General features: G+C 40.1%; 1 protein-coding gene and 1 long non-coding RNA gene across 4 annotated transcripts; one reads left to right on the top strand and one right to left on the bottom strand.

Annotated features, from left to right (window-relative positions):
- Positions 1–60530: 60530 nt before the first annotated feature.
- LOC144264611 (uncharacterized) lies at positions 60531–65833 on the top strand. The gene is made up of 3 exons (XR_013346080.1): positions 60531–60674; positions 61331–61391; positions 65604–65833. It is a non-coding gene; the product is annotated as an uncharacterized LOC144264611 (long non-coding RNA).
- An 11393-nt stretch (positions 65834–77226) lies between these two features.
- AUH (AU RNA binding methylglutaconyl-CoA hydratase) lies at positions 77227–259090 on the bottom strand. 3 transcript variants are annotated; one of them, XM_077817421.1, is made up of 11 exons: positions 258864–259090; positions 247363–247430; positions 247178–247265; positions 228480–228530; positions 209963–210049; positions 178563–178655; positions 177504–177560; positions 90955–91142; positions 82859–82909; positions 79664–79711; positions 77227–77896 (listed from the first exon to the last, which is right to left on the bottom strand). In XM_077817421.1, the coding sequence occupies exons 1-11, from the start codon at positions 259069–259071 to the stop codon at positions 77819–77821; spliced, it is 1017 nt and encodes a 338-aa protein (XP_077673547.1). In that variant the 5' UTR covers positions 259072–259090; the 3' UTR covers positions 77227–77818. The 3 variants fall into 3 exon arrangements, with proteins under 3 accessions (XP_077673547.1, XP_077673549.1, XP_077673550.1); XM_077817423.1 differs by lacking the exon at positions 228480–228530; XM_077817424.1 differs by lacking the exons at positions 228480–228530; positions 247363–247430 and having other exon boundaries at positions 258864–258898.
- Between the last annotated feature and the right edge of the window lie 29268 nt (positions 259091–288358).

The raw sequence follows: 288358 nt of genomic DNA, 5'->3' as shown, positions 1-288358 counted from the left end.
TATTTGGGATTAGCTAAAAGCTTTGAGGTAGCTTTTTTGCACCAATTTAAACTACTTGAGTTGGAAGAGGAGAATATAATTTGCTATAACCAACAGGGATTGACTTAGCTCTGTCCTGTCCTGCAGTGCATGCCTGCATATATCACACATCAGTTGTCATAACAGCATGAATTCTTCTTGCCTCAAAGTGGACTGTTAATGTGGGTTTTCCACCTGATGTTCATCAATACAACATGCCCAATCATCTTTGCAGCTTGTTTAAGTGATTCTCTGCTGAATCTATAACAGTGGAAGATTTGTTGAAAGTTCAGAGCCCTGTCTCCTCCAGAGCTGTCCAGTTATATCATTGTTTATAAATTCTTATTCTTATTTATTATTAACAGGATTTAATCCTGATTACTCAGACTTCCTTATTCAATAATAATATGATTGTTTCATCTGATAATAAAAAATTTCTTACCTGATCATTTCCTTCTGGGTGTGTCTCCTTCATAGAATCAGGAAGCATCTGAAATCTGTTTCTTAGCAACCTTCTTCAGTAGGCCATACCTCTTTCTTCAGCTCCCTGGTGAGTGCTTCCAAAGCTGTACTCATGAGTTCTTCAGACACAGCTGTTCATTATCATCCATCTTTTTGGACAGAAACAATGGGAACATGTCAGATTTTCACAGCCTTAGATATATATTCTTAAATATATTAACAATTGTGACATCATTAAAATGATAAATCATAGAAGATGGCACAAAATTTGTTGAGGAATTTATGGATTGTGTCTGAAAGTCAAATGCATCCTAAGTACAGAATACTGGATGATATTGACAACGACTTATGGGCTGCAGTTTTGCTACAGATTAATGATGGTGATGGGCAAACCTCAGAAGTTTTTGAAGGTTTACTTTGGTAAAAGGTTCTCAAAGTGTACTTACTTCTCTGAACCTACAGGGACCCTTCTCACCGGGATGTACAAAGTTAACACACTGCCCTATCGAATCACTCATGCATGTTGATGCAATTGTTTTCAGTAATTCTGATCTGTTGATCAGCTCCATGCATCAATTAAAAAATGTGTTGTATATTTGCAAATAATGTATGTGTTTTACATATTGCATGAATTATATCAAGAAACTGGCCCCTTTCAAATGCTATAGTTCACACACAAAGAAGACATATGACACTGTATCACAAATATGAAACATACCTGTCCTTTCCACACAGTTCTGGAACACTACAATAGTTCATGCCTCGCACCATGAACACCTCTCTGGTCTCCAGCTCTCACTTAAATTTAAAAATGAGTTGCACCGTGTTTTAAAAGTAAGCATTTTACAAAACACTAAATATTAGTAAAGCTGACTCATTTAGTGAATTTATAGCAGGGCAGGAAACCAGTCTGAACTGAACAAAGGACTTTCCACAGGAAATTTATGCTAGTAAAGGTCCATTCACTCATTACCTCCTGTAAAAAGGCTTTAAGATAGACAATAGGCTGCTCATTAAACAGACCAAGTGTGCATTTCATTGTTTGTATAGTCATTGAAATGCACTGCACTCACTCTGTTCCCTGGCACTTCTCCCCATTAAGCGGGTGTGCTATTTACCAGCTGATCAGTTCATCTAGATATAACTATATTCCACTAGAAATGTCAAAATTCTGCATACATCTTTCAACACACTTTGTTAACTAACACGTTTACACCCCCTCTGAGTAGTTGCACCACCCAGCATGCTCAAAAGTAGTTTTTTAGGCCCTCATCCCAGTCTAACTCCAAGTTTTCATAGATTCCAAGGCCAAAAGGGACCACTGGGATCCTCTAGTCTGATCTCCTGTGTTACACAGGCCATAGAACCTCCCACAAAAAACTTGTCAGACATATCTTTTGGTTTTGCTGTTCCAGAGGAAGAAGGAGGACTTAAAGGGACACCTGGAATTCCTCTGCCACAGGAGAATCCCCCAAGTAAAGCTTGTTCTCTGCCCCCACTCCTCAGCAACTCTGTGTAGTGTGGATGTTGGGGCAGGCAGAGACATGGGTTTGTGTGGCTGGAATGTACTATACTTTGGCAGTCCTGAATGGCTGGAATGGCTCCTAAGCGGCTATTACAAATCAGAGTAACATAAAGCAGCCCAGTGCTAGAGGCTGCCCCCAAGGTTGGGGACAGAAAAGTCCCAGTGGAGTTTTAGAGCACCTGTGGATTCAGTTCTTAGCGTCATCTGATTTTCAGCGAGTGGTAAAGATTAGAGATATATTGATGTAAAATCTTCCTACTTCTAATAGCACTTCTGTACTTTGCCTTAATAGAAAACACACATATCTGTGGGAAGCATTTAACTTGTGTGTGGCTTGGGGAGAAGCAAACATGAAAAACCTGTCCTTTCTAATCAGGTTGTACAGCTGAAAACAATCATTATACTGGTTTCAGAGGGGTAGCCCTGTTAGTCTGTACCATCTTTTCATGTTCTGTATATTTCTACCTGCTTACTGTATTTTTCACTCCATGCATCTGATAAAGTGGGTTATAGCCCACTAAAGCTTTTGCCCAAATAAATTTGTGAGTCTGTAAGGTGCGACAAGGACTCTCTTGTTGTTTTAATCATTATATTGTGTTTGCTTCTGTATACTAGTCCTACTCCCACTAAACATCCAGTCCTACTTCCACTAAAGTCCCTGATGAAACTCTCGCTGAGTTGAATAGAAGCAGAAGCAAGTCCCAAGTGAATAGGTGAAGTGCGTCCAAAAATGTCATTTATTTGATCTGGTATGCCTCGTGATACACATCTGCTGTGCTCTTGATCTAGTAAAAGATACTTCCTTACCAACCTGTCCTGGGATAATATCAGGTTACATCATCCCATCACATGACATGATGTAACACAGTAATACATGACACACTATAAACAGATGCTGTGTCAATCAGGTAAAGGAAACACCATCTTGTTTGGAAAACAGATGGCTGGCCATGTATACTTGCACCTACAGAGAGGACAGCAGATAGTTCACAACTGGAAGATCTCCAGAGAGCGATACTGACTTGTAATGGGACGTTAATTACAAGTCTGTCACTCTCACAGCATTTACTTTCTCTGTGATGCCCCTTTCAAAATGACAGATCTTTGCGATCAAGTATTAATTTCCTCCACTTACAGTGTTTCTGACCCCAAGCCGTGAGAGGAGGGTTTTGAGGAGCTATTTCGCTCTCAAATACAGCAAAAGAACACTTGGTGGCACTCATTCAACATCGTTTTTGCCTCTCCCCCCACCATTGAGGCTGCTGTGGGAATCTGAGAATTAGTTTTTATTTGATGATTCCAGATAGTTGAGACATGTAAATCATTCTCCTTAAATTAAATTAATGCCAGTATTTTGTCACTGTGGACCAAATCCTGAAGTCTCTACTCAGCTTTCAATCAACTCTTATTCAAGTCAGCTTAAACAGAAGGAATTTTGCCCCTGTATTGAGTAAAAGATGAGTAAGGACTTCAGGATTTGGCCATATAATAATGATATAGTAAAGTAATATTTGGCTAGTGCTTGCAAATTGTGTAGAACAACATTAAACATTTCCATGCAAAAAATGCTTTGAAATCTCTTTTAATATTGCACCTGGTATTTCACGCCCCCCCTTCCATCACTCCATTTAATTGTTTTGTTGCCCTCCGTCAGTTCCACACTTCTCTTTGCCTAGACTCCATCCTGTCTCGACCACAGTTGCAACATGAACCCTGATGCTGAAGGAGCAATTAAGATTGACTTCCAAAATTTCACACCACCAATGGCCATATTTCCTAAATAATAGTTGTATCCCAACCAACATCATGCATCTCAGAGTGCTTCTCCCTACCCAGGAATACCATACCCTGATAAAAACACAGGATAGCAAGTAAACGCCAAGGCACTACTCACACTGGAACAATTGAAAAGGAGGAAGAGAATTGTGCCTCATCAATATACTGAGGATATCCCAAGCTATGCCTGTGGGTGACTCCCCTTTGTGGGCTTGTATGCATATTGAACTATTTGGAAAACAAATGGGATTCAGCATCCTATAGGGATTTGATGAGCATTTGCCCATAACTACTCCAAAAACCCTCTTATTCCAGGAATGAGTACAGCCACTCATGAACTAAGACCCCCACCAAGGACCATAGCTTCATCATGTCAGAGACTGTTCAAAGATCTCACAATCAGCAAGGAAATTCTTTACTGACCTTTACAAGCAGGACACCATCACATTAGCAAGGCATGATATGATGCCATGAGATAGTCTAAAATCTGATTGAAGAGGGTGGGGTTTAAAGCTCAAGTCCAGATGTCCCTGGAACTCTTCATTTATTATATTCTCAATATAACACATAGCGCACAAAACAAGGAAGTTTGAAACAGATCAGTAGTTACTAGTAGGTGTTCATATTGAGAAAGGGTTTCAGGTAATTGAGCGAAGCTAAGCATAGAAGGCATCCTGCCTTCAGAAAACTGATCCACATGTGATCTGAAGTCACTTCACTTCATGTAACTTGGTCACTGTGTGGCTCACCACTGGCTCTGCATCTATTAAGCATTTATTCCTTTCTCAACAGTTATTGCCCTTGTTCACCTTAAAAATCATCACGAGCTGCCCACTGGAGCTTGTAGGTTCTTTGAACCAAGTGCACATTTAGCTTGCCGTGTATTTGACTAGCTATGCCTGCATGCACTCTGCATCTATGTTTAGATGTAAACCCATAGACTTAAGGAAATGTTCCACTGCAGATGTTCACTATACTGTTTTAAAATAGCCAATTTCTTTTCAAACCAAACGATACAGTGGTTCTCCAAGAGACAGTGTCCTATGCCCAAACCAAGTTTCAAACGTCAGAGGTTTTTGCAGATACCACAAAGAAAATTTTAGCCAAAACTGTGAATGTCTTGGAAAGTTAAAAGTGTGTGACAGCAGACTTTCCAATAATGGAGATTGTTTTAAGAGCTTAAATATAGCGAGTGCTGTAAAGCACCTGCTACATAGCAATAAAAAGAAAAGAGACAAATATAATGTATTGAAAGGCACAATGTATATTTTACTACAACTATGGAGACAAATATTATGAAAATGTGCTTCCCATATCAACAGAATACACAGTTACACCTGTATTGTACACAGTTCACTTGCAATAATCAAATAACCTTTCACAAAAAAGGACTAAACCATGAGTCATGAAGGGCAGTGCCTCAATGAACAGCTTTGATGAGCTTTCCCCTCACAAGAAGGTGGGGCCATTTTGTACATGAGCTCCCATTGTCATCAGCGGTTTGTACAAAGAATTTAAATTACATCATGCTTTATTGTGGATGTTATGAATTTTGCTAAAGATTAATGACTGAGGGATGATGGCCAGATGCAAACCAATACCACAGTAGCTAAAAGATTTTCTTAATATTAAGGAGGCAGGTAACTGCAATGAGCTCCCCGATAGATGGCACTGCTGGGATAAGTTATTTTGTGACCCACTGTGCAAATCAGCTCCAAGAACAGACTGTTAGGACATACCTTGTATATAGTTATAGACTTCACCATCAGAATGCTGGCATTTTCCAGACTCTCAGCCAAACAATTGCTTAGTGAGATATACACAGCTTATGTCTCCACAATTTCCAAAGGGTTAAAAAGGGCTTAATAACTTGGAGCGTGGGATGCGTTTGTGCTATATTTGGGGAAAGTGCTGAAAAGTAGGTCAGGTGCCACAAGAGTAGCCAGACAGGCTACTGGAAGGGGGAAATCAGCTGTTCTAGGCATTGTAAGTTTAGGCCTGGGCAGTTGCTCTGTAATTAGGAACCCTAAGCCTTCAAACAGAGTAGACCCTCTTACTGTAACTTAATGAGTCTTTTTCATAATTTGCTCTTTGTCATCAGTAGACGCTGACATAGCAGTGACAATTTGGTAGATCTACCTCTCTATACACATCTGGACTTTTACGGAGACCCACTCAAGGAATTGGAAAAAGAGGCACTTAAAATGACAAGTGAAGCACAGTTTAAAGCCCTCCATGCACTACAACTTTTAACTGGTTTTATAACCAGCTCATGACGTGGTTGGCTCTACACACTGTTTATGTCAACAAACAACTCAGTTAATAGCAGGTTAGTAACTGTGGCTGCCAGCCACGTGCATAGGTTGGCACATGGGTATCTTCCTTTAACTAGTCAAGCACAAGGCAAGGCCAGCTCAAGCACATTTAATTGGCACTAGTTTAATTGGAGCCCCCCTCCGAAGCAGCATTCAGTATCCCCAATGCAGGAAAGATGGGGGAAAGCCAGAAAGCAAGAAGAGACCTTTTCCATCTGAGACACCAACAAGTTTCACAGACTGTCTAAATCAGATCTAAAGTTTGGGATCCCTTACTTCTGCCTGTATAACTAATTTGGCCAGTCCTCCTTCCTCTGATCTCTCTGTGCAGTAGAACATCCCCGTATGTTTTTCCCCACCTGCTGTTTGCTGTGTTTATTTTCCACACTATCTCATCTGCTGAAACCCTGTGGGATTGCCGTCCAGATGACCCCCAGACACACTTACATAAACATGATTAGGCAGTGTGGCAAGTGCAGATATGTAAACATGACTGACAAATGGGTGTGTTCTGCAAAAAGCTTCTGTTTGGACACAACTTAATCATGTTGCAGTGGAGTCAGATGAGAGTGTCATTAACTGGTTACAAAACCACGGCTATACTGGCAGGGCATGAATTGAGTTTTTAAGTGTTATTTGTATAAAGTTCAAAAGCTCGATAAATTGTTTTGGACGAGAGCCCCAGGTTTCCTTGAATAACCAGAGAGAGAGCAAACCCTGGGGGACACATTTTGGAACATTGGTACCTCTATTGTGCCTTAAGAACCCGTGTCTGCACCCACCAGGGTTGACATTAGAGTGGCCACTCATCCATCCCAGAATACTGGACATTCCAGTTCTTCTGGGAACAGTGTGCATTCCCCCCATCTGCGTGACCCCACCCCTGCCAGTCTTGTATGCACAATGTGTGCAAGATCACAGCACAGGAGGAAGCCACTATGAAGAGTACCCTGTCCTGCTCTCTTCAGCATGATGATGCGAGGTCAAATCCTGGGAGATGCCATTTTGAAGAGTGCACCACCCCACCCCTAACAGCATGACCTCACATGCATGGTCATGCCAGCTGAGCCAAAGCAGCGCACTCTTCAAAATGGCATCCTCCAGCTGATACTGTACAGAATCATATCTGGTTTTGTCTCAGTACCAGATGGGGGACAAATCTTAAAAAAGCAGGACTTGTCCCATTTAAAACCAGGCGAATGGCCTGCCTAGATGATGCACAACTCACTAACAGAATTACCAAATGGAATTTCAGAGTAACAGCCGTGTTAGTCTGTCTTTGCAAAAAGAAAAGGAGTACTTGTGGCACCTTAGAGACTAACCAATTTATTTGAGCATGAGCTTTCGTGAGCTACAGCTCACTTCATCGGATGCATACCGTGGAAACTGCAGTAGACATTATATACACACAGAGACCATGAAACAATACCCCCTCCCACCCCACTCTCCTGCTGGTAATAGCTTATCTAAAGTGATCATCAAGTTGTGCCATTTCCAGCACAAATCCAGGTTTTCTTACCCTCTGCCCCCAGCAGGACAGTGGGGTGGGAGGGGGTATTGTTTCATGGTCTCTGTGTGTATATAATGTCTACTGCAGTTTCCACGGTATGCATCCGATGAAGTGAGCTGTAGCTCACGAAAGCTCATGCTCAAATAAATTGGTTAGTCTCTAAGGTGCCACAAGTACTCCTTTTCTTTTTGCAAATGGAATTTAGTACACAGGGCAAGCCAAATCACATCATAACATAACAGTCTATTTTTGTTCTAGTCTATTTAGCTTCTTATATTATGATCCATACTTCAGTATCTGAGCACCTTCCAGGAGTACATTAGGCAACATGATAACATTTACAATGTGACAACTTGATCACGTATAATGTGCAATCAGAATAAAGTCCAGACCAGTAACTATATATATATATATAGTTGATGCTTTAATAGGGACAGTTTCACAAAGCTGCAAACAATTATGAGTCATATCAGCTGGGAGGAAGAATTTAATCAAACAATGTGAATAATAAATGGGAATCATTTAAGAACACCTTACTGGAGGCTGAAAAAGCTACCATCCCACAATTGAGGAAGATGATCATATTGGTTAAAAAAACTGACCTGGTTTAGAGGGGAACTAAAGACAGCTAAAATAAACAAATAAAATAATATAAAACCAATAAAACATATAAAGGGAAAGTGGATAGAAATCAAAAGTTAGGAATTGTAGAAAATTGATAAGGGAAGCAAAGAGGCACAAGGAGAATTCTATGGCCTGCCGAATTAAGGACAATAAGAAGGAGTTTTAAAAATATATTAGGATAAAAAGAATCCTGACAGTGGTATTGGTCCATTACTAAATAGAAATGGTAGAATTATCAATAATAATGCAGAAAAGGCAGAAGTGCTTAATAAATATTTCTGTTTTGGGGGAAAAACAGATGATACTGTCTCACCATATGGTAATGATTCCAGACTTTCCATTCCATTAGTATCTCTGGAGAATGTTAAGCAGAAGCTACTAAAGTTAAATCAGCAAGATTTAAAGCTCAAGGATTTAAAGCTCAAGTTTAGAGCTCAAGCTACTAAAGTTAAATCAGCAAGTCTAAATAATTTGCACCAAGAGTTTTAAAGGAGCTGTCTGAGGAGCTTATTAACATTGATTTCCAATAGGGCTTGGAACACTGGGGGTGTTCAATAAGAATGGAACAAAGCTAATGTTATGCTATTTTTTAAAAAGGATAAATGTGATGACCTGGGTCATTATAGGCCTGTCACGCCTGATATCAATCCTAGGCAAGATAGTGGACTGGCTGATATATGATTGGATTAATAAAGAAGTAAAGAAGGGTAATGTAAGTAATGCAAATCAATATGGGTTTATGGAAAATAGAATTCTGTCCAAGTAATGATATATTTTTGATAAGATTACAAATTTAGTTGACAAAGGTGTTGATGTAATAGACTTAGACATCTGTAAGCCATTCAACTTGATACTGCATGACATTTTAATTAAAAAACTAGAACAAAATACACATTAAATATACTAGAAACTGGTTAACTGATAGGACTCAAAACGTAATGGTAAATGGGGAATCACAATTGAGTAGCTGTGTTGCCGTGCAGTCCCACAGGTATCAGTTCTTGGCCCAAAGCCATTTAATATTTTTATCAATTACCTGGAAGAAAACATAAAATTGTCACTGACAAATTTTTCGGATGACACAAAAATTGGGGGAATTGATAAATAATGAAAAGGACAGGTCACTGGTTCAGAGCAAGCTGGACCACAAGATAAACTGAGCACAAGCAAACAATACGTGTTTTAACATGGCTAAATGTAAATCTATACAGCTAGGCACAAAGCATGTAGGCCATACTTACAGGATGGGGGACTCTATCCTGATAAGCAGTGACTCTGAAAAAGATTTGGGGGTCCTGGTGGATAATCAGCTGAGCATTAGCTCCCTCACTGATTCTGTGGCGAAAAGAGGTATTATGATCCTGGGATGCATGAACAGTGGAAGCTCCAGTTATTTTACTTCTGTATTTGGCACTGCTGCAATCACTGCTGGAATACTATGTTCAGTTCTGGTGCCCACAACTAAAGAAAGATGTTGATAAATTGGAGGGGGTTCAGAGAAGAGCCACAAGAATGATTAAAGGCTTAGAAAAAATGATAAACTCCAAGAGCTCAATCTATTTATTATAACAAAGAGAAGGTTAAGGAGTTGTTTGATTACAGTCTATAAGTATCTCCCTGTGGAACAAGTATTTAATAATGGGCTCTTCAATCTAGCAGAGAAAGGTGTAACATGATCTAATGGCTGGAAGCTCAAGCTAGACAAATTCCGACTGGAAATAAGTCATAAATTTTTGAGAGAGAGTAACTAAACACTGGAACAATTTACCAAGGGTTGTGGTGGATTCTCCATCACTGACAATTTTTAAATCAAATTTGGATGTTTTTCTAAAAGACCTGTTCATGGAATTAGTTCCATGGCCTGTATTACAGAGGTGGTCTGGATAGATAATCATAGTGGTCCCTTTTAGCCTTGGAATCTATGAATCTACACAACATCTGTCACATGTTCTCTCACCTTCTCCCCAGGGGGAAAAGCATGTAATGGAATGTCTTGTTTTGGAACTTTTAAAAAAATTATACACACGCACATGTTGATATATGTTTATGTTAGAGAAGTCAAGATCAAAGAAATGAGCCTTGCACTTAGAACAGAAGGTGGTCCTTTAGTTCCTGGGAGAGTTCATTCCATAGTCTCAGACTAGCCCTCAATAAAGTCCTGCCTCCTGCACAGATGAGCGTTACCTTTATTGTAGAGAGTTCTATTGGGACAGAGGAGCAAAGTTGTCAACCTCAGCTTCCATCCCAGAGCTTTCATCAATCTTTAGATACCCTGGGAGGGACTGTCATGTTAAGCCATGTCGATCCTCCCTCTTCATGAAGGGATAAGCTGTCTTTCTACCTACTTAGAAAACTTACAGGAGCCAACATATTGTGGGTGCAGGGAGGGAAAAGATACAGCTTTCTGTATGTTAAATCCCTTCATACTCCTTTGTCTAATTCCATTCAGGCACACCTGTACTTGATATATTGCTTTTTAATCCACTGTCAGCCATTAGCAAGAGGGTAGAAATGTATTTTGACATGTACTTAAAAAGGCCTCTCTCTCTCTCTCTTTTCCCTTCCTCTTCTGTTTCAAAATTTTAGAAGCATTTTTGACATTAAATTTTCCAAATTTGTAAGGTTCAAAGAGGTGGCTTTTATAAAAAAATGAAATCAATTACCTATCTCTGTTGAAAATGATTCTCAATTTAAGCATTTTTCACTTTAGCCTGATTAAATACCAACGAATGAACACGTTGTACGCATAACAAAAGGGTCACACATTCACCAGCAACTGAGAAAATCACCTAGCAATGGAAAAATGTAAGCGTATGGAAGAGGATTGTCCCCAAACAATGGGAGGATTATCAGAAAATAAACTTCAAAAGCTAGCAAAGGGAAAATGCATTCTATCCATGGTGCAATATCTGGATGTATTACAGCACCATCTGTTTAGCTGTCTCTATGAATGCTGCAGCAGGGTAACTATTCCTGTCTATTCCATCTCTATTAAGGGAAGTACCCGTCTCCTTTTCCATCATCTCCAGATCATATTTGTGAAATGTGGGAGAAGGGAAAGGATAGAGTCCCCCCCCACCCCCATCTCTTTTGGCTTGCTGAACTTCACTTGAGAAGTCAACAAGGGAGACAGAGGGTGAGCCCCTCCTCCCTGTCCACACCTTTAAAAATGTCTTCTCTAGCCAATTGACAATCAAGCAGAGTCTGGATTCATTAGTATTCCAGACACACTGCAAAGATTTGCTTTTCCTGATTATTTGAGGAGGAGATGGGCTGAAGGCATTTTATTGAGATGTATACTATAGAGGGAATTTTATTTATAGGTTGATATTTATTAGACCCAGATGAGTTGTTCATTGTGTGACATTATCAAATGCAAGTGATGTAAAATCACCCCGCATGTAACGTGGATGTGCATTGTGTGAGGTTTTAGCAACCAAATTACTACCTGTGTTAGTGAGACAAGGTGTGTGAAGTAATATCTTTTACTGGACCAACTTCTGTAAGTGAGAGGGACAAGCTTTTGCGCCTCACATCGCTCTTCTTCAGGTCCGAGAAAGGTACTCCAAGCTTCACAGCTAAATGCAAGATGGAACAGATTGTTTAGCATAAGTAGCTAGAATCTGTGCTAAGGGAACATTCAAGGTAGAGTGTGTCAATATCGTTACAGCACTAATGGGGACACTCAACTTTGCTCCATTATCTGCAGTTTGGTGGCCACTGGTTCTAGGTGGCATCACCTGGAAAGATTCCATGTGGAAGAAAATACATGATAAACCCAATTTCCATCATACCTCAACACACTGTTTAACAGGATTGAATTAATGGTAATCAAATAGCAACAATGTTATTTTAATTTGTAATGGAACCTGGAAGTCAGTCAGTAGCACACATTTGCTTATTCAAAAGTGAAACATTTCTCTTTGCTCTAGTGAATGTAAATAAGATGCTTCACTCTCTAACAGCTAGTTCAGGAAGTGTCACTGATGGGGAGGCTAAGATAAAGAACTGGTGCACACTGACAATCATAAAATAGGGAGAATCCACCGTGAAGGATAACAACATTAGCACACACCGTCTGATTACACAAATGTTGGTATAGGAGCTGCTTCAGGGAGGTGAGTGAGGACTCTTTCTGAAGTCAGTTAGGAGAATAAGTACCCAAGGCCAACTACTTGCTGTCAAAATAGCAAAAACAGAGAAAAAAGTATTTTAGCACATCAGCCATTTTAAACCCACTGAAAAAAACAGAGTTTCTTACAGCTGTAAGTATGCATAGCTCAATTAGCTAGTCATATCACTGGCCATCACCACACACTGTGTGGTGTAAAGCTTACTGCAGTGTTTCCTCCCATGATTTGTTGGCTGACACAATGTTCATGATCAACTGATCTAAGTTCCAGCGCAAATGTTTTCGGTATTGCTGTTGCATCAGTGTCAGAGGGCAAAATATTTTGAGTTTTTCTACTCTGCTTTAATATCTTTCTGGAAGGCACCAACATGAAATGTTCCATACACATCCAGCGTGGAAAGAAACGGCTTCTTCTAAAACAAAGACACATCTGTCACTGTTATACAGTATATGCATTTCCACAGTCTGCAGAGTGGAAAAAGCTCTTTCGGAAAGTAGTTTAAGTTGAGGGAGGCAATAAAAGAACAGCATGAAGCACTCTATAAAATGTCAACAATAATTAACAGAGCATTTTAAAGTCTGCCAGTGCTTCCCAACAGAAGGCACTATCAGGTGCTGGTTCGGAACCTTCTGACTTTACATTCTCAAGCCCCTGACTTCTAGTGCCGTATGCATATGCCTTTAACACACAGGCTATAAATAATTCCCTTACATTATGGACATTAAGAAACATTTTCCCTCAGTGTGATTTCCTATCAATAGAAAAATGGAGGGGGGAGAGAAAGGAAGCATAGGAGGTGAAGTGAAACATGGATGCAGGAAGACTGGGCTTTGCTACAGACTTGCTGGGTTACAACGGGAAAATCCCATATGTCTTGATTTTCGGGAGCGGTGAGCATCCACTGAGCCCATTGGCTTCAGCAGAGTGGTTGGTGCTTAGCATCCCTGAAAAAACACCACATTAAGCTCTGTGCCTCAGCTTCCCCATGGGTGAAATGGCAATAGTTTGCCTCCTTATCTCACCGGGGTATTCCGAAGCTTTATGCATGCCTGAAAAGCTATTTGAAACCCTATTATGGAAGATGCTGTAGGAGTGCCCAGGGGATGAGCTGATGACATTTTCCCTTCCTCTTGTGTTCACAAAACCCGCAAGTGAATTCAGCCCATTACTGCTATGGATCTTCACTCTAAGGATCTCAGACAGCTATATAAGCATTAATGAATTAAGTCTACCAATATTCCTGAGAAGCAGGAAAATATTGTACTCCCCTTTTCACAGGTGGCAAAACTGTAGCCTGGTCTACAGCAGAGAAATCTCCACTGATTGAAAAGCACCTTGTAACAAAGTACTTCAAATGGTTCTCAGGAGGCAACAACTGGTGCAACTTATCATTGAAATCTGTGGGGTTAAGCCTGGAGTCTCAGTTAGCTGAGTGTCAATGACTTGCATGCAAATGCAGATGCAGTGCACTGGCAATCACTGTACTGTCAACACTGATAGCTCCTTCTGCCAGTGAATCTCCTTCATTCACTAGCTAAGAGATCCCTCTCTGCTGCCCACATCCCCAACAACATTCCCCCTCAGCCCACAAATCCCCCTAGCTATAGTTCCTCCTACTAGCTATGCCCCCACCTACATTATCCCACCTTAGAAATTCCTTCTTCTTCAGCTTTGCAGGCCCTTGGCTAATGATCCTGATGAAATATAGATCAAGGAGGACCACCGCTCCATCTGAATTGGTGTAAGGTTGGCCCTATGGCAGATGCAAGGGCAAACCTTACACCAACTGGGGTTTTTGGAGCATATGCCATTAACTGTTTTACTTAATCTATGCAAAATAGCTGCTAGAAGCACAAATGGCTGAGTGCTCTTGTGTAGACAAGGCTGGAGGCACAGAGCAGTTAAATGACTAGCCCAATGACTAAATAACAGCGGAGAGTAAAACCACTCTGTGCAAGATATATGTCATCATGGAAATTACTCTTGAGTCACAGGCTCCGCATTATCACATCACAGCACAATCAAATGAAAAGGAGATGATGAGCACTGAGGGAAAAAGAATGGTTAGTTGTGTCATTTACTTCTATGGTCTGCTAGACAAAGTCACAAAGGGCAAACATTTTTTTCAGGCAGATGCCCTTTACCCGGACATCAAACTCTTCTCATGGGTGTCTGTCACAGACATCTTCCTATCAAAGGCTTGGCATTTGTTAGATGTTTGTCTGGATTTTCCATTACAAAGTTCAAGATGATCGTACTGGGCCACACCAGAATTGCAGCAGAAGCAAGCCAAAGTAGCCAAAATCCAAAATGGTTTAGTGAAACTAATCCAATAGGGTAATGTGATCCCTGACTAACACAAAGGGAGAGTAGAGTTTCTGCAGCCTCAGCAGACATCACGAAGGGAGGAACCACAGATCACTTTCAGGCAGCCTAGCTCTGATACCACTGAACTGTAGGAAAACCAGTGCTAGGAAGTGGGTGCATTCCCTAATGGATTTTACTGTTTGTAAAAGCTATGTGTCCCACGAACAAGGTGTGTAGGAGAATACCTTTTCATCTTTACTATTTATTCACTGTGTCCTGTGTATCTATTTTGACATGTATACAAAATGTTCAAATGTGTTTAAATATAAACATATTTTATAAGGAGCCAAAGGAGCAGGGACAATAATGAAAAACACCTGGAAGTTAATAAACTTAACATCCTGTTACATGCTACCTCCACCCCTAGAGCAATGTCCATAATGCAGTCACATATTTTTTCCCTCTGTGCACCACATTTGTCAAGGTTCCTTCCCCACTCTGAACTCTAGGGTACAGATGTGGGGACCTGCATGAAAAACCCCCTAAGCTTATTTTTACCAGCTTAGGTTAAAACTTTCCCAAGGTACAAACTATTTTTCCTTTTGCCCCTGGACTTTATTGCTGCCACCACCAAGCATCTAATAAATATATAACAGGGAAAGAGCCCGCTTGGAAACGTCTTTCCCCCCCAAATCCTCCCAAGACCTACATCCCCTTTCCTGGGGAAGGCTTGATAAAAATCCTTACCAATTTGCATAGGTGAACACAGACCCAAACCCTTGGATCTTAAGAACAATGAAAAAGCAATCAGATCCTTAAAAGAAGAATTTTAATTGAAGAAAAAGTAAAAGAATCACCTCTGTAAAATCAGGATGGTAAATACCTTACAGGTTAATCAGATTCAAAACACAGAGAATCCCTCTAGGCAAAACCTTAAGTTACAAAAAGACACAAAAACAGGAATATACATTCCATTCAGCACAACTTATTTTATCAACTATTTAAACAAAACAGAATCTAATGCATATCTAACTAGATTGCTTATTAGCGCTTTACAGAAGTTCTGACCTGTACTCCTGCTCTGGTCCCGGCAAAAGCGACACACAGACAGAGAGAACTTTTGTTTCTCCCCTGCTGCAGCTTTGAAAGTATCTTATCTCCTCATAGGTCATTTTGGTCAAGTGCCAGCGAGGTTATCCTAGCTTCTTAACCCTTTACAGGTAAAAGGGTTTTTCCTCTGGCCAGGAGGGATTTAAAGGTGTTTACCCTTCCCTTTATATTTATGACAACATTTGAGACCCAACACCCAAAGTACTCTGGCTGGTCTCCTCATTGCCTGAAACATTTTCCTTTCTTCGGCCACAAGCAAGTGGCCGTGGACTAGGAAAGTGCTTCCAGCATCTACCAAGGCCACAGTCCATGGTAAGGAGAGAGATACATCCACTGAGAGTTAACCTCCACAGAAAGTTAGGCTATCTGATTCTCTTTCTCATAGGGAGAGGGAAGCCAAAGGTTATGTTATAGGAGTAGGTCAGCTTTCCAGAGCTCTCCAGTGCTAACATTTGGGAGCATCCAAGTCACCTAGGCAGATACCACCACCCCTTCTATTTGAGCTGGCACAGAACATCCCTTAGGAGCTCAGTAAGCCCAAATATTTCCCTTTAGTCACATTCCGTCAGGAGACAGGAAGATTTAACATATCCCTATCCTCAACAATGGAAACAGATGATAGGTGAAGCTGGTAGAGCCTTCCTGGATTCTGAATGGGCATCCTTGTCCTTTCTGGTTCCTCCTTCGTGTCCCAAAGTGTCTTCATTCTTCGTTGTGATGGCTCTTTCATCTGTCCAAATAGAGTCTCATCATGGTGGTTTCTCATGTGACTGAGCCTCCAGATTCTCATCCAGTAATTTCATGGCCTTTACCAGTTTATTCTGATGGTGCTGGCACACCCAAGTCTGCACTGTCCCAGGCAGACTTTTCAAGTATCCTTCCAGCATCAGTATGTCCATTAGTTCCTCTACTATTTCAATCTTGAGTTTGAGTCTATAAATTGCCCAGTCGATCAGCACCAACAAAGAAGTGTAGTACATGCCCAAAGACATTTCAAAAACCCCCACCAGTACTTCTTCTAACACCATGAATCAGTCCAAACTAACAGTATCCTCACTCAGGCCCCAGTTCAGGGCTGCCAAATGGGTAACTCAGCTATACCACTTCTCACTGAGCTGCAGTAGCTGCCTGCATGAAAACGATCAAGTAAAGCTATGGTTCATTTTCCAGTTCCAGTGTGGATAGGAAACAGCTACATACAAACTAGAAAAGGAGTACTTGTGGCACCTTAGAGACTAACCAATTTATTTGAGCATGAGCTTTCGTGAGCTACAGCTCATGCTCAAATAAATTGGTTAGTCTCTAAGGTGCCACAAGTACTCCTTTTCTTTTTGCGAATACAGACTAACACGGCTGTTACTCTGAAACCTGTCATTATACAAACTAGAGTTTGCTGGCAAATTTCTGAGTCTCTAAAAACTGTTGCTCCTCCTTTTTCATATATTGCAATAAGCCTGGTCAGCAACAGCCTGGGTTTGATGCTGCTGTTGTCTCTGCTGTCCCATTCTAATTTCAGGACCAATTCAGTTTTACCCACTTTGAGCAGAAAGTGTTCAGTTCCACCTCAACATCATCTGTAAGCAGGTGCAGTTCTACCTGCTCTTAACACAGTATGCACACTGGCTAGCTTTCACATTTACCCCTTCCATCTGTCTTTGTCCCTAATTTTAAACCACACCAACCCTCCTTCCCCTCCCGCCCCCACCCCCCCCCCTTAAAAATTTCTCGTGAATCTGACTGTCTATTTCCTTTCAGGGCCCTTCTACCCATGCCCCTGCTTCTCTCTGTCTCTGCCTCAAGAGAACTCACACACTTTTACATTCTCGGGTTCGAGCTAATAGGACCAATTTAATCTGACATCAGGTTGAATCAGAAAAGAGCTCTGTATTTCTATGCAGCGTCCTAAAATCTGATTCCCTACAGGTTGTTACACTAATATTTAATTATGGCTCTGTACAGATGTTTTCCACTGTGAGGAAGTCACTGTTACACAGGTTTTACAATTTACCATTGAACATTTAGTACAATGTATATCCCAAACCACTCTCTGCTCCAAAACAGTGATGAATATTAAACGCTTGGCTTCTATCCTCCATTGTAATGATTCTGACCTGCATGTTACAGAAATAAAGAAACTCAGCACAAACTCTCCTTACTTTACCTGGGGAAAGCAAAAGAAAGAAAAAAATCTTTTTCCAAGAGATTCCAAAAGGAAAGATCAAGATAGCTGGAAAGAATGTGTGGCATGCTGGGAAAATTAGTTTATCCCATCATAAGATCATTAAACTCTGCCTGGATTTTTTCTGAGAGTTTTTTGTTTGTCAGTTTTGTTTTTTATCTTTTCCACATAATCTGCTTGTTAGTTGGCATATTTTCAGAAAGAACTTTCACATTTAAAAGTGCTATAGTTGTGACTGAAATAAGAGCTTGTTATGCTCAGAAAACCCCTTGGCAAAGTGCCTTTTCAATGATAGAAAATCCAGCTCATTACAGAAGTAACAGTAATGGGAAACTAGCGTAAAGGAGAAAAAGAAAAAAATAGATAAGCATTTCATTCTGGATGTTTTTTCCCTGTGGGACAATATGGCCTCTTGGACCTGTGATGTCACCCCGATCTTTAAGTAATCTAGGGCTCGTCTACACTAAAGGGCTACAACCGCTGTAGTGTGATTGGTGAAGATGTTCTAAGCCGATGGGAGAGAACTTGCCCATCGATTTAATTACTCCACCTCCACGAGAAGCGGTAGCTATGTCACATCACTTTGTCTACACTGGAATTTAGGTTGGTGTAATTTACATCATTCAAAGGTGTGTGAATTATTCACCCCGAATGATGTAACTTTTACCAAAGTAAGTGGTAGTGTAGCCAAACCCCTAATCTCCAAACAAACGAGCGTAAAAAGATTTGAAGAAAATATGTTAATAATTAATGGTAGAGATTGGAAGAAACCCAACAATGAAAGCAATTCTTGTTTTCTAACCTGGAGAACAAGTTTTCTATAAACACACACAAGGAAAGAGATTACCACATAATGTAGCAAAGCAATGAAGTGAAACAGGACACACATCCTATACTTGAAAAGGTTTCAGCATTTCAGCTATTCTCAGCCAAGATGCAAGCTGTCTAACAGAGATATATTTGGGATGTAATGTCACAGTAAGTCTGTGGAGATTCATAGATTCCAAGGCCAGAAGGGACTATTGTGATCATCTAGTCTGACCTCCAGTATAACAGGCCAGAGAACTTCCCCAAAATAATTCCTAGATCCCTGCCATTTGATTGTTATAATCTGACAGCATGTGCTTCCAAAATAGGCCTGTTTGTTTCCATAGCTATTCCTGAATGGAAACATCTATCTCATTTGTATTATCTTTCTAGTGTCTTATAAGTCAGCAGTTGCATAATGTTACCATATCAAACCTAATCTTTTTTTTTTTTAACTGGATACTTGAATTGCATTGGTACTTTTTAAAGTATGTTGTTTTTGCACTTTCACTTCTAGTTCTCTGACTGAGCCTTTAGTTTAGATATGAGGGTGACGGGTGGAAGTGTGGTTTGGGTTTACATTCAGGTCCAATTTTTTTCTGAACCCTAAAACTTAAAGGCTGGGTGGTTTGGATAAATGGTTCCCATTTTTGGTCCACATCTATATAAAATATGAGGCAGGGGTTTATTTTAAGAAGCTAAAACCAGGATGGTTTGGATATAGGTCTCCAAACAGAAAGTTTGAATCGGAGGCTTCAAATACACAGTTTCAGTTTTTCCTCATTCTATTTCTGGGTAGTTTTTATCCTACCTTTTCTGTGATTTTCTATTCTCAGCCATTGTTTACTTCCCTGTGTTTTCAATGGAGCTTAAAATTAAATTAGATTAGTTTTACTTCTGCGTTTGCAAACAAAGGTCCGAAGACCCATATCCAGGTGTAGTTCAACTCCCAGGCTGAGTCAATGAAGTTAGTCTACATCTGTGTATATGTACTACTTTACACCTGTGTACCTGCTATCAGAATCAGGACCCCTGGCTTCATTTCTCTTTGGAGAGACACAAACAGTACTATGTGGAATAAATTCTGAACTCAGACTGGTGTGTAGCTATTTGATTTTAATGGATTTATTCTGGATTTATGACAGTGTAACTAGAAACAGAATTTGGCCCACGGTGTCTCTCTCTCTCTCTCTCTCTGCAAAGTCTTCATGGTCAAAATACGGAATTTCATCAAGAGGCAAGTTGGAAATCTGCAAGCTAGCAGCAATACTTCTTAAAATTACTGCAAACTTTGTTTCCATTGTGTATGTTGATACTGGCAAAATGCTTGTTTTGGTTTTCGGCAGTAATTTGTGCAAGACAGTGCAGCCACTCTGAGCAGATATACATTTGAGAAGGTCATTTTTATTCAAGTGACTCTGGACTGGAAACCTAAACAAATGAATTAAATATGTCAGTGGGCCCATTCTTCCATCCATGCCAAATTATGAATTGTATAGCACTTGCCATTTCAATTAGAGGAAAGAGTCAAACCATGAGTATCTCAGTTGGAGGAAAGAGGATATTGCATTTTCTTCTTAATGGGGAAGACATGGAATGCTGCTGCCTTATAATGGCCAAACACATCCTTGAACTTCAAGATATTCAAAGGCAAGATAGAAAATGGACACAACAAAAGCAGCTCTGAATATTAGATTCACTTTTGCACTTCATACCCAGGCAAAATGCCTATTAATTACACTGGGAGTTTTGCATGAGTAGGGCATGCAGGATCAGGCCCATTATATTGTGGAAGATAGAAATTCATAACTACTTAGAGTGTGCCTTATTACTTTTCATAAAGTAGAGTATGACTACATGCTGCACTCGAAAGTGATATTACAGGGTAAGAAAGTGTGTTTTTAATTTGGCAGGTTTGTAATGTAAAAAGTTACAAAACAAGTCACTTTTGTGAAGTACTTGTCTTTTACACTCATTAGATTGCAATCCAGTGATGACTGAACATGATATTTAAACAGTGGTGATTTGCCAATGAGTTACATGATCAACAAGAACTGTTAATGTTTTTTTATTCTAAACCTTCTCAAAATGTCAAGTGTTCTTGTCAGCTGCGTGGAAGTGGCATAAAAGTAACTTTTGAAGATGCTGTTGATGAGTTACACTGGGGAACACACTATATAGACACTAAAATCATATTCACAATATGTTCTAATCTCTTACTGATGCAAAAGGATTTATGCACTTAATTCACATTCCCATTGATGGCAGTGCAGTATAGCCTGAGTTTTTACTTACATAAAGACACTGAACACTCTTAGTTAACACTAAATCCTACCTACTTCTTGTATCTATTCAGGCCCTAAGAAAATAAAAAAATAGGACACACCAAGGACATCTCTCTCTACGACCCTGGTCCTGGTGATTCTGACACAGTCCTCATAATAGCACCATTTTTAAAATCTTCTCTGCGCAATTCCAGGGAGCTCCTTCCTATAGAAGATCACCATATTGTCCCTTATGGGTTAATTCAGAGGAGGGATGATACAGTGGTTACGGCATTGGTATAGGACTCAGGAGATGTGGATTCAATTCTCCGCCCACCACAGAATTTCTGTGTGACCTTAGGTAAGTCACTTAGTGACTCTGTTCCCCATCTGTAAGATGAGGATAATAGTGCTTCTCTACCTCCCAGGGTGTTGTAAAGATACCCACATTAAAAAGTCAGAGGTTTTAGAAGTATCTAAGACATAGACTTACCTAAGACAGAGCAAGAGCCACCACCCAAGCAAACCCTGTTGTTTAATCCCTACAGGTCCTGGACCACCAGCAGTAGATACAGGGGGTAGGCAAAGTGTTGTTGGCCCAGAAGGATCCCTCCTGAAGCCCTATGATCCTGTATACCCAGTCACAGGAGTTTGTCTTTGTCCAGCTTGTCCTCATCTATCCCTCCACAAATGTGAGTCAACGCCACACCATTCCATTTTGTTGCAAGCACGTTCTTTCCATTTCCAGCCACAATGTTTTGTCATGGGATTGGCCCAGCATGTTTTCAGGCTACTCAGTGATCGTTTGTGGTCTCTGGGATCCAGTGACTGATGTGGGTTGTCCACCTATTGTCTTGCCTGTGGACTACATGACCTGCCCATCTCTGCTTTGCGTCGTACATCGCCTGCACTACATCGGTCGCCTCTGATCTTCTGATTCGCCTTCTGATCTTCTCATTTGGTATTTGATCACAGGAGTTTAGGCACATAAATCTCCCATGCCTACTATAAACATGTAAACAGAACCCTAGAGACTCCATTTTTCACTCAGTCTTTCCTCAAGCTGCTATTTAAATCGATGGGTGCTTGTTAATGGGAGTAAAAACGGAACAAGAACTCAGAGCTAGATCATACCTCTATATAAAAATAGGGGCAGGAAACACCACAAGGTTCTCCACAGAGTTTCTTCTCCATTCTTCCTTTGATACAGTGGGGTTTCTCCCTCACATCCTGTGGAAGAAAGTAGTGGTCCACCCCACAAATGCTATTGTCAAGGTTCCTCCCCCACTCTGAACTCTAGGGTACAGATGTGGGGACCTGCATGAAAAACCTCCTAAGCTTATCTTTACCAGCTTAGGTCAAAACTTCCCCAAGGTACAAAATATTCCACCCATTGTCCTTGGACTGGCCGCTACCACCACCAAACTAATACTGGTTACTGGGGAAGAGCTGTTTGGATGCGTCTTTCCCCCCAAAATACTTCCCAAAACCCTGCACCCCACTTCCTGGACAAGGTTTGGTAAAAAGCCTCACCAATTTGCCTAGGTGACTACAGACCCAGACCCTTGGATCTTAAGAACAATGAACAATCCTCCCAACACTTGCACCCCCCCTTTCCTGGGAAATGTTGGATAAAAAGCCTCACCAATTTGCATAGGTGACCACAGACCCAAACCCTTGGATCTGAGAACAATGAAAAAGCATTCAGTTTTTTACAAGAAGACTTTTAATAAAAAATAGAAGTAAATAGAAATAAAGAAATCCCCCCTGTAAAATCAGGATGGTAGATATCTTACAGGGTAATTAGATTCAAAAACATAGAGAACCCCTCTAGGCAAAACCTTAAGTTACAAAAAAGATACACAGACAGAAATAGTTATTCTATTCAGCACAATTCTTTTCTCAGCCATTTAAAGAAATCATAATCTAACACATACCTAGCTAGATTACTTACTAAAAGTTCTAAGACTCCATTCCTGGTCTATCCCCTGCAGAAACCAGCATATAGACAGACTATAGACAGACACACAGACCCTTTGTTTCTCTCACTCCTCCCAGCTTTTGTCTCCTCATTGGTCATTTTGGTCAGGTGCCAGCGAGGTTACCTTTAGCTTCTTAACCCTTTACAGGTGAGAGGAGCTTTCCCCTGTCCAGGAGGGATTTCAAAGGGGTTTACCCTTCCCTTTATATTTATGACAGCTATAGACCTCAGGCATCCACAAGGAAACACAGTGCTATCCTTGTGAAAGTCCTGTGGTTCCTTGGCAGAACTGTGCTCCATGCTGGACTCACATTTCCAGGAATTCCTGGGTCATAGGTGCCCCTGAAAGTCCCATGTGCAGAGGTGCTCAAAGGAAAGTCAGTACACCTGCTGGCTATATTTACTTTCCTTCCTGATTTCCGCTGGGTGTGGGGCAGAAGGTTGAGGGAAGACAGGGAAAATGTACATGCTCCTCCTTGGTCTGCACATTGCATCTTGAGTCCTTCTGCTCCTCCACTCCATCCACACGGGCCCCTGGACCCACTAGGAACCAAGAGAAAAGGAAAAGCTGCCACAAAGGCAGCTGTCCCCATTTCTGTGCAGAGCAAGAGAGGTCCATGTGAAGATCCAAAAAGCATGAACAGGCCCTGTGAAAGTTATTCAGGATATAGCCTCTAATGAAACAATGAAATACCTATTTTTTCTTAGAAAGAAACAAAGTTTTTCGCTGAATGACACTTCAGTAGACACTGAAATATAGACTTCATAATTCAAAATAAACTCAAATCAAAACCCCAGATTCAAACACTCCTAAATTCTGGGGAGGGATGTGAAAAACCATATCTGGAGCCAGTCCTGAAATCTGCAAATGCATCTTCCCTATCATGGTACTAGGCTGAATCAGGACCTTGGCTTAAAAACACACAGGAGCTTTGGTGTATTAACAATCCAGATCTGGAACTGAACTTTGCTGCTTAGATGTATCTCTAATCAAAATAGATTAGGTCCGATTCTGTAGCATGCCTCCAGAAGGACCTTCACCTCTGAGCTGCTCTAAGGGTTCCAACGGTTCCACTGTATTTCTTACAGCAGCTTCCACCCCTGAACTACATTGCCATGTGTCCTATCCCAGGGCTTGTGAGGGGGGTAGTGGCAGGGCAATTTACAGTGACCTTGGTGGGGGAATTTTCCCCTCTCACCACCTGTAGCTCTTTTATGGCAGCAGAGAGGGGCTGGAGTGGGAAACAGAATCTGCCACAGTACATGTGCAGAAATATGTACTGCAAATGCAAATGCTCTAGATACAAAAGTTCTACGGCATAAGGAGGAAAGATAACGCTGGGTGACCACACTGAATTTTCAGGTTTCAGAGTAACAGCCATGTTAGTCTGTATTCGCAAAAAGAAAAGGAGTACTTGTGGCACCTTAGAGACTAACCAATTTATTTGAGCATACGCTTTCGTGAGCTACAGCTCACACTGAATTTTAATTTCTAAATCCTATTGATTTCATTTTTTCCAAGCATCATCATCATTTTTATTTTATTTTATTTATTTATTTGCTGGTGTAACACCATTAACTTCAGTGGATATATTTCTGATTTATACAAGTGCAAACAGAGCAGGAAAAAAATCCTGTCTTTGCAGCATGGGTTGTCCTGTGTCAGCCTCCCTGTGGCCAGGGGCATCAAGACATTTGGTTGAGCCCATATGCTGTGGTGGTGGTGTGCATTGGGCTGCTGAAAGCTACAGTCAGAAGACAAGAACCTGCTTCTGAAGTCTTACAAGATAACACCCGCACTGATGTCGTGGTCCAAGCATTAGAGCTACAGCCTTAGTCCAGAAGGGCAAGATAAGGATTCCACCAGACCCTATTAAAATATCTTTCTTAACTAACGAGCAAGGTTTTTTCCTCAGAGTTTCCCAAAGATTCCTGTATTAAATACTGGATCTTTTGAGACACATGGCAATATGGTTGCGTGCCAGAGATCCGAATTTGACAGTTTTGTCACACATCACCAGATCCCTCCCTTATAAAGAAACGTGTTTGAGCCCAAAATGTCTGCCTGCCTCTGGGCACTACCAGCAGAACTACTGCTTGAGGCTGCCCTTTCGCAAACAAAGATCTGGTTGTGGGAGCGGTTTGTGTATCTACACTTTAGACATATACGGGGCCAAATTCATCCTTCAGTTATACCACCAGCCATCCAGAGTAACTCCACAGACACACAGATTTGGCCACAATTTGGCCCAGAGCATATGTGCCAGAGTGTTCACAGAGATGAGCTTTATACATAACTGCACTTCAAGGATATTCTGCAAACAAGCATAAAAATCTAGCTGCAGTGTGAGATTTTATGTCTATTTTTAGTATATGTAATTTTGTGTCTACATCTTTTCATGTGACCTGTAGCAAATATTACTGCAGGTATTGTTTCCATTAAGTAAGTCTTTCAGAATTTGATTACTTTCAAGTAGCTAACAACTCCTTTGAAATCAGTTAGCAACACTGGTAGCTTCTCCAGAGCAAGGAATCCATGGCCAAACTACTTATCGTTATTTAATCTAAACATAAAGACAGTTACACAAATATAGCAAATATTTTCATAAACATTGGAAGAACCAGTAAGCCACCGATATTTGCTGTGCTTCAAGGTCATTATGTATATTTGATGACTTCTGCTTTTGTAAACATGATGTGCATTACTGGGTTTAAAACCAAATGTGCCATCAGTTAGTTATGATACTTTATAGAATTACAGATTCATTTACAGATATAGATATATACAGCACATGGATTGACAGACATACAAGGATATGCAGCATCTAGGTGAACCCACCTCCAAGAGTACACAGTGTCTGGATTAAATATAAGTGAAACAGTTAGAGCTGCCACATCAAGGTTAATGAGATGCTTTTAGGTTCCCAGTCCATCATCACTTCTTCTGGCTTCTCGTGTAAATGGGGCAACTGAGCCAGTTAGTGAGGTTGCGTAGCAGCATACTGTACAGCAGACCATGGCCACCATGCACATTTTCCCGTCCTGTCAGCCACACCTAACTAATGCTATCCAGACAATAATAATTTTGGGCAGTTTGGCTCTTCAACTAACTAACTAGAGGGATTGAAATATTCCCCTACAGCATTAAAACAAAGCAGCACCACTCTACCGTCATAATAGGGTTCACAATAAACTTCATGAACGACCAAGCCACTTACCCCGCAAAAAGAAAACCCAACCACAGGACATGTTAGCTGACTTGAGCAGAGTTATTTCCTTTGACTGAGGACAGGTCAGAAGCAAGAAGCTTCTACCAGTGATGAAGAATACTTACTTATCATTCATACCTTTATCTTCAGATACTTTAATTAATCCTCACACGCACTGTGGCAGAGAGAATAACTAACTTGGCCAAAGCTACAGACGACGTTAATGTCAAAACTGGGATTAAAATTCAGGAATGTCTAGCTCCCAATCCCGTGCTGAGACTACACCTCTCTCTTTATAATGATAACTGACTGTCACATGCCAATCACGTTTGTTTTCTGGTGCTTTTAAAGGACTCAGTCCTGCTCCCACTAAAGTCAATGCCCAAAATCTGTTGACTCCAGCCTCAGGGACAGGGACGGTGCACAGTCTCTATGTACAGTGTCTAGCATAATAGGCTCCCAGTCTCAACTGGGGCTTCTATACTCTACAGTAATGCAAGCAAAATAATAATGTGGCAGCCAGCATAAAACTGATGTCTGGAAGAGGCCATCTTGCAACCTACAATTATCTGGGTTGTTAATACTTAAAGCTCAAGCATCTGCCAGTTAATAATGTGGTCAATTCAATCATAAAGTAAACTAAAATAAATATTACAGTTTAATAGTATTTTGAATGTAAATGCAAACTTTAAAAAATAAGACTCTTGAAGATAATTATCAATTTCAACTGTTGCCTCACTGACTAGTTCCTGGAGATTTTGTCATGTAGGGCCCAGTTTTCAAAAGAGAGCACAAGTGCAAATGCAGAAATCCACAACTGTACATAATGGGCAGTTGTGCATTACAATTTGGGATGTGCATGTTTAACATACACATATGTGCTATTACCCAATTTCTGTGTGAAAAATCTGGGATTGTTAATGGCCTAGTTTGCAAAAGGGCTGATCACATGCAGCTCTCATTTACTTCATCTGGAGTATGAAAAACAAGCCCTAAGTGACTTGCCCAAGCCCATATAGTGAGTCACTGTCAGTGCCAGGAAGGAAACCCAGAAATTCTCCCAGTCCCTGAGTCCAAACACTAAACACTCTCATCTGTACAATAGGTTGACTCCTCCCTTATTCCTACCTTTATGTATTTTACTCATAAAGTTAAAAAAAATAGGGCATACAAACAACTCCATCACCTTTAATGAATAGCAAATAATGCCAACTAGGGCAAGTAAATATGTGTGAAGCACCACTCGTACACCCAGTAACTTGCATGTGTGTCACAGATGGTTTTATTGAAGAGCCAAAAGAGAGAGAGAGAGAGAAAAGAAAAAACAAGTTACAAGCCACATGAAAAGAGGCAAAAAGAATTTTGTGGTATAAGAAATTAAAAGAAAAATACAAAGCCATTCCCTCTCCTTGAGAACATATAGACTAATCTCTACATAAGTAGAAATAACAGCTCTTTCAAATGGCAATGATTTGCTTGGAAAACATTCATTAAAAACGTCCTGCAATTATTGACTCTATCATTATTTCTTGGCAACATCTGAGTCTTGATGCATCTTGTGTTTTCCATGAAAAGCAAAGCATTGTTTCGGGGTGGAGGAGGAGCCAAGGACACTATATTTGAAATATGCGCTTGGTGACATGAAACTGATTGCCCAAAGGAATCAGGATAATATATATTTGTGTTATTGTACACGTGAGTAGCTTGAATCATGTACTGCTCTCTCTCTTTGTTTGGATTATGCAGCTCGCCTGGGCAGCCATCCAAAAGATTCACATTAAATTCTAGCTATATTCAGCACAAAAGTCATCTAGCATCAGAGGATCAAAGTTACATCAACCAACAAGCACTAAGGAATTGATAAGCCGCTAAAATTAGGTCATCTCCTAGCAGCTGCTTTTGATGGATGAAGTGGAATTTAGCCTCAGGTTTTCTATTTAAAGATCTGTTACAGCATCTTTTCCTGCAGCTACAATGAGAACACAACAAAGTATAAAGCTTCTGATTAAATGTTTAATCATTTCTATTTACTCTTCTGATTGTTTCTGCCATGCCACAGATTTACAGCAGTCTGTATTTGGAGTTTTAAAATGCTAGACATTTTAAACCCACACTGCAATATTTAGAAAGCTTTATATTCCTATCAGGAAAGGCTAACAGGAGATATTTTTCTTCTATTTGGAGTAAATTTTGCAAACATGTTTACTTATTTTAAAGGAGTATATTGGCAAATAATGGGCTTAAAATGAACCTATCTTCAATTGTCTTAATATTGTGTTCCATTACAAAAAATCTATCACTTCATCATTAGGAAATTTTTAAAATACTAATTTACAAGGACCTACAGGAATCTTTTTGTGTGGTTTTATGCTCTTTTTGTGATCCCTTCAGAAGTTAGCTAATAAAATCTTATTGCGAAAACTGGTTACCTTATCAGTGAGGGTGATTTTCAGACAAAATGGATTCATGCTGACTTCTGCCCCATTACAAAAAAGAAGAAAATCTGAATTGCTAATAGGGACTGATTATAGGATCTAGTGCTAGCCATTCTCTAGAGCAGTGATTCTCAAACTTTTGTACTGGTGACCCGTTTCACACAACAAGCCTCTGAATGTGACCCCACCCCCCTTATAAAGTAAAACCACTTTTTTTATATTTAACACTATTAGAAAAGCAGGAGGTGAAACAGGGTCTGGGCTGGAGGCTGACAGCTTACAACCCCCCATGTAATAACCTCGCAACCCCCTGAGGGGTCACGACCCCCAGTTTGAGAACCCCTGCTCTAGAGCACTGGTTCAAAGAGGAGCCTAAACAGTTAGTGGCTGAAAATTGTTAACATGACAACATAGTGTCCTACGTGAGTTAGTGGTTTCAATCTAGTACCAAGACCTCACTATAACCTTAGCCTGCAATTGGCTCCATCATTAGTGTCTTAGCAGAGAGATCAGGGATGAAATGACCATGAAAACTGAAAAAGTCACTTATCAGTAAGAAAAGAAAGCTATGATTACTTGACCTACTAAGACAGGAGGATCTGCTTCATTTCAACTTCCTTTTCTACATGAGAGTAATTGGACTGTCATGCTCATGTCTTCTCTGAAGAGCAGTCTGTCTCATTTCTCTCATTTAAGTGTGCTGAGGGTTTGGCAGGGAACGTTCTGCTCTTCTAAGAGAGAACAAATGCCATTGCAAGACCATTGACAATATTTCATTAGATTGTATGCTTCTCTACTTGTCAGTTTAAAAATCTAAACCAGATCATCACCATTTCCTGGTTATGATTGTGAGTTTATATGACCCCATTCATTAGGCAATTTGTATTACAGAATACCATCCGATTATAAAAATCAAGTAATGAAGGAACAAAGGTGTCTGCAAGACTGTTTGGTTTATGGCAGTGTGTTTTGTGGAATCAACATTATTTGCTGGTCTTTGAGAAAATAGCTACAGTACTTTAAACTAAAAAAAAAACAAAAAAACAGGTGAAAAGAACATTAAGGTTACAAAAGTCAAGCACCCAAGAGTTGGGAAATGCCAGAACTAAGGTTGCCTGTGCAACTTGAATCCACCCCCTTGCGCATACGCATTCTGACACAGGTTTTAAGGCTACATGATCACACACTTTTTTTTGGTAGGATCTCCTGCCTCATTCAGTGAGAGGGAAGCTATTAAATATTTATTTTTACCCTCATCATTCAGTGTGTCCCCCCAGGCTTTATTTACTGTACACCATTCAAAGCCTGTACTGAATGCAGAATTGTTATTATTATTATTATTATTTGACTTTTCTATGGTTCTTTCATCATAGTATCTTGTTCTTTACAAACATTAATGAATTTATTTTCACAACACGCAGGCAAGGTATCTCATTTTCAATGCACGGGGATCTGAGGCACAGAGCAATTAAGGCCAGAGTTGTCAAAAATGTAAACTAATTTTGAGTGCTTAATTTGAGATGCTTGTGTTCTGATTTTACAGAGAGTTTAGTGTCTTATAGAACTTTATATATGCAGAGCCGAGCTCCCATTGAACTCACTCGCCATGGTGAGGGTTCAGCACTTCTGCAAATCAGACAGACCCCAGGGTTTCAAGTTGAATACCCATAGAATGAGGAACGTTACACTGGTCAACCATCCATATAAAAACTTTGGTTGATATAACTTGCCCAGCATCACACGGAAACTTTGTGGCAGTGTCAGGGATAGAATCCAATTCAGCTGCCTTAACCATGAGACCATCCCTTCTCTTCTTGCAATCCCCTGCCTCATTCACAACACACCTTCCAATTTCTGCAACAAATGAGACGGGTCCTACAGACAACAGTCTCCTTCACTACACAATCCTGATTCATACCCAGAGCAGGTCCCTCTTGCGCACTGAAAGAGGCAGGGGTCCTGTGGGAAAGCTAATATGTGATCATGTAATTAAAGACTATCATAATACATACACACAGGGGAATCTAATTAAGGGCACAAGCAATGTCAATTCTGGCATTTCCTAACTTTTAAGTACTTGCCTTTGCAACCTTAATGTTCTTAGAACATATTTATTTTTATGAAAATTCCTATGCTTAAAAATATATATGTAAAAAAATTCTATCATATTGAACCATATTGACACCCTGCATGGGTCATCATCAGGGTTGGGACCTTTAAATCCATAGCACAGTCCTCTACCACTCAAGCTAACAGAGTAACTGGCAGTAGAAGGCTATTACCTTGTGTGTGGATCTGCCACCATAGGGGGATGGAGAGACAGACTTTGCTAGGCAGAAAAGGACTGTCAAGACATGGGAATAAGGGGTTCAATATCAGGTTTTGTAGGTGAACCTGCTCAGTGATAACTGACCAGTGTATCTTTGTCTTCCCCAGCCTCTCCTTCTACTCTAATCCATAGCCTCTCCCAATCTCCTGTCCCCTTTGTTTCCATCTCGTCTTCTACCCCCTCTCCTCTTGCCCCTGTCCCCTAAATGACCCCCTCAAGGAGTGAACTCACAGCCCTGGCTTTAGCAGGCAAATGCTCAAACCACTGAGCTATGCCTCCCCCCCCCCCCCCAAGACCCATAATATAGAGAAAATGGCTGAATACGAAGGGGAAAAATCTTACTGTCAGGAAGTTATTAGATTTTGGACCAGACTTCCAAGTGAAATGGTAAAAGCCCCCTTGCTTGACAACCTTGAAACTAGACTGGACAAAACACTGATCCTGCAAGGGCTCCCAGGGGCTGGCCTAGAAAGATGTATCCTAACAGAACTTTTCCAACTCAGATTTCTGGATTCAAACCGGTCTTGTATAGCACAGTTGGCAACATTACAATGATCAGTTATGCCTGGCCATACTGGTCAAAGAACAGAACATGCACAGGTACCACTGTGGTGCCTTTCACACCTCTTTGCAATGGTAATAGCAGAATATGTGAAGTATCTCACACCCCCGTCCCTTGCCATAGATAGGAGTTATTCAATCATTTATCAAATGTACACAAATTCCTTTTCATATGCAAATATACCATTTGCCTCAGAGCTCTAGCCAAACAGTTGTGCAGTGCTTTGTCATGAAGATAATATCTTTAATCACAGAGTCCCTTGTTTCCATTCTCTTGAACAGGTGTTGCATAATGTCAAAGCTATTGTAACATCATATTTATTTGTTAACGGAGTGTAATGAATATGTTGTAAGGACATGAATGTGTCAGTCTCATGGTTAGGGTTAGTGGTTTCATGTGATGTGGTATGTGTAGGATAATGGCATAGACTCAGAGATGCAGGAGTACATTACAGCAAATTTAACTGATGTGGCCTGTTTTAGCTCTTCTCATTTTTGGAAAGAAGAGAATACATGAAAGACTTCATTGAAAATGAATACGTTGTTCAATGTGGTTAACTCTACACTTTGGCTCCACTCCCATCTCCTTTATAGGTGGAGTCTGTGTGTGATACTTTTCAAAATAGCATCATCTAAGTACAACAGATTTATGTCATATCAGAACAGATATATGGGTCCACCTTATCTGGTATCTTGTTTCACACAATGGTCTATCATCAGATGTAGCAGAGAAAGTTGACTATCTCTCATCCTCAGAATCTAATTTTTAAAATGTGGGTATTTATGGGGAAAGTTAAAAAAGCCTAGCATCTGTAATTACACTAGCAAAGGCAAGCATTGCAAGATCAATCTGTTCTTATGCTTCATGGCATAAGCTGCTCCCAGGCCAGGGACAGTCACCTTCCTCTGAAAGATCTGATGATAGACCATTGTGTGAAACAGGATACCTTACTAGCTGGACCATGTACTTTTTCTGATATGTCATGTATGCACCTACAGCTGAAAGCACTATAACCAGCGCTGTTTTCACGGTCCACTTCACCCCTTTCACACACTCAACAATGCCAGCCTAAAGGTCTCTTTCATTTCCTTCTCTCTCCCTGCTATATTCATGTCTTCTCCTATGAAGTCACCCCCTAACCTGGTGTATGAAATGACCTCCAAAAACCCAGAGCAGCAGACCCTACCCTCTCTCATCATTTAAATTCCATCTAAAGACCTACTTCTTCCACAAGACTCATAGATAACAGAACTATGATAAATATTCATTATTATCCATTATTTTATTTATTCTTCCAAATAATTCCAACAGGTTAGAGAGGCATGGGGAAAAGTCATGCAGGTTTGGTTTATATCGTACTTGGCTCATCTACTATAGGTGCTGTATAACTAGAGTTTATAACAATATTGATATTATAGTAGTGCATAAAGGCTCCAACCCAGATCAAGACCTCATTGTGCACTGTGGAAACACACTCTGAGCTAGTCCCTGCCCATAGCTATTAGTCAAAAACATCAAAGGGGAGGTCATTTGCCCAGCATCCCACAGCAGCTCATTGATGACAGAGCCAGGAGTAGAACTCAGGTCTCCTAGCTTCTAGTCCAGTGCCCTCTCCTCTAGACCATGCTACCTCCCCAGCTGTCTCTCTCCATCTCTCTACCAAACTATTTATCAGCCTTGATAATTGGCCATCATCTAGTTCTCCAGCACAATAAATGCAATGATAAACTAAACATTTTTGTTGTTTGTTTAACTATTGATAATTAGTACCCACAGAATGTGTGAATGAATGTTCTTAGGATCTAATGCAATTTAATTGCATAAGTCATTACCTTTTTCTCTGATAATGCCTCAGGTTTATTACCTGTAAAGAGTAACCTCAGGATAGATATTTAAAGCATGTCAGTTACATAAGTCACATGAAAAAATCTCATTACAAAGTGTGCAACTAACAGCAGAATCAGGCTAAAGCTGAAGAACAAATGAAATGCAACCCTTGCTTCAAAGGTAGGGATGCCATGGGTTGCTTAGTGAATACATGGCCTTGAGCAGACTTGGATCTTGGCTATAGCACATGGAGGCTAATTAAAGCCCATTTTCTACCAGAGGTATATCGACAAGCAGGACAAAGGCGGGTCTCAAACCTCTCCCTTCCTAAAGAAAGTGAAAAACACTACACAGAGTCCGCCAAACTGATAGTCCTGTTGAACTCATACACAACCCAAGTTTTTCCATTACATACAATTTTGAGACGTGAAGTATCTGTGGTCAATAATCATTTTCTATCAGATTGTCCAGCTCACCCAAACTATTAAATGGTCGTATTAGCAGCTCCAAGAGAAGTCACTGATAATTGGTGGGCAAAAATGCTTTGACAACAGCTCATAGCAGGGGAGCAATACCGATTGTATGTGTAAACACAAAACAAAAATATAGACAGATTGATAGAAAGGGGGCAAATTCTATTCCCAATTATATGTGTGTAGATTACTCCAGTTGAATTATCCTGGATCTACACCAGTGTAACTGAGACCAAAATTTGCCCAGTAAGTATAGTGTATTTTATCTTATTATAAATAGTCAATAACATGCTTACTGATATCCAATGACTATTAAATTAAAATAGTATAGCAGCTAGAAGGCTAGGAGGCTTTGCTGATAGTAGGTTTTCCAGAAACATTTTCCCCTACAGAAATAGACTGAACAACATGTTCTAATAGTAAAATCAATATCCTCCCTCTATTAATTTAGAAACAATATTTTTCATTCATGGGATTAACCTATTAGGATTGCACTGCATCATTTAAGTGATGATGGGAGCAACATCCCATTTTATGAGGCAATAACAAAGCCAACCTGTCTTTTATCCTTAATTGGAAAGAAAAACTGGAAATATTACTGGAGAGAAAAAGACCGGGCCCTTCTTTTTCAGCTCTTTCACTAGAAGCCTTTTAATATTTGTTTTCAAATAAAATGATTAAGATTAAAGTCAGTCTAAGTAAATCTGCAGTGGAACAAGAAGCCGTATAGCAGGAGAAGGCACAGAAAGCTCAGCCAATGTAACTCTGGCTTTATGAAAATTCAAATATGTCTGAAGGTTTGGGAATCTACATGTACAGAATGCAACTATGGAAGGTCTCTGGCCTTTTAAAGTGAGGAGACATTAAAATTATTAGAATGCTGAAATGATGTGACCCGCACACACAGATAACAAATTACTTTAAGGAGTCTTAACATCAAGGAAGAATCTTACTGGCAACAAGTGACTGGATTGGTTGAGAGAGTCTAACTGCAGTGTAATTCAGGGCAGAGACACTCTAGCCATTGTGTATAACCCTTAAAATAAGCAGAAATAGAGCCAGGATTCCAAAATTATTTTTTAAAGGAGTTCCATAACAACAGTCTCCACCAAGCCAGCTATTAACTGCTCCATAACACTCACTGATAACTCTTAAGGTTTTGCTACCATGATCTCATCCTCAATTTTCATTATAGAATAGACTAAGAGTCAGTTTATAATGCTGAAAAAACTGAGGCCCTAAGTTCAAACAGCATAAAGATATTAGCTGTTGTGTTTCCTTCCATCATGTCCCCAAAGCTGTGTTTACTTGCTAAGAAATCTTGGAGCTTTCTCTTTTCTTCTATGGAGAAGTCTTGGGTACCTACAGGTTAAAATCAGACTGAATGTAATAACTAGCACGATGAGAATCTCCACATTTGTAAGGCACTATTACTCCTGAAATGCTCAGCAATGACACTTAGAGCAGTGTAATATGCTGTGTTCACATGCAAGACAGACTTGGCAAGAGATAGGATTCAAGAAACAGGACCCCAAAGCCGAGTTGTTTGTTTGAAACATCTGTTGTTACCTGAGGCTGGCTTAACTAACATGTCATTCATGAAAAAGTGTTAAAATGACTCTAAAGAAGTTTCTTTAATGATATTTACCCATCAGGTTTTATTTATCCATCCTCAGTCAAACACTCCCCAAACTTGTAGCTGACAAGCTATTATTTCACTCAAATTATGCAGTGTTTCCGCAAGAGCTTTCAGATTATAAATGGATTTTGTCCAAACAGGATACTGCCATGTGTCCCCAAATTATCAACTGACCTGTATTAATCCAGAATTTGTGAAAAGTTATTTGGCAAAGCAGCAACAGAGCTATGGGAGCAGAAGCTACACATATTACTGCACCCCAAGCAGAAGTGACAGCACTAAATTTGCATTACGGAGGTATTTCAAAAGGCTATACCTACTGGGTGTAAGTAAAGAACCCAGAGGAAGTGTTAATTGAAAGTCAGAGAGGTAACAAGCTATGAAAATAAGATTAGAAGAGTTCCAAAGAAAAAGACAGGCTCAACACATGACAGAGAAATTATTCATAAGACCAACCACTGTACTTGGAAAAATTCCATAAGCAACTGATTATACCTTTATATATTTATGCTAAATTCAGAACTGTGAAAGACAATTATTGAAGATGCTAAATCCACATACTGTAGAAGCCACATGGGGACAGATTGACCCTGCCTGAAATTCAGGATAAAGTCCAGAGAGGTTCTACTATTTCCTTTTACTTGCCCACTATGCTCCATTTTGACGAGTGGTAGTAAGGTCAGTGCAAGCAGAAAGACTTACTGCAACTTGAGACACCCTAAGTAGCAGTTGTTTGAGTGCCATTATGCAAGGAAGGCTTATCTAACTTATAGGTTTTCAGTTTTATTTTTATTTAGTGCCTCTAGTGGTCATGTGATAAAAGAATCTAAAAACCAGCAAACAGATGAAGAACTTTACATCATCTTCAAACATGCTTAGTCTAGTGAGGACCGTTGTGCCTGCCAGAGTGACCACGGTTGATGGCATCACGCCAGATATTGTGTAGTGAAGTTCCCAGATCTGGCTCGCTCCTGCGAATTCATGAATCTCTGGGGCAGCCCTGCAAGTGACACCAGATAGGGTCACAGGGTATGACCTTTGCACATGGATGTAGAGCTTGAGAGCACAGTATGCTGGGGTAATTTTGTCCATCCTGGTGACATGGCTGAAGAACATGCAATGCTGCTTTTGAAAATAATGAGTGATTGAAGGAGGCCAGATCTTTGTAAGATTGCCCTTGTACAGAGATACTATGACACCATCTTTCCATTTTGCTGGTACTTTTCCTGATGCACACACTTTTAATAGATGATGCAGGCTGATGTTCACTGGTTCCAAGGCACCTTTGAGCTACTAAGGTGGAATACCATCAGATTTCATAGAATAGGGTTGGAAGGGACCTTAGGGGATCATCTAGTCCAACCCCCTGCTCAAAGCAGGACCAATCCCCAATTTTTGGCCCAGGTCCCTAAATGGCCCCCTCAAGGAGATGCAGCAGCATGTCCATTCTATAGCTTTTGAATGGTTTTGGTACTTACTCGAGTGATGGAGGACATTACAGAAGCAGCAAATACATGATGATAATAAATTTCTATATAATAAATTGTTCTATTTGTTGTAAGTTTTTTTGATAGTGCCCATCACAGGTGTATCTAAGTAGTGACTGCTGACATTTATATCCCCTGCTCATTCAGAGAAGAACTAATTTGATATATTATTAGTGTGTCTCACTGGAGGATTTGTTGTGACTGGAATTCACAATACTAAATACGGCACCATCCATTTGCATAGTGCTATCGCATTAAATACGTCCAGTGCTGCCATGGGGTTGAGAATATTCTTTGCTCTTTTTCTCCCCTCCCCGTATTACCAACACTAGGATTCTGGTGGCCCATTCTTGCCCTCCCCATTAGTTTTGCTGGAGCAGTAAGATTAACAACAGTTCTGCAGCACTAGGGGTGGAATCCTAGCCCCATTGAAATCAATATAAAAACTCCCATTGACTTCCCAGCAGCCAGGATTTCACTCCACTGCTATTATGTAGTGCAGCAGCCTTTTGTACATCTAGGTGGACTGTTCAAGCCCTATTTCAAATATATTTTAGTTGTAAACCTACCCCAGAAACTGTGGAAGGCCCTGACACCCAAGAGGCTGTGTGGCGGTTTGACCTGCTGCCACCAAATGCAAAAGTGTCAGGCTCCAAGAACTGCCTCCTTACCTTTGTCCTTGATTTGCCTTTAGGAGAGGGACAAGGCAAGAAGTAGTGAGGGCAACATACGAGAGCAGTGGCCAGCAGAGGTGGGGAAAAGCTGCCAAATCCCAGTCTCATTGTAGGTATCTCCTCTTCTTTCTGGGAAGAGGTGAAAACAGCTAGTGGTTTCCTGCAAACTCTTTGTTTGTCTGCCCCCAAACTCCTGTGGTGGCCCTCTGGAGTGGCACTTATGGCAGGCAGACACTCACCCAGGGGATGATCAGGCAATGTTCTCTTTTGGCTGCCACCAGGAAAAATGGGCAAAAGGCACTAAAGAGTGATCAAGGGTCTGAGAATGGGGAGTGGTATTGGAAAAGATCAGCGGGTCAGGGCCACCAAGGACTTGTGCCTTGAGAGGGTGGTGTGGGTTACAGTGAACATGTTGGGTGGGTAGCACAAAGGGAAGGGCATGGGAACAGTGCATTTCAAAGGTGTCTGTGGGTGCCCTACTTAAGTATGGCCTTGGGGTACAATCTGAATATCATTACACCCAACTGGTCTTGAGTTAGTTAGTGGTTTTAAGCAAATCAATTAAACTGTCTGTGTCTCAGTTCCTCCACTTATAAAATGGGGATAATATTTACTTATCTGCCTCACAGAAGTGTTATGAGGTTTCCTTAATTAAATATCTTCACAGTTCTTTGAAGATGTAAGGCACTATAAAAGTCTCATTTGACTATGCACAGTCACATAAGGTGTGCTTTCACTTTTCCCTTCTTCTCTCATTTTATACGCACAATGGTCAGGAAATTCAGTTATGCTCCCCAAAGCATGTGTCATTTAGCCACAAAACACACATATAATAGGAAATGCTACATGTGAGCAAGGAGGACTGAATTATAGTTGATGTGGGAATCATAATCTTGTATATTTGTCTTGTGGGTTTATACAACTTCTCAAGCATAATATTGTAGGGAGTTCTCAGCAGTTAAGAACCATGCAGTCTTGTAGCTAGCAATCTCATAATTTTGATATATCCTCCCCTGGTTAAGAAGTCAATTGAGTCATGCTGATTTACACCAGCCAAGATTCTGGCCCAGTTAGCACAGCTGCTTAATTTGAAGACTGATTCTTATAAGCTGTATTTTCATTTTACTTGTACACACACAGTTATGTTAAGGTGATACTCCTAAATTGAAGGCTCTGTAGTACAGTCCTCATGAATTTACCATGTATTTAGCAACAGCAAATACACTAGATGGAAATGGAGTTGCTCATTCTATTTGTTGTTGTTATCAAAGTACTTAACCTTGTATAAAAGCCCAGCTTTACTTAGCATGGAATAGTTGCCTTCCAGTATTGAAGCCTATGTATTTCTGTGGACCTGTATCCAGCCATTTTAAGTCAACAAACATGTCTTTTCCCTGACCCTTTTGAGCTTTTGTTCAAAAGTCTGAAGGCTGCTTACTGACAAGTGATTTGTTTCCATTAGAACATGCCTCATTCCAGCCATCCGTGACCATTTTGTACTTAGGGCTTTATAAGCAGCACGTCTCAACATTCCTAAAATCCCAGAGAGGATCTGAAAATAGAATAAGAAATGAGCATTTAAATTAAAAGCAACAGCCCTTGCATGAAGCTGCCAGGTTTTTATGGTAGATAGTGTCTTTCTGCCCCCCTTCTTCACAGGATCGTAAGCCGTATTTTCCATAATATTTTGCAATGCCATGGAGGTTTGCATTCACTCATCTATTTATAGGAGTCTGTTTTAAAGTGAAACAGGTGTCAAGTTGAATGAGGTTGTTGCCTGCATACATGTCCTTTCTGGAGAGGGTTGGGGGGAGTTTTACTACTTTCTGCACTTGGGGGATTTACAGTTCTATTGCTAATCTCTCGGTGAAGTAGAAAGCAGGGGAAGGGGAACCTAGTTTTCTACTAAGGAGATGAAACGGTCTCACTCCTCACACCATAGGGCCTTTGCTTTTATTTCTTAATTTGTTTAAAGTGAATTTAGTAATTGAGAAAGATGCCAGATGGCCCATCCTGAGGAATTAAATCCTCTATACAGCCACAGAACAGATTTACCACAGATAGTGGGAATACATGTTCCCACCCAATCCTTGTGCCACTCAACCTTGTCCTAAGAGGATCATCTCTAAGACACAAATGTTAGTCCAATCACCATGCATCTTCAATCCATGGCCTCTCTTATGTTACATTACTCATGTCAAGCCAAGACTACAACTCTGCATTTTTTTATAGACATCTAAGATGTTGAGCTGATTCCCCCACTATTCCCCCTCTTATTGCTCTATTACCCTATTGTAATTTTCCATCTAATGCTCTGTTGAGGTTACTTTTAAATACTTACCTGTGGGCTTTTGTCACCTATCCCCTTTGAATCCATTTTTAAAGCCCTCCTCGCCAGGTTGGGAAGTCTGTGTCCAAAGAAGAAGTGGACCTCATCTCTTTCCAGCAGTACTTTTTCCCAGAGCAGCATCCCATTGACACCATTGGTGCAGCCATGCATTCATCGCCAGGATGTGTGTGTTCCTGCATGGGCTCTGATGCTCAACTGGGAGGTTGGACAAGAAAACCACCTGCACCCGAATCCCTCATCCTTACTCCCACAGTGCTAGAGTCACTGCTGGTCTGCTCAGGGTCAAATCTGGCAGTATTATTAGAACCCACGTGGATGAACAACATGAGGTAGTGGTCAGAGGGACACATGAGCCTTAGCAACCCATCTTTCTCTAACAACTTGGATGCAGACTTTAGACAGGCAGCACATCCTGGGACATCAGATCAGATCAGCAGAAGAATGTCTCCATCTACCTCAGGAGGGAGTCCCCAAGCACCACCACCCTACCTGTCCTCCTCTTGGGTGTGATAGCCATGAACCTCCCAGCCTCGGGGGAAGGTGGTTCCTCTTCTTCAGCTACTGGGGGTCTCCTGTTGCCAGTACAGCATAATGTTTTTTGGCCTCAATAGATGGGTGGAAGATGGAGTACTGTCTACTGCCTAAGGTAGCCAGAACCCAGTTTCCTCCCCCAGTTCCCTCCCTGGTCAAAACCAGGATCTGCGTTGAAGCATCCAGGGTCAGGATGACTGTTTGACCAGGGCTCCTAAAGGTGCAGACAAAGGAAGAGCTAGCAGCATCAACAACTATCCCAAGCTTCAAACTGGATAGGGACTCAATCCTCAGTTGTAGCTAAAGGAATCATTTCCCAGGACAGCAACAGACGGTCTGTGCCACCACTCCTATGCAATATTTCCATCCGCTCATATCCAAGCAAACTCCTCTAGCTTGGATTAAATGAATTGGAACAGAAACAAATATAGCCCCTGGTGGCTGTAACGTTACTGCTGCCCATTTTTAGGGCTTCATCCTTGACACCCTCTCAACCTGACAATTAAAAACCAAGCCCCAAAAGGATCAATTTCTTTGTCACTAATTGCACCTACTGGTCCCTATCTAGGGCTTTCCCCCCATCATCTACTCCCCTATCTCCTACTCACAGTGGTGCCTCTTATACTGGCTCATCCCATCTTACACTTCTATTCAGATTACAGAGATTCTGCCTGTTAACCTCTGCCAAATTTCCTCACCACCTTAAGCTTGAGCGTGACGTATGTCTACGCTGTTCTTTCCATTCATGTATTTTCAGTGTCTGAAGAACAATGTGTCTCAAGGGTGGCAGAACTAGACTGAGAGTTCCTTGACACTGGGGCAGTAGTCTGAACAGTGCTGAGCACACTGTCGGTGCTCAATAAATAACAAAATAATAAGTACAATAAAAGCAAGTAACGTGCTGCTAAGGCTGCACGCTCACCTTTCAAAGACGTGTCACCCTTAGGGAGTTCATTTACATTAACATAAATATTCCATTAGTAGAACCATTTATAACATACTTCTCTCTCAAGAGGCATTTTGCAACGTGATTCTTCAACCACTTATGATTGACTAATGTATATCACATTTGAATAATATAATAAGACAACTGAGTTAAGTGATTGACTGCCTGGTGAAAAACAGTGCTAATTTTCATTAAAAGCAAGCAGCAGTCTCTTAATTTTCTAGAAAATTTACTGCAGTATTTGGCTTACAAATAAAAATATTTCAAGAAAAAAATTCAAATGCTATATTTGTTTTTTAATGAAAATCTTTGGAATTACCACTTCTGTACCGTTTCCAAGCTATTTCCATGATCCAGAGCCAAGAATAGCCAAGTTCTACATGTTTGATCATTACCATTAACATTACCTAGCAGCAGTTGTGAATGGGACAGTTTTTACACCTGAGGTTAAATCCACCTCTAAAAAAAATTAGAAAAATATATTGGGAAAAACGTCCTTCCTCATGAAATCCTGCACCGATCTCTAAGGGTTGGAAGAGACTTGTTAAGAGAGAGTGAGTAGAATATTAGACTTGTTAAGAGAGAGTGAGTAGAATAGTAGAGCTGAGACAAAGTATCTGTTCTGTCTGGGCTACTTGCTGGTGTAATACTTCAGAAACCATTAGTAATAAGGATAGTAACAAGCTGTGGCTATCTGGTTAGATCAAAAATATACCATGACTAATAAGAAACTCTGCCCACCAGTACCCAAAATAGAATATCTTCCTCCAAATAGAATGTCATCATAAAAAAATCCTACCAAAATGAACAAGGTGGTAGGGGAACAACACTAAGTAAAGAATATATTACAATTTAAGTTTAACAAGCCTGCTAGGCCAAGCCTCCTACAGAGAAGCTTCGAACACACTCAGCTAGTGTAAAGTGGCAAAGCTCCACTGACTTCCATAGAGCTATGTCAATTCATTACATCTGAGGACCCGGCCCTTGAGATGCACCACTACTCTGATGTTTTACATTACAGCTCACTGAACTAGTGACACCAGATTTCCACTCCAGGCAGATGGAAATCTGACATAAGGGTCATTTAAAGTGTAATTATTCCCACTGTATCACAGTTGCAGAACGTTTATTTGTTCTCTGCTGATTTACTGTGAAAATTCAAAAGCTTGACTTCTGCTAAAAATTTAGTGAGGTTCCAGCAGTTATATGGAGATGAAATTTTATATATATATATATATATATATGGAGCCTTGAATTAATGTTCCTATATCCTATAGGAACATTAATTCAAGGTTCCACAAAGAAGTTTTTGCTCTTTTCTTAAGGCTTGCTACCTGTAAATATATCTTCATTTCTTTTCTCATCAGCGTAAGTCTTTGCTTTTGCATAAATTAATTTTTAAAATCCCTAAAATGAAAAATCTTGGAAGAGACATTTTCATTTTAAATCAAATTTAACAATTACTCCTCTACTGTAATAGCTTTAAAGCCACAAAGTGTTTTTACTGAATAAATCACATAATTTCTTATGCTCACAGCAGATGATGTTTCCACAGAATTTCTCCATTGTATTCAGAAAGGTAAACCTCAGAAAAATTACCTGTTTTTAATTAGTTTCTTGGACAGTCATGTAATCTCACTAGAGAACCTTCTTTTAATACAATTAGGCGTTCCGATACTAATGGAGAGCCTTTTTCTTTTTTTTTACAACACACTTATAGCTGGCTTTATTTAATTTTTTTTTTTTTTGAAGAGGGGCCTATTCACTTCTCATATCCCTATTTGTGATCACAATTACTGCAACTGGGTGAACAACCTGAGTGTTCATTCATGCTAATGGCCATTTGACATTTGTTCTGTCCAATCTGTGCATGTGCATATAAATGCAAAATTGCATGTAAAAGGGGACATCCACTTAAAAAAAAGGAAAAAAAAAAGATTTGGCTCTTAAAAGTTACACACAAGGCAAAGAACAAGTTAGGAGTATATATGTATGAGATTTTTCTATGTATAGAGCCTTATAAGTTAAGTGATCTCTACTATCTCCGAGAGTCACGCCAATTACAATCTATTGAGAGTAGGAGTTTTCTTGGCAACAGCTGCTGCAGGAAATTATTTTAGTTTATGTGACCAAGGGTCCAATATTTTCAACTGTGTGTGTATAAATTCCCTTTGTTGGCTGAACTACCGGAGCTGGTCTTTCAGGCACTGCTTCAGCAAAGTACCTATGCATACACCTAACTTTAAGCATGCAAGTATGTCACATCCTTAAAGCTAGGCAAATGCTTAAGCTTCTTATTGAATCAGGGCCTTAGTAAAGATAGGTTTACCTACCTTACAATGACTGGAGATCTTTGAAATGCTTTTGTCCATTAGATCCCACTGTAGGTATGTGCACAAGGCCAGAATGGTTTAGCCAGCAATGTCCTTTGGGCTGAGCATGTACCATATGCTCCCTCACACCCCTTTCAGTGATAGTAATAAAGGTAGAGTAGCCCCAGCTGCCACTCAGTTCCTTCACTAATATAGAATATCTAAGTAAGGACTCTGTGTCAGTGGGACAGGTGAGCAGGTCGTGGGATCAATGTGGAGAAAGTCATCTCCAGGAACTCCAGTTACTCTAAGTTAAGTAACCTCTCTTTCATCTTTGCACATTTTTCCACATGGCTCCCACTGTAGGTGAATGACTAGCAATTACCTTTCCAGGAGCAGGGAGACAGGAGTCCTATTGAAATAACAATTTTAGGACACCCCCACCAAGTTGGGCATCTGATCCAAAAGCTGGCACACTGGAATAGAGACTGGTAAACATATGGACAGAACTCCAAGTAGCTGCCCTACAAAGCTCAGAAAGAGGGTCTCCCCTGAAACAAGCTACAGCTGTTAACTGAGCCCTAACTCGAGGGTGTGTGTGTGTGTGTGTGTGTGTGTGTGTGTGTGTGTGTGTGTGGAGTATGTAATTTTTATTAAGTATAGAAAATGTTAACGCAATCTGTTTCCTGCTTAGAGAGGTTTTGAGAGGAAACAGCCTGCCCTTTAGACTTATCACTAAAGCCTACAAAAAGTTCGGATGATTTATGAAATGGCTTTGTTGTAGACAGGTAAAAGAAAATAAAGCCTGTGGTGTTTAGCCCCAGGAGGGTCAGGAACCACTACGGTAAGTGGATTTTCACATAAATAAATTTATACAAAATCATATTTTGGTAAACATTTTTCATGTGGCCTGAACATAATTCTGTCTTCATGACATACAGCCTATGGAGGGCCAACCACCAAAGGCTGAATATCGCTCACCCCGTGAACAGAGTTGATAGTTACCAAAAATGTGGTAGTAACAGAGAAGTGATATAATGAACATGATGACATGAGTACAAAGGAAAGGACCATCAAAGACCACATTCAAGTTCCAGGAAGGAAATGGCTCCTTAACTAGTGGTTCCTTAACCATGAATTGGGCCCTTTAAAAATTCAGAGCTGGGAGAAGTGTGTGAGGGAGAGGAATGGCCCTCAGCAGGTGGGTCATATGCAGATATAGCAGCCAGATGAATTCTAACAATGCTGATAAAGAGTCCTGAATGTATCAAAGACAGCAAGAAGTCCAAGATAGTCGCAATCTAAGAGTCCAAGGGCTGAATGTGTCTCTGAATGGAACACAATGAAAGAAACTTCCATTTAGCTTTATATGTCCTCTAGCAGAGGCCTTTCTGCTCTGAATCAATCTCTTATACAGCCAGTGAATAGTTTCTGTCCACAAAACGTAGCCAGCTACCCTCCATGCTGTCAGATGTAGACACGCCAGGTCCAGACTTAGCACCAGGCTTTAGTTCTGTGAAATGACACCTGGGAGGTTCAGAAGTAGAAAAGGTGGTCTGATTAACAGATGCATTTGGATGGAGTACCAGAACTAATGTGCCCAAGCAGGAACTATCATTACCTAGGCTTTGTCCTGACTTACCTTTCTGAGGCCTCTGGGAATTAGCAGAATGGGAAGAAAGGCATAAAGCCTTCTTTTCCGAACAAAATCTATCTGCCAGAGATCCTGGACTTACTCCTCCTTTATAGCCGAACGCTATAATGTTCACATTGGTAGCAAACAGGTCCATTGAGGAAACCTCCCAATTTAGGAAGGCTTGATCTAGAACCAAGTCTCATAAATGATGGAGCTTTTTCTGCTTAGTTCATCTGCCAAATGGTTTGGGGTATGCAGAAGCTGGAGGGCTATCAGGCTGATCTGATGCAGGTGTACCACCTCATGACATAAAAGGGAGATGATCTCACTCACCCTTATTTACTAGATGAGGAATAATTATTACTCATAATTTGCGTCAGACTGCATTTGGATTGAAATTGGAATTCAATTAAAAGTACAAAAAACAGCATTTTAAAACGTTTCTATTAGTTAAATAAAATACTTTAAAGGTGCAGCATGTGACAGAGAGGGCAATTTCCTCCAGTATGCTGGACAAATCTTATTGAATTAAGTTAAAGCTTATTGAATTAAGCTTAAGTATTTTAGGAACTCATTGAATTAAAACACAATGTTTATGTGTTATTGTGGTATTGTATGTAACTTGTCTAGGATTCATAACTAATGTAAATGTTGGGAAGTGTTATGAACTTCAGTGGACTGTTTAAAACAATAGTTTAAACCAATGGGTTAAGAACAAGAATGAATTGTTAGTTGAGTAGGTTTCCTGGGACATATTTAGGAGGAGGGGGATGCAAATCCTCTAGATCCATCCTTGTGAAGCTGTGCCTTGAGCAGGAACCCATTGTCTGGCTGACTACCTATTCAGGGTCTCTTCAAATATCCAAACTGGATAGAAGAGTGACTCTCAGTTCAGAAGGGTGCCTGTTCTGAGCTAACAGATGGTATGGACTTGTGATCATGGAAAAACTTCAGGGTGGGAACTGAAGGACCTTCTACTAGCTAGAGCCCCTTGTTGGAATCAGGGGGTGATTCTCTGGTAAGCTTATTGGCATGTGTGTCCATGGTAGCCAACAGGGGAACAGGAGGAAGGGGATGATTGCTATTGATTTCAGTGGGAACAGGATTAAGCCCTATTGCAAAAGAAGAGGATTTGGATCTGGTTTAGAAAAATAACTGGCAATAGGGAGGGGTGAAGAGAAAAACTGCCATGGGAAGCTTCACGTGAAGGCAGGAATAACCACAGGAAGTGGCTCATGGGACAGTATGAAACACAGGAAAGATGAAGGGACGTGGATTGACAGGCATGGGGGCAGAGTGTCAATATGCACAGAAGGTAAAGGATCTGGTCCAAACCACCCCTTGCATGCTATAAACATTTCTAAGAGCAACACTGGGCTCCCTGTGGCAGACAGTTCCAGAAACATCCTGGAGCACTAAGAGTTAATATGCAAGACACTGTTTAAGCTTGACGTGTCAAGAGAAAAGCAGCTGAAACATATAAAAAACAAAACAAAACAGAAATTCCAGCTCTTAAACCATACAGACACTTAATGCCTGCAACCTGGTTTAAAACAACAAACTCCAAACAGCTGAACGTTCAGGGGACATTTGATCACATACAGTTATGAAACTGTGTCAGAAAATATGAAGCTTTCCAGAGAACTTAGCTTGCAAACTTGCCTGGGGGAAGATGCTCACCAGTTAAGTCTGCTAACTACACAAAGTACTTATGCTAAGCAGTGTTTGTAGTAATGGGCTGAGCCACTTTACAATCCTGCAGGTGCTGCTGAACATGGGCAAGCTGGGCAGCCTGTGGGGAGGTCAGGTGCCTTTTCCTGAACATGCCTGGAGAGAGCTGCACTAACTTTTTACAAGGTTCCAATGCAGCTATGTAATACCGATGAGTAATAAACAAAAGCCTTTACTGCAACTACAGTGAGCTCTTATCTGAAGATAATTAAATCCAGCATCCTGCTAAACGGAATTCGAACAAGGAAGAACTTTTAGTGCAAAAACATTCTTCATGAACATTCATTCCATTTACAAATGGCTGCTCAGTTTAACCATATTTGTGCTTCTTTTTATTTGCTAGTCATGTTCTCAGAAATATGCAGGAAATGAGCTGTTCTTGTACAAGTACCCTTATTCATATGCAAACAAGGCTGTTTGTGCACGAATAAGCATGTTCACTTTTATTATTCCTGCAAAAAACATTTTAGCCATCCTGTCAAGAAGCAGAAATACCATGTGACTTAGGTGACCTATTACATTACAAAATTAGGTCATGTCTACACTACATCTTCTTCCCTAACAATTCTCAGTATCGTTATCAACATAGCAACAACAGTGGGATCTCTCGTGTAAACAGGGGGACACCAGCTGCCAGTGTTTTAACCACCATATCTAAATTATCTGTGAACAGGGTTAGACAACACAGCAGTAACGATTGGTGCTACAAGTTAGTAGGACGGGTGGTAGCACCTTTAGACAACTTTTCCTAAAGTTTCCCAGCATAGTCACAGTCATAGTGATTCCATAAAGTGAACAGTTAGCAAACGGCCCATAGGCTGAAAATTAATTGTCCATACTGTCACAGATACCAGGCTAACTGCACGGCTTACCTCTCCTGATCTCTTCGAGTACACCCTTGCTTTGGTCTCAGGCCTCTGGCCATCAACTTTCTCAGGATGAAATCATGCCATTCTCGTACTCTCCAACTCGTTGCTAAGTTGCAGTCCCCTGTTTATCAACCATGCTTTACCTCAGCAGGCCTGGCTTAGGCTCAGACTCTGCAGTTCTGGTCCCTTCTCTGAGAGCAATGACAATGGTACCCAGTGACCAGACAGACTCCTTCAAGCAGAGTATTATTTATTAGAACAAAAGCTATCCGAGAAAACTATCTTAAAAACAAATAAACCAGCCTATACTCATGCCTGCTTTTCCCCAAGGATTACCATTCCCTGGAGCTGGGATGGACCAGTTCCTTCAAACTCCCTCTGCAGAGCCTTTCCCTGTGTCAGTTTGTCTCCCTGGATAGCTTCTGACAATTGACCCTCCTTCTTTTCCTGAGAAGGGTGTTTTAACTATTTAGTGTTGTTTTGATCTCCAGGCTCCCAGCTTCCACAAAACAATGCTTGCAATTTGTTGGAGACAGGATCCTTAAAGCTAACAGTTTGTCCGATTGTCTTTCAATTCTGTGCCTGAGTGTTCTTATCAGGAAAGCGATTGTGTTGCTTTCATGCATAGACCTCATTCAGTTACAGTATTATAGGCATATAATAAATATTCCACTACTCCCAATGTAAGTTAGATCAATACAGTCATAAAGGAAATTTTAACAACCCACTCTAATTATACAGTGCCTTTACTTCCCTGACCAGGTCACACAGCGTTCATAAAATTATTATATCTCAGTCTTCTTGGATTGTATAGCAGTTCCACAACCATGACACACGCTATTCGGAGATTACTAATGAATATCTGTGAAAATATTAAGATGATTTGTGCACTGCAAGAATTATCGATTGCATAATTTATTCACAATGAATAATTCAATCAGGAGATGCAAATACTATAATCACGTAGCATAGGTCCAGCACAACTGCATGTCAAGCAATTATGGCATACATACATAAAAAGTGTAAACTTTTTCCTGATCTTTAGCTTGTAATCGCAATAATAAGTTTAGGAGTACAATGTTTTCAAAGGACTAACCTCTTCTCCCCTAGCTAGTCATTAGTCCCATTAGTATCATTTTTTCAATGGTTGCTTATTTAATTTCCTTAAAAATTAGTTTGACAAGGTCTTTATTTTTAAGTCACTTTTAACTGACCTCTTTAGTCATTTTTACTCATGGTGAGCATGGCTTAGCATCCTTGATCATGTTACCTCATAGATCCTCCTTAATTTATAGGACTTGATTCTCAGAAATGCAGAGCTGCCGGTCCCATTGAAGTCAACAGGAACTGAGTGCACTCTGTACTTTTGAAGTTAGGGTTCATTCTCATTTAGGTAGAGATGATTACATTTCATATTAGTGTGCTAATGTACAATTCAGAAACCTCTCTCCACTATTGTGGTAGTTTCAGTTGACTGCAATGATTTTGCTGCCTGACTTGAATTCCTGATGCGGAGTCCCTCATCTTAGTAGAGGGTTCTTGACTCTGGAATTCACTCTCTCTTGCACTGTGCAAGAACCTGAGTTTCATAACCTATGGGCCTGGTGCTAGACACACACTTTCACCTTGCCCTTTGATTTGAGGTGGTAACTGGGTAAACATTAGTCCACAAAGGAGTGGAAAAAGTAGTATGGCATGTGATCTGCTTAAATTGCAACAGTTCTTTTACAAATTTTATATGCACCCAGATAGTGACTGATATTGCACGCATCAAACAAAACTTTAAACTATATTTTTTCCTTTTTTTTAAACATTACATGAATCTACTTTTGCTGATGGGTAGCTCTAAAGATTGATCTCTATTTAGGAACAGAACACCTATAGCACAGTCAGCAGCAGTGTGACTTTCTCCACAGTATCTCCCCAATGGACACAAGCCTGACAGCCTCTCAGCGTCAGCGCTGGTAAGTCCCCAGCAGTGATGGTGTGATTAAAATAAAAATCACTCAAATCCAAATAGTTTTGAAGCTCAAAAAAGTCCCACCCACCCCTTAATGGTAAAATCCTGAACTAATACCCCAGGCACCATAATCTAAAAACCGGAGCATGCCTAAAAAATCTCTTAAATTTCATTTATTGCTGGGGTTCCCCATGTATTCTGTACATTCAAACAACGCTACTGGGCAGCCCCAAAGCCTGTGTAAAATCAAAGCAGTGGGGTGGAACCCTTTACCCCTGCTGCTGCTGGCCGTGTGTTGGAGTTCCCCACTGCCGTGAATGCTAGGAGTGCAGGGTAGGGCTACTACTCCTTCCTCTTACAGATTTGACTCCAGTGTGAGTTTGGTCTGTGTAAGGCCTGCAGGACTGAAGCCCCAGTGAAAATGAGCAAAATTAAACTCTGGTGTAAGCCTGGGGAGTTGTACCTGGACCTAATACGTGGGATGATCTGTTTAGCAGCCACCTTTTAAAAAATATTATTATACAGACAAAATATGTTTATCTTTCCATGTTCAATCAAAGATGGGGGTTATGTAAAGTGATATAACACACACACACCAAAGAGGTGGATGACTCACTGCCCTTATGCAAATTAAGTTGTATAAGCCTGTTTTTCACAGCAGTTTAAAAAAACCCCATAAACAATGCGTTGAAGTTCTCAGTTATGAAAGTTAAAAATGTTTAATAAAAGCAGAACTCACTCAGCTTTTTCAGGGTCCTTCACACCCACGTCTGGTGCAGTGTTTACTAACTGCTTAAAATAGAAAGTTGGAACTTAATACACCCTTACATTTATCATAGTATTTGAGAATCTATCCAAACACCAAGCATCACGGAATTGGAATTCACTTCAAACAGAATAGCCCTGTAAATAGTCAGATCATCAGTTTTACATTTGCAGAGAATGTAATTGTATCCACTGAGATTCCACACCTACTTCAGCTAACAGAGGCAGGGTGGAAAGAGAGAGAGAGAGCAAGAGAAAGAAAATTTCACTTTATAGAATATTCCATCCAAACTATTAAGTTCAGGCCAGTTTTAAGATGACAGTTATCATGGGGGTTGTTTCTTTGTAACAAAGATAAAGTGTTTTTCTGTACTTTTTATTTATTATTATTAAACACATTTCTAAGGGACTGATCCCCATAGTATCTGGTTGGCCAAACTTAAGGAGATTAATTCAGCAGTTAATGAATGTGTAACACAAATTGGGCTTCCCAGTAGGTTGTCAGTAGTGTGATCTACAGTAATTAAACAGAGATTCAAGAAAGATGATTACAAATAAGGTAAATGATTTTTTTAATTGCAGTGATTACTACTGAATTTACAAAATCAATAGGATGGCATCAGACCAAAAAATTACAAGAGTCAATCAACCTGTTATCATAGGATCCAATTCTAACTCCCTTACGTCCATGAATAGTCCCATTGATTTGAAATCAGGCCCTACAGGTGCAGGTTCTTTGAATGAAATGTGAAATCAATGGAACTGCTCATAGAGTACGTTTCTGCTCAGCATGACCAAGGGACATAGATCTGTGCTCATCACAAGCATCACTATTCCGGTGACATTGAGCAAACAGCCAAAGCATAGGAACCAGAACAATATGTAAAGTTCCTCTGATCATGCTTATCACAGAGCTGTTCTTGTGGTAAGTAAAGTGGCATTGGAAACAAGGGGGAGTAAGAGAGTATGGCAAGCAAGAACACCAAGGAAAAGGGTAGAGGAGGGGGGCAACAGGAGCCTTGAGAGCCTGGGGAAAGGAACAGGGAACTTGAGGGGAGAAGAAAACATGGTTTAAAGACTCAGCTCTATGGATTATATAAAATAAAACAGGCACATTTTGAATTACTAGCTACAATTCTGTCTCAGGGTTCTCGTGCTTATGTATGCCTTGTTGAGGTTTGTTTCTGGTTTTTGACATCAGAAGAACCCACTGATGAAATTCTAGCCCCATACTTCAAAGGCTGCCTGTTTTGTTTTATATAATACACAGACATGAATTCTGGTTCCGTGCCCACTGCCTGTTATTTATTCAACATGACAGCCACACAGAAAGAAGTACAGAATATATTTAGAGGGAATAAAAGCCTAGACACCAATGCCACAAGCCACAGCTCTATGGGTGCGGGAGATATTTTTAGCAAAGCAGTGTTCAATGTTGTGGTAAATCAACATTCTTGATTTGAATAAAAGCATTGGTTTGTGAGCAGCAGAGTTCAAGTCACAGACTGTAAAAACCAAGATCTTGCTCTCTGTCAGTACAGGAGAGTTGGATCAAAATTCGTTTCCAGAGATTTCATTGCTAACCAGACTTCAGGTTTCAGCTCATCTCAGTTTAACACCTTTGAAGAATAGGTTTAGAGTACACTAATAACCTGACAGCATGACTACATTTCCAGCTGCAGACACTGAGAGCTGGTTTGCTATAATTCAGGGACCACTTCTGATCTCACCACCGCTGATTCTACACCGCAGTAACTCCATCGGCTGCAATATTTTATTCCTGATTACTACCAGAGCAACAGAGAGGAATCAGGCCCTCAGATGCTGAAAAAATTCTAAGCACAGGTCTCTGTTTGCCCCTTAACCTTACGTCAGGCTCATTTAATCCTAGATTGGGAGAAAAAAATCCTTCAGAATTCAAGAACACCCTAGGTTTGACCTCAATGAGCAATGAAATGCCTAATAGTATGTATAGTCACAGAAGATCTTTACCCTCACTTTTAAGTATACATCAGTGCAGGACATGACTGAACAGGAAAAAGTACACTAGATAGCAAGAACAACAAGAAAATGTCTCTGAAGAGCTAATGCCAATCAAAAAAACAAAGCAGCTTGGTGAAAAGTGTTCCAATAAGAGAAATAACACTAAAAATTTAGCCAATTAATTTTAGTCACCCAAAAATTTTCAGGAAATTTATAAAGTCCAATTGTATAATCAGATATAAAATCAACTTGGCTGACAAAAAAACCAGCATGGCTGAGGAGGACACAAAGGGCCTGGAAGAAACCACAAAATGGAATAAGTCTAAGGTCTAGCGTTAACTTAATCCTTTCACTAGTTGTGCAAAGTAAGTCCAATATCTACACCTACTTTGCAAAAAGCAGTGAAAGGACCAGGTTGTATGTAAAATATTTCTTAGGCCCAGATCCTGTGAAGGCTTTCACATGCTTAACTTTACAGAAGAGTAGTACCAATGAAGCCATGTAAGGTTGGGCACACATACAAGTCTTTGAAAGTAGTGACCTTAGATTATAAACTCTTTGGGACAGGGAATGTGTCTTTCCTGAATGTGTGAATGCTCAATATAGTATGTGTGATACCAGAGTATGAATAATAATACTATTTCAACATATTAAACTTTTCATTGGAATACTGTCATTTGGAGGAACATCTGATAAAATATCTTCATGCATTCCATTCTTTCTGAGGTAAACTGGAAATGCTAAGTCAGAAATGTTTGACATTTCATTTTTGTGATGATTTCATTTTACTAAAATTAATTTTGCTAAGAAGAGATATAAAAAAAGTCCTTGTGACTGTAGTTTTAAGGCCTGAAAAAGCAAGAGGAGTTTCAGGTGCTCAGCATGTCTCAGGATAATGTTCTCCATGATGATATTCCTGATAAGCATATTTGCTGCTTATACTTATCTTTAGAAAGAACAGAATCTAGGCTCTCTGTTACCCCAGACTTGAGGTACTATTTCAAGTATATAAGTACTTGTATATATTTATTTCAAGCTTATAAGTACATTCAAGTACTATTTCAAGGATATAAGAATTAAAATAGAATTCAATTACTTAATGAACACAAAGTTGCATTAGATGATTTATCTCTGAACTCTTCACTGATTCTTAAAATCTGTTATGCTGTAAATGTCTTACTGTTTGGTGACTAGAGTATATAGGGCAAAACTGACAGGTTTCAGAGTAACAGCCGTGTTAGTCTGTATTCGCAAAAAGAAAAGGAGTACTTGTGGCACCTTAGAGACTAACCAATTTATTTGAGCATGAGCTTTTGTGAGCCACAGCTCACGAAAGCTCATGCTCAAATAAATTGGTTAGTCTCTAAGGTGCCACAAGTACTCCTTTTCTTATAGGGCAAAACTGTTACTCTACTCACACTCTGTGCGTGAGAGAGACAGAAGTTGACCAGAAAAAGGAAGGAGGGAGTGAGCATGGGCTTTTCTGTTAACTCTGTTGACAGTACAACTAAGGACATGAATGTGTGTTCTGCAGACATGGTGGTCCAAATACCAAACTACACAGAACCCTGCTAGGATGATATCATGATACTTTTTTAAATAGATGTTTTCTGTGTGCTCTTGCTCAGAAAATGAACATGTAGGTCTTACAAGACACCAGGTATTCACCGTCTGAAGTTGGATGTCCCTGATATGGTGACTTTTCTACAAAAGCAATGTATTATGGCTGGGGAAACGAATTAGCTGAGTTTTTGGTTGTTATTTTTTTTCCAGTCTCAGGAGTGATGGCTGTATGGTGACACATGCAAAATGAGTTTGTGATGTTAATGCAGTCATAGTGGGCAAGTGACCACATCATTAAAAACCATCATTATAGACATCCATTTTCAGCAGAATAGCCAAAAGATGAGGATCATGGAGACTGAACCAGCCTTTCAACCCTAGAGGTCTTTCCTGCGTAAATGTTGCTTGGCAGCATCCATTTGAACTATACGTGAATAGAAATAGTATGCAAGCAGCATGGTCCTGTACCAGTCTTTCCAAACAGGGCTTTGTAAACTAGAGCTCCTTTTGCTGGCTCAGTTTAAAGAGCACATGCTATACTTTTAATTGATATTATGCCATTCCAGACATTAAGATCATGTTGAGTCCATGTAACTGATAATGAATTTATTCCACATCTAAAACCAGAGCCTTCAACTAAAGAAGGGAACATTAACAACAAACCTCAGGTCACCTGAGTCAGGTGTGCATCGTGCATGATGCTGCTTTTGAGGACACTGCTAATGTCAACAATTCAAGCAGCCCTCTGTGAACATTTTAAAAATATTAATAAAGGAAAAGTTAGGGCCTGATCCAAAATCTATGGAAGTCTTTCTAGAGATTTCAGTGAGATTTGGATCAGGCACTCAAGGAGAAAGGGATGCCTCTCCCCCAGAATGGATGGATAATCCTAATGGTAATATTACTGGTAATGGGGAATACAAGGCTTATAAATAAGTTGACTGGAACACTGATTGAGAACTGAGAAGAGAGCTGCAGTTTAATGGAACGCTTCGCTGACCCAGTGTTTGCTTTGTTGAATCCTGAGAATGGACATTTGTTAATTTTAGCATGTGCCTTTAGCAAGTACGCATAGGGGTTTACATTTTTGCTGAGCCAGCCTAGATCGGTAATAAAAACGTAGTCACGTACAGCAGTGAACTGGCATTTGAGCAACTCAACCCATTTCGTAATCTTTGGACACAACTGAAGCTGTGAGTTCATTTGAATTCAAATATAAAATGATTTGGTGAGCGAGACAACACTACTCTGCAATTTTCTACTTTACATACTTATTAGATAGATATATTTGAACTGCTACTGTATATTGCTGGTGCTGATAAAAATTGTCACACGTGCATACAACACCTCATTTATCCTCATTTCTGAGGGTAACTGCAAACTCTCATCATCCACATAGTTGGAAGCATAAGCAACAGAATATCTCACTACTGACATATGCAAGACTTGCAGCCCTACAAGTAGGTCCAATGGATATTTAAGAGAACGCTGATGTGAAAAAGGTAATAAAGGGGGAAGAATGGATAATCATGGCTGTCAAGTCACACACGCTGTGTGGGTAAGACCTGCCCATCAGCGGCTTCATCTACAGATCCCATTAGCCATCTACAATCTAAGCCCAGATGGTTGTTGGCTGGAGTTGGAGATGAGTTTCTTATCAAGGTTTAGGCATACTTCTATCACCATCTAAGGGAGTCCTGACCACAGAACTCTGCCTTCCTCTTAGCCTAAAGCCCTAAGATAACATTAGGGAAGAGAAGAGGGAGAGATGGGATAACATATCTCCAAATATACATTGCAACAAGCCCATTTAATGTCCTGTAGAAATATGGCACCAGGGTAGAAATGGACTATTTCATACCTCTGGCCAATTGGAGTAGAACTACTACTACGCTTTTCAGAAGATCTCAAAGAGATTTAAAACCATTAAACCTTTCACATCACCCTTCTGAAAAGAGTATTATCTCCATTTACATATGGGGAAAATGAGGCACAGAGCAATTAAGTGACTTACTCAAATTTACACAGCAGCTCAGTGGCAAATTCAGAAGTAGAGCCCAAGAGTCCTTACTGCCAGGCCTACTCTCCAAACCACTAGGCCACATTCTTTCCCCACAGGACACGTGTCTGTCTGGCTGACCCCTCCATTATTCCTGTTAATAAAAAGACACTCTTCTAGCAGGAAAGGTGGAATTTTAAGGGCCCCAGACTGTATAAAGCAGGTCAGAGACAGGCAATGAGATGGGGAAATTAGCTCTTTCCATCTGCACAACCCAAGACTGGCTTTTGCCCTGCAGAACCTTAATTGCTGGTGATGATGTACAAGAGGAAAAATAAACTCTGTAATCTGGGTTTACGTTCATAGAGCTGCTTGTTAGAAACGAAATATCTTTTTGCTTGGAGTTTGAGCATAGTTGCTCTGGAATCACTAAGACAAGAAATAAGGAGCCCCACAAAGCCATTTATGACGTTATTTTTCAAGGTCAGAACCACATTTTAACTCAAAACAGCTATTAGAGGCTACACTGCTGTAATGGGATGAGTGCTCCCAACATCCTCCTGAGGGAGAGTGCTCTGCACCTCACAGGATCAGGCCTAGAATTTCCAGCCTCATGTGCACTGAAAAGTTGAGAAATATGCCCTTTCTCCAGGAGTCAATTAGGGCTAAATGTTTTGCATGTACCAAAACTGAGCACATTTCTGGCCTATGTTACCTCTGGCAGACACTTACAATCTCCTCCTGGGATAGGCTACTCAGCCCAGTTCTCTCCCCCACCCCACCCCCGCCAAGATGGCCAGGTTATCCTCTCAAGTAAGGTGGCCCATCTCACCCCAATAAGCACACAGCAACCAGCTGTGATGATATGTTTATTTAGCCTTTGACACACTCTTCTGTTAAAGCCCATCTGACCATGGGGGCCTAGATGTTTTTACACACACTCACTCACTCACACTCTTCTCTGTGTTTATAATAATTAGCAGTTTTCCCTTAAGGGTAAAATGTTCTGTAGAACAACTGCTCCTTATTATGAAATAATGTAAACGCTGTTGGTGTGGTAACCTTTTGTAACAGTGTTGCATTGTGCAATTAAGGCTGTGTGGTTCACATAGATTACAATGCACCTGGAGACACCAGTAATGTCCTGAAGGCTTGGAACAGTAAATAATATATTTACTTATAAAAAACGATCCAACCCCTAGCACCTGCCTACGTCCTTTTACAAGGAGTAATTAATTAGGAAAATGGAGCTCCATGGAGTTTCCCTAACTATAATTATCCACCTGGCTCCACAAACATACTTTTCCCTTTTATTTCCCATTGTTCCCTTCCCCCTATTACGTTGTAAATATTAAAAAATAAAATTAGGACAAAAGACAGTTGTTCCTCTTCCCCACTTTTCCTTTAAGGAAGTGGGGCTGGATTCTCCAACCCTCACATGTGCTAAGAAGTACTTGCTTACACAAGCAATCCAGACTGTACACATGAATAAGTGCTACTCAGGACAAGGGTCACAGAACTGGGCTCTGTTCTTTCAGGCTCCTTTGCTTTGCTTTAGCATCTCTTCCTCAGCCCTGCAGCTGAAAATGTAGAAACTTGCCAAATGCTTATGTTAGCAAAATGAGTCCTATTGCCAGGCACATTATATTTTATTTATTTAACAAGGGGGTATTTTTAAGGCAGTCATTGGGATAAACCTGGGCAGCAGCATGAATGAAATAATTCTACAGTATAGAACATTTTTTCGCCTCTTCGTTTAATTCCAACAAAGAGCAGAACTGTTCATGGCTAATTTTACAATCTCTGCATAACCAAAGCTTCCATTAAGCACACTGCAGACCACATGGCTGTGCCTGCACGAACACAGTTGGCTCTAGGCTGCAGCCTATCCCATCCCATCAAATATCGGCACTATGGCTGCCTGAGGATCCCATCTCCAGACAGAATAACGGCTTCAATCCCACAGTCACCACATCTCCATCTGGGAGAAGTATAGCCAGTTGTTCAGCTACCTCAGTGTGCCTCCAGGTTTCTTAGTGTCAGAAGGCAAAAAGGGATCATTAGATCATCTAGTCTAACCTCCTGTAGTCTCACAGGCCAGAGGATTTCACCCAGATACTCCTATATTAAGCCCAAAGATTTTAGTAGACCGAAGCATTTCAGTCCTCAGGAGATTTAATTGGGTGCCACAGGCAGAGAGGAGGAGACTGCAGTGCCACCAATGTCCATGACCCCTGCAATGGCAGGAAATTCATTAGGTGAGATATGCCTAGAAGATCCAAGAAGGTGAATCACACCCCATGCTACAGAAGGCAAAAAAAATCCAGAGGTGCTTGCCAATCTGACCTGGGCAAAAATTCCTTCCTGACCCCAAATCTGATTATCAGTTTGACCTTGAGCAAGTGAACAAGACGCTCCAGTCAGGCATCTAGAAAAAGGATTCTCTGAACCATCTGAGAGCCAGGGCCGGCTCCAGGCACCAGCGAACCAAGCAGGTGCTTGGGGCGGCAAACATAAAGGGGCGGCAAGACGTCAGGCGCTGGGGCAGCAATCCGCCCTCGGCAGCAGTGGGAATTTGGCAGCCGCTCCGCCAGAGCACGTTTCGCACTTGGCGACAGGGATGTGACTCTTCTTCGGTCGCTGGCAGCAATTCAGCGGCCGCACTATCACTCCGCCTCCATGTTCGGCGGCAAGGTTTTGGGGTTTTTTTGGTTTTTTTTTTTGCTGCTTGGGGCTGCAAAAACGCTGGAGCCGGCCCTGCTGACAGCACTAGTCCATCCCACCCAATGACGCATCTCCAGTGGTGGCCAATCTCTGATGCTTCAGAGCAGGGTGAAACCCCCCTCCCTCCCTCAGAATATATCTCATGAAATGTACATGGGTGGGGATTCCTCCCTGACCACCCCAAGTGATTGACTGAAACCATGAAGCATGAGATTTGATTATAGTCATTATCTTAATGCAAAGCTGCAAGTGTTACAAGAATGCTGTGGGTTATGTTGCCAATCCTGTTCTCCCCACAGCCTATGAAGGAAGGAATGAACTGGAGACTCAGATTCACAGATTCCAAGGCCAGAGAGGACCATTATGACCCCCCAGCCTGTCCCCGCCTTTCCCCTCACACACACTCACAGACCACAGGATTTCTCCCAGAAGCCAGATTAAAGCATATTGTTCAAAAAGATATACACTCTTGTCTTAAAGACTCCAAGCGATGGTCTACCACTTCCCCTGTTTCAATGCTTAACCGCTCTCACAGCTAAGAAACTACATTGTATTTCAAGATTGGATTTATCTAACATTAACTTCAACTGTCTTGGCTAGGGAGTTCCATTACCAGGTCCTTCTTATCTCAGGGTTTGGGGCTAGTGACATCACTGCAGTATCAAAGTGCTCCTACCAGAAAAACCTGCAGCTAGTGGGAGAGTAGTTTGGAGGCTCTCCAGACAACCGTGCATTACTGCAGGGTTCCAGGGCAATCAGTGCTCGGAGAGTAAAAGTGGTGCAGGTTGGAGCAGGAGCAGGTTTTACAAAGGAGATAAGTCAGGGATAGATGAAACCTGTGGTAGGAAAGAATGAGGCATATGTGGAGTTGGCAGGCTAACAAAAGTTTTTTGTTTGTTTGTTTTTTGATAGAAAACTCTACTAACACCTCACCCTGGAAATACAAAACTGGAATCTTTGTAAATCAAATTATTTTAATACTGTACTTCTTTTCTTTGCTACTTTTTGTGAAAATGAAGATTGTTCTATGCCATCTTGTCACTTCCTTAATCACATGGAACCACCTAACCCGCCTATGCTTTCTCCTTCCACTCTCTAAAGAGCAATGGAAAAGATCAGAACTGCCTGAATCACCTTCAGAAAGATGTTAAGGAATACTATTTTCTTCATTCTCAGACTGAATACTCTAAAAATAATCTATGTTTCTTTGGCTTAAAAAAAGCAACAGTTTTTATCCTCAATTATCTAACTGGTACACTGGTAACAGTGTGATGTGTCCCAGTTTTCCCTCCTCCTGCCTCACTGCTACTGCTGTGAAAGCTGTTGGTTACTCCCATATATATCATTGTCCCTTCCTCAAGCTAATGTCTGGCCTGCATCCTTCCCTTATTATTATTTATTTGTATTACAAATGCAATAGGCACCCTATTGCGCTTGGAGCTGTACAAACATTACGAAACAATCCTGCCTCTGAAGATTTCATAGTCTGCTGCTGCTGCCATCGTCTGTCTTCTGTCCGTATTCATTTCCTCTTCTGATCCCAGCTTTGCTTCGTGCTTCACATCAGAACCCATCCACTATCACTTTGACTGCCCCTCCTTGATTACTTCCATGGCCCTTACTACTGGATCATCTTCCCCCAGGACCCAGGAACACCAGGTGAGGGAAAGGAGAGCTGACAGAGTCAGCAGGGGGAGTCAAAGCTTACTAGGATTGTTATGTGGCTGTAGCCCCTGGCAGAGCCATCAATGAGTTGTGCTAGGCACACAGCTTCCAAAGTTTAGTTATGCAGCTGGATTAGGTTTGCAGTAGCTAGTGCAAATGTGCAAGCCTACAGCCATATACCCAACGCTTGTGTGGCTTACTGAGGGCTCAGAATTACTAACAAAATTCTCTCTCTCTCTCTCTCACTCTCACACACACTTGAAAAACAAAGGATGCTGAATAGAAATCAGATTCTTTAAAGGAATTATGTTTTGGAGCATAACATGTTGAACTCTTTTCTTTAAAATAGCTTATAAATGTTGAGACAAAATAAATTCCTGATCCTGACAACTGCTGAGCTCCCTAGACTCCAGTACAGATGCTCTGCACTTACAAGATCTGGCCTTGAGGAATTGAGGTCTGTTGATATAATACTGCCTGATTATATAACTTTCAGTATATTTATATTTTTTACTACAATAGCAACACCCTACCCCAAGGTGACCCAAGAACCTGTTATATGTTCAGCACCCTGCACCTACTGTTCAGGGCTATCTTCACCAATGGTGCCATATAGATAACAATACTTATTCATTTCTTTTACTTGAAAGGCTTACGTTTGATTCCTCTCTGCACAGGAACTGCCCAGAGTGACAATCATCAAGAACTGAGGTAATAGTGCTACACAGTTGACCTATAGGTACTTCTGAAAAATATTATATTTTCTTATTGTTATGTAAGCTGACTAAAAGCACAGTCAACCTCCCCCACTTCTCTGTCATCCAGTAGCTACTTCATCAAACCACAGATCTACTCCAACAAATGATTTTAAAAGAGAAGTAAAAGCCCTAGTTGAATAAAACCTATTATGAAGGCTTTTCCCACACATATAATTCACACTCCCATTTTAGTTTTCATAGTTACACAAAACTGGGTGTGTCTGAATATCTGTTCAGCGGAGCTGAAGCTGTTGATTTCAGGCTCATTCAGAGTTTAAAGTGTAATTCATGCAGTTGCTCCACAACATTAATGGAAGAGAAGGTCTCATCAATCTGATAAAGTGTCTTTACAACAACAGATGGTAATTTGTTGACACTTAAAGCTTTAAATGGACTCTCTTACAAAAGCACTTAAAAAGCTTTCTTTTTTTAAAAAAAAAAAATCACAAGTGTACATATACTTTAACCCAAAGAAATTGCTGACAGATTTGTTTTCAGCCCAGCAGAGTAAAGAGCTGACAACATATTTTTGCAGGGTCTGGTAACTTGGGTCTATTTTTAGGCTTTTTTCTTTAAAAAACATACACCAAAATAGCAGTGGGTTTAAAAATCACCATCTGCTTCTAGCAGTGAAATAATTCTCAGAGGAATGGATAGGAGGCATAAAAAATAAACTGATATTCCCCACAGTAAGTCACAATTTTGTATTTCTAAATGGTGTTTATCTAATTACACAATAAAGGAGAGTCTTAGTTCTATTAGCATTTAAGAAGTCTATTGAGCTATTAATTCTTCACCATTATATAAGCTGTTTACAATTCTGTTGCAAATCTCTGACTGGCAAAAGCCACTGTTATTATTTTATAAGTTCAAATAGCCTTTAGGGCACACAGCTGAGTCCATCTATTCTCCCTGGCTTTAACAGAGGTGGTGAGCGGTGGTGATTTTTTTTTTATTGTCTATGTTCTTCCAATATTCTTTTGGTTCTGGGGTTTGGGTGAAACTGATAGAGTTGTAATTTGTAATAATTGTATCTTTAAATAATTTCCAGGGCATAGAACCATAGTTAGGCACTCTTTTCTGTATAAATTAAAATGAAATGTCAATAATAAGATATAAATTTTCTTCTACTGTACTTCATGAAAGATCAATCTATTTTTTCAGGTATTAACATTAATGATTTTAAACTTTGGAAAACTCAGAAAACTACAATGAACTGTTTTAAACATTATACTGCATGGTTTAAAAACTAACCACCTTTTTTAACCTAATGAACATCAGGAAGAAGCATTTCTGTTTATCTAGCTTGTAGCATCATTTAGGTTAAACTTCACACTCCAGTGCAAAGAGATGGCACAAGCATAGGCCCAGAGGTCCATATAATTTAGTATCCTATCTGATGGTGGCAAGTACCAGATTCTTCAGAGGAATATACATGAAAACAATTATGGAATAAACTGCCTATAGGGAAAGTTTCTTAATCTTTGTCAATCTGTGATTGACTAACATCCCGAGGCATAAGATTATATCTCTCCTAAAAAATAAACTTAAATGTTACAGTCAACACGGCTTTTGTAAAAGGAAACCATGCTTCTCCAATTTATTAGAATTCTTTGAGGAGGTGGCGGGGGGCCAACAAACAAGTGGACAAGGGTGATCCAGTGGATATAGTGTACTTGGACTTTCAGAAAGCTTTTGACAAGCTCCCTTATCAAAGACTCTTAAGCAAAGTAGGCAGTCATGGGATAAGAAAGAAGGCCTTCTTATGGATTAGGAATTGGTTAAAAGATATCAAGGACCTATACGGGGACCAATGCCGGTCCACACATTTATAAATGATCAGGAAAAGGGGGTAAACAACGAGGTAGCAAAGTTTGCTGTTCTGGGTCCAGTTCTTTTCAATATCTTCATCAATGATTTAGATAATGGCATTGAGAGTACACTTATAAAGTTTGTGACCAATGCCAAGTTGAGAGGAGTTGCAAGTGCTTTGAGGGATAGGATTGAAATTCAAAATGATCTGGACAAATTGGAGAAATGATCTGAAGTAAATAGGATGAAATTCAATAAAGACAAATTCAAAGTACTCCAGTTAGGAAGGAACAATTAGTTGCAGACATACAGAATGGGAAATGACTGCCTAGGAAGGAGTACTGCAGAAGGGATCTGGGGGTCAGAGTGAATCATAAGCTAAATGAGAGTCAACAGTGTAACACTGTTGTAAAAAAGCAAACATCATTCTGGGATGTATTAGCAGGAGTGTTGTAAGCAAGACAGGAGAAGTAATTCTTCTGCTCTACTCCACACTGATTAGGTCTGAACTGGAGTACTGTGTCCAGTTCTGGGTGCCACATTTCAGGAAAGATGTGGACACACTGGAGAAAGTCCAGAAAAGACCAACAAAAATGATCTAGAATATATGATCTAGGTCTAGAAAATATGACCTATAAGAGAAGATTGAAAAACTTGGGTTTGTTTAGTTTGGAGAAGAGAAGACAGAGGGGACATGACAACAGTTTTCAAGTACATGAAAAGTTGTTACAAGAAGGAGGGAGGAAAATTGCTCTTGTTAACCTCTGAGAATAGAACAAGAAGCAATGGGCTTAAATTGCAACAAGGGCGGTTTAGGTTGGACATTAGGAAAAACTTCATAACTATCAGGTTGGTTAAGCACTGGAATAAATTGCCTAGGGAGGTTGTGGAATCTCCATCATAGGAGATTAAGAGCAGGCTAGACAAACACCCATCAGGGATGCTCTAGATAATACTTGTCCTGCCATGAGTGCAGGGGACTGGACTAGATGACCTCTTGAGGTCCCTTCCAGTCCTATGATTCTATGAAAATTACTCAAGTTAAAGAGTTATAAAGGGATCTTACAAAACTTGGTGAGCGGGTGACAAAATGGCAGATGAGAAACAATATTAGTATGTGCAAAGTAATGCAGTTGGAAAACATAATCCCAACTATACATACAAAATGATCGGGTCTAAATTATTTGTTGCCACTGAAGAAAGAGATCTTGGAGTCATTGTGGACAGGTCTCTAAAAACATCTGCTCAATGTGCAGCAGTCAAAAAAGCTAACAGAATGTTAAGAGCCATTGGGAAAGGGATAGACAGTAAAACAGAAAATGTCATACTTTTACTATATAAAAGTATATATATATAACTTTAAATACTATATATGTAACTTTTACCATGGTGTGCCCACACCTTGAATATTGTGTGCAATTCTGGTGACCACATCTCAAAAAAGAGACAGAACTGGAAAAAATACAGAGAAGGGCAAAAAAATGACTAGAGGGATGGAACACCTTTCATATGAGGAGAGATTAAAAAGAATGGGACTGTTCAACTTAGAAAAGAGACGACTAAGGAGGGATATGATAGAGGTCTGTAAAATCATGAATGGTGTGGAGAAAATGAATAAGGGAGTGTTATTCACCCCTTTCGATAACACAAGAATCAGGGGTCACCCAATGAAATTAAAAAGCAGCCGGTTCAAAACAAACATAAGGAAGTACTTCTGCACGCAACACACAGTCAAGCTATTGAACTCATTGTCAGGTTATATTGTGAAGAGTAACTGGGTTCAAAAAATAATTAGATACATTAGCCACAATGATCAGGGACGCAACCTCATGCTCTGGATGTGTCTAAACCTCTGACTTCCAGAAGCTGAGACTGGATGACAGGGGATGGATCACTCAATAAATTGCTGCGTTCTGTTCATTCCCTCTGAAGTCTCTGGCACTGGCCACTGTGGAAAGACAGGATACGGAGCTAATAGAACCTTGTTCTGACCCAGCATGGCCATTCTTGTGTTCTTATGTTAGCTTAAATGGTACATAGGACCTTCTGTGGGATCTCTGCAGAGGGGTCAACTTCACTCTAAGTTCACTAAGAGTTTCAGAAAAAAGAATCCGTCCTTTACAGCCAAGATTCCCAGTGACCTCACTGGGGATTGCATATGCATTAAGAATGCAAGACCAGAATAATATTAGAGATGCTAAGTGTGATCCAGCTCCCATTATGTGAATGGAAAAAAACTCCTACTGGCTTGAATGGGAATTAGATTGAACTCTTAGTTTTAAATATTCACAGGTTATATGATATTAATTACTAAGGATAATTTGACTTTTTATGTATGTATTTATTTATTTAGCATATTCACCATTAATGAATGGAGTGAAAATCAAGTCACATCAGAGATTAAAGATAATGTCTATAAAATGGAAGAAAAAAAACACCCTGAAAACCAACCACGAATGAAAACACACCCAAGTACTCTGCTCTAGTCATACAGATCAGTGGTTCTCAAATTTTTTTTTCGCTGACCACTTGAAAATTGCTGAGGGTCTCGGCGGACCACTTAAAGATCTTTCCAAATGTTGTTTGTACCATTAGCTAACTATTGTAAAGCGCTTTGGATAAAAGCGCTAAATAAAAAAAACCTTAATAATAATAATAAAGTTTTTTTTCCTACAAATAAAAGCAGCTAACTCATATTTTAATATCTGTAGTCTTACCTTTCTAATGCGATGGATGTGCCCTCTCTCCCCTGCCACAGTAGCCCCCAAGCTGGGGCTGGGATGGAGGGGGTCTGTCCCTCTCTCCCCCACCGCAGCAGCCCCGGAGCTGGGGCTGGGAAGGAGGGGGGGTCTCTCCCTCGCCACAGAGTTGAGGCTGGGAAGGAGGCCCATCTCTCCCCGGCAGCCGCAGCCCTGGAACTGAGGAAAGTCGCCTTTCTCTGGCCGCTGCAGCCCTGCACATTCCAAATTCCCCCCACCCCCTCTTCTCACCCCACTGCCTGCTCCCACCTACCCCCTATTCCCCCCAAGGCCAGCACCTCACCTTACATGTGCATCTTCTCCAGGTCCAGGCAACTAATTAGTGGAGCCACACCTGCATGGTTCCACTAATTAGGTGGGTGGCCCTTCATTATCTCGTTTGCAGCCACCCAGGCACGCACCTTAGAGGGAAATATCCGTGGACCACCTGAATGGAGCTCCCACAGACCACAGTTTGAGAACCTCTGATATAGATTATTCCAGGTAATAAATCCCCTACCCCCAAATTATGTAAAACATCATTACTAATTGCAGTGCTTCTCTTTGAAACAATATATCATGCAGTAATAGTACTCTCCCCTCCTCTTACTCTATATTATAAGCTTTTGTTATTTAAATGTGATGCTTCCGATTTTGTTAATTACATGGGATCACAGAATGAGATCCCGATTCTGCAATCTGATCCTCACAGGCAGAACCTTACACCCACATGGGGTTCCACTGAAATCAGCTGGATTCTGCACAGGTACTTGTAGCCTGAACCAAACTGCAAGAATCAGGTAGAATGCCTTCACCCTCTGTTGAACTTAGTGGGTGTTCAGGGCACTCAGCTACGCACGGGAGTTGATCAGCAACTTGCACAATTGGACCTTTATAATGGCACATCAGAGCCATAAGATTTCCTTCATCATCCATGGATTATAAATAATATGGACTTCATGATGTGAACAAATCTGTTTTGATCTTTTTTAAAAGAAATTAGTACATGTAGGCTATGTATAAATTGACTCTCCATAGTAATTTCCTGCAAGGGTTTAAACAGTGAAATCCCAAGGATAAATAAACTAACATTTCTTCCCTTTTTATCTTAAAAGTGTCTAAAATGAATTGGTTGCTAAAGAAACCTGATAGACTTGTGACACACTGTTTTGAAATCCTTAGTGGAGTTCATCTGAAACCTCAGCATAATTGGCATCTTATCTGCGTACTATTCCAGGAAGAAATGCATGGCATTTCGTCATCACAGCTGAAAAACTAGCTGGCTCTGCACGTAGGCTCAGGGAGAACAAGGGCCCTTAGCTATAATGAGACCATGCTGGTAGCTAATGCTTAGTCAGAGTCTGCTTTCTTGAGCATTTGCTACTGCTTGTAGTAATTGGAATGCAGGAAAAGGCACAAATTAGAGAACACACGCAAAAAGTCAATGTTTAACTTCTTTATTTGCTTTCAGTTAAGATTATATTCTAAGGAATAGAACACAAGTGGTAATATGGTAATATTCCTAAACCATCCCTCCTAGTAGAATATTAGTCCTAGAGCCCTTACTCACGCATGCAGTTCTATTTAATGTAACTGGACTATTTGCAAGAGTAAGGATTACTCACATAACTGAAACAATGAGGAGTCCGATGGCACCTTAAAGACTAACAGATTTATTTGGGCATAAGCTTTTGTGGGTAAAAAACCCACTTCTTCAGATCAAGGAGTCTCCATGCATCTGAAGAAGTGGGTTTTTACCCACGAAAGCTTATGCCCAAATAAATCGATTAGTCTTTAAGGTGCCACCGGACTCCTCGTTGTTTTTGTGGATACAGACTAACATGGCTACCCCTCTGATACCTGTCACATAACTGAGAGTGTCAAGAGCAGACAATTTTCAGGCTGGCATTTAATATGACTGAATAAAGGGATTATAATAAACAGTGCTCTCCTTGTGATGGAAAATACAGCATTTCAAAGAAATTCAAAGAGCAAGTTGATGATGTGGGCTGAATTTCTAAGCACGTAAAACAACTTTTTTCCTTAACAAAGCTATGAAATATTCTGAACACATAGCAATCAATACCAGGTGTAGAAAATAAGGTATTTTGGATGGATCTTCAGGTTTGAGGGAAAGTGGGAAAGGGACAAAATATTTATTTGTATAAGTTTTTGACCTATAGAAAAAGGGAATGGAAAGCCATGGTCATTCAAGGATTAAACATTCACAACCTCTGCTTGGTAATGAAAACAGCAGGAAAAGCATGGAGTATCATTTAGGAGACCTAATTAGTATTGCCATTAACAGAGTAGAAAACAATGCCCTACCTATATAGCTGCTTAGAAATATCACATTGATAGGGAAATGGTGAGAGAAGGGGACTGAGAAATTATGGAGATTTTTTTTAAAGTGATCAGTTTTAGCTATGAAAATTTCAGGAATAAAATAATGTAATATTTTATGTAATATTTGTAATGATGTAATATTTAGGAAGAATCAACTAATTTGTGGCCAAATCCTCAATGCCTTGCTGAGTAAAAACTGAGTCTATACTCTGAATCATAGAATATCAGGGCTGGAAGGGTCCTCAGGAGGTCAGCTAGTTCAACCCCCTGCTCAAAGCAGGACCAATCCCCAATTTTTGCCCCAGATTCCTAAATGGCTCCTTCAAAGATTGAACGCACAACCTTGGGTTTAGCAGGCCAACGCTCAAACCACTGAGCTATCCTTCCCTCTGAATTTTTTTTTACCCCCTTCCCCCTGCAACTCTGGATGTTTGCCTGAGTAAAAAGTTACCTCAGGCTATTGCCTCTAGACTCAGAACATGTTCTTTTTATTTTTATGTATTTGTGAACTATAATCTTATGTAGGGGAGTAGAACCCATGAATTAACACCAGAGTTGCTTCATTTAGGACCAGTGTTCTCTCATAGCAGAATAAATACAGAGCAACTTCAGCATCTTCAGTGGGGCTATTATAGGTTTACCCTGCTATAACTGAGAGCTGAATTAGGCACACACTGGACCAAATGCTGACCTCATTTATATCTGTTTAGCTGCAATGATTTAAATGGGGCTTCACAGAGCTAATACGGGCAGCTTAGCTCATTTGCTGAACACTGGAAAGAGTTGGCCAAGATTTTCTCAGGAAATTCAAACTTACACAAGCAAAAGAAAAACACTGTGAATGAGATGCTGCTGTGTGCAAAAATTAATCTTGGGTGAAACTTTAACCCCTAAAAATAAATCGTGTTTTCAGTTTCCCCAAACAGGCTTCTCTAGTCCACTCTGAAGCTTTAAAGCAGTAGTTAATCATGTACAGTACACAATATTAAGCAAAGAGTTCAGTTATTCCTGAAACATATTATTTTGAGGCTATGTTTGAGTCTTCCATATTTATGTGATGAGAGTTATGTCACAAAGTTAATCATTTCCAGGACACTAGCATTCAGGGTAATGAAAAACTTCTTGTGCAAGCAGTCATTAATCAGGGAGTATAACATTGCATAATGTTTCCGAAGCATGTGTTATGTGATCAGAGTACAAGGCTGCATAATACAGCAAAGTGTTTGTGCCATATGCTGACCTTTTCTAAAACAGAAATGGAGCCATGTGATGAGTCGCTCTTGCCAGCAGTCATTTATTGCCAATAATTAAGTTTGATGATATGAAGAAACACAAACTTCTATTCCTTTGGAGTTCTGAAAGGAAGAAGCTTTGAAGTTCCTGGTTTCTGGCACAGAGTGGAGTATAAATATGGCCAAGTTGGCTTGGATATATTACTGTTGTCCATTATGAACACCACCCCGTTAAACTGGAATCATACACTCAATTCAAGTGGTTACTGGCATTTACGTTAGAGAAAACACATGCCACTTTGCTTTGTGATCCAGAAAAGCATAAAGGTTGTAGGAACAAAACAGCCAGATGTATGAATGCTACCTCAAATCTCAATACATCACAGTAACATTTGATGTTCTTGAGCAATAATTTAGTAAGAATCTATTACTTAATCTCCCCTACCAGTATTACACAAAAGAACACTTGTGAAACACTCTAAACAAATATGCTGTAATTACAAGAAATAAAAAAAAAGCTTGTGTAGTACAAGATGTTTTTGTTACCCGGAATACACATATCTGTGGAGGTACAGTTTTAATTAGCTATGGAAACAATGCTTTATAAGCTTCAATGAGCAATCTTAAACCTAAGCATAGCAGATATAGTGTGCTATATATATATCATAGATACATGTATGCATTACACAAAATGATCCAGATCCTCAGGTATGCTGCAACTGCTTTGTGCTTCACTGCTGGTGAAATCTGGCTATGGTGCTGGAATAACCATCTCCAAATGATCACTCTAGCAAAGAGCTATCCTTAGATTGTGTTAGCACAGCATGGAATCTCCCTATGCAATTTCCTGCCCCCAGTATAGGCGGTGTATGGTTGAGGCTTCCTTGCACCTCACTGATCCCCAGCTCCTGTTTTGGCCCTTTAGGACTGTTGGCAGCGGAGACGCTGACTCCAGGGCTGGAGCACCCATGGAAAAAAAATAGTGGGTGCTCAGCCTCCACTGGCAGCCCCCGCAATCAGCCATCCCCCCCCACCTCCAGTGCCTCCTGCCCACCAGCAGGCTATGCTGATCAGCTCCTTCCCCTCCACCACCACCCCCAGCTCCTCCCGACTACCAGTGATCAATGGCATGGAGGAGGTGCTGGGGGGAAGGGGAAAGAGTAGGGGTGGGGGGCGCTCTGGGGAAGTGGCGGGGCGGGGGTTCGGGGGGGTTGGAGTGGGGGCAGAGCTTGGGGCACAGCGGGGGTCGAGCACCCCCCCAGCAAATCATAAAGTCGGTGCCTCTGGTTGGCAGCTGGTGTAACTAGGGAGACCAGATCAGCACTTCCAGTCTGTAGGCATTAATATGTGTTAAAATGCTCCTATTCTATTCTATTCTATTCTATTCTATTCAGGTTCTTATGCTGTGATCATCACCATAGTATTTGAACACCTTCCAGCAGTGCATGTTCCATCCCAGAGCTGACTGCATTTCAGTGATCGGGGAATTGTTTTTTGATATATCTTACCTGTGGCAGAGTTGTTTTGAAGCTAAATTAACATTTCTAAGATGTAAGAAACTCCAAAATTACAAAGCATTCTAAATTCAGGCACACAGACTGGCATCTAGTGAAAATATTAAAAGGGGGTCTGTAGAAGTGTATTAAAAGTGTAGGAGCTAGAAACTTTGTATAACCCCCAAAATAAATGGGTTATTTGAAACTTCTGCTTAGATCCACTTCTCCACTCCGGCTTGCAAGACATATGTGCTACTGGGTTTCTACTGCTCCTTCCACTGGGCTGGAGATGAAGTTGTGCCAGGAAAGCAAGACCAAAGGTTTCATACAAGTTGCTCTTTGTGTTCCATGCTCCCATGACATCAGCCATTGGGGAACTTTTCATTTTTACTTATTTAATTAAATTTATTATTATTTATTTATAGTTCATTGATTAAAACAAAAAATAAAATAAAATAAAAATAAAAATGTGGACCTCATAACTAGCACTAATGCTCATCTCACATCTGTATTGTGGAGTGGAAGGCACTGGATTCACAAAGGTACTTAGGTGCCCTGTTACCCAGTGAAATTCTGAGCCATAAGTTAGGCACCCAGACGCCCCATGCATTGTATGGGGAGAGTTAGGCACCTAAGACAGACATTTTTAAAAGTCAGCAGGCTGAGTGAGAGCAGCCTAAGCTAGCCAGAGGAAAGAGGCAGGGCATAGGGGTTGCAGCCTCACAGGTATTCAGGTGTCAAACTGATGGGCTGGAGGAAGGAGACTGTCTCTGTTCGGTATCCTCAGATATGAACCTTCCCCTGGAGTTAGGCACGTGCCTAACTCTATGGGAAGGTTTCTTGCGGCAAACCAGACACAAAGAGAGAGATATCCCCACTCCATTATAGCCAATACCTCTCTGGTCAGAGCACTCATCTGGGGGGTGGAAATTCCAGATTCAATTCCTAGCTCTGCCTGATTTGAAGCAGGGAAGTGAACCTAGGTCTCCCACATGCCAGATGAGCGCCTCCCCTACCAGGCTATTGGGTATTCTACTCAGCGAACACCTATGGGATCAGGCCCCACAGGCAAGATAGGTGTGAGAATGCCAAGTTTGAGAATCCCACTTTGGGGCCACAGGCACTTGGGCTTGCACAATGGCTCCAAGCTGCTTGTTAGCTGTGGGGTGGCATCAGGACTTAGGTGACTGTGCACAAGCCAATCAGTGGAAACTTAGCTATCTATGGGGTTAGGTGGCAGCTGAGTAGAGGTTTTGAGAATGTCAGTGTCACCTAAAGAGGCAGTTAGTGGCCTAAGTACCATTGTGAATCTAGCCCCCGGAACCTATGACACGTCAGGTGCAACTGTATGCTGCGACTCTAAGAGGTGCAGCACACAGACAGTTCAGGGTGGGGGGGCTAAGGTGGCCTGGTTCTGGCTATTTCGGGGGCCAGCAGTATATGAGGGCCAGACTTAGGTGCAAGGAAATTCCCTCCCTCATCTACTCTAGACTCTGCCTATAGCTCTGACAATTAGCATGGTAACTCAGCTAATCAGATTCGATTTAGAGCCCTATTGTGAGTAAATAACAGCTACAGGACACTGGTTCCACAGAATGTTTTAAAAAATTCCTACTTTCCTAGCATTTCTACTTTTTAGAATGATGGACTTGCAATTCTTACATACCTGGAAAATACAAGTAACAACATTGTGTAACACGAAACACAGCCCCTACCTTATTAAAGATTCTGATACTGCAGACACTACTGGGAACAGTACTTGCTACTGTGAATAATTCCATCAGAGTCAATGGGGCTGTTCTTTTAAGTGCTATCCAACATGACTAAGGATTGGGCCAAAAGTAGCTCCAATCTTGCAGTTTTTACAATGAATTATACCAATTTACAGAAATAGTTCGACAAGTGTTCAATTTTAGGAAGCCAGTGGAACTACTCCTTGGAGCAAGAACTCATCACATGAGTAAGGGATGCAGAACAACACTCTATCTACAAGAGCACTCGCATATGTTTATTTATATTCAGCTGTAATGAAAGCACAGCAAACTTTTCCCATACTATTTAAATATTAAACTTTGTCTTCCTGAGATATACTATGCAGAAGATCCAGAAATAGTTTTTTGCAGAACTTGTACCACTGGCATTTGATTTTTTTAAATATGTTATGAAAATTTGAGCCAAAGATGATATCACAAAGTCCCTTATGTTTAAAGGAAAATGTTAAATCAATTAGAGATAGCTGAAATAAAGGAACGATAATTTTTTGTTTCACACCAGTTTGCAGTGTAAGTTCTTTAAATATAAAACAAAACTTGTTCACATTCTTTTGAAAGTGATTGTATTATGGAGTGTGAAAGCTGGAATGTACTCATTTCTTTAACACAAATATGATGTTATAAATGTTTTACTAATTAACACACGCCTTAGAAATGATAAACAGAGTTGGAATCACTAATCAGGACTTTGAAGTCTTTTGTGCACACACACACACAAAAGCAATGAAACTTATAACATTCAAAACACAAACTTGCACAGGGAATTCTTTACCACGTCAAAGGTTTTTCATTTGAGTGCTTTACGTGGAAACCCAACAGAAACTTATTACAACGCAAATTGCAGTCAAGTTCAGGGTATTGAAAGGAACTGCTCCAGTCTGACAGGCCAAACAATTTGTATGTATGCATAATGAATTCTGTAAGATTAACAAAAACTACATTGAATTCTATTCAGAAGCTGAAACTGAATGTGATTTGAAGCTATAATATATAAAATAAAATGATAGTTTCAGATTCAGTCTTTCTGTAGAAAATACACAAACAATTTTTATGAACTTGTTAAAACTGTCCTATTAACACTTATTTAAAGTTTTGTGTTCATGGTGATTAAACTAATCTATTCAGGTTCTCATATCACATCCATCACCATGGTACCTGTGCATGTAGAAGAGAATACATGTCCCATGAAATAAAACCAAAAAATAGTAAAATGTACAGGAGGAAAAATGAGTCCTTTAAGAGAGCATGCATGGAGGAGACTCATGACTTTTTCCTTTTCGTTACTGTTTAGCTAAACATACCTCTCATTTGGTTTATCTGCTTATTATTCTATCTCTTCTGATTGTTTAGGGGTAGCTGTCTCTTTTAAAAATTATTGGTAAAAGTATGTATGACAAGCACACCTTGGAACAAACATATCATCACTCCCCCCACCCCCACCCCCATAGTAACTGCATCATTCCCATTATATGGTGTACATCTGTGTCTTGTTGATGGTGTTATTAGTTGTAATGCTTGAGAGATTCAGGCTTTTGGCCCAAAAGAAAGAAATGAAAGCACAATAAATCTGATCATGGGTGAGTGTACAGCAAAGAAACATCTTACAAACAAAAATAAGAAGTGGCTGTGCATGATGTATACTAGTGCTTATTATTTTGAATGCAGTTGGTTAAGAGAGCTGCTGGACAGCTACAGTAAGAATCATGGAGCAGAACTATGAACAAATATCATTGCTTGCAGACTGACTGACTTTTTACTGATTTGACAGAAACACAGACCAAACCGAAGTGCTCCATAAACCAACACATTCAAAGTGATCTTTAACTAGCTCAATAACCTCAACAGAATCTGAAACATTTTGACAGTGGGGAAAAAATTGTCAAGCGACAGAGTGACTTACCGTATATAGTCGTTCATAAGCCGAATATTTGTGGTAAAAACGTGACGCATCAAAGAGCGGGGGTCAGCTTATTAACAGGTCAACACCAAAATTTGATGATTTAAAAAACTTTATAAAATCATTGAATTGAATATCTACTACATTGTCGTTTTGTTTACCTGGAGCATCTGCAGGCACAGAGCCCCTCAGTTCCCTGTGGCCGCTGTTTGCTGTTCCCAGCCAATGGGAGCTGTGGGAAGTGGCACCACTTCCCACAGCTCCCATTGGCTGGGAATGGCAAACCGTGGCCACTGGGAACTGAGGGGCTCCATGCCTGCAGGTGCTCCAGGTAAACAAAATGTCCCGACTCGCCAGCGGCTTACCCTGACGGGCCGGGAGCCGAAGTTTGCCAACCGCTGAAATATAGGGTTGGCTTATGAAAGGGTCATACGGTTTTTACCATTTTTACTTATCCATCTTGGGGAGGGGGGTCAGCTTATAAACGAACTGGCTTATAATCGAGTATATACGGTAAGTCATTTAGACACTTTTGAAATTTTTACCCAGAGAGTCAATAAGGGTTATTTACAAAATATGTTAGTATAATAGTAATTGAGAAAAGTCAGTGCTTTAAGATTAATTCATTCATGGATTTTAAGGCTAGAATGGACCATTATGATTATCTAGTAAGATCAGCAGCAAAGTAGGGTATGTCCACACTGCAGCTGGGAGCAGGCCTCCCAGCCCAGGCAGACAGATTCATGCTAGTAGGATTGGAACTAACATGCTAAAAATAGCTGTGTGAACATTGCAGCTCTGGTGGAGACTCAAGCTAGCCACCCAAGCACAAACCTGTTTCTGAAGTATTATAAATATGAGTTTGTTAAGAGAGGGGATGAAAGATGCTTATGCCCCACACTCCTGCCACAGAACAATCTTTCAGGAAAGCTAAAGAGAGCATATAAGGCACTTATACTGCAGCTAAAAAAGGAGAGACAGAGTGTATGTAATGGAAAACAGAATTCTGCCAGAAACTGACAAGGCTGAGCCCCAGTGTTTGAAGGAGTGACAGATAGCAGGTATAATGAGCAGAGGTCAGATTTAGTGAGAGAATTTTTTTCCCCAGTACCCCACTTCAGGAAGCAGAATTCTAATATTGACATTAATTAATCAAGATGAAGTCATCATGATGTTATTTCACTTACAATTTATACATACACCGAGGTCTCTCATATATCTTTTGCTGAATAGTTTTCCCTCAAAACTATTCCAGGATCATGACTTACAAGAACTTTGGAAAAAAGTCTCCATCTTATACTCACTTTGCAATATTATTCAAACTGCTGACTTCAAGAGAAGGACCTCAAAATGCCACAGCATGGCCACATTTTTCCCTGAGAAAAAGGAATGTTGTAACTATTATGACAGCAAAATATTTTACTTAAATCAAACCTCCTAGCCTAAGTCAAGAATTTACACAGTGGGTTGAGCAGACTATTTTTTCTGCCATTGTATTTCAAGTCAATAAAATGTTTTCATATACATATACTGAAGTTATTTAATCAGTGCTTGTTAGAAAACTAAAGGAAGCTCAATAACCAGACCGTATATCATAGTTATGAGACACAAACCATTCAGCATAGCCTTAATATTTTTTCTCCCATTAACATAATTATTTCCTACTCAGTAAAAATGAAAATGACATTTTAGCATTTTGAAAATAGGAGAAAATGACCTCAAAGGCTTTATATGACTATCAAAACACGCACCAGTGCTTTATTTGCAAATTATCATGCATGAAATGGTCAACTCAGCAAGTTTATCACTCAGCAAAGTGCGTGGTCCACCAGATATAATCAATTTACATGTAAAGATATGGCTAGATATGAATTTTAATGAGTTCTTGTCATTTCATGTTGATCAGCTGCTATATCACCATAGTTCTGGAGAGTGACCATAGCTAATGTTGCAGAAACAGCAGTACATGCAGAAGTTTCACAAAGACAATGCAAATCAAACATAAAGGAGGTTTTTCCGTATAAGTAAGTTAACATCTGATTGCTAAGCCACATTTACTTACCAGTAAAGTTAACAGAATATTTTAAAGAGGCCATTTTCCATGGCACATATACACATATAGTACACTTCGAAGTCCAGAGGTTTATGTTCCAACAGAGGAAAAGAGCATTTCAATTCAGAGCAGGTGTTTATTAATACAGTATTATTAGAACCTGAAAAATGGTCACACACAAGATCCAGCATTTTGGGGCATAAGGAAACTTTCTAGCTTTAAGAATGTGTTTAACCACAGCTCCACAATAAAAAGTTTAATACAGCCTGGAAATAAAAAAACCAAAACAAATGGGACAAGTGAATTAAAAGTTACTCACTAGTAGACAGTGTTGGTGAGATGATGTTTTGGAGGAATCTGGGATGAGAGGCAAGGTTTACCATATAGCCGTGTGTGACTGAAGGCTGAACATGAATATAGAGTAACACAGAACACCACTGAATAGTAGTCTCAAAATGAAGTTTATCTTACTTATTACAGTATGAGACAAGTAAATACAGTTTATAATCTTTCAAACAATCGTTCTTCTGATTTCCACCAACTTTATTAATAATTTACGTATTCAGCTAGAATAGACAGTGAACCATGATTTTTGGTTGATATACAGAATCATTTAGAAATCAGATTTGGTATAATTTCACATTTTTGGTGTGTAGAAATCACTTATTTTGATGAAATGGTACAACAGACAAACATTCCATATTACTTTATAGGCTTTGTCTACTAAAAGAATTTACTTTTTCTTTTTTTTTTTTAATTGTGGAATGGTTAGTTTCATACATATGAAATAAAAGAAATGCTTATGAACCTGTGACCTTGCAAATATACAGAGCAACCTTCATAACCAATGCTGAGTATGACTTGATACATATTATTGGGCCAGGCACGTCTGGACACATTCCAGATGTTGTAATGTAGGTAGGGTTTGCTTTTACTTTGGTGGTTGTGATATTCCATGCGCTGAGGCAAAGAGCAGCTGAAAGGTCCTTCCAGCCATGTTTATCTCATTTGTATTTTCAAGGCATCAGTTTCTCCTATTCTCCCTTGTAGCGAGGGGGCCTCTTTTCTTTAAAAGCAAGAAGACCTTCAATTCTGTCTTTTGTTGGAATAGTCTACAAAGAACAGATTAACTTTGTATTATCAATATCAAAATTTAAAAAATAATGTATATTGTCACCTTTCTTTAATGGACGCAATCTGCAGACTAAAGTGTAATACAGAAATTACAAAAAAGTGTGAAAACACTCTACACACAACTGATTTACAGACTGTGGGCCAGATCTTCAGTTGGTATAAATCAGTATCACTCCACAGAAGTTACTTCAGCCATGCTGACTTACACTAGTTGAAGATCTGGCCTTCTGCGTTTTAGGATAATTATTAAACACATTTCTTTCAGTGCTGAAAGAATATTATAGCTCATTAAAGCTATAAAATAAGAAGACCAAAAAAACTTAATTATTTTAAACCCACAGTTATATTTTCCCAGGCGGTTTAACACTGCTGACAGTAGATGCAAGCAGAACTATTGGTGAGAGGTGGGCGGGGGGGAAGAGTTAAAATTCTCACAAGTTCTTGAATGATCAACTACAGTGCCTGCAGTATTTCCTTATGTAACATGTAAATACCACCTTTGGAGGGGATATGGCAATGGTTTGAAGAGATTAAAAAGATGCTGAAGTGATGGGCATATTAACAATTCCTCAGATAGAGTAGCCAGATAACAAAACAGGCTCTTGTTCTACTGTCTAAATGATCAAGCCACATATCACTTTAGGTCGTCATCAAAAGTTTACTCTTTAGTTTGAAACCCTGCTCACACCTATAAAATTAAAACTACATAAAACTAACCATGCACTGTACGCATACTTCTAACCATGCAATTCTACTCACACATTTTATAGTCTGACCTCCTGCATAATAGAGCAAAAGGACTTCCAAGTATAAATTCCTGCTTCAAGTTCAATAGCTGTACTTGATCTAAAGCAGCCAATCCTGATTTTAAAATTTCCAGTGATGAAGAATCCATCACAACACTCTGTACATTTTTTCAATGATTAATTACCCTCCTGTTAAACAACTGCATCATATTTTTAGTTTGCATTTGTCTAGCTTCAACTTCTAGCCACGGGTTCTTATTATACTTAGATTGAAGAGCCCTCTATTATCAAATTTCAGTTCCCACTGAGGTACTTACAGACTTGGATCAAGTCACCCCTTAATCTTATACACTAAACAGATTGAGCTCCTAAAATCTTCCACTGTAAGACATCTTTTCCAATAATTTAATCATTCTTGTGGCTCTTATCTGAACCCTCTCCAATTGTTCAACATCGTTCTTGAAGTGTGGAAACTAGAACTGAACACAGTATTACAGTAGGGATCATACCAATGCCAAATACAGAAGTAATATAATGACTCTACTCTTACTTAATTACTTACTACTCTTTTTAAGGGGTTGGGGTAAAACATGCAGGGAATCTCTTCCCTCTGTGTAGGCATCAAGGCAGAATCTCTCTAGTTTATGGATGAGATTATGGACCAGATCCTCAGGCATTATATATCAGCATATCTCCACTGAAGTCAACAAGGATATATCAATTTACACCATCTGAAGATTTGGCTCTACGTCCAACTTCCGCTTCCTAAATAGCCCCTTTATACAAAGGGCTTGATTTTGTCTTGAACTCCACTTCCTTCTTTAAGATTTCCATGTAAAAAAAACCGAAATGGCTAAGAGGAAAGGCTAAATTTCATATCCAAAATGCTGCTGGGAGAAAATATAAATTATTTTCAAGCTGCATTTCTGTATGATTTTCAATTCAGGCTTTAACTTTTGTTTTGTTTTTTGGGATTTTTTGCATAATTGTGTTACATACCTGAGCATAACAGGCTTCTTCAATTGCTAAGCCTGTTACTAAATCCACCTGGGAAACAAAAATTAAATATTGTAAGAGTGAATAACTTTCTGTACATAGCACACACTTTATTCTCTGACAGCTAACTCAAATACTATATTCCTATATCCCAAACATTAAAGCAGTCCAGCAAAGTCCCTCTTCACAGTATCTTTATGCAGAAATTCTTCACTGTCCTGTGGTTATGGTGTAGGGGCAAGGTTGCGGAAGATTGGCGAGGAGCTACGTGGTGAGTACGTGACTGGATGTAAGTGGAGGATGCAGGCAGTTTCAATAAACTTTGTCCGACAGACCCTGCTAAAAGATATTGTAGCATAGCTCAGCATATTTTTCCCTGTAAACAAGTCAGTTTATGTAATAAGCATAAATCATACATATAAGAATGTAACCAGCTGTTGACCCCATGTAACCTCAAGAAAAGCACGGCGAATATAGCGCTGCAGAGGACTCCCCCTAGGCGGAGTCCTGCCTGGTCAGCTGTCACGAATGGCCAGAGTCCCCGGCAGCCCCTCCGCACGATCTAGGGGCTCCCCGCGCAGTTTGGAGCGTAAGTTCTTCCTTCCTTCCTTCCTTCCTTCCTTCCTTCCTTCAATAAAGCATAGTTTACTATTCTTAGGCCTGAGTGTCCTCCTTTCGCTGGTATCTCCCCCTCGGTCCTTGCGGGCACATATGGGTTGGTCAGTATTTCTGTAATCAGTTTCCTTATTCTGTGATGTAATCACTATTTAATAGACTGTCCGAAATAATAGGTGAATGCACAATGCATTGTCTTACTACAAATTGTCTTTGGCTAAAACCCATTAATTAGCTGCATATTTTAATTGTTTCAGCTACTACTGGGCAGAAACCTAGACTGCATGTAAATCAGTCATTAATTATGTTTTAACAAACAAGTTTTGAAACAGTTATCTTCCAGGATGAGACTTTCAGTATGTAAGGAAAGCACCTAGAACATGATGAGTACTACTGAAATACAAATAATAAGTTGAGATACTTAATTTGAAAAACTAATTATACCTAAGAAGAAGTTACCACCATACAGTATAAAGAGTTATACCACCTGAAAAGCAGGCCAGATGCTATTTATGTCAATGTTTATTATGGAACTTTATCTTATATTTGCATCAGAGAAGTGCTCATAAAGCCAACCCATTGTTTTGAGAAAACATGTTTGACCCAGCTGCAATTTCAACACTTAAAAAAGGGATAATTTCATGATCTTTTCATACTTCAATATATAGTACATAGTGAAAAAACAGCAATCATATACTCAGACATATTTTTGTGAAATATGGTAATACATTGATAAGGTACATATATTCGTGATGTGATATAATATTTCTTCTTCCATTATTTTATTACATAATCTTATTAATACATTTTACTTATATAAATTGTATCACTTTTACATGTCCTTTATTTGCTGTATCAATAATATGCATTGATATATATATATATTTATTGTCAAGTTTATATATATATTGATATATATATATAAACTTGACAATAAATACATTTACATCCATGCATTTTACCTATTATGATTCCAATGTTGTACAATTTAAAATATACTTCAATTTTAACAAACTATTTTAATAAATTAACTGATATATATATATATAAATATGGATGGAAGTCCAATAAATTACAAAGTGTGTTTCTCAAGAAATGCTATTACACAGTCAGCAATCACATGGTCAACAAAAGCTTTGGTGGTGCAATAAGACTGCCAATAACGGACAGATTGAATACCCACGCAGACCATCTTAAGGACCTAGCTAGAGACTGATCTGTAGGAGCTTGATCTGCCAGGAACCTATATCTCTTAAGGATTTGTCTTGATGAAAATATATTTCTCCCACATATAAGGATGAAACCAATTGTGATCTTGGACTGCCTCTGGGACCCTCTGAGATTTCTTTGTGTGGTGGCCTGAACAGCTGGCTTTTTTTCCTCCTCCATTATTTCTTCTTCATTTAGCTATCTCCTTTTCATAAGTGCCATCTATTACATCAGCAAGCAGTTTTTCTACTAGTGTCTGAAAGCTGGGACCTTGTGTACCACATGGGGTTTGTCAACAAGGTCATTCTGACTCACCTACCTACTGTGTCTGGGACTTAGAATTTTTCTTTCAAAAGTTTCTCCCTTGTGTACCACTGAATTCAACCTTGGATTTATACCCTTAAAAAACTAATTTGTATGTGTGAGCTTAATTTACACCCTTTGTAAATTCATCATTAATGTAACCCTACTGAACTCAGTTGTTTGACTAGTTGTATGTCAACCTTTAAAACAAACAAACAAAAAACCTAAAACAGAATACATCCTTAACTTATCCTGTTATATTGAGGTTTTACATTGCAAATGAGCTGTGATCACACTCTTCTCTGGGTCAGACTGTACTCTAACTTGTGATGCTGCAAAGATTCATGCCTGTGCTTAACTTTAAGTATCTGAGTCGTCCCATTGAGTTCAGCAGGAGACTCATAGACTTAAAGTTAAGCACAAAAGTGTGAGTCTGCTCAGATCTTAATGAACTCTAGAGCTAGATCAATAGAAACCACTCAGCATGTGACTACTTGGCATGTCTTTTTGCATTTAAATCAGATTCCTGATATTATGTTAATACTATTCTATTCTATACTAAATTATTATAAGCAGTAATGTCCTTTTTGGCCTTCAGTTTTACTGGAAAACATTTATCCTGTTGATGATGGGATGGATTTTCATATCATTTAGTTTTAAAATAACGATAGTTTTTACAGCATCCTGCACATGAATTTAGGAAAGCTTTCTTCCTCACCCTTTGACATGAACTAGTATTCAACAAGTTGTATGTTTACTTTCTAACATTAATAATTAGCACATTGTATCAGTTATAGCAGAGGTGGAATTACCAAGTTTTGGTACTGTAGTGCCCAGTCAGCATCAACCATATCTTCAGGAGCAGGATGAAATCAATATGAAGTCACAAAAATAAGAACCATTGCTTTACTATAGACTGGATTCAACCAACTAGGTTTTGAAAGACTATATGGTTTGTAATTTAAAACAAGTCTAGAAAAAACATTAATTAATTTTTAACTCTCTATTTTAGGAACTGTTCCCTGCCCTCTAGGCTTCCACTCACTGTTACCAACAAATATATATCCTTACCTCCATCCCTTGATTGATTGCCAATTTTGCAACTCTTATTGCTAGAGGTCCCTAAAATTAAAAATAAATTAGATAGATTTACATGTCAGCAGATACAGCAAAACTATGACGTAAAGTGTCTACATATGAATGCTATCATATTAGCACTCTGTAGGCTTTGTCTACACTTTTGAATAAGTAATATGACCATGATACACACTTTCTTCCAAATATATGTTTCTAGAACTAAAAAATCTAAAAGCAGCATATAATTTTCAAAAACGATATGGTATCAAAACAACATAAAAAGTCTAAATTTTAGAGGTGCTGAACACCAGCAGCTCCAATGGACTTAAACTTGAGTTGTGGGTGCTCAACACCTTTAGAAATTAGGTTCAAAGTAACCAAATAATGACGGTACTATAGGACTCTATATGATCTACTATATTATGTCCTCATGAGCATATAATAAAAAGACATGGAAGCACCTCAACAAAAAGAAAATAAATCAAAGCTAGCCTCAAAACTAAAATGCATGAGCTGCAAAACCATGCCAGCAGTCAGATTATGGTTGACCTCTCTCAGACCGTGCAAGGGAGCAAGGGAGACAATGCAAGAAGCTCAGTCTCCCACAGAAGGGCCAGGAATGATAGGAATCCTTTCATTCAGGGGGTGCAGGGCCGGCTCTAGGTTTTTTGCCGCCCCATGCAAAAAAAGTTTTGGCCGCCCCCCTTCCCCCCCCGCTTTTTTGGCTTTTACGCGTTTGCACTTTGCAATGTTTTTGTTTTGTTTTGACTGTTTAAAATTTAAAAAAAATGAAAACAGAATTTGTGAATTTGTTAGTGAAATAAAACAATTTCCTACTCGTGTAGTCATTTAATTTTAACAAAATCACAATTACAAACAATTTGGGTTCAACTATACACTGTAATGGAAAACATTAGTGTCTTCCGGTTACTCATAAATTAAAAGAATTTATATGAACTGAATTTTTCTGGTTTTTATACATGCGTAGTCTTTTAATAATTCAGTGAAATCTAAATTTTTTGCAATGGTACTTTCAATGAAATTAATGCGAGTCTTGACAAACGATTTTGAGACATGGTGGACCTCAAATAATTTTTTTAGTAATTTCAGTTTTGAGAAACTGTGCTCACCAGAAGCCACTGATACTGGTAATGTTAAAAGAATGCATAATGCTACAGCAGTGTTTATTGTGAAAAAATCATTTCTTGCTATAAATTCTAATACTTTTAGAGGAGAAGTTTTAGGACTTATTAGCTCAGATAAAGGTATTAATTCATCATACATTCTACTCCATCAATGTCAGCAGCGTTATCAGTAGTGAGCGCTAAATGTAGGTCTTGGCAGTGCTTCATGAGGTCTTCTTTGGGAAACTGATTTTTAATATTTACAATATCGTATAAAAATTCAAAAGTTTCACAATGACCATGCAACCGATAAAATCATTCTTCAATAGAAGTTATAGCTACATCCAAAATACAATAGAAACATTCAACTTTAAACCTTTCTTTTGGATCGAGAATAGGATCATCATGAGCCTCATAACAAAACTGTCTTGTTTTTTTTCGAGGACGAATGAATGGTTGAGGTGCAAACGTCGGTTCAAAATCAAGATCCTCTATTATTGTTGTTGCTTCTTTGACAGTTTCTTCAAATCCTTCATCTGAATGGTACTTTTTAAAATATTCCAGCATTTTATTCAAAATCATCTTTGCCTCGCATATGTCTATGGTTATGTTTTGTAGGCAAATTAATTTGATTTCGAATATTATGCCAAATAACTGCAACATGAAAATTGAAACTGCATCATTTTCTGAGCCAACGTTTCAGCTTCATGTCGAAATGAAGGATCATATAACAAGTCCTGGCTTATTTCCAACAGTGCATTGTAAATCTCTCCTGATGAATATCGGAATGGACTAATAGCATCCTACTTTCCCATCTAGTTTGACTTAGAGGTTTAAGTGTGAGTTTTTGTTCAAGATCCTTCTTCAAGACTGCCCAACGGTGTGTGAAAGCACTAAAAAAGTTATAAATTGCTTGCACTATGGTAAAATATGAAACGGCATTTTTAGATGATTTGGTGGCATCACTGACAACCAGATTGAATGAATGCGCATAGCAAGGAATGAAAAAAGCTTTATTATTTAAATTCAATATTCTTTGCTGTTTTCCTGCATGTTGTCCTTGCATGTTTGAGCCGTTATTGTACCCTGGGACATCTGTGAGGGCTTTCCCAGTAGTTTTGTTCACTTGTATAAATTCTAGAAAGTGTTCACAAATTTTCACTTCTGCATTTTCATCAGTTTTCACAAATCGTAAAACTATTGATGTTTGCTTGGTTTTGCTCAGATCTTGAGTACAATCAACTATAACTGAATAATATTTGGCATGTTTCAAATTTGATAAAATTTCATTATGTACTCCATTAGAAATTAATTGTATTATCTCATGTCATAACCATACAGCTAAGGGTAGCCTAGAATTCCTCCTTGCCTGTGAGGGGTTAAGAAGCTCAAATAACCTGGTTGGCATCTGACCAAAAGGACGAATGGAGAAAGAAGATCCTTTCAAATATTGTGGGGGGGGGGGGGAGGAAGAAGGGGGAAGGTTTTGTTTTGTGTGTTCTCTTGGAAAGCAGAGAAGCATCAGGTCAGAAAACTCCTTCTCCTATAAACCATCCTAAAAGTCTCTCATATTACAAAAATTGTAAGTAAAAGCCAGGCAAGGCATGTTAGATTATCTTTTGTTTTGCTTGTGAATTTTTCCTCTGCTGGAGGGAGGTTTATTCCTGTGTTTTGTAACTTTGAAACTAAGCCTAGAGGAAGTTCTGCTGTGTTTTTGAATCTTTTGTTAACCTGTAAAGTTATTTTCCATCCTGATTTTACAGAGGTGATTTTTACCTCTTTTTTTTTTTAAATAAAATCCTTCTTTTAAGAACCTGACTGATTTCTCTATTGTCCTAAGACCCAGGGGTTTGGGTCTTTGATCACTTTGTAACCAATTGGTTAGGATATTATTCTCAAGGGCTTGGGGGAATATTTTGGGGGAATCGGAACTCCAAGTGGTCCTTTCCCTGATTCTTTGTTAAATCACTTGGTGGTGGCAGCATACCCTCCAAGAGCAAAGAATTTGTGCCTTGGGGAAGTTTTAACCTAAGCTGGTAGAAATAAGCTTAGGGGGTCTTTCATGTGGGTCCCCACATCTGTACCCTAGAGTTCAGAGTGGGGAGGGAAACCCTGACATGGTGGCAGTGCGCTGGGATCATTCTGAACCAAAAGCCTAGTAGGATTTTTAAAAGGACATTTTCCCCCCCTTTTGGCTGCTTGGAAAGCAGGGAGATTTTTGGTTTTTTTTTAAGGATTTTTTTTTAAAGCTGGGAGCACCTGGAGTTCTTTTTTCTCTACCTGAGGGCAGGGTAGTTAACCTCCCACAGGGGAATTCACAAGTGTTTTTTTTTTTTTTTCGTTCTAGCTCTCGGGTTAGGCTACATTAAACACAGAAAGGCTAGGATGACTGACAGTGACATCCAAAAGAAATTAGAATTAGCCAGATTTGAAGCTGATAAGAGACAAAAAGAACATGATAGACGGATGGAGGCAGAAAAAGCTGCCCATGAGAGAGCTATGGAGGCCCAGAGGGAGGCCCAGAAGCATGCTCAGGAGAAGAGGGAAAGAGAGAGGAAGCATGAACTGGAGTTAGAGATGGCAAGGGCTAAGCAAAATATACCAGACAACCCTAGCAATCTTTCTCCAGGTACCCCGCTTCCCATTCCAGAAAGCTCCCCACCTACAAGGTAGGCGATGATACAGAGGCCTTCATAGAAAATTTTGAAAGGGCCTGCCTTGGGTACAGTATCTCTGTAGACCACTACATGGTAGAGCTGAGGCTGCAGCTCAGTGGACCCTTAGCAGACGTGGCGGCTGAAATGCCTAAGGAACACATGAACAGTTATGAACTTTTTAAAAAACAGGCCAGAATCAGCATGGAGTAACACCCAAGCATGCCCGTTGGGGGTTCAGAGCCCTAAAGTGGAAACTGGACATGGCGACATCTCATTTTGTGTATTTTTACCCAAATAATGGGTGTGAATCTCTCCATCTTTCACTCTTCAAACATGCTCAGCCATAACACTATCAAATTTTTCCAATAACTCAACCTATTTCAAGAAATTTCCATTGTTATTCTCATATAAAATATCTGAGGATCCATGGAATGCGAGGCACTGTTCGGCTAGGAAATTAATGATTGCCAGTAAACGTTCCAACACAGCTTCCCAACATAGAATTTCTGAATTTAGTAGACCTTGCTGTACCGCATCCATTGTTGTACCGGAACGTAATCGGTTTGACAGCTCAATACAATTTGTCAACGAGTGTAAATGATTTTTTGATGTTTCATATTCTTTCAAATGCTGATGCAAATTTTGCCAGTCATTAAAACCTGCAGTTGCCATAAGAATGTCCGAGTTACAGAACAGTTTGCAGCAAAAACAAAAAACTATATCTTTGGTCTGTGAATACACTAACCACAATCTATTAATTTGTTCCACATTTTTCTCTTCATACTGGATGGCATAAATTGACGATTTGACTCATTAAATGGATATTCAAATGTAGGATCTAGTTTTGGAGGACCTTTTTTCACAATAATCATTAGCATTGTATCAGTAATTATTGTCGGTCCAGTACTTGGATTCCATCCTATGTCAGTCTCTCCACCTTCCAATAATTGTTCTTCAGTTTTAGATTTGGATAACAGTTCTTCGTTTCTGGACTCTTCAGCTGAAGAAGTAAATCTTTGGATGGATTGTGATTGTTCGTCTTTATCAGTTAGCTAAGATAATCTTTGGTCGGATTGTTGTTCATCTTTATCAGTTGAAAAAGATAATCTTTGGTTCGATTGGTCTTCAACAGTTGATGAATAATCACTTTCAATGCATTGCTTACAGCTTTCTCTTGATTGTTGACTTTTTAAAAATACTTATTTGACATACGAGATAGTTTTTCTAATTCTTTTTGCCATTTCTCTCTTTGTTCCCGGTAGGCAGCACTGGAAAGCAGTTTTCGTTTTTGTCCTGGCATTTTAGCCCTATAATCACTGGCACCGACGCAACATGGAATTTGGAGCAAATGGCGCCGATAGGGAGGCACAGTACACACAAGTAATTGTGATTCCTGATTTAATTAATCAATAACCGTTAACGTTTACACATTTACGCACGTTCACATTATGAGTGACCGTATCACGACGTGATACTTTTCACGTCACACTCCTATCACACTACTGGAGTTTTTTTGATCTTCATGTATTATTTTCTTTTTGTACATTTGTGGATTTTTCCGAAAAAAGAAGGATGGCCAGAATGCTGCCCCTGGAAATGTGCCGCCCCAAGCACATGCTTGCTTTGCTGGTGCCTAGAGCTGGTCCAGAGGGGGTACAAGTACTTTGCACAGCTAGGGCCACCACAGGCACTAGCTTCTACAAACACATGTATTGGCCAAAAGAGCTGGTAGGATGCAGAGGGGAGAGGCTAGTGCATTCTCTTCAATGGTTATTTAGAATTGTATACGAGACACAATGCCATCAGAGCTCCTATTAGAGCAGTTAACCTCTGCACTGTCTCCAGTGTGAGTCTGTGGATACAAATAATAATTCAGGTCCTCTTTCTTTTAAAATGCATTTTTTCATATGTTTGATAATAGGGTTTTAAAAACAAAAAACAATACTTATTTTCAACGGTAGTTAAATTTACTGTATAATTTGCAGTATTTTCCACCCAAAAAGAGGGATTTCTGCAGTTACTGTGGCAAGCCAAATAAAGTGGTGAAGTAAATGAGAATTTTATTTTAAATGAAGCTCAATATAGACCAGGATCTGGATGGGATTAGTCTTCCCGCAGAGCCTTCAACAGGGAAGAGGATTTATCTATAGCTCCCCAAAAACTCAATCATATTCTGGACACACTGGTGATTCCCCCAAAAATCTTCCCTACTGCCCATGTGGAGAGTCTCCTGAAATGTTCCCCTGAAGATATTCCATTTCTGTTGTGAGCTCAGTATCAACCTGCAGTGCTCAAGGACTGTTCATTTCTCAAGGGCTGTGAAGCACATCAAAAGATTATAAATTTGTTATATCAAATAAATATCAAAACAGTTCCTAACCCAAAGAATTTATAGCCTACAGATAGATAAAGAAAAACAAGATACATCTGGGAGATCCAATGGAGTAAGTGTTGTGCACTTAAAATACATATGTGTATGATTATATATATTTTCATTTTAAAAAATTAAAACATCTAGAATCTCAGACATCTGAGATCAAAGAGAAGAAGTGGCATCTTTTGTGGATTGATGGGACAAAGAAGAAAGATACAGATTAGGCCATGATCAATTTTCTCATGGATACTGGGGTGGGGAGGAGGGAGAGGAGATTGGTGAAGACTGATGTCTAGGGCAGAAAGGGGGCATGTCACAATCAATCACCACCAAGGTTCTTGCAGCTTTTTCCAGAAGGTCACACTGATTTCTTCCTAGAGTTCTGGTGTTTTGGGGATGGAAATCAGTCTAGTTCCCTCACGTTTGCACCCCACAGTGAGGGAGGATGACATGTTGGTGTATTGGTTGATGGTTCAGAAAACAACTATTGGATGCACTGCAAGCAGAAACACTGATATGTGTGCACTTTACTGTGATTGAGAGACAGAGTGGTCAGCTACATAAACAGAGATGGATTAAGAGTTATCAAGGCCCTGGGCACAAAGAACATTTGGGCCCCCCACACCTTGGAGGCCCAGGGGTGCCGGAACCAGAGGGATCCAGGGAGACCATGCCCACTCACTTTTTCACATGGGCATAGTAGCCTCGGGCATGTGCTGAATGGTGGTGGCAGAGGCTGCACTTCGAGGTGGGAGAGCTGATAAGACTTGCCTAGGACAAGGTGGAGGGTCTGGGGCTCCCCACAGTGTCCTTGGCTCCTTGGGCAGTTCTTACCATGGCCCAGCTCCAGTTTCCAGCTTGGCAGTAGGTGGGGCCTCGGGGGAAGAGGTGGAGGAGGGGGTGGATCCCAAGAGGGAAGAATAGGAGCGGGGTGGAGCCACAGTTCCAGCGGCAGTGGCCTCCCACTTTTACATTGGTTCCGGTGCTCCTGTGCGGGCCCCAAATTGGCTAGGGCCCCTGGGCACAGGCCCCATGGATTAATCCTCCACTGTTCAGAAAAGTTCCCCCACCATGCTCCCTGACTGATTGCCATGAAAAATCAGATAGCAGGTTCTCTAGTCAAGGAGAAGCCAATAGTAACATTTCAAAGTAAGGCAACCCATAATTAACTTATATGAAGTTCTCTAATGCTGAATATTTGGAGTATGGCTGTCTGAAAGTAGTCATATTTCAGGTCTCTCTGCCACTGTTACATCAAGTGAAAGGAAAAGAGGGCACGTAACCTTAAGCGGTGCATGAGAATGATGACATCACTGTGCTGATGTATGTAGTCCAGAAAGCAAATAAATGAGCCTTCCAGTAAAAACAATATGTTGCATACATGGAAAAAGACATTAATTTTGGAAATAAATTTTACTGTTAAGTTTCCAAGGGGATGTTAGTAACAAATGTAAATATGAAAAAGAATGAGGATTTCAACAGTCACAGTGTTCACTTAATGGATTTTGTACAAGCAGAAAATCTGTACATTTTACTATGGCAAATATATTGAGAAATCTAGACTCCCTGAGCCAAAGGATTAAGAGAAAACTTAATATGGCTAGAATAGTAAGGAAGAGGACAGGCCTCTCTTTTCACTTGACCCTTTTGTCTTTCTCCTATCCTCAACTGTTTCCCAAAGTGTTCAATGTTATTTCAATAGTAATATTGTAGTCTCCAGAATTTTTTAATTTGGTAAAATAAAATCTACAATGTTAATTTGAAAGTAAATAGGAACACAAAACTTAACAGTGCAGACATTAAATCGAGAGAATGGTAATTTTCTTCTTGGTTTACCTGGTTCCTTTTCATATTTACTATTTAACCATTGTACTATACTACTGTGAACTAACCCACTCCAAAACAAAATCAAAATACATCTCCATTATGTTGTACCTGAGGTAAAAATTCTTGTGCTAGGGCTAAAGCTCTTCTGTAGGCAGCATCCCCTGATTCATTCTGTTCCACCACATGACTGACCAATCCTATTGATTTTGCTTCTTCGCCATCTACAATACGTGCAGAGAAGATGAGTTCTTTTGCTAGAGATACACCAATCATACGAGGTAACCTCTGTGTCCCGCCTGTAGTTTGTAGAAAACAGAAAATGCAAGCATAAGTTTTATGGAAGTTTAGTCGAAACACTAGATGCTATGCTTTAAATTGCTTGATTTAAACATTGCCATGTTTAAATACATTACAGTTTATTTTGTGTACACACACACAATTTGTACTAAACTATGATATATGTGAACATAGTAAGATTTTGCTATATGCCTGAATCACTTTTGAAAATGGGGTCTAGGCTCCTAAGTCGCTTAGGCACTTTTGAAACTTTAACCGTATAAAATCTTAGAAAGAGGTTTCTTATTTACTGATAACAGTTAATATAAATACAGTTTCCATTAATCAGAAGCCCATTTATTCATAATAAACCATAACTTAAAAGGACAGCTACTTACTAGTAACTGGTTTTCTACAAGCATTTTTCCTATTTAATCTGTGTATTTATATGGCATCCATAACCACAGTACAACCACTTTTGCAGATCTGTCTTTAGGTAACATGCCACAAGACTCCATACTGCGTCCACTGTGGCCAGACATCGATTCTACCCACAGACTCAAGCACGGTAGGCAACATCTATAAAAAGACTATGTCTAGTGTTGCCACCTGGTCGGTTTTGTACTGCCTTGCTGGTGAAAAGATTAATATACCTTTTTTATTTTCTCACTTGGCACACATTAGCGTGCTCTACAATTGACAACCCTGGTAGCCTGGACCGCAGTACCATGTTAGGATAAGGTAAGAAAAGTGATAAAATAACATATAAATACACATATTGTGTTACTGGTTTGGTCTGGTTTTTAAATGAGTCTCTAAAACATTTTTGTAATAACTAGCTCTAGTCAACACTAGGACCCTTTTGGTTGTTGGTGATGGTGTGGCCAGTGGCCAGTTTTTGTTGGTAGGGCTGTAGCCAGTGGCCATTTTGTCTGCATCTTGGAGGTGGCAACCTTATCCATGGCCCACACTTTTCCACTTCCATCCTGCTGTTTGAAATCTAGCACAGGACTACAAAGCAACAAGGACATAGTGTGACAAGCATGGATCTGTAGAAATAATATTCTCAGAGAGCTTTAGTTAGTGGTAGTTAGCTTTCCTTTCTACTTCAGGAATTACTTCTGTGAATTCCCACTTTTGGGTGATTAACAAGCAGAAACAATTTCCAGAGAGTGGCTGAAGAGTGCTTAATTGTTCAGAGAATAACCAATTTCCCCAAACAATCATGCAATATGAATGAGAGAGTTACACTGAGTACAGCTGTGAACAGAACTCCACATGGAAGCCTTCAACATCTTACAAATAGATATGTCTTTGAAGGCTAACTGTAGAAGTTACCTTTGCTCTAGTAGAATGGGCTCTAAAACTATCTGGGATTGGGACTCTTGCTTTGACATGGCAGGTCTGAATCAAGTATCAAAGCCATTTAGGCAAATTTTAAATAGAGATTCTTCCCATCCAGGATTATTTCCACAAACACATGAGAGCACAGGGCAAGAGAGAAAAAGTATGTGTGATGGGGTACTTATGGGGGAAATCCAGGGAGGCAAGTCTGCACCAACTGAATTAACAGGTGTTCAACCAATATAAAATGGATGTAATTTCAATTTTAAAAATGGCAGACTAAATCAATATTTAATTAAAGCCAATCTGTTTCTTTTACTGCTGTTTTCAAAAGTATTTAAATATGTCTCTGGGAGAAAATAAGCTAATTGGAAATAAATCAAAAGCTTTTATGATTCAACTTTCATTTATTTTTATTATGTGCAACCAGCTTTAGCACTACTGTGTTCATTTTCCTAAAAACATACCTGGTTTTCAGTGCAACATTACCCAATACTAAGATGTGGTTGGCAGATTAAAAAATAGTGGCTTGTAACAAAAATTGAGATATGGGCTTTGGCAAAGGGTGGCTATAGCTGCAATAAACATTTTTACATTAATGAAAGTTAAAATAAAATGTCTACAATAGCAGCGAAAGTGGTTGACATCCCACCTTTTCAAAACAATGGACTTGCTAACACAAGAGAATTTTAATCAAATGACCCCAGTGGTAACCCTAGTCTAGATAAAGGTCCAGCAGCTTTCTGAGCTTTTACCACTACATCAGTTAAACCTGATCAGAGCAGCCATTCTATGTTTGTAATTCCAATTTAAGTCAGGGGGAGTTTTTATACAAAAAGAATATAATATCACAGCAGGTTTAACTGACACAGTGGTAAAAATGCTAGCAGCTGCTGGAGTACACTAGATATCCTACTAGAGTTACCAAAGGTGCAGCTGAATTTTTTTGCTAAAATTATTTTATAACAGCAGGAGAGAAGAATCAAAATAAAGTCCCTCTCCTGAGGTAAGGTTTATTAACAAAAGGTACTTCCACAATCCTTTGAGGGGGTCAACAAGCATGTGGACAAGGGTGATCCAGTGCATATAGTGTACTTAGGTTTTCAGAAAGCCTTTGACAAAGTTCATCACCAAAGGCTCTTAAGCAAAGTAAGCTGTCATGGGATAAGAGGGAAGGTCCTTGCCTTGATCAGTAACTGTTTAAAAGATAGGAAACAAAGAGTATGAATAAATGGTCAGTTTTCAGAATGGAAAGAGGAAAATAGTGGTTTCCCTCAGGGGTCTGTACTTGGACCAGTCCTATTTAACATATTCATAAATGATCTGGAAAAAAGGGATAAACAGTGAGGTGGCAAAATTGGCAGATAATACAAAACTACTCAAGATAGTTAAGTCCAAAGCAGATTCCAGAGAGTTACAAAGGGATCTCACAAAACTGGGTGACTGAACAACAAAAGGGCAGATGAAATTCAATGTAGATAAATTGAAAGTAATGCACAATGGAAAACATAATCCCAACTAAACATATAAAATGATTGGGTCTAAATTATGTTACCATTCAAAAAAGAGATCTTGGAGTCATTGTGGATAGTTCTCTGAAAACTTCCTCATGAAAACTCAATGGAGTCATTGTGGATAGTTCTCTGAAAACATTCTCATGAAAACTCAATGTGCAGCAGCAGTCAAAAAAGCAAACACAGTGTTGGGAATCATTAGGAAAGGGATAGAACAGAAAATATCATATTGCCTCTATATAAATCCATGGTACGCCCACATCTTGATATTGCATGCTGATGTGGTCACTCCATCTCAAACAAGATATATTGGAATTGGAAAAGGTGCAGAAAAGGGCAACAAATATTATTAGTGGTATGAGACAGCTTCCATATGAGGAGAGATTAATAAAACTGGGAATTTTCAGCTTGTAAAAGAGATGACTGAGGGAGGATATGATAATGGTCTATAAAATCATGACTGGTGTGGAGAAAGTAAATAAAGTGTTATTCACTCCTTCAGATTACACAAGAATCATGGGTCACTCAATGAAATAAATAAGCAGAAGGTTTAAAACAAACATAAGGAAGTAGTTCTGCACACAATGCACAGTCAATCTGTGGAACTCTTTGCCAGACCATATTGTGAAGGACAAGACTATAACAAGGCTAAAAAAAGAACTAGATAAGATCATGGAGGATAGGTCCACCAATGGCTATTAGCCAGGATTGGCAGGGATGCAAAACCCGGCTCTGAAGTGTCCCTAGTCTCTGTTTGCCAGAAGCTGGGAATGGGCAACAGGGGATGGATCACTTGATGAATGCTTGTTCTGCTCATTCCCTCTGAAGCACCTGGCATTGGCCACTGTCAGAAGACAGGATACTGGACCATTGATGGACCACTGATCTGACCCAGTATGGCTGTTCTTACTTTCTTATGTATGTATATTCCAAAATAATACAAACCTCAAGACTAAGCCATCCAGAGCACATGACTTATGAGGAGAGGCTGTTGGAACTGGGAATGTTCAGTCTGCAGAAGAGAAGAATGAGGGGGCATTTGATAGCTGCTTTCAACTACCTGAAAGGGGGTTCCAAAGAGGATGGACCCAGGCTGTTCTCAGTGGTACCAGATGACAGAACGAGGAGTAGTGGTCTCAAGTTGAAGTGGGGGAGGTTTAGGTTGGATGTTAGGAAAAACTTTTTCACTAGGAAGGTGGTGAACCACTGGAATGGGTTACCTAGGGAGGTGGTGGAATCTCCTTCCTTAGAGGTTTTTAAGGTCAGGCTTGACAAAGCCCTGGCTGGGATGATTTGGTTGGGGATTGGTCCTGCTTTGAGCAGGGGGCTGGACTAGATGACCTCCTGAGGTCCCTTCCAACCCTGATATTCTATGATCTCATCTTCAGTGGGAGTTACAGACATTGAATATACGCAGGATCAGGCTCAAGATGAGTTAGCATGTCTCTCTCTAAACCTAATCTCTGTGCCAAAAAATGTGAAGATGCTCTTTCAAAAGGATTGCTTAATACACTGCTGTTCTACCATCATCTTGTAAGTTAAATAACATTTTTGCATTCCTACTGTATGTATCTTTTCATTTTTCATCTGAAGAAACTGTCACACTTTAATCAACGTCTATCCTTGTGAACAATCTAAGTGTGCATCAGTACAGAGCTGATGTCTTTTAGAGAAGAACAGGTTCCTCAGAAGTCAAGCTTTTTACCACAGCCTGTATCAGAAATACAATCTTGAAATACATCAGATTCAGCTTTTGATAAAAAACAAACTCTTTGTCCAAATCCGAAGGGCAGGATTCTTATATCTACTGACCGCACTTCTTCTGTTCCTTCCTTGGTCACTCGTGCTTAATATATTTTCCTACTTATCTATCTTTTCTTCCTTTATTGTTTTATCTTCTCTGTTACTGCCTCTACCAGGAAATGTTGAAAACAAAATTTAATTGAGCAACAATATTTCATAACTTTGACCAAACAATGGATATGTTTAAGCATGAAACAATGCTTATGGATGAAAAATGTTCTCTTGCCAGTATCTTGCACAATAAGGATTAAAGAGCAATACAACAGTACACACTGCAAGGCTGTTAAGCAAACGAGCATGTTCTCTGGTTAACACTCACAGAACATTAGCCAACAGTTCAGTGCATCATTCACATACTTAGCAGTAAACACGGCATATATTCAAAAAAGTGTCAAATTCGATCAAAGATGTACATAAGTTACATAAATTTGCAGGGGAAACAGCAAGAGTATACTGTAGAAAGATGTTCTTTTTTGATAATACATACAAAACATATAGTTCCTGCCAACCTCAATCAGAACTAAAGGAAGTAACACCCAATTTTCAAAGGCCCTACTTAAACTAGTCATTTAATCTAAAAGTAGAACGCTACTTGATGGAAGAGTATTGTTGCATTTTTTCAAATTTATTGCCACATTATTTCATGGACTAGTATTCTGGTATTTACTGACTGTGCTGATACAAAATAATTGATCTGCAGCTGCACTATAAATGCATTCTTACCAGAGGTACTGCCACTTAATGCAACTGTAAACATCAGGTTTAGATGACACTCCAGCTGATGTGAAAATCAAAACTGGAAAAGACATTTAACTACTGGTATGAAAATTATTAAACAATGGCATTATTTAACAAAATCTTGATTTTCTAGAGAGATATATTTAGTGTCAGTAATATATCAATTAAAAAATATAAAAATATAGTACACAACTGGTTTGGACTAACGGAATTACATGAACAGTTCCCAAAAGCATATCCAGAATGATGAAGTAACTAGCTTACTGGAAATAGATTCATCATTCTGGCAAAAGATATCTAAAACCAGTAGTTTCTCAAAGTTCAAGGCTCCATCACAACATATTGAGAAAAATCCTGGGGTGAGAAAAAGTCCAATATTTAATTCAATCATACTGTCATTCATTAAACCACGTAAAAATAATGTTATCTTAGTTACACCAACTTTTTTGATTTACATTAGGCTGGATTAATTGTGATGCATTTCATTTTTTCTTTTAAAAGGCCACTAAATATTTATAATATCTTATTAATAACTAACGGTGAGCCAAAGTTCATCAGCCACAGACTTCCCAGTTATTCAGGTCAGCCAAGAAATGTCTGGAATCTCTACTTCATGGTTCCCATACAAAAGGAAAGGGGAGTAACAGACTTTCTCCTACTCATTAAGACTGTTATAACAGTGTGAAATACATATATCTACTGTAAATTATTTTCCATCTTCCCTCAACACACAACTATCTGAACTCATAAGTAAGCTACATAGATAAAAGTATGATAGATAAGATAGAAATATACCACCATTTTTAACCATGTTGCTTGTTTTGTTATATAAACACACACATAATTTTTTTTATTTTTATTTAAATGTATCTGCCATCTATTCACAATTCAAGATACCTCTCCAAATTTAAAATTAAAAATCTAAAATGTATCAATAGAATATTTAGGTTCAAATTTCCCATTACACAACTACCAGTTTACGCCTTGATCCTGCAAAGATTTATGCACATTATTTAAGCTTCTGTTTAAGTCTTTGCAGGATCAGAGCTCTCCCACAAAAGAAAAACTAAAGATCCAACTCAAGTTATATAGCCTAGATCCCAGAAACAGGCCCCACTGGGATTCAAAACTCCTCCTGCTCAAAGGTCGCTGAAACCTGTGGACACCTAAACTCACTTGGTGCCTAAATTTCTGTTGTAGCTGTTCCCTAGGCACCTATGTTTCTAACTCTGGGAATGTGCATTGCTGTCCCACTGTTGGAATCCAGACACCTAAGCTGCAGTATACTTTTTATGCAGGTTGCCCACCACTGCTCTATGGGTATGTCTACACTGCAATTAGACACCTGTGGTTGGCATGTGCCAGCTGACTTGGGCTTGTGGAGCTGTTTAATTGCAGCATACATGTTTGGACTTGGGCTAGAACCAAGCTCTAAGACCCTTTGCCCCCTCCCAACAGGGTCCCAAAGGCTGCGCCCAAAAGCCTACACTGCAATAAAAAAGGCCCTCAGCCTGAGCCTCATGAGTATGAGTCAGGTGGCATAGGCCAGCTGCAAGTTTTTAATTGCTCTGTAGATATATCCTGTAACATTTTGTAGCAGTCTTTCATTGCAAACTCTATTCTTGCTAAAAGACCAGGCAGTTTAATTTACAAATCAGACCTTGACTGTCACACACAGTTTTAATCACATATATGTAACTATTACATAGACTTGGTTGATTTAAACATCCTAGAACACTTCAAATCTTCCCCCTTGCTTTTGGGTTTTTTTTGGGGGGGGGGAAGGGGGGTGGAGGGGTGGGAAGGGGGAGGAAGGTCTTAAAAAAAAAAAAAGCCAGGAGATTGAATCAGTAGAGGGCCTAAGAATGTGAGAAAGCTTACAAAATGACAAAAGCTTATGTGACTTATTAACATGAGAAACTCAGATGTAAACATGTAAATACACTTTTTAGAATTTATTGGAAGTTAAATATTCATAGGCTTCATATCAGACAGATTAAATGTTTTGAGTAATTTGTAAAAAAAAGATGAGACTTTTTGATAAAAGCAATCACTTTTTTAAGGGGGTATAAGACTAAGAATGGATTCCCTATATGCAGACATCTGCCCATGTGAAATGCATGAAAACAGAAAATGAATCTGAAAGCTTGTACTTAGAGATAGCAGATTTGAAGGAGTAAAAATGTCTTTGGGGTAAATGAGTCTTCAAAGTTATAGCTGGGGAACAATCAGATCTATTTGCCTGACATTATTAAACATCTGATTCATCAGCTACAGTAGCCACCATTCATATAGTTTGAAATACTTTGACTCCAGGTAGTGACCTAGTGATACAATAATAATTAGCTCATCATGACAATGTAGAAATTGACAATGCAAGACCACTTTACAAAGAAATTGAGTGAGGAGGAAAATTATACTTAAATATATTTAAATACAACAAATGAGAGTGCCCATGCATATTTCAAAAGCTACCTGCCCTACAATACAATAGCCCTTGGTGGAAATATTGTTTATATTGTTCTGAAATACTACAGTAATAGAAATTAAAAGAAGCCCCACCACACACACACACACACACACTAAAGCACAATCCCCAACTTGGTGCAGATATAAGTGAATGGCCCAAGAGAAAGTGCTATCTAGCCTTATTAGAGCTGTGCCCACATATTTGTGAACAGAACCAGCTCTTGGCAGCAACAGTAAGATGGCCTAATGGAGTCTACTGTTATTTTGTATGATTTCCAATCACAGGGACTTTAGCCCTAATATTATTTAAGTATTAGAATTTTTACCTGAATTTTAAATAACTGATTTCATACCTTCTATTATCTCAGTCTCGGACTGGTGGTGCTAATAACAAAAACAAGAGAATAGAAATGCGAAAGTCTTGCACAATAATTTAAAATAGAACAAGCAAAATGCATTTAGATTATCACAGGTGGAAAGGGTATTTCATTTTGGTTTACCTGAGAGGATGAACCCACAACCCAAAACTGGAGCATTGTTTTAAAATCAGATAATCTGAAGTCTTAGCTGTCTGTGAACAAGTAGTCAGAAATTTTTCCCTTCCTCAGCTGACCTCCTCCTCCTCAGGGAAATCTATCACTTTTCTCCCACCTGCCATACAAAGAAATTAATCATTTTGCTGAACCCCACAAAAATACAAAAAGTTAATCAGTTTCTTCTACCCCAAGTTTCATCAAATCCATCTGCTCTCAACCCTCCCCACTGAGAAGTCCATCTGCTCCCAGTCCTCCAAAATTAATCTATAAATGCCCACCCCTGAAATTCTCTGACTCATGTGGGGCTACAGAAGGAGGATTTGCTGACCCTTCTGACCATTGATAGCAGAAGTCCAGGGAAAAAGTAAAGCAGCAGGCTGTAGCTAGGACTAAAGCTGCATGCTTCAGCAGCCAAGTACCTTGAGCAGCAGCAAATCTGTGGAGAAGGAGAAGTTCTGTAGCTAAAACAATCAGCACAAATGAATGAAGAGGGAACAGACCAGACCAGTATTCCAAAGAAGGGACCACCAGGCAGGTCAGTCAAAGCCCGTGTCCAACTACAGAGTAACTCTACTCATGCTGCTAAAGACAAATAATTATTATGGAGAGACTAGCTGCATCACTCACAATAGTTCAGGCTGAAACAAGACTTGTGTTACAAGGGCATTTCTGACTACCACCTCCTCCAGTCTCTCTAACTTAGTAAAACTACAAACTTCGTGGTAAATCAGAAAACTGGATTTTGAGAAACCACGTCTGATATTTTTAACTAATCCGTTGTTTTGAAATCCTAACTTTATTTTGTTTGCTCTATTTCACTTATTCCTGTATCTAAAAACTCCAGAATGACCTTCTGTTCTTTGTCTCTGTGAAGAGTGGTCCTCTTATTGTTATTTTGCAGATGTAGCTGATACCTGACGAGATATTCACAGCTGCAATTAAGTACATACAATCTGTAGACCACCATGCATACATATTTTATACATTATTTTTGTATGCATATTTTAATTTGTACCTAGAAAGTGGCATTACTTGCCATTTTTGGTAAGGCTATCTCTATGCAAGAATAATTACAGGACATATTTGAAATTCTTTATCAATTAAACAAGAAGTCAATATAAACACAAAATACACACAGCTACCGCATGTATTTTATATGACATATTTCATATACCAATTTTATGTGCTTCACTGATTGTGTATGTAACTTAACACAGTTCAGGCCTGAATTTTCAGAGGTAGCAGGGCTTAAATTCTCATAGGTTCCGAAAGCTCCCCCACCCTCCACTCAACAGGCTATAAAAACTCTCAAACTCTGCACCAAAGTAACAGAAATACACCTTCAAAAATGCTATGTAAGGGACTTGCCAAGCATCGTATATGAATTTTATGGCACAGCCAGGGATTGAACCTAGTTTTCCCAAGTCAGTCAATTGTCTTAACCACAAACCACATCTTCTCCTTTCCTTTTCCTCCTAGGTCTAACAGACAACACCTTTATTCACTACACAAATATGAATCATTCGCCCATCTAATGCACTAAATGAATCAGAGCACCTGTGGAAAATAGAATATGATCATTTTTCAGAGTAGCAGCCATGTTAGTATGTATCCGCAAAAAGAACAGAAGTACTTGTGGCACCTTAGAGACTAACAAATTTATTAGAGCATAAGCTTTCGTGGGCTACAGCCCACTTCATCGGATGCATAGAATGGAACATATAGTAAGAAGATATATATATACATTCAGAGAAGGTGGAAGTTGCCATACAAACTGTAAGAGGCTAATTAATTAAGATGAGCTATTATCAGCATGAGAAAAACACTTTTGTAGTGATAATCAAGATGGCCCATTTAGACAGTTGACAAGAAGGTGTGAGGATACTTAACATGGGGAAATAGATTCAATATGTGTAATGACACAGCCACTCCCAGTCTCTATTCAAACTCAAGTTAATGGTATCTAGTTTGCATATTAATTCAAGCTCAGCAGTTTCTTGTTGGGAGTCTGTTTTTGAAGCTTTTCTGTTGCAAAATTGCCAACCTTAAGTCTTTTACTGAGTGGCCAGAGAGGTTGAAGTGTTCTCCTACCGGTTTTTGAATGTTATGATTCCGTGTGGCCTACTAAACCCAGGGTTGTGAGTTCAATCCTTGAGGGGGCCATTTGGGAACTGGGGCAAAAATTAGGGATTGGTCCTGCTTTGAGCAGGGGGTTGGACTAGATGACCTCCTGAGGTCCTTCCAACCCTGATATTCTATGATTCTATGATTCTGATGTCAGATTTGTGTCCATTTATTCTTTTGCGTAGAGACTGTCCGGTTTGGCCAATGTACATGGCAGAGGGGCATTGCTGGCACATTGATGGCATATATCACATTGGTAGATATGCAGATGAACGAGCCCCTGATGGTGTGGCTAATGTGACTAGCTGTTATGATGGTGTCACTTGAATAAATATGTGGACAGAGTTGGCATCGGGCTTTGTTGCAAGGATAGGTTCCTGGGTTAGTGTTTTTGTTGTGTGATGTGTGGTTGCTGGAGAGTATTTGCTTCAGGTTGGGGGGCTGTATGTAAGTGAGGACTGGTCTGTCTCCCAAGACCTGTGAGAGTGACGGATCATTTTTCAGGATAGGTTGTAAATCTTTGATGATACTCTGAGGTTTTAGTTGGGGGCTGAAGGTGACAGCTAGTGACATTCTGTTATTTTCTTTGTTGGGCCTGTCCTGTAGTAGGTGACTTCTGGGTTCTCTTCTGGCTCTGTCAATCTGTTTTTTCCCTTCAGCAGTGGGTATTGTAGTTTTAAGAATGCTTGATAGAGATCTTGTAGGTGTTTGTCTCTGTCTGAGGGATTGGAGCAAATGCGGTCGTATCTTAGAGCTTGGCTGTAGACAATGGATCATGTGGTGTGTCCTGGATGGAAGCTGGAGGCACGCAGGTAAGTACAGCGGTCAGTAGGGTTTCCGGTATAGGGTGGTGTTTATGTGACCATTGCTTATTAGCACAGTAGTGTCCAGGAAATGGACCGCTTATGTGGACTGGTCCAGGCTGAGGTTGATGGTGGGATGGAAATTGTTGAAATCATGGTGGAATTCCTCAAGGGCTTCTTTTCCAGGGGTCTAGATGATGAAGATGTCATCAATGTATTGCAAGTGGAGTAGGGGAGTTAGGGGACGAGAGGTAAGGAAGCGTTGTTCTAAGTCAGCCATAAAAATGTTGGCATACTGTGGGGCCATGCAGGTACCCATAAAGCCTGGAAGAAAGAGAAGCAGCAGCCGAAGAGCCATTTTGCCTGTGTTCTGACAGGAGGGTCAGTTCTATGTAGCTGCTTCAGAGTGATGCAGGATGGTCAGTGAGTTAAAGAGTGTACTCAAGACAAACAGAATGTTCCAAGAATTTAGGAGCAAAACTGTAAAAAGTTCTATTGTGCATGCCATAATGGTGATGTTTGCAGTTTATAACTTAGACACATCTGTAACAGAGAAGGCACCACTCTGATCCCAGGAGTATCCCCCTGCTGAATTTTAAGTTCCTGAACCAAGCTCCTAAGATGCAAGAGCTCTTCAAAAATACAGAAAAATTAACTAACATCAGTAAAACTGCTTATATATTTCACATTTCTCATTCTCAGAAACCACAGCACCAGTTCCGTGGAAATTTTTTTTATAAGATCAACCCAAGGCAGACAACAGCATGGTAAATTTCAGCGCAACTTGTTATAGTCTGGTAAAGTTATAAGAAAATGAAAAGGGGGATGGGGCTGAATGGTAAATGTGAGGCAAACTTAATATACAGGTGGTACCAACACCTACTAAATAAAGCATGAATACTGCCTGTTTTGATTACTACAAATGAAGCCACTTCGTGGCATATTTTTTTATTTACTTACACATTCTGTTGAGGTATAATACGATAATAAGGGTTTAGTACATTTGGTGCATTTAAAATGGTCTCCTTTGTCCTGTACTCATTCTGGTGAAACAGTCTGTTATTTTACTTTATTCACATTGGTAACACATGTTTTAAAAAATGGATTTCATTGATTTCACTGTTTTCCAATTAAAATATTTAAAAGGTCTCACTTGAAATTATATAAACAGTTTTTTAATTGTATCCTCAGCAGGCACAAAGCAGTATAGTTCCATTGACTTCAACGGAGCTAAGCCAATTTACACAAACTGAGACTCTGTCCCTACTGTTTATTGCTTCAGAACACTGACATGATTTTCCTCAATAGTACTGCTCTTCCACTGTCTTCCTTAGTCTATGTCACCTTCTATCCAATTTATAACATCTACAAAAAATAAAGTTGTCCACTTATAGGAAATCAAAAAGAAAGAGCTGAAACAAGCAATTGTTTCTAGGCAGTTGCTGTCCAGCTGTTGGGGTGCAAAGGGGAAAGTGACATCACTAAGAAGGGACCTCTGTTACTCATCCTACCTGCTACTGTGACATAATAATGGAGAGTTAAAGTCAGTGACTAGTTCATAAAATAGAATCCAAGAGGTATGTAGATAATGAAAATTTCCCCTCCTGAACCCTCCGAAAGGGAGAAGTGTCAGGATCTGCTTGGTGAGACTGGGGGTAGGGTTGCCATGCAGATGCCCTTGTCATGTCTTCTCCAGAACAGGAGGGTGGGCACCTTTAGACACTTAGAACATTAACGTTCCATTAACATATATTTTATTTTTTCTTTAAACCCTAGATCCATGATACAAGAGAGGTGTTATTTGGAAGTACACAAGCCAGGTGTCAAAAAGTGGTGAATTTATGTCAGTTAAGCACAAATAGCTAGCATGGTAATTGGGAACAAATTAATATTAAATAAATAATTAAATATTTTAAAAGATCTGTTAGACAGTAGATGCCACTGGGGATAGTTTATATAAAACAAACAGGAACCCACACAGCACATGCCTATCACAACACTGATCAATTTGCATGTATGTTGTAACCTTTTCCATTATAACCTGGCTCTAGCACCTCATCCCCCTCTCTAGATGAATACCAATCTGTTGGGAGTTGACTTCCTAAGCTTCCAATCCCCCTGAGTATGGATAGTGACTCATCAATGTTCCTAGCTCTAGGTCTCTGAAGCACTCCCCAGAATACAGACCCTGTGTCTGACATCTTACTTGGACAGTGGGACACTGCAGTCTGGCCGCCTTAGACTCTGGAACAAGTCAGCCCTCCGGAGCTCCCTGTTGCTTTAGACACATTTCCCCTCTGTTCACTTGATTGTGGGAACTCTGGTTTCTAGTTAAATCCTTCAGGGATAACATGGCAGTTCCTCATGGAATACAGATTTAGGAAAGGAATTTCTTAATCACAATTACTTTACTTTTGAAAGCACACTAAAGAGTTATAGATATTTGGAAAACAACAGTTATGAATGCAGCACCCTTGAGTCTGATCACATCCCTCTCGCAAATTCTGGATTTAGTCAGCAAACTTATGCCAGGAAGCTTGTCCTGCCTTCTTGGACTGGTCTGCTCACATGTTGGTCAGCACCAGTTCAGAGAAGCAGTCACCTTTTAAAAATGTGTATTTCCCCTTCTTCGTTATGTGCTCCAGGCTGAGGAACAGCAGCACATTTTCTCAGCCCGCCTTCTCTGTAGAGTGTTCTTATGGGTTACTATGATTAATTAGGATTACTTTTGTGCTTGCTAGTCATGGACCAGGACCCCATTATGCTAGGCACTGCACTGTACAAACACAAAACAAAAAGATGGGAGGTGGTAGTAGAGAGAGAATCAGAGCTGATGTCTCTCTCATTGTCAGCCCACGCTGAAGTGTTCCACACGGAAGCATGAACTCAATGTCCAGAACAGATTGACCATGGGTATTTAATCCAAGATGAAGGTTACAATGTAACGTGAAGTTTGCAATGAAGGTTACAATCACAAAATGGCATTCACAAAACAAAATGCAATTCACAATTGGACACAGACATCCCCCCAATCTGCAATATCACCCTTAAGTTGTCTGTCTTTTTAGATGTAAACTCATCAGAATAGGGATCATGCCTTTCTCTTTGTTTGGAAAGCACCTTAGATGCAAAGGGTGTTACTGCAATATAAATATTAATAATAAAGATATGTATTTTGTGGGTTACTTCATTCCCAGCTGACTTCAATGAAGATAGACTTGGTATGAATTTTGCCCAATATATTGATAGCCAAAAGGCTGGATTCTTAGGTACATCAGAGTTCCACTTGGTACTAATGAGATGGAAAGGGTGGGTAGAGACATAAGAGACCTTTATTTTCTCTGATCCTGGGAGCAGCCAGGAACTAATTAAGACCACCTGCAAGTTACTACAGCTGCAAGTCTGCTTCAAATTTATGACAGAATAGGTCCCAGCAGTCAAGATGGACAACCGGAGTGCAGTGTGTTCCTGCCATGCCTCCTCCCAGGTCCTATGTAGATAGGGATAATTTTAGGTCCCTTATCTGCTGCTGGAGCAGCACAAATGGCATTACCCTGCATCAAGGATTTGGACTTTTTTATATAAAAGATGCACATAATTCTGTACATCTGCAAACACTATACTTCAATGTTTCAGTGTACATCAACATTTCAGACATACCAAAATTTTAAGGTATATCAAGCCACTTTTTCTCTAAATCTCACCTGAAGTCCTTCTTCTCTTTAGCTGATGTTTAACTTTTGCTGTAAAATATTTTGTGATTCTATGAATAAAGACTATTGTACAAAAATAAATTGTATTGCACTGAGCATATAGTACATGACAGTTTACAAGCAGTTTTTGAGGTTACAATGGACCTTTGCTAACAGGTCTCATTATTAGTGTAACAAGGACTGAAACTTTTAGACTAGCATCAGCTGTACTTAAAGGTCACTCAGATGGACAATTTTGGTTATCAGCATACTGTAATTCTTTAAAACTTGAAGTTAATATTGATAAGGACATACAAACTAGGACTAAGGAACACTAACCAACTTCTTAATCTGCATTAATGATTTAACTTTAAAAAGAAAAAAAAAGACCAAAAGAGTAATTTTAATTGGAAAAAGTATACATACTTTAGGCACACAAGCAGAAAATACTGCCTTTTTGAGCATCTTTAGCACTAAAATACCTAAATATGTTTAGCACTACATTTTAGATAATACACTGGATACTTATGACCTAATCTGGTACTCATTCCTAAATTTATATTGTGAATAGTGAAATATGTGTGATCAGGCCATCTGCCTTAGATGCTTTTATGTCTGCATAAGGTTGGATCAAGGGATAAATGGTTCTTTCATTTTTCATTGTGTATAACTGTGTAGGAATACCCAGAAATCTAAATAGATTAAATACCAATATTATAGCAACCAACAGTGCATGTATTCTGATAAAAAAAGATTTTTCAAAAACACCAGACTATGGACCAGATTTTCAAAGAGCTTCAAACTGGATTCTAAATTTTGTACATCCAAATGCCAATTGCATGAGCAAGTTTTAAACATTTGTACATATAAAAACTATGTTTAAAATAAAATACAAAATAGTAAAATAAAACAGACATTTTACTTTTGCTGGGATTTCAGCTTCTCTCTCAACACATAAATTACATGCTTTAAATTTCATATCAACACCATATTCATTCAAACAATACTACAATATAAAAATCATGGACAATGGGGCATAAAATAGGGTGTTAAAATGTTTGATATAATATTGAATAACAAATCAACATTTTATTGGTGATTATATTAATAGTAATTATAATTAGGGCTGTCAAGTGATTAAAAATTAATCGTGATTAATTGCACTGTTAAACAATAATAGAATACCATTAATTTAAATATTTTTGGATGTTTTCTACATTTTTAAATATATTGATTTCAATTACAACATAGAATACAAAGTGTACAGTGCTCACTTTATATTTATTTTTGATTACAAGTATTTGCCCTGTAAAAAAACAAAAGTAATAGTATTTTTCAATTCACCTAATACAAGTACTGTAGTGCAATCTCTTTATCATGAACGTTGAACTTACAAATGTAGAATTATGTGCAAAAAAAGCCTACATTCAAAAATATTTTTTTTTAAAAAATTTTGGAGCCTGCATGTCCACTCAGTCCTTTTTCTTGTTCAGCCAATCACTCAGACAAACAAGTTTGTTTACATTTGCAGGAGATAATGCCCACTTCTTGTTTACAATGTCACCTGAAAGTGAGAACAGGTGTTCTCATGGCACTGTTGTAGCTGCTGTCGCAATATATTTATGTTCCAGATGCGCTAATGATTCATATGTCCCTTCATCCTTCAACCACCATTCTAGGGGACATGCGTCCATGCTGATGATTTGTTTTGCTCAATAAGAATCCAAAGCAGTGCAGACCGATGCATGTTCATTTTCATCATCTGAGTCAGATGCCACCAGCAGAAGGTTGATTTTCTTTTTTCGTGGTTTGGGTTCTGTAGTTTCTGCATCAGAGTGTTGGTCTTTTAGGACTTCTGAAAGCATGCTCCACACCTCATCCCTGCCAGATTTTGGAAGGTACTTCAGATTCTTAAACCTTGGGTCAAGCGCTGTAGCTCTCTTTAGAAATCTCACATTGGTACCTTTTTTGTGTTTTGTGAAATCTGCAGTGAAAGTGTTCCTAAAATAAATAATGTGCTGGGTCATCATCTCAGATTGCAATAACATGAAACATATGGAAGAATGTGGGTAAAACACAGAGCTGGAAACATACAATTTTCCCCCAAGGAGTTCAGTCACAAATTTAATTAACACATTTTTTTCCATCAGCATGGAAGCATGTCCTCTGGAATGGTGGCCAAAGCTACAAAAGTGCCATGCAAATGTCTGTTCTCACTTTCTGGTGACATTGTAAATAAGAAGAGGACAGCATTATCTTCTGTAAATGTAAACAAATTTGTTTGTCTTAGCAATTGGCTGAACAAGAAGTAGGACTGAGTGGACTTGGAGGCTCTGAAGTTTTACATTGTTTTGTTTTTGAGTGCAGTTATGTAACAAAAAAAATCTACAATCTAGCATGGAGGATAGGTCCATCAATGGCTATTAGCCAGGATAGACAGGGATGGTGTCCCTAGTCTCTGTTTGCTAGAAACTGGGAATAGGCTACAGGGGATGGATCACTTGATGATTACCTGTTCTGTTCATTACCTCTGGGGCACCTGGCATTGGCCACTGTCGGAAGACAGGATACTGTGCTAGATGGACCTTTGGTCTGACCCATTATGGCCATTCTTATGTTCTCATTTGCAAATTGCACTTTCATGACAAAGAGATTGCACTACAGTGCTTGTATGAAGTGAATCGAAAAATACTATTTCTTTTATTTATCATTTTTACAGTGCAAATATTTGTAATAAAAATAATATACACTTTGATTTCAATTACAACACAGAATACAATATATATGAAAATGTAGAAAATATCTAAAATATTTAATAAATTTCAATCAGTATTCTATTGTTTAACAGTGTGATTACAACAGCAATTAATCACAATTAATTATTTTAATCGCGATTAATTTTTGAGTTAATCGCATGAGTTAACTGTGATTAATCAACAGCACTAATTGTCATTACTCAGTTAATAATAACAGTAATGGACGACTGGCCTGAACAGCTTGCAAGCTAAAAGACATATACATAGAAGATGAGAAACTGGATTGTGCTTGTTTCCCTCCTACACAAAAATTATAAACTCACTTCTTATGTGCCTCACAGAAGTGGGTTTTTAAGAAGCACGTGAATGAGAAGAATGTAGACTTGGTGTTCAGAGGTAAGTTAACTGTGGCACAAAGAGGATAAGTGAATTGCCCAAAGACTCAAACGATCTTGCCTTTTCTCTATTCCTCCCTGCCTCTTCCACTCTCATCTGTGCCTTCTTCTATGTAAACCTATAAGTCTGAAACACTCTCTTTGACCTTGTTTTCTTTGATTCCTTCCTCAAGGCTCTCTGTGGGCATGTGGAATGCTGACACAGAAAAGCAAAGACTACTTCAGCTACTTTGTAACCATTTTAAGAATAAAAAAAGTACTTAAACTTGAAAAAAAAATAGCAAAAGCAAAACAACCTATGCAATTCAATCTTATCGATTGAGCATTTTCTCTCACCGGCTACTTACCTTCTCTACTACTGAAGTCATACTCTGAAGCTGCTAAGGCATTTTTAACTAACATTTTCTACCTACCCTTGAAGTAGAAAACTGAGGATTCAGCCTGCCCCAGCCAGTACATAGTACTGCTTCAAGAGCAGCATTCAGGCCAGGCAGCAGCAAACTGAGGCCCCAGCATAAACTACATTCACACAAATAAAGCAAAAACGTAAAGTTCTGTCCACTTCCAACTACCACACCCTCTTTGAAAGAGTCTGCTTGTTCCCTGATGCCTTTAGAACACAGTCCTCTCCTATCAATCAACAACAAAAATCAACCCCCCACAATGGATATGTATTAAACATCACTGCCCAATATATTTGCTTTTTTCTTACATCCCATTATTATTTTTCACCTACATACTGTCTACGTACATCCCAATTCTGCAGACTTATGCACGTGGTGAACTTTAAGCAAGTGAGTAGTTCCACTGACTGGGAATGCTGAGTTGTGTCAATCTTTGCAGGGCCCTACTAATAAACTCTTTTGGGCAGAGATAGATGTTCTTTATATTTCTCTGTAAAGGCCACTGCTCATGTTTGATACTAAGTAAATAATTTCTATTATATTGATTGTTATGCAATAGAGCTTAGGTGTCCTAACTGTCACTCATGTGTGTTAGCCAGAAACTCATCTGACCTCCCACTATACAAACAGTGAAGTCGAATAGTGAATAATATAAATTAATGTATTTTATGGAGTTGCAGGAATATTCAGAATTTCATTTGCTACATTTTTCAATCTATTTGGATTTCAAAAGTTTGCAGTTGTGAAATGTTATACCAACAATTCTTACTGTGTAAATAAAAATTAAATAAAATAAATAACAAGCACAGCCATATTGTGACAGCGATCCTATCTCCTATTAGTATGGTACACAATGTGTATTAATTCATGGGGCTGGCCATGACAGCAGTGTTGTTCCTCCTGGCAGGACAGCCCTGAGTATTATTCTACCCCAAATCCAAAATGCATTTCACACACTTGTCCCTGTACTTCTTGCCCTTCCTTATCAGACCATGGAAGAATAAAGCAGCTTAAAGTGGTAGGTTCAAATAACACAGGAGACCTTTTTTCTATTTCTGAGAATGAAGACAGTTGTGGCTCTCCTTCAACATTCTGTTCTGGATTTGTTCCTCCACTTTTACCTACCATTGGGACCAGAGAATGATGTGGTTTTATTTAACTGTGTGGTATCACAAGGATGTAAGTACTTCCCCCCGTCTAAGACTGAAGCAGCATTTTCTGTAAGTGAAAGTTGTATGTGCATGGTATGCTATGCCTGAACAAATACAGGCTGGGTAATGACAGTCTCTCTCCCTTAATTAACTGGAGAAAAATAAGATGGCTGTAGACCGGGCAAAAAGCTAAAACTTTTGTGTAGGGAACCATCCTGCTTTGGTCAGAGCTTTTCAAGTGACTCACCATGTTGGCAGATGTCAGAACCCTGCATAAAGCTGAAGTTCTGCTCACTCTGTGGTAACTGCATCTCCAACCTTTACATAAGGGACGTGAGAGAGGCTTTCTAGAGAGGGAACTAGGACAGAGCAGGAATTTAGACCATTCACAATGAGCTATTAGGCCTCTTCCTTTTATAACTGTATTAACTATACACTTATCCCATTACAGCAAAAAGATCCAAATTAACTGAATGCTCTGCCCTCCTCTTTTAGTTTAGATGATTTAAACTTCAAAACCATTTCTTAATCTTCAAATGCAAAATAGACCTGCTTTTTTGTTGAAGCAGCATCAGGATAAGAATATTACTTATCAAAAAACATTTAAGAATATTTAAGTCATCCACCAAATACACACATTTATATCATGTAATTAGTGTGTGCTCCTATTTTTCTTTACAGGCACTCAAACCTTTAGGAGTAAGATTTAGTTGTCAACAGAAAACTCAGACAAAAAAGCATATCAGCCATCTCAATAAAGTTGATTTGCCTACTTTCACAGATCAAAATGTAGACAACAGTAAGATAAACTCTTGCACAGCTAGGCATTGATATCTCTTTTGGCAATCTTTACTTTTAAAAATAAGTTTGTTTTTTATTATGGTTGACAACTGAAAAATAAATCCTTTGTTGTGGATACCAGAATATAGATGATGAAAGAGGGAGGCAAGGAAAGAAGGGAAGCTAATGTTTCTGAATACTGACACAGAGTTTTGTAAGAGCTGGCTCAAATATGTCTCTGGAGCCACAATGGTTCTGTGACATAACTCAGGAAACAATATTTCATAAATCATTTTGTCAAACTTCTTTTTACTGTGAGCTGACTAACCCATGTAGCTGTTCTTTTAAGGTGGACTACATAAATGCCAGTTAATTTGTTGAAATTTCCAGAAGCTCAAAAAAAACACACACACACAGATGAGGATGAGTTAACAGTGGCTATGGGAAGCTATTTTACTTCCTGTCTTATTACACTTATAACTGAGTATGAAAAAAAGTGAATAGCAACTATTACATATTGATGGCAGATCTCAAAATGGGTAAACTACTACACCAAATTAGCTAAACTAGATTTCATAAGATTTAATTTTAATGTATTTCAGGTTTAGTGCTGGAGATAAAAAGAATAGATTTTATATTTGTATATTATGTTGGTCTAATGGAGAGCTCCCGAATACTCCCAGCTCCTCTACTAACTATGAGCAAAAACCAGAAGCCCAGCAAAGTACCAACACTTCAATTTTGGAAAAGGGAAGTGTAGGGTGCCTAACTCCTCTTAGCCTCCAACCTTCATGAAAGTTCAGGAGTAGGATCGATGAGCTGTGGTGAGAACCCCACCAGAGCTCTTCAGCTGGAACATGGTGACCATTCAATATAATTAAGATAATGAAGGTGAACTGAGGTTCATTTGTCATTTGTGGCATAAATCAGGGGCTCTATTATCTTCTATGACTATACTACCTTATATCACTAGTTTCTGAAGAAACTCCTCTTTATTTAATTTGCCCTTCTTGGCAAAAGTACCGTATATACTCGTTCATTAGCCCGTTCGTTTATAAGCGGACCCCCCAAGATGGATAGGTACAAATAGTAAAAACTGTATGACCCTTTCATAAGCCGACCCTATATTTCAGGGGTTGGCAAACTTTGGCTCCCGGCCCATCAGGGTAAGCCACTGGCGGATTGGGACGTTTTGTTTACCTGGAGCATCTGCAGGCATGGAGCCCCTCAGCTACCTGTGGCTGCAGTTCGCCGTTCCCAGCCAATGGGAGCTGCTGGAAGTGGCACGCTCCAGGTAAACAAAATGACAATGTATTAGATATTCAATTCAATGATTTCATAGAGTTTAAAATCATCAAATTTTGGTGTAGACCCATTTATAAGCCAACCCCTGCTCTTTGATGTGTTATTTTTTTACCAAAAATATTCGGCTTATGAACGACTATATACGGTACTTAAAAGTTGTTTTGTTGTTTTGTTTTTCCTGCTCCGCTGCAATTTTATCTTCATAATACTAAGTTTCAATCAAGATTATGGTACAGTCTTACCTCCTGTAATGGCACTGGTTTAGGTGACCACAAATTTTAATTTGATTGGAATTGAGTCTAACAGAGTTCAATTAGTAATGAAAGAGGTGCTGGGGCTCAAGCAATTTTTTTACTTTCATAACTGATGCAGCAAGCCCAGAGGTGCCAGGGCTATGAACTATCATGCCTAGGGGTGCTGGGGCTCAGCACTGGCAATTAGGGTTGCCAACTTTCTAATCACACAAAACTGAACACCCCTGGCCTGCCCCTTCCCCAAGGCCCTGTCCCTCCCCTGCTCCGGCTGGGGGTGCGGGCTCTGGGGTGGAGCCGGGGATGAGGGGTTTGGGGTGTGGGAAAAGGCTCTGAGCTGGGACAGGGGGTTGGGGTGTAGGGGGGTATGGGCTCCAGGTGGGAATGAGAAGTTCAGTGTGCGGGAGAGGGCTTTGGGATGGGACAGGGAGTTCGGGTGCGGGGGGGGGAGGAGGGCTCTGGGGTGGAGCTGGTGATAAGGGGTTTGGGGTGCAAGAGGGGGCTCAGGGCTAGGGCAGGGTGTTGGGGGAGTACAGGTTTTGGGAGGCAGGTTGGGTGTGGGAGGGGACTCTGAGCTGGGGCATGGGGTTAGGGTGAGGGAGAGGATTCAGGGTGTGGGGTCAGAACAGCACTTACCGCGACTCCAGGGACCTGGTGGCCACTCCCAAGAGTCGTGCAAAGCTAGGGAAGGCAGGGAGCCTGCCTTAGCCCCAGGACCCCGCTGCTCCATCGACCACACTTTAACAGCCCAGTCAATCCCTTTTCGACCGGGCATTCTGGTTGAAAACCAGATGCCTGGCAACCCTACTGGCAAGCCAGGGCACAAATTAAGCACTGGAGTCTAAAGATGCTTCAATTTTTGATACTATTGCTTCTCATTTTGTTCCAGTACTGTCAGTTTACAGCCATCAGCAGCTGTACGTGATCATTAGGCCCCATCCCAGTTACTTACAGGCCTTCTTAGAGTTCAGTTTGGGACCCCATGCTTTTAAGAATTGACATTTTCAGATTGGTGTTAATTATTAATGATTATTATACATTATCTGTACCTATTATTTTTATTATTCTGAAGACCAAATCTCCCCTACTTCCAATCTCCATTTATAGCTCCCCGGTTCTGTGCCGGCATTGATACAGCATGAGTTACAGTAGCCTAGAGCAGGGGTTTATCTAACTTATGTTACTGGCATTAAGCTGAGTACTCACATAGTTAAGCAGAGCTCCATCTGCCCTCTGGTACAACCCTCCGCCCCTTGGGATGCTCTCTAAGTTATAGGGAGCGGAGAACTTTCTGCTGGCCATTTACAGCCACAATTTGGCCCCTTTATTTCGCCTGACAAGTACAAAGAAGCTGGTATACAAAGAATCACATTGTAATCTTTGACCTGATGCAGCTCAGGAAATCTTGGTTTGTGGCTTCCAGTGGAAGCTACTCTGCGCATACAGGATTGACGTTGCATATCCTATTTGGACCTAAATATAGTATGATCTTTATTCTGTAATATAAATTGGCTAGGAACACAATTTTGACTACCTACTTTAAGAATTCACCAGCCTTCCCAGTTGTCATCATAACTTACTACTTTGCAATTACGGATATTACAAATCTATTTAAATATTAACACCAATAAAACCAAAATTTTGATAATTCCTTTTTGTAATTTGATTCTGGACTAAGTTTGGTAGGATGATCATCAGACTCTCCTCTTTCCTAAATGACTAGGGGTTTGGAGTGTTAATGGATTTAGCTCAAGGCTCATATTTGCTCTTCCTTTTCCAAAATGTTTGATTTTCTACCCATGTCATTTAACACTGTCAAATGTTCATGCTTATTTTTGTAAAATATACATAAAATATAGGTCTGATTATTGTAAACATTGGTCTTCTTACTGTTAAGTCTTTCACCACTGTTCATTTAACCTATTATAGATATTTGAGAATATAATATTGCATTTATTTCACTGGGATCCTGATAAACAACATTTTAAACTATGAGGCTGCATTACAGACTAAAAAGTTATTGCAAGCTTTCCTCCTCCTATTAAACTTTCACATTTTCACCATATAATATTGATCAATCTGAGAATGACAACTACTGGACTTCTATTTTATTTTTACAAAACTTAATGTGAATGTTAGCAGAACTGGTAGTAACACTGGTGGGATTTTTTTTGGTAAAATTCAATAGTGTAGACAAAAGCCACATACACTAATAATGGTAGGCTGTGCACCCAAATGCTTACATAAGTAACAGTAATGGTTTGGACTTAGTGTTTTTCATCTGTAGATTTCTAAGTGCATTACACAGATTGGTAGGTATTACCACTTCACAGAATTCACAACTAAGCACAGAAATCTGAAGCTATTTGTTTGGGGTCACTATAATCTATTGTATGCATCTAGCAGGCTGGAGATCTGGACTCTGTTTCCCAGCTCTGCCACAACTTTATACGTGACTTCAGGTAAACTGATTAATCTCTCTGTGTCTCAGTTAGCCCATCTGTAAAATGGAGATGATAATATTTGACTGTCCCATGGGGTGGGTATGAGGCCTTACTAAATAAGGTTTGAAAAATGTAAAGCATTAACATGGCCACATTGGAAAAACAGACAATGGAACTTCAGGCTTCGAGCACTCTGTTCCTTTCTGCAGGTCAAAGTGGACATTTTGGTGAGCTGGTAACAGCAGATTTCCTAAAACTCTGACCTGTCCTGGGAGGACACTGTGTCCAGGTCAGTTTGGAATCAGGGCTAAGAGAGATATGGGCAGGCAGTAACAAACAGCAAGGGCAAAGTAAGGGGCAAACAGCAAGGGCAAAGTAAAGGGGATAAAGGTAATAAACAGTGAAGGCTGGTGGGCAGGTGAAGCAGGCAGCAAACAGTGATGGGGGACTCAGGCAGGGCAGGAGAGGCAGGCAGCAAAATGTGGGAGAGAGGAGATCCACAAGGGGGACATGCACTGCAAGGGGGAGTGGATCATGCAAGACAATGGTGGTGGGGATCTAACTCGTCTCTTTCCCAGTCTGGCTCCTCATCCCAAACCCAGTCTTCTCACCCAGACTGTCCTAGTTTCCAATTCCATCTTCTCATCTCAGTGCCAGCCTCCTTGTCCAGTCAGTCCCAGTCTCCCTCTTTCCCCGGTTCTTCATCCGATCTCTCTCTCCCTCAACCCTGGCCCCCAGTTGCTTCCTATACACACACATTCCCCATTCCCACTGGCTCCCAATCCTAGTTTCCCTCCCTGGGATCTTCATCCAATCTCAGTGCCCCCGCTTCTCCCCCTGACTCCTTTTTCCAGTCTTTCTGGGCAGAAAAGTCCAGTTCTCTCTTCATAACCTGGCTCATCATCACATATCTCCCCACTCCTCACCTCCTTCACCCTGTCTCACTGCTTCTCAGTACCATTCTCCTTGCCCAAATAATCCCAATCTCCACCCCCACCATCCAACCATAACCACCCTGGAGGGAAATTTCTGCTCACTCCTGGGCTGCAGCATGCTTAGTGAAGATGGACTTTAGCTGCTAAAATTGAACTCTGTATTGAACATGTGCAAACTGTGATTTTGCAAAAGCTTATAACTTGGACAAAATTGGGAAGATTTTCATGGTGATGACCAAAGGCCCATTCCTGACACAGAGGTCATTCCATACCAAATTTCAAATTCCTGCTCCAAAGCATGGGGGTCCTTGACCTTCTCAAAGGAAGGTCAACATAATTTTTTTAATATGGGCCAAACAACATATTTTTCCCTTCCTTTGTTCTCAGAAACGACTGAACTGTTTTGGCTGCATTTTTATTTTTTTATTTTTTATTTTTTTTAACATTTCAGCCTGAGGCAGACACTCGGTCATGAAAATTTTAGCTCAAATGATTAAAGTTTGCCAAAGTTATAAGTAACCAAAAACAGGGTCTTATAATGGAAAGGCAACCTTAATAACAGACAGTGCTACCAACCCCCGCTATAAATAAGCATAAATTTGTTTAGCATAGCTGGAATAGCACAAATTAATTTCAATGAAGAAATAATATTATGTTACAAAAGTAATGTGAATTTTGAAATGTGTTTCTAAAAATGATAGGAATTTAGTTTCCTATATATATCACCTTTGATTTGAGAAAAAACGGGTATAGGAGGCACAGAAGAAGAGATATGTCAAAACCATTAAAGTTAGAATGATCTACCATATTACAAAAACAATTTAATGTGTTTACACTGCCATGTCATGTAACACAATGTGATATGGATACATCATCAGAACTCATTACAATGTCCTATGAAGTGCAACAAGATTATTATGTGATGCTCTAAGAATGAAATGAAATGTAACAAAGTAATGCAGTGCGTTGATGAAATTTCATCTCCACTTTAAATATTTTAGAGATTTTTCTTTTTACATCCCCAGTTGTCATCATGAAGTTATTTTGTATCTTATCTTAAATACTTCAGTGCTCCAGTTTATCCTCATGACCACAATGGTACAAGGAGGTCAGGACAACCTGCTCTGGATGACAGGAAGCACAAAAATAACTCTGATGGCTAAATATAATATCAACAATAATAATAGATACTGTGGTAATATCAACAAGATACTATCAGTTTGCTGAAAGTTAAGTGTTGGGGTGGAATCTATTCAGAAATCCCTTTGGTATTCTCTTCACACAGAAGCCTAGAAACTATTTTATTAAATATTAATAACAACATAAAAGACATTTGGGCTTATTTTCATTTTAATTAGCCACGATATATATGCCATTCACTTTGAAACCAAATGCTGCTCCTTTGAATTAACCTGCAGGGGGTACTGGAAAAGTGAGGCAACCAGCATTTAGATATTTCTCCTCTCTCCAAGAGATAATTAACATCTAATCTTTGTAAACCATCCTAACATTACCTGATCCCCATATATGAATCTTATATTGATTCCAAAAATTTAAGCACTATGGGTCTATTATAGCACCAGGTCAGGCATGTTTTATAATCCAGCAGAACTCAGTAATTGAATAAAGATACTAACACTGCATCTAACTGCTGATCTGCAGAGGGAACAAGAATTCATACTGGATGAGACAAAACTTACAGTAATCACTGAGGGAGGAAACCAAACAAGCATATATAGAGCCAGTTAAATTTTTCAGGGAAAGATCAGGGCGACCAAAGCACAATGACCTAATGCTAGCCAAAGCAGCCCAGGGGAATAAGAAGGGTTTTGGAAAATAATACTGGGATAAAGAATGAGAAAGTTAGATAATCAAAACACAGAAGAAGAAATCAGTGATAATTATAAAGAGGTTGAGATACTTATTTGAATCAATCTTTAATAAGAAAAATAAAGAAAAGCAGATATAAACTATTACCAAGTAATGAAGACTTTTCATTATAACTTATGAGCAAAACAACAATTTTTTCACTAGCCTTATTCTCAAACATCTGAAACATTTTGGCTTAACTGCCCCTCTCCCCACCCCACAAAAAAATCAGTCTGAGACAGACTTGGCATAGAAAATTTCAGTTCAAATTGCTGAAGGTTGGCAAAGTTATAAGCAACTGAAAACAGAATCTTATAATGGGAAGTGTCAAGCAAAGGCAGTGCTATGATCCCTCCCTATAACTTTGCTACGAGCCCTGCCTATAACTAAATACAGATATACACATATATATATACACACACACACACACACGCACATATATACACATACACACAGGGACAGTGGAAGAGTTTTTCACCTCCGCTCTGGCCCCTGGGCTGCAAGGCCTGTGCTATGCCTAATAAAGGAGCAGAGCAGAATCTCACCCATGGTTCTCAATACCATATGCAAGCCAAAAACCAAACTGACTGAGATCAAAGAAATCTAACACTTTTGTTGTCTTGTCACAAACTTCCCTAAAAACATGTTCAATCCAGTGCTTATGATGCAGAATTTTAAGTGTTTCATAACCTATCATACGTAAGAAAAATGGGTAAGACCTGACAAGTTGAAATTGACAAATGAGAGTCTGGGTTGTTCATATGGCAGTCAAGGACTAATCAGTTTGTAGGTTTGGATACAAGTAAGTTACTGGCAACAAGTAAGTAATTTTGAGAACCTTTTCCATCCACTCTCACTACAATTTTAGTTAATGGAAAACAGCAATTCAATATGAAAGACTATTAGTAACACCGTGAAAAAGATTTCATAAGATCTAATTACAAAGAATCTATTTTTACAAGTTAAAGCACAGTAAACATAATAAAAAGGAAAAATTAACAAAAGACAATTAACAGAGAGCAGCCATCTTGCAGTCTGGTGATGTAGGTTAGGACAAAGGGAACAGCTCACCATTGAAATAAATGAAACATCGGACAATTTCAAAGTTGTTGTAAGGCGATTACTATTTTTTAAAAATTTGGTTAATTTAACAGTAGTTAAACCCTTTAATAATAATAATAAAAAAGCATTAAGAACTTACAACAACTTTGAAAAAATCTGATTTCCCATCCATTCCACTGCAATGGTGAAATGCATTTCTTTATCTCAACCTACTTAACTGGAATAGACTTCTTGCTGCGAAGTATCAGAAAAACATCAGCCCCCACAGAGAATGACTCCATCACTATTCACTGAATGGAGATATGGAAAATGATAAGTATTTCTAAAATCTTTTGAAAAATATTTTTGATATATACAACCTTACGTAGCATGTACTCAATTTAAGTATGCATCACAGTTTTCCTTTAATAAAAACATTGCTTGGATCTCTGTAGGCCAAACATTAAAAAAACAACTAAGAAAAAAATGCATCACAGGACTTATGAATACTTTTAAGTAATAAATTTATTTAAAGGTTTAGGCAAAAAGAGAATGTCTCTTTATTGTAACATATGGCCTTTTAATACTGATTCATAGAATACTAAAATTATCACACAGCTATCAGCCCTAAATGAGCACGAGAGTTTGAAACAGATGAGAACCTGAGAACACTTTCCTCTGTTACAATAAAAGACAGTTATCTAACAGTTCTACATATAAGAAGAAATTCACCTCACTGAAGAAGGCCTGCCCTCAGAACTTGACACCACCTAAACCTACTTAAAACCTCAATATAGTGCTGGGGCTTAAGTGGATGCACAAGGATTTTGCAGGCCATCTGTGCTAGAATGAATTTCATCCAAAGGGCTCTGGTGGTGCCAAGGGGCATGCAAAACAGCCCTAGGCACGGAGATGAATTTCACCCTTTTCAGTATTTCAGTGTATCTGCTGATTAGAGCGGTGTTCTGAACAGCCTAACCTCTTAACTTTGTTCCTGCAACACATTATTTCTCAAATCAAACATATTATAGATGCAAAACTCTCAGACAAGAGCATTTCTAATACACACACTTTCTCTCTCCCTCCCCACACATACACACACTTAATGCTTCCAAACTACAGAACCATTTAAAGCATTTTAACAATCAAATAAATTTGGTTATAATTAATCTTGTATGTTTATTATACACATAAGTGTATTATATGAACTGCAAATCAAGCCTATTTTAAATATAGTCTTGTTAAAACTACAATGATGAAATTAGGGGGATTTGTTTTTTGTTTTTTTTTTTGGTTAAATACAGAATCCAGTTTAATAGTCAACCAAGACAGTAAATAATTTTTAAATGACTGGTGATTATATTATTGGTTAATAAAGTCAAAACAGCATATAAGACCTAGATGTACAAAACTAACATTAAAAGTTTCATGAAAACACAAAAATGTTTAATACAGTAAATGCACCATCATTTTAAACATTAGCAAAGAGCTTAGACTAAACATTCAATAATCTTCAAGTAGTATGTTACTGGCTTCCCATTGACTTCAGTGGACTCTGGAACAGGCCCCAAATGGCTCTCTCCATAGACATACAGCAGACAGATGACATTTTAAAACAGAAAATACTCAGAAAGTGACCTAGCATCTCAAACCACTTTGAGGAAACCTTAATTCAAACTATCACAAAAGCAAAATACCAGATAAGAGAAAGCCGATGAACTGGCTATTGATTGTCTATGACAGAATTCTCTATAGAAATACGAGCTTTCTTTTTTTCCATCTTGTGTTTCTCTTCTAGTTTTTCTTTATGGGATGAACTATATGTTTTCTATATGTTTTGATGTGCTAGGGTGCCTTCTGAACATTTGCCATTTGAGCTTTTTCCTTCTTCTTCTTCTTCTTCTTCTTTTTCAGTACCCAAGAAGCAGGCTGGTTACCCAAATTATTAAAACAGTTTGCCTATCAAGCCACTTCTTTTTACTGGATTTGTTTTAAAAATTAAACTGCTGAGGTTTACTCTCATTTGCATTGATCATAGAAGTATGACATTTCACATTTCTTTTAATTGTTTTTTTTTAAATGTGCCTATACAGAAGTCACCTCCTGCAAATGCTTGGCTCATAAGGGAAGTTCCATAAAATATTTAAAAGAACACAGTATCTGTTTCTAGTAGATGTGCTTACAATGACTAAAAGTTTCTATAGTGACACGTTATCTTCATTACTTAAAGTTCTGACACCATTTCTATTATAAGCACCTATGATTTCAAGGGTCTAGGAAACAATCATGAACATTTATGCTGAAATTTGATGTAGAAAATCTAAGGCCAATAGTAATTGTTTTTAAATCAACTTTTTGATCCCAAATACACAAGGTGGGGGAGGTAAAAAAAAGTATATTCAAGTTTATTGCAGAAAGGAAAGGAAAGGAGAAAAGACCTCGATGGTAGCACTCTCTGAAATGCTCCCATTCCATGTCTGTGGCCAGTTAAACATGCAGTACTGCAGGGCCTGAATGCGTGGACAAGATGATGGTGCTTTGAGGAGGGATTGTGTGGTTTATTAGTAACTGGAAAACCTTTTGGGAAAGGAGGCGCCTACACAGGATGGGGGGGGGGGGGGGGCTCCACCTAAACCAAAATGAGCAGACTCTGACCAGCAGAGGAGTTTTTGAACTAATGACTGGGGGAAAGCCGACAAGTGTGGAGGAACACACACTTCAGACAGAGAAATCCTTTACGGGAGGCTTTATTAAAGTGAATAATCTATATCCTAGTAAAGGGGCATAAAAGCTTATGAAGTACCGGTAGGAACTAAAGAGAAACAGTCAAATGAAAAAGAGTCCCATTCAGTTTCATCACATGAAGGCAGACAACTAAATGTTGACAAATTTTATAAATACTTCTATACAAATTCTAGAAGTCTAAATAATAAGATGGGTGAACTTTTGTAACTGGTATTAAATGAGGATACTGATATAATAAGCATTCCAGAAACTGGTAGAATGATGATAATCAGTGGGACATGGTAACACCAGCATACAAAATATACAGGAATGACAAAGTAGGTCATGCTAGTGAGGGAGTGGCACTATAGGTGAAATATAGTAAAAATCTTAAATGAATCAAACTGTACCATAAAATATCTACGGATAGAAATTTCATGCTTGAATAATAAGAGTATAACAGAATGAATATACTACTGACCACCTAACCAGAATGGCGATGGTGAGTTTGAAATGCTCAGGGAGATTAGAGAGGCTACATAAAGAGACAACAGATTAATAATGGAGGAGTTCAACTATCCCCATATTGACTGGGTATATGTCACCTCAGGATGGGATGCAGAGACAAAATTTCTAGGCACCATTATGACTGCTTCTTGGAGCTGCTAGCCCTGAAACCCACAAGGGAAGAAGTAATTACTGTGGATACTTATTGTATCCTAAGTGGAGCACAGGATCTGGTCCAAGAGAAGCATATAGCTGAACTGCACAGTAGTAGTGACCATAATATAATTAAATTTAACCTACTAGAGAGGGGAAAATACCAAAGAAACCAACCACAATAGCATTTAACTTCAAAAGGGGGAATTACACAAAAATGAGGAAGCCAGCTAAATGGAAATAAAAAGGAACAGTCACAAGAATGAAATGCCTGCAAGCTGCATGAAAACTATTTTAAAACATCATAGTAGGGACTCAAATTGTATGTATAGTCCAAGTTCAAAAAACAGTTAGAGGACAAAAAAATGACACCAGGGCTAAACAACAGAGTAAAGGAGGTAGTTAGAAGCAAAAAGACATCTTTTAAAAATTGGAAGTCAAATGCTACTGAAGAAAACAGAAAGGAGCATAAATTCTGGCAAATCAAGTGTAAAAATGTAATTAGGCAGGCCAAAAAAGAATTTGAAGAGCAATTAGCAAAAATCACAAAAACTAACAGAAAAATTTTCTGAAGTACATCAGAAGCAGGAAGTCTGCCAAACAATCAATGGGGCCACTGGATGATCGAGGTGTTAAAGGAGCACTCAAAGATGACCAAGGCCATTGCACAGAAGCTAATGAATTCTTTGCATCAGTCTTCACTGCAGAGGATCTGAGGGTGATTACCACACTCGAGCCATTCTTCTCAAGAGACAGAATGTGGGACTGTCCCACACTGAAGTGTCAATACAGGGGGTTTTGGAACAAACTGAAAAATTAAACAGTATAAGTCACCAGGATCAGATGGAATTCACCCCAAAATTCTGAAGAAACTCAGATATGAAACTGTGGAAGTACTAACTGTGGTTATGTAATCTATTGCTTAAAAATCAGCCTCCGTTCCATATGACTGGAGGATAGCTAATGTAATGCTGATTTTGAAAAAGGCTCGAGAGGAGATCCTGGCAATTACAGGCTAGTAAACCTAACTTCAGTACCAGGCAAATTGGTTGAAACTATAGCAAAGACCAGAATTATCAGACACATAGATGAACACAGTATGTTGGGGAAGAGTCAACTTGACTTTTGTCAAGGGAAATCATGCTTCACCAATCTAAGAGAATTCTATGAGGGGGTCAAAAAGCATATGGACAAGGGTGATCCAGTATCAGTAACTGGTTAAAAGATAGGAAACAAAGGGTAAGAATGAATGGTCAGTTTTCATGGTGGAGAGAAGTAAATAGAGGGGTCCCCCAAGGATCTATACTAGGACCAGTGCTGTTCCAAATATTAATAAATGATCTGGAAAAAGAGGTAAACAGTAAGGTTGGTAAAGTTTGCAGGGGATACAAAATTACTCAAGATAGTTAAGTCCAATGTTGACTGTGAAGAGTTACAAAGGGATCTCACAAAATTGGGTAAGTGGGTGACAAAAATGGCAGATGAAATTCAATGTTGGTAAGTACAAAATAATATACATTGGAAAACATAATCCCAACTGTACATACGAAATGATGGGGTCTAAATTACCTGTTACCATTCAAGAAAGAGTGTCATTGTCATTGTGGCTCAGTGTGGCAGTGGCAGTCAAAAATGCTAACCAATTTATTTGAGCATAAGCTTTCATGAGCTACAGCTCACTTCATCGGATAAGCTCACGAAAGCTCATGCTCAAATAAATTGGTTAGTCTCTAAGGTGCCACAAGTACTCCTTTTCTTTTTGCGAATACAGACTAATACGGCTGTTACTCTGAAATCTAGTACATAGCATCTGTTTTTTAAAATTCAGAATATATATTTGGACATAATGATCTCAAATGAATATATCTCCACTTGTATTCCATGGAATATTTTTCCTCTTGCATCTTTAGCAACTTTATTGGAAACTGAATTTAAGTGGATCTTAAAATATAGTCCTCGTTCTTAGCCAGGGAGCACTGAGTCTAGCATATACAGTATGAAAGCCATCATGCACTATTCTGAAAAACATGGAGAATTCAAAGACAAACTGAAGAGGAAAATTTCTATTTTTAGTACAACCAATCACAAAACCACAACATAAATAAAACAGATTATATCCCCAGCTCTGGTTCCTTTGCATCACACCAGCTATCCAAGAGCTGGCATAGGTGGCTCTACTCTCCCTTGCTTGACATAAGGGGCATATCAGAAGGCAAAGGGACTGGGACCAGGATTTAGAGCGTTCAGTACCCAGCAGATTCCTGCCCCATCCACAGCTGTGCCAAACAAGCTCTGGCATGGCTGAGGATCTGGAACAACATCTCAAACATAAATCCACAAAATAAATTAAGGCTAACAGAAAACCTTAGTATTTTTCGAGCATGGTCTAGGAAGCACTTCCCAGGTAATTTTCCCCACCCCACTAATGAGAATTATTCTCCAAGGATGAAATCCTACTCACCCTGAAAACAAAGCTGAAGAAGAGGCAAAATGCAATCGTTCCACTGTATGGGCGTGAGGGTAATGGTAAGTGTTGATGTAATATACTTAGACTTCTGTAAAGTATTGGACTTGGCATTTTGATTAAAAAACTTGGAAGATATAAAAATAACATGGCACACATTAAAAGGATTAAAAACTAGCTAACTCATAGGTGTCAGAATGTAATTGTAAACAGGGAATCATCATCAAACAAGTGTGTTTCTAGTAAAGTCCCACAGGGATCAGTTCTTGCTCTATGCTATTTAACATTTGTATTAATGACTAGGGAGAAAACATTAAATCACCACAGATAAAACTTGCAGGTGACACAAACTGTCAACCATCATACCAAAGTGGAAAAATGCACCATCCGCAGAAAGCAAGGAGAAGTGGAGAGGGTTTTGAATGGGCTAGGGGAGGAGCATGGGCATAGCCAGTGGGTCTGTGAACTGCATGGATCCACTCGTCATTGACTTAAGTAGGAAACAAGAAGCAGGTTTAGACTTTTGGAATATCCTATGGGCTGTATCAGAACCTGCAGAATGATTGCACAGTTATCCTGTATATAGGTTAGTGGAAAGGATTGCATACCCCTAGCCTTGGTATAATCATGTACACAAAATCTACTTGCTTAGGCTTTGCATAGGTCTTGGGAATTTCTCTTTACATATTTTATAAAGTCTGCTTTTTAGCTCCAGCTCCTGTAGAGACAATGCCTTAACAACTTTGCTCAGTAAATTATTTTACTGTCTAACCTCACATATGACTTTTGCACAATTCCACCAGTGTACACATTACCCTACAAATCTGAATTTCACTGAACAAACTAAAGGACCCTGTCCCAAAGAGCTCAATATAAAACCACATAAGTAAAAAGAAGTACCAATCTTTTTATAGTGACATGTAACATGGCCACTGGGATGTACATGTCTTAACTCTGCCCTCTCCTTCCCTCCAAACAGGATATCATCCTTCCAGCATCTCCTTTTCCAAACTACCCTCTCTCAAACCCACACCTTTGCACCAACCATGTACAATTAATCACGTTGTTAGGCAGTAATTTGGTAATGGGGTGTGTGGAGAAGCGAAAGTTGATGGGGACAGAATTAAGATTGCAGTACATGTTCTATGGTGTATGGTAGCTGGGTAATGATAAGGTGTGAGTCTGAGTCAAGGAGTAAAAGGTTTTTACTATTAGGTATCTTAAATTTTCATTTCCTTGTTCTTGTGGGTGACAACAAGGAATGTTACCATGGGTGTAGCAACTCTAACTGCTTCATTACCAAGGTTTTTGTATGTTATGATAATAGCAGTAATAAATGCTTCATTTTTTATATAATGCTTCTCATTTGCAGATCACAGACTTTACACAGAACGGTATCACCGACCCTTTTTTACACCTGGGTAAACTGAAACACAGACTGATGAAGTGACTTGCCCAAGGTCACCCAGCAGGTCAGTGGCAGAGCTGGGAACAGAACTCAAAGTCCTGTGGTTTATCCACTGGAGACACCCTCAGACCGGTTATAAGTATTCTAAAATATCATTAGAATACTTGTAGATATTAAAAAATTGAACAGGACTGAATATTTATACACATTACTTCTTAAATTGGTTAAATATGCAACAAAACGTTGCTGTTTAATGAACTATAAAATATAAAAGGGACAGTGCAACAGATATGTTACAAATTCTTTTATTTTCTACCTATATAAAGTCAGATTTTCAAAGTCAGGCACAACTGCCCACATATACTAGTGTGTACATAATTTATGTGCCAGATAGGGGCTTAATGTGCAAATGCAGTACCTGATTTGTATAAAATGTGACCCCTAATATGATTTTGCATTACAGGTTTTAGTGGCAATACATGCAGTCCTTCCCATTTCCATGAAGTCAAAAATCAGATTCTTGAGATACATCATGAGTTATTTTCTTCACAATTGCTACTCCCTCTCACTGAGTCTATGACTTATGCTTAAAGCACCCAGAGTCATCACACAGAAAAATTACTGATCCTATTTTGCTGGCTGGGAATGTACGCTTGTCCATTAACCCCCTGATTCATCGAACACTTTAAATATGTGCTTAAGTTCCACTGAAGTCAATGGGAGTCAAACACTTGTGTAAGTGATTTCCTGAACTGAGATCTTAAGAATAAACATAGATCAAGCCACTGGTATGATACTGCTGTATATATTAGTTAGGATGACCTCTTTTTTTTGCTTAAATTAGATACTTGTCACAGAAGCCCAGAGTTTTCAGCATGGGGGCTTTCCAGGTTATTAAAACTAACGGAAATAGAAAGCATTTTAAAAGGGCAAGCTCAAGATGACTCTTGGCACAATGACATATTGTATTATTGAGTATTTTTCAAAAATCTACTAGAACAAGCAATACAGATGTTTTACTTATTAAATGCAAACTCTGCAGTAATAAAATTTGATGGTAAAAATATGTCAACTTCTACTGTGTAGTGCAAATCCTTTGTCAAACACCATCATGTACCCAGAACTCTGAACTGCTGCTGACACTTCATGAGAGAAAATTCTGAAAACAATTTTGTTTTGAGACTGCTTTTACAATCCTCCATAGGTTTTAGAAATGAAGGCGTTTACATTCCATCTTCTCCATCTCATTTAATATTGCCCTGACTGAGCTAAGTATGGGCCCCAACAGACACTCCTTGAATGCCAATTAACTTTAGTGAGAATTCTGGATGATCAAGAAATGCAGGCGAGGTCCCTAATGTAAGTGGCCAGGGCCATGGAGTACACTTCTCAGATTGCAGAAGCTAGTGGAGGCTTTACCATGCTGCATATGGAAAATATGAGTCATATTTGAGTTAGTTCAAAAGCAGCAGCTATTTTCTTCCTTCTGACTGCTAGCTCATAATCAGTATTAGGGAAAGCTTAGTGTTCCTGAAAGCATTTGGAGTCATCTGGCAAAGCGTTTCTATCCATGGAGGGTCAGAATATTGGACCATCCTATTTAGTCTCCCACTTCCAGTCCAATATGATTTCAGCAACCTATAGCTCACTAACAAGATGAGGGGGAGGGAGGGAGAGAGAGAGAGAGAGAGACTAAGGGCTTGTCTACACTTACAGTGCTGCTGTAGTGCCTTTTGAAGACGCCACCCATGCTAACGGAATAGATTCTCTCGTTGGTGTAGGTACTCCAGCTCCCCGAGAGGCAGTAGCTATGTCAATGGGAGAAGCCCTCTTAACGACATTGTGCTATCTACACCAGGAGTTTGGTCGCTGTAAGTGGGTCACTCAGGAGTGTAGATATTCCAGAGCCCTGAATGATGTAGTTATACCAACGTAAGTTCATAGTGTAAACCAGGGCTTAGGTATAGATTGTCACAAGCCTTTCCTGAAAACATGGGGGATTGTGGGAGAGAGAGAATAAGAGGAAGAAGCTTCTCCTTTTAAATCCCTGTGCAAAAGCTAGCAACAATCAGGATAGGCAACACAAACTCTCTACTAAGCCAATGCTGCTGCTAAATCTAGCTACCCCAAAAGGAACTGGAAGACTGTGGCTATCTTTCACCTTCCTTGCTCCCCGCATTGGCTAACCGAGTCAACTAGGCATGCTGGACACAAGCAGCATATGCTGTATAGTTTCAAAGAGTTGCAAATCTGATTCATGGGTCACACCCTAAGGAGGAATTCAGGTCAAATCTTCAGGAAGTTCTCCAGTGGCACTTGCTGAAGTGTGACCCTACTCACACTCTGTCTTTCAAACCACAGTCTGACCCTGACGCTCCATAAAGCTTGGAAGCTGGGATTCCAGGCTACTCTCAGGTCATAAAATGGTATTAAGCATTTCTAGCTCTGACAGTTTGAAAAGACAGAGCATATTTGAATTAGGCTAGAAGACAAGCAAGCTAGGAATTAGAGTATTAGGATCACATATCTGAGAACCTGCTAGGGCTAGAAACCATACCATAGCCTCATACATTCAAAAAATGACAATCTGAATCCATTTGCATAATCAATAGTATCCAACCCTGATTATTTTTGAGATATCTGATATAAAGATTTATTATTGGCCCCTAAATCTAACAGCACTGACTATAGCAAGTCCCAGACCTCAGACCAGCGTAACTTTTATTCCTTCACTGAAGTCTGCTTTATGAAAAAGAGAGGACAAGGACTAAAAAAGCACCTTCCATGACTAAACCAGTTATCCAAGCATCATTAGGAGACATGGATGGTGCATTAAGGCATTTTTCTAATCTGTTGTGAAGTTTATTTCTCTTTAGGGAAGTGAGGACTTTTATAGTATTTCACATGGGAGTTAAGCTTCTGCTGCTGCTAAACCACATGTTCCCTTAGGAGAACCCTACAGGTAAAATGCTACTTATAAAAACCTGAGTGGGGAAACAGTATTAAAGAGCTTATTTACTGGGATACCCTGGGGCTGCCCACTGTAACCCTGTAAATTAGGGAGCCTGCACAGGTGGTTTGTGTTATTATGGAATTGAGCTGGCTGAGAATGGTGTAAATTGGAATTCATATCCAGTGCTTTCTGAAACAACATCATTGGCAGACACAAAAAAATAAAGACCTAAGATCCTGAGAAGTACAAAAAAAAGTCAGAAAAAGAGAGTTCCTAAAAAAAATATTTTGCAGTCAGAATTTCTTTACTAAAGTTTCATCTTTCTTACCTAACTATATAAATACACTGATATGTCCTGAAATAATTTTTTATCATTATTATTTGTATTACTGTAGCACCTAAAGGCCCCAGAGCTGGAACCGGGAGCGGGGAGGCAAGCAGCCAGGGATAAAGGGTCCGAGGCTGGGGCCATGGCCGGGAGTGGAAGCCATGGTGGGGGGCCAAGGCTGGGGCTGGGAGTAGAACCGCAGCTGGGACTGAGGCAGAGCTGGGGATGGAGTGGAGCTGGGTGGTGCTCCCTCCCCGCCCACCCATGGGAACTGGACCAGGCCCTGCTACACCCCACAAATGTTCTTCCCTCCCTCCCTAGAGGGCGTACCCCACAGTTTAGCTGTTCTATACAGACAAGTTGTATGTGACTGTAGGACATCTTGATGTCAACTGCCAAAAGGCACAAGGTACATAGGGGTACAGGATCCCCTGGGTTCACCAGAAGAATGTCAAGTAAAGACTCAAATAAAAGCCTGCGTCACACTGGTCATCATAATCATTGTAAAATGTATGTAAAGAAAATAATACACACACACAAAATTATGTTCTCTAGGTATGTGAGTTGACTCCGGTCACCAAAAGGTTTTCCACATACTTCTGGCAGTCAAGGGGGAAGAGAGGCTTATCTCACTCTGCCCATCATATGCAAACTGCGTACTGTATCATTCGCAATGAATGCACATTTACAGTCTGAGCAAAATGCTAATCAACAGATTACAAGGGCTGGAGGGAAAAACAAAAACAGCAGAAGTTATCCTGTTTAGGAGTAAGACAATGAACTTTTGAAAGTATATCTGTGGTACAGATGAACCTTAGATATTCCTTCAGTCTATGAGGACAAGCTGCCAGCAGGTTTGATCTTTTGAGAGGGGGTCTCAACCAAAGTGGTTGAAAACGCTGGGGAAAGAACTTGGGATACACTATCATGTAGGAGATAGGGAAAATGTCTTGTTAGTTTACTCTCTAGGAGATGTGTTGTGATTTTGTTTTATATGTAATCATTTGTTTCCCATATTCCTACTCTCTATCACTTGAATCTCTGTTCTTTGGAAATAAACTTATACTTGTTTTCACTGTATTTATATCTATATCAAAGTGTTGTGTGTCACGCAAAGTGGCGATCCTGAGTTGAATCTTATAAGCTGGTGTGTCAATACTTTGGGAATAGCTGATCTAAGAGTTCTGTGAGTGTTCAGTGGAACAGGGGCTGAGCACTCCAGAGGGATACCTGGAGGACTCGGGGGCTGGTGTGTGCCTATGAGTAACCTATACAGAGAGAGCAAGGCCTGAGGAAGCCTGGAAGATAGTGCTTATGTTGCCAGAGGCTGGTAGTTTCAGGGCGTTAATCCACAGCAGACACAGAAAAGGTTCCCTCAGGCTAAGGGCAAGTGCTTATGTTGCCAGAGGCTGGTAGTTTCGGGGCGTTAATCCACAGCAGACACAGAAAAGGTTCCCTCAGGCCAAGGGCAGGTTGTGGTAAGGTGCCTCACAACCCAGGTACCCATGGGAAGCACCACAGAGTACAGACAGTGAATGTTCTGCCATGTATCAGGGGGTAGCTGTGTTAGTCTGTATCCACAGAAACAACAAGGAGTCTGGTGGCACCTTAAAGACTAACAGATTTATTTGGGCATAAGCTTTTGTGGGTTAAAAACCACTTCTTCAGATGCATGGAGTGAAAATTACAGATGCAGGCATTATATAATGACACACAAAGAGAAGGGAGTTACCTCACAAGTGGAGAACCAGTGTTGATAGGGCCAATTCCATCAGGGTGGCTGTAGTCCACTCCCAATAACAGATGAGGAGATGTCAATTCCAGGAGAGGCAAAGCTGCTTTCGTAATGAGCCAGCCACTCCCAGTCCCTATTCAAGTCCAAATTAATGGTATTAAAATTTGCAAATGAATTTTAGTTCTGCAGTTTCTCTTTGAAGTCTGCTTTTGAAGTTTTTTTGTTGAAGGATGGCTACTTTTATATCTGTTATTGAATGTCCAGGGAGATTGAAGTGTTATCCTACTGGCTTCTGTATGTTACCATTCCTGATGTCTGATTTGTGTCCATTTATTCTTTTATGTAGAGACTGTCCCATTTGGCCAATGTACATGGCAGAGAGGCATTGCTGGCACATGATGGCATATATCACATTAGTAGACATGCAGGTGAATGAGCCTCTGATGGTGTGGCTGATGTAGTTGGGTCCTCTGATGGTGTCGCTAGAACCATCCATCCTGATCGAATTAGCCCTACATCCACCCTGATCGAATTGGCCCCGTCAGCACTGGTTCTCCACTTTTGAGGTAACTCCCTTCTCTTCATGTGTCATTATATAATGCCTGCATCTGTAATTTTCACTCCATGCATCTGAAGAAGTTGTTTTTTATCCACAGAAGCTTATGCCCAAATACATCTGTTAGTCTTTAAGGTGCCACTGGACTCCTTAATGTTCTGTAATATAATCTTCAGTATTAACTTTCCAGGGGAGGGGGGTCCTTCCAATATTAGGACAAAAACTATTTCTTTGATTTTTCTCTAGTTCTCGGAGAGCCATATACCAAGTTGCTTAATAGCAAATGAAATAAGAGTAAAAGCAATATGATCCATCTTAAAACATAGGTATTCTCCAGCTGAAAACTAGCTGAATCTATGCATACTATAAACCATCCATTCTACACAAGCCTATCCTTTATACCTTACCTCCCTGGTAGAGTTACCTAACTGAATCAAAGAAACAACTAAATCAGATATACAACAAGAAAAATCTACTAACCAGAAAGTCTGGGAAGATTCACAAAAGTTACAAGAATTAGGCCCCCAAAAAATGAGTGCTTGGAGTTAGGCTCCTAAGTGCTGCTTTGAACACTCAAATAAGGAGCTTAAAGCCTAACTTTAGTTACCCATTTTTGAAAATCTTGGTCATCAATACATAGAATCAGCTAGTTTTTACCTAAGGCATAAGTGTCAAAATTATTTAATACTGTTTTTTTCAAATCTTTATACAAACACTTTTAATAAATTGTGAGCATTTTTAGCACAAACCTGATTGCAATGACTTTTTGGTATACCATCAGGATTGATTTCCTCAAATATAGGCATCACACATATAAATCTAGTATTTACAGCCAACAGAACATTAAAGTGATATTTTGGATAGCTGTGTACTACAACCTGTTCCTTTGTCCTTCAAAAGAGCTTTAATTATGTCTAAGAATTTTTTCCAGTCACTACAATCACTGCTGCAGTATATTTTACAAGTCTGAGAAGAATCATTAAAATCCTTCCTTTAAGTCGCTGACAATCAGATTGCTGAGGCTTATGAATAGGTCTTGAAAAATGTCAAGATTTTCAATGTTAAAGCACCAATAAGACTTCAGTTCAGGTTGACATCAGCAGTCTGCAATTTAGTTACCTACCATTGCCAAAGTCATGGAGAGGTTAACAGAATATTGGGATTTTGACCATCAATCTCTTTGTAGGCTCATCTCAGAAGTTAACCTGTCAAAAAGCCAAACCTAGCTTCATCAGAATGACTTGGCACAATATTTTTTTTTAAATCAAAACTCCAAAATAAAAGGGAAATTTCATCAAATATACAAATGATTTATTTTAGATTCATGCACAGAAACCACATTTTAGAAATGGTGATAGAATACTCAAGTTGTTCTTCCCCCTTTTCATAATACTGTGAAGTGTTATTTACTATATAACATTGAAATGATGACACTTTGTTCCCCTTCCACCAAAGAACATCAGAAATGGTTTAATCATAAAATACTTTTGAGTAAAAATACATGTTCCTTTTGCTTCCATTATTTTCTTCCCCATTTCAATAATTAATCTCATAAACATGTATGTGCTTTGGCTTGGCTACAGAAGAATGCAGACTAAAAACACAAAACTTAGCACAGCTGCTAGCAATAAAACATAAAATGCCTCTCAGTGTGGGCTGATTAGGATAAAGGTAAATATAGAAATAATAACATGCATATGTCTGAATTGGGGCTCTGGAATAAAGTTGTTTCATTTATTCCCATAGACTTCCTGACATTCAACAGCCTTCCACAGTGAGATAAGTTACTTACGGTCATTCTCTGAACCACAACTGAATCATACACAACTGAAGTTCCATCCACTGAGATCAAAGCAAAAAATCTTACTTTGCTAAGCATTAAATCATTAAAGTCTAAAACTCATTTTACTTCATCACCTAAGACCTGAAACCTTCAAACAACATTCTAGACTGTCCTCAACCTTAATTCAAAATGCTTCAGGCGCTAATACCTACACAATCTGTGCCTATAAATTGACTTATCATACCAACAGAGCAATTCGTCTCTTTAGACAAATGCTCATGTGATAAAGCAATATCAGGTAAGCAGTCTCTATTTAGGAACTTCATGATTAAATGGCTTTGGGTTCCAGTATTTTAAATTTCTTATTTAAAAAATATTAAAGTTGTCTAATTTAAGACGTCAGCTAAAAAAAAATCAGAGCTTTTTCATATAATGTGCAAGATGAAAAATACAAAATAACTGTCTGCAGTAAGTGAAACAAACATAGTCAGTGTTACAATAGGAATTTTGACTAGCTCATTAATTTGGCTAGTGAGGCTTAAATTGTGTTAAACATATGTCTATTGCATCTATCCAGACTGCTGTAATTAAACTTGCTAGGGTTTATTGCCATAAAATAACTCCACATGAACAGTGCAATATTTTTTAATTTCCTTATATTGAAATTAAATATACATTTAATAATAAAACTAATAAAAGTACCATAAAAAAGACATGAACTGCTATTTTTACAATTCTTCTCTGAATTAGTGTTAGATACAAATTTAATCACCAGAGTTCATAATTCACTGATAAAAATGTTAGCCATCAGTCATGTATTCAGCAGTTTGGTTTTTTGAATGCAATGTTTCCTATACAAAAAGAAAATCCTAATTAAAAATTCTAAAACTATTTGTGTACATTTTAAAAACATCTCAATGCCACTCAATGTTTTTAAGCTATGACAACGGAAAAATTAACTAGCATTCTGCAGTTTCATACACAGAGAAAGGCAGAGACAACCATTTTTAATTTAGAAACAAGTCAATTACATTTTCATGTAAACTCTTAGAACATATGTAACCAATAAGAATTATAATGGAGCTGAACTGTAGCCTTGCCAAAGTGTTCTACATATACCAGGCAAGATTTAGTTCTAGACCCAGTCTCTTAGAGCTTGAGATAGCAGGAGCTAAGACTATGGAACAAGGAGCATACTGAAATGCCTGTGAGCAGGGACTTCAGGCTGCTGAACGCAAGCTATGTGGTCAGAGCAGGATACTACTCCAACTGAAAGCTATGGGAATTCTTGCAGTAACTTCCACAAAAAAGAATTGGGTCTGAAGAAGGCATATTGATAAGTTCCTTCTGCAGCTAGGAGGACAGTGAATGCAATATAGAGCCTCAAAGGAAAACAAGTAATAGTAGGGAGAAAATGGTAGAGTCTTATGGTAAGTCTACAACAGAGAAATAAATCATTTGTACTTTAACCAGTTAAATATAACCAATTAAATTCAAACAATTCAGTGCACCCATATTGGCCATGTGGAGCTGGTTTAAGCAGCATTAATGACTGCCCCACATCCATACTATTATCGTCTAAATCAATTCAGGTGCAATACATCCTAGGTACCTATTCAACAACGCACTGGCCAGCCTAGGAATGGAAGGTTGCAGAGTCAGGGGGAGTGTGAAGACCAGAGCCCTCAGCTCCACTTAACTGGCAGCTGCTTTCAGTGAACCACCTATAGTTCATCTACTGAGGATCTCCTTTCAGTATACCTCATCCACACACCTTCTATGCTCCCACATAATCTCTTTCTCTCTCACACAAGCACACAGATGACATCTCCACTAATGCTCTGGTTCAAAATGTCCTCCGCTGGTGAACTAAAGTTGGTTTACTACAGGTGCCCTCTACATATCATCCCCTCTCCTTTGTGTTTCCCCATCCATACTGACCCCTGCCCCCTTTGCTTCAATTCAACCCCAGGCCCAGGGAAAGTATTTATACCTTCTGCACCTTCAGACCAGGACTTGCAGCCAACAAAGCAACTGTAGTGTGTCAGCCACACGTAGAGTCAAATGAATTAATGGTGGATGAAATGAGGGTATGAAGTGCACAGACTGTGGACCCTCAACTGGCACAATATGGAAATTTGATCAACTGAACCAGTTGCTTCACAGCCCTTTCCCTGCCCCCATTGCGCCCAGAGAGGCTACATCTACATTAACTGGTACACTGTGAATGATTCTTGGAAGATTACACTCTCCATCCACTCTGGCATCTGAACAGTTCAAACCGAACTACTTAGGCTTTAACCAATTTGTCAACTTGCCAAGAGGTAGTCCATTCAAACCATTTGGGCATCTGCATTGGAAATGAATCATTTTACACATGTTCAGAGGGCTTTAACCAGCCATGGAACACTGAATTACTCTGGAGAAGATAAGGCAATTCCTTCTGTCAGGAATATAAAGAAAAGCTAACACACATACTGGGGGCAATGGAGGGTGGTGAGAAACAACTACATAGCCTATAAAAATTAAAGGCCTGATTTTCAGAAGTGCCCATAACACACTGAAGTTGAAGGTGGAGCTAGATAGGAAACAGCTTTCCTGTCCCAGGAAAAATTTTGAGGATTTAACATTTTTTTTTCTCATCCTCAATCACCATAAGATGTTGAAATCTAGAAATTCTTTGTAAACTGTTCAGGTGAATAAAAATGTTTCATTTAGATAATTTTAAAATGTTTCAATTTGATTTTGAACTTTTCTTTTATAAATATTTTACTAAAAATTACATTTTAAAATAAAAAGTCATTTTGAACCGAAAAACAGAACTTTTCATTTAGAAAATGTGTTGATTATTTTGAAACTTTTTTCCAAACAAATTTAAGAGGGAAATTTGTCAAAAATGACCTCTCATGAAAAGTTTCCATTTAGAATCAGTATCTTCTACAGAAAAAATGTTTCATTGAAAAATGTCTGAATCTCCAGTTGTAGGTAGTTCGCATTCAGGCCCTAACTACAATTAGTGCTGATAGGAAAAATTGGTATGAAAAGTTGCAAGTTTTAAGCAACAACATACTGACAGGGTACACAGTTAGGTAATCCCCGCACACCTTGGGTGTATTGAGACACAAGGCTGTTTAAGCTTCACTTAAGAAGCCTGCCTGTCCTGTTAGTGCTGTTTTTCTTCAAAGAGTTATTTTGTTATCACAGCTTCTCATTTCTATGACAGACTGTGAAACAGAGTTACAACAATTTCAAAGGGTTCTGCTTCCATCAGAGTTACCAGCAATTCTTAAAGCACTTGTTTGTTAAAATGAATTCTACAGTCTTAAACCCACCTAATTATTTATAGCTTTGCTAAATGCTCTTTGCAGAGCAACTTCAATTTCAAAATCTTCCTCTACCTGTGCAGAGTAGAGAGTAATGAAACATGGAATTACTCTCCTGTGAACAGTAGTGTTTGTTGGGGGATAGTGAGACAGAAGTGTATTGAGAGAAGATCATGAGTCATGAAGTCCTCAGTTCTAATCCTAAAATATGAACACAATTCAAAGGCCCCAACTGATGTAAAATGTATCTGCCCACCTCCATGGCTCAGGCCAACTTTAGTACATCAAATTTATGCTCTATTCCCTTCACTGGCTCTTCTTCTAATGCTGCTCCAAGTTCAAGGCCTTGGTCCTAATCTTCATAGCCATACTGTAGCAGGTCCCAACTACATTAGAGACTGCATATTCATCTAGGAAGCTTCAAAATAGCTGTGCTTCAGTGGAATAATGCAGATCACAAAGCCCTAAACAGAGTGCATGAGTGCTTGAGAAAATTAATTATTAGTCAAGATATCCCAATTGTGGATACATTTCCATAACAATTTAGAGGATTCCAGATTCTGATCACTTGTAGAAAATACTGCAAAACTTGCCTCTTCAACACAGCTTTTCCACCAGAAACAGAATGATTTTCAAAACAATAGCAAAAACAAACCCCACATACAATTCTGCCCTCTATATAAGATGCATAAAACATCTTAATGTAGTTCGTGTAATTATATACCTAGTCCATTGCTTTCACTGAGCATTCACCGAAATACTGTACTACTGTCCCTGTTTAAAGAAACTGAAACCTGCAACTACAGTAAACGACACGGTGTATGTATATATATATGCCCCCAAGCAAAGATTTCTCTAACAGAAAAAGGGAGAAGAACCAGAGACTCCCTAAAGACCACTACGTATGTTCAGGACCGGCTCTAGGCACCAGCAAAGCAAGCATGTGCTTGGAGCGGCACATTTCCAGGGACGGCATTCCGGCCATCCTTTTTTTTCGGGGCAGTTGCGCTCTCGGAACTGCGCCACTTAGACGGGGCGAGGGCACCGCGCCCCTGGCCGCAGCGGAAAGGGGAAGCCCCAGCCCCGGGATGCTGAACTGCCAGGGCCCAGCCGCTACCTGGGGAGGAGAGGGCGCGTCCTGCTGGGGAGCCGGCGCTGCGCCGTCTCATCTGTGCACTGGCTGCTGTGCTGCCTTGTGCCATCCCTTACATTGGGGCTTCTCTGCGTTGCCAGGTGGAGGAGGGGGTAAAGCCCCTGCAGGCACTGGGAGAACGTGACATCACTCCCCCACTTCCAGCGCCACCTGCAAGCCCCAGCCCCACCTGAGCTTGGGGCGGCAAAATACCTAGAGCTGGCCCTGGGTATGTTGCTACTGCAAGTATACTTAATGTGCTCAGATACATAGTGGGATTCCACTGGTAGCTTGGAAAATGTGGTCCTTCTTCTCCTATGACAGCTGCAGAACAGTTACATCCTCCAAAGCTTCTCCAACTTGAAATAATGTTGAAAGCAATACTGGTAAAAGGCATTATTACTACTGCTATTACCAGGCTGGAGATCTTCAATCAGATCATAGCTTCCATCCAACCCATTTTATAAAAGCGAAGGAAGCTCTACACCAATAAGATCAACAATATATATATTTATTTTTATACAAACTGGATTTATCTGTGCACATTTTATAGTAATGGAAAACTGAATATTCACTTATTACTATTAAAGTGTTTATATTCCAGCTGTTAAAACTTGTAACATTGCTTTTCTTATAGTGTTAATACACCAAAAAGCTCAGCAGGTAATGAAAAGCTAACAATTAAAATTGTATGTTTAAAGATCTTCTGCAAAGGATATTATACAAACTGGGCTTGTGCCCTCATTTGTTTCCTTATGATGTACAATGAAGGACTGAAAAGTTTCCCCCACTGCTTCCTCCCCCTCCCCAAAAAAAAATAAATAAAGAGGGCAGGATCTATGTTATAAACATGTTTCCCTCTGATTTTTCACCTTGGATATATCGGGAATGTCAACTGTGTTTTCCCCTATTTTTTGTTGAAGGACTTGTTGAGCGCCTCAAATGATGTATACTGTTAACTTTCCCACCTTCATAAAAGGGGTGGGATATTGAATCTTCAACAAAGGCTTCCTTTCTCCAAAATACCAATTAGTCATTGAAGTAAATAAATGTTAACATAACCAAACAAAAAACAGGTTGTAACAAATCCCTTTCCCTCTCAACTGCTCAGCTTTTAGTCTCTTGCCTCTTGTGATGTTATCATTGCACTAGTTTCTACAGCAAAGAAAACTCATAAAATCAACCCCTACAGGACTTCTTTATACTTCAAAGAAGTAAAATAATGCACAAGCTCAATTTTGCTTTTCTTGAAAGTCACCTTTAAAATTGTAGCATAAGTCCCAACTTAGAAGTGCACATGCTAGCTGGAAAAATATTAATTTTTTTTAAATTACTTCTGTAACTTCATTACAAACCAGTTTTTCAAGTACAGATATATCATATTTTCCTACACATAACAAAATTGCCAAGTTCTACTCCACTGTTAAGTATGTTAATATATAATACCCAAGTGCTGATTCGCAAGGCTATAAAACAGGAGGCTGATGATGAGGACCACAGTTCAACCAGTCTTTATCCCAGTGAGACAATGTGATTCATATAATAGACATTTTCTAAATGTCTGAGAAACTATTCCACATAAACTCACCCATAAAAGAAGGATTAAAGTACAATACAAAACCTTCACTGGCCAGAAGGCCTGACGCCCAGAGACCTGAGAGTTGATGGGGTCAAGCAAACAGTGATCTAATACCAAAACTATTTAGTTACAGAGACCTATATGTGAACGCTAAAATGTCCGTCTTATTTGCACATGAACACTGAGTAGAATTGCAATAGAAGAGTTATTTTAGTATGTTGTATACGGGTATTCTCATTTTATGATTAATTTATTAATCTATTTATTTTGTATTAATTCCACTTGTAGTTCCAACAGACTCCAGGAAACGTGCTTTCATTTCAGAAATTTGGGTTCTGCTGAACTCAACGCACTGGAAAGGCCACAAGATATCACAAATTTTAACTCTGTCACCCATGTTTTTTGGTTTTTCCAGAATACCAGGTATCCAGCAGTAGCTAAATCAGCTGTATTAAAATGCCTTGTAATTGAGCTATTTCTAAAACTTTTACATAACCAGTGATAACTAAAATATCAGAGATTCTGTAACAGCAACCAGCAATACTAAGTAAATGTTGATACAACTATTTGCTCTTCAAAGTGAATCTCTACTTTATATATATTAATACATTATGTGCTGCTTAGATGCACAAAACATCTTAATGTAGTTCATGTAATTATATACCTAGTCTATTGCTTTCACTGAGCATTCATTGCAGTACTGTCCCTGTTTAAAGAAATTCAAATCTGCCAGTACAGTAGATGATGCTGTGTAAAAAGAGCCACATGTCCTTCGTTAGGTACTTGCAGTTTTAGTAGAACTGATGGAAATACTTTTCTCTCTAGACTAAATGCATGTACTATATAAAAGCACACAAATATTTCAGATGCAATATGGCATTATTCAATCTCTACTATATGGTCATCTAGTCTATTCTTAGTCTAATCTATACTACCTCAACTACCTAGCTTCAGTAAAGCATTCACAAACATCACTACTGTACCAGCGTACATGAATTTAACCCATGCTATGGACCTCACTAAGTTACATTTCCAAGCATATGGTAAAGCTGTGTGAAATTCCAGTCTAATCATCCTGAATCAATCATGTCTACCAACCATCATGCAAAAGTTCAAGCAACTGAAGCTCTCTGATATAGAGTAGAAATACACAGTAGGGACTCAAGGCAAGGGACATTATCCTTGATCTTAATGTCTCCAAAACTTTTCTGGCAAACTACATTCAAACTAGATGTACTGAAATATGAGAAAGGTAAAGATTGAGTAGATTACAGAAAATGTTGTTTTTAGTTATCTTTTTTTTTTAATTCTGAAAGTTAAAAAAGTATGATTAGATAGAAAGAAAGTTTCAACATCTCTCTGGTATCTTGGTACTGCTTATTGAGGATTATTATAATTTTGGTAATTTGCTTCTATCATCTTAAACTATATTTACCAAAACATGACATTATAAGATTGCCTTTCAAAGACATGTTACATTGGAGTTTACATACTCATAGACTACAAAGCAAGAAGGGACCATTATGATTATCTAGTAGTCTGACCTTCTGCACATTGCAGGCCACAGAACCTAACCCACCCACTCCTGTAATAGACACATCACATCTGGTTGAGTTACTGAAGTTCTCAAATCATGATTTAAAGACTTCAAGTTACATAAAATCCACCATTTACTCTAGTTTAAACCTGAAAGTGACCTGTATCCCATGCTGCACGGGAAGGCAAAAAAAACCCCCAGCGTCTCTGCCAATCTGACCTGGGGGAAAATTCCTTCCCAATTCCATATATGGAGAGCAGTTGGACCCTGAATATGTCGGCAAGACCCACTGCACAGACATCTGGGAAACAATTCTCTGTAGTAACTCAGAGCCCTCCCATCTAGTGTCTTATCTTCAGCCACTGAAAATATTTGCTACTAGCATTTGCAAATGGGCCACATGCCATTTTTGGCAATCTCATCATACCATACACTTATCAAGCTCAGTCTTGAAGCCAGTTAGGTTTTTTTGCCCCCCACTGCTTCCTGTGGAAGGTTATTCCAGAACTGCACTCCTCTGATGGTTAGAAAGCTTTGTCTAATTTCAAGCTTAAACTTGTTGATGAACAGTTTATACCCATTTGTTCTTATGTCCACATTGGCGCTTAACTTGAATAACTCCTCTCCCTCCCTGGTATTTATCCCCCTGATATATTTATAGAAATCAATCATATCTCCTCTCAGTCTTCGTTTTGTTAGGCTAGACAATCCAAGCTGCTTAGGTCTCCTCTCATAAGGTTGGTTTTCCATTCATTGTGTCATCCTAGTAGCCCTTCTCTGCACTTGTTCCAGTCTGAATTCATTTTTCTTAAAACACGGGAGATCAGAATTGCACGCAGTATTCTAGATGAGCTCTCACCAGTGCCTTGTATAATGATACTAACACTGCCCTGTTTCTACTGGAAATACCTCACCCAATGCATCCTAGGACTGTGTTAGCCTTTTTCACGGCCACATCACATTAGCAGCTCATAGTCATCCTTTGACCAACCAATACACCCAGCTCTTTCTCCTCCTCCTGTCTCTTCTAACTGGTAAGTAGCCAGTTTATAGCAAAAATTCTTGCTGTGAGTCCCTAAGTGCATGACCTTGCAATTTGCACTATTAAATTTCATCCCATTTCTATTACTTCAGTTTTCAAAGTCCTTCGAATCTTCTTGTATGGTATTCTGGTCTCCCTATATATTGGCAATACCTCCCAAGTGTGTGTCATCTGCAAATTTTATTGGCACACTCCCACTTTTTGGGCAAGGTCATTAATTAAACTGTTAAATAAGATTGGTCCCAAGACAGATCCCTGAAGAACTCCACTAGTAACCTCCCTCCAGCCTGCAGCCTTTCAGTATGACCTGTTGTAGTCTCCCCTTTAACCAACTCCTTATCCACGTTTCAATCTTCATATTAATCCCTATCTTCTCCAATTTAACTGTATCAAATGCCTTACTGAAATCCAGATAGATTAGATCTGCTGCATTTCCTTTGTCTAAAAAAAGACTTATCAAAGAAAGTGTTCAGATTGGTCTGGCACCATCTAACCTTTTGTAAAACCATATTGTACTTTATCCCAATTACCGTTTATCTCTATGTCCTTAACTACTTTCTCTTTCAAAATTTGTTCCAATACCTTGCATACAATTGATGTCAAACTAACAGGTCTATAGTTTCCTGGATCATTTTTTCCCCTTTCTTAAAAATAGGTACTATATTAGCAATTTTCCAGTCATAGGGTATGACACCCAGGTTTATGGATTCATTAAAAATCCTTGCTATTGGGCTTGCAAGTTCATGTGATAATTCCTTTAATATTATTGGATAAAGATTATCTGGGCCCCCAGATTAGACTTTTTGAGTTTGACTTCCACCTTGGATGGTAGTTTCTGCTTCCACATCCTCATTTGCATAAGCTTTATACAGGGTAAAACAGATTTATTTGGGTTTGGACCCCGTTGGGAGCTGGGCATCTGAGTGCTGGAGACAGGAACACTTCTCAAGCTGTTTTCAGTTAAGCCTGCAGCTTTTGGGGGATGTTGTTCAGATCTGGGTCTGCGTTTGTAGCAGGCTAGTGTGTCTGGCTCGAACCAGGCAGGGCACTGAAGTCCCAAGCTGCCAAGGAAAACGGGCTCAGAGGTAGTCTCAGCACATTAGTTGGCAGTTCCCAAAGGGTTTTCTGTGATCCAACCCGTCACACCTTCAATCTAGTTTAACCTAAATTAGCTCATGATCACTCACACCAAAGCTGTCTTCTGCAACCAGTTCTTCAGTGAGGTCCTCATTAATTACCAATACAAAATCTAACATGGTATCACATTTTGTTGGTTCGGTGACTATTTAGTAAAGAAATCTATCGGCTATACTGTATCAGACCAGTGGTCTGTCTAGTACAGTTTTGTGTGGCTAACAGTGCTCAGTACCAGAAGCGTCAGAGGAATGTGAGACAAATTCTTCAGTAGGCGGTTTTGGAATAATCTGCCTATAGGGCAAGTTTTTCCTTAACTCCATTTAGTTAGTGTTTGGCTTATGAAGTATAGGGGTTTATTTCCTTTCCATTTGTTTAATTTTTTTTTGTAGTCCTTACTATAACAACTTGATATTTTTGTTATATAAATGTCCAATCTTTAATTAATCTTGCTAACCTCTTAGCCTTAAAATCTATCTATCTGGAAAGAATGAGTTCCTCAGCTAATTGTGAGTTGTGTTACAAATCATTTTTAAAGTTGCTGAGTTTCAATATCATTTATTATATTAAATCAACCAACTATTTGATTTTGCTGCAAAGCAATATGTCTAATGGCCCTTCTCACAAGGAAAGTGGCTGAGTAAATGGCACTAAAAATTGAGGTAAAAGAAGGGAGATTGATAACCACTAAAGAAATTTGTTTGACTGTTTGGTGGAATATGCAATTTGAAGAGCAGAGTGTGATATATATAGATATAAAATTTTTTACAAGTTAAGTTTTGTTTCCTTAAATGAAAGTAAGGCAAGTTTTCACAACACTGATAAAAACCACAAGTAACTTCTGACAAAAAATGTCTCAATCATTACTAAAAATGAAAATATTAGTCATATGAATGTGTCTAGCATTTAGATGAACTGATATTCTAATGTAGTTCTTGGAAAACATTTTTCTCCTACACACATTCTTATAGCTGATTTTTTTTCATTATGGAAATGATTACTACTATAATACCACTGCTATATTTCTGCATACTACTACACCACTTCCACATTTCTGTAATGGTTGATATAATTTACTTAAATCAGATGCTCGCACAGATGAAGCTGCATTGCAAATGACAAATATCCCAGTGTCACTATTCCCATAGTTACATAGAATTAGTTCATGGATTATTTTGGATTTGTAAAACATTTAGAAATTTCCTTACTGTTAATCTATTTTATATATGACTAGGTGTTACAAATCATAGAACTTTATTTTTATAGTATCTTTCATGCAAAACTGAATATCCAAACTCTTTTTCACAATACACAACAGTCTATGTCTGACTCCAAATTATATTCACTTCCAAAATCTTCATTAATGCAGAGTTAAAGTTCACCTCATATCCTTCCCGAATGTTGAGTGCACGTAATATTGAAAGCTCTAAAATGAGGAAGGGAAAGTATAACAAACATTTATGAAAACTGGAAAATGCAAAGGTAAGGTACATATCACTTTGACTTCACAACCTTAACTCTTTCCTCTGCATGGCACCCCGCTTCACCGCAACACACATCATAAAACACTATCCTTCCAAATGATTTGGAGCACTGCAGAAAAGAGCCTAAATAAAGTAGAAGAAACTTGTTTTCACTAAGGTAAAAGTTGTGTTTAGGCAGGTTGAGGAAACACCAGCTAGCTACTACGCCTGTCCTATATATACCTGATCACCACTTCGTGTACTTCACAAAAACCACACCAGTACTGCCAGATGTTACCCACCCTTAATCATTGTCTCATTAATTCCCTCTGGAATATCACCTGTACTTACCTGTGAATAAGCCCTGTAATACATCACAGTGCACATGCAGAATGCTAGACACTGGATTTATGGCTTATTACAACAATCTGTATCTCACTAACCCCCACTTTTTGTCCTATGACTGCAGAGGTGTTAACAGGACACTCTACCTTGAATGGTCTGTGAGAATATGTGCTACCTGCTTATGTCCCATCTTGCATTTAGCTGTGACACTCAGAGTACCTTTCCCAGACCTCAAAAGCTTTCCTCTCACCAACAGAAGTTGGCCCAATAAAAGATATTATCTCACCCATTTTGTCTTTCTAATAGCCTGAGACTGATGCAGCTACAACTACACTGAATACAGAAATCCCAATGGGAGGAACAGACTATTGTGCACCTCTACTTGCACTATCAACATAATTAAGCACAGAGAAGATGGTTCCATGATCTCTCTGGGTGTAGAAAACCCTCTCCTCATATTGCTGAGAGTGCTGTGGCTATGTGCCGCAGGTAACCCCTGTAACCAGTCAATACAGCTATCCCTAATACAGTGAACAGCAGCTGAGAATATAATTCTGTGGGACACAACACACAAAATAGGACATTTTGTTAGTCATTCTTCATGTATGCTTATTATTGGACATCACTGGCTGGACCATTTTATTCCCAGTGACTATTGTCACTTCATAGTTCAGAGATATCCCACCCTCATCCAGCAGCCTTACCTTTGTGTTGCCTTGTTTTCAGAGGTTTTGGTTTGTTTTACTGCAACTCTATTTCCTGCATTTTAAATGTTTAAACACTGGTGCACTTGGCATCACATAGACTTGGTTGGATAAACCATATGACTGCAATATTGGTACAGAGGGGCATAGCTTGTTCAGTAAGGATAGGCAGGGTAAACGAGGAGGTGTTGCATTATACATCATGAATATACACACGATTCACAAAGAGGTGAAAGGCAGAACACTTGAAAGTCTTTGGGTGAAGATAAAAAGGGAAAACACAGGGGCAATATCACGGTAGGGGTCTATTATAGACCACGATACCAGGAGTAGGAGGTGGATGAGCCACTTCTAGAACAAACAACAGAAATATTCAAAACAGAAGTCCTGGTAGTAATAGGGGACTTTACCCAGACATCTGTTGGAAAAATAAAACGGAAAAAACACAATAAATTCTTGGATTGCATAGAATACAACTTCTTGTTTCAAAAAGTGGAGGTAGTAACCAAAGGTAGAGCATTTTAGATATGATTCTGACGAACAGGGAGTAATTGGTTGCAAATCTGAAGGTAGAAGGCAATTTTGGTTAAATTGGTCATGAAATGATAAGACTTCATGATGCTAAGGAAAGGAAGGAGTGAGAGCAGCAGAATAGGGACAAAAGATTTCAAAAAAGCAGACTTTAACAAATTCAGAGAACTGGTAGGTAAGGTCCCATGGGAAGGAAATCTAAGGGGAAAAGGACCCCAGGATAGCTGCTAGTTTCTCAAAGAGACAATATTAAAGGCAAAACAGCAAACCATCCTGATGTGAAGGAAAGATAGGAAAAATAAGAAGAAGCCAATATGTCTTCACCAGGAGCTCTTTAATTATCTGTAAATCAAAAAGGAATCCCACAAAAGAGGAAACATGGACAAATTGCTAAGGATGAGTACAAAAGAAAAGCACAAGCCTGTAGGGACAAAAATAAAAAAAGCTAGAGCACAAAATGAGTTACATCTAGCAAGGGACATAAAAGGCAATATGAAGAGGTTTGATAAAAACATTAGGAGCAAGAGAAAGACAAAGGGGTAGGTCCTCTACTTAGCAGGTAAGGAGAGCTAATAATGGATTATATTAAAAAATGCTGAGGTGGTTAATGCCAGTTTTCCTTCAGTCTTCACTAAAAGAATAAATTGTGACCAGATACTTAAACACAATCAATATTAACAACCAGGGGAAGGAGTGCAATCTAAAACAGGGAAAGAATAGGTTAAAGAATATTTCCATAATTTCTATGTATTCAACTCATCAGGGCCTGATGAAATTCACCCAAGAGTACTTAAAGAACTAGCGGAAGTAAACTTGGAACAGCGAGTGATTTTCTTTGAGAACTCCTGGAGGAAGGATGAGGTTCCAGAGGACTGGAGAAGGGAAAACATAGTACCTATCTTTAAAAAGGGGAACAAAGAGGATCTGAGAATTATAGACCAGTCAGTCTAACTTGGATACCTGGAAAGATACTGGAACGCATTATTAAACAATCAATTTGTAAGTACCTACAGGATAATAAGGTTATAAGTAACAGCCAACATGCATTTGTCAAGAACAAATCATGCCAGACCTACCTTCCTTCTCTGATGGGGTTACTGGTCTAGTAGATGGGGCGGTGGGAGCTGTAGATGTGATGATATATCTTGATTTTAGTAAGGATTTTGACACAGTCTCACATAACATTTTCCCAAGCAAACTAGGGAAATGTGGTCTAGATTAAACTGCTATAAGGTGGATGCAAAACTGATTGAAAGACCAGGCTCAGAGCACAGTTATCAATGGTTTGCTGTCAGTCTGGGGGGATTTTTCTAGTGGAGGTCTCACAGGGGGTCTATCGTGTGTCTGGTACCATTCAATATTTTCATTGTCACTTAGATAAGGAGTAAAGAGTATGCTTATAAAATCTGAGGATGACACCACGCTAGGAGTAGTTGCTGGCACTATGAAGGACAGGATTAGAATTCAAAATGACCTTGACAAATTGGAGAATTGGTCTGAAATCAGCAAGATTAAATTCAATAAAGACAAGTGCAAAATACTACCCTTAGGAAGGAAAAATCAAATGCACCACAACAAAATGAGGAATAACTGGTTAGGCAGTAGTACCATTGAAAAGGATCTGGGGGTTACAGTGGATCACAAATTGAATATGTGGTATATTAACAGAAGTGTCATATGTAAGACATGGGAGGTAATTGTTCCACTCTACTTAGCACTAGTAAGGCCTCAGCTGGAGTACTATGTCCAGTTCTTGGCACTGCACTTTCAAAAAGTTGTGGACAAATTGGAGTGTGTTCAGAGGAGAGCAACAAAAATTATAAAAGGTTTAGAACCTCACCTATGATGAAAGGTTAAAAAAACTGGGCATGTTTAGTCTTGAGAAAAGAAGACTGAGAGGTGACCTGATAAGAGAGTCTTCAAATATGTTAAGGGCTGTTATAAAGAGGATGGTGATGAATTGTTCTCCGTGTCCACTGAAAACAGGACAAGAAATAATGGGCTTAATCTGCTGCAAAGGAGATTTAGATTAGATATTAGGAAAAACTTTCTAATTATAAGAATAATTAAGCTCTGGAATAGGCTTCCAAGGGAAGTTGTGGAATCCCCATCACTGAAAATTTTTAAGAACATCTTAGACAAACTCCTGTCAGGAATGGTCTAGGAATACTTGGTCCTGTCTCAGCACAGGGGGCTGGACTAGATGACCTCTTGAGGTGCCTTCCAGACCTATATTTCTATGATTCTATGACATTCTGGAAAGGTAAGAGGCATTGCTAGTCCCTAACTCGATATTAATTGTGGTTCTGATAGTCAATTTCCCTTGTTTAAGAACGTGATGGTAGGGAGGGGCATGATTTTAGAGCCCTTGTTGTGAGGATGGGACACAAGGGGTCTTAATAAACACAGGTTAACTGTGTTATCTATATTTTGTCTTGATTTATGGTGGATTGAAGCAAAACAGGCGTTAGAAACCTCACATCAAGAAGGCTGAGGTTGACAGGTTTTGGGAGCCCACATCAGAAGTCCAACAGTTCCTTACACTAATTGTGGACACTACTTGGCACTATGATAGTTCTGGGATACAGTAACTCCTCACTTAAAGTCATCCCGGTTAACGTTTTTTCGTTATTAGGTTGCTGATATATTAGAGAACATACTTGTTTGAAGTCGTGCAATGTTCCATTATAATGTTGTTTGGCTTGCCCCGTTCTGCCTACCCGGCTTTCCAGCCGGGGAGCAGGCAAGCCCCCAACCTCGCTCCCTGGCAGGAGTGCTGGGTGGGCAGAATGTGGCAAGCCCCCACGCCCTGACCCTGCTACGCCCCTGTCTCAACCAAGCTTCACAACCATCATTGGTGAGTACAGGATTAAATTGTTTGCTTAAAATTATTTAAAACTTATACTGTATATGTATATAATGTCTTTTGTCTGGCAAAAAATTCTTCCCTGGAACCTAACCTCCCCTATTTACATTAATTCTTGTGGAGAAATTGGATTCACTTAACATCATTTCACTTAAAGTAGCATTTTTCAGGAACATAACTACAACATTAAGCAAGGAGTTACTGTACATGAAATTTTCCTTCGTTCATGGTTTTTCCTTCAGAATGTACTTGAAAGAGCAAGACAGTTCCCTCATAAGAATGTACATAAGAATGGCCATACTGGGTCAGACCAAAGGTCCATCTAGCCCAGCATCCTGTCTTCTGACAGTGCCAATGCCAATGCTTCAGAGGGAATGAACAGAACAGGTAATTATCAAGTGATCTTATAGTGTATTTATTAACTTGTTATTCTTTGCTCTCTGAGTGCTGAGCAACATGCAGCTTTGTGGCCACAGCTTTATGTACTAGGTGATCTAGCATTCCAAGGAACAGAGTAACAGCTGGCAGGACATTTGGCACTTTCAAGTCCATAGTGTAACTGTCCAAGGGGCTTTCTACTGCATAAGTGGTAATAAACCTGGCTGGGAATAAGTTTCAGGGCTGCAACCACTCCAGCAAAAATTCTGACCCATAATTCTTCACTTGTGGTAACAAGTGGGAGCTCCATTGTGGATAGGGTGCTAGTATTTTTACCACTGTGGATCCAGTTCTGTAAAAGACTGACTGGTTTTAGGCCCCGTGTATTTAGGTCTAGTGTAGGGTGCCCTAGTGTGTATTGTTTGCTCATTCTATAAAATCTGCAGCAAATTTGACCTACAAGCCATGTGTCATCTTATTCATAGCCAACTTTTCAGCAATTATGCATCTGGTGTCAAACTTCAGTAGATTTTAATCAATGCCCGACAGCTACCAGTGCTTTTTCAGACAGAGTAATTATAGAAAACAGCATTTAGTCTTAATCTTTCTGCATTTTTTTCTATCCAGAATGCAATCAACAGGATCTTAAATAAGTTCTGGTTTGTTCTCCTCCTTTGATTTTTCTTTTGTATTAAGCAAAATTAAAGTTCAATAAGAACACACAATTTAAATTCAGAAGATAAGGATGGAAATTCACTTTGTTTTTATATTTTATTTCCTATTATAACAAGTGTTGCTCTGATCCCTGCTGTGGCTTTTCTCAGACAAACTTTTGGAAATTGCTAGCTAAGTCCACAGAATTTCCATTTGCTGAATTTTATTTCTCCACCACAATATTTTTCTTTATCCTCAAATTTTCTGTGTAACGTTAATGATTGCTCATATCAAAAAAGATGAAGCTACTGCATACACTTCTATGCTATATGTTCTTGGCCAGATTTTTAGAATTGCACTCAGATTCATTGTGACGGTGCATCCAATCTGGGTTATTGCATAAACAAATGGCCAGGTGATCAACTGATTCTTTGTGTACACAAAAACTATGACTGCATAAGCTTGTTATTACCAGCATAAATTACACACATACAAGTATAAAAATATCTTGCCATGTTTGTTTTCTTTTACTCCAAAAATAAGGGAGTTCAGCAAAAAAGCAGGCAGTTCCTTCTCAAACAATATGACATTAGGAGCATGAGCTATGCTGTTATATTTTGTATCTGTACAAAAAGTACATTTATATAAATTCCTCCTTTTTCATTCAAGAACACTGAAACATTCTATAGACTATAAGGCTTATAACACAGATTATGTCTTCTAACTGAAGCGTGAAAGTAGGGGATCTTAGAGACAATGGGTGACCCTTGGCTCCACTGTGTCATCTAGGTGCCAATGTCAACATTTACATCTGAGTCCAGGTCTGGGAGGAAGAGTCCCCTTGCCAGAGTGTCTGGAGGGAATTGAAGTTGTCCTAGCAAGCTCCTGGAGTCCACAGGAAGATTATAGTCATCCAGTTCAGAGCCACTCTTGCCCACCTTTGGGCCTGGATGTGGCAGTATTGCGTAATACTGTGGCAGGAAGTGGGTTGAAGAAAATGGTTGGTAGAATAGATCAGTTACCAAAAGTTCTAGGGGAGAGGCATGAGAGAAGCATTTTTTGCTATCCTTCCCCAGCTCCTTCTGAGACGAAGCTTCCCCTGTGCACCCAAATCCTCATCCATGTCATTCTGTAGCTTTGAGGAGGCCTGGAAAAAAAGATGGTTCCTGAAAAAGGTTACAGCTTTTTCTAGGAAGGCAAGAAAATATCTAGGGAAGTCTGTACATTTGGAGTTGGAAAAAGCGAATATGAAAATTGTGCATTTGGCTCACCAACACAGGCCTGACTTAAGAGATGAAGAAGGCTCACATATTCATTCATCTATGCTGGCAGAACCTATATCACAATGTTTTTTTTTTCCAGTTTAGACAACATATAAACCCACTCCAATTTTAGCTGTATTTGAGTCTGAGGCAGCAAGGTTGCCCAAGGGAACATCAGATTGATCCTATGACACCATAACTTGTTTCTGCTACAAAGGCTGTGGAGCAGAGAAAGCTTTGGATTTTTGAGCTCTCAGAATCAATAGGGCTGAGGTGGATATAGTATCCTCACCATCCTAAGGGTTACCTCTGCAACTAACTTGTAACCCTAAGGGAACCTATGATCCAGGCATCAGTTCTTAGCCTGTCAGATCCTCATCAGCTATAGTCTTGTGAACTGAACCCTGGATGCCTGAATTTCTGTTACACAATTTAGCCCAAAGGCATAGGATGGAAGCCCAAGAGAACCTCAACAGGCACTATGCAGGATCAAGGGAACAGAGAGCTCTGGAACCATGCAAATTGGCTTCTAAGATTTCTAATAGTAAAAGAGTCTATGAATGGTTCTACCCCTTTCTACTCACCTACAAGGCGAGAGTCCGATAGATAGAGCTTTGGAAGGAAGGAAAACCCTCTCCCAAAAGCAGGGTGTCAAGTTTTTGCATCTGAAAATGCAAACAGGAAGCACAATGTAAAAACACTATCCTGGAACAAAGAATCACAATCTCAGATCTGATCAAAAGCTTGTAATAGAAAATACATTACATTTCAGTGTTCTGAGGACCTCCACACCAGATCTGTTTGCTCAGACCCCTAAGTTGGGCACAGAAGCAGTAAGGCAAGAGGTTCTGCAAAGATCATGGTAATGGAAATACAGTACTGGACTTCATTGATCTGGGTGGATCTGGGGCCTCAGTGGTACAGAACCACAAGACAAGTGACTTAACAATTAAAGGTGCTAGATCCTCACGTTGACTGGATCCCTTCTTGGCAGTTGTACTTGGTAATCCTTCATGTTGAGCTGTCAAATCTGGATTCAGGTTCTCACCCTAGATCCATGTTTGGCTGCTAGCGCCCAAAGCAGGCTTGATTTCTGGCTCCAGATCCATACTTGTCGGCTACAGATACATGCTCAGTTTGCTTTTGAGGCTTCTTTTTTTTTTTTTTTTTTGGTAGCTCTGTATCTGTGCCCTTTTGTGGCTGCCAAATCCATGCTTCATTGTTTCATCTGGATTTTGCAGTCCCAGATCTATGTTTGGCTGCCAGATCCAGATCAAGACTTTGCCACCTCGGATACATGCTCAGTTGCCAGATACAGATCCAGGCTGTGCAGCCCAAGTTCTGTGCTTGTCTGCAGGTTCTGATCTGTGTGGCTGTAGATCCCTTGGAAACCAGCTCCAACAACCATAAAACCATTTTAGGCACACAGATAGGTCTCCAAGATCAACCTGGACAGAGCCAGGAACCTTGACAGTAAACAGATTGAGGAGCCTCCCTCACCAGCAGAATTGTGTGAGACAGCCAAACCCTGACCTAGAGCAGTGGTTCTCAAAGCCGGTCCACCGCTTGTTCAGGGAAAGCCCCTGGCGGGCCGGACCGGTTTGTTTACCTGCCGCGTCCGCAGGTTCGGCCGATCACAGCTCCCACTGGCTGCGGTTCGCCGCTCCAGGCCAATGGAGGCTGCGGGAAACTGCGCAGGCCAAGGGATGTGCTGGCCGCCCTTCCCGCAGCCCCCATTGGCCTGGATTGGCGAACCACGGCCAGTGGGAGCCGCGATCGGCCGAACCTGCGGACGCGGCAGGTAAACAAACCGGTCCGGCGGTGGACCGGCTTTGAGAACCACTGGCCTAGAGGACTATCTTTGAAGCCGATGCTGGATTTATTCACTGATAGTTTAGCTGACTGGGCCTAAGGAGCTTCCTATATTAGCAGGGATGTTTGAGGCAGCCCTCCCACTCTTGCCGGTTCAGACAAAGTCTGTGCTGGACAGGCATCTCTTTTCTTTTAAACAAAAAACCTGACTAACTAACTGACAAGCTATAAACAACATTTGTCCCCAAAGGGTAGAATGAGAGGAAAAAAAAGAAAAAACAATGAGGAAAGTGTTGAGGATGCTGTGAACAATCCAAGCTTGCCTCACCTTTGGCAGTTCAAAGGAACTGAGGGGCAGATTGGGGCCGCTCCCCCACCCCCACCCCCGCTTTTATACCTTCAGAACCTCCAGGATGTGAACGGGAGGAGGGGAAAGTGGCCCTAGTGGACACTGCTGTCCAGAAGCTCGCAGCGCAGGTATCTTGGATGCACAAGTGGGAATATGCAAAGGCTACTCACAGAAGAAACCCAAATACCATGAGACTTGTGATAAAAATCACAAGAGTTGGCAACTCCACCACTGAAGAAGAGATAGGTCAGCGCTGAGCACTTTGAAAATCCCACCACTGGCACATTAAGATATTCTTTAATGTTATCTGGCCTGCCTTCATTCCATAGACCAAGAACTATGCAGAGACTAGGCCAGGGGTCTGCAACCTATGCCACTCGTGCCAAAGACGGCATGCGAGCCAATTTTTAACGGCACGCTGCTGTCTGCCGGGGACCCCAGCAGACAGCAGCGTGCCACTAAAAATCCTGCCCGGCCCGGCCCACTCTTCTCCACCTCCTGCCCACCACTCTCTCCTTGTAGGGAAGGCAAGCTTCTTCCTTCCCCCAGCCTCTTCCCCCCAGCATGCTGGGTTCCTGCCCCTCCTTCTCTCCCTCCCTGCGGCCGATCAGCTGATGGCCCTTGCTACGGAGGGGGAGGGGGAGGGGGAGAGGGAAAAGCAGATCTTGCGCTCTCTGCTCTGGGGACCTTGGGGAAGGGGGTGGAATCGGCATATCCCCTCCAGCCCCCTGCTGTGAGCCGCTCAGGGCAGGAGGCTGGGAGCACCCCCACAACCCCAGCCCACACCCCCAGCCCTCTGCCCTGACCCCTGCACCCCCCTCACACACCCCCAGCCCTCTGCCCTCACCCCTGAACCCCCCACACACCCCCAGCCCTTTGCCCTGACCCCTGCACCCCCCACACATCCTAGCCCCGTGCCGACCCCTGCACCCCCCACAACCCCAGCCCTGACTCCAGCACCCCCCACAAATACCCAACCCCCCCCCAGACCTGACTCCTGCACCCTACTCACACACCCCCAGCCCCCTGCCCTGACTCCTGCACCCCCCACACATACCCAGCCCCCCCACACCCCATGCCCTGACTCTTGCACCCCCTACATCCCCACCCTGAGCACCAAACAGGAGCTCCTGCACGTACACATACACACACACATTCCCACCTGCACCCCTCCCACCAAATGGGAGCTGCCCAGGTAAGCGCTCCACACCCAAACTTCCTGCCCCAACCCTAGCTCCTGGCCAAACCCTGCACCCCAACCCCCAGCCTGCTCCTTCACCCCCATCCCTGTACTCAGCACACTCCCACCCTCATTTCAGTGCAGAGAGAGGAAGAGAATGGGCTAGAACCAGGGAGAAGGTAGGTACCCACTCTATGTGGACAGGGCCAGGACCCCAGATTGGCAGCGGGGCTGGCCGCCGGGACCCTGGCTGGCAGGTGCCGGCGGATGGACCCCCAGACAGGCAGCAGGCTGAGCAGCAGCAGGCTGAGCCGCTCAGCCCACTGCTAGTCTGGGGTTCCGGCCGCCGGCCCCGCTCAGCCCGCTGCCGGTCTGGAGTTCTGGCTGCTGGCCCCTTGCCAGCCGGGGTCCCAGCCTCAGGCCCCGTTCAGCCTGCTGCCGGCCTAGGTAAATGGAACCCCAGGCGGGCAGCGGGCTGAGCGGGCCGGCGGTGTAAGATCAGCATTTTAATTTGATTTTAAATGAAGCTTCTTAAACATTTTGAAAACCTTGTTTACATACAATAGTTTAGTTATATAATATATAGACTTATAGCGAGAGACCTTCTAAAAAACGTTAAAATGTATTATTGGCACGCGAAACCTTAAATTAAAGTGAATAAATGAAGACTCGACACATCACTTCTAAAAGGTTGCCGACCCCTGGACTAGGCAAACAAAATCACAAGTCTTCACATTAAGATGGAATAATATACTTCCCCTCATAAACCTAACCCCTGATTAGTAGTTTTACCACAAGAACCAATAGTGCATGACACAAATGAACATATACTGTACATAAACCATACTTTATATAACTGTACTCTAAAAAGTGCCTTGAAAAAAATTCTGCTGTGTAACACAAAATAATTCTAGCAACTATATTTTTATTTTATTTGATAAGTTCACAATAGTAAAACTATAATGCATTTTTAACACATTAGATTCTTAAAATAATCTTAGATGCCCTAAAAATACTGCTTCAGATTTTTTCCTCAAAGTTATCCAGAATGTGTGACTAAGATATCCACCAGCAAAAAGTTCTATAAAGCAATCACTTGAGGTTGCTTATCCCCTCAAGATATTTATCAACTACAAATATTTTTCTCTGTTTAAGTAGCTAGTTGGTTTTCGTAAGCAGCTAGGCTCTTCAACATGATCAAAACCAAAATACTACAGTGTATGAAAATCCTGTAACTAATCATCTAATAGAGTGACCATGACTATTGCCAGACGTTTCCTCTGCCTTTGTAAACTAGCGACGGATTGCAGTTATTAACAGGTCAGTGAATAAATTAATTCCAGGGCACTGGAAATTATGTTCGTGAAATGAAAAGTGGCCTTGCTGATATTGCATCGCTATTTCTAGACAGTGTGCTTGAACACAAAATAAATCTCACAACTTGGATGAGTGCCAAAATCCAGTGACCTAGTTTCATTAGGGTGGGAAAAGAATAGCAAGTGGTCCTATGAGGGGAGATTATCAGAATAACTCTATATTTTATTTTATTTTTACATCACAAATGATCCATTCTGACAGATCACTGAGAATCCCCTCCCACACAAAAAAGGCATGGACTTCGTGAGATCTCTTAGAATTAAAGTTACTTTAACATTACATTACTCACACTGACATCCCTGTATTGCATTCACATGCACTGTATTAGAAATTTTTTTAGAATTACTTTTACTTCTCATTCATAATATCTTAATATTGTTTTAAATCAGATTGTTTTTTTATTTTCCAGTGAAAAATGTAACACTTCATCCTTAAACCAAAGAGAGCTTTACTAATAAAAGTATGTCTATTTTTAAATATTCAGCATACAGTAATCTGCTCAGTAATCTTTCTTGATTAAAAATTCCTTGGCTTCTCTTCAAAAAACACACGGAGTGTGGATGAGCTCAACAGCTGCCAACATAATTTTTTTCAAGAACTCACCAAGCATTACTGCCTCTATAAAAGGCCCCATTTATAGAATGAAGCATATACTATAGAAATCACCTCCCCCCTCCCATCCCACCACCACCATTTATATTGAGATGAAGACATATTGGCGAGAAGTATCGTAACAATAATATGTAGCAAAAATCACTACATCTTAGATTGATCATCTTTTGAAAACCTCTTACTGTCCTCTGCAAATTGCTTTCCATTCACTAGCAAAGTAAAGTACAGAAGATAAATTGGTGTATTATGTAAAAAAGACTGTTCTTGAAAAACTAAAACATTTGCAGGACTTTTTTACTAACCAATTTGGGACTATGACATAATTAACACAAGGTATTGCTTTCAAAGAGGTGTCACTTGCAGCCCAATCCAGCAAATCCTACTCACGCAAGAGGTCCTTAATTACATGAGTATGCCATTGCCTAAAGTGTAACTATTCTCTCATTGCATAAGATTTACTTGTGTGAAGAAAAGACCACATGACAGGTCCAAATTTTGAAAAACAGAAGCATACGATTCTTATTAACCCACTATGATTTACATTACCAGATACGCTGCTACTGGACAAAAATCAAAAAAATTTCTCAATTTTTACACAGCCTTTACTCAGGCAAGTTCTCATGGACTTTTATGTGAATTTTTACTGAGTAATGACTTCAAGATTTGTGCCCAATTTTAGAGGGACATTTTGGTACTCAGTGATGTATTTTGGGATTCTGAAAAAGAAGTAACCCTATATTATGTATAAATTTATAACTACTTTTTTTAAAGCTTTTTTAAAGGAAATTAAATTGGAAAGTTTTAGCATTTTGTCTTTGTTCCTTTTATCTATATCTGAGACAACACAGGTTGATAAGACAAGCACAATTTGTCCACATATTGACAACTTTCTGAATAACAAATGTCAGTTTCCTCACTCTTTCTCCTTTACCTCTTGCATCTTCCATGTTATAGTTTCATGTCTGTGCTAAAGAACGCCAATATTGATTAGTAAAATATTTAATTATCCATAACTTTGCAATAAAAACATTGAAGACAGACAGACAGACAGACAAACAAAAACCCTACAAAATAACAAGGCATCTCCCCAAAAACCCTGCATGGGATTCACCTTAGAATCACAGAATCATAGAATATCAGGGTTGGAAGGGACCTCAGGAGGTTATCTAGTCCAACCCCCTGCTCAAAGCAGGACCAATCCCCAACTAAATCATCATGAGGTCATCTAGTCCAATCCCCTACTAAATCATCCCAGCCAGGGTTTGTCAAGCCTGACCTTGAAAACCTGTAAGGAAGGAGATTCTACCACCTCCCTAGGTAACACATTCTAGTGCTTCACAACCCTCCTACTGAAAAGGTTTTTCCTAACATCCAACCTAAACCTCCCCCACTGCAACTTGAGACCATTACTCCTCTTTCTGTCATCTGGTACCACTGAGAACAGTCTAGACCCATCCTCTTTGGAACCCTCCTTCAGGGAGCTGAAAACAGCTATCAAATCCCCCCTCATTCTTCTCTTCTGCAGACTAAACAATCCCAGTTCCCTCAGCCTCTCCTCATAAGTTATGTGCTCCAGCCCCCTAATCATTTTTGTTGCCCTCTGCTGGACTCTTTCCAATGTTTCCACATGCCTCTTTTAGTGTGGGGCCCAAAACTGGACACAATACTCCAGATGAGGCCTCACCAATGCCGATTAGAGGGGAATGATCACGTCCCTCAATCTGCTAGCAATGCTCCTACTTATAGAGCCCAAAATGCTGTTAGCCTTCTTGGCAACAAAGGCACACTATTGACTCATATCCAGCTTCTCGTCCACTGTAACCCGTAGGTCCTTTTCTGCAGAACTGCTGCCTAGCCATTCGGTCCCTAGTCTGTAGCAGTGCATGGGATTCTTCCGTCCTAAGTGCAGGACTCTGCACTTGTTCTTGCAGAACCTCATCAGATTTCTTTGGGCCCAATCCTCTAATTTGTCTAGGTCCCTCTGTATCCTATCCCTACCCTCTAGCGTATCTACCACTCCTCCCAGTTTAGTGTCATCTGCAAACTTGCTGAGAGAGCAATCCACACCATCCTCCAGATCATTAATGAAGTTATTGAACAAAACCGCCCCCCAGGACCGACCCTTGGGGCACTCCGTTTGATACCGGCTGCCAACTAGACATGAAGCGATTGATCACTACCCGTTGAGCCTGACGATCTATCCAGCTTTCTATCCACCTTATAGTCCATTCATACAGCCCATACTTCTTTAACTTGCTGGCAAGAATACTGTGGGAGACCGTATCAAAACCTTCCAATTGTGGGGTCTAACAAACTAATAAGAAAATAGCAGAAAGGACATTCGGTCCTATTGCCAAGTGTTAATAGCTAGCCTTGAAAGAGTAATTTAAAAAACTTTCAATATGTGCAGGACCAGCTTTTTTTTTTTTTTAAAGTAAGACTTGTCCACACTATTTGCTAAGTTGTGTTTAACACTGTGTGCATTAAGACATTTTATAACCCTATGCGTTTTTCCAGTGTAGACAAGGCCTAAGGACTGGTGGTTGGCAACAACAAATTTCTGCTAGCTTCTGTTTGTTCAACAAAGGTGGGTTCAAGCCTTCCCCTGGTCATCTCAGTGGACGAGGAGAAGTAAACATTTCCCATCTTGGTAGATCCACTCCTGGCTTTTCATCTTCATAGGGATTAATCAGTATCTCTACCAGACACTCTCTTCAACCCGCCTGCATTCTCTCTGTCTGTCCTGCCACTAATAAGCACAGCTCTCTCTCTTTTGTGCTTCTGTTACCATAGAGACAAGAAGAATTAAACAGAGCTGCGTTCACTAGCAATCAGTCTGCCAGGGAAACAGAAAGGGAGGGTTGTGGGGAAAAGGGCATTGCAGGGATAATGCTTAATCCTTGCAAGGCTGGTGAACAGGGAATGAACCTCTTCATAAAGATATGGAACCAGAATGGAAAGATGATTTTAAATCTTCATGAGCTAAAGAGTAAAGGATGCTACGGCTGACAATACTTGAACCTGTATTTTTCTGTATTTTTTTTATTGTGTCCTGAACCATTTCACTGGAGAGGGGTCTTGAGTGCCCCAAATGCATAAGAAATGTATTAAGCCGATTGTGAATTGTCTCCACATAGTTTGCACTCTTCCTAAACTTGGATTTCTATTCAATGTCCCACAGACACTCCTATGCTTCATTATAGAATTGAATTATAAATACAAAAGTTTGGCGTTGCTTAATTTTTCAAACATTCTCCCCTTAGTCATCAGTGTCATGGAAAACTACAATGAAACAATCTCAAAAAGAAACCAGTGACATGGTGCAACCCACACTCACTGAGGCAGAACTTGAATGGGACCTAATGCTGTAGGTGTTATGGAGGAGGGAACAGGTCACACCTTCTATCAGTTATTCATGTAAAGTGAGCAACACATTAGTTTCAAACTGACCAATACAATTTTTGAAAGATATGAGGAGAACTGTGTGAAGAGGAAACAGCTAATGACAACACTACCAAAGGGAAATGAGCTCACCTCTTTTTAACGTATGTTGGGAAAGGAAGAGATTGTAACACAATGGATTCAAGACCCCAAACTTTTGGGTTTAAAATTCTAGCTCAGGTCACAGAAAACAACACTTTGGAGTTCTAATCCTAACCCTGAAGGTACACAGCAAAAAAAAAATAAAAAGAGTTGTGGCAGCAAGTCTCAGAGCCTGAGTCAACTGAGTTGGACTTGTGGGTCTAAAAATCAGATACTGACTCCGTGGATGCTCTGGGGTGGGAGCATCCATGAGGAAAAAAATAGTAGGTGCTCAGCACCCACCAGCCACAGCTGTTCAGCCAGGGAGCACCCCCCAAGACAACTAGACGTTGGCACCTATGCAAAAAATAGCAGCTTGGGCTCTGAGCTCTGAAACCCAGCAAGGGGGAAACGTCCCTGACCCTGGACTCTAGCCCCAGACCAAACATCTATACTACTATTTTAGCCCTGCAGAGTGAGCCTGAGTCAGTTGACCCAGGGTCTAAAACTAACTGCATGTTTTTTTTCCTGTGTAGATGTACCCTATCTGAACATAGCACCCTGAACTCTGATTCTGTATAAGGAGCAGGTCATTGCACTACCAATAGTTTGGTGAAACATTCTCAGTTTATACATAAAGATGTTGCTATTGTACAATTGTATTTAAAATTTGGTAAACCGATTTTGAATATTAGCATTGTGTGACATTTTAAAACTCTGCCTCCACACCAACATCGTTAGAACTGCTCAGAAAGCCAAGTATAAAATGACTCATTTGGTGAAAGTCAGCTTATTTTTATTTAAGAAAAAAGAACAAATCATATGAACCATAATTCTCCATAACCTACTGAGGTAGAACTAATTTACCTCCTGCTATTAGCATTCTACATATTTTGTTTAATTACTTTGAGACAAGAGTGGATGTTCAAAACATCTGTTTTCAACACTATTAGCATTTTTTTTTACTTGAGGCCATTTATTTAACTTGATAAAAAATAAATATTACAAAATATTAACATGCAAATAAGGCTCTATAGATTTACGTTGATTGAAGAAAAAGCCAATAGATGTTCACATACCAAGTTACTTGTCTTATTACAATACCAAATCATGATAGCTATCATGAATGCTCAACATTGGGACAAGAGACAAAGTGGGTGAAGTAATATCTTTTATCGGACCAACTTCTGTTGGTGCAAGGTACAAACATTCGAGCTTCACAGAACTCTTCTTCAGGTTAGCTCTGTGAAACTCCAAAGCCACTTCCTTCCCTCAGAAAATTAATCTAAAGCAAAACAGATCCACCTTCTATTTATATGTTTTGTTTTCTCGTAGTATATACTAAGGACAGAATACAATACTTTAAACAACAACTTCTAATCCGGCTCTTCATTCCGGGAGGATTAAGATGTTAAATTTCTATTTTAGAAATTTGAAAGTTTTTCCCCTAAAAGTTTTCCTTTTCTTCTCACATTTAGCCTGTCATTGTATCATAGAAATTAGAGGTGGAAAAGAGCAATCAAGTCTTCTGTTACATCAGCCTGCCAATGCAGGAGGAGTCTCGGCAGTAAATAAATGATATTTTTCATTATCTGGAAGGCAAAATGTTCTATTTTATTTCAAATATTCTTAAATTAGCATCGGAGCAGAGAAAAATTACAAATGGTTTTTGATGTTGAGAGTCCTGTTTCCCTCCCCTCTCTGCCATTACCAAGTTGTACAATACTTTTCTACTTTAGCAGAAGCTACAGTATTTATAGCTAGAAGATACTCTACCATAAAAATGTGGGTCAAATTTCAGGCTCAAAATACAACAGTCTTTCTTTAACCTTTTACACCTGCGTAGTTAGTACAACTGCTGTTTGCATGAATGCATTTTGCATGAGTGTCACATCTGGAAATTCCCCTCGTATCTTACTCATCACAAAAGGAATGCTTTTCAATTTTAAGGCAAATCCATTAATACAGAACTTTATTCTGGTTTTAACTGCGAAAAGGGAATAATGTAAGGGATGCGGAAGATTCACAAAGATCCACTAAGACCAATTAACACACTTTCCTTCATTTTCTTTTCATACAAAGAATAAAACTACCCATGTTCTTCCTCTATATTCTTAGAATCCACAATCTGATAGCTCTGACTTTCTACAACAGGTTGTCAAATCAGCAAAAATGGTCAAAAATAAGAAAAAAATGAACTGTAAAGTCTTCTGAGGTGACAGTTACCAAACTGGAGAGAAACAAATAACCTTTAAAAGCTTCAATTAATTCTTCACTTGCTCGAAATCTGCACCACACATTCAAGAGACAATAAGTCCTATGTATCTAGGTACATATGCTGTATACAGTTGCATCGCTGGAAAAAATTGAGACTTGTTGAGAAGATGACAAATGATATTTATAGGGTTAAATAAAGCCTTTAGGGTGAAATATTTATCATAATTGCAAAAAATGTCAAGAGTTAATGTACAGAGGAATTTTTTTAAGACACCACTGTTCTTCAAGACTTTGTGGCAGACAGCTGCATAATGAAATAATCCTATTTGAACTAAAGGAAACTGGTAAAATTTGATCTTTGATGAAATATTGCAAATTAAAATGCCTTTTTAAAGGGTTTAGAAAGCTGTAAGTATGCAACTCCAGTACTAGGATTTCATCTAGTTTGGTCACATTTTCTGTTGACATAACTCCACTGACTTTACTGGTGTTATGCAAGAGCATAGTTTGTGTCTATCGCTGTCAATTTTTCCAAAGAACTCAACACCCCATATGCAATCACACCAAGAATATTCGGTTAGTACCAGAAAGTACCTTCTGTTTTTATCATAACAGTATCCTTACTCTGTCATTTCCTATTAGCTCAGTAAAGTATTTGTGAGTCTACCAGAATTACAAACTAACCAACCACACATTGTTACTCATGTTATGTTCCCACAGTTATGTTCTTTATTAGCACTTTCATGTTCTCATGACACAGCTAAAATCTAGAGCCTCTTAAATAATGTACTACACAAATGGAGGCAGTTCTGCTGACAAGGAACCCTCTGAACATTACAGCTCCCAAAATAAGTTTACAATGCTAACCAAGAGAGAAATAATAGCAATAAACTATAAATCAAAACAATTCAAAACAGCAACAAACTAGAAAAGGGAGAAGTGTTCATATACATGTTCTGAGAAGAAAATTTCCAGATAAGAACAAAATTACCCTATTTTCATATATAGTTTCTGCCTAAGTCAAGAGGTACTACTGGAAACGACATCCAGATACTGAAAGTGTATTTTTCTGTGCTTTAGTTTAGGGCATAGCCATAGGACAGAGATGACTTATGTGGAAAGGAGAGATGAGTTTTATAGGAAATCTAAATCCATGAAGAGTACAACTTTTTCTTGATAAAGCTGAAAAATGGCTTTGAGACAGAGAGGCCAAAAAGCTCCTCAGTCCTCTGAGCAGCAGTAAGACTTGAGAAAGGTTACATTCACTGATACAAAGTGACATCTCATGAGATTCAAAAAGGGGGATTTCATAGGGGTATAGACCAACTAAGTTCAAGTTCCAGCTCATTATAGGTTGTCAGGTGGCAAGTCAAAGTCTGGTGATTGCCTGAGGAAAATCTTGCACTGTGGTAATCGCAGACTAGATTCCCTTGCCAATGTAAGACCTTAAAAGCCCTTAACATTGTGATATGGACCTGGAGAGAGATCAGGTCCAAACCCTTGTGAAGTCACCCAAATTAAATTTTAGATAGTCCCCCTTTCTAGGAGCTGGGGTTTAAACTAGCAAAGAGTTTTTAAATACATGAAGAATACTAGAGACAGATCTTGACTGCACAAGACTGTCCGCCAGTAGAGATGAGTAGCCAAAACCCAAACATTTTAGCCTGCCACAGTGTCTGTTTCATCAATGAAAATATCCCTGGGTCAGAACACAAGATTGGCCCCTGTAACAGAAAGACCTTGTGTGACTGACTGACAATAATCTGTAATATCCCAAATGAAATTTACCAAATTAAGTTAAATCTTATTGAATTGGGTTAGATGCCTTAGGGGTCAATCATATTGAAAATGAAATTGTTTCTGTGTTATTGGAAGACTGCATGTAACTTTTCTAAGGTCTTGACTAATGTAACTGTTAGGAACTTCAAAGTACTTTGGGGGACTATGTGTGTATAGTGGATTTCCTAGGAAGTATCTGGTGGATAAGAGGAATGCAAATGACCCATTTCAAATACATCCTGTAAAAGTTATGCCCTGGGGAAGAAATCCCATTGTCTACTAATTACCTGCTCCTGGAGTTACCCCTGAACTGTGTAAAGGGTGAACTAAATATGTTATGAGTGTGCTAGTTCTAAGCTGAGGCTGTGATGAACTTGTGACCACAAAGGAAACTCCAAAGGACTGCTACTGACGGAGCCCATGTTGGAGTTGGGGTGATGTCTAATTAGCTTGCATGTAGGTTCTTTTATTGTTTTTAATGTTTTCTCAGTAATCCCTTTTACCTTAAGAATAAAGTAGGTTTGCATAGGAAGTGCTGTGTGGTACCAGCTGGTGTCCTTGGGCAACCTGTCTGTGCTGCAAATAACACAATAAAGGGAGGGAACTGCGCAGCCTGGAAATGCCCCAGTCAGACACACGAGCTTCCACCCACGAAAGGCAACGGCGCTGGGGTGCTGGAAGCCTGAGAGTGGGTGCCTTTGCTGGACCACTGAAGGGAAAAACAGGTACAGTGCCAGTTGCCCTGAACTGTGACACCTTACACGTGGGCAGTATCCATGTAAACAGAGGAATATCTCTACTATATGGTAAACCATGTCCTGCTAGGCTAATATGGAGCTATGGACACTATGCAGATTTGTCATTCTGATCTTTATGGCTGCCTTGAAAGGACAGAGACAAGGCATAAAGGGCCTGATTCTCAATTACAGGAAGGCCCATTTACAACTGCCAGACCAGTGTAAACAAGAATCAGGCCCCAAAAAGAGTTCTCATACTCAAAGGAGAATGCATCCACCTTACATGTCTTGTTTTCCAGGTATCTAAAGCAGACGAAGCTTATTGTTGATGAAAGATGGAAAGAGGCCAATCATCTGGCATTCCCATTTGAAAGGACAAAGTGCAAAACTTGTTGATTCTTTTTACATTCAGAGATATTCACATGAGTTTTCTTGTCATCTTAAGTACTTAGCTTTCCTTAGGTAGAAGGAGCCAAATTCACCAAATGGAGTTACACAATGAATCTGACCAGGAAGTTGGGACTGTCAGCTTATTATCTCCATGCAGTGAAGAATTCGCAGTACTTTTGACCTAAAAGAGGGACTCTGTTCCTCTTCACTTCTTTATGTAAGTGAGGAATGTACAGTTGCCACTTTGTATTAACAGAGAGTTGGATTCAGAAGCATTGTGAACATCCTAAGGGTATTTCCTGTGATTCTGAGTTCCAGTCAGTTACTACTGTGTGCTCTTGTGAGGACCATTAGCTCTGATGTGTGGAGGGTCACATAAGCTCCACAGACCTGATGGGTGTCTATTCTGACTTGTTTTAGTACTGGTTCAGTCATTCATCTTCCACCTGATATTCATGTTGAGAGCCCACCACTTTATGAATCATGAATCTCTGGGGACGAGCAGTCCAGGAATTAATTGCATCCTTTTGGTAATCCTAGACAAAAGGAGAATAAGAATAAGAAGGGTCTCAGGTGGATGACAGCTCATCATATACAGCCATTAGAATAGCTTGTTGGAGGATCTGACAAATAGTAATGTTTCTGTGGGAAGGAATAGATATTTGGCCAGAGACTTGATACTGGATACTTCCTTTTGAAAAAAGAAGCCATGTATAGGGCTATGCAGAACCTGGAACATAGGTCACAAGAGATCTTATCCCTATTCATCACAAATCCACAAGTCTAAAAAACAAGAGGAGGCCTGAAATGTGTTACTTTGATCCATGGCGATTAACTGTTGTTAATCTCCCATGTATATTTTTGTGAAACACCTGACACACTAATTGGTGCTTAAACAATAAGGTTGTCCAAATAATGGAAGACATGAAGTCTCTCTTCTCTCATAGAAACCACCATGGCTGACAATGAGCATGGAGAACATATGTGAGGCTGATGAAAGATGAAATGGCAAGGCAACAGATTGGTAGCAAAGACAATCCATTGAGAAGCAGAGGATTCTGAAATGTACCTGTGAGAGGGCAGGGAACATGAAGATACAAATCCATGAAGTCAACTGAACATAGAAAATATTTCATCCCACAATAAATCTTGTATAGGGAGATTTTCCCACATGGAAGAACCTGGTTCATTTGACATATAAAGGAGACATCTTATCCCGAAATGGTCAAATACCCTATTCTTCACTGGAACTAGGAAGAACCAAATACAGATCCCTGAAACCTTCGCCTAAATTGGGGATAGCTCTCATACAGCATAGTTTCTGTCTTTGTTCCCAAATACTGTATCTTGTGTTGTTTGAACTATTCTCATAAAAAAGAAGAGAATATTGGTGGGGGCGTTAAGTTTATTAGGTGATCTCATTTTGTGTTTTCAAAGTTGAGAATCCCCTGCGGGATATATGTACTCTTTCAGCCTGTCCCCTCTTATGCTATGGTCTGAAATACCATGCCCTGCTTCTGTCTGCTGGTGGAGGGACCAGCCCTGATCATTTAATGACTTTTGAGAGCTGAAGAGAGACAATCATATTTTTGGGCTTAGTGGCATGAAAGATTGATTCCTGCTTTTTCACTGAAGTATCTCTCTTCTGGCATGAGCAACTTATCACAGTCCATTGCCTTCTGAACACCAGTATCCAAGGCTCTTCTAGATATCTTTTGCCCATCAAAGGCAGTATGAACCAATTGAGACCTGAAGACGGACTCTATGTGCTAGAAACCAAGCCAATCCATAGATGGCAGAGCATAGAAGAGAGCAAGTTAGGAACCTAACTGATGTTTTAGGTATATAAGAATGAAACGAAAACAATTCTAGATGGTTCAGACTCTCTGATATGGACTGTATGCAGGGTTTATACCCTGAACCAAACAGCAGTGTGGCTGAGCTGATAAGACTTGGGTCTACATATGAGATACCAGGAGTCTATTTCCAGCTCTTCCTGAAGTGACTTTTTACCTTTTTTGTAATTAACTTGCCAAAAACTTTATTAACATAGAAAGAAAAGGAGTACTTGTGGCACCTTAGAGACTAACCAATTTCGGAGATCTTCGAGGTGCTGCGGAGCCTGGATGTGCAGCTGGCGGAGCTGTACCATATGCATCCAATGAAGTGAGCTGTAGCTCACAAAAGCTTATGCTCAAATAAATTGGTTAGTCTCTAAGGTGCCACAAGTACTCCTTTTCTTTCTGCGAATACAGACTAACACGGCTGTTACTCTGAAACCTATTAACACAGAGTTAAGGTTGCCCAGTGCTGCCTCAGGACCATCCAGAATGTGGAAAGCTGGCTCCACTTCTCTTCCCCAACCAGTATATCGCTGGATGAAAAAGTGTCCAACCTTCCCCCTCCCTGGCTCCCCTTATCATTCTGCTCTATCAGCGCATCTGAGCTCCCAGAAAGCAAAGGTCCCTCTGATGACAATCCCTTATTCATCAAAGGATCTTAGGAAAAACTGCTTTTGGAAAGTCAGTTGTACCTCAAAGCTCATGTCAATGGACCGGGTTTTCAGAACCAATGTATGAATGGTCATTTACACCCCCGCCCTGACACTGCTCCAACCACTCCAACATTCCCATTACTCTGAGCCCCTCCCATACCCTCACTGCACTAAGTCCAGTTCTCCCCCCCCCACACACACACACACAGACCAGCTCCACCCTCCTCCTTCCCACTCCATGCACCTGTTCACCTGGAGGAGAAGGGAAGGTGGTTGGGTTGTGAAGAATGCATGTACCAGTTGGAGGCAGGAAAGGGAAGGAAAGTAGAGATACAGTGTCCCTGTCTGGGCAGAGTGTATGAGGAAGGGACTCTGTGCATTTATCTGAAGTATAGAAGGCTCAGAGAGGTGTGAAGTGCACCATTCATCTCAATAAGATGTTCTCAACTGAATGAGAATACACCACAGAGATGAATACACTCTGGAATGATAACACTGAGATGTGTGAACTGCTCCACTCATCTCATCCCCACCCCATCTCTGCAGTTTCAGCACTTGTGCGCGTAATGTGCATAGCACACAAATCACCTAAGCAGAGAATTCAACCTCGCTGTCCTTGGGATAGCACTTGTACCCTTAAACTACCAAGGGATTACGCTGATCAGTGTGTGTCACTCACAAAAGTTTCAGAGGAAACAACAGCTTGCACAGATGTTTTAAGCAGAGGTAGTAAATGTTTTGTAGTGCAATAATATTTGAAATATTTCTAAACTGGTCTTTAGTCCCATTTAATAGCTGATTTCAGGGACAGTCCATGCTATAAACTAAATGAAGATGGCCTTAGGATTTTCCCTTAGTCTACACTACAAAAAAGTGATAAGAATCTTAAAGTGTTATCAGCAGTTCATTTTAGGGGGGCTGACTCAACAACTCGCTTTTCTTTAATCGTATTCAGTCCCACTGTTAAGGAAATGGTTGAGGAGCACAAGTCATGATTACATTACCCTAACTGCTTCCTAGAGTCTCATCTTCCCTCTATTTAATTAATGCTAATTTTCTTGACAATATTTCTCAAGTAAAATCAGAATGTGTGTGTGGATCTTAGAACACTTTGAAATATCAGCTGTTAAAGCAGATTTTGGGCAGGGAGCAAGGAACATGAACAATATACATTCTCTACCAAGGGAAGGATGTGAACTCAAAGTACATGGGTGTTGCTTAGGTTCAAGGGCACTGCATGTCACCTTGAGCCACGCTGTTACTCTGACATTGGGCTGCCTGCAAAGCTTCCGACTTGCAACAGAGCCCTAGTCTTGATGCACACGTACATTTCCCTTTCTGTGGCATTTCAGTTTAGCTTGAACCAATCTGCAGTTACAATTTAACCCTCAATATCTTACTCAATATTGCTTCTTCAAAAGGGCAGTGGGTGCCATGAACTCACTGAAACCAATCTTGAGCATGTGATATCAGGTTGCAGAAGATGAATACAATAATTTGAGCCACAGGAGTACACAAACCAGATGATTTTGTAAACACATGATTTATTTCAGGGGCCTATGTCTCAGGAACCACCCCCTTGTTTAAATTACTCAAAATAAATCTAATAAATCTAGGTATCTAATAATACAACACACACATACACTTTATAGATAGATAAATTACACACAAAAACACTACTTTAAAAGATAAAAAAACATTATTAAAGTGCAAACTCAAAGAGTAGGAAATGTCAGAATTAGGATTCACTGTGCAACCTTAACTCACCCTCCTTGCATTATGATACCATCATTAATTACACGATCACATACTATTTTTATCCATTCAGTGTACAGGATGGATGGTGCTTGATATTTTTGTTTTCTCCTCATTATTCAGTGTGGCCCCATGCTTTATTTACAATATACAATTCTAACCCTGCTTTCAAGATAGACATATTAAATTTCCTCATGAGTTTTCCTATTGGGCTCATCACGATAGTATCTGAGTGCTTCACAAACATTAATCAATCTATTTTCACAACACTTCTGTGAGGTGAGGCCATGATATTTATTCCCATTTTACAGATGAGGAGCTGAGGGACAGAGAAATTAAGATCAAAAGTTTTTGCTAATTTTGTGTGCCTAATTTGATATGCCTAGGACTTGATTTTTCAGAGTCATCATTTTCTTTGATTCCCATCCATCAGTTCAGCAGCTATGATGGGACTGAATGAAGTCTTTCCACCACTTTCTATCTCCACCAGCTTCCTTTATCTTTAAATCTTTTTGCTTTATCTCCATTCTTCACCATGTCTATTGATGCATACTTGGTCTTCCTCTATTTTTAGTTCCTTGCACTCTGGTATTTATTGCCATGTATGGTATCCTTTTCAAGTCCATTCCTGACACATGTCCAAATCATCATAGTTGTCTTTCTTGAATTTTCTCTAACAGTGTTGTTTGTTGCCCTACCCATTTTCTTATCAACTTCATTTTTTATTTTCTGCAGTCTTGGAACTCTTAATATTGGCCTTAGCAAATATCTTTCATTCACGGACTTTCCTCACTCCAGTATTCCGACCCATACGGCAGTATTGACACAACAGTTGTCTCATATATGTTGATTTTCATTTTAATCAAAATGTCTTTAGACTTCCAGATCTTGCAGGGTTTTTTTGAATGCCATAGTGGCTAGTCTGATTCTTCTTTTTATGTCATTTTCACGATTCCCATTCTTCAGTACTAGTCCTCCAAAGTACACAAATTCTCCCACTTGTTCTAGTTCTTTGTCTTCAACTTTAATCTTTACCTCTTCCTCTTGTCTTCCAATTGCCATAAATTTTGTCTTCTCCATGCTGATCTTCAGTCTGAATTTTCTGATTTCTTGGTCTATCTTGTCAGTTGTTCTCTGTAAATCCTCCTTAGTCAATGCTATGAGGCCAGTATCATTTGCAAATCTAAAGTTATTTACTGTCCTCCCACATAACATGACTCCTCCCATTTTATCTCTGAGTGTTACCGCCATTACTGCTTCCAGTACCAAGTTGAACAAAGCTGGCAATAGTGTGAATCCTTGCATCACTCCTATGGTCATCCTGAACCATTCCATCAGCTTCTTGTCTATTCTCACTGCTCTCATCAACTTGCCATAGATATTCTCTATCAGCTTGATCAATTTCTTGGGGTGCCAAACATTCTCAAAACTTGCCATAGCCCTTTCTGCCAAATGCTATCAAAAGCCTTTATGAAGTTTATAAAGTTGTTATAGGTTTGGTTGTGTTTAATGTACTTCTGATACCTATCTTATCACAAATACTGATCTACTGTAACAGATCCTGGTCTAAATGTAGCCTGCTCCTCTGCAAGCACCAATTTCACACACTTCATTCTCTGCAATGTGTTGATAAATGATTTTCTGGGCACACTCAATAAGCTGATTCCTCTGTATAAAAAAAGTCATCTAATATATAAACAGTACTATTATCACTTTTCCCCATTCACTAATTTAATAGCTTTTCTCCTCAATTATTTTTGCACCAGGATCGAACGAAAGAGGATTTTTCAGAGTACTTAGCATAATACAGTACTTTATATGTTTAAAGCACCGCTCCCGTTGACTTCAGTTGTAGCAGTAAGTGATCAGCACTTCTGCAAATCAGATCCCAGCGTGATCATGTAATTAAAGATCATCATAATGTATATACACAATGGGGCTGAATTTAAGGTTGCACAGGCAGTATTAATTCTGGCATTTCCTAACTTTTCAAGACTTGACTATTCAATCTTAATCTTGTTTTTTCAGTTTACTTTGTGTGGGTGTCTTTAATTTCCTAGGTTTTAAAAAAAGCTGACTGGAAATAAAGAAGTCTCACCATGTGTCACCAACTACATCTTGGTCATCAGCAAGGTTAGAACCTTTATATTAATCACACAAACCTCTGCTACTTGAGCTAACTGAGTAACTGATAGCAATAGTATGTTTTCCTCCTCTATTTGGAGCAGCTCTAGAGGGAAGATGAGACACTCACTTTGCCAGTGGGTTTCACAGCTACTTGCTGACAGCAAAGGAATGGTGAGACTCGGGAATCTTGGTTCTATTCCAAGCTCTGTAGGGGTGTGAGTCCTAGTGGGCTAGGCTCCCTACTCTCAGTTACAGCCCCACCCTGTCCTGAAGCAACTAGAAGCAGCTATTACTGGGAAAAGTCTGGCTTTGCCCCTGTAGCATGTAGACTCACAGACTTCAAGGCCAGAAGGGACCATCATGATCATCTAGTCTGACTGCCTGCATACTGCAGGCAACAGAGTCCTGTAAAAGACCCATAATCTCTGGCTGAGTTACTGAAGTCCTCAAATCATAATTTAAAGACTTCAAGTTATAAGAGAATTCATCATTTACTCTAGTTTAAACCTGCAAGTGTCCTGTACCCCATGCTGCATAGGAAGGCAAAAAGCTCCCAGGGTCTCTGCCAATGTTCCCTCTAATTTTTTCCATCTATGTATGGAATGAATTTTGTTATGTGCACCAATATTAAGGTAATGTGTGGATGTGCGCCACCAGTAGACAAAAAAACCCTAGATATAATATATATTTTTGAAAAGTTACCATAGGGATAATTACTCCAGGCAGGACAGGTTAGGCATTTTAGAACTCACTACTCAAAGAATTAAATTTAAGTGTAAGAGAGAAATAAAAATTATGAAATGCATAGACCAGTCAAAAAACTAAAACAGCAGCACTTTGAAAGAATAAAATTACAGAGAATATACGTGCATTGCAGGAAGTATCACGAAGTAACAACAACAATAATACAAGTATGTGCTGGGAGGTAAGTGTGTGAGAGACAGAGAGAGAATGTGCGTGTGTGTGTGTGTGTGTGAGACACACACACACACACAAACACACACAGACAGTGTGTGAATTAGAGACAGAGTGTGTGTGTGCTGGCCGCTGGGGAAGTATATGAGAGACAGTGCACTGTCTCTTGAAGCTCAGCCACACTCACCAGTCTGAAGGCTCGTTCGGACTGCAGCAGACACAAGTTGCCGGATGTGCGCAGCTATACCAATCAAATGCACGGCACTCAATTTACTTTTGTGCAGCCACGCAGGCATGCAGCTTAGAGGGAACACTGTTCTCTGCCAATCTGACCCAGGAGAAAATCAGTTAGACTCTAAGCATGTGGGCAAGTCCTACCAGCCAGACACCTGGGAAAGAATTCTCTGTAGTAACTCAGAACCCTCCCCTTCTTGTGTCCCATCACTGGCCATTGAAGATATTTGCTGCTACCAGTCGCACATCAGCTATATACCATTGTATGCAGTCTCATCATAATGTCCCCTCCACAAACTTATCAAGCCTAGTCTTGAAGCCAGTTAGGATTTTTTGTCCCCACTGCTCCCCTTGGAAGGCCGTTCCGCAACTCCACTCCCCTAATGGTTAGAAACCTTTGTCTAATTTCAAGCTTAAATTTGTTGATGACCAGTTTATATCCATTTGTTCTTGTGTCCACGTTGGTGCTTAACTTAAATAACTCCTCTACCTCCCTGGTATTTATCCCTCTGATGTATTTATGGAGAGCAATCATATCTCCCTCTCAGCCTTCTTTTGGTTAAGCTAAATAAGCCAAACTCTTTGATTCCCCTCTCATAAAGTAGGTTTTCCATTCCTTTGATCATCCTAGTAATCCTTCTCTGCAACTGTTCCAGTTTAAATTCATTTTTTGTTAAACATGGGAGCCCAGAACTACACACACTATTCCAGATGAGGTCTCACCAGTGCCTTGTATAATGGTACTAACACTTCCCTGTCTCTATTGGAAATACCTTGCCTGATGCATTCTAGGACTGTATTAGTCTTTTTCACAGCCACATCACATTAGCAGCTCATAGTAATCCTGTGACCAACCAATATACCCAGGTCTTTCTCCTCTTCTGTTGCTTCCAACTGGTAAGTCCCCAGCTTATAGCAAAACGTCTTGTTGATAGTCCCTTTGCACTATTAAATTTCATCTCATTTCTGTTACTCCAGTTTTCAAGGTCCTCCAGAACTTCTCACATGATATTCCAATCCTCCTCCGTATTGGCAATACCTCCCAACTTTGTGTCATCTGCAAATTTTATTAGTAAACTCCCATTTTTTGTGCCAAGGTCATTAATGAAACTGTTAAATAAGATTGGTCCCAAGACCAATTCCTGAGGAACTGCACTAGTTACCTCCTTCCAGCCTGGCAGCCTTTCAGTATGACCTGTCTCCCCTTTAACCAATTCCTTATCCACCTTTCAACCCTTATATTAATTCCCACCTTCTCCAATTTAACTGTATCAGATGCCTGATGGAAATCCAGGTAGACTAGATCTACTGCATTTCCTTTGTCTAAAAAGGCAGTTATCTTATCAAAGAAGGAGATCAATATACCTTTTATAAAACCATGTTATATTTTATCCCAATTACCATTTACCTCTATGTCATTAACTACTTTCTCTTCCAACATTTGTTCTAAGACCTTGCATACAACTGAGGTGAAACTAACAGGCTTGTCATCTCCTGGATCACTTATTTTCCCTTTCTTAAAAATAGGATCTTTATTAGTAATTCTCCAATCATAGGGTATAACCCCCGAGTTTACAGATTCATTAAAAATCATGGCTAATGGGCTTGCAATTTCATGTGCCAGTTCCTTTAATATTCTTGGATGGAGATTATCCAGGCCCCCTGATTTAATCCTATTAAACCGTTGGAGTTTGACTTCCAACTTGGATGTTGTAATTTCTACTTCCATATCCTTGTTCTCATTAGCCACCCTGCCACAACCCCTAAACTTGTCATTACCCTTATTAAAAACTGAGGCAAAGTATTTGTTGTGGTGTTGGGCCATGCCTAGATTATCTTTAATCTCCACCCCACCCTCAGTGCTTAGTGATCCCACTTTTTCTTTCCTTGTTTTCTTTTTATTTATATGGCTATCAAATCTTTTACAATTGGTTTTAATTTTCTTTGCAAGGTCTAACTCTGCTTGGCTTATGGCAGTTCTCACTTTATCCCCACATTCCAAGAGGCAGCTCTCCTTGCTGATCTGTCCCATCCTCCATTCCTCGTAGGCTTTCTGCTTTCTCTTAATCACTGTTTGAAATGTTTGCTCATCCAACTTGGTCTGCAATCCTTCCCTACAGTCACAGTCCAATCACAAGTAGGAGCAGAGAACATATGGAGCATGCTCAGTCACTCTGTAGGGGTGGTGTAAGTGCAGTGTGGTCAACACTAGGAATTGTGAGAGGTTTGAGCAAGCTCAATGAGGATGGAATCTTCGGAGATTTTAGCTGGTAAAATGAAAGAAGTCTCTACCGAGCATGCACAAACTACAATTTTTCAAAGGCTTATAACTCAAGACAGATTTGGGACAGAATCCACGTCTTCATTGCAGACACATCCCTGACAGAAAGGCATGGGGGCACTGGAGCTGTTCAAAGAAAAGCTCACTAGAATTTAACATGGCCAAAACAACATGTTTTTCCCTAGTCTCATTCTTGAAATGACTGAATATCAACCAGCCACTGCTATACTAACTTTGGTTTTCTGCGTCTAGGATGCCATCATCCTCAACACCACCCTGTGGGAGCTCTCTGAAAGAAAAGAACACAGGTAATCAACACCTCCTTCACCTACTCCCACTAAGATCCACTGGTAAGGCAATAATATATCATGATCAACAGCACCACAGACAACTGATAGACCTAAAAATATGTGTATGAATATCTCATCTTCACGCACGGCTAAGAGGGGATCAAACATCAGGATAACCCAGTGCTGTACCTATGACAAACAAAGGTCTGAACTCAAACTGAGAATAAACTAGGAGATCTGAAACACCTAATTAAGCTATTGTGAGATGTCTCATCACAACTTCCTCAATAATCTTAACCAATAATGGAAAATTTGAAACAGGACAAAAAGCATCCAGACTGTCAAATTCAAGTGGTTGTTTCTTATCCAGAGGTTGCACCAATGTTTCCTTAAGGACAGTTGGCACCCTGCTCTCCCTGCTACAAGCATTGACAATTTCCATTAGCAACAGACCTAGTATTTCCCCAACAGCCAGAAAGAACATTACTCCAAAGCTGAAGTAAAAAATTCTCAAAATACTTCCAGCAACATTGGCTAAAGCCCTAGCAGAGAAGTTTTGTTTTCTCAAGATATTGTTCTTCTAGGCAAATAGGACAAAGGCAAATAGCTTGGTTCAAATCAGGGCGCTTTTATCTGGAAAACAAAAATAAATGCCGTTCACAGTAGAAGGGACTCAAATCAAACATCATTATTATCCTTTTATTCTTTTCAACAACCCTGAATCCTGAGTAGGGCCAAGTGTCCTTCCAAGTGGAAGAGGGTGTTAAAATAAAATAGTAATCTCTGTCCTCTGAAGATAAAAAAAAAAATCTGAATGAGATAGAGTGATACATACACCACACTTTCACAGTCAGTATCTTCATATAACTGATTAAAAAGCAGTACAAAAGTTGAATTAGTGCCAAAGGAACAGATTTAGGAATAGATTGATTTAGTTAGGGTTGGTCCTGCTTTGAGCAGGGCGTTGGATTAGATGACCTCCTGAGGTCTCTTCCAACCCTAATCTTCTATGATTCTAAGATAGTATACAGTGTTGGATCATCAAATTAAATTACCATTTCCGCTATACTAATAGTTACAAATTAATGTTTTTGCACATGCCCCTACACAAATGACATCAGCCTTCAAAGACATTAATCCCATTTACATAACCGTTAAGGCAGGCATCCATTAAAAAAAAAAAAAAGCCTACATAACTCATTTCTTTAAAGACATCACAAAATCTTTTTACTAATTTTCAGTAGGAAATATGGTTTGAAGCTATGTTAATAACACTTAATAAAAAATGCAAAGTTAAACCTAAAACGCATAACCAACAATGCAAAATCTCAAGCACCAAGACCACTGGTTAGCAGTTGGGTTATTGTCAGTATTGTACAAGACATAAATTCATACCTGCACCCGGAATGATTGCCAGCTTTGTTTCAACTAGACCCATTTTAGCAGAAGATGCTTGAAAAGAAGCATAAAATGTAATGAGTTCTTGATATAATCTATAGTAAATAATAATTTGAAAAAGTTTATACAAAAGAAGATTCTTTACAACAATCAGTTAATTTATTAAACTTGTCTTCCAAACAACAAACCATCACTTAAAAAAGCATTTGCCTATGGAAATACAGAAAGACACCAAATTGATTTGCATTTATTAAAAGAACTAAGAAGCTATTCCAGTCAAGACAGGCTCTGTACCTCATTAATTTTCACACAGGAAGATTGCTGATGCAAGTAAATTATTTAGATCCAATAATGCAGAGAATTATTTGTAGATTTTAAAGCACTAAAAGAAAGTGGCAATGTTATTATTTAACAACTTGAAATGGTGGGGAAGTCTGTTTCTGACGATTATGAATTCTTTAGCTGACTGACTACTCCCTCAGGGTCAAACAGCTTAATGTACTATGAGTATGCTGGCAACTGCTCAAGAGCAAGTTTCCATTTACTTTCCAACAAATGGTTTTGCAGTTCTGACAGCTGGATAGATCAAGGTTCCTCTTTTCATGTGCTGTTGTCACTTTTATTTTATAAGAGCTTAATTGCTTGTTTAATAATACACTCACAAACTAGTTTGGCCTATTTCCTGCAACCTGTTTGTATAGTAACAAATTTTGATGACAAGAGCATTTTAATTATAAAAAAAATTCTCAACCTCTGCCCTAGCCTTCTGGGATCACTGCTAATGATATAGTGAAGACTGCTAACAATAAAATGAAGATCATAAGAATAAATTAAAACAGGCAACAAAAATGCTCTAGCTATCAACGGTAAGTGGTATGAAATTAAACATCAGCAATGATTTCAGTCAAGTTTCTGCTAAATCACATAGAAATAATTGAGCATATGCAATGTCAGAATATAAAACCAGTTTTATAAGGACTGTTGCCAAGGCAAAGATTAGTCAAGCCTTCTGTAATGCTAATAATCTCCTGTTCATTTAATAGGATTCAGTCTTACCTGCCACTCTTATGTCACAGGCTAATGCCAGTTCTAGGCCACCACCTAATGCAGTCCCATCTATCGCAGCAATTGTTGGTACTGGAAGATTAGCTGCAAGAGAAAGTATCACTTAATACCTGCTCACAATGAACATTTGTGAGTCATTCCTGTATTATCTCTTGTTCAAATTACAATCAGATGAGGAAAAACAGTAACATATCTTCTTCAATGACGATGCTGATCTTAAAACCAATTGTCCAGAATGATTGTTCAGTGAACATATGACACTCAATCTTTCTGCAACTAAATTGTGGTGCAAACTTTCCCTTCAGCAGCTGCTCAGTTCTGCTCTTAATTTATATTGTAAACTCCGAAAGCACAGTCCATGGCATTACAGAAATAACAAAACATTTAAAATTGTTGTATCTGTAGATTTCAGAGTAGCAGCCGTGTTATTCTGTATTCGCAAAAAGAAAAGGAGGACTTGTGGCACCTTAGAGACTAACAAATTTATTTGAGCATAAGCTTTCGTGAGCTACAGCTCACTTCATCGGATGCATTCAGTGGAAAATACAGTGGGGAGATTTATATACATAGAGAACATGAAACAATGGGTGTTACCATACACACTGTAACCAGAGTGATCACTTAAGGTGAGCTATTACCAGCAGGAGAGCGGGTGAGGAGGAGGAAGAGAAGAACTTTTGAAGTGATAATCAAGGTAGGCCATTTCAAGCAGTTGACAAGAATGTCCGAGGAACAGTGGGGGGTGGCGGTAGGGGGCATAAACATGGGGAAATAGTTTTACTTTTTGTAATGACCCATCCACTCCCAGTCTCTATTCAAGTCTAAGTTAATTGTATCCAGTTTGCAAATTAATTCCAATTCAGCAGTTTCTCGTTGGAGTCTGTTTTTGAAGTTTTTTTGTTGAGGTATTGCCACTTTTAGGTCTGTAATCGAGTGACCAGAGAGATTGAAGTCTACAGCCAAGCTCTACCACACAACAGCATTTGCTCCAACCCCTCAGACAGAGACAAACACCTACAAGATCTCTATTAAGCGTTCTTACAACTACAGTACCCACCTGCGGAAGTGAAGAAACAGATTGACAGAGCCAGAAGAGTACCCAGAAATCACCTACTACAGGACAGGCCCAACAAAGAAAATAACAGAACGCCACTAGCCATCACCTTCAGCCCCCAACTAAAACCTCTCCAATGCATCATCAAGGATCTACAACCTATCCTGAAGGACGACCCATCACTCTCACAGATCTTGGGAGACAGGCCAGTCCTTGCTTACAGACAGCTCCCTAACCTGAAGCAAATACTCACCGGCAACCACACACCACACAACAGAACTACTAACCCAGGAACCTATCCTTGCAACAAAGCCCGTTGCCAACTGTGTCCACGTATCTATTCAGGGGACACCATCATAGGGCCTAATCACATCAGCCACAATATCAGAGGCTCGTTCACCTGCACATCAACCAATGTGATATATGCCATCATGTGCCAGCAATGCCCCTCTGCCATGTACATTGGTCAAACTGGACAGTCTCTACGTAAAAGAATAAATGGACACAAATCAGACATCAAGAATTATAATGTTCAAAAACCAGTTGGAGAACACTTCAATCTCTCTGGTCACTCGATTACAGACCTAAAAGTGGCAATACCTCAACAAAAAAACTTCAAAAACAGACTCCAACAAGAGACTGCTGAATTGGAATTAATTTGCAAACTGGATACAATTAACTTAGGCTTGAATAGAGACTGGGAGTGGATGGGTCATTACACAAAGTAAAACTATTTCCCCATGTTTATCCCCCCAACCCCCACCGTTCCTCAGACATTCTTGTCAACTGCTGGAAATGGCCCACCTTGATTATCACTACAAAAGGTTCTCCCCTCCCCCATCGCCCTGCTCTCCTGCTGGTAATAGCTCACCTTAAGTGATCACTCTGGTTACAGTGTGTATGGTAACACCCATTGTTTCATGTTGTCTGTGTATATAAATCTCCCCACTGTATTTTCCACTGAATGCATCCGATGAAGTGAGCTGTAGCTCACGAAAGCTTATGCTCAAATAAATTTATTAGTCTCTAAGGCACCACAAGTACTCCTTTTCTTTTTGTATCTGTAGCCTTGCCAGAGCACAGTTGAAACATACATGTAAATAGCAGCAACTGTAATCAGGTTAGAGCTGGCAGCTCTGTGCATCTGAGCATTGCCAAGTATGGTATCCCCACATCATGATGGGTCTTTTCCAATGTACTTGACCATGGGGGAGCAGCTACTAGATGGCTGAGTAGGGTGAAGTACGGGAAGGAATTCTCAGTCTAGTGATACTAATCTCACCAAACATATCTAACAGGTTGTATGGTCACCAGGGAACTGTGAAATCATGATATTGTTTGCATATCATTTTTATTATAATATATGCATATATAATTGTGATAAAAATATAAGCATCCATCCTCATCTTTATTGATTTTAGGTTCTTTCCTTTCATGTTCACGGTGCACTAAATGAAGACTGGAGGAGAACGCTATTCTAGGGTTTCCTACTTTCTTCAGTGTGTGGATCACAATTTAACAAAGAGATAGTTGAGAAGGCAACCTCTGACCAGCTCCCCTCCTATTCATGAGCACATAATATCTCTTTGGAAAATACAGCAATTGGTTACAGAGAAAAGTATCAGGAAACTAATTCATTTTTAGGTGTCTTTATTGCAAAAATAACAGAAACAAAAAGGAAAGCCAGCACAATTTGTACAGCCAGCAGTCTTTAGACCACCAATAAGCAGTCCATAGATCACCTCTAGTTCAGGACCAAGAGTTTTGAAAGTTCTGCATTATTCTATATTACATCTATGCTATTACAGCAATAATTGACTCGTTGAAATTATCTGTGAGTAGTCTTTTACTGCCAATAAAAACTGGCACCAATAAAGCACCCTAAAAAATATTTGTCACTCCAGGCATCAGAAGTTACTTGCAAGGCTCCAAAATAGCTATTACACACACCAGCTACCAGATAGCATATAGGGAGTAAAGGATCAGGAACCAGGCCTACCCAGGTCCTGTCTTTGTTCGTCCACTTTTCCCATATATTGTACGTGAAGATAGAAAGGACAGACTTCTCTAATTCCGTTCAGGAACTGAGCTGCCAACATGATAATCAGGAACCCATATCTATGCCCTTGTATACTAAGCATGACAGAATCTGGCTTCAAAAGTTAAAAGTTGCCATAGATCAACTAACAGAGATAGATAACTGAAAAATAACTCCTGGACCATTGAAAGCTTAATTGCCAGTAATCACAATTTTTAGTGATTATTACCTACATTACTCCTGCGGGAATTCTGTGCCACTGTGCATGCACATAATTTATGAGCCTTGCACATTTTTATTTTTGCGCAGAAAAAGCTTCTGCTGAAAAGTTGCTGCAATTCTGCCTTTTGCCCACTAGAGGGTGCTGTGACAACAGCCCACAGCAGCAGCTCCCATCAGAAAATAACTTCTGCAGGTCTGCCTTTTGCCCACTAGAGGGCACTGTGGCAATAGAACACAGCAGCTGCTCCCAGCCCAGCTAGGGAAGAGAAAGAGCCTGCAGAGCCTTCTTCACAGTACCTGTAGGGCCAGGTCAGGAGACCAGGGCTATGGAGAGATAAACAGTGTGGGGATGCTGGGGGGGGGGGTCAGACAGGGGCTCATAAGGGCTAGTCGGGGAGGGCAGACTGGGGCAGGGGCTCAATGGGAGATGAGGCTTAGGGCCAAAGCGGGAAGAGGTGCAGGGCTACATAGGGATGGGGGAATGGCTGAGTGGGGGCACAGAGACACATAGGGATGGGGGACAGGGTGCAGGGCCACATAGGGACAGGGGGTGCTTGAGTGGGAGCACATGGGGACAGAAGGAGGGGGTGCAGGGCCACATGGGGATGCAGAAGTGGGTGTCTGAGCGGAGATGGAGTGACACATATGGACAGGGGGTGCAAGGATACATGGGGATGGGGAGTGAGTGTCTGACTGGGGGTGGAGGGACACATGTGCCTGACTGAATGGGAGAGGCTAGGGGTCAGCCAGGGTCTGCATGGGGGGAGCTCCCTAACAGTCCTTCCCTTCCCCTGCCCCCATACCCAACAACCCTCCAAGTTCACCCCCAGGCTCCTTCCCTCTAACTCAGCTCCTCTGTTACCTGACTCCACCCAGCCTTTGCACTGCTTCTGGGGTGTGTGGGAAATATGGTTCTGTACTGTAGTTTAAATGAATTATTGCTCAGAGTTCTGCATTAATATGCCTACTAAGGAATCTACTTGTCAAAAAACATTTTCTGATGTTGTTGTTGTTGTCTGTATTGTTACAGACATACTTGCTGACAAGTATTTTGAAATAAAGGACCAAAAATACTTGAAACTGGTGTGATTATATTTGAATTATTTATTTTAACAAATAAAATATGCAGAATTTTGCAGAATTTGAAAATACTGTGCACAGATTTTTTAAATTTTTTGTTGCAGAATTTTTTATTTTGGGGGGCAGAATTCCCCCAGGAGTACTAAGAGGATTCTCTTGAGAGGATAGCAAATAATCACAGCCTCCATGGATAATGTTCTGAGTACTAACTAAATAATGACTGGAGGACTCAAAGCTAGGCTGCTTCATTTGGTGGTAAAGTAGATTAGTCATTTAAAATGTTAGCTACAGTGCAAACCAAACACACCATCCCACAAGGAAATGAAGACTCAGGAGTAGAAAAATATTATAAAATCAACTTGTTTTAAAGAATTACAGCTAAAGTTCCTAATAAGCAGTTCTAAAATTCAAAACTCAGAAATAAAAAGGAGTTTGGTTTTCTTTACCTTGTGTTAGCATGCTATGCCATCACTTCACAATGAGTTTAATTCTAAAGAGCCAATTGCAAACTGGCAGTTGACTGAGTGACACTTGAAAGGTAGTCTCTGAATTCTCCATAGCTGCTCTGTGCTAATCTGTGACATGCACATATCAAAAGAACAGTAGAATTATCCATTTTAACATCCTTTCACATAAAAATAAACATAAATGTAAAACTGTAATTGTTTTGGATAAAAAAAATTGCGTTCCAAAGTAGTAAAAATTAACATCAAGGGTACAGCCTGTTGGAATATTCACAGATTGCTTGTGTTATCTTCATTTTTGAAATACTGTATGCATAAAACAGTCCAGTTCAAAGCAATTCTGATCAAACATTTGAAGATCAAGTCCTGCAAATTCAGTTGATTTGGATGCACTCAGATTTGAAGAATGCTAAATTGAGCAGATAGACATGTCAGTCTCAACAATGATTTTACATGGCAAGACTCAGTTGCCAAATGGTGAGTGACAGACAAAATCTATTTAAAGCCTTTTCCAGCAGCTTGATTGTTTTATTCCAGAACATTCCACAATTTCAGTCACTCTCTGGAATGGTTTTGACACACTGTAAATAAAGGCACACCACATTAAGGCATGTTTTGCATATCCTAGTCAGCAGCTGGGCAATAGGAATAGATTTCAAATGTGATTAGTATTTATCAATGCAGAATCACAAGCTGCAAGGTGCAAGTCTACAGAAGGAATTAAAAGTATGGTTGGGTGGGCAGATTAATGAATAATTTAACAGAAAAATAGAGAGTGCAAAATACAGACCAGATAGGTAAAGTAATCTATTCTAGTATAGAGCTGAAAGTTGTCTTTAGAGGGAGAAGTAGTAAAAACTTTTAAAAAAGGTCTAGGTAATAAGGTAACACATTAAAATATATACAGAAGTTAGGGTTGTGTCAAAGTATAGCAGAGCATCAGAATAAGGAATCAAAGGCAAAATAAGCCAGGTCATATAATGAATTTCTAAAGGATTATTTCACACATCACATACACTGTGAGTCACGAAGCAAAAAGGCCAAGGACCTTAAGTCATCTAAGAGAAACAATAATTCACCAAAAATACAATTCAACTACAATTTCTAAACAAAAACTTGATGGGAGAGGTAATTCCCTGCATTTATTTTGTATTACTGGCAAAGGCACAACATTAAGGAACTCAGACACCACAGTGGTGGATACAATATAAAAACCTAGGTAGGTAGATCACACAGTCAATCAGAAAACTTCAAAAGCTGTGTCCAGAATTGAGGATTCATAACACTGCAGATTGTTATAACAACACTGGTAGGTATATGGACCTTTTAGTGTATGGTAGCAGGGTCACACAGCCAGTTAACACATGGCAAGCTAGTGCGCTGTAGATTTACACCCTGGCTTTCCACCCAAAAAGCGTCCACGTAAACAAGCCCTAAAATAACTGTCTGATTGGAGGTGGGTAGTAGGAGTCCTAACAATAACTGCAGAACAGTCCTACTAAAGTTGGCATCTGGTCTGGAAGCCTCTATTTAAGAGCAGTGTCTTGTAAATGTATGGACCAAGCTCCACTTAGCAAATTTCAGAAATGGGGCCTCTCATCAAACAGGGCGCATAGGCTGCGTGAGCTCTAGTGCAGCAGTTTTCAAACTGTGAATCGGGACCCCAAAGTGGGTCGTGATCACATTTTAATGGGGTCACCAGGGTTGGCTTAGACTTGCTGAGGCCCGGGGCCAAAGCCCAAGCTTCACCAGCTGGTGAGCAACGAGAATCAGGTTACAGGCCCAGGCTTCGGTCCCACCCTGGAATCGTGTACTAATTTTTGTTGTCAGAAGAGGGTTGCAGTGCAATGAAGTTTGAGAACCACAGCTCTAACGGAATGAGCTCCAATGTGACTCTAACCAGGCTAACTTGTAACATGCCTTTAAACAGTTGAAGACCCATTTAGATAATTTCCATGAGACTATTGCCTTCCCCTTAAACTTTTCTGCAAAAACCACAAACAGTCTAGGTGTGTTCCTGAATAGTTTTGTCCTGTCAATGTAAAAAATGATAGTGCCCTTACCACATCAAGTGTTTGCAGGTTAACTTCCCCAGAGATGGAGTGAGGCATGGGGATGAAAATTGGGAGATAATTAAACTGGTTCACATGGAATTCTGAAAAAACTTTGGGCAGGAACTTGGATGAGGACTAAGTGACTCTGTCTTTATGAAACACTGTATAAGAGGGACCCATCATTAGGGCTTGAATTTCCCTTACCCTTCAAGATGATGTAATGGCCAATAAAAAGGCAGTCTTTGTAGATCTATGGTAAAGGAAAAAGGCCTCTAGGGGATTAAAGGCAGAACCCACCAACCCTGCTAATACTATACTGAGGTTCCAAGAAGGACGGGGATCCTAAACTGGGAGAATATATGAATAAGGTCCTTAAGGAACACGACCATTGCACAGTGGGAAATACAGTATGACCCTGGATAGGAGGATGATGTGCACATACTGCTGCAAGATGGATTGTTATGGTCCACCAGCTGTTAGAAAGTCCATTTTGTTTCAGAGCTAGTAAATAGTCCAATATTGCTGAAACTGGTAATGTCAAGGGTGACAACTGGTGCTGAAATGCCTAACTAGAAAACCTCTTCTGTTTAGCTTTATAAGTCAGTTAGTCTGGCTGAGGATTCCTGCTTTGGAGCAGAACATTCTGAACTTCAATTAAACAGCTTCTTTCAGTGGATGTCATCAAGACAGCTTCCAGGCTAACAAATGTAATAAAGGTGGGTCTGGATCTGATGGTTGTTCCACAAGACTAGAGCAGGTACAGTCATGTCAGCTAGAGCAGGTACAGTCATGGGGGGCTGTGTTGAGTGATTCATCAGATCTGAATACCAGAACTACCTGGCCCATGCTGAGGTTATTATAATCATCAGTCCAGAGTCTTGCCTCAATTTCCTCAGAACCTTCAGTATCATGGGATAGGCAGAAAAAGCATATATTAGTCCCAGTGACCAAAGGATGAGAAAAGTGTCTGCCAGGAGCCCAAACTCAACACTTCTCTGGAACAAAATGTTTGAAACTTGTAGTTTTGGCTTGTAATAACCAAGTCTATTTCTAGGAATCCTCACTTGCAAAAGATGTTCTGAATATTTGACAAACTACTCAGGGTTGTTTGAGAATTACTGCTGAATTTGTCTGGTAAGGTGTTCCAAAGATCAATAAGATTTTGAGCCACTGATGTGATTTGATTTGGAATGCACCATGTCCAGAGCCAGATGGATTCCAGACAAGAGTCGAGATGACTTGGTTCCTCCTTCTCTGTTCATGTAATGCACAGCTGTGTTGTTGTCTGTCAGCACCTGGATTGTAGCTCTTCAGAGTAAAGGCAGAAATACATTGCATGCCAAGTGGAAGGCTCTGCGTTCCAGGATATTTATATGCAGATGAGCTCCCTGAGGGGACAACATGCCTTGAGTTATTAAGTAATCTAGATGAGCTCACCATCTCCATTGTGAGTGTAGACATATATCATTAGTGCCTTAGTAGGTAGAAGTGCAGAGAAACTTATTCCCTTGCATACCTGAAGAGGGGCTTTCCACCAGTTTAACATGACAGCTTCTTGACCAACATGTCCATGTGGTTTCTCCTGGATATATACACTGTTTTCAATCATCCTTGCATGGAACATAGGTGAAGTCTTACAAACTGCATCATACAGGTGCATGAGGCCATGTGTCCCAGATATCTAAAGTATGCTCTTACTGATGGTTTTGGGTGAGCCTGAAGTTGGTTAATGAGGTTTACTGTCACCTGGAATGACTCCTACGGAAGATCAGATCTCACTGACCTGGAATCTAACAGTACTCTAGTGAATTCTATGCTTTGTTCTACAATGAACAAGTTTGGATTTCTCTGTTGACTTTGAGTTCCAGGTTGTGAAGAGCTTTAATGGTCACCTGTTGGAGTGATCTTCCTCAAATCAGCCAGTTGCTGAGGTATATATAGCTTTGGACTTCTTTTCTCCTTAGATCATCCTCATAACTTGTCATTCCAAAACTGCAGCCAAGACCTGGTGTTGTCACTTGTCTCAAATAGTTCCTCAGGGGTAGGATGTTGACGGGGACACAGGATCAGGCAGTGTTCAAGTGTTTGCTTTGGCTCTTCACTTCTGGGGTTATTCCTCAGCTTCTACTTGATCATATTGTCTACAGTCTTTGTCATCCTAACTTGCACTCAATTTAAGGTACAGCAGTATTTTCATTCAAGATCAGTGCTTGGGGAGGGAATCGTTCTGAAGACAGGTTCTCCAGGATCATTGGAATATCTTGCCATTTTGTTACTCTGTAGCCTTGCACAGAGGTATTTTGGGGTAAAGGATTTTCAGAGGCAAAGTTTTTTGTGGACTTTAGCCTCTTGCATGGTCAAATGTGCCCATATAGTCTCAAATTTTATGCACCTGGTTTTTGTCCCTCCTTTCTACTGAAGGCATCCTGCCTCACTGATGATGGTGTAATCCCTGTGAGGCAGTGTAGAGACAGCATCCAGGTCGGTTTCAAAGTACCTGTGATGATCCTATAGGCTTGACTGAGTTCAGTATCAATTGTGCGTGCATGGCTTGAACACGACCATACCAGAACACAGTACTCTACAGCTGAGTAACACAAGTCAAGACTGGTTGCTCTGTGTATTTTGAGGTCAGCTCCCCATTTTGTACTGTGTACTCCTGAGCTAGTGCAAGTCTGTCAACCAACATTGGGAATCACACCTCCCAGCTGCAGTGTAGACATACCCTTTGTGTCTTTCTCCCAAGGTGTTGATTTGGGAGGCCCTGTCTGCTGCAACCTCTCAGACAGCAGCTACCACAAATAAACCTGGTAACTACATGGAAAAAATATTCAAATCCCTTGGAAGAGACTTTGTACCTCCTGTCAGCTCACTTGGACATGGCCAGAATAGATGCTGGTACGTGCCACAGGCCTTTCACAGGCTCCAGCAGTCCCTCATTTATAAGTATGATGAGCCCCTCCCCAGGCATGGAAAGGCGCAAGATGTTCAGAAGTTTGTGAGGATGTTCCTGCACCACTTCCAGAGGCATATCTAGAGTCGTTGCCATTAGCTTAATGAAATTATCAACTAAAGGAACGATTGAGGGATTTACTGCTTCACTGGGAGACGAGGAGGAGACTGAAGCAGGAATAAATTGATCTTCCCATACAGATGTAATTCCTCATCACTTTCTCCTGCCTTTGCAGGATCTGAGGCTGCACTAGCTAATCTGGCTATGTGGGTTTATAGTGCCTCTTTGGGAAAGGTGATCTAGGCCTAGAATGGTTTGAAGATGCAGGCCATGAATTGTGAATTTGGCTGTTCCACGAGGGCATTCAGTAGGGCCAAAGCTGATATAGGTATTGGTACTGGGATAGGGGACACATGAGGGGAGGGGGGAGTACAAAAAAGAATGCTCCCTATGAGCCCTGGGTTCTTTCCTGCTCTCCCTTACAGATCCGTCCTCGAAAATCTCTTCCTGACTCCCACTTTGCCACCCTAGGAGAAGGAGGAGGCTGCTGCTATGTAGGAGATGAGTCCCAAGTGCATACCTTGGAATGAAGGTGAACAAGTACACCATTTTCAAGACAGGCACCGTCCTGTGAGGAATTCTCTGTTTCTGCTGGGCTCTCACTAACAAGGTAGGGCATGAAGTCTGTATCAGAGATATCTCCTTTACCTACCATGTCAATAGACTTAATAGCCAGTGGCTTAGTTATCACCTCTTTCATTCAGGAAACCCCAGTACAGGGACCACTGCTAAATCACTTGGTACCATACATGTGCTGGGTACTAAAACACTAGGTACCAATGCGCTGGGCACAAAGGAACAGAATTCCAATGTTGCCTGTACAGAAGCACCATTTGCCAGCATGCTGGGTTGAAGAACCAGTACTGAGGTTAGTGGGTGCCATCAGTGCTCTCTTAACAGTTGGGACCAGGGCACCAGAGGGATTCTTCCCAGGCCATTGGCTGCCTTGACTGCTGAGCCCCAGTCAACATGACTTGTGTCATAAATATAAAGGGAAGGGTAAACCCCTTAAAAATCCCTCCTGACCAGAGGAAAAATCCTCTTACCTGTAAAGGGTTAAGAAGCTAAAGGTAACCTTGCTGGCACCTGACCAAAATGACCAATGAGGAGACAAGATACTTTCAAAAGCTGGGAGGAGGGAGAAAAACAAAGGGTCTGGGTCTATCTGTATGCTGCTTTTGCTGGGGACAGAACAAGAATGGAGTCTTAGAATTTAGTAAGTAATCTAGCTAGGTATGTGTTAGATTATGATTTCTTTAAATGGCTGAGAAAATAGCTGTGCTGAATAGAATGAATATTCCTGTCTGTGTGTCTTTTTTGTAACTTAAGGTTTTACCTAGAGGGACTCTCTATGTTTTGAATCTAATTACCCTGTAAGGTATTTACCATCCTGATTTTACAGAGGTAATTCTTTTCTTTTTACTTCTATTAAAAGTCTTCTTGTAAGGAAACTGAATGCTTTTTCATTGTTCTAAGATCCAAGGGTTTGGGTCTGTGGTCACCTATTCCAATTGGTGAGGATTTTTACCAAACCTTCCCCAGGAAGTGGGGTACAAGGGTTGGGAGGATTTTGGGGGGGAAAGACGTGTCCAAACTCCGTTTTTTCAGGAACCCAGATAAAGTTTGATGGTGGCAGTGGAAAACCAAGGGCAAAGGGTAAAATAATTTGTACCTTCGGGAAGTTTTAATCTAAGCTGGTAAAAGTAAGCTTAGGAGGTTTTCATGCAGGTCCCCACATCTGTACCCTAGAGTTCAGAGGGGGAAGGAACCTTGACAACTTGTGAATCCTATACCTCAATTTAGTAGACACCAGACAGAGTGATCTATGGCTTAGTTCAACTCTGGAGTATTGCTCCTTCCTAACCTTGCCAGAGGTCAAAACTGTAATGGAAATGGATGACAGGGACTTCTTGGTTGAAGTAGCCAGGGAGCTCAGGGTGGAATCTCAACTCATTAGAGAGCTCAAGGACAGGGACTGACAGAGGACTGAGGGACCAGCTGCATCGTTCCTTTTGATGTCCAAGGTAGCTTGCATAAAAAGATCCAGGAGGAACAATTTTAAGTGAGCTTGTCCACCTTTCTAAATCCATTTAGAGAAGGAATGACATACGGTAAATTGCTAAGGAACATGTCCTTCTCCTAAATGAAACTTGTATCTAGAGTATTCAACATTAAAGTACTGAAGATTAACAGAAGGAGCATGTTTTAAACCCCACAGATTTTGCTTCTACTATTGAAGTAGTAGAGTTCGTGTGTGGGGAGAAAGGATAGCGGTCCTAGCCTAAAAAACAGAACCTGACTAAAATGGTTGCTTGGGTTTGTGTTGGTAACAGACAACAAAACTAACAACTAGCACACTGAACAGAGAAGCAGGCAGACACTGCAAGAGTTCCATCTCGCTGCCATGGACAGTAAGAAGGAAGTGAGGGGTGGCTGGGCCCTCTTTGCCCTTTATGCTTTCAGGTGGGGGACAGGAAGACAGAATGCAGGCATGGTCCCAGCAGACACTGCTGGCTAAGAGAATCTGATTAAGCATACAAGGCGCATACGCACAGGAGTGGACTCCACATGGATAATCACTTGAAGAAGAACACTATAGATATTTGTTCTATGCAAGGGTATGTCTACACAGCAAATAAAAACCCATGGCTGGCCCGTGCCAACTAACTCGGGCTTGCAGAGCTCAGGCTGCAGGGCTGTTTCACTGCTGTGTAGACTTCTGGGTTTGGACTGGAGCCCGGGCTCTATGACCCTGCAGGGTTGGAGATTCCAGAGCTCTGGCTGCAGCCTGAGCCCAGAAGTTTACATAGCAATGTAATAGGTCCGCAGCCTGAGTAGGCTGGCATGGGCCAACTGCCAGTTTTTCTTTGCTGTGTAGAAATACTCTAAGAGGACAATTTATGAAGTCCACTCATCTTCAGAATGTTGGAAGCTATCCCCGGTGAGCTTCAGAAATTTCTGAAGAATTTAAGTTTTCACTTATGACCAAGATTTTCAAAATTAACTAGTGATTTTTGGTACCTCAATTTATGAATGCTCATCTTCAGATACCCACCGAGGCTTGATTTTCAGAATGTGCTGAGCTCCCACCTCCCAGAAAATTCACTAGGATTGACCATGAACACCTTTAAAAATGTGCTAGCTGATAAGTCTATAACAGGTGCTAAGTGGTGTTTAAAATATGTTAATTAAAACATGCTAGCTACAATACAAGCAAATTTCCTAATCTATACAGGCCCATGATCTCACAGGTATTTTTCACTTTGGTTCAAAGACTTAGGCCATGTCTATATTAGCACTTACACTGGCAAAACTTTTGTCGCTCAAGGGTGTGAAAAAACATAAGCCTTGTGCGCACAGCGCTACGTCAGCAGGCTACCACCATAGCTACCGCTGCTCGCTGAGATGGTTTTATTATGTCAATGGGAGAGCTATCCCCCATTGGCATAACATGGCTACACAAGTGCTCTTACAGTGGCACAGCTGTATTGGCACAGCTGTTCTGCTGTAAGCTTGTAAGTGTAGACATGGCCTTAGTTCTCATGCTAGCACATGTCAAGTAGATGTTTTCAGGCCTTAATAATAAAGTCTCTACACCAGAAAATTGTACTGACTTAACTAAAAGCTGGTCCACACAGAGTGAAATTGATACAAACACTATATTAATTTAGAAACAGATTGATATAGTTAAATTGGTGCAACCCCCTAGTGCGGTCACAGTTATACTGGTATAAAGGGGATTATATCGATATGGTTTATTTCTGTAAATTTACAAAAGTGTAAAAATATTGTGTGTAGACAAGTCCCTAAGTCAACTGAGAAACCAATTTAGTTAAATTGGTGCAACCTCTTTGTGGAGACATTCTTAAAACCAAACTAAATTCTCACAGAGATATGATGTATGTTTCTGAGGACTGTAGTCAGACATTGCTCTGATCTTTGTTTTGCAGGATGAGTTTGCTGAGGAGTGACAAATACATGCTGCAGTAATCACTGCTATTTGATAGAGTTTATATTGCTAATAGCCTTGCAAAGGAAAAATTATAAAGTCAATAAAACACATTAAATGCATATGCAGATCAGGAAGTACTGTAAAGTATTTTGAATATGGATTCACAAGGATTTCAGTTATTCAAATACAGACTGGAATAACAATGGTGAAAAATCACTGAATGGATATACATGACATGGCAGTGCACAACAATTTCCTTACACAGTCTGTTGAGCAACTAACAATATCAGACGGTATTTCTGACTTTATAGTGGCAATTAAAGTAAGTATGACAAATAATATAGCACTCTTAAAGCCTCGCTGTTTCTACAGCTACTAATAACACTGCATTTTAAATACTTTTGAGACTATATTAAACAGCAATTATCAACAGTTGAAAGAAAACATTTCAAAACAATGTGCAATGAGTTTTTCTTTAAAACAAAACAAAAAATGGTGTTATCTGTTGTCTGGATCAATGGCTACACTTAAGTTAATCAGACTGACATAGAAGGTGCAAATCTAAGGTCATCATGATAGCATCTAGTTCAGAGAGATGGGCAGAAGAAGAATATAACAAATCTCACAATACAACATTGTCCTGGCTCTAAAATTGCAAATGTTCTGGCTCTATTTCTGAAAAACGGGTGGCTGGCATAGTTTCCGACTGAGATACTAGGGGCAACTGACTTCAGTATTGGTGACACTACAACTGGGTACTAATCTGAAGAATGGAGTGTGGATCAGAATAGGGACAAAATACTTTTCTAGTGTACTGTTTAGTTGAACACTAGTCCCAGAAGAACTAGGAGGATATAATCCTACTAATTCCATACCTACTCTTCTGGTCATGTGAATCATCTTTTTTATATTGTACACAGTGAAAAGAGAGAAAGGAATGTTGCAGCTGGAATGCATTTGCAGCTTGTTTCCTATCTCGAATAATGGATTTTGAACTATGTAAAGACACCAGGGTCATCTGATTAAAAATGGGTTGCATCTGTCAATGATCTATGCAGTACTGGAGAGTCATGCACTGTAGACTGAGAGATATATAGAAAGTGCTGCAATTCATTATGAGTGTAAAGACATACGGAAACAGTGACAGATGTACTACATACGTATGCCTGAGGCACTAGTGAAGAGGGAGAGCCTTCTAATATTACCATACTCAAAAGACATCTCCCTCTCTAATATCTTTCCTAGTATATTTATCAAGAAGGCCTAAGGAACAGTGGTGCTCTCTAGATAACTAAGTGATTGCCCAAAAGATGATTAAGTAGAGCTAGTCATTGTGTCACAGTAAATTATACAAAGTGATGGTCTTATCACTGGGAGAATGAGAAGAAAGAGATAAAAATTACAATATCCAGTAAAAATGTCAAATTATTACTTTTTTCAAATGTTATTTTATTTATTAATATGTTAAAAGGCATGTTTATCAATATAATTTATTTCATACTGAAGACTTCTTGTAACCACTTAACATTTAAATATAGCTTAAAACTGCAAATTCCACCCTGCAGGCTCATTCCTACAATAGTGGCAGTGAAGAAAGATAAGGAGAAGAGGCTGCTTCTTTAGTGCTGATTTACTACTTCAACCTCTGCAAATCATCTGGATGCAATTAGCAAAATATTTTCAATAGGCCATAGATTTACATAAGAGTTTTGACTCTAGACTGGTGATGATTTAAAGCCAAATATTAAATTAATGTAAAATTGCTATAACCACTAGGGTTTTGGCTTTACGATAATTTAGTTTGTGTCTAAATATTCATATTCCACCATTCACGGTTACTTGCATGAAGAGGCTTCTCTTAAATATGTTCATTAAACAAGTCTACGCACTCAGGAGCAACAGCTCAATAAGAGGTTACCTTAAACTGAGATTTTAGTCTCACAAAATATAATCTACTTTAGTGAGTGGCAAGCACAGTCAGTTAAAACAACTTAAATGGTCCTTATATTAGGAACATTTTTCTGATTTCCTGTAAAAAGATTAAAAACAAAAATAATTTTAAATCTTTTTACAGGAAATCAGAAAAATTAAAATATCACAAGAGACAGAATTTTAGCCATTAATTCATTTTCTTTATTCTCAAAAATAACAATATCAAATGCCAATGCACTGCTTTTTCAGATTAAGACCCCACATATGTTCAGGTTTTGTTTGAAATGAAGAATTAGATGTTGTGTATACTATGGTTATCAAAAAATGAAAGGTAAATTTACAAATCTAATAAGGGCTTAACAACACTAAAATGCATATAACTTCATAAAAAGGATATGCTGGATTCTCATTCCTGGAGAGTAAGAAGGTCAAGGGATATTTCAAAAAAAAAAAAAAAAAAAAAAAAAAAAGAATAGCGCTGCAAATAGTACAATAACAAGGCTAATGCCAACAGCGTAAATAGGGAATGAGTTTGTGATTCTCCTGTTGTTATACATAGCATAAACATAAATAGGAGAAATCTATCTTTTACCAGTCGAAAAGCAAACACGACATTCAAGTCTACAGAGAATTCACTCACTGGCCAATTAAAAATAAAGGACATCCTGAAATAAACAAGAACTTCTTTTCAGAATGGGAAAGTTAGTTTCTTCTTCCCTTAACTTGAAAACAAGTTCTGTAATGAAAGTCTGAAAAAGATTCACTCCTGGAGGTCCAATCCAAGTAAGAATGCTCTTAAAATGCTAGAGAGAGAAGAAAATATAGCTACTTTGCAGAAGTCTGTGATGCAAACATCTGGGACGTGGACCCATAGTAGCAAATCCAGCAAACCTATTCTCAGGTTAGCCAGGCTATAACAATGCAAAGTGCAACCAGATATCCATTTAACACAGTCCGCATTGCTCAGCAAACTGATGCTAAAAGAAACAAGAACTTGAAAAGAAGGGAAAAAAACTTTATATTAAGGGCTTAGTCCATTCCAAATAGAACTCTCATAATATTTGTCACCGAGACTATGGAAAGGAGCTTAGTATGGGTATTGCAGGGATGAGAAGAATATTGGCAAGCCAATTTAAGGCAGCACACCAACCCCAACTTAGAGAAGAACGTCACCTGAGTTTGCCGCACCACCTTCACCTTGTAAAACCTGGTATAAAGCTCAGTCAGTCACTAAAGAGTGAAGCTTTACTCAGATTCTGAGCTGCAGCCACCAGGAAAAGGACTTTCTGCATAAGAAACTTAAGCTCATAGGAACTGAGTGCTTCAAAAAGGTGCTTTCACCAGTTTTTATCAGGACCTACAAGACAATGGGCTCCCTGCTCCCAAAATTTCAAAAGTGTCAAGCCACGCAAGAACCTCACTACATGGGCTAAAGAGATGCTAGTTCAACATTTAGTTTATGATAAGGTGAAATAGCTGTCAGGTTTATCTATATGGACTTAGTTTTTAAGTTAAAACAAGACAGATGAAAGTTGGTCAAACCATTTTTGTGCAGGGCAAGCGAAGGAGATCATTTGTGCCTGACTTCATCCCACAAACCTTTTCCTGTTGGTGTTGAGAATCTTTTTGGTAGGTGGCTTCAAAGATGTCAGAGACACTTTGCCAATGGATCTCTACACTGTCAGGAACCAAGCTGTCAGGAAAAGAGCTCTCAGCTTGGTAAGGACAAAGGTGCCTTGGTTTTTAATGATGATCTGAGACCAGGCTCTTAGCCTGATAGGATCTGCTTTGACCACATGCAACAGAGTTAATAACCTCACCCATCTGAGCATGGGGTTGTTAGAAGATAATGAGCCCTCATCTGTACTGAGCTTTGCCAGAACATTTACTAGTAGAAAGGTATATAGGAGTCACCTTTTTCAGTGAATAGAGAAAATGTTACTTGCTGATACAGACTTTTCTTATTACTAGGAGCAGATTATTGCCAGTATCTTGTTCAGGTGAGTTAAGAAGAGAGCTACCTCTGGTGTCTCCCCAACTGGAAGATCTGGTCTCCTAATCTCCAATCCATAGACCATGTGTTAGATCAAGTTAGTTTGCCTGTGATTGTGCTTTTCTTCCCTGTTAAATGTGTGGTAATTAGGAATAGCCTAATACAAGAGATGCAACTTTCTGCTTGTTTCTGTACTATACTGTGGCCCACCTCTGTCTGACTCAGGACCACCAGGTATCTGAAGGTCATCAGTGCAAGCAGAACATTTATAAGAAACTACTCTTCCCAGAGAGACATTTCCCCAGAAGTGAAGACTTTCAGCATGGGCTTCCCATCCTAGGTTGGTTATATCCATGGTCACTACAAGGTGGTGTTTGGAAGTTCTTTCATAATTGCTAATTGTCACTGCACTGCCACCAGGTCAGAAAGACTTGTTAGAAAACTGTGTAAAAATTGTGTTAGTCAAATAAACATACTAAATAATGTTAGAGAAATGATTATACATATTCTTATCATTATATATATATATCATTATATATATATATATATATATACTATATGTATATATAGTAATATAAGAAAATATAAAAAGGAAGTTTTGCTTTTGTATGTGTCTCTGCTGATGTAGCATTTCAGAATTTAGCTGAAATTGCTTCAGGGTTGTGTAAACCATGAAAGCTGGTTTGTGTGCCTTAGCTGTAAAACCTTGTCCTGTGTAAACAGCAGAGTGAAAAAGTGTCCTGAAGCAATTGTTAACTTCAGGTTCCCCCCAAGACAAGATAACCAGCAAAAAACCAAGGCCACAAAACCAGACCAATAAGATAAGACCTGGATGAAGCCAGTGAGGTTAACAACAAAGAATAGGTGGTATAAGTAGACAGATAAAAGTAACTTAAAAAAGCAGGATAAGCAAAAATGTATTAATTTAGGTTACTGGGATTTATGCATGAGTGTTTTAATTAGGGGGTTAGAATAGATAGGTACATAGATGAAATAACTGAGTAAACAGCCTGTGCAAAGTTACAGAACAGGGGATAAAAGATAGGTGATTGACAGCAGGAGAGTGGAAAAGACAGAGGGAAGAACATAGAGACCAGAGATTTGAAAAGAATCACCCTGTCCCCAGGAAAGGTAACTTGTTCAATTATCTTTCTTGTATTATCTGTTTTTGCATTTTTATGTAATTCATAGGTGTTAACAGTACTGTTTTAAAATGAACAAAAATAAAGGCTAAAAAAAATGTTTAAGACTGAATTGAAGTGGATCTCATTTGTCATCCAACAGATTTGAGATTATTCACTACTCATGTACAATGCGAGAGCAGAATTATTCCCCCTATTAAAAACAGCACAAATCTTCATATCTTCTCCATTAAAAAGAGATACATATCTTGAGAGTTTTAACATCATGATACTTGGACTTGACACTTTTAGAAACAGTAAGCATCCTTTGGGTATATCTACATTGCAATTAAAAAACACAGCTGGACCATGCCAATTGACTCAGGCTTGCGGGGCTGGTTCATTACAGTGTACACTTCCAGGCTCAGGCTGGAGCTCGGGCGCTAGGACCCTGTGAGATAACACAGGCCAACAGTGGGTCTTTAACTGCAACGAGACATATCCTTAGTCAATATATAAGCCTAACGGCACAGAGATCCCACTTATTTTTTTAAATGTAGGGAGAAGATATACATACATATGCCCATATAAGTCCTTTTTACTACCCATTATTGTACTTGGAATCACTAGAATCTTGTCAATCTTCATTTTTCTGTATTGATACCTATGAAAATTATGTCCATGGACTTGCATTCATATAGACTCTGATACAGATACATCAAGAGTCAAGATCAGTATACATTTCTATTGCTGAGCAACTCAGATTACAAAAGATGTAGCACGGCAAGAGGATCAAGATATGCAGCACCAAGCCAGAACAAGATGTTACACAACTCTAAGGAAGAGTCTCCATGGATGACTGAAGAAACTTCAGTTACTGGTAACTAAAGCAACCTCCATTTTTTCCCATGTACTATATATATCTTCCTACTGTATTTTCCACTCCATGGATCTGATGAAGTGGGTTTTAGCCATGAAAGCTTATGCACAAATAAATTTATTAGTCTCTAAGGTGTCACAACTACTCCTCGTTGTTTATACCAAAATAGAATCTAAGTTAATCAGATCATCTGGATGCTGTACAGTAGGCAAAAACCTGCACTTCCTTTTGTGCTCACTACTTGCCATGTGCTGACAAAGATGGCTGTTTCAACTTCTTGATTCACTAGATGACAGAAGAAAAGATAATTCAAATATATCTCAAAAAGTAGATATTTACTATGATAATTTGAGGGCTCTTCCTCTTAACTCTATAATATGCATATCTTGGGCTAACACACCTTGGCCTTATGATCTAATCTAGTTCAGTGTATGTTCCCGCTCAGAATCAATAAGCTCCCTCAAATACCGAAATAACCTTTTCAAAGAGGGCTCTGTCAGAAGTCTCACTATTTAAAAAAGCAAAAGAAAGGCTATTCGTGCAAGATGTTAATATCTTAAATTAAAAACTAAGTTCTTGCCAAATACACAAAGAGAACTCCGTGCATCCAAAAGCATGCCCAGGCAAATAACCTGCAATGAGTCAGAGTATGCACATACACAGTTTTTATTTTCTCTGTAAATGATAAAGAGAGAAGCCTTGCTGTTTGATGAAGAAAGTAGATACTGTAGATTGTTTCTCGCTGAGAGAATATCAGACAAACTATTACCCAGTTAGGTTTCTCCTCTATGCATCAGAAGCTACTAGTGAAAGAGGATGTCCTCAAAATACAGTGTTTTTCCTTCTCTTCTACAAATTTCTATCATCGATGGAATGAATACAGATTATTCTATAAGCAGCTTTTTAACGTTACAAATCAGTGTTTTCTATACCAATGTAGAAACATTCATACAGACCATGTATGAGAATGAATTAATCAAAATAGAAAATCAAGGAATTGATGGAATTAAGATGGATGTTTAAAGAAGACCCTCTAACTACAAATATTGAACATATATTCCCTGATTTCCTTACATCTTTTTGTACTAGGGACAAATGTTTACTTTTCATTTAACCTGGCTGACATGTTGCAGTCTCTTTATGCAAGAACCCGATGTGCATCCATATTTACTAACCTGGGGCTCCGATTCCTAGCTATTGATTTTTGTTCTAACTCCTGTTCCTGACTCCTGATCAGGCTACCTTGCATGACAGCCCACATCTGGGTCACATGATAGTGGGGTTCCTGAACTGTGGTAGAGCAATAACAGGAACACTTATCCCTATTCCGGCACCATCCAGAGAATACATAAAACAAAAGGGGGTACTTTTCCATGATTATGCAAGTGCTAGTGGATCACCAGACATGCTTCACTGACATCAATGTAGGCTGGTCTGGGACATAGATTCTGGAACAATAGGTGATGGGTGTGCAGCAGCATCCCTTGGCTTGAATTGGTTTCCATGATATGGAAGGTTTAGAGTTTGGTTCCATGGTTCTCAGCACCCCCATTATACAAATTGTTCCAGCATCCCATGTGAGGAAAGGTGCATGCTGCTTGCATCTTTAAGAACATTGGACTTTTTCCAAAAAATGCAAGCAGGAACATTCTTCCCTGACTAGCACATTCTCATTGACGTTGTTGAAATGTCAACTGATTCTGGGGGACCCAATTTATGCCTTGCTCCCCTGCTCATGAAACTGTACACTTGCCACCTCAACAGAACGAAGGAAAGATTCAACTAACAGCTGAGCAGGTGCAAGATGACTGCTGAATACGCTTTTGGTCGATTAAAATCTCATTTGTGATTTTTAGAGATTAGGTTGGATCTCAGCAAGGCAAACATTCCTATCGGTTTTGCTGCATGTTGTGTATTATATAATATTTGTGAGGTGAAGGGGGAAAGACTACTGTAAGATCGAAGGGTGAGGTGGACTGGCTATCTGCTGAATTTGAACAGCCACACACAAGGGCTATTAGAAGAGAGAACTGTGGAAGTACGTACAGCAGAGGGAGGCTTTAAAAGAATATTTTAAGCAGTTAGACATCAGATTATTATGTTATACTTGTGTGCCTTCATGTGCATAGACTTTAAATATGGGTGGCTTACTGACTCCCATTATGGATTTTATAATGTGGCATACATGCTTGCTGCAAATCTATAAATATACTCTGAGTTTCACAAAATACAACTTTATTGTGTACAAATAAACAGGAAACAAAGTGAAAATAAATATTTTAAAATATTTTAGTAGTGCTGTAAGAGGGTAACCCAAACTTATAAAAAACACAAACAATAAACATACATGCCTACATATTAAAACATATAACAAAGTTTTATTCATGATAAAAACTAGTGCACTTTACTTGCAGGCTCATCCTGTAGTTATTGCAGGTCAGTGAGTGTAGGTATAGTCAAGGTTCTCCTTGTTTTCCCTTGACATGGAGTGACAGAAGTAAGAGTTCATGCCATGCTGTCACCTCTTATGCTGGGGTGGGGTTAATAAGAGGCAGCAACCATGAGTTTTCCATGGGCTGGAAAGTCTGCTGTGCATGAGGCCTTTGGGCATTCAGCTCAAATATATTCTCCAACATCTGTTTGTTTTCTGAGCCATAATATCCTGGTGCACTTCCCATGCACCTCTCTCTGTCCTTCTCCCTCTCCTCCAGCAACTGCCCTCCCCCTACTCCTCCAAAACATCATTAGATTTACAATCACAATGGAAAGATAAGTCCCAAAACTCCCTTATTAAAGGTCTTATGGGAATAATGTAAGAAATTCTAATTGCAACTTTAGTTTTGGAGCATCTCATTACACAACTGTTTTGCAACTCAAGCCATGGTGAGCATGGGACTAGCCGGGACAAAGCAGGGGTGGGGACTGCTACATGAGAGGTTTAGAAGCTGGGTGCCTCTGAATCTGAGTATAGGGAAAGTGCAGTGAATATTGCCAATATTTTCACAGGCAGTGTGATTTTGGCTGATCTCTCACTCATGAGAGTGACAGAGGCCCACAGAACACAGCTGTTACTCGCATCCTGATGCTGCCCGGGCCTATATGCTGCTGCCGATTTACTGCAGTGGTGCCGGTGGAAATCATAGCAGGGGCATTGGAATGTCTGCTATTATGGGGGAAGACATAAAGCAGGCATCCCTAGAAATGTTTGGGAAACAACTGTAGAGTACCTCCATGAAAATTTCACTGAGATTGTTCAAGAGGATAAAAGGGATGTCCCTGTTCCGATAAAAAAAAGTATTCTGTTTGGGATAGAACTGTGGACTCCTTCCCCTCCGCCCCACCCAGTCCAACAAGCCAAAGAAAGGAAAAGCAAACTCCACTTTTACTTTTTTCTTCTAACCTCTACCAGATCACAGGGCAATGATCTGATGAGGACTGTGTAATTTGGCTGGCCATACTAATTTTTTTAAATTTATTTTCTAACATATATTAGTTGATTGAAGTGGCAACTGCATAAGCACTCCGAAGCATTAACTTTAATTATATTCCCAGGGGTGGTTTTACAAGTAAAATGAGGAATCAAAAGTTGACACCTTTGCTCTCTGAACACATGGATGGGATGGTCGCCATTTTTAAATAAGGAAGAAGGGAGGGAGAGACAGGAGGTATCAGACAACAAAAAGAGGGGAAAATGCTTATAAGGAATTATGTATCCACACACTTACCTGAGCTTCCCTTTCCCTCCCCATCTGTAATTGCCTGGCAGGACTGGCTTGACTCCAACTGAGTTCTGACTACCTCCTGGTTCACTGCATGGTTTGCATGCCCCCTGTCTCGACCCACCACCTGCCCCATGCACTGCAGCGGTTTCAACATCCATCTCTCACCAAGTGTCCACAGTCATGGTGCTGGTGTGGTCCCCGCCAAGTAAAGCAGCAGAAGCAGCAGGTCTGCAGGGGACAGCTCCAGATTTGTTGCTGCTCTCCCTTGCCTTATGATGGGCCTGCTAAAGTTTCTTGGCTTTCACCAAGAATTGCTGCTCATCCCTGTTGTGCCTCAGATTTAGCAACCCCTGCACAATCTGGAAGTAGCTGTCTATATTTCTTTGGGTGCACCTTAGGGTTAAGGTTAGGGCAAAGGAGATCAGTGACTTCTTTCCTGCTCTAGGCAAGAGCACATCTACTAGCTTTCTGTCTGCGTGGATCTTGCATGGTTGGATGCTTGCAATGGTGGACAATCAGCAAAAGGCATTTCAAAAAGAAGCTGGAGGATTTAAGGTGTAGGCAGACTTAAGGTATCAGTGACCCCTGGGCAGTGGCCTTCAAAACTGTGACCTGAGTGACCATTTTTGCAGCAACAGGGGCATTGTGGGACAGCTTCTGGAGAACAGTTAGGGTCAACACAGGTAATGCCGTGTCTACACTTGCACCACGTCAGCAGAAGTAGGTCAACTTTAGCTATGTGTCATCTGAGGAGGTCGTGTTATTACAACAATGAAACAGGGAACTTATGTCAGTGAGAGGCAAATTAAGATGTGGACCCATGCAAAGTTATAGAGAATCATGTTAGGTCAACCTAACTTTGTAATGTAGACCAGGCCTTAGATCCTACCTGGATCTGGAAGATTTGGGACATTAGTATCCACATTTCCTTACCCATCCTTACAACAAATTTTAGAGTCTTATTAAGAAAGTAAAAAAAAGTATAACAAAAATCCTGTAAGCAATGTTGTTATGTAAATGGATAACAAACAGCTTGGATGGAGAAGTTTAATGATGCATTCATTGGCATGATCAAACTTTATCACTGCATTTTTTAATTAAAAACAATCCAATGAAATTTGACAAAGCACATAATTTCAGCTCCGCAGGGACAGCACTGCCTACTTAGTTAACTGACAATACTTAGTTATTTCTTATATAAAGAGTAATTTAAATTAATTCAACATTAAAAGAAGCAGTAAATCAAAGCTACTGCTGGAAAACAACCAAGAACTCAGAAATGTGTTTCAGCCTACTAGCAATTCTGACTACATTAGCCTTGCTCTATACTTCTGCTGAACAGGCACTGAACTATCTACAGCTGGAAACACACTGGGCAAAACCCTCCCCCCTTAACACTGAGCAGAAATGAGAGGGATGGTGAGCCAGGGTAGGGTCAGATATGAGCCTGTTATGGTACAGGGGTGAGCGTACCTATGATCTTCTTCATTCTTTCTGTGGGTACTCTTTAAGTAATAGGCCTACACCTGCACTTGAAAGAGTGCCCACAGAAACAGTGGAACCCTGCAATTCGCTCCACTTTAGACTGGATCACCAGGCTACCCCCTGTTTACCAACCATGTTTCACCTCTCTGGAACTGTGATCAGCTGATAAAAGCAATGGCCCCCTGCAGTGTTTAGCCATTAATCATGTTTTTAGCCAGCACAATATAAGCACAGATACATATTTAACATTCATAGAAATTAATGCAGATTATTCCCATGTTCTTCACAGTACCCCAAACTAGATAAACAACATTCTGATAGGATAATGTATTATAGTGTTTAATATTTTATTTATTTTCTTAGCATTGGTCATATCAAAATTGTGTTATTTACCAGCAAGAGAGACTGGAGGGTTGGAGGGAGGAGGGACACAACAGATTTATAGCATGACTATTATAGAATTCACTTTGCTAGGTTTAATTATATATTAAAATTTACTTCAAGGTCTTGACGTGGAACCAATTTTACATCCCTCTTTGAGAGATATTCTATGCCCTTGATTAAAACCTATGGATCATTTCTCATACCTCACCCACTTTCCACACAAAAACCTACAATCTTCCAGCTGATTGGAACAGATCTCTGAATATATTAACAGCTTTTAATCATCCAGATAGATCCTTGCTAGGCAAAGGAAAGTAAGCCCTCAGGTCTGGGTCACTGCCTCCACAGTTACACTATGTATTATAAAAGTAGCATCAGTAGATGTACTACAGCCAACATGAAGGATGTACAGTACAATGGTTACGTTTCAGGCAGAATGACTGTCGTTAAACAGGTTTCAGAGTAGCAGCCGTGTTAGTCTGTATTCGCAAAAAGAAAAGGAGGACTTGTGGCACCTTAGAGACTAACAAATTTATTTGAGCATAAGCTTTCGTGAGCTACAGTTGTAAGGTGCCACAAGTACTCCTTTTCTTTTTGCAGTTAAACAGAGTCTCAAAAAGCATAATTTAATTGATTTTCGTCTATTCTAGTACTGCTCTGACCATGTAACTCCCTTCTTCACATTCTTTCACTGGCTTCCTCTTGCTTCCTCCTTCAAGGCACTTCACCAACACCCAATCTCTGTGTGTATTACCTCTTACTTCTCCTTCTACTGCCTACACTATCAAACCCATTTTGCATAACCCTTTATTGCCTTCTTCTCCCATTCCCGTTTTTGTGGTTTCTATGTTTGGAACTCTCTTCCTCTCCATGCTGCAGCAGGTTATGTTCTCTTCATTCAAATCACTCCTTTCAAAAAGGAAAGAAAAAAACCCACTTTTACGGAGTCTTTCAGCAATAATCCCACAAGGATTATCTTCATTGTTTCAAGACTGAATGTTATTCACATTATTTTATGTGTCTGAAACTACTGTACCATCTAAGTTAAAACAGTACATTCCTTGAAACAGAGACCATTTATTTTTGTTTCCTCAGTATCAAGCACACTATAGGCACCCAAAGACATTGTCAAAGATATTTACAAACAATAATCCACAAAACACCAGCAGTATTGCCACTATCCTCTCCTGGAGGGTTCCATCACCACAGAAGCTGGTTAGGGCATCACCTGGCCAGGCTGAACTTGACCCTACCCAGGTTGGCTCTGCCTACTTTTGAGGCTGCGCCAGCCAGTTTTATAAATTGAGAAGTGGTGATCGATGGCTGGTAAAGCAGGGGTTAGGGCAATTTATGTGGTTGTGCATTCTTGGGGGCTAAGGGACCAAGTTCTGCTGGCCAGTGCAAATAAGAATTTATGGCATTAATTTGGCATAGTACCTCTTTCTAGGCAGGAAGGATGTAGAAGATTAGGAAAAGAAGATTTCAGAAGATGAGTGATTCTTTCCAAAGTCTGAGCAAGGACTTAAAGTTTGGAGGTGACACTTGGGAAATCCTTAAAGAAAAAGGGATGATAGACGGAAATTAAGAGAGAATAAAAATGTGCCTTTCAGGAAGTTCTCTAGAAGCAACTATTTGCTTAGGCTTTGAATATTGATATCCCAATAACTAGTGCCGTTGTTCAGGGAAAGCAAATGAAAATAACCAAATGCATGGCCTTTTGATCTGGGAAGGTCATAGTCAAAGAATAAATTAAAAAATAATTGAGGAATGTGAAAGCTATCTCCAAACAAAATAACTGCATATAACCCACTGCCTACAGCCATAGCAACCACCTCAGGGTAAAAATTAACTAGCGCTTATAAGCCAAACAGAGTATGGCTTATTTGGTATTTAGATGGAAGATGTAAAACAAAAACAAAAAACCACCAGTTACTTGCAGTAATACAAAAAATTTGGTAGCTCTCTTCGTTGAGTTGCTACTGAATCACTGATCCAGCATGGTGCCAGGAAGCAATGTGCTGCTGTAACCCAAACACCTCCTGGGTGTGGTGCTCTGTCCCATGTAGTAGCACTGAGACTACTTAGAGCAAGGGTGGGCAAACTTTTTGGCCCGAGGGCCACATCGAGGTTGCGAAACCATATGGGGGGCCGGGTAGAGAAGGCTGTGCCTCCCCAAACAGCCTGGCCCCTGCCCCCTATCTGCCCCCTCCCACTTCCCGCCCCCTGACTGCCCCCCTCAGAACTCCTGACCCATCCAACCCCTGCTGCTCCTTGTCTCCTGACTGCCCCCTCCTGGGACCCCCGCCCCTAACCACCCCCTCCTGGGATCCCACCCCCATCCAACCCCCCCTGCTTCCTGTCCCCTGACTGCTCCGACCCCTATCCACACCCCCGTCCCCTGACAGACGCCCCGGGAATCCCACACCTATCCAATCCCCCTGATTCCTGTCCCCAACCGCCCCCCCAGAACCCCCAATCCATCCAACCCCCCCCTGCTCCTTGTCCCCTTACAGCCCCCTCTCGGGACCCCCCCACCCCTAACTGCCCCCCCTGGAATCCCACCTACTTCCTGTCCCCTGACTGCCCCAGCCCCTATTCACACCCCCATCCCCTGACAGGCCCCCTGGGACTCCCACACCTATCCAACCACTCCCTGCTTCCCGTCCCTGACCGCCCCGCCCCATCCAACCACCCCCTGCTCCCTATCCCCTGACTGCCCCCCGGAATCCAGCCCCCCCCCAGCTCCAGAGGTCCCAGGTTTGATCCTGCCCGACGACACCCAGGTTCTGTCAGTGTTACGCTGCCTTCAGACAGAATATAAAATCAAGGATGACCACTCTTGGGCTGGGCTTTTCAAAGGCATATAAGAGAGTTAGACATCCAAATACCACTGAAATTCAATGGGATTTGACTCCCAATCCTTAGGGATTTTTGCACATTTATAAAGGTTGTGGCCAAACTCCAACTGGCGTAATTACATATAATACTGCCAATTTTTCATTCTCCCTTCTAAACAAAGTGTTTTGCTGGCACAGAATGGCTACCATGTTCCACCCCACAAGGAGTTACATGTTATTTTATAATTAGAATCTCACTGGATGAACTGCACTGTGTAAATATAAAGGGACAGATCCACAGTTGGCATACGCAGACATAGCACCATTGACTTCGTTGTAACTATTTCAGTTTACACCAGCTGAGGATCTGGCACAAGGTATTATTTATTTCCAAAGCATCAAAAAAGGGATGCATGTCTGTGTGCCAATGAGACTTTGCTTTAGTTTAGCCAGAAACCCTTTTGAAACTGTATACAACTAGGCAGATCTACTAATGTTTTCCCCTCTGAGAACTTTCAGGGTAAAAGCAGCCTTATGTCAGTAATGCAGAATCTCAAGGCAGAATATAGTAATGGACAAGTAGTCTTACGTTCCTGCTCTATAAAAACAACCCACACAACTCTGATATAATTTTAGCAAAAGCAACTAGTGCTAAAAATAGCGGCATGCTTTGATTCCCCCGTCCCCAACTTTAAGTATTCAGAGCTACAACTAAGAGCTCAGTACAGTTTCTTCTGCTCTTTTTTCAAATGCTTATTTTTATACCAAGTGATATTTAATGTAATCTTAATACTTCCCCCAAATTTAGCATGAAGTCATAAATTAATCCCATCTACAATTCTATTTAAAAACTGTAGCAAACAAGTGCAGTATGATTTTAATTTATAGAAAATACTTTCTGTTGTTACATTCCTAATTAATGATGCTGCATCTTTAAAAAAAAAAAAAAGAACTGGTACAAGAACAAAAAATATAATCAAATTGTCAATAACTACAAAAAGCTAAGACCTACCAATTCAAAAGGCTGATTTTAATAGTTATTAAAGTCTTAAGCAATATTTATCTTTCATCTATTTTGGCTATACAGTTAAATAAGTTATTTTTCTTAAGGGCTCTGAAGACACACTTTGCTTTAAATGTATCTCCTTACTAGGTCAAACGTCTGAATATAAACACTGTTTTCATAATGTGTTCTATTTCTGAAGAGCAGAAAGTAGTGCATATTTTAAACTGGTTTTCATTATTAACGTTGCATAGTAAAGGGACAAAAACAGGAAATTGAAAATATGTTGCTACAGCATTTGTACAATGACAAATAAATAATTGTCGGAAGATATTTTCCCCTTCGTGAAGTGTCTCTTGACATTAGGGTTGCTTCTGGGCAGAAAAAAAAATCTTCATCTGCTTGTTTTCAGTATACTGATTCATTGCCAGGAATCCAATGCAAATACACTGTCCCACTTGCTCTACTAAAATTAGTTTTTGTAATGCTAGACTACTCCTTCAGAAGAAAAAAAAGAAGAACTGAAAACCTGACTTGTTAAAAGATTAATGTTCACTTCCATTTGTAAAGGCATCATACACCTCACACCACACTGATCTCCAATTTCTGAGGTATACTTTTTATATATATATTTTTCCATCAGCTTCATGATGGAGAAGACAAGTTGCAAACTATTTTGCAGAAATGTTTCAGAATAAAAGTTATATTTATACTGTCATGGCATGTACTGTTGACATTGAACATTCAAAACAATAATGCCCATAATATGTAATGAATATATTACTTGAAATAATTAAACAAAAAAAAATTGTCAAAAACACAGAACATAAAAATAAGTGAATAGCATTATGTGTGGATGGTTTCCTGGTATAACCCTGGAACAATCTATTCCCATTACCTTTCAGGTATATAAAATTAGTCTTTAAAAAGTAATTGGCTCCTCTAGAGCAATTTTGAAGTATTAATAATTCATCTTTTTAAAGGTGAAATGAAGATCTAGCCCTAGCTCCCCATGATAAAACCTAAAATCTTACAGATCAACCTTTGGTATGGTTTACACTTCATTGGAGCCCATTGATTTCAACCAGGTTATGCAGAGTGTTACATCATGGCATACTTTGGCTCACAGGGTCTACATTTTGCTCCCATTCTTACCCGTGTAAATTGGGAACAACTCCATTGCCTTCAACGGCTCTCTGACTTTTGGGCTAGATAACACCTTCCCAAACTTCTTAATATTTAAAATAAACAACACACACAGTCCTATAATTTAAGATGTTTATGCTCCAACATTTATTTTCTTTAAAAGGAATGTAAATCCCACACAGTAACCCTGGAGGAATACACATTTAGTTTTTAAAAGAGTAATACTTTAAAAAATATTGCTTGGGTCATCAGGCACTGTCAAAACTGCATATGATTGGATTCTTTAACCCCATAATAGTAATTTTTGTAGGTTAAATTTATAAAGGGGATTGCTCCAGAGATGCTATGTTAGATTGACCTTCTTTTAATAAAAATACATTAACAATATCCTGTCAAAACCAAACAGATTAAAATCTACAGAAATGTCACTTTTGGATGGAAATTTCATATTCCAAAATGCACAGGCAAATTATTAAGCCCTTAAAAGGAGTACTTACCACAAAATGGAATTTAAAACCAAAACTATCATTACTAAAAGGCACCATTATAACAAAGTAGATACAGATTTAACAATATTTTGCAGTGCCATAAAACCACATTTTCCATCAACAGCACATGTTTAAAACATTTATATGATATAAATTTAAAACAGCATTTGCTACATCCAATAGAAGAAGGGGATAATATAAACAAACCCCATGCCACCGAGGGGGCACAGAACTACAATTCTTCCTCCACAAAAATATGATTCCAAACCACTTGGCTATATTGTTAATCAGTCTGTGAAAAAGCACCTTAATTTATTCTATAAGAAGTCAAACACTATTGTGCACATTTTAAAACACAATGTGCCAGTGACTCATAATTATCTCATTGACATAAGTAGTTTGGATATCCCACCGCGTAGCAAGAATTAATCATACATGTTTATATCACTTCTTTGATCTGACCTTTAGAGGTTAAAGAAGTCTGAGCTGTGCAACTGTTCAACAGTGAGTTTATTTTACTTACCCATTTCATTAATAGTTGCTCTTGCTTTTGAGACAAAAGAACTAACTTCACTGGAGTGCATTTTGGCTCTTTCCTGAAGGTCAGCACCTGTAAGTGACATTTCATACACAAATTAGTAAACGGTAAATAGCATTCAAAGCTGTGCCAATAAGATTCAAGTGGACTTTGAAATACTGCTTGTTCAAATTAATCAGTTATTCTCAGTCTTCTCATAGTTCAAGGAAAATATAGAATTGAATGTTTACAGTGAAAACAGTGAAATACAGACTATCCACTTTGATCAATTTTGCTCCAACTGAGACTTCTCCCGCAACTTAAGGGCTTAATGACAAATCTTGATAGACAACACAGCCTCAATACATTAATGCAACTGTCATGCTTGTGTTCACTTTTTTCAACTGTGTCCCAAAGCCAGGACTCTATTTTTTCATGTTACTAAACACATGAATAGAAATTCTTTGTTTCTTTCATAAAGTATATACTAAAACACTTCTAGCAGCTTACTTATACAATATTGTGATCATTACAATGTGTGTTACAAAATTTAAATGTCCTTTGAAGCTTGCTCCATGAAAAATGCCTTTTTTTTCCTTATGGAAAAGAAAGATATAGACAAAATCACAGTATCTAGATATGGAAGAAACCTATCAAATAGAGTCCATCCCCCTGCAACAGTAGAATATCGTATAAATGGAACAGACACAAGCAGTCAACACATGCGCATGTATTCTCCAGACAACATGTATGTCATTCCCACTAGGATGAATGGAATATTTTTCTCTGATTTGTAAAAATGCTACTATCAAATTAGTATTTTGGCACATGTACAAAGAGGTTAAAAACAAGATATACAACTAACGATACAAACTGAACACATTTGCATCCCAAAAATAAAACTATTCCCCACAATCAGCACCTCGCTCATTCAGGAAAAAGCTTCAGACTCTGATCCAGCAAAGCTCTTAAAACACATGCTTGAATACTTTACTGGATCAGATGTTCTTACTGGGCTCTATTCTTGGCCTCCTTCTCTCCTCCTCCTATACCCTCTCTCTAGGGTCTTTCATACAAGAGCACGGCTTTAGCTATCATTTTTATACTAACAAATCACAGGTTTACCTCTTCCCTCTCTGATCGTGTCTCTTTCAATGCAAACTCAAATCTCAACCAATCTGGTGTATCCTTGTGGATATGCAGCCATCATCAAATTCAACGTGGCCAAAAATTAGCTCTAATCTTCATCTCCCACTTCCACTGTACCAAAGATGCCAGCTTTTGCCCCCAACAATCAAATTTCCCCTCAAGGTACTTCACATTTTCTCCCATGCTACTGTTATGCACTGGGGAGAGAGAGTGCGGGTATCTCTCTGTAAAAAAAACAAAAAAGCCATTACATTACTGTCCTCTAAACCTATTCTTAAAGTCCACCTATGCCATGAGGCATAGAACACTCAACAGCTGCAGTAATGCAACTACTGCTTATAATAATAATCATAATTGTCTCACTGTTTCTTTGACCTCCATCTGTTCACTCTATTTATTTGTTGCGCCTAGTCAGACATGTGCTGTAACCTTTTGGGGCAGGAACTGTCTTTTCATTATCTGCATGTTCAGTGCCAAACACAATGGGGCATCAATCCTGACTACTGCCTCTACATAATACAAATAAATAATAATATAATATTGTCTACAGCTAGCACTGTTAAGTTTAAGTAGCGCTATTAGATACAGGCCAGGTTTCCAAGTTTAAGGATAGCCCCATATTGACAACAGTGAAATAAACTAATTGGGTAGTCATGAAAAGTGGGGATTACTGTGGTCAAAACTGTATTGGAAACGAACGGCTCCAATCATCTACCCCAGTAATACACAGACTTTTCATACCAAAAACTTACCAGGCACCTGAAAATCAAACAAAATTTGCATGTGAATGCGCATAAATTTGGGTATGATTTAAATCATAGACAAATGCACCCAACTATTCTTTTTATTTATAAAGCTCTAACTGAAGAGAGTGCTTTATAAGACACCAAAAGGAAAAATATATTTTAAAAGCTGAAGAGGAAATGGTGTGAATAAAAACAGTAGCACTGTTGCTTTGACACCAACTTATTAATGTTTGGCTTTAACTCTATAACTGTATCTAAAAGCAAATTACAATCGTCACTTAAGAAAAACAATCCTATACTTTACAGACTGAAAAAAGCATACGATTACTTAGTTAAAAATCTGACTCAAAACTTTCATCTACCATACAAACTGAAATATACTATTTACTTCACACACACTTGAAAAATGCATAGAGCCAACTTTAAAATGAGCACAACCAGTGACCCTATGAATGCATCAGACATTATAGAATATAGTGTCATTATGAGTCTGAGAGGCAATTGTAGGGTTTTGTTGTTGTTGTTGCTGTTAAGATTTATAGCAGAAACGGTTTCCAGCATAAATATAAGTACTTTCAAAGAGACCTGCATGAATTGCAGGCTTCTTACTTCACATAGAATATTTGTCTTTTGGGACAGATAAGGGGGATGAGGTAATCTCTTTTATTGGACCAACTTCTGTTGGTGAAAGAGACAAGGTTTCGAGCTTGCACGTAGCTCTTCTCCAGGTCCTTTGGGAGACATTCATAGAAATTCAATCAATTTTCTTCGCAAAATTTGGATAAGAGCAGATAAAAGGATTGTAAGTGTATTAAAAGGGCCACTGTCAACCTGAAATGTAATTGCTAAAAAAAATAGTTCAAAGTCCATTTCAGGTACTATATTTGCTCTTGAGTACCCTGGCCAATTTCTGTGGTTTTACAATTCCATTTTCCTATTTTAAAAAATGTCTCTGCCCTATTCACACAAAATGGTGTCAAATTCCCACAGCAAACAAACTGAAAAAATAGTGTGTTTTTTTCTAATCTCTTCCTTTTTTAGTAATCTTAGATGTTGTAACGATAATAACTAAAAAATTTTCAGAGAGAAGTGCAGGTTTTAAGTAGACGGTGTTCTTTTAACTTCAGCTTCAGCATCTTTTAGTTCAGGAGAGAGTTGGATTGCCAACAATTTAATATATTTGTCCTCTTTAAAAGAATCAGCCATTGATCAAACAATTATTAAAGTATCTTGATCCATTTTGCAAAGGAACTACTCAGAGATATTTCTCAGCCATTTGTTCACAAGTCAGAAAGTGGCAAAGGCTATGTTACCAAAGGCAGCCATGAAAAAGATTGCAGCTAAAAGCAAAGGCCTCCATTCCCTTAAAAGATTAATATTTTAAAGCATCTGAAAATAATACTTTGTCAACTGCTCAGAATCAAGAAGTAGCTTCAGATTTGCAGACAACAGACAGCCTTGCAGAATGAGCCTTCATAAGTTTCCTCAGCGGACTGCAGCTGAAGCCCCACGTTCTGTTCAGCCTAATCCTTCCCAACACCCACTCTCAACATACCTCCAGAGGTTGCAGATTGTGAGATAGACTAGAGGTCATGGGCAGCGGGTATCGTAGGCAGGGGAAGGCTGTGCCTCCTCAAACAGCCTAGTGTGTCCCCACCCACGCTCCACCCCCAGACTCCCTCCTGCCTGCTGTTCTCTTCTGTGGTCCAGAGGCTGCGGGGCCACGGTGTGTACAAGACCACTGGGATAGGGCCACGCTGTGCTGCACTGCGCTGCCCATCCTCCAAGCACTGGGACCGCGCTGCCCACCCAGTGCTCTGGACATGCCACCCACCTGCCCAGCGTTCCAGGGCTGTGGACGCTCCGGACATGCCATCTGCCCGCCCAGCACTGGGAGCATTCTGACCGTGCCACCTGCCCATCCGTACTGCGCTGGGGTTGGGGGCGCTCTGGCCATGTCTCCTGTCTGCTCACCCAGCGCTGGGAGCACGTGGGGAAGGGGCCGGCGGCCGCAAGCAGGGGGTGCTCTGGGCTCCAGCAGGGGAGGCAGGGCAAAAGGGGCAGGGCCTCAGGCAGAGTGGGAGGGGCCAGGGACTAGCCTCCCCCAAGGGTGTGTTCACCCGCTGCCCATGCTAGAGCTCATACATCATACTCTGAATAGGCCTTTTCCTTCTCTTATTTATGATACCAAACTACAACAGAGAAGCACAAGACCAACTTTAATGTTTAGGATAGAGCTATAACTGTATTAAACACACCTCGCAGTTCCCCTGTAAATATCTTTGCCCTCAGATACACGTACAACTCCCACTAAAGTAAATGGGTGAAATCTTGGCTCCACTGAAGTCAATGGCAAAACTCCCATTGATTTCAACAGGGTCAGGATTTCACCCAATTGGAGTTATCCATACATATTTAAGGGGAAAATGTATAGCCTGCATAAAATCAAACTTGGGAAACAAACATTTAGTAATAACTTCTTCCTCACTTTGACAGTAATTTTTTATATTTTCTAATATCTAGGTCTTATACAAGTTCAGTCAAAACCAAGCTTCTTCTGCTTCATCCTGCAATGAATTCAGAACCTTGCACAGAAACTACACTATTGTAATGTAACATACACATTTTACTGAAAGATTAAGAAAAAATAGATAGACTGTGGAGGAATAAAGCCTTGTTTGAACAGAAGTAGCATGTTTGTTAATTATACAAGTCACAAAAATAAAAATTATGATAATTATTCTACAAAGTAAACAGATTGTGCTTCGATTTAAATCCCATAAAAGTTTCCCTCAGTAAAAAAATTCTCATTTAAAGCTGCTGTTAGTTATTTCATCAAGCAGTCTTCTATATGGACAGCCATTTGCTTGACAAACCACCATAGAAATCAAAGCCATCGAAATCTTTACCATTGTGTCTAAAACCACTTGCAGGAATGAAAGGAAAAACTCTTATGCTTTGTAGACCAAATATACGTGTTTGCATAATTAAAATGTGACTCTAAACTTTCAGATACCACACAGAACATCCCACTCGCTTTACAGAAATAGCTAATTTATACATTCAGAATAAACCTTAAAAGGACAATAAATCAGTAAGGTACAGAATATACTTACCAAAAGTAAAATTAAAGTAAAATCAAAATAACCTAGTCTTATGCTGAATTCAAAGTGAAAAAAATGTAAAGAGGACTTCACTGGTTGTCACTTATATACTGCACAAAATTCCATTTAAAGAAAAGTGACCAGTGGCAGGTAAAGTAAAAATAAAGGTTACTTTTATACCTGTTAAAAAGCATATATACAAGAAATATTAAATAGAGGGACAGACTGAAGTAATTTCTAAAAACTATTACCATTTAACTCCATGGCTACCAAAACAGTAGTTGAATAAACCTTTCATATATAAAATGTATTTTTTTTCCAGTCAGAAAATGGAAGTTACCAATAAGATCAAATGAATAATGACAGTAGTTGTAACTTAATATTTATCAACAGAATTTTCTATAGTATTTCAGGATTAGTAACACATTTTGTTTTTAATATTCTATGTGTGTCTTGTTGTAATGTTTAGAAATACACAGGTAAATATTTACCCCTTCTTAACATTTCAGTAATGTGTAACCATTTCATCTCCAACTTCTGTCACACAAAAAATGTTTCTAGTACAGAAAATCGTAGTTGTTAAATCCTGTGTGTTAAATTGAAGGTCAATTTTCATTCTTACTAATATTAGGAAACAACATAAAGAGTTCACTTAAAGTGCAGTTTTACTCTCAAAAGTAACTGTTTGAACCCCATAATGCTATTTTTAGAGTTGACTGTCCATCAGTGATTTCAGATCAATTATGACTAATATACTAGTAAAAAAAAAAAGATGGTTTTGCTAATTGCTAGCTTTGCAAATTCAACATATGATCTAAATGGCAAATTGTGTTCTTTCTAATATTAGTGATGATGCATGAGCAAATCAGGTTCTCTGGCCATGTCTACAGTATAGAGACTATAGCCACATAGCTGCAGCAGGTATAACTCTGTAGCGTAGACACAGCCTATAGCAATGGAAATGGTTTTTCAGAAATCAAATACCAAGATCTGCTGAGTAAAAAACGTTACTTAACTTTACAGTAACTGGAGTTCTTTGAGATGCATTGTCCAGAGAGAGAGAAAGAGCATGCACACATTTAATGCACATGTGTACCTCGTGCCCGCAAGTCAGAGTCTTTGGGCAAGTAGCATCAGTTGGGAGCACACACATGCCTTGACTGTCTTTGTGCTCCTGTACCAAGGGCATAAAGAGCAGTGCAGACCCAACTGCCACTCAGTTCCTTTGCCACCACAGAATGCTAATGTAATAGGACTCCATAGTAACAGGAAAAAAGGGTGGTTTGTGGAATTTATGTACATGCACAACACATTTCAAAGAATCCTATGATGATATGGGAATCTATATGTATAATTTATTAATTCTTTTGTGAAATTATAAACTATCTGTATGTACCTTTACCAAGATGCAAACTCCATTTTCAATGTGAAGCTTGTTTGTCTTTTCTGTGGGGTCTCTGCCTCCATTTTGGATTGAGAGTCCAACAGGGGTAGTGACCAAGGCCTAACAACAGAGTAATTAAACTTTGACAATTGTGCTTATAAATTACAAAGAGATGGCTGCTGCCCAAGGCAAGCCCGGTTTTCAAGCCTGAAGTGGGGTGGGGGGTTGCTGTGGTAATAAAGTCACTTGGTAGGGGTCTCTGATCACCTGTGGAGGCTGAGCAGGACATCACCTGACAAAGAGGGCTACAAGCTATAAGCAGGCAGGGGCTGCTCTACTCAAGGGGCCTTTTTTCTCCAGCTCAAGATGAGGGAGAAGCAACCCAGCATGTAGAAGCCTGATGAGGCAGAAGATCCTGCCTACCTTCCTGAACAGATGGTCCCTCAAGGACTCCCAAGGGTAAGAGTGAGCTAATGAAGGGCACTACAGTCAGGATGTTTATTGCTTTCTAAATGATCTGTACTTTCATGGGCTTTATCTGTAAAAGAGAAATGGTATTAGAATCTGTGCAAAGTATTGGGAGTTATATGCTTTACACTTACTATGTGCCTCCTGAGAGAGTTAAACTGTAATCTAGAAAGCTCACACCTTTGAGTGGAATTGCGGAAGATGTTATGTTTAAGCAACAGGGCACCTAAAGGGTTAGCACTGACCACAGGGACTAAGCAGCTGCACAGCAAGTTTCAGCTCGGCTAGAAGGAGTGTCAGACAGACGGCCTGCACCCCAAGAGTGCGCCTAGGGACTCCAAAGACTTGGGCAGTGACTGGGCTCCAGTCACACATGAAGGCTTGAAACCCCCAGGGACCCAAGGGCTGGGTTTCCCACACACACCCATCCCAATATAGTAAGTAGCAAATAGGGGGCACTCAACTGAGGCCTGTGACAAACCCCAATTATTATGAAGATAAATAACCTTCCTTTTTTAAGTGTTTGTCACTTATCTATTCCGCTGTTGGTGATTCCCAACTAGTGATCTAATATAAGGAGGTGGGTACTCAGGATCTACTTAAAGATTACAGCACTGCTCTGCCATCAGACCTAGATGTTTACACTATGGAAAAGTGCTTAGCAAAAGTATGCATTGAATCCCAAACAATTTCCTTACAGATGACCAAAATGGGAATGCTTTACAAGGAAGCAACAGAGGAGGTCTGTGCCCGATAGAGTTGGCTCTAATAATAGCTGGCGGTTCTGAACTACCTAACTCACCACAAAGTTTAATACATCCAACAATGCATTTAGCTAATCTCTGGGATGAAACCAGTTGACCCTTCATTCTTTCAGTAAAATATTGCAACTGATTTTGGGGAAGCTCTGAAGGGTTTGGTACTTTGCAGTAAAATAAAAAGTCAAAGCCTTACAACCACCTAGGGTATGCAATTTAGCATCTCCTTGATTAGAATGAGACATTGACAGCACTTCTCTTTAAAAGCCAGACCTTTGGAGCCAGGATGCCTGTCTCAACTACCGAGTTGTCATAGACCGTGAAATTATATACTCAGTGTCTAGAGCTTCCTGTAAAGACATTCTAGTGATCAATGGTCCCTTTTTATAACTAAAGATTTAAATCCACTCTGCTTTCCTAAGATAATTTATAAATAAGATCGAAACGTTTCATGCAATTCAAGAAATCATAACAGGCCAACAATGCTTCAGTTTAAAAATTCTGAATTACGAACTGGCAGAGGAATAACATTACAACCGAGTAAGTCAAGACATTTTGGTTCCCTTTCACCTGGAGTCGTTCTTGGTTAATGCTGTGGTTTTTTCATGAGCTGCCAATAGTACCAACATGTCATACACTGGATATATATAAAAATATTCTGGGCCAGTAGATGGCACCTGGTATCTTTTATTTGCTCTCAGAGATGGGACGACCATCACAGAACTTTGCCAAATGTGTGTGGCAGAGTCCAAAAAAGCCTCATTAATGGGGAATGCCACATGCCCAGGAATCCAAGCCTGGAGCTTATATGGAGTTTCCTGCTATGCATGTGAGCAGCTCTTGGATCTATTATAGTCACTTGGGTGAGACAATGCAGCTGTGATTACTGCCTCATCCAGGGATGAGGCCAATATAGTTACAAGCAGTGGTGAGCTGGAGCTGGTTCGCACCAGTTCACGTGAACCGGTTGTTAAATTTTGAAGCCAGTTTAGAACTGGTTGTTAAAGGGTGGGCAAACTCCGGCCCGCGGGCCACATCCAGCTGGGGAGGCTCCCCTGGCTGAGAATCCCTTTTTAATTTTCACTCACCTGGCAGCACTCCGGGTCTTCGACGGCACTTTGGCGGCGGGTCATTTACTCGCTCCAGGTCTTCGGTGGCATGTACTTCAGGGCCGCCGAAGACCCGGAGCGAGTGAAGGACCCACCGCCGAAGTGCCACCAAAGACCCGGAACGACTGAAGGAACCGGTTCTTCAGATTTTGGCAGCTCATCACTGGTTACAAGTATCTGTAAATCTTCAGTCTGAGGGTGTTCATCCTCCAAATTTTTCTCCATTGACTGAGGATCATGTGTTGCCAAGTAAGGCGCCGTAGATTTTTGGTTTGGAATAGGGGATGAGGTATGCAGCCTAGGAGGTAATCAGGGGAATGATGCCTTGCTCCCTATGGACCCCAGGGTTCCAATATGACAACGCTGGCAGATTATAAGGACCCAGGGGGCACAGAGAAAGGGAGGGTATGTCCTCATCCTCATAATTCCTATGAGAACTAGATCAATGTGAATTTCTTGACACCCTCCAAGAGTCACATTATTCATAACAGGAGTCCTTGGGGAATAAGTAAAGGGGCCTCCTCAGTGTGTTGAGATTCAGATGATGAGATATGAGCATTCTATCACTAAGGAAGGGGCTGCTGATGCTGGACAACCAGGTTGTAAGGTACATCTAGAGATAGCCAGTCCTGAGAAGGCACTCAGTACTGGAGAAACAGAATTGGCCATCTGTACTGTGGACTGGATGTTCAGCCCTAACAAAAGTAGATTCCAGCTCCTAACATCCAGTGCCAGATACTTCCCCATTACTGAGGCCAGTGCCATGAATGTAGGTGAAGGAGTACAGTGCACTGAGGTTTATAGAACAGAACGTAAGAGCAGCCATACTGGGTCAGACCAAAGGTCCATCTAGCCCAGTGTCCTGTCTTCCGACAGTGGCCAGTGCCAGGTGTCCCAGAGGGAATGAACAGAACAGGTAATCTCACCAAGTGATCCATCCCCTGTCACCCATTCCCAGCTTCTGGCAAACTGATAGTGCTGACATGCCCTGTATTGATTCACTCTGAGCCAAGGACCAAGCTTCAGAAGTGCCAAGGAAGCTGGCACTGTAATAGTCAGTGCCAAAGCACTCTGTGCCAAACTAAGCCCCACCAGGGCTCTAGCCTTTGTACTGGAGGCAGCGAGCTTTGGATCTCGAGGTCTTAGTACTGTACTGTTACTGGATGTGCCCGTTACTTTGGGGTATGCTCATTTATTAGGTTTACTCTTCTGGGGGAGGAGACGGGGGGTTCTGTAATCCTATTAATGTACTGCTTATGTCACTTATGTGTTCATATGGAGCTCTACTCCTTCCTTCTGCAAGTCCCCTCCCAATGGAGCTATCCTGCAGGACCTAGGTTCCCCAGAGCTGGGTTCCTCCAGCCCTAGAACTAGATGAACACACGCACACACTAACAGAGCAAGTCTGAGCGGACCGGGTCAATAAGCACTCTCAAACGGATACCCTCATATGTCCCTGTACTCAATGGGCTGGGCTGAGCAGCACTTTCAGCTGCCTGCACGCCCCCCCCCCCCCTTACGTGCCACAGGCTTAGCACGTCCCTAGCCCACTTTCACGTCACAATTGTACTGGCAGTAACCCACTTGATGAGCAAACCCCACCGTATTTTTGAGCCCTATCGGGATCTTTAGCTTAGGTAAAAAAAGCATTGTTGCAGATTAAAAAGGGGAAGCTAAAAACACAAAAGAGTAAAGTTCAGAGAGAGAGAGAGAGAAGCAACCAGCTTAACCATAAAAGTTATTTACTGAATAATAGTGATAACTACACAAGGAGGGCTAAACCAACATAACATACATTATCAAAGGTTAATACCTAAGGCAGAAAGGAAAATAGAGAGAGAGAAAGAGGAGGATCTCACCCACTTCATGAGGCTTGAACTGGCCGGGGTTCCCAGGTGATGGTGGTAGCTCAGGGTCCTGAGTGCTGGAGACTAGCAGAGCCTCCAGCACGATCAGTCAGAAGATGGATTCCCAGTGGAACTGATGCATAGCTTGGATCTAAGCATCAGAACACTTACTTGGTCATAGGTAGGGGTTTTTGTAGAGAAAATACAATGGTTCAAGGGAGAACACTAGATTTGTTTATGGGTAAACTGATGATTTAAGGCTAGACAATAGGAGCTGATCACTCTTGGCTATGGGTGGTGTTTTCTTCCAGGGAGCTCACAATGCAACTAGGCTGCTTCAAGAAAAGTGCCACAAGTACTCCTTTTCTTTTTGTGAATACAGACTAACACAGCTGCTACTCTGATAGGCTGCTTCAGTATTTTGGATATCAATCAAGGATTTATTACTAGAATTGGTCTGATAATTGCTGAGCTGGGTGTGTGCAGGCATAGGTTCATTAACATCTGGAGCAGAGATTCCCATGATGCTGTGCTTCCCTGCCTTTCTGATTCCAGAATTCAGTGCGGTTCTCTGTTCTCCATTCTGTATGCAAATTGAGATGTCTCCCTGTCCCATCTTTCATGCAGATGAGGCTAGGGGAGTTGTCTCTGTTTTCCATTCTGTATGCTAATGGAGATGTCTTAATCTTGTCATCGTTGTCAGGAGGGGTCTAGGTGTGTCTCCCAACGCCCTTCACTGCTCTCTGCAAGCCTTTTCTCTGATCGGTTTTGGTTCAAGAAGAGCCTGGTGGGGGGGAGAGGTCTTTCATGTGTCAGAAGGCTAGATACTGCGTCCTGGTTCCCCAAAAACACAGAGTTGACAGGCATCAGTACTCCCAGGGTACACAATCCATCCCACGGTGTCTCTTTTCAATGGGGGTGATAAGGTGACTTAGACCTCCTTTTAACAGAAGTTCCCCTCAGGGATCTGCACCTCACTTTAGCAGAGGAGTGATGCTCCTTTTCTTCTGAGGACTAACATTACCCAACTTATCAGATTCTAAAGCTAGAGCTTTCACAGATGAAGTCCAGGAGCTAACGGAACCAGATCTCACATGGGGACTTCTGGAGTCAGGCAAAACTTCCCCAGGGGGGTCTGCCATGCCCAGATCAGAGGGCAGCCACATGGGGCAGCCTAATAAACACATTTTGAGGCGCACCTCCCTAACTTCTAAGGTCCCTTTTTTAAAGAACTTGCACACTGAGCATTTACTGGAGATATGGGATTCCCCAAAACAAAAGAGACATCTAGGGTGCCCAACATTGACAGGAATTGTCATTTCGCAAGAGGGTCAGTATTTCAAACCAGGTGATTTAGGATGAGACATCCTAAGCTCTGGTACAAGAAAAGATCCTAATGCAGGGAAGAGGGGGGCAGGAAAAAAAATCACACAGAAAATAATGAAGGAAGGTAAAAACATGCTACATTATCAAAAAAGGAATCTATTAAAAATAGACAACTAGCAACTCTCTAATGCAAACATATATAGTATTAAGCTTAAAGCTTGGGAAAAAAGTGCTGTGACTAGACATGGACACTGGAAGCTTTGTCTTCCAGGCTCGGGAGATAAGAAAGAACTGAGTGGCAGTAGGGCTTCTACCTCCCTTTTTGTCCTCTGTACAACAGCACACAGACACTGAAGGCACATGTACAGCTTCAATGGACAATGCTGGCCACAAAATTCTGATTTTGACTGGGGAATCTGCGCACAACAAATGGAATATATAAACTCAAAGAAGGTACCACTTTTACATTTCACCTTTCAGAGAGAATCTACATTTTAAACAATAAGCCACAACAGGCTGTTCATTCTTGAGTTACTTGAGTCACTGATGAACAATCACACAAAAAATCAAACCATAAGTTAAATAAAATATGAGAGGAGGGAACAAAGAAAATTTTTGTGTAACATTCTTTCACTATGAAAGGAAGGATTTGTTGAAGGATAAAATTAAAGGAGAAGGTATTTATCTTCTCTTTTTTTAATTATTTATAAATTTTAAAAAATTGGCAGGGGAGAGCATGGTCTTTAGGCATCTTCTTCTTCCTTAGTCCCCTTTTGGTCTAACCACCCTCTCAGTAATAGGGCCCAACAGCTCATTTTGAAACTTACTTTCTATTCCAAAATCTACATTTGAAGTGTTAACCTGGCGCTACATCTTCCTCCAGCTCCTGTTCTCCCCCCACTCACTGCTACCTCAGGCTTGCCTCTTTGGTTCCTTTTTCATCCCCACCAGCTAGCATGCAACTACATAGCTCCTCCCCCAGGGCAGGAGGGCCAGCCAACTATACTCAGTCTACCAACTCTCATGTCCCCATAATGAGGGAGCGGGGGTGGGGGTGAGGGAGAGAGACTTACCCTACAGTAACTGTGGTTGTTCAAGAAGTGTCCACATGGATTCCAGCCTTGGTGTACATATTTCCCAGCCTGCCTCTTCCACTACCTTACTGCACTGGAGATGTTCTGCCACGGCTACCACAAAACTCACTTGACTCTCACGCCGCTAACACTCAACACTAATACCAATTCCTAATTTAAAAAACAAAAATCACGTTGTTAAGCAGATTCATATTTAGCTTTTATAACAGAAAATGAGATTTAAAAGTGGCTTATGAGCTACAAACCCCTCCTCTTGAAAGGCAGACAGTGGGCACTTTTAAGAATTTAATTTTACTCAAAAAACTCGTTTGAAAATCTAAAATAAGCCCTCAATTCAGGATTTTATTAAATGTTAGCTTTTAAATCCCAACTACGTAAAACCGTGCATGAAAATTAGAAAGAAAAAAAGCAGTCTTTCTCTGAAGTAAATCTTTTCAAGGGCAAGCAGAACATCACAGCAACCTAGTGGTATGTCACACATGATACTCTAGCTGAGGAAGTGGGAAAACATACTCCAGCTGCTTTCTTTGAAGTTTGGCCACCAGCACTACTCAATGATCAGACAGAGTTGCTATTTTGGATTTCAAATATAGTTTCTTTTCATTTCCACTTCAGCCCACACAAATTCTAACCATCCCACTTTGGGGCAGATAAGAAAATCAATTTCACTTTTGAAGGAACACAAGAAGTACTATGCTAGACAAGAGTATTGGACAATTTGGCCTGGTATCTTGCTTGCAACAGTAACTCATCCCTTCAAAGACAGCAAAAATATCACTCCCAAAATGTACTTCAACAATTGTGCATTGCTGTACATGGTGACAAACTCCTTCTTATCCCCTGCTGGGGATTTTACACCTCTAACATGGGATGAGATTTCCCTTATTGTTTTGGTGTACATAACTAAAAGTGACACTAAGGATCATAAAATCAAACAGTCCTTTTTTAAATCCAGCCACAATATTTGCCTTGACAACCTCCTGAGCCAGTGCATTTCACTGGTTAACTATATGTCATGTAAAATAGCATTTCCTATTATTGGTTCTAAATTTAATGCTCTAATTTAATGTAGTTCCTCTTCTACCATGACCACACACTGAATTTCTTCTTGTTTGATATATGACCTGGTAAACAAAACAAAAACCACAATGGCCTTTACAAACATTTAGTCAACTGTTTGTCACTTGCTCTCTCTCGGCTCCATACAATGTCTGGGAGGAACCCTCTTCAGTGCGACAGCCCTTCTCAGGGGTCCACTCTCGGGATGTAAGCCGTAGACCCCTTCACCTCCTGGAACCGTATGTCCCAGAGACTTCAGCATCCCTGTCTCTCACCATGGGCCCACTCAGGAAGTCCACTCGTTCTGGACCCCCAGCACCTCCACGCACAGAGGGAATAATGCAATCCTGATCTCTAGATTGGAGTGACTCTCAGTCAGCATAACGCAGAATGGTTTACTCAGCATCTGAACTCAACACAGAAAACTCTCTAGGCCCTCAAGCCTAGCATCCCTCAGCACAGTGCATCTAGGTCTCTCTTGCATCCAGAGGGGCTTCTGAACTGCTCAATTTAGTGTCTCCTCCTTGGACAACATAATCATAGTTCCTATAATTTCCTATCCCACTATCCTACTAAACATTAATCACTTCTCTCCGTTGATCTCCTTTTCATCTCAGCTACATTTTTAATACAAAGAAAAAAAATCTTACTTATCCTACAGTAACTATAGTTGTTCAAGAAGTGTCCACATTGATTCTGCTCTTGGTGTACATACTCCCCATGCATCCGAGATCAGAGTCTTTTGGCCAGCAAAGTCCGTTGACGCTGCAGCTTCACCCTAGATATCCTCACCATATATGCCCTGGCTAGTGGTGGGGAGATAAAGAGTGGAGCAGGCACAACAATCCTTCAGGTCTTTTACCAATACAGAATCCCAGAGGAGCAGGACTCCTTGGTAACGGGAAAAGAGGTCAGGTCACAGAATCCATGGAGCCAACACATCTCAAAAGAACCAGTTACTCTCGGGTGATTGTTCACATGGATTCCACTCTTGGTTACTACCAAACAATTGTCTGTTTGCTTCCCCAAAGATTGATGAGGCTTGGGGGAAAAGACTGAGAGATGAACAAACAGGTTGATATGAATTTCCAAAACAACTTTTGGCAGGAATGTGGGATGAAGCCTGAGAATGAGCCAGTTCTTCTATAACACTGTATAAAGGGGAATATGACCTTCCATAAGGGCCTGAATGTCCCCTACCCTTCGCGCTGATAAAACGGTTAATAAAAAGTCTTCATTGACAAGTGGTATGGGTGCAGGTTGTTAAGGACTCAAAGGGGGGCACTCATCAACCCTGCTAATACTACATCGAGGTCCCAAGAAGGAGGGTGATCCTGAACTGGGGGAAAAACATGAATAAAGTCCTGAAGGAATCTTCACTGTAGGATGGAAAACATAGTGTGGTCCTGAAAAGGAGGATGGTGTGCAGATATTGCTGCAAGATAGACCCTTGTGGAACTGATAGAAGATCTAGATTGTTTTAGGACTAGTCAATAGTCTATTATTATTGAAATTTGTGTTACAAAAGGGAGACAGCTGGTACCAAGATGCTTAAACAGAAAAACTGTGTACATTTAGCATAATAAGTCAGTCTGGTTGAGGTTATCCTGCTTTGGAGCAAAATGTGCTGATCTTCAGCAGAACATCATCTTCTGATGGATTTCAGCATACAGGCTGTCAGATGTTACGAGCTGTGGTCCAGGTGTAGGATCTGACTGTTCGAAACTATGTCAAAGCAGGCAAAATGATTGAGGACTACATTAAGAGGTTCACCAAATCAGAGTTCTAGAACTGACTGGCCCATGGCGGGGCTATCAATCCAGCATCTTGCCTCAGTTTCCTCAAAACCTTCAGTGTCGGGGGATCAATGGAAGGCATACCTTATTCCTGGAGTCTAGGGGATGCGAAAGACATGCAACAGGAAACCCAGAGTGGAGCCCCCTCTGGAAAAGAACACTTGGCATTTCTTTTTCTAGTCTGTGGCAAATGGGAATACCTGTCAATAGACCTATTTGCGAAAGATGGTCTGCAACAGTGGGACCTAGATCAACTTGGCTAGTAGAGGTGCAGAGAAGAGTACTCCCTCACACACCCAAAGTGGGTCTTTCTGCCAGTTTAATGAGGAGAAGACTTCCTGTGGATCAGTGATCAACAGGACCACGCAGTCTGCTGGTTAACCACATGGAGCACTGGTGAAGTCTGGCAAACTGTATCACATAGGTTCATGAGGCCATATGTCCCAGAATTCTGAGGCAGGCTCTTAGTGATGTCTTTGGGTGATCTTGAAGTTAGCTGATGAGGTCCACTATAGTTTAGAATCTTTCTTGTGGAACATAAACACTCACTGACCTGAAATTTAAGATGGTCCCTATGAACTCTATGCTAAGAGTAAGAATAAGTGTGGATTTCTCTTTGTTGACTTTGAGGTCCAATGTGGTGAAGAATTTCAAGGTTATGATCTTTGCTAGATCCCAAGAAGAGGATATGGGAGACTCAACTGAGCTACTACTGAGAAGAGTCAGTTCCCAAGGAAAGGAAGTTAGCAGATTTAGCTGGTACAGCATGCACTGTTTTCAAAGCAATAGAGAGGAGGCACCAGAAAAATCCAACTAAGGCCATTAGCTGTCCTTAGGCTTCAGAGCTTGAGACAAGTCTAACATGTCAACTCTTCTGCCTCGGTTGCAAAGGTCCCAGAGCAAAAGACCTACGTCTCAGCTCATCTCTGGAGTGATACTCCTTCCTACCATTTCTTGAAGGGATTGACAAATAGATCGAAGTCAACCACTGGGGTCTCCTTAGACCTCTTAGCCTTGGAATCACAGCTCACTGGGGCACTAGCCTAGAGAGAATAGAGGGAGGACTAACAGAGCCTTAGCTATGTTTCTTCTTCGTATCCAAGGAGGTTTTCACAAAGCACACAAGAGGAAATAACTTTAACCTGTTATTCCTAGCCTTCTGAGTCTACTTACAAAAAGAGTGACACATGCCGCAACAGTCAGGGATATGCCTTTCACCTAAACCAAAAAGGCGCTTAGAGGGCCCATCACTGAGTGGCATAGTGAGAGGTGGAGGGGGACACCAAGTCTACTAACAATTAAAAGTTAGTAAAAAAAATTCTTTTAAAAATTCTTTTTTTAAAAAAAGCCAACAAACAACCTAAATTTTACTACCTACCTAACAACTACACTAACTGCATCAAAGTCGCAGAGAAGCAGGCAGACACTGCCACGTTCTGTTTCACTGCCACAGGAAGTAAGAAGGATGGTTAGGTCCCCTCCACCCTATATGCCCTCAAGAGGGAGGGCATAGGGTCATCTAGGTACAGACTTACCCCAAACAGACACTGCTGGCTAAAAGAACCTGATTTCACATCTATGGATGGAAATCATGTGGGCAATCATTTGAATAGGAAACCAAAATTAAACTAAGATTATAAAATTATACCTCAGATAAGGAATACCATTGTGATTTATAGTCACATATTCCAGTCTTAACAATTCATTCAAGTATCTCTTCTTTAAAAACAGAAAAACAAAAAACCCCTCTTGTTGTGTGCCAGGCAGACATCTACTTTGAGCTATCCACTATAGTTTCTAAGTCAACATGTGATACTAAATTTAGAGAAGTCTGTATTTCTATTTGCAAACAGTTATATTTTCAAGGGGTAAAGAACAAATTAAATCACAAGAATCTCCTAAACATGTGATAGCAGCACAAATTTAAACAGGTGTAACAGACTGAATCTGGGCCCAGAACATTATTTGATACCAACAATTTACAGAAAGTTTTAGATGAGGCATCCCCCTATCCAGCTGAAATTTAGACAGGCTCTGGAAGCACTTCTCATTGTGTGCCAAAAGGACATCTTAAATTCGAATATCAACAGTTTTTGAATGGTCACAATAGTTTTATTTTATATTTCAAATTAATTTAACTTGTATGGAAGGTACGGGTAGACCACTGGAGTAATGTGTCATTTGAGAAAATAGGTCTCCCAATGTGATTCGACCACCAAAGCAGCACTAACAGATATAACAAAGAAGCACACTTATTTTGTTCTCAGCCAACCTCTTCCAGTTCCCCTCATGAAATAAACAATTAACTAAATAATTCTGAAATAGGATCAAGGTACAAAGTTATTCAAACACAGTGTGAAATGTTGGCTATAAACCATTTAGCATCAGACTGATAAATAACTACAGTAAATTTGGGTTCCAGTTGAGCCAAAGGTTCAGTTAGATATTCTAAGGTACAGTTATCAAGTAACGTAAATCAGTTATATAAATTTTAATTTTCCTTCACTATTGAAACAATTTTAAAAATATCTGGAAAATTGGAACTACACTGTAGTTTTATAGACAGAAGGGTAACTACAATCAAATGATGAAATCCCAGCCCCACTAGCGTCAGTGGAAATATTGCCACTGACTTTAAGCAGGCCAGAATTTCACCCCAAATAAACATTCTTCCTAGACTCACCATTCCACTCCATTCCAGACACTTCAATTACAAATACTGGACAAAGTGCATCTGGAAATGAAAATAAATTAAGGATTTTTTTATATACAAAAAACAAAACCCCAGTATGAACTTCAATGTTCTTTAGAGACCCATTAAATTGGAAAGGGTAGCAGGTCTAAACATTAAAGTTTCTTGTCAATCAGCATCTTATATAAAGCACCCCCACATGTGGGTATATCTCAGACAGGCTCCGGAAGAAACTGTTACATATTTTATATTGATTTACTTTGAAATGAGTCTTCAAGATGGTCTGTGCATGTGGATCCCACATATGGTGGGTTGGTGCCCCTGCACAGGAACTCGGAAGTTTTTCTCTACTAGTTTCCTTTAAGGGTCATGCATGTGTGTCTCATTTTCTCACAGTCCTTCACCTGAGAGCTTAAGGGGCAGAGTGATCCCAACCAGTTCCTCGGCTACCCAGAGCATTAGTGACAAGGCTCCAAGCTATGAGAACGGAAGGCAAGTCATGGGATCCACATGCACAAATCATGTAAAAGAATCAGTTACTGTAAGATAAGCAACCATTTTTTCTTTTTCAACTTCATGTGCATTTGGATCCCACTCATGGTGGCTACCAAGCACTGTAATTCCTTCAAGGTGAGAGAGAGGCATTTATCAGAACAAAGATTATAGAATTGCTCTTCCAACTTGAGCATCTGCTCATGAGGAAGCCTCTAACGAGTAGTTCCTAATGAACATATTAACTGAAGACCATGCAGCAGTTCTACATATTTCTATCAGATGGATCTTGCTGAAATATGCTGTTGAATAGGCCAGTGCCTGGTAGAATGAGCTGAAATGTTTGATGGAGGGTTTATCTTATTACTCTCATAGGCTGTACTAATGTAGCTCACAATCTACTTAGTCTTTGGGACTACACAGATGTACACTTAGCTCTGCCACTAAATGCTACAAACAATCTAAAAGTTTTTCCTAAAAGGTCTCATTCTGTTCAAGTTCTTTTAACATCTGAGGTAAGAAGTTTTGATTATGCTGGAAAACTATGGGATCTAGGGAAGAAAACTGGTAGATGCACATACTGGTTAATATAAAAATCCTAAACCATCTTTGGTGGAACTTAGGTTGTGACTCCATCAGCATGAAAAACAGTGCATGGAGGGTGAGACAGGAGTGCTTGGATTTTACTAACTTTATGGGCAAAAATAATAGCTACTAAAAACACAGCCTTCATTCATAAATAGTGAATAGTGCAGCATGATCAACAGTTCAAGGGTGGTTCCATTATACCCAAAAGCACTAAATTCAAGTCTCATGAAGGAGAATTTTGCTAAGTGGAGAAAACATGAGATTTAATTTTTTAAAAAATCTGATGATCGTTTGATAGCGGTTTCTCAGCTTTTCCCTGTTGGTGGGTAATAAGCCGAAACTGCCACCAAATGAATTTTAATACAGCTTAAGACAACCCAAGTGTTTTAAAAATAAAAGGTAACATAAAATAAGTGGAACAGAAGAGGAGGTAGGAACACATCCTTTTATTTTCACCCAAATTAAAAATCCCTTCTATTTTCTCATGCATGTTTTCCTAATGGAGGGTTTTCTACTCTAACAATACAGAATGTACTTCAAACAAGCATTCCTTATCCATTGGTGTTAGCCAAAATTCTTCCATGCTGTCAAATTCAGAGACATAGGGTCTGGATGAAGCACTAGACCCAAGTTTCAAGAACTGATGTCCTTTTGAGGAGGAAGGATTATTAGTTGATTCCTTGGAGCTTGAGAAGATCTAAAAACCAGAACTGACAAGGCCATTCTGGAGCTATGTGGATGACCTGAGCTCTGTCTTGCCTCACTTTCCTTAATACGCTTGGGTTTAGAGCAGTGGTTCCCAAACTTGTTCCGCCGCTTGTGCAGGGAAAGCCCTTGGTGGGCCACGCCGATTTGTTTACCTGCCACGTCCGCAGGTTCGGCGGATCTGATGGATGTACTGGCAGCCACTTCCAGCAGCTCCCCTGTCGCCCATTCCCAGTTTCTGGCAAAAAGAGGCTAGGGGCATCATCTCTGCCCATCCTGGTTAATAGCCATTGATGGAACTATCCTCCATGAATTTATCTAGTTCTTTATTTGAATCCTGTTGTCGTCTTGGCCTTCAAAACATCCTCTGGCAAGGAGTTCCATGTTGTGTGGAAAAAATACTTCTTTTTATTTGTTTTAAACCTGCTGCCTATTAATTTCATTGGGTGACCCCTAGTTCTTGTGTTATGAGAAGGAGTGAATAACACTTCCTTATTTACTTTCTCAATACCAGTCAAGATTTTATAGACCTCTATCATATCCCCCATTAGTCATCTCTTTTCCAGGCTGAAAAGTCCCAGTCTTACTAATCTCTCCTCATAACGCAGCTGTTCCACACCCCTAATAATTTTTGTTGCCCTTTTCTGCACCTTTTCCAATTCCAATATATCTTGTTTGAGATAGAGTGAACACATCAGCATGCAATATCAAGATGTGGGCGTACCTTGGATTTATATAGAGGCAATATGATGTTTTCTGTTTTATGATCTATCCCTTTCCTAATGATTCCCAACATTCTGTTCACTTTTTTGACTGCCACCGCACATTGGGTGGATGTTTTCAGAGAACTATCCACAATGACTCGAAAATCCAAGTGAGTGATAACAGCTAATTTAGACCCCATCATTTTATATGTATAGTTGGGATTATGTTTTCCAATATGCATTACTTTGCATTTATCAACATTGAAAAAAGTGGACTGTTTTGTTTTGTGTTTCCAATGCTGTTGAGCACATCTAACCTTCCATAAACTTCAGTGGGCTTTGTGGGTGCTGCTCACTTCTGAAATAAAGCCATTTATTTTTTGTTTCCTAAAATATAGATTTAGGAGCTTAACTTTAGGCACTCAGTTATGAAAATATGGCTATGAAATTTCAGCTTCATAAGAATGAATGCATACAGCTATGTTAGCATACTTGAAAGTAGCACAGTTACATGTGATCTTGAGCAGTTGGACTGTTAGTACAGCTTTTTGGAATACCTGAAATTAACATTATGCAAATTATCTTTAAAAGATTATCAGTGATAAGTGATATATGTCCTGGGCAAAATTTTATAGTGACTTGGGGTATGTGAACTTGCCTTGAGCAGCCAGGATTTATACAGGGAAATGACATCTGGTCAAGATGACCTGGAGCAGTGGAGGGCAGATAGTTAACAAGACAGCTTCATCCAGATGTGAAGCAATACAGCGTAGAATAGCAGTGGAAGGACTGCCTGAAGCAGTATACTGAATTCAGAAACAGGAAGCATTCACTTATAGTGGTATAATTCATTACAAAATAAGAGTCATGTCACTACCAAAGCATATTGATTAAAGTGGGATACAACACCAGAGAAATAGAAAAAAGAAATTTTGTGCATGTGGACATAAGGCAGCTTATGCTGTAAAAGCTAAAGGCATACCAGAAAACCTTTCCCATACAGGCAAGCCCTTAAACAGTGGTGTAAGTTGCTGCATACAAGATGATCTGAAAACAGATGTAAGTATTAAAGTAGTAATTTGAACATGTGAAATCTACTTCATTCACAGAGGATAGGAGAGCTGAGTGGAGCAAAAAATGGCTGGCTTGAAAAAGAAGTGTGTACAGCAGGAGAAAGTATCTCATTCATCTACGTGAGGTGATGCAGGCAACTTACACGTGGACATTCATGCTTTGAACACTGACGTCACCACATTAGACTTCCCAAAGCTTTGCTCCCCTTTCATGTTACAGGCCTGTATGGCAGAAACATAGTTTTACTATACATTAGCTAATCTTTGAAAATGTATTTTCAGTACATCAAGATCATATGTTTATACTACTGATTATAATCATATATACATATGATGCTATAATTTACTTTGATATATAACTGTCAAATTTATTTTTATCAGGTTTATATATGATTAATGTCTCAGAAGTGTGGCTGGATATATGATTCACTGAGTTGGTCCATGTATTTGTCATCTCTGCAACATGTATTATGTCGTGGTGACCCTATAGGCAATTGGAAGCTGTTGCTAGTAGGGTGTGCAGTGGTTCACCTCCTAAACACAGTGAACTGATATGAATGAATCATACTTTGCAAAGGTTTCAGTGAATTAGGGCCCAGCTGTCTCAGTGACTCTGCTCTTTTCCGAGGCTCCTGTGCTGTCAATGTTTTTAGGAGATAGAGCCAAGATTTGATCTTTGGATGCTCAGAACAAAGTATTTTTAGTGGAGAGCTCATGACTATAGGATTCATTTTTGTAGGAGATAAGACTGAGCCTGAATTTCACTTCCTTAAGAATACAATGCAAGATGCACCTTTTTGAAAGGACATTGTTTGTTTACAATGTATGTTTGAGTTGACAAATTCTTTTACCTCTTCTATTAAAAACTCCTTACCATATACACATTTTAAAAATATATAAGAACACAAGAACAGCCATACTAGGTCAGATCATAGATCCATCTAGCCCAGTATCCTGTCTTCCGACACTGGCCAACACAAGGTGCCCCAGAGGGAATGAACAGAACAGGTAATCTCCTGTTGCCCATTCCCAGCTTCTGGCAAACAGAGGGTAGGGACGCCACCCCTGCCCATCCTGGCTAATAGCCATTGATGGACCTATCCTCCATGAACTTGTCTAGTTCTTTTTTTGAACATTTTACATATTTATTGTCTTTATTGTCTGTATTTCTCTTATTGGACAATATAAATAAATTGTCACACTTAACTTTAGCTAGTTACACTTTCATTTTCTTAGAGCTTCTGTTTCAGACATTTCAGGGGAATGTTTCTTTACAAACTGTTTTTACACTGTGACACTTAAAGTTGTGGAAACATTTCTCTTGGCCTTAAGTTTTATAAAAAGCTTATTTTTACAAAATTGTAAATTTGGGCTTTAAAGCTAATGTTTCCCCAAATAGCATCCTAAGATGCATAACTCACCTCTCTGGAAGTCAAACACTGACACCTGATCATTGAAAAAAATCTGCTAAGGAGGAGGAGGAAGAAAGAAAATTATTTCTTGAGAGAGAGTGACTGGTTCATCTTTCATATCGTATGATGCCAATTGCTACACTGGTGGTAGCATATAAAATACATTTTCCATATCCTCTCTATATTATAGGAGTTCCACCTTTATTATAATTGCATTTTTAAGGCTTCCACCACCTTAGCATCAGGCACAAAATAAAGAAGGCATGTGTCTGGCTGAGGACCATGCTCTTAACTTTTTTTTATTGTGCAGTCACTACTGTTGTGCGAAAGCTTGTGCAATTATGAGTCTTGCATTCTGCCATAAAGGTTGAAAGATTTGGGCATAAGCTTCTCTCTTGTGGTAGATAATCATACAGGCAAAGGAATTCTCCAGTGAATGTCATATCCCTGACCTTTGAGAGTTTTCTCCTGGGCTCTGTGAGAGACCATCTCCGTATTGTTTGCATCTGTTGTGATAAGTAAAAGACATAGTGTTCTATGCAGTGGTGGCTTGAGGCCATTTTTATTGTGGGCACTAACTTGATTTGGCTTGACTCGTGTTCATTATTTTAAGGACACTTTTGAGACCTCCTCTCTAATGAAATCCTTCTCCTATTTGAAGCCTCTTACAGGAATATATGCATATGTACTATAAAACGTGATGCACTGGAACAGCTGTCCCACTGGTATCCTTCATCTGAAGGAGCTATTCCATCAAGTAACAGCTATAATAGTATAGACTGGGATCAACATACATTTATTTTACTTTCAATTTATTTTCTCCTTTTTCCAAGGTGGTTAGTGCCTTGGGCCACAATGGGAGAACCTCCACTGGGTCTATGCAATAACTAGGCACTAAGCTGTTGTAGACTGTAAATATTAGAACCAATATCTGAAAATTAATCCATAATTGTAAAAGGAGCCAGTGTCATATGAAATCACTGATAAGATGTGCAACTTGTTTATTTTTTTTTACAGAATAGGTGAACTGATATGTGCTGAACTCAACCTGTGCTTCCAGGAGTCACAGAGTTCTTCTCCAAAGAGGGCCTTATAGGAGTCAGCTCTGCAGGGCATGATTGCTTGGATATATCTAGATCAGGGGTGGGCAAACTTTTTGGCCCAAGGGCTACATCCGGGTTGCAAAACTGTATGAAACTTAACATGACCAAAGCTGAGCTCCTGATCTTTTTCCTAAAGCCTTGCCTTTATCTATCCTGCGTCACCCACAAATGTCTGTGTGCTTTCTCACGTTGTCAGTTATACGTTGGAAAAATTCCCAGTCAAAATCTCGAAAGCTAATACTTTACAGTATTTCTCAAGCCTTTCCTCAAAGCTCACCCTTGCCATAATGTATACAGAAAACAGCTATCTGATATGTATAGTGAAGTGATGAGTTGTATTTACTGATTGGCTAAGAAATGGCACACAGTCTGTGCTAAAACATCATATTATTGCTGTTGCCTCTGTACTTCTCATGACCACTTGTTTGTTTAACTCTCTCTTATGTCTTGTCTTCTTTAGATGGTAAGGTTATTGGTACAGAGGCTGTCATTTGGTATGTCTTTGTACGGTGCCTAGCACATTGGGGCCTGGACCTGCTTGAGGCCTCTAGACACTACCACAATATCAATTGCAAATTATAATAGTATTAAATAAATGGGGTAAGCAGGAACCCAGTGATATTCTCTCCAAGGCAGGGGGCCAGTTTCGGAGGGGGCATCGCTTTTAACATACCTATTCCTTCTAGCCTTCTTGTTTTTGGGTAAATTGGAGAGCGTTCAGTGTGAATGTTTGCACTGTAGTGTTTTAACTTGCAAATATCAGTGAGAGAATTAACTTTTTTTTTAAATGTAAAAAGAAACAAAATGGTGGTTTTAACTTATCCCTTCAACATCTTATCATTATCACTTTTCAGCAGACTAAATGTTTCAGAACCAAATTATGCAGACTTAATTCAATCAAAGCTTCTTTAGGATTTGTGACTGAATAAAGATTTTAGGATTTTGCTAGGAGAGATTTTAACTTTCCTTTTCGTACCCCATAACTTCTTCCTCTGTGAGTGCAGCTCATAATCTGATTTTAAAAAACAAACCAAACATGCTATTTGTTAATTTTTTTGTAGTTATTACTAATCCAAAATAGGTATACCAAGAATTATTAATTCCTAGTAACAATATATTGTTTTTAAACTCACTTTTGCAGTAGCTAAATGTACAGTATGTGCAAAACACTTGAAACAATCATCTGCATCATTTCAGTGAAAGGTCTGTTTGTAGTAATTATATGATTTACTAGAAATCAAAGAGGAACGAACCCACTGAGTTACACAGAATTTTAAATGAACTCATTTCTCTGAATTGCAGGGTTTCAGTACCAGTTACTAAGAACACATTCTGAATACTACCTTGCAGTCTTACACAAATTTTAATGTTAAAAAGGGGAAGGGAAAGAACCTCATCGCTGGTAAACTTTAGGAATGTTGACTCTAATTAAAATCAGAAAATTATGTCTGCAGTCCTGTCACTATGTGGAGCAGCAAAAACAGTGCAAGTGCTATAACTGAAAGGCAGTGTTACATTAATGCTGTTTATTCAGTAAGATAGTGTTAAAATAATTATATATAGTTAATATATTGTGTCATGTCTTTCTTTAGGTCTAAATTTAAGGCACTGGAACAGCCAGGGTTAGATTTTCTTGAGAATTGAGACATCCAGATTATAGGATAAACAAAAATCATATTTTTCCATAGTAGGAGAACTTAACTGTCCAGTTAGTAGGGAAAATGCCTATTTTAAATGTATAGTCTAAACAAGATTACTCTATCAAAGAAATGATAAGGATAGAAAATATCATTCCTGTTTTCATCGAATGAAACAATATTATGCCTAATATTACAGTAATTTTGTAAGAGTTTTTTCTCAGTGAGGAGTGAATTTGAAAATTAAAAATGATATAAAGGAAGCTGGGTTTTTAATCCAGTCATTGCAGTACTTTAAAGAAATACTTCCTTAATACAGCTCATTGTGCAAATAAATTTAAAATATAAATACTGTAGGAACTGGCTCAACATTTTTTATCCCTTTAGCATACAGTACTTGCACAATATACTGTGTTCCATTAAATGTCAACATTTACCCACAGCTACCACAGAGTGACATGAAGTATAATCCTCAAAACACACGTCAATGCACTACCCAAAAAGTTGGGTTGTTAGCTGGAGATGGCAGGATTTGCATTATTGGATCATACTGGTGATTCAGATATCCCAGTACCTTGTCATGAGCAGTGGCCAGGACCAGATGCTCCAGAGTAATGTGCAAGAAACCCTACAGTTGGAAGTTATGAAAGAACCTGTCTCCAGAGAAACAGTAGTTATAGGTAACTTACGCGCTGAAAGAACCTGTCTCCTAATTCTCAGTAGTTATAGGTAACTTAGGCTCTGTTTAGATCCCTTCCAAACTCTTGTTTGTTTTTTGCTGTTTGAGTGTGTGCAGGAGCTTATCTTTATGACACAGAGAGGATGCCCATGCCATGTGCAGGTGTCCAAATTATCCCTGTGACCCAGTGCAAGAGAACCACATCTATTGTGAGCAATATGAATAGGATTTGGGTCAGGTTTCTGTGGTTGAGCAAAGCCAAAAGTCTGACTGTCTTAATATATCCATGTTGAGATACCTTCCCTTTTGAAGTAATAATTTAGAGTTCTTTTCTGAGTGGTACTCGAATGCTTAGCCTGAATTGGACTTAATGATTATTGTCTTAAATAAAAACCAGATTTACTAGAGAAAGTAAAGACAAAGTAACTAACAAGTTATGCTAGACAGATACTTAGGGTAAAACACTGTGATAAGCATTGCTGGTTAGGCCTGACCCTTGCTTAGGCAAATTAAAACCTCACATAACAAAGTCCGCGTGTCTCTCCCGCCCAACAGCCATACCTTCTTTGTGTCTCAGTATCTCTGTCTGGAAATTTGTGACATGACGCAACAAACTAGGCCCAGGGTCAAGATCTCCCTGTTTAACCAGTGATCTTTTGTTTATAGCGCTCTTGAGCTTAATGAGTCCAGGTTTTAAGTCTTTATTAACATGTTGAATATTAACTCATTCTTCACCTCAGACTTAAAACATGAATACCATAAATGTGCATTTAAGTTCCCTTAGCCTATGTCTCCGGATACATAACACTTCCTCCTAATTTTCATGAATGCATATACAATTATTTTTACTCATTTCAAAGCACTATGAACCTGTGTAAGTATTAGTTTGTAAATTGAATTTAGAAACCTTACATACACACAACCAATTAAGGAATACAGAATACTTACAAATACCTTTCAAAATGTCTCCTCCACTTAATGTTTGAGAAAATATTTTGCTTTTGGAAGCATCTTTTAGTATGTTAATGATTTCTTCATCCTAATGGTCTGTTTTCCATTTAATTTGTCTGATAGCATATTTATACATACAGTAGTACATGCACTAAAATTTGTTTTGCAAATAAAATTCATACTAGACTCTCAAGGAGCACTGATAATCTCTAACATCAAATTAAATGTAAACAAATAGGACAAAGTAAGTTATAATAGTAATTCAGAACCCTGGCTTGAACTTCAAGGTGGGGAGTGAGACAAAACTGAGATCCCCTGGAACTCTTTTTCAGCTTAAAAAAGAAGAAAAGCTCTAAGATATTCTTGAGATTGTGTGTGCATGTTTGTCTGTTAACAGAAACCTTGAGTTCATAACTCCTTTTTAAGGAATAAAAAAGTGAAAATCACTAAGGAATAGGAGGTCGCTTGTGGTATGTCTACACTTAAAACACTACAGCTGCACTGAGAGGAGGGGTTCTCCTGTTGGGATAGGTAATCCACCTTCCCGGCATTTTATGTGAGCTTAACAATGCTGCTTAGCAGTGTGGATTTTTCACATCCCTGACCAACACAGTTAAACTGACCTAATTTTCTAGTGTAGACCAGAATTTAAGGTGAAAAAGAAAAGTGAAACAAATCCATTGAACATCAAGTACTGGTCTAGGTGCTTGTTTTGCCAACAAGGTATTATTGTCACAGTGCCATAACTCATCTCTCAGGACAAGCTATTTTTCATGTAAACTTCATCCTTTATTTGGACACACATGCCCACAAGTTGACAATATGTTGTCTTTCTGATTTACAATTTATGTCACATTGGATGGATCACTTGATGATTACCTGTTCTGTCCATTTCCTCTAGGGCACCTGGCATTGTCGGAAGACAGGATACTTTGGTTTGACCCAGTTTAGCTGTTCTTATGTTCTTAAGGTGCTTAACTTAAATTTAAGAACATAACTTTAGGCATTCATGTATGAAAATTTTGGTCTACTTTTGCAATAATTAACTTTTTTTAAAAAACAAACCCAAAATCTATATATAAACAGGTCATATAATCAAACAAATAATAGATGATATGTGTTTTACATTTAGGAAAGAAGGGTACAAGTTCTTGTTTACTGAAGGATATTGTCCAATTAGCTACAAAAAGAAGATTGTTGGGTTTGGAGGTTTTGGTTTTGTTTTACTCATCAAAGTAATTATAGTACTATGGAATGATAACATGAAAAATATTAAACGGTGAAAACACACTTTTTTAGTATTTTATCAGTAATTCAATCTTTTTATAACTATCATGGTATTATTCAATAGCCAAAGGATATAAAGTATATGTCTTTTCAAAAATTCTGTTCTCAGAAGATCCAGTGTAACTCACAGAAGCTAATGAAAATTCACTCGTGTTAACATAGGTTATCAGGTGGGTTCATGGTTCAGCATGAAGTGAGAAAGGATTAGGAAAGTGGTGTGTCTGAGCTATTTGCATTCAATCTTAAATATAGGACTCTTCCCACTCCAAAGCTAGACCTGAAAAAGTATGTCCATTATATGTACAAAATGGAAATATGACTGTACTATAAACCAATACTAATCCTACCCATTGCACTGCAGAGTTTACCCTTGAGCTAAGAGTTCCATCATGCATTGGTACAGGAGTCACCAAGCCTGACTGTTCTTGGTAAGTTAAATGTCCGTACAGATGTACACTGTTCTAGATTTGCTCACTTTTTTTATGGTCATCATGACAACGATAGAATCATTCCAGGTGATTTCTGGCTCAACTTGGCAACAGCCGGGATCTCTCGTCTGAGTTAAAAGAAGGGGAGAGAAGGGTCATTCTTTTGTGATGGATCAACCATTGTCTTCTCCAGCCTGAGGGTCAGGGCACACGTTTCTCACAAGGGAAGTGATGAATAATGAGTCTATTTAAACAGGTCTGCACTCGAAGACTAAGACAGACAGTGTAATTTTAAGACTGTTGAGGGAAAATATTGTCAAGCCAAGAGATCACTCTATAGGTCATCTGGTAGAACTCCATAATTTATCTTTAACCTTGATTAAAAATAGGCTGACCCCTAAATTCCCTATTCACCAGTTTTGCCCTCAAGTCACCATGAACCATGGTATACAACTCGCCTGAGACAGATGAAGCAAGAAGGAAAACTGCACAAGATATCCACCATTGTCACTCTACCCAATCCAACGATTAACAAAAGCGCATTTTTGAAGCTTTATGCCAGGGCTATAAAAAGAATGAAAACAGATTTTTTTTACTTCTACAACAGCCTATGGGAAGCTCTAAATGAGGAGGGAAGTTCAACGTAGTGGGCAATGTTGTTAATTCAGTGGTCTACAAAACAGTTTCAGTGTGGAGTTTCTCTGCAAGATACTAATACTTTTTCCCAGTGGATCTTAGAACATCTTGTATACTAGTTCTTGTGAGATGTTGAAAAACTTTATATACCCAATGCAATTTTCAATTTCATAATTGTTTACAGGCCATAATCTGATTTCAGTTACACTGGTGAAAATCCACAACAATTCCATTAAATTTGCCTCAATTACTACATGACATGAAGAGCTGAAAAATATACAAATGCTTTCTTAAGATTACATTCCCATGTAAACAGTTTTTGTTTCCCACAAGAATATTACGTAATCACACATGAAAAAGCAGATAGACAAAGAGAATCTCTCTTTAAGATATGGCTCAGGTTATGAAAAAAAGTTTAGAAGCCCTAGTGTGAGCAGTCCAGAATATAGTTGGAACAATTCCATCTGCCTCCTGAGTAAGCAGTCTCTTCTGTTGTATCAGAGTTGGAAAAAAAAAAAAAAAAAAAAGGAATGTTTGCTCTTGATGGTAGGAACCTTGTATTCTAAACACTGCCTCATCCAAGGATTCCCTATACAATTTACCTCTTGTGTATTTTATGTAGCTAGCAGATAATTTACATGGTTACTGCACTGGCAGGCACTGATCTGGCTAAAGACAAGGTATCCATTGACTTACTTCAAGGAACTAGCTGCTGGGCCAACAGACAATTATGAAACTTACTATTAGTGATAGCTTGTCAGAAGGTTGTCAAAGTAAACATGACCAAGATATACACACTGCTATACATCATTTGGTAATGGGGGCTCATTTTAATAAAACAAAATGCAAAGCCACACATACACCTAGGATCAAAGAATGAAGATACATTAGGTGGAGGTCTGAATCCTGGAATGCAGCAACACTGAAAAGGACTTACAGGTCATGGTAAAAAATGAACAGAACATCAGCTCCTAGTGCAATGATGTAGCGAGAGTAGCTAATGTAATCTGGCATGTATCAACAGAATATCAACAAGTAGGAGTAAAAAGATGACAATACATCTGTCTGCGACATTAATGAGACCGTTACTGGAATACTGCATCCAGTCCTGGAGCTCCCACTTCAAAAAGGAGATTGACAAATTGGAAAAGGTTCAAAAACCATACACCAAAATGATCTGAGGTCTGGAAAACGTGCCTTATAGCAAGAGATTTAAGAAGCTTCATCTATTTAGTTTATACAAGAGAACGATAAGAGGTGACTTAATCATGGTCTACAAGTATCTTCATTGGGAAAAGGTTTCTGATAGATGACTCTTTAATCTATCAGAAAAAGACATAATTGTGATCCAACGGCTGTATCATGAAGCTAAAATTCAGACTAGAAATAAGATGCAAATTTTTAAACAGTGAGTGTAACTAAATTAACCATAGAAATAACTTATGCAGGGACCTAACAATTATCCATCCTCTGAAGTCTTTAAATCAAGACCTGACCTATTCTAAACTTCTTCTACAGCTCAAACAGAACTTTGATCTTGAATTTGATGCAAAACTACTGGAGGAGATTCTATGTCTTGTGTCACGCGGGAGTCAGACTACAGGATCATAAATGGTCTTAAATATTCATGAATCTTTTTATCCCATCTTCATCCCACAACGCTACTGTGCTACACCACAAAATGCTGCAACAAGGCTCCTTAAACACAAGATTTTTGCGCACACACACACACACACTTAGGGACAAAGTTTTTAACAAACAACAAAAATCCTTAAGATCTATGCACAAAAATGTGCATGCATGCACTCACCGCAACAATCTATCAATCTACATAATTAGGCTTGGGAGAATTTAATTTTTATATCATTTTGACAAAATAGCAATGTTTATTTTTAAGCTTTTTTTTAAAATCAATTTAAGTTCACTATTGTGCAAAATTATGGGATTTATTTATTTTGATTTAAATTTTCAGTTGGGATAATTGGGGGGGTCAGACTTATGTAATGACAGCAGATATTGAGATTCACAAAGATAAAGCTTTATAATGGTCAAAACACAAATTGTCAACATCACATCATATATACAATGTAAATATCCTTAAATCAAATTCTAATACGGTCTCATGCAGCATTTTTCTTATTTTGTCTTTCTGTAAATTTCAGTCATCAATGGAAATACTTTTCATCCACTTGTGTGTGTACAGTGAAACCGACATTTACCAATAAAAATCTAATCCTTCCAAGCCTATATAAAAATAGTATTACAAAACAAAATATTAAGGTTACAAATTCAAGCACTCAAATTTGGATATGGCAGAATTAAGGTTGCTTGGACAATCTTAATTTTCCCTCCTTGTGCATATGCATTATAATCCAGTATTTAATTACACAGTCATGTACTTTTTCCACAGAATCCCTGCCTCTTTCAATGCCCAATAGGGACGTGCTCTGAATATGATTCAGAGTTGTGTAGTGAAGAAAGCTGTTGTCTGTAGGACCCTTGTTTTACTTGTTGCAGAAGTTGAAAGGTGTATAGTGACTGTGGCAGGTGATTGCAGGAAGAGAAAGGAGGGTCTCATTATTAAAGTAGTTGAATGCTGCCCTCAAGAACTGGATTCTATCCCTGAATCTGCCATAGAGTTCCTAGAAGACTAAGCAAGTCACTAAACTATTGAGAGGTGGTCTTTAATTGTGCATTCCCCATTTTCTGGGTCCCCGACTTGTGAGACTGGAGTGGGATTTGTAGAAGTGTTGAGCACTCACAGCTGCAACTCAAGTCGATGGGAGCTCTGCTTTGAACACAACATACTAAGTCCTCTGAAAAACAAGATCTTGGGCATTTCAAACAGGGCACTCAAAATTAGTGGATTTTTTTTTTTTAACCTTAATCTCTCAGTGCTCAGTTCCCGGTCTGTAAAATGGAGATAATGCCTTTACAGACCCATCTCTCAGAGGTAGTGTGAAAGTAAAATTAATGCTTGTGAAACATTCAGGTACTATAATGAGTGCCACAGAAAAAAAAACAGAAGGAAATTAATAATTCTATCTTCAGAGCAGGGTCTGAACAGCATGCACTAAATAACATATGGGCTAGGCTTTGAAAAATTAGAAGAAAACAAAATATTAATAGCTGTTCATTAAGTGAGTACCATCCATTGTGTGCCGTGACTATCATAATGCATATGCATAAAGGGGCCCAATTAAAGTTGCACAGGCAACTTTCTGGTATTTCCTAACTTTCCAGTGCTTGACTATTCAACCTTAAAATTGATATTTTAATTTAGTTTGTGTGTAATTTTCCAGGTTTTTTTAAAAAGAGCAAACTGAAAAACAGGAATTCCACCTTGTGGCAGGTAGACACCCATGTGGGTTATCAGCAGGCCTGGACCCTTTAGATCCACACCAGAGACCTCTGTCACTTGAGCTAACAGAGTAAGTGACAGCAGCAGTAAATATGCATCCTCTATGTGGACCAGCACTAGAGGGAGACTGGACATGTTGCCAGTGGGTTTCACAGATATTTGCTGAAAGCAAAGGAATGGCAAGACTCAGGAATCTTGGGTCCCATTCCAGGCTCTGCAGAGAAGCGTGCTCTAGTGGGCACAAAACTCTTCTGACCAATTCCCCCAATCCTGACCACTTCTGCCCAGTCCCCTCCATCCTGCCCCATCCCAGTCCTATCTCTCCTGTCCTCCCCAGCGCCTCAATGCAGTCAGGCCCAGTTTCCACACAGGCTTTTCATCCCATCTCCTTGCTCTGAAGTCCTACCCTCATCTCTCTGGACACAGCATCCCATTCTCAGTCCCCCCCATCAACCCACTAGCTCTTTGACCTGTTCATTTGTCCTAGCAGTCCCTCCCCACCAGCATTCAGTTGCCACTCCTTCCCATATTCCCTAGTCCCACCTACTCCTAGTCCTACTATTGCCTCTTTTTATCCCTGGTTCCCAGTCTCCTTGCTCAGCCAGTCCCAGTATTGCCACCACCAGCCTGCCTCCAGTTTCCCTCTCCCAGGTCTGGCTCTTGTCCCCTCTACACTTGAATCAAGTAGCTTCCTCTTCCACATTGTCTGGGCCCAAAGGGAGGAGTGGGATGTCACTGAAAGCACAGGAGAGACACCTGCTCTCAATTCACGTGCCTGGCTCCGGACTGCACACAGCTCAGAGCTACAACTGTAGGGAAAGTCCTGCTCAGTCTGGGCTGAAGCATGCCCAACATGGATGAAACTTCAGGAAATTTTACCAAGAAGGTCTAGTAAGTCTGACCACATACAAACTGACATTTTCCAAAGACCAAAATAACTTGGCCAAATCTGACCCAATTTGCACAGGGGATGTGCCAAAAGGCACGTTTGATACAAAAATCCACTCCCCAGCTAAGTTTCAAGTCCCTACTCCAAGGCATGAGAGGAGGGCAGACCTTTTCAGGAAAAAGGTCACCAGATTTTTTTTTTTTTATATATAAACAGGTAAAAACCATTTTCCTCTAGCCTTGTTCTCAGAAACAGCTCAACAGTTTTCACTGAAATTTTTAAAAAAGTAATTCAACCTGAGGCAGAGACCCAGTTACAATCTGGCAAAGTTATCAGCACCTGAAAACAGGGTCTTAGAATGGGAAGTGTTGTAATTTTAATAGGTTGTGCTGTCAGCCCCACCTACAATAAAAATGACATCTGAGATAATCTGTATCCTAAACTACTGAATAGAAACAAGGGAGCTAAAATGAATCATGAATAAGTGTAAACCCCAGGTCCTAACAAGCCTAAAGACAAACAAGATTACTGGTGTATATAATCAACCTCCCATTATATCACTCAAGTTTGGAAACGAGGGTTATTATTGGATCTTTAGCAAATTCTGTAAGTCCAGATAGCAACAATGGCCCAGGCAGCCTATTTTAACCACCTTCACCTATCTCATATCACATGATCTTTTCTCTGAGAAGTAAGCCTGGATACAGTTCTTTGTACCTTTCTCACCTCCATACTGGATTATATGCAGTGCCATTTACTTGACAGTACCCTTGAAAGCTACTCAATTTTTAGCTACTGCAAGATGTGCCCGCTGCCTTAGTAATGCATCTCATATGGAAATACATTAATTTGAGTAACATAAACTGTACTTACTTTCCAGCTATTTTCAAGGGTGATTTGTGGTTTATCACCTAACTCCTTTTGGTTTGGGGCCTCTATTTCAAAGAGAGTGAGAGAGAGAGAGATGATACCTCCTTATACATATTCTTACCCAGCAGTCAAAGTCAAGGGGGACAAATCAGCTGACAATGTCATTATTTTCATGGCTATGGAAAGGACATTTCTGAGCTTTAGAATCTAAGCTCCCTCCCTAGCCCAAATTTGTTAGCCCTTGAGGGCACCAAAAACTTATTCACAGGTTTTCCTGAAAATTTTTCTGGGGGTGAAAGAGAAGCAAGGAAGAGTCGCCATATTTCTGAGATTGTTGACATATCAACATGGACTTAGGACTGTTCTATGTAGTTTTAAAAACTGAGCTGAGACATTACTATTGGTGCATTATATACACTACAATAAAATATGCAGTAGCAATTTAGGTATCGATCAATGGGATTTTATTACTATAATACACAGATTTAAGGACTCATGTTTTAGCATTCTTTTAAAAGTAGATTTCCTTTTTGTTTTAAAGGTAAAATGCCCACGATCTATACACACAGCCCCTCCTCCAGAAATATAAGCAGTGCTTCTCTTTAGATATTTTATAGCACCTGAGGGTGTGCTACACACTTTATAGCAAAGCATGATCCCTGCCTTGAATAGCTTACAATCTAATTTTACACTTCATGCAGTTAGTGGGAGGTAACAGTATAAGGAGAGGGAAGGGAGTGATGAAAGATTAGGGTTAAAGCAATGAGATCACTTGGGTTTCTCACCTTTTAGACGTGCACATTTTGGTGGTTCTGTTAGGCATACATACAAAAGAATAGCCTCATTTCCTGTAGTCATTGCAAAATAAGAGACCTGAGATTTGAACTAAGTTTAAGAAATAGCTTGGTGGATCTCACCTCTCCTGGGTTCTGACCCAAACAGCATATCAGTGTTACCCATAGTGGTCTCACTATTCTGAGATGAACTTACTCCTGTTCTCTCTCCACTGTCATCACTGACCTACTTTTCCAGCAAGGAGGACAGGCAAGAAGCCTATTCAAAGTCAGAGACCAATGCAGCTCTCTAAACTTGCCAACAAGGGATACTGGCACAGCGAATAGAACCAGGTGTCCTTGAAGCCACAGTACATCAATTCAATAACATATCTGGGGCTTTTTCTGGGAGTAAGACAACTGATATTTGTCAGCTCATGTTTCTCATTTCACAGCCATCAAGATAGCCACTTAAAATGTGTCACTTTAGAAAAATATGCTTTTGAAAACCTTGATTTGGAAACCAATCCCACCTAATGGCTTCATATACCCAAATCACCCATCCCACACATTACAATGCATTTGTATGTATTACTAGTGAAGGCACAGGATCACATTCTTTAATAAATTACCCACATTTAAGGGAATAGCCAGTTAAAGTTTGCTATCTGTTTTTAATGCTATATAGTTTGCCTAATTCCACAAGTTGTTTTAATGGATTTTATACCTCCAAGTTGAAAGTGAAGACAGCATCCTTTTCTATTTACCATTCATACTCTACCAGTCCCATTAACCACTTAACAATATTAGGCTCTCATTCCAGAGTATAAGCAAGTCTTAAGAATTCAACAGAATGCATTTATCCACTACTTTGAAAAAATCTACTACATATTGTGAAATGTTCTTTATGATGCAGAAAGAAGAAAACAGAATGAAACATGTTTCTTTCTTGTCAAAAATCAAGGAAAATCATATGAAGAGGTTTTGCTTACAACTGAGATGAATGTGACAAGATACAATGTAGCAGAAATGGCCCAAATTCCAAGGAAGCAATGTTAGATTACAGATATCCAACTTCATAGTAAAATTAAGTTTGCATACCAGCACAGAATATCCCAGGGACTTCACTTCGGAATATAACAGTTCGTACTTTCTTATCAGATTTCAGAGCATCCACAGCTTTTGACATCTAGAGAAAAAGGAGGGGGAGGGGAAATTTTTTTTTTCAAATATTTAATTCCAATACATTGCCTTCAAATTAGAAGCAGTTAGTTTTTCCCCCTTACCATTTTTATAAGATTTTTATTAAGTGCATTTTTGGCACGAGATCTGTTTAATCCAAGTACCACAATTCCTAGAGGAAAAAAGAAGAGTTTGAATCAGTGTCATATTAAAAATATAAATTAAGTACATACTTGTGTCCATGTTATTTTGACTCTAAACAGATATTAAATTAGGACTGTAAGAAAATTGACTCGTGTAATTATTTTGACTGATTTGTTTTGTTTGTTTCCTTTTTCAGAGTGTTTCAATAGCCATTAGAAATGACAATCGCTTTAAGGACAGACTCAGAAATCATGACCTGATACACATGAAATTACCACATCTGTGCATGCAGCCTGACTAGGCCAAATTTGCGAAAGCAAATAATCATAATATTTTCCTGAACAATTAAGCATGTACTTTAAGTACTTGGTACTTAAATGTAGTCTTCAGATATTTCTTCATAAAGCATTTTTAAAAAAAGTTTTTATTTAAAAAAGAAAAAAACCACAAAGGCACTGCCAGGCCCAAAATGTATGTATGTATGTGTGTGTGTGAGATGCATATTTTAGCATAGCACCCTCTTGGTCTTGACAACTCATTCACTACACAAAAAAGCCTGGTTCATGTTAGTTACAACAACAACAAAAAACCCACCACCAGCTAGGTACTCGTACTTTGCATGTAGCACTTTTCCTTAGATGTATCCCAATTTATTCCTTACGTCAAAATTATTTCAAACAAATATTCAGCTTGGTCATAGAATCATAGGACTGGAAGGGACCTCGAGAGACCATCTAGTCCAGTCTCCTACACTGATGGCAGGATTAAGTATTATCTAGACCGGGGTAGGCAACCTATGGCACACGTGCCAAATGCGACACGCGAGCTGATTTTCAGTGGCACTCACACTGCCCAAGTCCTGGCCACCGGTCTAGGGGGCTCTGCATTTTAATTTAATTTTAAATGAAGCTTCTTAAACATTTTTAAAACCTTATTTACTTTACATACAACAATAGTTTAGTTATATATTATGGACTTATAGAATGAGGCCTTCTAAAAACGTTTAAATGTATTACTGGCCCGTGAAACCTTAAATTAGAGTGAATAAATGAAGACTCAGCACACCACTTCTGAAAGGTTGCCAACCCCTGATCTAGACCATCCCTGACAGGTGTTTGTCTAACCTGCTCTTAAAAATCTCCAATGATGGAGATTCCACAATCTCCCTTGGCAATTTATTCCAGTGCTCAACAACTCTGACAGTTAGGAAATTTTTCCCAATGTCCAACCTAAACAACTCTTGCTGCAATTTAAGCCCGTTGCTTCTTGTCCTATCCTCAGAGATTAAGGAGAGCAGATTAAACATACACAACTGTGTGTACATGTAGTGAACAGAGTGGGCCTAGAGCTCTGATTTTAGGTTTAAAGCTATGCTGCAATTCTTGTTATGGAAAGGTTTAAGGATTTGGATGATACTATAAAAAAAACTTCTGAAATTGTGTGACCTTTTCACCCTTTGTGACATCTTTTTTAAGTAAAACACGTACTTATCATCTCCAAATAAGGATGATCATTGTTTTCTAAATTCAGTAATAGTAATACAATACTGGAAAAGATCCCCTAAATAGCCATAATGAAGCACTTCTACTCTGCCATGTCATGCACACACGTCAATAAAGCAGCTACAGTTCTTGTGGACAGCTGAATTTTCCCTGTGTGTTTTTCTGTGTTTGTCATTGGATATACGTCTCACTAGGAACTACATAGTTAACACTGACAACATCCACTCCAACAGAATCAGAAAATTCTCTAAGATGTTCACATCAGCCTTCTTTCTTCCTTTTGTTTATTTACAATTGGTTTTCATATAGTGCCTGAGAAGCAAGAAAAAGCCCTAGGGACAGAAAAACATGAGATTTTTTCAGGTATGCCGTGTACTCTAGTTCTAGTATGTGTTACTAACAAGGCACCATAATAAATTTCATCACTTAGCACAAAAGTATAGGAAAGAGTTGACAAATATGGTTCAGAACCTTACAAAGGTTTTTTGTTTGTATTGGTTGTACCGAATATTTTGACTGCATTGAATTGCCCATCTCGTCCATGATAGACACAGACTAGGGAGAAAATTAATATTCATGTTAGCACCTTAATTAAGAATGTTCCGACATAAGGATTAAAGTCGTTAAACACAAAATATAACAAGTTCTCTGCAAGGGGAAAATCCCTAAAGAGAAAAAAACAAGTGTATAAGCCAATTCCTCCTACTACTCCCACCAATTTCACAAGTCATAACCCTACCACTTTCTTCTCCCACTCAAAATAGTGACAAATGCTCAGCAGCCCTCCACCCAACTTTCCAACCTTCCTATTTATGGAAAAAAGTGATGTGAGAATTGTAATCAGAAATGTGTGAAAAGATTAACAGAGCAGGCATAGAATGTGCAGTCAGGTGCATAGAGACATCTTCCATGGATTCACCACCCCACCCTTTTTTCTTTTTTTAAATATAGCCATATCACCGTAGTATCAGATCACCTCTGACGATAAATTGTCAGGTTTATCTTTATAGTGGCAGTGTAAGATAAGGAATGTATTAAATTGGTGTCTGAAGTACAGAAAGTCAAATGATTTGCCTGAGGTTGCATAGGATGTCTGTGGCAAACCAGGAATTAAATATAGTCCTCCTGAGTCCCAGGCCAGTGATTTAACCATAAGATGATCCTTTCTCCTTTTTTCCTCTCTTGAATAGCTCCTACTCAAATACCAAAGAGCAAATGTTGACAGTTTTAGGAATTTGAGAAGATTATAGCCATTGGCAATATGGATACAATGTAGCCATTTTATCTGCTGTCAAAATTGTGAGATCAGGAGCAGAAATAACTGGGTTTCCCTCATACCACTATATGGCGACACTATTAAGCTACAAGGCGGGGGGGGGGGGGGAGGGGTAACACTACAGTAAAATCTGCCAAGAGTGACCACTCATAAAAGTGGCAATGTTAGGGAGCTGATGCCCAGCAAAGCACACTGGAGGCAGAGGGTAACTGGGTGACTCACTGTCGTGATATCCCAATAACTGTCACAATAAGGTAAAACTGTTTCCTGTGTTTTAGTTATGGCCAAAACAAACTTGGGCTCTTGGCTTCAGGGCCCAACAAATTAAATTCTGCATATTAAAATAACATATGGTGAATGTTGTAGTAAAGCAGTGTCTATAAACGCCATAGGGAATGAGGCTAGGGAGTGGAGAAGTCAGCTTTCCTGCCACACTCCACATCCTGCATGCACTGGTGGAGAATAAGAGAAATCTTTTGTCCTGCTGGATGAACTGGTAAAGAATATAGCAGTGTTGATTTTGTCATCATTAGACTTCAGGATTAGTATTTCTTGGACATGAATAGGACCCTACAAAATTCATAGCCATGAAAAACACATCACAGACCATGAAATCTGGTCTTGTGAGTGCTTTTACCCTATACCATACAGATTTCATGAGGGGAGACCAGCATTTCTGAAGTTGGGGGCCCTGACCCAAAAGGAAGTTGCAGGGGGGTTGCCAGGTTATTTTAGGGGGTCGTAGTATGTTGCCACCCTTACTCCTGCGCTGCCTTCAGAGCTAGGCAGCTGGAGAGCATCAGGTGTTGGCCGGGCCCCAGCTCTGAAGGCAGCACCCCGCCAACAGCAGTGCAGAAGTAAGGGTAGCAGTAACGCAACCACCTCCAGCACCTACAATAAACTTGCGGCCCCTTTTCAACTTCTTTTGGGTCAGGACTTCTACAATTACAAAACTGAAATTTCAGATTTAAATAGCTAAAACCTATGACCATGAAATTGACAAAAATGGACATGAAGAAGGCAAGTCATTCCCTGTTTGGGTTATTTCAGGGTATTTGCAGGCTTAAGAAGACTGGTTCATATCCAGAAGGCTGCATATTAACAAGTAATTATTTGCACACCACCATATTCAGAAGGCCTTCTTTGCAACCATAAAAGAGTAGAAACATAACTTCCTGATTTTTAAATGAGAGCTTAAATTCTGAAGAAACAGAGCAGCTCATTAGAGAGGTGTTGGAATGAGGTTCCAATTCTCCTTGAGCCCAGTTGGAAGTCCAGGACACAAATCTCTATATGCTAGAATAAGACTACATTAGAAATGAAATGCAACAGTAGTATCTTGAAATCTTTTTAGATTAAAAAAGATTCTCTCACTTCTAGAAGCCATTTTAACTCGAATTTGTCAAGAATAAAAATAGCATTATTTGCTTTAATTCCTGCAAAATACTGGAGAGAGAGAATTGTGAGGAAAGTGGTCACATGATACAGTGTGGTTGTTATTCATAGTGTGATCATCATAGAATATCAGGGTTGGAAGGGACCTCAGGGGGTCATCTAGTCCAATCCCCTACTAAATCATCCCAGCCAGGGCTTTGTCAAGCCTGACCTTAAAAACCTCTAAGGAAGGAGATTCCACCACCTCCCTAGGTAACCCATTCAAGTGCTTCACCACCCTCCTAGTGAAAAAGGTTTTCCTAATATCCAACCTAAACTTCCCCCACTGCAACTTGAGACCATTACTCCTTGTTTATCATCTGCTATCACTGAGAACAGCCTAGAACCATCCTCTTTGAAACCCCCTTTCAGGTAGTTGAAAGCAGCTATCAAATCCCCCCTCATTCTTCTCTTCTGCAGACTAAATAATCCCAGTTCCCTCAGCCTCACCTCATAAATCATGTGCTCCAGACCCCTAATCATTTTTGTTGCCCTCTGCTGGACGTTTTCCAATTTTTTTCACATCCTTCTTGTAGTGTGGGGCCCAAACTGGACACAGTACTCCAGATGAGGCCTCACCAATGCCGAATAGAGGGGAATGATCACATCCCTTGATCCGCTGGCAATGTTCCTACTTATAGAGCCCAAAATGCTGTTAGCCTTCTTGGCAACAAGGGCACAGTGTTGACTCATATCCAGCTTCTCATCCACTGTAACCCCTAGGTCCTTTTCTGCAGAACTGCTCCCTAGCCGCTCGGTCCCTAGTCTGTAGCAGCACATAGGATTCTTTCGTCCTAAGTGCAGGACTCTGCACTTCTCCTTATTGAACCTCATCAGATTTCTTTTGGCTCAATCCTCTAATTTGTCTAGGTCCCTCTGTATCCTATCCCTACCCTCCAGCATATCTACCACTCCTCCCAGTTTAGTGTCATCTGCAAATTTGCTGAGGGGGCAATCTACACCATCCTCCAGATCATTTATGAAGATATTGAACAAAACTGGCCCAAGGACCGAGCCCTGGGGCACTGTAGCTCCACACTGCTTTTTACATCGGAGTCGTCTTACTACTTGATAGGAAACGTGATCTGCACTCTAACAGAAATTTTAAAAAGTGGAAAAAGAAACTGCAAGGGCCAGTCTATTTGAATTCCTACTTTTAATCCTTTATAATTTCACTCAATCTTAGGCCATATCTACACTGGGAGCACTTTCCCCGTACAGGTATATTATACTGGCAAAGTGTTCCTACTGTGGATGTACCTACATTGGCAAAGCTATACTTCATGCAGGAACGGTACATTGCACCTCCCCATCACTTTGCAGGTGATTGAAACAAACTATTTCAACAAAACTGCTTTTACTGGTGTAACTGTGTCTGTATTAGGGATGTGTGTAAGTGCAGCTATATTAGTCAGTGATCACATCCCTGACTAACACAGTTATGCTGACAGAAGTCCGTAGTGAAGACATAAAACATACATTAAAGCTAAGGTAAGATTTTGGTTTTTTGGAAGCTTGCAACAGAGTTTCAAGTTATCTTTTAATTATATGGCTGAGGCATATTTTTTCATGTTTCAGTTTTTCTAAAGTGACTTTTTTTAATTATTTAAAATACTTTTCTGAGAGCTGTCTAAGGGCTGGTCTACACTTAAAAGTTAGGTCAACATAGCTACAGAGCTCAGGGATGTGAAAAATCCACCCCCCTGGATGCCGTAGCTATGCTGGCCTAACCCCTGGCATAGATGTGGCTATGCTGATAGAAGAATGCAACCATCATTTGGAGAGGTGGATTAACTACGGGGATGGAAAACCCCATTCCATCCCTGTAGGAAGCATCTACACAGCTGTTAGGACTGTAGCTGTAGCACCTGTAGTTAGACATGGCCCAAAGGTCTGAATGCTACAGAAACCCACTTTAACCCCTGATGTTCACTGGAAACTTGATGTTCCTAAGGACATAGCACTACCCCAACTGGATGCTGTTTGATGACCCTCTCACCTACACTGTTGTATCTTTAAACCCAACAGCACATTTACATCAATTATACATCTTGCTATGTAACAAACATTAGCTGAAGTGACCAGACAAGCACAATAAAAGCCCAGAACATCTCATTTATATCATTCTTAGTTGTAGTTTTAAGTTAGCTTTACTCAAAATAGAGTATACCTAATGAAGACCTTTCTTTCATAATGTTGGTCCAACTGTCACTTTCTCCCTACTGACTATTCTTACTCCTGAAACATTAGGCATTGTAACATAAGATACAGCACTGATTTCCGCTAATGGCACCTGTCCTTCTCTTGGCCCTATCCCAAATCCTTTGCCCTTCTTTACTAACAGAACAAGACTTGCTCCTGTGTGAAGATGGGCTCTTCTGGTCAAAGGCAAGTGCAGAAAAGATCTCTTCCTCAAATACAGTCCAAAAAGTAGACAGATATTTCAGTAGAATTGCTTCCATATGATGTCTACAGCATACTCGTTGCCCCAAAATGCCAATTCCCCCACTCAGACATTATTTGTTCTTTGATCCTTGATCACCGTTCCCTTGTGTGTTAACGAGAGGATATGGCTGATATAGAAGAGATAGTCTTAAAAGCTAGAGGCGAAGCAACCAAGGGAGTTTGAGAAGGAGATCCCCTACTGAAGGAGCAAGCACTACTTCTTGTGGTGAGTGAGCTCATACATCTGTTTGGTTCTTCTTTTGGCTTGCTTAAAGTTCATAATGTGGTCTGTTGGGGATTATGTTGGAGTGAGAGCCAGAGGCCTATCGGCCGCTAGCTCAGTGTGCACTAGCAAGGCTCTACCCTGCTGTTTTTCTCCTGTGTGTTAGAGGGGGTAGGGCTGACCCAGAAGAGAAGAGTTTAAAAGCCAGACACTAAGCAACCAAGGGGAGCTAGTGAACGGAGGCGTTTGTAGGATGGAGAAAGAATAAAAATCACCACGGTTTGAGACGGCTGCAACACCAGTGCCAACACTGTTCCTCCACCTGTGTCCAGACAGAGAATCCAACCATGGGTGCCCCTACCCAGTGTTGGTGTGACTTTGCAGAGACTGTGGCCTGCATTTCCCTGTCACAGAAAGGCAGGCTGGGAAGACCATCAGCGTGAGAGGTGCTTACTGGTAGAACCTCTCAGAAAGCAGGTGAAGGCCTCGGGAGGAGGTGGCTAGGCTGAGGAGGATCCATTGAAAATACACATATGGAGAGCTCCAAGATTGAAGAAGCAATCCAGCTGGAGAGGACTGCAGTAGCACCATCAGGGAAGGGTGAAATGGCTCTTTCACAGGAAAGAAGATGCCTGCTGACTACTACTGGCAGCGCTCCACCCCTGCTCCCAACTTACAGTCCATAGAGATTAAAAAATGGTACACTGCCCTTGCATCAAGGGATGAGGGATCTCCCCCAAATGTAAGGGAAGAGAAGCCAGGTACCCCAAGGCTGGAAGGATCATGGCTATAACTTCTAAGAGGAAAGGAATGGTGGTGGTGGCCAGTGACTCCCTAAGCAGGGGCAGAGGCACCCCTCTGCTAGCCTGACTTGGCATCCTGGGAGGTGTGTTGCCTGCCAGGGACCCATATACAAGACATTACGGAAGGACTGCCAAGGATCACTTGACCCTCTGACTACTACCCCACACTGGTCTTCCATGTGAGCACTAATAATTCTGCAAGACGTGACTCTCAGTAGATCAGAAGTGACTACACAGTTCTGGAGTGAGTGTGAGGGAATTGGGGCACAGTTGGTGTTTTCATTGGTCCTTCCAATCAAGGGTAGGGCCCAGGCAGAAAGAGATATCCATGGCTGCATGGATGATGTTGCCAGGAGGGCTTCCGCTTCCTCAACCATGGGACACTGTTCTGAGAAGATGGACTGCTGAGCAAAGATGGCAAAGAGTCTCTTCAGATACAGACTGGCAAACCTACTGAGGCAGGCTTCAGATTAGGTTTGACAAGAGCAGGAGACATATGCCCACAGGTGAAGGGATGGAACAAGGTAAGAATTACTTAGACAAGTTAGAGGTCTTCAAGTTGGTAGGGCATGACAAAATACATCCTAGAATTATTAAGGAACTGGCTAAAGAGATCTCCGAGCCATCAGCAATTCCCAGAGGACTGGAAAGGGAAAATATAGTACCTATCTATAAAAAGGGGAATTAGACCAGTCAGCTTAACTTCAGTATCCAGAAAGATAATGAAACAAATAATCAACGAACCAATTTGGAAGCACCTACAAGAAAAGAAAAGTAAGTAAGTCAACATGGATTTTCCCGAAACAAATCACATCAACACAATCTAAAAATCTTTCTCTGACAGGGTAATAATATCTCTCTGCTTTAGAAAGGTTTTGGATGATGTCTCACATGACCTTCTCATAAGCAAACTGAGGAAATATAGCCTAGACGACCTACTACATGGTGGGTGCAGAACTGGTGGGGGAAATCATACTCAGAGAGTAGTTATCAATCGTTCACAGTCAAGCTGGAAGTGTACACTGATGTAATAGTGTTGCAAAAAACAAAAAACCAAAACAAACAAACAACATTCTGGAATGTATTAGCTAAAGCTGGGGTAGGCAACCTGCAGCACGCGAGCTGATTTTCAGTGGCACTCACACTGCCAGGGTCCTGGCCACCAGTCCGGGGGGCTCTGCATTTTAATTTAATTTTAAATGAGGTTCTTAAACATTTTTAAAACCTTATTTACTTTACATACAACACTAGTTTAGTTATATATTATAGACTTATAGACAGAGACCTTCTAAAAACGTTAAAATGTATTACTGGCACGCGAAACCTTAAATTAGAGTGCATAAATGAAGTCTCGACACACCACGTCTGAAAGGTTGCCGACCCCTTGAGCTAAAGTGTTGTAAACAAAACACAAGAAGTAATTCTTCCATTCTACTCAGCACTTAGAAGGCCTGATTTAGAGTACTATGTCCAGTTCTGGGCACCAAACTTCAGGAAAGATATGGACAAATTGGAAAGAAACAAAAATTATTAAGAGTCTAGAAAACATGACCTATGAGAAAAGATTGAAAAAATTGGGTTTGTTCAGTCTAGAGAAGAGAAGACCGAGGGAGGATGTGATAAGTTTTCAAAAGGAGGGCAATAAACTGTTCTCTTTAACCACTGAGGACAGACAAGAAGTAATGGGTTTAAATTGCAGCCAGGGAGATTTAGGTTAGACATTAGAAAGAGCTTCCTAAGTGTAAGAGTAAGAGTGGATCAAATTACCAAGAGAGATTGTGGAATCTCCATCGTCTAACCTGTTCTTAAAAACCTTCAAACACCTGTCAGGGATCATCTAGATAATATTTAGTCCTGCCTCAGTGCAAGAAACTAGACTAGATGACATATTGAGGTCCCTTCCAATCCTTCATTTCTATGATTCTATCTTGTTTTGACTAACAGGGATGGGTATATGCTGGGAAGGAGGAAAGCATTTAAAAACAAAAACACCCAACACTCTTCAACCCCCTGTATAATGCAATCTACAGTACACCATCACATGCATTCAAGAATAAACTGAAGGTAAATGCAGTACTGTATGTCTTGTATCTTTGATCACCTGACTCACACTCTAACTAGTAATCCATCTTCGCTGAAAGTACAGGACTCTGTTAACATCGTCAGCCCCTGAGCAAATAGTCACTATTTCAAGCACTATTCTATCATGTGCCAGTGAACAATTTAAGGTCAAATATTTCACAACCCCACAAGACTAAATATGGGTGTTTTATAACATTTAAAAGAGGGATTCTCAGTTTCCCAACAGGGCACTGGATGTACTTCTAGCAATGCACTGTCACAATATACTATATATTAAAATCATAACCTTTTGTAGGCATAGTTATTATATAATGTTTACAGCTGGTTAGACAGGAAACATTTCACCAACACTTTGCCAAGATCTTTACCCCTTTCTTCCCCATAATTCAAAATGTCACTGAAATTTTTAAATTTGAAAAATTTCAACACTTTTATAGCTGGTAGCAAAATGTGGACTGTAGCAGCAGGATCATCATGGTATTGGAAGAAGATGAGAGCAGGCGTATCAGTGGTGCAGGGACAAATTCCAAGGCGAGATTAAGCCACTGGCACAAGAGGCCCATACCTAGGGCCACAACACCTGAAGTCTGGTGATGAGGTCAGAATCTTAGCTTTCATTTAAGGAAAAAATGTTTCTAATGCTCATGGTTAAGAAAAGCATGAAAAAACAACCCATGCATAACTACTGTAGTGATCAAGTATCAGAGGGGTAGCCGTGTTAGGTCTGGATCTGTAAAAGCGGCAAAGAGTCCTGTGGCACCTTGTACACTAACAGACATATTGGAGCATAAGCTTTCGTGGGTGAATACCCGACACGAAAGCTTATGCTCCAGTAAGTCTGTTAGTCTAAAAGGTACCACAGGACTCTTTGCCGCTAATGTAGCGATGTTTGCCTGAGCCTACAGAAAGCTTGAAACAACTGGTGACAGATGTAGATTGCACCGGAAATCTCAGTATAACTAACTCCAAGACCTACTGCTCTAGCGATCTTTGCCAACCCTATCCCAGCAAAGGGCTTCATCTGTGGCAGAAAAAGAGTATAGCAGACTAGGATCACCACTCAGTGTAGACACACCCCTGCTACGGAAGGGTATAGCAGGGCCCCTACTTGCATGCCTGCTGCTCCCAGGGTGTGAGCGCTCCTGAGACTTCTCAGACGCTCCAGGAAGACGGTGGGGATGATAAAGTGCCCCACGACCACTGTAGGTGCGGAAGGCACTATGTTATGGCACACAGGGGGGCCCAGATTCATGCCCTCAGAGCAGCAAGGCCTGGGAGCGCGGACGGGCTAATTCAGAGGTGGCTGGCAGCCTACGGAGTTGCTGCAGCACTGCGGTGTAAGTGCAAAAAACAGCTGCTCCCACTCCACCGCCCATCCGCGCCCCCCCTCCCCAGGGGACGCACTGCGCATGGGCAGCGTGTGGAGGCGGAGCAGCCACTCGTCTCCCCCCTCACCGCCATGCATTTAAAGGGCCAGCCCCATCCATCAGCTGCCCCGAGATCAGCGCGCTGCGCCGGGCGGGTGACACCACGGGCCTCCGGCGGATCGCACTGATGCACCAAGCGAATGGGGGCGGGGGAGTGACACCAGTCCCAGGGCTCTCTCTGCAGCGTCCAGCGCGCAGTGATGGGCAGCTGCACCCCTGGCCCGCAGTTCTCGGCGGAGCAGCCTCCCCCCGGCCCGGGCTGCCGTTACCTTGGTTCTCCTCATCCAGGTACCGGACCCGCAGCTCCTCCTCCCCCTTGGCCTCGGAGCTGTAGCCCCTCCCGGTCGTAGAACAAGCTGCCCCTCCCCGCACCAGCCCCTGCGGGCCCGGCCGGCTGAGAGACGAGGCGGCAGCGGCTGCCGCAGCCAATCTGACTCTGCCCTGCAGGAGGCCCAGGCCGCCCAGGGATGCCGCCATGCTGCTCCCTCTTCGTGCCGCGGAGCCACCCCTCCCCCCAACGTTCACACACACCACGTGACCCGACGGCACGCACCGCTCCCTCCCACGCGCGACCCCAGACAGCAGAAGGCACGGTAACGGTCACCCTGGGAGCGCGAGCGCCCCGCCCACCAGTCGCCACGCGCAGAGTCAGCCACGCCTCGCGATCTGGGCCCCGGCCCCCTGCCTCCCCCCCTCATGCCAGGAGCCTTCCAGCCATGCCCCCTGTGGGTGAGCCTGTGTGACCAGGCACCCAGGGCCAGTGAGCGGGGACCATTCCCCGGTGACCCCTTGGCTGCTTGGAGGAACCCTGCCCCTATCATTGCTCCTCCCCACTGGCACACGGCGCAAGACCCAGCCCCCCTGCAGTCACCCCCTTCATAGCCCCTCTGAAGCACCGCGAGTTTGGTTTCTGGTCCCGGAGGCACAATGCTGGGGCCGCGGCTTGGCTCAGATAATAATTAGACCTAGATTTTGTAGAGCATTTTTCGTAAGTAACAGTCAATGCACTTCGCAATCCTTAATGGAGTTAGCCTCGCAACACCGCTCCCCCCAGGCAGGGAAGTATTCTATTGCCATTTTTTAGATGGCGAAATGACTTGTCCCAGGTCGTTAAGAGAGACAAGGTGGGTGAGGTAAAACTGTTGGTGAGAGAGACAAGCTTTTGAGCTACACAGAGCTCTTCTTCATGTCTGGGAAACTAACTCAGGCCTGGTCTACACTACAGAGTTAGGTTGATATAAGACAGCTTATGTCAACCTAACTCTGTTAATATCTACACTACAATGGTGCTCATGCTGATGTAAGTCACCCACTACACCAACTTAATAACTCCACCTGCGCGGGAGGCATAGTGCTTAGGTCAAAGTAGTTAGGACAACGCAGTGTCTGTGTAGACACTGAGTTACTTACATCACCTGTTGGCTGTCACCCCTGCCGGGAGCTCACAGCTGTAGCCCTCCCAGCCCCAGGACTGACAGCCAGAGTGGAAATGAGAAATAATAGCAGCCATGAAACTGACAAGAATATCAATTTCCCTGCTGTGAAATTGAGCCTTGTGCTGGGCTCAGGCTATCAGCCTGCAGGGTTGTCAGCCCCCTGTACAGCTGTCAGTGCCCCACTTCAGTGCAAGTGCCCCTGGTGAGGATGCGCAATACCAGCAGAAAGAGGGTAGTGTGGACACCAACAGCTGATTCAGTGATGGCGGTGGCCTAATTTAAGTCAATCTAATTTTGTAATGTAGACAAGCTCTCTGAGCATCACTGCTAAATACAAAGTGAAACAGATTTTTTAGCACACATAGTTAACACATTTCAAGATACCATTCAAGGTGAATTGTCCAAGGCCCCACAGGGGACTTGTGGCAGAACTGGGAATTCAACTTGTGTTTCCGGAGTTCTAAGTGTAGGGTCCCGACTGCTGAACCATCCTTCCCCTCCAGCGATGCCATGTTAAAATGCTTTTGAACCAGTTTTTGGTGTGTTATTCCACTAGTACAGACAGAGCCTTTGACAGTACACCTCATTTCTATGTCTGATTTTCCTCTTGTCTCCTAAGCTTTGTTTGAGTGACTTAGAAATATGTCTGTTTTTTCATGTGAATGATTAAACTAAAAGATTTGTAATCAAGTTGTAGTCAAACCTCTGGCTTGCCTGATGCATTATGTCTCTTTTGTCTGTCTTCTAGGTCCTGATCTTGTAACTTGTTCCATGCAGTTCTAGCCACATGGAACAAGTTGAAGGATATGAGCCTGAGAATGTAAGCTCTGCAGACACAAACCATCTTGTACAGTGCCAAGCACTTTGCTGACACTTTATAAATCAATCATTACAATCAAATCACTGTAGATAGGGGCTATTTTTGCAGTGGTTTCTAACCACATCTCTCTAGGTAGATAGAGAAGAAGGCTCAACCTTCTTTGATTCTAATGCAAATTTATAATTTTATAGGTTTTAAGGACAGAAGGGACCATTATGATAATTTAATCTGACCTCCTATATAACACTGGCTAGAGAATTTCATCAAGTGATTCCTGCATCAAGTCCATAACTTCGCTAGAGCATATCTTTTTAGATCTGAAAAAAATAAATTCAATTCAGAATTGTTTCATACTCATAGGAGCTAAGGAAAGTTGTTAGAGCTGTAATTAGTGTACAGTGGTGTGGCCCTCAAGGGGGATTTAAGAAGAAAATTAGTATTTGATTATGGATTTAAAATGTATCCCCAAAGCCACAATATGTGATTTTTAAACTGAAGTGTTTTAATCAGATCCCCCCTCCCTGTATGGAGGAAGTAAGTAGTACCACCACCCACTGCGGTCCTGATACAAGGAGTAGTCTTGGTATGAACCAGAAGCTCTTGGAGCAGCTGCAGTCCTTTCCCTGATGCAGATGCTCAGTAGTGCCCCTGCTGGCTGCTTTCTGATGAAAGGAAACCTCTGTAAAATAGTGCAGTTGTTTTCTATCTTTTTTCATGTATGTACCCTTAAAAAGTTTCAAATGGAGGTGCAGACCCCTTTGAGAATTGTAGACTTATATCTTTCTGATATAACAAAATCTGTAAGATTGATTTTTCAATACTTTGTGTAAAGTTAAAAAACAAGAGAAACTAAGCATATATGCTTCTTAAAGTAGGTCATTCCCCTCTTTGTATTATATCACCTTTTACCAACCGTGTGACATTCATATAACTGTTTTGTTTTTGTGCCACAATGCAGTTTGCAGTATATCCAATTCCTTTCTTTAGACTGGCATTTTAAGCATGAGTCAGAAGATTTGGATGGAAACACACTTTTCCATGTATTCTAGTTCCCTGATATTTCACTTTGGTTTAGTTCTTCCCACACAGTGTTAAAGTAAGAGTAGCAAATGGAAGACAAGTTTAGTTCCAAAAGGGTTAAAAAAACACTTTTATTTGTAAAGATTTTCTGAAAATATAGACACTGATGCTCCTCATTAGTGAAATAATTTCTTTATATAAACTCCAATTGTGGAGGAAGAAGTTATAGCACATGGAAAATCTCTCCAAGAGCTTCACTAATGAGTTAACACTACATAAAGCTCAAGTGTTCCTGTTAACTGGACTCCATCCACACACCAAAACCCAAACATTTCTGTGTGTTGGTGGTAGTAACAGATGCTAAGTGACACAAGTCAACTGAGCCTCTCTCATTCGCTATTAACATGACCAACCTGTAAGCATGGACATAGGTTAGCACCGCTACACAACAATCAAGAGCAACTTGCCTGCCGGTGACTTCTCACAATCCCCCAGGGTGTCCCGCCTCCTATTCTTTTATTGCCATGATCTGTTTCCTGACTAGAAGTCACTTACCTCTGCATATAGTTCTGCTCAGCCTTAGTTCCACATATTCATATCTGGCTTCCACTACCAGCAACTTCACTCATACATCTATGATACAGAGATCCTTTTTTTGAGGCCAGCCCCCAAGAAGACATCATCTTAGCAGGCTGCCACCTGGCCAGAGGCCTCTACCAAAGTACTGGTGGATTTCTGGTATGTTCTGGCACGGCCTACAATTTCAGGAGCTGAAGCATGGGTCTGAGCATGGAATTCAGCAAACAGGACCTCGGTGCTGGGAGAAAAAGCAAAGAGATTAAAATGTTCTACTGGAAGATCAAGAACCATATTTTCCATTCTGGTAATTATCTGATAACATGCTCATATGACAATGAGATGGATCACATTATTAGCAGCACTACAGTCATGGACCCTGCTTTCACAATGGACAGTTTAAGGGCTTCAGGCAGGGTCATTGGGAAAGGAGGAAACATACAGACCCAGAAGACAGTGGGTTGGACCAAGAGGAGCTGGAATCTGGTCTTTCTGTGCCTAGCCTGTCAGAGTTCAGTTGGAGTCTCAGGACCTGTTTGGGGATGAGACCAAGGTGATAGAATAGCCCAAGACAGACACATCAGAAAACTGGCATTGAAGGCTGGTAAAAAACACACTACCACACTCATTGCTATTGAGAAAATTATGCCATGTTGGTGGGGAAGGGGGAGGTTTATCTGTTAATGGCCACTCTTATAGTTATTTTTGCAGTAGTGGTAGTTTCTTCCTCTTTTCCCTGCCACCCCCTTTACTCCCCATGACCGCCACCCTTCGTAGATGCATTGATCAAACTCAGGGGGGTGAAGGCATCATCCATTTCTGAAATCAGAAAACAATAACAAAATCTTTAACATGTTTTCATGTATATTTCTATTGATATTAGAGTTTTCAGGAATCCAGCTGCAAAATTATGAATTACCTGTACAACAGGGTGGGGAGTGGGAAGGAGGACCTACTATAGCCCTTGAGTCTCACAGATTTTTCTACATCACTCAGCAATTCAAGTTGTAGTTGTCACAACCCTCACCAGGCTGCTGTGTTTGGAGCCGAACACTGGATGTGTGCTTTTAAGCTCCCCTTTGGTCTTGGTAGTCTCAAAGCACAGTCTCCTTGGTCTCTAGGCTTGCTCTGTGGGCATAGATTCTATCTAGTAGCCTTGCTCGGAAGTGGGACCCCATGACCTAAACACCTTTGCCCCCAACCCTGTTGCTTAACCACACCCTTTCACCAAGTTCCACCCTTGCAGGCACTGTAGGATCCAGTGCAGTCTTCTGTCCAGGACTGCACTGAGTCTCTGCGGGTGTCCTGAGCCTCCCACTGGAGGAGGATGGACAGGGTCTGCTCTGCCTTTGCAGTCAGGTCCCTGTCTTCTGCCTCTAGGCCCTGCAGAGACTCCTTTATGGCACACACCTTCCTCCACTGCCTCAGAGGGCTCCGATATGACTAGCAGCTTTTCTATCTCCACCCAAGGGGTCTCCCACAAGACCTCTCTGAGCTGCTCGTCTTTTACCAGGACCACCTCCAGACCTGGAAGCTACTCTTGGCAACCAGCTCTGTGGTGGGCACTAAGGGGAGGGCCTCCTTGCAGAGCACCTGCTACACAACCCCCATCTAGGTGTGCAGGTGGCTAAGTTCCCCTTGGTGCATCGGAGGCTGGTCCTGGCTAGTAGTATCAGGATTGGCAACTTCCTGGACTACAGTCAGGGGGACTTTGTAGCACTCAACCAGCGCATGGGGTTCTCCACCCTTTGTGTTCCCCATCACATACGCCAGGAGTGCGGTCTCGCCCTCCTATCTTCCTCTCATGTTTTCCTCAAGCGGGTCTTGTGGGAGGATGCTCCCTGCCCTCCCTTTACTCCTGACCCTCCTGGCCTTGCCATCTCCACCACTCCCCAAGCCTCTCCAGCCACTCCGTGATGTACCATCTGAGTTGGCGGGGAAACATGCAGTCGGTCCATCTCCGAAGTGCCCCCAGGAAACAGCTGTGCAGCTACCGCTTTGTTCTGCCTGTACATCTGGCTTACAAACTTGCTGATAGTCCTTAATGACTGTCTGCCTCTGAATGAGACATTCAGGCACACCTTCCTGTCTCTTTAGCACAAAGAGTGTCTCTGGAAAAAAGTTAACTTCAGATCAAGTAGGTGGCAATACAACAGTGAGTAGGTAAACTGAATCACACAATTTCCCACATTCTCCACTGTAGTTAAGTAGTCTGATCCTTCTGTGGATGAGTACATGTGAAGTTAATGGCAGTTGTTCACTAAGGAGAGAAGGGACTTCAAAAATGTTTATAGCAAAATGCATATTCCTTCTGAGTCAGTTCTTGCTTTTTAGGGTAAACCACTTGTGCATTTCTCACAAGATGTAAATTAATTGTCTTTGTAAAAGGTCTGTTCTGTTAGGGCCTTTATCCTTCTGGCTGTCAAGTTGTCTGGAGTGGCTCATGAATGTGGGTGCCAACCTCAGGGTAGAGTTTTACAAACCAGGGCACAAACCCCAAGTTGGTTGTGTGTTCTATCATTAGATTTCACCAACCATCAAGTGTGAACTCCTCAAACACTGTAACAGCTTTTATATGGAGTCTTGGGCAGTCAAGTCTATCTTGCCATCCAGGCAAGCCTGCTTTGTGATAGATGGTCCCTTACATCAAAAATCACAGTAATATTCAGGTTATTGCCATTCTCAAAGGACAGTCACTTACCCCAGGTCAATTTTACCTAAGATCTCTCACCAAAGACAGTGCTTATAGCCAACCCTGTAATAAACTAACTAAAAGATTTATTAACTAGGAAATAGATGAGAGCTCTTTAAAAGGTTAAAGCAGGTAATCATACACACAAATGAATTACAGTCTTAAGCTTCAAAAGTAATACAAGCTGCTGTAATGTACAAGCACTATATGTCCTTTTAGGGCTAACCCAAGCTAAGTATATTGAGGATCCCTTGTTTATGCTTAGAAATATTGCACTTTCCAAATTCCAAGCAGCACAGTGATAGTTAACATAAGAACAGCCATACTGGGTCAGACCAAAGGTCCATCTATCCCAGTATCCTGTCTTCTGACAGTGGCCAATGCCAGGTGCCCCACAGGGAATGAATAGAACAGGTAATCAAGTGATCTATCCTCTGTCGCCCATTCCCAGCTTCTGGAAAACAGAGGCTAGAGACACCATCCCTGCCCATCCTGGCTAATAGCCATTGATGGACCTATCCTCAATTAATTTTATCTAGTTCTTTTTTGAAGTCTTGGCCTTCATAACATCATCTGGCAAGGAGTTCCACAGGTTGACTCTGGATTGTGTGAAAAAATACTTCCTTTTGTTTGTTTTAAACCTGCTGCCTATTAATTTCATTTAGTGACCCCCTAGTTCTGGTGTTATGAGAAGGAGTAAATAACACTTCCTTATTTACTTTCTCCACACCAGTCATAATTTTATAGACCTCTATTGTATCCCCCCTTAGTCATCTCTTTTCCAAGCTGAAAAGTCCCAGTATTATTAATCGCTCCTCGTATGGCAGTCATTCCATACCCCGAATCATTTTTGTTGCCCTTTTCTGAACCTTTTCCAATTCCAGTATATCTTTCTGAGATGGGGTGACCATATCTGCACACAGTATTCAAGATGTGGACGTACCATGGATTTATATAGAGGCAATATGGTATTTTCTGTGTTATTATCTATCCCTTTCTTAATGATTTCCAACATTCTGTTCACTTTTTTGGCTGCCGCTGCACATTGAGTGAATGTTTTCAGAGAACTATCCACAATGACTCCAAGATCTCTTTCTTGAATGTAACAGCTAATCTAGACCCCATCATTTTACATGTATTGTTGGGATTATGTTTTCCAATGTGCATTACTTTGCATTTATCAACATTGAATTTCATCTGCCATTTTGTTGCCCATTCACCCAGTTTTGAGAGATCCTTTTGTAGCTCTCTGCAGTCTGCTTGGGATTTAACTATCTTGAGTAGTTTTATATCGTCTGCAAATTTTGCCACTTTGCTGTTTACCCCTTTTTCCAGATCATTTATGAGTATGTTGAATAGGACTGTTCCCAGTACAGACCCCTGTGAGACACCACTATCTACCTCTCTCCATTCTGAAAACTGACCAGGGATCCTTCTGGTCAGGAATTTTTATTCCCTTCCCCCAGAGTTCACATTGTGATGGGACAAGTAGGGTTGCCAACTTTCTGATTGCAGAAAACTGAACACCCTTGCCCTGAGGCCCCGCCCCCGCTCACTCCATCCCTCCCTCCGTCGCTCACTTTCCCTCCCCCCTCACTCACTTGTTTATTTTCACTGGGCTGGGGCAGGAGATTGGAGTGCAGAAGGGGGTAAGGGCTCCAGTTGGGGGTGCAGGCTCAGGGGTGGGCCCACAAATGAGGGGTTCAGGTTGTGGGAGGGGGTTGGGCTCCAGCTGGGTGTGGGGGCTCTTTTGTGGGGCCAGGGATGGTGGGTTTGGGGTACAGGAGGGGGCTCCGGACTGGGGCCAAAGGCTTTGGAGTATGGGAGGGGGGTACTTGTTCTGGGAGGGAGTTTGGGTGCAGGAGGGGGCTCAGGGCTGGGGAAGAAGGTTTGGAGTGCTGGCTCCAGGTGGCGCTTACCTCAGGCGGCTCCCAGAAGAAGCCGGCATGTCCCTGTGGCCCCTAGGCACAGGGGCAGCCAGGGGGCTCCATGCACTGCCCTCACCCACAGGCACTGGCCCCACAGCTCCCATTGGCCACAGTTCCCAGTCAATGGGAGCTGCAGAGCCAACACTTGGGGTAGGGGCAGCATGCAGAGCCTCCTTGGCTACTTCTGCACCTCAGGGCCGCAGGCAGAGGTGGGCAAGTTATATGGGCCCCGTGGTGCCTGGGCTTCAGCAAATTCAGGGCCCAGGGGGCCCGGTTCTACCAATCTTTGGGGCCGGGTCTCTCCCCCGGCCCCGCCTGCGACCCCCACGCACCTCCCCCGAGCTCGCTGCTGCCAGTGGGGAGAAGGGTGCGGGGAGTCCTCCTCTCTGGCCCCCCACCTCAGCTCCAGGGTAGCCTCCCTGCTGTTTCCCAAACTCCTCATCCCAGGCCCAGCCCCGCACCCTGTGCTGCACCCCAACCGTCTGTCCCAGCCCAGAGCCCGCACCCAGCACCCAAACCCACTCACGTACCCAGCACCCCAACTCCCCTCGCACACCCTCTCCTGCACCCCAACCCCATCCTAGCCCAGAGCCCACACCTACCACCCAAACGCCCTCCCAGAGCCCACACCCCTCCCGCACCCAAATTCTCTCCCAGAGCCTGCACCCCACACCCTCTCCTGCATCCAAACTCCCTCCCAGAGCCCACACCCCCTCCTGCACTCCAGCCCTCTGCTCCAGCCCAGAGTCTGCACCCAGCACCCAAACTCTTTCCCAGAGCCTGCACCCCAACCACCCCCCCATCCCTCCCAGAGCCTTAGGCAGGTGTGGGGGAGGTGGGGACTTGGACCCGTTCTGGGCACCACCAAAAATTATACAAGCCTGCTGCCCCTGGCTGCAGGGACATACTGGCCGTTTCCAGGAGCTGCACTGAGCCAGGGCAGGCATGGAGCCTGTCTTAGCCCCGCTGCGCCGCCAACAAGACTTTTAACGGCCCGGTCAGCAGTGCTGATCAGAGCTGCCAGGATCGCTTTTTGACCGAAAACCGGACACCTGGCAACCCTAAACAAGGGTTTGTTCATATCCTCTCTTCATGGGTGTGGGGGTTTCCAGTTTCATAGCAAGCACTTTTATAGTTACAAAGCAAACACTTAAATATTATCTTCTAACATGGCACAGAGATATAATAAGTGAGAGTAATGCATGCAGAAACTGACAAGTATTTCATAAGGTCCAAACACTGAACACATTTCTTATAAACTTAACATCTATTTTAACAATACTAACACACAGGTGAAACTGACTTATTTCCAGCTAGGCATTTGTCAGTGTTCAGTGAGGCTTAGGAGTCTTAGGGGTCTGCCAGCATCACATTGGCAATGAGCTCTATTAGATGTTGTCTCTGACAAAGATTGTCTTAATTTCACAACACCTAGTTGGACGTTTTGTCTCTTGCACTCTTTAACATGTTGCTGTTAAAGTAATGAGTGACAAAGTTTTGCTGCCCACTGGGTCCAAGCTTGGATGGTTGGCCTGAGCCTTTTCCAGAGCTCCAGTGTCTATGATGCTATTTTTAACACACTCATTGAAGCCGAGCTAGCACAAGTCTGTGTACCAGTGCTGGGAATCACATCTTCCAGTTGCAGTACTGACAGGCCTATAGGCTCTTTTGAAAATTTTACCCATACACCATGGGTAAAATCAACCATGCCACTACATAGCTATCGATGTTGTTAAATGTAGTTTATACAAGACCTTAAAGTCTTACTAACAGAAGAAATCTGTTTTCTTACTACAGAAAAATCTGTAGGAAAGTTCCAATAGGTTATGCAATAAGACTTTCTCCTCACTATTGTACAGGAATATGGGAGTTCAGCATGGGGTAAGACATGAGCAGGGATAAGGGAGTTAGGTGTGTGAAGCCCCTGCTGCCAGGGAAACAAAACAAACATTCAAGCAAACAATGAAAATTCCTAAAAATTGAGATATTTATATCTAATTACAGCTCCAAGGCCTTGAATACTTATATGCCTCTTTCTCCTGCTGGTGCTGGTAAAAGGCCTGGCATGTTTAGAGCAGCTCAGCAGAGAGGACATTTAACTAGTTACACACATTGGCACACGATAACTTTGTTGAAGAATTTGATCTAACAGCTGTTTCTGATTTTGGATGTACCATGTACTCCACTTAGGAAGGAACAATCAGTTACACACATACAAAATGGGAAATGACTGCCTAGGAAGGAGTACTGTGGAAAGGGATCTGGGGGTCATAGTGGATCACAAGCTAAATATGAGTCAACAGTGTAACGCTGTTGCAAAAAAACCAAACATCATTCTGGGATGTGTTAGCAGGAGTGTTGTAAGCAAGACACGAGAAGTAATTCTTCCGCTCTACTCCACGTAGATTAGGCCTCAACTGGAGTATTGTGTCCAGTTCTGGGTGCCACATTTCAGGAAAGATGTGGACAAATTGGAAGAAGTCCAGAAAAGACCAACAAAAATGATTAAAGGTCTAGAAAACATGACCTATGAGGGAAGATTGAAAAAATTGGGTTTGTTTAGTCTGGAGAAGAGAAGACAGAGGGGACATGATAACAGTTTTTAAGTACATAAAAGGTTGTTACAAGGAGGAAGGAGAAAAATTGTTCTTCTTAACCTCTGAGGATAGGACAAGGAGCAATGTGCTTAAATTGCAGCAAGGGAGTTTTAGGTTGGACATTAGGAAAAACTTCCTAACTGTCAAGGTGGTTAAGCACTGGAATAAATTGCCTAGGGAGGTTGTAGAATCTCCATAATTGGGGATTTTTAAGAGCAGGTTGGACAAACACCTTTCAGGGATGGTCTAGATAATATTTAGTCCTGCTTTGAGTGCAGGGGACTGGACTAGATGACCTCTCGAGGTCCCTTTCAGTTCTATGACTCTCTGGTGTATTTTCAAACATTTACAGTTTTTGTATTTAGAAACCAAACATTTCTAAGTTTGCACATATAATACTAATTACTGTGTTACATTTTGTGGGTTGGGATACTGGACTGGGACACAGGAGATCTGTGCTGAATTCTTGGCTCTGCCATAGACTCCTTTGGTGACCTAAAACAAGTAATTTAATCTCATTGCCTCAGTTTCAGATCTGTAAAATGGCGATAATAATTCCCTGCCTCAGAGAGGGGTTGTGAGGATAATTAATACATACAGTGCTCAGACTTATTTTATAGCCCTCATCACTACAATAAGTATCGAAATAGTCCTGGCCGTGTACCATTCATACATCTGTGTAACATAATCCCAGTAAATTACCTCTATTGATCTGGCACATTTCCTGATCACCAGGTAAAGGAGGAAGTTGAATGAAAGGAGGACAGCAAATAGTAGAAATTAATTCAGCTACATGGATGTGTGGTGTGGATGGTCTACCATATCTATCTTTGTTTAAATTTCCTTTAGTTACCTGGTGTTAAAGTGGCATGTTTCCCTGGGATTAGAATTCCAGAACAGATGAGTGTTGTCACCCATCTTCATATAACTCTGGTCCTTTTCTCTGTTGATACCAGTGATGGTCATCCTTTTGAAGAGCTCCATCCAGGGAAAGCTTTGGCAAAGTTCCTATTAATCATATACTTGAGGTCCTACGCTTTGCTAGCTGAGAAAGTCTCCTCTTGACTGCAGGTGGAGAGTACCTTCCAGGAGCAGAAGCTGCACAGTACACAATAACTGAGGCAGAGCACTGTGTTTGATGCGATAGCATGGTAGAATGGGGATGTTGTTACCATATGGCTTTTACCCCAAGCACACACAATCTGGGCCACTGCTTGGCAGGCAACAAAACTTTCCTCTTTCCATGGAAAAGCATATAACGGATGGACCAGAATTATGACATGAGCCCAAAAAAGCAGGCATCCAAAAAAGAACCTCAGTCCAAAAGGTGGAAATTTCCTCCAATCTGGCATTCAGTTAAAATGACTCACTTTAATCACATGCTTATAAGAAAACGGTTTCTTTGCACAATGATCAGGGATATCTTACTAGAACCCTCAATAACACTGTTTAAATATCATTAGCATGGTTTCAACCATAGTGTGGACAGGGCCTACGACACAAGATCTGACAATACAAACATTGTTGGGGGCACCAGCTTGTCCAAGAAACTGCTGCACTGGGCGAAGGCAATACATTTATCTTGAGATTCAGGTTCAGACTAGGAGTTAGGAGAAATGTGGTCTTTTATGATTAGGTTATAAAATGTTATAGAAAATCTCCTGCGCTTTATAGACTGTTTGTTGGACATAATTCTTTATTACTGCTCATGAGCAAGCCAGTAGTTACGCTGTATGTTAAACAGTTGAATGACATAATTATATTTCCCTTCTGTTCAGCTAATTTTTTTCTTGATTTTAAGGTGGCTTATGCCTAAAGACATTTGCTAAGCTCACAGTGGATGGATGGGTTGTAGATGATATGTGATGTTTAAGACATTATTTACCCTTTTGCTAAAGCTGTTGTATTTTTAAACGAAATCAGCTGCACAGTTACCGTTTAATGAATGTTATGTTATTATGCACAAATCACTGAGAAGATAAATTTTAAGTTTTTATAATATAAAAAGTATCTATGCTCATCTCTTTTCCTTTTAGGTCTATTGTGATACACAGTTTGTAATGCAAAGAAGCTCAGGGCTTCTGCCCTCTGGTGCAGCTCAGGCCTTCAGGTCCCTGGGGTGCACCTGCTGGGGCCCCGAGCCTTGGCAAGTGCCTCCCATGGGGCAGAAGCCTCAAGTCCCACCACACTGCTGCAGGGCAGAAGCCCCAAGCCCTGGCAGGTGACCTCCACAGGACTGAAGCCACGAGCCCCTGCAGGCACACCCGGCTCTTCAAGTTACGAAGATTATTGTATGCAGCTCAGAGGGTCAGTAAATTTGACCACACTACTCTATATCATATCCAGATGTAAAACTAGATTGACTTGATCTAGGAAAACTAAGGACTCCAGGTATTGCTAGAGCTATATGACCATGACCTTTTCTCTAATCATCCCCCCCACCCCAAAGGAAGAGACTGTCCATGTGGAAGGAAAAAACGTTTCTTGAACAGTCATCAAACAGCCAATTCTTTAAGAAATGGGGGCACTGCTTCCCTCAGGGTAATATTTGCAGTCTCCTCCAGTGATGAACCCAGTGCCTCAACATCCAAGAGGCTCATAGCTTTGGGGACCATCACCTTGTTGTGGTGAAGGGGCTTGCGAGTTCCAATGATCCTCAGAGCTAAGTTATTGGGAGCTTCATATTTCTGGTAGGGTCTCCCAAGGTGAACAGGTCTGAGGGGAGGTCCAAGACAAAGTTCAGTCCAATTCTCCAAGTCCTCAATGGTGAATCAGGTGGAAGAGTGTCCTCGGATCTCAACGGCTTCATCTCAACGGATGAAGGCTGCAGCAAGTGGAGATCTCCAGTCGTCTCAGACTTTCCCTGCCACTGGGCCCCAGACCTCTAACTTGTCATGATCATGTGGTTGCTGTAGGCACACGAGCTTCCCCACATTAAAAGAAATCATGCGCAGGCTCCTACCACAGGAATAACATCTTTCCAATCTTCCAAGCCCTGTGGCGATGGACTAGTGGTGATAGGGACAGTATTAGTGAATCTGGCAGTCCCTAGCCATGAATCTGCATGTAGGCAGCAGTACTTAGATGGTCGTCTGGCACCTGGACTGAGACAGGGGTGCAATTTGGCAGCTACTATCACGACTGAGCAGTCCTCTTTAGGATCCTCTCTGCTCACCCTGCATGGGGAGAGGGCTAGAAAAGGTGCCCTAAACCTAGGCTGTCTCATATATTCCTGGCTGGATTACTGCATCCAATGGGATCACTCTGCCTGCGGTTGAAGCTATAAAAAGACAGTGACTTTTGCTACATGGAATGTTCGCACCCTGATGGATAACAAAGATAATGTACTGCTGGAAAGAAGAACTGCTATTGTCGCTCGGGAACTTGTGAGATATAACATCGATGTCGCTGCCCTGATTGAGACAAGGTGCCCAGATGAAGGTCAACTGAGAGAAAAACGGGGAGGCTACACCTTTTTCTGGAAAGGAAAATCTGCAGAGGACAGGCACATTCATGGTGTCAATTTTGCAATTAGGAATAAGTTTGTCAGTCAGTCTACAGAATTTCCTGTAGGAATCAATGAATGTCTTATGACTCTTTGTCTTGAGCTCTGCAACAAGCAGTCTGCTACTGTCATCAGTGCGTATGCCCCAACACTTGATTCTATCAAGGATATCAAGGAACAATTCTAAACAGATCTTGACCAAAATTCCCAAGGAGGACAAGATCATTCTCCTCTTGAGATTTTAACATTAGAGTCGGGCGGGAGTCAGATCTCTAGAATGGCACTATCGGAAAAGAAGGAGAAGGAAAGGCTAATTCCAATGCCATCCTCCTCCTGAGCAAATGCGTAGAACATGGCGTGATCATCATGAACACCCTCTTTAGACAAAGTGAGAAGTAGAAGACCACCTGGAGAAACCCCCGCTCCAGGCATTGAAACCTTCTTGAGTATGTTATTGTTAGAGCTCGAGATCGGAAGGATGTCCGCATCTTGAGGGCCATGCATGGAACCGATGACTGTTGGACTGACCATCACCTTCTTAGATCAATCATGAATTTCCAGATTGCCTCAAGGCATCACAAGCAGGCAAAATCAGTATGAAAGGAATTCAGCATCAAGTCCCTTGAAGATATAGTGACTTGGGAGAAACTTCAGCAGTGTCTCCAAGAGAAGTTTGCTGCTATATCTACAGCTGATGATGATAATGAAAATCTCTAGAAGTTTTTAATCTGCTATTCTCTCGATATGTGCTGAGTCCATTGCTATGTCACCCACCATCACCAAGATTGGTTTGATGCTGAGATTCAGGGCCTGCTTTACCAGAAAAAAAGAGCTCATCACATGTGGCAAAACAACATATCACACCAGCAGAAGAAAGAGTCATATAAGCAACTCAAGGCTTAAGGAAGCCCAAAGGAAAATCTGTGACATCAAAAATAAGTGGTGGTGAGAAAAGGCCAAGGAGATTCAGCTTTATGCTGATAAACATGACATGAGGAGTTTCTTTCAGGCAATAAGGACCATTTACAGCCCATGCTCCCATGGATCCACACCACTCCGAGCCCAAAACGGTTCAACATATTTTAAGGACAATGAAGCCATCGAAGCCAGATGGAAGGAGCATTTTGAGTTACTCCTGAACCATGAGTCAACTGTCTCTGATGCCACCATCGAATTTGTACCTCAATGACATGAAAGAGAATCTCTTGCTGACCCTCCCATGAGCCATTATGCAAACTAAGAACAACAAGGCAGCAGGACCACATGAATACCAGCTGAAATCTGTAAGTTTGGAGGTGAAGAACTGACAGGGAAGCTTCACAAAGTTTTTCTTTATATCTGGTATAATGAGAAGATTCCGGAAGACTTGAGAAACACTAACACTGTTACAATCTTTAAGAAAGGAGATAAGTCGGAATGTGGAAACTATCGAGGCATTGCCTTGCTATCTATAGCAGGGAAAATTCTTGCCCATATCCTCTTAAACCAATTACTTCCCCTTGCTGAGGAAATATTGTCGGAATCTCAATGCAGTTTTAGATCATCCCATGGGACAACTGACATGATCTTCCTGGCCCGCCAAATCCAGGAAAAATCTCGGGAGAAAAATCAGGACCTGTACATGGCTTTCATTGATTTGACAAAGGCCTTTGACTCTGTCAATCACGAAGTCCTGTGGAAGATGCTGGCCAGATTTGGTTGCCCTCCAATATTTATTAAGGTCCTAAGTCTTCTCCATGATCAGATGACTGCCACGGTTCTCTGTAATGGTCTTGGGACAGAACTGTTTGTCATCAAAACTGGGGTTAATCAAGGATGTGTTGTTGCCCGAACCCTGTTTTCCATCTACTTAGCAGTCATTTTGGTCCTCATTAAAGATCACCTCTCCAATGGAGTTGACATTCAATATAGAATGGATGGGAGGCTCTTTAATCTTCAACATCTCCACTCCAAGTGTAAAGTCTTCAGGGCGTCAATTACTGATATTCAGTATGCTGATGATTGTGTCATCCTTGTGCACACTGAGAATGACCTTTAGTCCATACTGGATTTTCTTGCACAAGCTTATCAAAGCCGAGGACTCTCACTCAATATTGAGATGACTAAAGTGCTCTCTCAACCTGCTTCAGGCCTTGCATATGACCTATTGCAAATCCCATCAAGAGTCAGACTTTGGAGATAGTTGAGCACTTTTGCTACCTCAGTAGCCAACTTTCTCAAAATGCAAAAATCAACAGTGAGATACAGCACAGGATCCAGTGAGCAAGTGCTTTCCTGACGCATTTTTACAGACTGCAACGTATGGCAGGACACCAAGATCCAGGTCTATAAGACAATTGTTGTTCCTACGCTCCTCTATGGATGCGAAACCTGGGTGACCTATCGACAGCACCTCAAGAGTTTGGAAAGGTATCACCAACGATGCCTCTGAAAGATCCTTTGTGTCAAGTGGCAAGATTGCCACACTAATGCCAGCATCCTCGCTGAAGCCAATGTCACCAACATTAAAGCAATGAACTTCATGCACCAACTCTGCTGGGCTGGACATTGTGTGTGGATACCAGGCTCTTGCCTCCCAAAATAAATCCTCTACTCTCAGCTCATCCATGGTCAGAGATCCCATGGTGGTCAGAGGAAATGCTACAAAGACACACTGAAAGTGTATCTTAAGAAAACTGATGTGGACATCACAAGCTGGGAAGAGCAAGCCACCAACCGACCCCAATGGCACCACATCATCCATCAGGCAGTGGCCTGCTTTGAGGAGAAGTACTTTGCCCTCGAAGCTGAAAAGAGAAAGAGAGGAGTAAGGAAAAAGAAATAACTTTCTCCCAGAAAGCTGCTGGCCCGCCACAAATGTCTGTATCTACTGTGGGCAGATTTGTGGTTCCAGGATCAGACTCCTGAGTCATCTCAGGACCCATATGTAAATCCATGGTAGAGATCATCCTCAAGTCGAGGGATTGCCAGTCAATCAGCTTGTAACTCTCACAGCACCTCAGTGAAAAACATTGTCTGGAACTCATGCAGGCAAGACCTCATATTTATCCTCACTACATATGATTTGCTACTGTGGCAGCAATAGTTCAGTCCAAATCCACGTGATTTTTATCTGTGAAGTAGCTTGAAAACTGCATAGCTGAACTGTTTTACCAAATGGAGACAGTAAAGATCAACCAGACTGTGTACCACCAGAAATGCTTCAGTTGACTGGAACTTCACAGAGGTTATAATGATGGGGAGGTGGGAAGCAAAAACAAACAAAACCCCCATCTCCCTCACAACTCCATTTACTTAGTCTCCGGCTCAGCCACAGTATAAATTTTCAAGGAATTTTCATGCAGCAGTTGATTAGACACCGAATGAGACCACCAGTAGCAGCTCTACAAGTTTTTCATCCTACTTCAGCTATTGCAGGTAATTGTATACCATGATGACTTGGATGACAAAGCCAAGGAACAGAGTCTAAACAGAGTGATCTCTTGGCTGAATAATATTGTTTCCTTAGAGTCGTCTCAAATCTAACTGGTTCCAAGAACAGACCGATTATATAGGTAATTTTCCCAGACAAAAAAAAAGGCTCACCCCAGGATCAAAAACAAAAGAGCTAATAGTTATATAATTTGTATATGAAAAAAAGTCAGGAAAAAAATACAAAATGGCGAGCCATTTATCTGCCTAATTTCCCAATTTGCATGAACAGTCATGCTAATTATATGTATTGGTGCACATTTTGTCCAGGGCCTTCAACTTTTGGGTGCTCATCACTCTTAAAATCAGGCTATTTATTTAGATCCCCAAAGTTAGGCTCCTGTATCCTTATTTAGGCACCAATTTTTAAAAATCTTGGCCAGTATTATGTATCAACTCAGGAAAAATACACAGATTGTTTGAGAAATCACTTTACTTGCATGTTTTAATGTCTGAGGCCCTAATCCAATGTCCATTGAAGCCAGTGGAAAGACTGCTATTGACTTTATTGGGCGTTGGTTAACTCCTGAATGATTAAAAAATGTTACAGAAAAGAAAGTCCTAATCAGGGTAATTGAAAACAGTCTTGTGCTTCTTTTTTTTTTTTTTGTTAAGCACAGTTTTACCTGCTCTTAGGTTATACGCTGCCAACCTGTTCCATCTCATTCCTTAACTAACAAGAAACGGCTCTATGCTACCTGACTGAGATCAGCTTTTTAATACCTAATTTGACGCCAGGCATGTGTCCCGTTCTTTCAGTCAGGAGTCTTAATTACATATACAAGCATTCCTAAACATTCAAGTGCAGAAAACAGAATAGATTAGACAGAATTAACTACTTTCCGAATGATTTTGGCACAGAACTGTTCACCCTGCCCCAATAATGTCTTGTATATCTGAACAACAAAGGGAGAAAAGCATTTTATATTTTATGTGGGTGCCACCTATAGTTAAGGTTATCCAACACTTTACATTATAAGACAGTGTTTTCAGTTTATTCTAACTTTAATAAATCTTACGTTTGGGCTAAAATTTCCCATGCCTCCGGATGAAATTTTTGGGTAAATTTAAACTTAAATGACTAGCCATTTCTGAGAATGAGTTTATGGAAAAATACACTGTTTTGTCCATGATTAAAACATTCTTTTAACCATTTCACTGTAGGTTCTAGTGCCTCCACAGTTGGTGCAGGGACTTGAAATTTAGCAGAGAAGCCCCATCCCTGGTGCCAGCGTTGGGCCTTTTGCCACCCTTGTGAAAATTCACCCAAATTGGGCCAAGGTCTACGCCTCTGAAAAAAAAATCTAAGTTTGCACATTCTCTGTAGAGACTTGTTAGAATTTAGCAGCTAAAATTTCCAAAGATTCTGTCTGCACTGAGCATATTGCAGCCAAGAGTTGCAAGTATTGTTGAGCTGGACTTTCCCTGCAATTGCTACTTTCAGCTGCTGGGGGTTGCTGTTGCCACACTGTGATTTTCAACCTGTGGCCCGGGTAACACACTGTGGGTCACATATGAGGCCCACAATGATAAATAGGTTGAGAACCACTGCTGTAAAATAAGTGAAAAACTCCTAATAGCAGTGCCAATTGGACGGGGATGGGGGTGGGGGGTGGGGACGGGACGACACTCCTTCCCAAACCCACAGTCCAATGATCAGTTAGACCCTCAGCATGTGAGCAAGAACCAGCCAGTCAAACACCCGAGAAAGAGAATGCTCTGTGCCCTGACCCACCCCACCCAGTATCAAATCTCCAGCCATGGCCATCCCTGATGTTTCAGAGGGAAGGAGAAAAATACAGACTGCATTGAGAGTGGGGGAGATCCCTTCCTGACCCTTGCAGGTGACCAGCAAAAGCCTTGAAGCATGAGATTTTTTTTGGACTTGAACTAGAAGGAACCCACAGGGCTGTCGAGCCCTGACCCCCACCATCCCAAGCAGCTTGTCCAATCCCACTCATAAATTTGTCCAGCTCTCTCTTAAAACCAATTAAGTGAGGAGGAGGAAGCAGCCTGATTTGGATGCAAAGGGGTGAGCAATAAAAGGGAAAGGAGGGTGGTGGAGAGCAGGAGCCAGGGTGAATGGAGTGTGGATAGGAGTAGAGAGGGAAGGGGTCAAGAGCTGGGTGAGTGGGAGTATGAATAGGAGCAGAACAGGAGGGACACACTCTAGGGCTAATCACTGAATGAGGAGGAAAAAAAAGAAATAATGAATAACTATCCATTCATTGAATGAGACAGCGGTCCTGTGGAAAAAACTACTGTGTGATAGTTAAAAAGGCTGTGATAATGGATATGCACAAAGGGGTTGAATTAAGGTTGCATAGGAAAACTTAATTCTGACATTTCCTTATTTTTGAGTACTTAACTTTAAAATCTTAACATTTTTTAACATGTTGTTTAGGCTGGTGAATTTCCAGGCCACTGTGTAGGGACCAAAGTGTTGGAAGCAGAACATGGGGTAAGACAGCGTTTTCTAAATAAAAATAGTGCTAGATGCAGCAGTGTTGTAGCTTGGGTTTGTAAGTGCAATTACCTGTGTGAAGCTTTGCTGTGATGTTTACAATTACCATTCAAGGTGAAGAAGACTTGTGCACATAGTGTGGATAAAATAGACTATATCTAGCTGTCTGTCTATCTATAGCTCCTGAGTATGAGCATGGCACTAATTTCTCATTGAATGAGGAACTCACCCTTTCTAAAGTTACACCCCTTCTTATGACTACACAGGATTTGGAAGATTAGGATGAAATGTACTGTATGATCCATTAGAGTCAACTCAGATTCTGTAGATGATATAAACTGAGGTCACGTCCCTCCATGGAAAAGCCTATGAAAGGCACAAAGTTTGGTGAAAAAAAACATATAGCTTTGAAGTAGCATAACTTTGTTCACATCATAGAGTTTGGGCGGGGTGAGGGCAGGAAGAGAGGAAATCTTCCTAACTTGCAGCTGATGGGCATTCAATGAGGGCCAGAGCATCTTAATCCAGATCTCCTGCAGTCCTCCCACATATGTCACCACATGTCCCAGGGTAGCACAACTGCTCCAGGCTTCTCCATTTGGACTTGTCCAAGTTCTCTTTGCCAGAGTTTTGATGATCCCATAATTGAATGCATTAAATGTCTTGTGAAATCCCTCAGGGAATTCTAAGAGACATTTCTCTCTCCCTCTCTACCCAACTATCGGTATGTCTAAACTATAAGTGCTACAGCAGCATAGCAACGGACGGGGGTTTTCTGTTGCTGTAGTAAATCCACTTTTCCATTACCTGTGTCTACAATGCGAGTTAGATCAATCTAACTATGTTAGACAGGACATGTAGACCAAGCCTAAATCTCTACAAAACCCTGTAGAAGCCCCACTCCGTGAATTCGTATGCAAAGGGGCTTCCATAGGGTCAAAATATGCCACATTGTCTCAACATCACCACCACCACTGAAAGACTTCAGGACAAAAGAGATGTTATTCCTTTCATCCCTTCCAGAGAAATACCAGAAGGAATGACAAGTCCCATAGTTTTTCCTTACATTAAGTGCCAAAAATGCTGAAAAGTACATTTTTGTTAAGTTAAACTTTAACCTCTGTCCTTGAGATGGATTTTTATTTTTTCCTCTTCATGATAAATTGTACAAGCAAAATTACATGCTTTCATAGTTCAATTTTTTCCCTTAAATGGCTTCCTTCCATGCTTTCATTCTATTCCCCACTTATGCCTGGATTTTTATTTTTTTTTTGCCAGAGTTCTGATCATGCTGTAATGCAACTAGATCATTTTCTCCTATTCACTCATAAGTTTCTAGAGCTTTCCAAAAGAATGTTACTATTTCAATAAGAAGAAGATGAAAAAGGTAATGCAATTGTGGCAAAAATCTGCTTCTCAGACTGACTAGTCAGAAAATGTATATTCAACTTTTGCATACACTGAAGTTCATACTTTAGCATAGATCGCCATTCAAATTAAAACTACGAATTAATTTTGGATATTAAGTTTAAAATAAATCAAAACAAGGAAGTTATGTACATGAGTAAATAAACTCAAACTATTGGGATTAAATTATTTATCAGAAACCACCTCATATGTGGTTAAAACAGTCCTTTTTGTTCATCCAGCCCAACTCCCCATGTCAAAGTAGGAAGAAATTGGCACTATACTTTCAGGCAGACATATCTAGTCTGAACTTCAAGTCTTTAAGCTTGTTAAAACTACCTCACCAGATAAACTGCTTATTCTTACTATCACAATGTTCCAAATATCCAAATTGCATTTTTACTTTAACTTAATCCTACTTCTCCTTTTATTTAAAAAAAAAACCAGATGGTGTTTAGTGTAAATTTCTCTTTTGCGTACATTATTCCCTGGAAGTATTTATTATGTCTCCCTATAAACATCCTAGGTGAAAGTCTGGCCCATTAAAATCAATAAGAAAACTCCAATTGACTTCAATGGAGCCAGAATTTCACTCAAGTTCTTTAGAAAATCTGTTTCCTTACTTTTCCTTGTATTAGTTTGGCTGGACTTCTGTGAACCTTTTCTTCCTTCTTAATCTGTTAGATTAAGTAATAATTTAAAAAAAATAAATTACTAGAAGTAGACAAAAATAGTCACCATGGCCTAAATTTTCAACATGACTAGTGATTTTTGATGCCTTCATTTTTGAGTACCCAAATGACACCTAAAAGAAGCCTGATTTTCAGAAAATACTGATTACCGATTCTCTGAAAACTAGGCCCATGCAAGGTGTCTCAAATTGGGCAACCAAAAACAGTCACCCAAAATCACTAGTCACTTTGAAAATGTAGGCAAACATTTTTAAAATTAGAAACCAGTTAACTCCTATAATGTTTTAAATGGCAAAAAATCAAACAAAAAAAAGATGTTCAATCCTATTTTATTTTCTTAAACAGATTGCATTCATAGGATACCACAGAAAGTATTGTTATGTTTAGCCATATTTTAAAGCTTGTATTACGGGCCTTATCCAAAGCCCATTGAAGTCAATGGAAGGCTGCCATTTGCTTCAATGGAATTTGAACCAGACCCCTAATTTCTCTTAAAAGGTAATATGCAGTAAGAGCCAAATTCCCCTCCATTGCTACTCCATTCCAACTCCAACAAGGAAGTTATTCAAGGGGTTAGTTGTTCCCATAATAAATTATATTTAAAGATAATATCAAATTGTGTCAGGTGTTGCAACATCAAAGTGGGAAGGAAAATTATACAAAGGGAATGAGAAGTATGAATGAAAATAAATTTAAATTCAGCTGGGAAAAACATATAATAATACATCTGAGGGACAATAATCCGAAACACAGATGTTGAATGGGACAAAAAAACTTGAAGACAATGATGCTGACAGAGTCCTAAGGGTCATAGTGGCCAGCAAATTTCACATGAACATGCAATACAATACTTACACCTTGGCAGAAGGTGCCCTTACCTTTCCCCTTCCTTCCTTCCATGGAGAGGAGAAATGGCTGGTGAATCCATCTACCAGTAAATCATCCCCTCCTCAGTGGAATAAAGAGTGTGCTGACCCACTCTGACATTGCTTCTGCTGAATCTGGGGCTCTCCGTGGTTATAAATGAGGGGGCTGAATTTGGCCCTTGACAGTTGCATTCAGTTCTAGGCATTTCAATACAATGGCTGAAACCCTGACTCGACTGAAGTCAATAGGAGTTTTGTCATTGACTTTAATGGGGGTAGGATTTCACCACATACATATTCCAACTGGAGGGAAGAGTAACAAAAATTATTAATCAACTGGAGAGAATAACTGATGAAAAAATGACTAAAAGCTAAATATGTATAGCTAAATAATGGCTTAGGAAGTGAAAGAGGAGTTGAGATATGCACACACATATGCACATACGTAAACAAACATACAAATATAAGTGTACGTGGTTAACACCAAGAAGCGGGAGGAATTGTTTAGGATGGTTTAACGAGGCATAATTTTGCCCCATTATGGCTAGTTAAGAAAACATCAGTTTAATTTGACTATCAGGGGAAAAAAAACAAACTAATTTCTAGGATTCATTCTGTGAAATCTCAACTATTTGGCAGAGATAAACTCCTATCAAAACAGAAAAGGAATGAACTCATAAAAATCTCATATGTTTAGACAAAGAATGAAAAAAAAATATTTTTAACTGAACGTCCATCCCAGTTTAAGAATATGAGATAATTCCCATATTATTACAACTGTGGTTCAGTAATCTCTTTTAAAAAACATTGCCAGGCTAGTCAGCTTTTCCACATTATAGATCTCTCTTAAAACTATCAAATTCATAGGCATAATGTAAATGACCAGATGATAGGGCCCTTGGTCTATGACTATTTTAAGATATACATTATTTTTAATACATTCATGCAGGGTGGATTTGATTTAAATCACTAGTCCAGAAGACTCGATTTAATCATGGATTTCTATATAAAGTGCATTCTTGTTGGTTGTTATAACCTTAATACATATTCTTCACAACTCAGAGATATATGTAGATTTCATTTTTAGAAGGTACATACTATTCATTTTTAAGTGATTTATTTTGAAAAATTTTCAGATTAGTTTTATAGCTATATCAGAAAATGAATGGTTGTTTGGTTATTTCATTTACCAAAGGCAATTGAAGCAGATATTTATGAAGTCATTGGGAGGTGAATGATCATTAATATTTGGAGGAATTTATTGCCATGCTCTTTAGGAGGAGAACATCATCAGACAGACATTTAAATTGTTTTATTTAACTAAAACAACAACGTTATGTATTCTGGATTTTTTTCTTCAACAGCAAACATATAATATTTTAACAAAACAGGCATATGAATTTTTGAATTTAGTGAAATATTCAAGTTTTTTAAAATCAGGTTTGTTTTCGTTAAAATTGTTTTTAATTAAAATAGTTAAATGAAATATTTTTTAAAAAAAAACCCAAAATTAAATCGACTATGTCAGCCAGGTCAACATGAGAAACTTAAAATATTGTGTTCTGCAGCTAACTCAGTCGTCTTCACCTTCATTTTCCTGTTTGTTCATAATCTGGAAAAGAAAAACAAGCTTTCCTGCTTTTTCAGGTCTCAAACGATTTCTCAATTTGGAATGAATTAGTCCAAAGGAAGAAAATATTCTTTTACACAGGCAGAAGAAGCTACTGCTGTTAAAAGTGAGATTATCACTTCAACAGTCTCTGAATCCAAGTGCTTAAGTGACTTCCACCAGTTCACTGGTGTGACTTTCTTTAAAACTTCATCAGCAAACATATTTCTTGAATGGTTCTTGTTCCCAAACTGAGTCTCTTTTACGGCCTGCTGCCATTATAGGTTTGCTCTTCTAGTGAGAGAATGGTATGGTAGCTCTCAAATCAATGAAGGCTACACTCAGAAAGACCGCAAGACTTCTGGAATATGCTGCTCAAACAGTTTCACTTTTGTTTCTACTGCCTGTCCCTCCCTTCTCACATTTATCTCCAGACTTCTTCTCCTTGTCCAGATCAATTCCACCCCCAACAATCTTCTATTCACTGAACTTTTTGAAACTTTGCACTTTTAGAGAGAGGTAAGGGATTGACTCTGTGTACACAAATTTGCAGAGGGACAGTAGGGTTGAGGTCTGTTATTTCTCACCTCTATATATTATTTTATTTCTTTATTTATTTTTTGCTGTTAACAAGCATGTTATCTCTGGGGACATAAATCCACAGTTTGAGAACTGCAAAACTAAGCATCTCTGATGGTATCTTCTAGACCAGTGTTCCCAAACTTGGGATGCCGCTTGTTCAGGAAAAGCCCCTGGCGGGCCAGGCCGGTTTGTTTACCTGCCGCATCCGCAGGTTCGGCTGATTGCTCCTACTGGCCGCGGTTCGCTGCTGCAGGCCAATGGGGGCCAGTGGGAGCCGTGATCGGCCAAACCTGCGGACGCGGCAGGTAAACAAACCGGCCTGGCCCGCCAGGGGCTTTCCCTGAACAAGCGACATCCCAAGTTTGGGAAACACTGTTCTAGACTGAGCACTGAGTCCCATTGGGTAGATAGAAAGATTAACCTAAATAATCTATACAGAAGCCCCTGGAACCCCATAAGATTGGGTCCCTAATCCATGAACTATTGGAACTCATTTACAAAACTTTTCTTAAACATTACATGAATATATTGTCTCATACTATAGAATTAGAATTTATAATCCCTATTCCATGATGAGATAGTTTTAATTAAGATACATTATAGCTCAAAGATATCTTTAGATAGGTTTTATCAAAAAAATCTGATTTAAATAAAAAAAATCCGATTTTTTTTATTTTTTAAAAAAATCATTGATTTTTATCCACTCTGCATTCAGGCTTAAAATTTAAGCTTACGTTTTTGATGGACAAATGAGTGAGCCAAACCTTCTAGTGAAATACGACCTTATTTTATTACATACATTTAGTGATACCTGAATATTTACATTATGATTAAAATGCTTCTTGATAATAATACATGCTGTTCTATCTAATTTCCTTCTCTTCCAGCAACATCTGTGAAGCATAAGGAATGAGACTCTCTCTTAAAGATTGTGGGAACAAATAAAATATACAGTACACTTCCTGTTTTAGAAGGTTATTTATTAGTTTAAATATTTGTGCAATATTTGGCAGATGATCAAAACCAGTTTCTCCTGATGTGTTTACAATGTTCTAAATTAAAAGCAAAGCCCATTTTCAAGTGACATTCGTCATACAAAGCTAAATTTTTTTCTCATAATGCATATGGTTGTGGTTTCTTCTAGCTGGTTGCAGCTCCAAATGTTGCGTACAAAAGTTTATAACAAAGTTTTCTTGTGAGAATTAAAACTGATGTCTAATAATTCTTACATAAAAGAGCCTTTTTCCTCAGTCTAGAATTTTTTTTCTATGACTTTATATTTACTTAATTGTCAGCCTTATGCTGTAGTTAATCTCTACACTGAAAGAAATTCTTTTGATTTGACTCTGTATTCTGTTGCTCTTTAACATTAGTTCCCATAACCTTTGAGTAGTAAAATGGTCAAACACAAGAATGAGGAGCTCCCATTTCTCTAGTGAATGCTATAGAAAAGTGTTAGGGCAAGGATTCTCAAACTTCATTGCACCACAACCCCCTTCTGATAACAAAGTTACTATATGACCCAAGGGCAGGTGGGGGCAGAGGTGAAGCCTAAGCTCCACCACCCTGGGTGGGGCGAGAGGGACCATAGCCCAAGTCCTGCTGCCTTGGGTGGGGGGGTGGAGCCTGGGCTTCAGTTTCAGTCCTGGGTCCCAACAAGTCTAATGCTGGTCCTGGCAACCCCATTAAAATGGGGTTGCAATCCACTTTGGGGTCCTGACCCACAGTTTGAGAACCGCTGTATTAGGGCAAAAAACTGCTGAAAGTTTTAAACAGTGAATGTGTTGTGTATTTTGCTGGGACAAAATAGCTTGCAGTGCTAGAGAAATACACTTCAAGCATTATCCATTGGCTCATCTATAAAACATTTTACATCCAGTGCATAAAAAACATTATGTAAATGCATGTTCATTAACTAAGATAATCATTAGGATTTCCTAAAGATTCTTTATAAGTCTTAAAAAAAAGTGTTTGGATCTTTTATTCATGTTTAATTACCATCAGCTTAAAATGTTAAATAGCTGCTTTTAAGCACATTTTACAGTTATATATATATTCACAGTCCAGATGACACTTCCCATGTTCAACAAGAAAAACTTGCTTCCGTCATGTTTCTTGTTATAAATAGACAGATACGCAAACATGTACACTGTATAATTTCCAAGAAAAACACTTCATATTCCAGTAACCTGTCCCTCTTCTCACATCTCACACTTTGTATTCTCTTTACTGAGTCGCACACAGTCCATCCCTTAGTCATCATGGCTTTTAAATAGTAATTACTAGCATCTGCAATTTTGTTTCATTTTTCCTTTACCCAAACACTTTAATAATCACTCTGTATACTAACAGTGAATGGTCCTCATTGAAATTCAGTTGTGAGAGTCTGCTGTTCAAGAAAACCACTGCTCACCACATGCAAGCAACCACATTGTGGATGTTTTAGTACCATCTGTAGGAGCTGAGTCTGGGATATTAGGGAAGGGTGGATAAAAATGTGCTCATGTGCATTTTTTGAAAAAGTGGATTGCCTTGTATCGCAACATTTGTCTACATCTAAGGAGCATAGTTTGCTTCCTGTTTTGCAACTGTCCAAATCACAAGAAAAAAGTTTTTAAGTCCTATTTTTCTCCAAGCAGGAAGAATAATTACCACATCTTTGGGAGCCAACCATTTATAGTGACAATGAAGGAAGGTATTCAATGTAGCTGAGAATGTAGATGAATTGACATTGTATCAGAAAGCAGTTATCATAGAACCTCCTGTAAAGAGGGAGGAGACGAGTATAATAAACAATAAACATTGGCTGAGCTATCAAAACTGCAGAGTGAACAAGAATTCACTAACTGCTGTTGCTTTTCCTTTTCATACCCTCCCCATTGCTAGCCTCAGCACATACATTACAATAGTGTAGCCAAAAAATATTGTCATACTCAAATCAGATCTTTGATAAGGACCAGATTCTGCTCTCTTGCACTGGTGTAAATCTGAAGTAGCTCCTATGTCTTCAGGAGAGTTACTCCATATTTACATCAGTGTAAGAGAGCAGAATATGGCCTGCAGTGTTTATAATGCTATACTACAAATGTAGTGAAAGAAAGAAAGAAAGAATCATGCCATGCAAGAAGAACATATCATAATACTCAAAATATATATCAAAGGTCATATTCTAGAGAATAGTATTACACTGTTTAGAGGGCCAGGTTTCTTTAGGCTCAACTAACTAATTTTGACTTTTTTTTTCTGTGCATTTTCAGTTAGGTTTGCCAATTTATGCTGCAATATTTGCAAAAACCTTTCCTAAGAAGACATATTTCCTAACATTCAAAAACCAGTCGCAGAACATTTCAATCTCTTTGGTCACTCGATTACAGACCTAAAAGTGGCAATTCTTCAACAAAAAAACTTCAAAAACAGACTCCAACAAGAGACTGCTGAATTGGAATTAATTTGCAAACTGGATACAATTAACTTAGGCTTGAATAAAGACTGGGAGTGGATGGGTCATTACACAAAGTAAAACTATTTCTCCATGTTTATTCTCCCCCCCCCCCAATCCCACCCCACTCTTCTTAGACATTCTTGTCAACTGCTGGAAATGGCCCACTTTGATTAACACTACAAAAGATTCCTCTCCACCTCCACTGCTCTCCTGCTGGTAATAGCTCACCTTACCTGATCACTCTTGTTACAGTGTGTATGGTAACACCCATTGTTTCATGTTCTCTGTGTATATAAATCTCACCACTGTATTTTCCACTGAATGCATCCGATGAAGTGAGCTGTAGCCCATGAAAGCTTACGCTCAAATAAATTTGTGAGTCTCGAAGGTGCCACAAGTACTCCTTTTCTTTTTTCAAAGAGGATACAGTACATTAAAACAAGACACTTATGGTTGCAGCCTCATTGGTCAAGACTGTTTTCAGTTCAAACAATCTTGACCAGTGATGCTGCAGCCATCAGCAATGGCCTTGGTTGCTTTGCGGTTTCAGAGACTTTGGGACATGGTTGTTCATGGGACTGAAATAATGACCCTGCAATTTCCTTATTTTAGCAGTTAACTTCAGCTGTTTAGAGAAAGTTTAAACATCTGGGATCT

This window comes from Eretmochelys imbricata, chromosome 5 (assembly GCF_965152235.1).
Source record: "Eretmochelys imbricata isolate rEreImb1 chromosome 5, rEreImb1.hap1, whole genome shotgun sequence".
Lineage (NCBI taxonomy): Eukaryota > Metazoa > Chordata > Testudines > Cheloniidae > Eretmochelys > Eretmochelys imbricata.
The sequence above is the reverse complement of the archived record's forward strand: the minus strand, read 5'-3'. Positions and strand labels throughout refer to the sequence as shown.

Coding starts and splice junctions, on each gene's coding strand:
- AUH (XM_077817421.1), bottom strand. CDS start 259,071: ATGGCGGCATCCCTGGGCGGCCTGGGCCTCCTGCAGGGCAGAGTCAGA. Junction 91,143..177,503: donor GGCAATCATTCCGGGTGCAG/GTATGAATTTAT, acceptor TACAAACTACAG/GCGGGACACAGAGGTTACCT. Junction 82,910..90,954: donor CACAAGAATTTTTACCTCAG/GTACAACATAAT, acceptor TTTTAATTTTAG/GGACCTCTAGCAATAAGAGT.